The sequence below is a fragment of the Sesamum indicum genome, linkage group LG2 (genome assembly GCF_026168435.1).
Source record: "Sesamum indicum cultivar Baizhima isolate 11 linkage group LG2, ASM2616843v1, whole genome shotgun sequence".
NCBI lineage: Eukaryota > Viridiplantae > Streptophyta > Magnoliopsida > Lamiales > Pedaliaceae > Sesamum > Sesamum indicum.
In genome coordinates this window covers 17,634,509-17,892,169 of record NC_142658.1, presented here as the reverse complement: position 1 = coordinate 17,892,169, position 257,661 = coordinate 17,634,509, and the positions used below count along the sequence as shown (strand labels likewise).

General features: G+C 33.0%; 22 protein-coding genes, 2 long non-coding RNA genes and 7 other non-coding genes across 36 annotated transcripts; 20 read left to right on the top strand and 11 right to left on the bottom strand.

The window, feature by feature from the left end:
- Positions 1–7,336: 7,336 nt before the first annotated feature.
- Positions 7,337–9,139, bottom strand: LOC105156056 (protein CANDIDATE G PROTEIN-COUPLED RECEPTOR 7). Its single transcript, XM_011072088.3, has one exon. It carries the CDS (start codon positions 8,901–8,903, stop codon positions 7,590–7,592), a length of 1,314 nt encoding a protein of 437 aa, XP_011070390.1. The 5' UTR covers positions 8,904–9,139; the 3' UTR covers positions 7,337–7,589.
- A 2,956-nt stretch (positions 9,140–12,095) lies between these two features.
- LOC105156055 (beta-carotene isomerase D27) lies at positions 12,096–15,168 on the bottom strand. Its single transcript, XM_011072086.3, has 6 exons — positions 14,684–15,168; positions 13,830–13,922; positions 13,244–13,305; positions 12,956–13,062; positions 12,451–12,546; positions 12,096–12,350 (listed from the first exon to the last, which is right to left on the bottom strand). Exons 1-6 carry the CDS (start codon positions 15,053–15,055, stop codon positions 12,301–12,303), a joined length of 780 nt encoding a protein of 259 aa, XP_011070388.1. The 5' UTR covers positions 15,056–15,168; the 3' UTR covers positions 12,096–12,300.
- TRNAL-UAA (transfer RNA leucine (anticodon UAA)) lies at positions 14,046–14,128 on the top strand. The gene has a single exon. It is a non-coding gene; the product is annotated as a tRNA-Leu (tRNA).
- A 2,676-nt stretch (positions 15,169–17,844) lies between the features above and the next one.
- LOC105156054 (ABC transporter A family protein) lies at positions 17,845–21,434 on the bottom strand. Its single transcript, XM_011072085.3, has 2 exons — positions 21,171–21,434; positions 17,845–18,152 (listed from the first exon to the last, which is right to left on the bottom strand). The coding sequence occupies exons 1-2, from the start codon at positions 21,291–21,293 to the stop codon at positions 18,057–18,059; spliced, it is 219 nt and encodes a 72-aa protein (XP_011070387.1). The 5' UTR covers positions 21,294–21,434; the 3' UTR covers positions 17,845–18,056.
- A 20,208-nt stretch (positions 21,435–41,642) lies between these two features.
- BDG1 (alpha/beta-Hydrolases superfamily protein) lies at positions 41,643–46,684 on the top strand. The gene is made up of 4 exons (XM_011072084.3): positions 41,643–42,693; positions 42,991–43,319; positions 43,728–43,927; positions 46,119–46,684. Exons 1-4 carry the CDS (start codon positions 42,144–42,146, stop codon positions 46,441–46,443), a joined length of 1,404 nt encoding a protein of 467 aa, XP_011070386.1. The 5' UTR covers positions 41,643–42,143; the 3' UTR covers positions 46,444–46,684.
- Positions 46,685–58,650: 11,966 nt separating this feature from the next.
- Positions 58,651–60,307, bottom strand: LOC110011375 (uncharacterized). The gene is made up of 2 exons (XR_016063924.1): positions 59,915–60,307; positions 58,651–59,813 (listed from the first exon to the last, which is right to left on the bottom strand). It is a non-coding gene; the product is annotated as an uncharacterized LOC110011375 (long non-coding RNA).
- A 15,351-nt stretch (positions 60,308–75,658) lies between these two features.
- Positions 75,659–77,028, top strand: LOC105156051 (homeobox-leucine zipper protein HOX6). Its single transcript, XM_011072083.3, has 2 exons — positions 75,659–76,069; positions 76,191–77,028. Exons 1-2 carry the CDS (start codon positions 75,767–75,769, stop codon positions 76,491–76,493), a joined length of 606 nt encoding a protein of 201 aa, XP_011070385.1. The 5' UTR covers positions 75,659–75,766; the 3' UTR covers positions 76,494–77,028.
- A 1,227-nt stretch (positions 77,029–78,255) lies between these two features.
- On the bottom strand, positions 78,256–82,032 carry LOC105156050 (mediator of RNA polymerase II transcription subunit 10b). The gene is made up of 5 exons (XM_011072082.3): positions 81,658–82,032; positions 81,348–81,428; positions 81,140–81,242; positions 80,060–80,149; positions 78,256–78,497 (listed from the first exon to the last, which is right to left on the bottom strand). The coding sequence occupies exons 1-5, from the start codon at positions 81,930–81,932 to the stop codon at positions 78,426–78,428; spliced, it is 621 nt and encodes a 206-aa protein (XP_011070384.1). The 5' UTR covers positions 81,933–82,032; the 3' UTR covers positions 78,256–78,425.
- Positions 82,033–83,301: 1,269 nt separating this feature from the next.
- MGL (methionine gamma-lyase) lies at positions 83,302–86,430 on the bottom strand. Its single transcript, XM_011072081.3, has 2 exons — positions 85,531–86,430; positions 83,302–84,142 (listed from the first exon to the last, which is right to left on the bottom strand). The coding sequence occupies exons 1-2, from the start codon at positions 86,321–86,323 to the stop codon at positions 83,565–83,567; spliced, it is 1,371 nt and encodes a 456-aa protein (XP_011070383.1). The 5' UTR covers positions 86,324–86,430; the 3' UTR covers positions 83,302–83,564.
- A 15,951-nt stretch (positions 86,431–102,381) lies between these two features.
- LOC105156048 (esterase/lipase/thioesterase family protein) lies at positions 102,382–109,070 on the bottom strand. The gene is made up of 8 exons (XM_011072080.3): positions 108,583–109,070; positions 107,881–108,009; positions 107,448–107,579; positions 105,706–105,848; positions 105,488–105,585; positions 105,309–105,403; positions 104,775–104,828; positions 102,382–102,874 (listed from the first exon to the last, which is right to left on the bottom strand). The coding sequence occupies exons 1-8, from the start codon at positions 109,015–109,017 to the stop codon at positions 102,659–102,661; spliced, it is 1,302 nt and encodes a 433-aa protein (XP_011070382.1). The 5' UTR covers positions 109,018–109,070; the 3' UTR covers positions 102,382–102,658.
- Positions 109,071–112,707: 3,637 nt separating this feature from the next.
- Positions 112,708–112,779, top strand: TRNAP-UGG (transfer RNA proline (anticodon UGG)). Its single transcript has one exon. It is a non-coding gene; the product is annotated as a tRNA-Pro (tRNA).
- A 7,700-nt stretch (positions 112,780–120,479) lies between these two features.
- On the top strand, positions 120,480–124,976 carry LOC105156047 (rab GTPase-activating protein 22). 3 transcript variants are annotated; one of them, XM_011072077.3, is made up of 5 exons: positions 120,482–120,910; positions 121,919–122,054; positions 122,189–122,238; positions 122,698–122,751; positions 123,483–124,976. In XM_011072077.3, exons 1-5 carry the CDS (start codon positions 120,624–120,626, stop codon positions 124,732–124,734), a joined length of 1,779 nt encoding a protein of 592 aa, XP_011070379.2. In that variant the 5' UTR covers positions 120,482–120,623; the 3' UTR covers positions 124,735–124,976. The 3 variants fall into 3 exon arrangements, with proteins under 3 accessions (XP_011070380.2, XP_011070379.2, XP_011070381.1); XM_011072079.3 differs by lacking the exon at positions 120,482–120,910 and adding an exon at positions 120,913–121,250; XM_011072078.3 differs by lacking the exon at positions 122,698–122,751 and having other exon boundaries at positions 120,480–120,910.
- A 2,119-nt stretch (positions 124,977–127,095) lies between these two features.
- LOC105156046 (Tetratricopeptide repeat (TPR)-like superfamily protein) lies at positions 127,096–137,085 on the top strand. The gene is made up of 14 exons (XM_011072076.3): positions 127,096–127,547; positions 129,068–129,190; positions 129,783–129,852; positions 130,159–130,272; positions 130,667–130,750; positions 133,992–134,042; positions 134,280–134,309; positions 134,425–134,487; positions 134,596–134,661; positions 134,791–134,919; positions 135,282–135,317; positions 135,963–136,082; positions 136,539–136,721; positions 136,832–137,085. Exons 1-14 carry the CDS (start codon positions 127,201–127,203, stop codon positions 136,940–136,942), a joined length of 1,527 nt encoding a protein of 508 aa, XP_011070378.1. The 5' UTR covers positions 127,096–127,200; the 3' UTR covers positions 136,943–137,085.
- Positions 137,086–142,918: 5,833 nt separating this feature from the next.
- Positions 142,919–154,467, top strand: LOC105156045 (uncharacterized). Of its 2 annotated transcripts, XM_011072074.3 has the most exons (23): positions 142,920–143,308; positions 146,414–146,668; positions 146,756–146,880; positions 147,002–147,046; positions 147,428–147,509; positions 147,590–147,658; positions 147,760–147,930; positions 148,015–148,080; positions 148,872–148,940; positions 149,040–149,111; positions 149,267–149,319; positions 149,581–149,859; positions 151,208–151,341; positions 151,449–151,543; positions 151,612–151,650; positions 151,738–151,797; positions 151,903–152,004; positions 152,145–152,196; positions 152,283–152,338; positions 153,371–153,435; positions 153,565–153,616; positions 153,810–153,931; positions 154,043–154,467. In XM_011072074.3, exons 1-22 carry the CDS (start codon positions 143,153–143,155, stop codon positions 153,876–153,878), a joined length of 2,166 nt encoding a protein of 721 aa, XP_011070376.1. In that variant the 5' UTR covers positions 142,920–143,152; the 3' UTR covers positions 153,879–153,931; positions 154,043–154,467. The 2 variants fall into 2 exon arrangements, with proteins under 2 accessions (XP_088733801.1, XP_011070376.1); XM_088877675.1 differs by lacking the exon at positions 151,612–151,650 and having other exon boundaries at positions 142,919–143,308.
- A 2,874-nt stretch (positions 154,468–157,341) lies between these two features.
- LOC105156044 (zinc finger matrin-type protein) lies at positions 157,342–159,516 on the top strand. The gene is made up of 6 exons (XM_011072073.3): positions 157,342–157,604; positions 157,704–157,910; positions 158,006–158,085; positions 158,792–158,867; positions 158,954–159,058; positions 159,140–159,516. The coding sequence occupies exons 1-6, from the start codon at positions 157,482–157,484 to the stop codon at positions 159,287–159,289; spliced, it is 741 nt and encodes a 246-aa protein (XP_011070375.1). The 5' UTR covers positions 157,342–157,481; the 3' UTR covers positions 159,290–159,516.
- Positions 159,517–161,608: 2,092 nt separating this feature from the next.
- Positions 161,609–166,871, top strand: LOC105156043 (uncharacterized). Its single transcript, XM_011072072.3, has 7 exons — positions 161,609–162,058; positions 162,164–162,310; positions 162,502–162,600; positions 164,397–164,588; positions 164,822–164,941; positions 165,902–165,973; positions 166,398–166,871. Exons 1-7 carry the CDS (start codon positions 161,825–161,827, stop codon positions 166,620–166,622), a joined length of 1,089 nt encoding a protein of 362 aa, XP_011070374.1. The 5' UTR covers positions 161,609–161,824; the 3' UTR covers positions 166,623–166,871.
- Positions 166,872–167,856: 985 nt separating this feature from the next.
- Positions 167,857–169,178, top strand: LOC105156041 (uncharacterized). The gene has a single exon (XM_011072071.3). The coding sequence runs from the start codon at positions 168,065–168,067 to the stop codon at positions 169,115–169,117; it is 1,053 nt and encodes a 350-aa protein (XP_011070373.1). The 5' UTR covers positions 167,857–168,064; the 3' UTR covers positions 169,118–169,178.
- A 1,321-nt stretch (positions 169,179–170,499) lies between these two features.
- On the top strand, positions 170,500–176,156 carry LOC148789238 (uncharacterized). Its single transcript, XR_016063934.1, has 3 exons — positions 170,500–170,627; positions 175,560–175,669; positions 175,978–176,156. It is a non-coding gene; the product is annotated as an uncharacterized LOC148789238 (long non-coding RNA).
- A 945-nt stretch (positions 176,157–177,101) lies between these two features.
- Positions 177,102–178,273, top strand: LOC105156040 (uncharacterized). Its single transcript, XM_011072070.3, has one exon. It carries the CDS (start codon positions 177,289–177,291, stop codon positions 178,150–178,152), a length of 864 nt encoding a protein of 287 aa, XP_011070372.1. The 5' UTR covers positions 177,102–177,288; the 3' UTR covers positions 178,153–178,273.
- A 2,235-nt stretch (positions 178,274–180,508) lies between these two features.
- ENODL8 (early nodulin-like protein 8) lies at positions 180,509–181,447 on the top strand. The gene is made up of 2 exons (XM_011072069.3): positions 180,509–180,741; positions 180,828–181,447. The coding sequence occupies exons 1-2, from the start codon at positions 180,564–180,566 to the stop codon at positions 181,214–181,216; spliced, it is 567 nt and encodes a 188-aa protein (XP_011070371.1). The 5' UTR covers positions 180,509–180,563; the 3' UTR covers positions 181,217–181,447.
- Positions 181,448–184,369: 2,922 nt separating this feature from the next.
- LOC105156038 (oligopeptide transporter 7) lies at positions 184,370–191,880 on the bottom strand. Its single transcript, XM_011072068.3, has 7 exons — positions 191,588–191,880; positions 190,991–191,496; positions 190,788–190,885; positions 186,054–186,623; positions 185,565–185,820; positions 185,299–185,481; positions 184,370–185,211 (listed from the first exon to the last, which is right to left on the bottom strand). The coding sequence occupies exons 1-7, from the start codon at positions 191,625–191,627 to the stop codon at positions 184,603–184,605; spliced, it is 2,262 nt and encodes a 753-aa protein (XP_011070370.1). The 5' UTR covers positions 191,628–191,880; the 3' UTR covers positions 184,370–184,602.
- Positions 191,881–195,095: 3,215 nt separating this feature from the next.
- On the top strand, positions 195,096–195,169 carry TRNAV-AAC (transfer RNA valine (anticodon AAC)). Its single transcript has one exon. It is a non-coding gene; the product is annotated as a tRNA-Val (tRNA).
- LOC105156297 (protein LEAD-SENSITIVE 1) lies at positions 195,168–196,967 on the top strand. Its single transcript, XM_011072393.3, has 2 exons — positions 195,168–195,496; positions 196,020–196,967. Exons 1-2 carry the CDS (start codon positions 195,403–195,405, stop codon positions 196,736–196,738), a joined length of 813 nt encoding a protein of 270 aa, XP_011070695.2. The 5' UTR covers positions 195,168–195,402; the 3' UTR covers positions 196,739–196,967.
- Positions 196,968–199,959: 2,992 nt separating this feature from the next.
- Positions 199,960–200,033, top strand: TRNAV-AAC (transfer RNA valine (anticodon AAC)). The gene has a single exon. It is a non-coding gene; the product is annotated as a tRNA-Val (tRNA).
- A 630-nt stretch (positions 200,034–200,663) lies between these two features.
- On the top strand, positions 200,664–200,824 carry LOC148789237 (U1 spliceosomal RNA). The gene has a single exon (XR_016064348.1). It is a non-coding gene; the product is annotated as a U1 spliceosomal RNA (small nuclear RNA).
- A 373-nt stretch (positions 200,825–201,197) lies between these two features.
- Positions 201,198–201,315, top strand: LOC148789236 (U5 spliceosomal RNA). Its single transcript, XR_016064308.1, has one exon. It is a non-coding gene; the product is annotated as a U5 spliceosomal RNA (small nuclear RNA).
- Positions 201,316–201,727: 412 nt separating this feature from the next.
- LOC148789235 (U4 spliceosomal RNA) lies at positions 201,728–201,883 on the top strand. Its single transcript, XR_016064310.1, has one exon. It is a non-coding gene; the product is annotated as a U4 spliceosomal RNA (small nuclear RNA).
- A 3,031-nt stretch (positions 201,884–204,914) lies between these two features.
- LOC105156037 (HIT-type Zinc finger family protein) lies at positions 204,915–208,506 on the bottom strand. 2 transcript variants are annotated; one of them, XM_011072066.3, is made up of 6 exons: positions 208,363–208,506; positions 207,798–208,017; positions 207,177–207,249; positions 206,770–206,923; positions 206,174–206,221; positions 204,915–206,070 (listed from the first exon to the last, which is right to left on the bottom strand). In XM_011072066.3, exons 2-6 carry the CDS (start codon positions 207,875–207,877, stop codon positions 205,187–205,189), a joined length of 1,239 nt encoding a protein of 412 aa, XP_011070368.1. In that variant the 5' UTR covers positions 207,878–208,017; positions 208,363–208,506; the 3' UTR covers positions 204,915–205,186. The 2 variants fall into 2 exon arrangements, with proteins under 2 accessions (XP_011070368.1, XP_011070369.1); XM_011072067.3 differs by having other exon boundaries at positions 207,798–207,877.
- A 1,235-nt stretch (positions 208,507–209,741) lies between these two features.
- On the bottom strand, positions 209,742–215,196 carry LOC105156036 (Serine/threonine-protein kinase WNK (With No Lysine)-like protein). The gene is made up of 10 exons (XM_011072064.3): positions 214,445–215,196; positions 213,637–213,726; positions 213,384–213,492; positions 213,127–213,168; positions 212,954–213,013; positions 211,077–212,624; positions 210,792–210,893; positions 210,567–210,695; positions 210,353–210,487; positions 209,742–210,247 (listed from the first exon to the last, which is right to left on the bottom strand). Exons 1-10 carry the CDS (start codon positions 214,552–214,554, stop codon positions 210,050–210,052), a joined length of 2,523 nt encoding a protein of 840 aa, XP_011070366.1. The 5' UTR covers positions 214,555–215,196; the 3' UTR covers positions 209,742–210,049.
- A 24,150-nt stretch (positions 215,197–239,346) lies between these two features.
- Positions 239,347–243,822, top strand: LOC105156035 (ORMDL family protein). Its single transcript, XM_011072062.3, has 3 exons — positions 239,347–239,792; positions 241,341–241,489; positions 243,320–243,822. The coding sequence occupies exons 1-3, from the start codon at positions 239,607–239,609 to the stop codon at positions 243,456–243,458; spliced, it is 474 nt and encodes a 157-aa protein (XP_011070364.1). The 5' UTR covers positions 239,347–239,606; the 3' UTR covers positions 243,459–243,822.
- Positions 243,823–246,714: 2,892 nt separating this feature from the next.
- Positions 246,715–248,807, bottom strand: LOC105156034 (Dof-type zinc finger DNA-binding family protein). Of its 2 annotated transcripts, none has more exons than XM_011072061.3 (2): positions 248,650–248,807; positions 246,715–248,168 (listed from the first exon to the last, which is right to left on the bottom strand). In XM_011072061.3, the coding sequence occupies exons 1-2, from the start codon at positions 248,674–248,676 to the stop codon at positions 247,287–247,289; spliced, it is 909 nt and encodes a 302-aa protein (XP_011070363.1). In that variant the 5' UTR covers positions 248,677–248,807; the 3' UTR covers positions 246,715–247,286. The 2 variants fall into 2 exon arrangements, with proteins under 2 accessions (XP_011070363.1, XP_088732660.1); XM_088876534.1 differs by lacking the exon at positions 248,650–248,807 and adding an exon at positions 248,440–248,633.
- Positions 248,808–257,661: the final 8,854 nt, after the last annotated feature.

Sequence of the window (257,661 nt, the reverse complement as noted above, 5' to 3'; positions counted from 1 at the left end):
CCGACTTGGGACGGCCCATATAAAGTTGTGGAAATCCGGAAGAAAGGGACGTACATACTCCAAGATTTAGAAGGAAGGAACTTGCCGCGACCATGGAATATTCATAACTTAAAAAAGTTTTATGCTTGAAACGCTTGTAAGCTTAGTCATGAGAATTTTGCTGTGAGAAGGGTCTGTACTCGTCTAAAAAAGACGATAAGAAGAGAGTTGTGTACTTGTCTATGGAAGACATTCCCGCCTCAAAAAGGCGACCTATAAAAGGTCATTATCTAAATTACATGCGTACATTATCAGAAGAGTCTCGTGCTAACCTAACAAGGTTCATAAGCGATTTCAAAAGATTGCAGGATCTCCTAACCTAACAAGGTTCATAAGCGATCTCAAAAGATTGCAGGATCTCCTAACCTAACAAGGTTCATAAGCGATCTCAAAAGATTGCAGGATTTCCTAACCTAACAAGGTTCATAAGCGATCTGAAAAGAAGGCAGGATTTCATAACCTAACAAGGTTCATAAGCGATCTCAAAAGATTGCAGGATCTCCTAACCTAACAAGGTTCATAAGCGATCTCGAAAGATTGCAGGATCTCCTAACCTAACAAGGTTCATAAGCGATCTCAAAAGATTGCAGGATCTCTTAACCTAACAAGGTTCATAAGCGGTCTGGAAAGAACGCAGGATTTCTCAGACTAAGGTTCATAAGCGACCTCAAATGATCGCAGGATTTGTTATCTTTAAGGATCCACAAGGAGTGCAGTGATGTAAATTCAGGATTCCTAATCATGGAAAACGATCAGCAAAAAAGGCAATAAAAATGGGTAATTCGAAATTTTATATATTCCCGGGGCGACAAAAACAACCTCGGTCGTGAAATTACAAAAATAACGGGGGATACCCGCTGTAATTGTGCGAATGCACCAAAAATTACAAAAAGGGTGTTTGTCCGACGAGCATCATGAAATAGGAAATGGAGGGGGAAGATCATCCATCAAGGGTAGGAATTCCGGGAAGGCATCAGTTGGTTCAGGGCCGGAAGGGTAAGGCTCGAGGTTTCTGTCAAAAGAGACATCCAACTGATCGAGATCGAAACCTTCGGCCAATCCATTGAGCTTCTGGATTTGTCCTTGGCATTTTTCAAATCCCTCAATCATCAGTTCCGTGGCTTGGTTTTCCACGGCCGCTCGGAAGGTTTGGGATCTCAGAAAGTCTCGAGCACCGTTCAGCCGAGCCTCTTTCATCATGCCTTGGAAGTCTTGGCTCTGTAGAAATGAAGCTTTGCCCTCGGCCATGCCCCGATCTCGACCCTCGGCTAATCCTTCTTCCCTGCCGGACTCGAAAGCAGCCACTCGATCGGTGTGGGTTGTTCGCTTAGTCTCTTCCAATTCCCTTTCGGAAATCCCCAGCTTAGAGACAAGCTCCCCTTTCTCTGCACGCAGGGATTCGACCACCGTCTGCAGCTCGAGTATCTTCCGTTCCATCTCCGCGGCCTTCCCCTCTATCTGGATCTTGTCATGTCTCCACATGGAGCCTTGCAGGGAAATATGGTGCGCGAAGGCCATGGCCTACATGAGATCAAAAATGAGTTCATGCTGATTAAGCGGTTAATAAAGTAATAAAGTACCTGGGCGATGTTGTGCGCAAAATGCTCCTCAAGAGAAGTCAAGGAGGTCTGCGCAAGGATGACCTGATCGCGTTCCAGGCAAGCAGCTTTATAGACCTCCCAGGAATCTTGCCCCGCAAAGGTACGCAGGACGCTGCTGTTCTTTGAGATGTTCCAGTCCGGTACCCATTTTTCTCCGGACATCTCAGCACGTCGGGCAGAAGCAGGTCGCTCGTCCCTCATCCTTTGCCAGTTTTCTTCCAAAGCGGCGAGTTTCCTTTTATTTTCGGGTTCAGCGACCCGATCTGCAGCAAGTTTAGCCTCGAGTCTGCCCTGCTTCGTCGATCTCGAGGAAGGATCGCTTTGGCTCTCAGTGAGTAGTGTGGGCTCAGGCCTCGGGATGGATTCTTTCCCCCTCTTTCTCTTCAGACTAGGTTCTTCAGAGATTTCTACCACCTCGACTTGCTCGTCTGGGGTACGATCCCTAGTGGTAGTGGGGGTCGATTGTGGTTCGGAGGCAGTGGCGTGGGGGGAAGGAGTTGGGGTCGCGGCCCGGGTCTTAGGCTTTCCCTTTGCAGCCGCTGCAGCCTCTTTCAATTCGCGATCAACGGAAGGAGGAAGAGTCCCCTTCTTAGCTCTCGTCTTGTTTGCAAGTCTGGCTAGCATAACTTCAGTTTCTGCAAAGGTAAATCAGTCATTAGAAATCGTCCAAAAGATGAGAAAAAATAAATGAGGAAGAATATGGAATCACCTAAGGAGCTTTTGATCGGGATAGGAGCAGGGGAGAGGCCCGCGAGCTTCAAAACCTTTTCCTGTAATAGTACTTTCGGACGGTACCAAAACAGTGTAATATGATTGATGAGGTCGCTCTCGAACCCCTCCCCAAAGGTTTCGGGGTTAGGTTTTGTTTCACGCCAACCCAAGTGAAAATCCCAAGATTGACCGGGTGGAGGTCGAATAAAAAAATACCTATCACGCCAAGGACCGACGTTAGACCTCAAATCGTCTAGAAAGCGGCAGTCCTTGCGTGCTGTCAAATAATACCATCCAGTCTCGCCCGATCTCTTAGAAGAGGTGATATTGTACAAGGACCAAAAATTGTCAAACGAAGAAGGTAAATCGAGGTATTTCATGACGATTATAAACATGAGGATATGGCTGATTGAGTTGGGAGACAATTGCATAGGACAAAGGCCTAGCCGGACTAGAATATCGTTCACTTCTCGGGGCAAGGGGAAGCGAAGTCCGGCATCCAAATGGAGTATGGACAGAGCGCAATAACCCTCAGGGGGTTGATGCATACGGTCAAAGGAGCGAGGAATTTTAATATCATAATCGGCAGGGATATAATATTTTCTTTTTATGGCAACGGGGGTCATTTTAAGGTTGCTCGCTATTCCTAACCAAGGCTTCTGTTGCATCATTTCAGAATATTTTTGGAAAATAGGGACATCATCAGAATCACCTACTTCTTCGGGAAGAGCAGAAGATTGAGAGACGGAAGCAGTAGGGTCGCGGGAAGTACCCGCTGCCTCCCGAGGGGAGGTCGCGGACGACCCAGACGACGAACCCGTTTCCGAATTCGCCGCAGACTCAGAAACAGACACATGAACGGATACACTCCTAGACTCAGACGACATATCAAAAGCTGGAAGGAGAAAGGAGGAAAAAGTACCTGGAATTCGGAGATAGATCGCAGGAAGAGATCGAACGCGACTAAGCACAGCGGTCAAAATGGTTCAAATGCGGGGCTATTTATAGAGGAGTACCAGTAGCGACGCGCCTTTTCACACACCATCAGTAGGGGACGCGTGGCGTGGATTGAACGGCCATGATGCTTCCCCCAACGGACATGTGACTGTTCATTTCCCTTAGTGTCATTAATGACACTTAGAGAAATGGGGGAGTAATGATGAGGGAATTTGCATAATTACCGAAATACCCCCCCTATTTTTGGCACAAGCTCTACACCCAAGATTATAATCATGCCTGCACCTAGGACTGAGCCTATGACTGCGCATGGTGGGGCCCACTGTGCAGTTGCAGCAGCAGCGGCTGCAGGTCCGACAGAGGGTGACGTGGCGCGCCCTCACTGGAGCCACGTGTGATGCATGCAGAGGGTACCGTACCAGTATAAATACCCTCATTTATGGTATTTTAAATACGTTTTGACTATCTATTTTTACCGCCAATTTGTGTTCTAGCTCGATCCCATTACCTTATTTTCGATCCCATCCTTTCTGACTTAAGCATCGGAGGGCCATCGCCGAGGGCCTCTCGGTTAGTCTGACGTTTGCTGTGTTCTCAGGATCCGTTCCAGGTAGCTTGAAAGAGGGAGGTAGCGATCACGACCCGGTTGCTCGACCTAGCGACCCCGATCCGGAACACCTAATTTTGAGCGACCTACATCAAATACTAATATTAACAATAAAATCAATAAGTTCGAAGTCCCTCGCATTAAATTGATGATCTTTATTTAGAATTTTCTAATAATTATTCTTTATTATTTTTTTATATTTTGAAGTTTGAATTAGTTATTTATTTACATTTTACCATATGCTATAATTTTGAAATTTTGGAGTGTCCGAGGTAAATAAATTTTTATTAAAGATATTTAAAATTGTTCCTAATAATTAATGTCAAAATTTATTTACACATTTATATTTTAGAATATATTATTCATTTTCTAAGTAATTCAGACAAATTAGGAATACCAAATACTTTTTTACTTTTAGCTCATTTCTTTATTAGGAATGCTGACTACAATTATGTTGGAGAATCGTAACTCCCGTTGGCTATTTTGCCCGTTGAATGAAATTTTTATTTTTTAATAAAAAAAAACTTTTATTCTTTGATAGAATTTGGTTTCTTATAATTATTTCTTATTTAGAGATAATTATATTTATATCCTGTAATATATGGCTTGCTTATGGAGATCACTCTGTGTCCTTTTGATATTACACATACACCACCAAAAGCGTCAAATTATTTATACAAACCACCATTGCTTTTTAAATAATTACACATACACTCCCAAAAATATAACATCATTCCATAACTACCCCTATTCTTTGGCTATTAGGGGTGGTTAATGTAAGTATACAAAAAGTAGGGTGGTTTGTAAACACGCCATAAATAAGGGGGTGCGGAAATAATTATCCCTCTAATTTATTATTGGAAAGCAAAATACAATAAGGATATGAATGTTTTCTCACAATAGTAATAAACACTTAAGTTATTTTCACTATTATATATTTAATCATAAGTTGCACTTAAGAAGTATTATTTTATCTTTGGTATAATACGGTAAAAATAAAAAATACATGAAAATATAATCTCAAAACAGTTTTCTACTACTAAAATCAATTAGTAAGAAGTCACCCATATTAATTTTTTTGAAAAAGCATTTCTAATTTAATAAGATTGATAATTTTAGTTTAAAATTTCATGATATTTATTATTTCAATATAATTATTATTTAGAATTTATTATTCCAGGGTTATTCATTTTAAGTTATATTTTGCCCTAGTAAAATAATATTTTTAAAGTATTTAAAAATATATTCTAACAAATTAAGTGCACAGGCATATTTTTTTAGTAGAATATATTTAAGAGGTATTAAACTCTTAAATAGTCATCTTTTAATAGAATTTTATACTTTTAAAGCTAATTTTTATTTATTATTATAAAAATTACTTAAGTAAGAGTATAAAACGTCTTTTCATAATAGGGAACAAGCACATAAAAAATTTATATTTTTATATAAATATTACAAATTTGTTATTAGTAATTTTTTATAAGTTTGAAAAACATCTTATAAGACGTAAGAAAACTATAAAAGGAGAAATTCGTAAGCGATCAGTGGTTTGGAGTGGGAAAATTCTTTACTAACCTCAACATCATAAACCATATATTTAAAAATGATCAGACGGGTACTATGAATTCATACATACTCAATTTTGGAACAAATCGGGCCGGATTGAAATGATGGTGAATCTTCATCTATTTTATAATTAAAATAGTAGATATTTGATTTGTCCACGACACAAAATTACCCACACGTAAATGTCTCCCAAAAAATTGGAGGAAATCAGTAGCAAAAAGGCATAAACTCATCTTTTTCATTGTGTATGTTAATCAAGTTTACGATATTAGAGTAGCCTTCCAGGGAGAATCAATTTCCTAACCCTATATCTCTGTAACCACATGATTTTCATACACTACAGCAAATATCACTAACAGCAACGATATATATTTTTTATAAAATAGTGAAATTCTTTGGTAATATAAAGTAATAATGAATTTAGTAAGAAATTTACTTTTAATAAGCTCCACGTTGATTTTAGCATTAAAATTTATTGGAACTATTAAGTATTTTTTTAGTTATATCCAAAAATTAGTTTTGACAATCAATGAATAATTTGAATATCGAACATACATATTACAAATTGTGTACTTTACATCGTAGTGGAAATTTATAATTTTGTTTTCAAAACTACAAGAAAATTATAATTTTGATCCCAAATATATGATAGTTTGTAATATTCGTATCATACTCTCTGATATAGTCAACATTACTCCCACACTTTAAAAAAATAATGTAAAGTTAGTCCCTCATTGCAATATTAGTCCCACACTTAATGAAAACGTTACAAAGTTAGTCCCACACTTTAAAAAAATGTTATAAATTTAATCTCAAACATTACAATTTTTTTACCGTGGGACTAACTTTGCAACGTTTTCCTAAAGTGTAGGACTAACTTTTCAACATTTTCAAGTGTGGGCCTAATATTGGCTATTTCAAGAAGTATGAAACTAATATTATAAACCACTCTATACTTGGAGACTAAAATTACGATTTACTCCAAATTACCAAAAAAAAGTTTAGAAATAGAACTTAGGGTAAATTATATTTTACCATCCAAATTATGCATGTTTTTACATTTGGTGCCTGTTTTTTTCTTTTGTGTCAACTTACCATTTCAACTTTGCAAAATTTGTACTTTGCCACATATGATCATTTTTTTGTTGATTTTTCTGCCGTAAAAATATTATATGTTGTGCATATGTCTAAAATATCACATCAAATAATTCTTAAATGTCACATGTGCACTGCATGTGATGATTTTTGACAAAATACTTGATGAAAAAATAATTATAAATGACAATACAAAATTTTATAAAGTTGAGATGGTAAGTTGATATAAAAAAATTTAGATGGCAAAAAATAAAAACAATAATAATTCGAATAACAAAATATAAATTATCCCTAGAACTTATAAAAAAGTAACTAGAAACCATGGAATTGTATATCAGATAGATAGTGGGGGATCCCGAACTTTATAAAAATCATAATTATCTGCTTATATATGTACAGGGTTAATTACACTTAAAAAATGTAAAAAAATACATTTTTCTTTAAAAAAGTTTTAAAACTACAATTACACGCCTTAAAAAATTTACTGTTTATACCTAACCCTTTTTCATTAAAATTTGAATAAAAAATGCTAAAGTTAGTAAAAAATTATATAAATTTTTAATTTTATCACTCATTTAATATTCACACGTTATAATCTTGAGGCGGCAGCCAGCCAACCAGAGCTTCATCTCCACCGTGAACAAAAAGTTATTCTCAAAGCTAAATCCCAACTACCAACCAGACTATATCGTTGGGACATATAAATTACTTTTTGCTACATCATCTCAATGCTTACAGAGTTACGAATGATAAAGCAAACTGAATCATCAAAGGATAAAGAAAAGGATGATCCATGAGATATCCACTTCACAGACATCATCGTTTTCAGCAAAATTGACAGAGAACTCTAAGTTTGTGAAACTACAATGCTAGTTCAGGTATATATAAGCCAAGTATCAATATAAAATAAAAAAATAAAGCACAACTAGACAACCTGCATAAGGGCATAGCATCTACCTCATTCTTCTCCAGCTTGTTGATGCAAAATCGACATCCTTAAATCCAGACACAGCTCATAGTTCAAACTCATCTTCGAGCTTCAATTGCTCCGTTGCAGCGTCTTCGTCTTGATCATCAATAACAAAGTATGGATTATGAGCCTCCGGCTTGAATTTGTACCCTGTGAATACATAGAACGCCAATGTAGCCAACTCTCCTGCGACTATGCTAGTCCAAAGGTATTTGTAAGAAGTTATAGTTTCCAGTGCGTAAACGACCACCCGAGTAAAGTAAATGTAGCATATCACCACAATGTAATAATGCCTAAACAAAGTTAACTTCATCAAATTCACCGCAGCCTTCCCGTCAGTCCTGGCCGCTTCCCGCAAGTTCTTGATGGACCAAACAATTGGGAAAAGCACTGCGCAGCAACAGATGACATCAACAAGCAAGAACACTTGTTTCCATGTGACCCACTCATGGCGGAAAGGCCCGGTCTCATCGATCACAACCTGGGCTATATTCGCAACCACCTGAAGCGGTATCACAATCATCAAAACCTTCTTGTCCTTATCTTGCAAGTATGGCTTCAAGAACGACCATCCAGTTCCAATCAACACAATCAAACTAAACAAAGTAATCCCCTTCAAGAAACTAAATATGTAAAACAAGACATCCCAGCCGTGGGCCGACCCCGTTCGCTTGATATATGATTTGTCCTCAGCCTCGCACAATAGATTCAATGCTTTCAAAAGCACCACAGCCAACATAAAGTAGTGAATCCCATGAACAGTCAACCTTTTCTTGTACAAAACATTGACCCATACAACAGCCAAAACGAAATAAATGATGGAGAACAGGAAAAAAGCCCTAGGCAAAACAGTTTTACCAGCAGAGAGATAATCGCGGCGATTGGAGTTACCGTCTTCTAAATTGTACATCGCCGAACGAACACTCATCGAGACCTTAAGCTGCGGAAGGCAGTTGGCGAACACAAGTGTGTACTGATCAGCATCTATTTCGGCGTAAACGTAATTCAATTCGGTGGTGGTGAGGCTGGGGAGACGATCGAAGGTGTAGACTTTCTGTACGGCGTCTGATCCTAGGACGCAGTTGATTTCGCCGTCCTCAATCTGTTGGAGCACATGAACCCAGGCGTCCCGGGTGCTGAGGAAGAACCCCACCTTCGAAAGCGCTGGCGAGTCCGGTGTCGGCCCGGATAGAGAGAGTTTAGTGATGTTCAGCTCCAAACGACCGCGATGCGTGAACCCGAACTCGTCGAAGGGGATTATGGGGCGGCCATCGGATCGAATTTCGGAGAAACGGACCTCGGCGGCGACGAGTGAGGCGACTGAGAGGAGGCTTAACAGAACAAGAGGGAGCGACATGGCGATCGGATCTCTCGCACTCGCTCGCTGGAGCAAAGAAGAGGGAAAGAATGATGGTGTTTGTCTATCTTCCGGATTTGTTCCTCGTTTGGTTTATTTGTTCGATCATTTTGGTGGGGCGATGTATGATTCTTTGTGAAGATTCTGAGAAACCGAAGTGCGGAACAATTGAGGATGTTTTTGATTTTCAGTTGTCAAATGAGGTTAGAAGTTGGTGCAATGACTGTAAGTGCGGAAACTGGCCGATGTGTTTGGAATAGTTTCTTATACTGCGTTTCAAATTTGGAAAAATTTTATTTTGACCCCTACACTTACTAAAATCCATTTGACCCCCCCATATTTTAGTACAAAAATACATGTAGTTCCTCAACTTTTAGACTTTCAATATATTTAGATTTAACTGTACTTTAAATATTAACAAAGTCATGTGCGACTCACATGATCCTCCCACATTCGGATACTTCAGTACCACATGGCTCAATGTGACACTACACGCAAACATTTGGATCACACTGTAGTTGTGATCAATGAAGAATCATGTTTTCAAAAAACTAAGTCTAGCACCCAAAGATTTCGTATTCTTACCACACTCCCGTTTTCATTATTTGCAAAGCATCTCCTGTTACTTTTTGAAGTAGCATTTATCTCACTAAATTAATAATTGCAACACTTACCCCTTCTTAAATTGACTGATTTGGCAAAATTGTCCCCCCTTAAATAATTATATTATTTTTAATCTATTTTAATATTGTTACATATTAAATTATTAGTAAATTGTGTTCTAACTAAAAAGAATATTTTAATTAAGATATAGAAAAATATGTAAAGAATTTAAATTAAAAGTAAAGTAATAAGTTAATATAATAGAGACACAACAAATATAATATAAAAAAGATTACATGAAATTCTTTTCTGTATGTATTATACTCATTCATTATATAACTATTTAACTTATTAAGGCAAAATATCATTTTTGGTACCACTAGATAGGGCTCTTATCACTTTTGGTCCCACGCTTTACATGTTCAACACATTTAGTCACAAAATTCTATTTTTTTTTAACAGTAATGGTCCTGTTCCGTTAACAACTAACGAAAACGGCACGTGACTTGGTCAGCTGGCGAAGAAAACAGACTACTATGCTTGTGTTCAATTTTCGGAGGGAAATAATGCGCCAAAAATATATTTTTTTGCTTTTTATATATCTCAATAACCCACAACACCACATAACATTTTCATCTTTTTTTCATAGGCCAAAAGATGTCACAAATATCTCAAAACTCTTCAAATATTGAATGATATTGTCATAAAGGTGCTCATTTGAAGACCTTGTGGACAAGTGACAATCCAGGTAGAAGCTTTTATACTTGTTTTTCGAGTAGAGGTAGAGGTGGATGTGGATTTTTTATGTGGTTTGATCCACCAATGTGCGTAACAATTACAGTAATAATTCTCGATTTGTTGCGCCGATTGAATTTGCAAGAAGAAGAAATTCAAAAAATGCGTCGAAGAAATCAAATTTCGATCTCTGTAATGGTTGAATTTTTTTGTTGTTGTTATGTATGTTGGTAGTTTGAAAATTAGGTTATTATGCATTATTTGATGTTCTTATATATTACTAGATGACCTTTTAGTAATAGTCATTTATATGTAAAAGGACTAATGGATATGCCTTTTTTTGCAAGTAATTGTAGTTTATGTTGTAGCATCTCCTGAAAGCAATAAAAACGAAAATTAAAATTGCACAAAAAGCACTAAATTGCAAAAGGAAAAGAAAATATACTCAAATGCACAGATTTTGATCATTAATGAAATGTGTTGTAAAGTACAACTTTACATGCTTAAAATCTGCCAAATACTATCACTTTATAAACTCAAAATGTGCCAAAAGTCTTACAGTACCTAACAATATTTTGTTCCTTAAAACTTCACAAATTTCTCTTGCCAATACAAGTCAAAAACCTGCTGCTATACAAACCAAAAAACGGCTGCCAACACAATTCAAAAATCTGTTGCTATACAAGCCAAAAAATCTACTGCCAATGCATCTCATTTTGCGACAATAGCATTCAATATTTAAAGAATTTTAAGATGTTTGTGACATCTTTTGGCCTATGAAAAAAAGATGAAAATATTGTGTGGTGTTTGTTGGTTATTAGGTATATAAATAGCAAAAAAATGTATTTTGGGCGCCTTTATTTCCCTCCAAAAACGGAACACAAGCATAGTAGTCTGTTTTCTCGCAAGTCACGTGCCGTTTCCGCCATGTAAGCGCATTTTTAGTTAATAAAAATGAAATCCCCAATTAAAAAAGTCACGTGATGGCCATGTGCCTTTTTTCGATGACTGAACCAATTTTCCGATCAGATGTGTATCAAAATTGAGCTATTTTAAGTTATAGAGGACTAAAATGGAACCTTAGGAAGTTACGGGACTAAAATGAGAAGTGCTTGAAGTTAGGAGACTAAAATTGTCTTTAATTCATTTCTTATAAATAGAAACTTTGTGCAATCATTGAAAAACAAAAATCTCTTATTCTCACACTCTATTTTCTTTTAGTTTTATGCTTTTTTACAGCATACTTTCGCAATCCACATGAATTTTATCACTTCATAATCATATTCAACCATTATCTTCATATTATTTTAAGTTTTTCTTTTTATTTTTTTTTAAAATCATTGCTAACTTAAACATTGAAATCCTCTAATGCTTGTTTTGAGGGTTAGTCCTCCTTTGAACTTAAAATTTTGTAAAAGATCCATCAAGCTTCAAGGTGTTGTTCGACTCTAGTATATATATATATATATATATATATATATATATGATACCCTGTTTTCGCCTTCCCGACCCTCTCAACTTTGAGACTATCTCTTGATATTTTAAGCTCACGAGCAAAATTGACTAGGCGGCGTGGAATCAAATAAACGTGACTTTCAATTTTCAATTTTTAGTAGAAAATATATACTTTTAATTTTTTATATGTTTTCATTTGAAGATAAGAATATATTTAGATTAATTGATGAATTGTGTTTTTTTTATATATATCATTTCAATAATGTCGAATCAATATATTTTTTTAATAATGATAATTTATTTTTTATTGTTCGCAGTGTCAAATCAAATTTAGTTTACATTTTGTTATTGATTTAGAATTATTAGTAATATCATATCAAAACACTGAAGAATAACACATTATTAGTGTAATAATCCAGAGTGATATATATATATATATATAGAGGCTCTTTACAGAACATTGAATAATAATTACAACGTCAAAATATGTATGGTATACATGTGAGAACAAAAGGAATCAACTTTGGACAAGGTAAAAACCTTCCAGTCACCACAACATCATTAATCAACCACAGCTTCAGTTTTCCATCTCATCATTATCTGATCATGCTTGTAGTTTGGGACAGACACTTGAACTAGGTTTTGCAATGGAGCCTGCAAAGCAGCCACAACGTTGCGAAAAGATATTAGCAAAACCCAAGATGGACAGCAGCTCTATCTATATTGCAAAAGAAAGATGAAATCAAAGACTTACAGAAATCCGACAGACAAGGTTGCATGGATGCCGGATCATCCTCAAACTTCGGAGGAACTTGTCCGTACACCATCTCACAGCTCATGTCTTCAAAATCTACAAAATCGTCAACGGGGACTGAACTTAGACACAACCCTTTAATTTTGATCGACGTCGGTGGAAATTAAGATTCCAACTGATTGACATACGTATAAAATTATATTTTTAATCTGATAAGATAGGATTCGATATTTTTATACTTCTAAAAATTTTAGGAGATTTTTAAAGTATTCTTAAAATTGAAAAAATTCTATACATGTAGTCCTATGCTTTACAAATTTTCAAAACGATTCAAAAATAAGAAAACTTTTGACAGATTTTAGCCTCATAAATCCTGTAATGCAAAGGACTAAATATAAATTTTCTCAATTTGCCGACTATTTTGAAAATCGCATAAAACAAAAGACTAAAAGTGTTGAGCTTCTATATGTCTTATGAGACTAAAAGTGTAAATTTGCATGCTTACTTGGAGTCATTGTTAATGGAAGGCCAAATTCATTCGTGAAGAAATCTTGTGTCGGTATTTTGCACATGTTGACGCACATTCCTACACAGCCACTGTTCTCCAGGTACCTTGATGGCGTCAAAATGTACAAATACATCAGCCAATATTACAAGCTGAAACTAGTATTACAAGAAGCGTTGACTCATGATGAAACATTATGTGATATCGTATAAAGTAAAGCATGCTTGCATGGTCGCTCCAAATACCTTAATCAAGTCGAATTCATACACTAATGTCGCATAATCGTACCTGCATTTCTTTATAAGGACTCCACTCTTTTGCTTCACCCCGTTCACTTCCACCTCCACCACCTACTGAACGCCCATATTTCAGATATACATGCATATAAACGCAGAGACAAGCATGGCGTAGACGTTGGGGATTATGAAGGTCTATAGTGTGATGTCCATTTCTTCCAGTTCATATAAGAATTAGGAACATTAGGGTAAACATTGTATTTGTGCGGGGAAGAATGAAAATATGAGTAACGTATGTGTTGCATTTGTATGATGAAAACATCATTGGAACAATGGCAAGAAATGCTAATTGGATTTTCTATTCCAAATCCTATTTTATTTAGCATAGCATATATATACACGTCGTTTGTTCAAATATTATGTCATTTCTTTCATCTAACCAAAGATTTTATAGACGTAGAGTTCATATATATATATATATATATATATTAATTAAAGTGAAAGATACATTAAGATTTACCATAGAAAATTCAATTAGGATAAAAATAAGAATGTGATTTGATGCAGCCAGTTTAGGGTGGTAGGTTGTTAGTAAGTAGTAAAAACTGTAAGCGTACGTAGAGTATGTAAATGTGTACCTCAGAAGGCCCGACCAACCAGTGGAAGAAAGGTACTGTCAGTGCCGCATTGAACTCCGCAGCCCACTTTGTGGGTGGAAACAATTTTCTGAACTGCAAAGCTAAAACGTTTTTGTGAGATATTATTTCAATTTCGTACGTCCCATTAGCCATCTATTTGAATATATATTTGTTCACAAGTACATATAAAAAAGGCTGTTCACACTTGACATATGAGCTGGTTTGCCCGAGAGGTTAAGGGGGAAGACTTAAGATCTTCTGCACATAAGTGCGCATGGGTTCGAACCCCATAGCCAGCAGCACCATTTTTCTTTAATTAACTTATATTTTAGTTAATAACAAATCTCTCCTCCAATGTTTTCGGGTAAAGTCGCTAACATTAAAATCGTGCTCTTTTTTTTTTCTTTTTCTCATGAAAAGATAAAAGAAATTAAATCATAATTTTCTGTAGAGTATACATATTACACCACATGCAAATGATACAACTTCGATAGTCTAAAAATTATTCACAAAAGATTGTAACAAATTTATAATATATCTCAAAAAAATTATTTATTAGTTCAATAATACATTAGATGGTATTTTCTGCAAAAATAAAAGATATTAATTTAATTTCCATCCTTAAAAAGGAAAAGAAAAACATGGAAAAATTTTAGTTTGGACTCCACCCGCCAAGTAAATGTAAAAAAAATTAATTTGTTTCGACCCAACTGATCCGCAAGAATTTCCCAATAAAAAATTGTGAATTTGTTCTATTACAAGGCATTAGCATAAAATGCTTCCGTGGCGTTTGTTGGGAACAAAAGGTAAGAAAATAGGCGACAGAAAACTGCAAAAAAGAGAAGATGGCATACTTGAGCAGGGGCGCCAGGAGGAAGCATGGAGAGCAGCACTTCCCGCACCACTTGCTGCTGCTGCAACCGCGACCTCCCCACCATTACTCTCTTTGAAACTTCAACAAACGACTCGTAATCATAATCAAACCACCCCTTCTTCCTCCCCTCTTCCTCTCCAGTACCTCTCGCGAACTTCTCCATCTTCCGCGCGAACAGAGTCATGAACGCCTTCTCGAACAGCGCGTCATTGTACTTCGTCTTCTGCCCCATCGGCGCCGGCTCTCCCGACGCCTCCGCGATCCCACATCGGACTCTGCCGTGTCTGTGCCTCTGAAAGCAGCAATGCCTGACTGATGGGAAGTTGATCGCTTGGAAGCTCAGAACCACCATTAAATTCTCGTTTTGCTTCTGGGTTTAGCGACTGATACTGCACTAACAACGTAGAACAGCTGCGGGGTGGAGATTTTTTGTGTCTTGGGAGAGGTTTTTGAGAACAATGCCATGAAATAGGCGTGTGGTGGTTTTTGGGTTTGGGGCTTTTCTTATCGGGAGAATAATGGCCATCCACGTGTCCCCTGACGACAAAGCAGCATATGAACCTCTAATTTTATTTATTTATATGTATATATTTTTTGAGAAGGTATGGACCTCTATTTTAAAAGAATGATGATGGCCCAATCCGGATAGGATTTTTTTCTTTTTTTTTGTATTTAAAGTAATATTGACCTCTCTTTTAAAATATAAAATTATATTTTTTAAATTATAATTACACTATTTGAGAGTTTTTCATCTATAATTGTATTTCTTCAATTAGGGTTTGAAAAGAAAAAAAAATATTTACTCAACAAAAAAAATACATAAATTTTATTTTACTTATTCAACATTTCATATAAATTATTGATAATACAATCGTTTATTTCATTTGCCGACTATTTTTTCTGATGATAATTATTCATAAATAGTTTATTGTGATTAGACTCTTTTGACTTGTTCATTTATCTCTTTATAAGTACAAAAAATATCATTAGGATATTTACTAATAAATTATATGGAATATTTAATAAGAGGTAAAATAAAATTTTCATTTCAAAAGGTCATACACATATAATATTTCATTTAAAATGTAATCAAATTTAAAATAAAAATTTCAACTCGAGTTGAAGGAAAAGAAGGGTAAAATGCAAATTACCTTCCTGTGTTGTTCAAAATATTCATATAAATTCCTGTAAAAAATAAAATATTATTTTACCTTGTGTATTTTTCTAAGAGTGGACCACACTACTTTACTGGTAAAGGAGACAATTTACTCCTTTTTAAAGAATACAAAAGGATAAAACGATATTTTATTTTTCGAAAGAATTTATGTGAACATTACGGGTAGATAAAATTATCAACATATGTTTGGCTGAAATATATGTACTCATCATAGTGATTCTCAATTAGTTATTGGCAAAATATTTTACTTAATAAATGGGTAAAATACAACAAGATTTCATAAGATTTGATATTATTACAAATATTCTGTTATTACATATAAATTATAAATACTCCTTATTTTGGTCAGTTGACTACAAACGAATAGGTGAAATCTAAAAGAATCTAACGAATTGGACTAATTGCTAATAGACCGTAAAAAATAGAGTGATATTGATAATTTTTCAAATAACAACAGAGTATTTTTAATTATGCCAAAATTCAAAAAATCTCGTTGTAATTTACTCTGATAAATGAAATAAAACTTCAATATGATAAAAAAGATGTTGAGAATCTACCAATTCTTGACACAAATTTTAATACATTGCACTAAAAAAAATTACTATTGACTACAACAATAATGACTATAACTAAAACCTATGATAAATAACTATTATTAATCATAGTTAAATGAAATCGATGTAAAAAATTAATTTTTCTATTATTAAAAAGTTATTTGTCACAACTGAAGCCATGGTAAAAATATTTGTCATGACTTCTAGCCATACACATTTTTTAGATGCCCTTGCAAAAACCAGTCAATAACCATTTAGCATAATTATTTGTTATTAATTATAATTAAATATTATATTTCTTGTAATGTCGGGTGATCATATCATTACTGCACATTCATTTTCCAAAAAAAAAAAATAGAGGTTTTATCGAAATAATCCATAATCTCAATGCACAAAGCATTGGAGGATATAATAGACGGATATTTTGAAAAATTATCTATATAGTGTCGAACATGTATCGAATACTGACACTCCTCGAACACATGTCGGACACGAAAATGGCATGTTCGAAAATTTAAAAAAAAAAAAAAAAAGGAACATGCATGTCCGACACATTTTGAAGACGTGTCTGACACGTTTTAAATTGTTTTATAATTTCAAAAAGTTTTGGACTATTTAATTTTTAAAAAAAAAATTGACTAATAAACAATCAAAGAATTAACTCATTCATCTCAACTAAAAATTTTAAAAAGAAATTATTAAAAATTTGAGAGATGGTCATGATGGTTTAATTAATTTGAATATTAAATATTTTTTATTGCATCTTTTTAAAATAAATTGATTATGTGTATTTTTAAAGTCATATTTGATTAAAAATATAGATGTAGGACATGCCTATTTTATATCTTATCTTAATATTGTTCATATTGCATATTCTAATTCATGAAGAATTAAGAATATATATAATAAAAATATATACTATATAGCCATATCCGTATCGTATCGTGTCGTCTCTTAATTTTTCTACATTTTTCGTGTCGCCGTATCCGTGTTCAAGCGTTATAGTCCCAGATGGATTGCCTAGAAGATATGGAAACTATGACAGTCTATTTTTATTAGGCTTTCCAACAAACCTGATGTAATTTCCAACTTGTACATCTCAATATTCTTTCACACTATCAAAGTAAAATAAATTATTTTCTACAAATAAACACAACCTAAAAGGCCATGGTAAAATAACACTAACTACCACAACAAACAAAACTAATCACGATTAATCAACATTTGAAATGATTCTAACTATTGCCAAAATATTGCTACGGTTGTCAGCTGTGATTAATGTTTTGGCTATGCCCGTTGAAACAAATGGTTAACAGCCGTCGATAAATTAGTATTCGCCGTTATTTTTCACTTTAGACAATGAGAATTAAACATAACAAGGAAAATATATTTCTACTATAGCATCCCAAGTTGCAAAATCACCATTTATTCCACATTTCTTAGCAGCTCAGTGACAAAACAGGACATGTTTTCTCATCTGTTATAAGGAACACGAATGCCATTTGAAGGCTGGAGTTGCAATTTTTCAGGGAGCTAAACCTAAATCTCATGCCAAGGAAAAAAAAGAAAAAAAAAAAAAAAGAACTACAACATCTCAGAAAGACAAACGTACAGCAGAATTTCTAGTCAGCAGTCTCGACAGGCTTTGAAGCCTCAACTTCTTTAAACTTCTCCAATGCTGATACACGTCGGTCCAGAGATTCATAAAGACTACTCACCTATGTGAAAGAAGTAAACAGCATAAAAGACAAAGCACTAATCTTCAGCTTCAAGATACTTTTAGCTAAATTATGCGGAAAAATGAAGTCATGTTAATATTGGAAATCACCTAAATATTGGAATCCTCATTTGCATCGCTAAAAATTTAGGACAAATTGCAACGAGCTTCCTGAGGTTTTGCATAATTACAAATACCCCTTGTTGTTTAGAAACTTATTAACCCCACTTATCTTAACGATCGTTCAACAACTAAACCGATATAAACCCACCAGGTTTTTGTTAATGAATTATAAGTTTACTTAATTTTTAAAAACTTTTGAAATTATTTTACGAACTAAATGGACAATCTTTTTTACAATTTTTCAAACTTTTCCATCCACCTCATATAATTTTTATGATTTTTCAATGTTTTCTAAAAAGAGAAATAATATCGCAAGGGCAAAATTGACAATTTCAAATCTCCATCTAAGATTAGATAATTTCATCAAACATCAAGAGGTATTGGTAATTTTCCAAACAACAAAGAAGTATTCTTAATTATGCCAACCTCGGGGGATTTTGTTGTAATTCGCCCAATAGTATATCCACAATCAAAGTTTGTATAGAAGTGTGAAAATCCCATGAGTCCTTGTTATCGGTGTAAAAAGATATTTATGCTTAATTTTAGAACCCAACACCAACTAACAATACATCTAATGATCAATAAAATATTAACAATCACATAGATATTAAGGAATTAATATATGAATAGGTTGAAAGTAGACCAAACTACAAATGAATAATTATTTCGAAGAGTTAGTAAATCTACAGGTCGGAAGGACAATTTTACAATTGAGATTTACTTTCTTTTTCACCATACCAAACAAGTTAAAGCCTAAGGAGGAATTGAACTTGGACAATTCTCTCAATAAAACTGGTCTCGAAGAACTAAAATGCAGTCGTGCATTGTACTTGGTCTGCTATTGCAGGAAAATTTGACAGGAAATGAAAACCATCAAAATATGCCTTCAGCAATCCAATAAGCACATGCATATTTAAGGCGTTCGCAGTTGGTTTTTGATTGGCATGAAATTATCTATCAGTAGGCTTCCTTCACTTTCTGGATAGCAATCTAGGGAAGATTTAAAACATTATAAGTTGATGAGCTTTCATCTCATATGCTTAATTCCTTCTGTAGTTTATAGATTAACTTTAACCATCTTTTGTTTTCTTATCATTATAACTCTTGAGTTTGGTCCTTCTTGAATAAATGCTTTCATAGCAAGGAGGTGATTGCCAGCAACTTCTTAGATGATATTCTACAAACTGAAGAAGGCAAGGACTTTAAATGCATTGTTCTCAAAGTTGTGCTTGATATTGCTCTTTAACGTATTTAGCAAGTGAGCAACAATAGGATGCTCAGGAAATTATATGTGATGATATATGAAGTGATTAAAATTGTCAGAGGTGCATTTTTTTAGGGTTCCACAAACCAAACTAATTTGAGGTTGAGTGGAGAGCTGCATCTGTCCATGTTCCGTTGCAGCTCCCAGTAGGTTGCCTTGTTTGGATGCTAGAGTAATTTTCTTCGAGTCGCTTGAAGTTTCCCTTAGAAACTTCATCTTACGTAATTTCTGAAGGTCATTCCACATATCACGATACACATGGCTTGTATTAACAATTGACTTCACATGAAAAAAGGATGAAGATGGGAAGACCAGAAAAAAAGAAGAGAAGAAGAAAGCGAAGACAAAGGTTGATAAAAAGAAAAAGGAGAAAAAAAAAAGGAATATAAGAAATAGTTCCAGGAGGATTGGTCAAGAAGGTTCTGAAAACAAAGCTGCAGACAGCATCAAAACAGGTAGGGAAGTGCGGTATTTTGGTCTATCTGAAGATTTTTTTAAGAAGAAAGACCTTCCAAGCTCTTTCTTTAAACTAGGCATTTCTTTTAAGTTTGTGACTTTCTTGTGGCAGAAATCAAAACAGGCGTAAGGATTTGGCTAATCAGGTTCACCTTTTGTCCACAATGACAGTACAAAAGGAAAATTGACAATTGCTTCCCGTATGTAGACAAGACATCAAACCAAAAGGGATAAAGGTAGGCTCACTATCAGTTGGCATTTGGAGGAGTTGAACGTAGAAGCTACCATATCCAGATCGTGCAAGATGATACCATCAGAGAGAACCTATTTACATGACAGGCATAAAACAAAAAGGAGACATGATAGGAACCAATGCACCTTGTGAAAAGATTTGAAGCTAGAGAGAGAGAGCTAGGGATAGATAGAAGCTACGTGATCACTTGGACACCTCTGTTCACAGAAACATCACCAGATATAGAGGACAAGGCCTGGATTCAAGTGATCGACTCTTAGCAACACGGTAGCAATCGAGAAAATAGAGAAAAGCCTGCAAAGGCTTCTAGACTATGCTTTCATGTAACCGCTATCAACTTGGAGTCCACTACACCAAGGAGATGCAACTTAGGGTGAATTTCATAACTAAACTCAGTACTCTTAGTTAATTATCTGCGCCCGGTGTGAAGTAAATATGTAGAAATTAAGCAAATTAATCACCTCTCAACCAAATCCAATACGCGGACTTGTGAACCCAGTCCAAGCATCTTCAACTGAAAATTGCAAATCCTGGTCGTAATACTCACATTCTATTCTCCTAACATTACACAGAAGCAGAACCAAAAGGCATATTATGATTCTTTATTTCACTTAGCATCGTGTCATTTCTCAACCATTCTTCATCTCACACAAATTCATCTATCTTGTGACTCGTACAATCTATCTCGCCAGCCTCAAACCAACATCTCTTTCTCAAAAAAGGTTCAAATTCTTCCAGACATTTAGGATCCACATATTATTTACATATTCAATTCAGACTAGTAAAAAAAATCACATTCGACAACTCCAGACCTAACCACCATTTCCACTTCTATGTATTAATCGAGCTCAAACAAAAAAAAATCGAACTTTATTTCAACACAAAAGAAGCAGAAGAAACACAAGAAAGGTCGTCGAAAAAACCTGTTCAGAAATGCCCTGGTGGGCAATCTTGTAATCCTTCTGGAGAACATAGAGACCCGCGGCGGAAGCTACTGCGGCGCCCGTGAAGAACGACGCAAATCTGACTCGCAGCACATACCCCATTCCTCTTCTCCTGCGATCTCACGGTGCCCAACAGTCCAATTAATCAATTTTCAGCTCTGAAATTTTCACCTTCCGAACAAGAACCTCTTTTTCCTTGGCAAGAATATAACTGGATTGCAATATGCAAAGAGAATCAAAAATGGGCAGACGTCTGATGAGTCTAAGTAGATTAAACCTTTGGGCCTCACTTAGGAGAACGATACTCTTCTCTCAACTCTTCTCCAGTTAGATATGGACTGTACGGCTGTTTATGGGCTTGAGCCCATTTATATTCTCCCATGTCCACAAGTTCTTTTCCTATATTTCTTTTAGGGGCATTCTGAGCTTCAATATTCTCTATTATATTTCCTTTGCACAAAACTCACTTTTCAAAAAAATATTATGACTCAATTTTATCTATGTACTTCGCTTAGAAGAAAAAGCACAAACAATCTCTTATTTGTGTTGTAACATTGAAGTTGTATAATTTTCATATGTCTTGAAATCGAGTTTCAACAAAAAAATTTTGTTGGCGTTAGAAAATATTCAAAAAATAATTTTATTGTGCTAAATTATAAGTACCATGCAAATAGATTCTTTTTTTGATCAAAGTATAGGGTATGGAATTGAACAATTCCCATCTTGGACTTCAATATTTATGAATGAACTATACGCTTGAGTCTTTCATTTATCAATATAGAAATTCCATTCTTATTTGGTCAATTGTTGTGACCATGGGCTTGGGGAACACATAACGTAAAGAACATAGGAAATTCATTATCATCTCATGATGCGCGATGAATTCAATTTTGAAGCTCACCAACTTCCATGCATGCTCTGACTATATCTAAAACATGCTTTTCACAAGAACAGAAGGAATCATAGTTGCATCGGCCATGATCAAGTTGTAGTTATCCTATTCATAAGGTATTGCGCAACCTCAAGTCAAGAGACAACTTAATGCACTATTATAACCAAGGAGATTGAAATCATATCGATCCTGCCTTGATAGGCTTCCATATGACATATCCTACGGGCCGTTCAGTGAACTTGCTAGCTCTTATCAAGTACCGACTAAAGTATACAAATATCACACGTCATTCTCTTATAGAGTTATCTGGATTTAATGCAATTTATCTCCATGTCATATTGCAAATGAGCAAATTACCTCCTATAAAAAATAATAGCAATTCACCTCCTGTATTTTTTAATATGAAACAAGCTATCTTTCTCTCGATGGAGGTAAATTACTTTATTTTTAAAAACATAGGGGATAAATTATTGTATTTTTTAAAATTATAAAAGATAAAATACTATTTTTTTTTATAGAAAAATAATTTAATCATTTAAAATATCACAACAAAATTGTTTGCATTTCCCCCTAGTTATCCTTACTTTATTTACCACGACTGAAAAAATCCAGATCATTCAAATTCTTGCTATTTTCTATTTCTTTCTTATCTCTTACTATCTAATAAAAGTCCCCTTTCTTTATTTATGAGGGAACTTATATAGTAATTGAGATATTTATTACTCTTAGTGTACAATGACACCATTCTCCCTATCACCAACTACTTCTTTCTTTTTCGTAATTTATTTGAGGGACTTTACGAGAAATTCATCGTATCACCTTAGATCGTTATAATGAATTTAAGTAACTTATTCCAATTTGTTTAAAAAAATATTGATTACACCATGCAACGTCTCAAACTGCTTAGAATTTGGACCGTTCATACTAATTCATTCTAATGCATTGTGTGCACCATTTATTCATAGATGCAGATTCTGCTGCAATCGTTAATTACGTCGGTCATCTTTTAAGTTACATTAAATTTAGACCACTCATCCCAATTCATTCTTGGACGTTGATTTCACTATCTATTTATGGATGTAGATTCAAACATATTAATTTATTTTCATTTGTTAATAAATTCTTGTCCTTTATCATGAATAATAGAAATATTTTGGTCCACTTAACCCATTTACGTACAACATATCATGATGGAACCCATAATCTAACTTAGTTAGCTCATAATGATGATCGTGGGACGGTTGTTGCCAATGAGCTTTTATGACAATCGTGGAAAAAAGAAATGCAGTACGGCTTCTTACATGTGAAAAGATTGATGGTTTCAACATGTCCCGACTACTTTTATTCTAGTAAATTAACAAACCAGAAGCGTGTTTTAAATTTAAAGCCAATATTGAATTTATCTCAATTCTCGTACTAGAAAGTATGATTGTTTTACCGGTTTAATGTAATTTAATCCCTATAATATTATAAATGAGCAAATTACCTTTTTATAAAAAAAAAATATAGTATTTTACTCACGTATGTTTTCTCATAGGGGGTAATTGGTACATTTGCAATATCACAAGGCGATAAATTACATTTTTCCTGATTTTTTTACTTGGTTAATTGTCATGATTAAAAATAAAAAATTATAGTGAATACTAATTAACCCCGATTGCATGATGATTATTACCTATTATTTTTGCTAGACGATACCAAAATATTTGTTACATAGCCAAAAATTGTGGTAAATATTTTGGCTACAGATAAAATCATAGCAAATGTCGATTAATCATAGTCATAACTTAAGTTTTTCCATCAGTTTTGTCTGACCTTGGTAAATAATATTAATTTACTATAATTTTTAAACTGCTGTGATTTATAATGTAAAAAATAATCAATTTTTTTTTATAATATCTCTTTTATATTTATCAATAACATTTCAAAATATGCGCATATACATGCGCTTGCTATTCATTGATCACTCGATAAAATATTTTCAAGAACAAATATGAAAACATAATATGTGAGAATCAATTATTATCAAAATTTCAATGTCATAATATATATATATATATATGCACATGTATTGAGAGGAAAAGTAGGTTAGTTTATATTCATCTGTACTATATATCAAGAGGGAGCATCTTTTTATTATTTTCCTTACTAACTTCCACATATCTCCAATTATCTACAAGTGATAAAAATTATTTTTTAAATAGTTATTTATTTATATTTAATATTTTTTCTCTTTCTCCCCTCTTTCAAAATTATTTATTTTTTATCATAGCCAATTTCAAATTATCATTTTTCCTACGATAAAATTGTTTATTAAATGATATTTAATTATTGTAATTCTTTTCTACATGTATCAAATGTGTCACATCCAACTAGTTACTAGAAAACATGTCTGAATAGATCAGAGAACACGCATGAGGGAGAATATTATCATCACCCTCTTGTAAAACGCGAGATTTTTAGTACGTAGAGTAGAGAAAGAACATTAATTTTGGCTACAATATATATATATATATATACACCCCTCATATATACTTTTTTTTTTCTGAACAGAAAATAAAGATATTTTTATTAGTGCAGATTAAATGCCATTACAAAAGTGGAAGTAGTGAGCCTTGTACAACTACAACTAGGATCTGTGATTACAATGTCTTGTACAAAGGTTGCCAGGAAACACAGCATTCATAATATTGTTATTGAATTAGATAGAGGAACAAGCACCCAAGGCCTTCATCCCTTTACTCGGGGATTCTAGGCAGCTCCTAACAGAGCTTGGTTCTGTGAAGCCCACTTTCTGTTGCCGGCAGGCAAATTCTGCAGCTGCTAACCAAGATTCAATGCAGATTTTTTTGGCTTAGGCCTAGTTTGGTTGATCCACTGTATATATAATTGATTACGACATAATTATTTTTTTAGAAAAATAATTATGATATTTAAATTTATTATTTTATAATTGATTATAAAACTTACATCATTTTTAAGATTAAGAAAATATTATTTATTTGGTATAATGGATAATTAGATAAAATAATTTTGATGGGACTAAAAGCTATAATTTGTAGCTTTTATCATTAAAAAATTATGATGAAATTTAATTCCAAAGTAATTATTATAAAGGGGTCAAATGTCATGAAAAATTATATTTACACTTAAAAATATAGTTACAACCTGCTCAATTATCTATACTAATATATATATATATATAATGAGTTCTTACTCATAGTCGGCGTTTTGTGAGAACGTAACACTAAATTTTAATATATCAATTATACATATAAGTATTTGTACCAATATAATTATTATTTGTTTTAAATGTTCCATGTCTCCGCTTTCACTCATGCTAATCACCTGATCCACTTTTAATCATATATTAATTTGTGTTTTTAAAACTTATATAGTATTTAGTCGATCATATAAACTTAAGTACTACAAAAATATGATTCAGTAAGCCACTATAAAAAATATAATATTTAATCATAATTAATTGTCGTAGTTAATAATAAATAACAGTAATAAATAATTACTGACCACGTCCATGAAATGATTGTTGATAGTGGTTTTTGTGAGGGTAGCTAAATCACTCGTCGTGATTAAAAGTCATGATAAATATTTTTATCATGGCTCTTAACTGTAGCAAATAATTTTTTTATGGTAAAAAAATTAATTTTTTATATTAATTTTATTTAACCATTGATAATAGTAATTAGTTATCACGACTTTTGATCATAATCATTAATATTATAAGTCATAGTAATTTCTTTTTTTAGCAAGCATAAATGCTGCATGTCATGGTGGTCAGTAAAAGCAAATGAGAACTTAGTCCAATTATGACATGATGGAACCCATAATTTAATGGGATAATTACACTCCTTTTTTTTGAGCTTTAAGGTAATTATACGTAAATTCTCTGTAGTTTGAAAAATTACATTTAGCACTCCTGAAGTTTGTTTTCGTCTAACAAATAAATTCATTCATTAGTCAAAATTTACTGAATTTGCTGATATGAACAAAAAAAATAAATGAAAATTGATATTTATTATCGATTGGCTTATTGCAGTTCAAATAATTTTTTGGATTAAAATATTATTATAATGGTGAAGATATGTCTCATCACATGTATTAACACGTGAAGACGTATGAGGGTAATTTAATTATAAAAAGATTTATTTGACCTACAATAAGTCAGTAATAAGTCAATTGAAGGTAAATATAGATCTTTTTTCTGATTTTTTTGTTAATATCAGCAATTTGATGAGTGTTGACTAATGGATAGATTTATTTGTTAGATAAAAGCAAACTTTAGAGATGCTAAATATAATTTTTTAAATTATAAAAAATTTATATGAAATTATACCAAATCTAAGAGAAGGGGAGTTCAATATCCTAATCTAATTTAGTTAGCTCATAATGAGAAGGGCCGGACGGTTGTTCCCAATAAGCATTTATGAGAGCCATGGAAAAACGGAAAGGCAGTACAGTCTGGAAATTACTAGAAAACAGATCCAAAAGTCACACAGCAGTTGACTTATTGACCGATATTTCTATTGGCGGTAATCCCGCAGTTGACTTGGGAGTATGCGTAAGTTTTCACGCCCAACTTCCAACCACTTCCAATGTATAGTCTTTCTGCCTCTTTATTTGTCTTCCCTCGATACACGTATTCAATATTTTATTCCGAAAAGTTTATTATGTTGTTCTTTTTTAAATTCACGATTTTTTTATAAATTTAACGTAATTATATGTAAATCTCATATGATTTAAAAAATTAATTTTAATATTTTTTATGTTTGTTTTTGTTTAATAAATAAGTTATTCGTTAGCTAAAATTCATAATTTTACTGATATTAACAAAAAAAAAATGAAATTTGATATTTACTATCAATTGACTTATTGTTGATTTATAACAAGTGAAATAATTTTTCTCCGACTAAAATTACCCTTATATAGTGAAAATATACCTCATTACATGCATTAATGCGTGAATATATATAAGGATAATTTGGTTATAAAAAAATTTATTTGACCTGCAAAAACTCAGTATTAAGTCAAATGAGGGTTAATATAGAAGATTTTTTTAATTTTTTGTTAATATCAACAGATTCGTGATTAACGGATGGACTTGTTTGTTAAATGAAAGCAAACCTAAGGGGTGTTCGGTGTAATTTCTCAAACTATAAGGAGTTTATGTGTAAATACATCAAATCTCAGACCATAATTTCTCAAACCATAATGAATTTTAATTTACTTATTTTTAAATTTTTTTGAATTTTTTTTATGGATTAAGTAAATAATCTTTTCTACAATTTTTCAAACCTTCCATCCACTTGGTATAATTTTTTTAAAAAAATAAAAAAATATAATAAGGACAAAGTTGAAGATTCCAGACTTTCGTCCAAGAATTATATAACTAATTAACCAAACATCATGAGAGTATTTATAATATTTCAAGTAATAAGGGAACACTATAATTATACCAAACTTAAAAAAACTCCTTGTAATTTATTCTATTCATAATGATAATAAAGACCCAAAATAATTACAATTGGCATTTATATCAAAAGCTGTTTAATTTAGGTAAATAATTCTGAAACCAAAGGTCTTTTTCCAATGTCGACCTGAAAATAATGTAGTTGGCTCCACCATACATTGCCATCGTTACATAAAATTCGGGCATATCAATAAAAATACCTATTAGTTTGTCTAAAATAGAAGTATAGCAGTACATATGACAGGCTGACATGATCAATGGCCATAATGATTTGTCTCGAAAAGTATATGCTGTACATGCCGTAGATGATTTAGATAAAAACCTACTGCCAATTTAAGGTTTGCTTTCGAATTAATTATTGATATTGATGCTAGCTTGCACGTTAAACGTTGGATCTACATTGATTTCATAATTCCCTTGACCAATTTTTCAAAGAGTGGGGAAATTTGGTGCATTTATGGACTCATTAATTAGAGGGTGTCCACTACTGAGTTTCGATCCTATGCATATAGGTATTAATCTACTTTTATAATAGTATGTGTATATTATTTTTTATTCCATTTGAAGTCATTAATTGATTTAGAAATATTGTTGTATTGCGTATTGAATGTTGTAATAATATATTACTTGTTTTAAAGACATCGTTGTATTTTCAAAAAAAAAAAAAAAAAAACAATACAGGGTGTTTGTGGTTAAGCCTAAGGTTAAAGTTAAGGTCACATAAATAAGTTTAAAGTTATGAGTTCAAGTTTTATCGGGCGTGTGGATATTTTTTTAATTTTATATGAGTGTTTGTCTCACTTTATGTGTGTTATTGAGTTCTTGTAATTTGTTGCTACTCTTGATCATATTGATGTATTAATTGAATTGATGTAAATATTACTATTCTTAGTTACAGTAATGTATTGGTTAAATACATATTTTACTAAAAAAAATTTAAAAAAAATAGAGGGTGTTTGGCTAAATTTATTTAAAATATTTTGTAAGTTTATAGGACGCATTTTGAAGGAACGAAAATTAGCATTGTGGAGTTAGTAGCATTTCCCTATTTGAGTCGAGCAATGTGGCGCGGTGTAAATTTATATTCACATCAATTATGAATCGTTAAATCACAAATAAATATAATTATTTATTTATAAAATAACATACATACTGCAATAATAATGCAATCTTGAGAGAAGACTCTACATGGCTCACTACGACAAGTTTCAGCAACTTATTCTATGTTGTAATAATAGGATCAAAATAAAAATCGTGTTGACAACAATAGACATTAAAAGATTGAGATTACACTTCGTTGTTACAAAACTATTTACAATATATGTAATATATGTTACAAAACTAATTAGAAAAACATGCATTTTTCGACTAATATATTGAGTTCATTTTCAATTTAGTCCCATTTATTAATTTTTTATCATATTTAGTCCTATTTGTTTTTAAAAGTCCAAATTACCCATTTATTGAAAATCAAATTACGCACAAAATGTCCCTAAACTTAAAAAAAATAAAAATAAACAAAATTAAAAGCATCTTAACATTAAAATAGAAGCATTTAACTCCCTTTGTCCTGTTGTACTATAAAACAATTGAGTTTCCGCTACACTATTAATGATTACGATTTAAAATTTATAATAAATCAATACTATTAACCACGGTTAAACAAAATAAAAATAAAAAAATAAATTTTTACCACGATTAGTAATATTTATCATGATTTTCAGCCGTAACCAAAATATTTGCCATAGTTTAGGCCATAGCTAAAGTTTTGACCACACCTGTAGAAATAACGGCTAATGATTGTTGCGAAGTCGTTGTTCATTTGTATTTGTCATAATTTTCTTCTTTCGACTATACTAATTAACTATAGCAAAAAAATTATATTTTTTTTAGTGTTGTGTTCTTCACTTGAGCAATTTGCGAATTAATTATTATTTTTTGACTTGTATATTATATATTTTATCCTCGTTTACTAACTATAACCTAGATATGTAGCTAATATCTAGTTGCATTTTCTCTCACAAATTTAATCTAATATTTTACATTTAATTTTTTTTTGATAAACTTAGTCTTATATTGACAATTTTGGTCATAACGGTCTATAGTTATAATTTCACATTTTAAAAATGAGATTAGGCCCATTCTGGACATTTTGGTGACTCTAGGGCGAGTAAGGAAAAAGAGGCTCCTGCTGAAGCATATATAAAATAGTTGGTCCGTGATTGTAATTTTTTTTATTATAATTTTAACTGATCAATGCTAAAAACAACGTAAAAATATTAAAAATACAAAATAAAACATATATAATCAGTAAGTGAGTTGCAACAAATCTATAATCAAGGAAAGTGATTTTGTCGAACATTCCTAAAAGCAAAATCATCAATCATGGAATCGACATCTATCTTTCCCAACATATCATTTTCAATGCATCATTGATGAGTAAATTTAGATTGAGTTTCATCACTCAATTACTTTGATTAAAAGAGTTGACATATTTTGATGGGGTGGGGAATGTGGTGATCTGATAATCGAAAAGTTCGATTAAGAATTTGAAAGAATGATATAGAAAAATACTGAATATCAAGTAATATGATATCAATGTTTGTCCCATGATGGAAACCATTATGGGGATTTCTCGTCTATTCCCTAATCTTTCAATCGATGTAAAAAGGATCACGATGAGATTTTTTTTTCTAAGTAGCAAGCGATTCTTTTTCCTTATATATGTATAGTACACTACTTACAGAATTTATCAAAAAATAATCAAATATAAAACGTTCCGAACTAAATTTATAAAAAAAACTAAATATGTAAATAAAATAAATTAAAAAATTAAAAGTACTGACGATCTAATATTATAAAATATATATATATATATATATAATTTTGTATCTATCAAACGTTAAGGGGCCTGCCTGCAAATGATGCGGAGGCAGCAGTTGACACTTGGCAGGAGGGGTGGGCGGCGGGCGGATAGAGGTCAGCAGTTGAGGAAGCATTAGTGACATACACAGAGAAGCAGCTCACATGCAGACAACTCCCCTACATACATTTCAGCTCTCTACCTCATCAGTTGTTCCCCAATATTATAATCGTTTTGTGTGATTCATACTCCACCCATAAGAACCATTTCAAATGTCAAATAATGGTTCAAATGTATTTGATTATTATTTCTTTGCCAGGACAAACTTTAAATGTAATAATCCTACTCTGATAGTGGTTGTTCTTTTTATTTTTTTTAATAAATCGATTACAATTATATAATCATTTCAACCATGGAAAATAAAAATGATGTGAATGTATATACAAATAAATATAATATATAACATTACATTTATATTTATAGAAATATATATTATATTACTGTAATAACATACAATATCATGAAATACATTAGGTGATGTAAAGGACAATAATGTCTAACACATTTTTATTGACAATTTTTCAGGAAAAAAAAAGGGAGAATACAAATACCATTAAAATATTAAATTTTAAATTTTCGAATTTTCTACGCATATGTCTAATTTATTAAAATATATTTTCTTTCCTAAACTTAAAATCAAATTACCAAATAAAAAAAACATGATGCTCAACAATTAAATTTTCAAAAAAAAATTGCGATTTTCTATCAAACAAACAGGTTCTAATGGCACTGACCATGTCATTATATGTAGTATCGTTTTCATCACATCATCTTAAAATATTCAATGTCGTATGTAAGAATTTATTTTAAATCAATATACACCATTGATTATATAAGCCCAAATTGTTGTGTGTTCTTTTGTATTAGAAGAGTTGACTTTTCGATTGACATAAATACTTGGGACAGAAACAGTTGTCGTGTTGACCTTAATTCAAATATTGAAAAACTCTGCAAGTGATATGCTTCAGTGTATCCTCGTAAGGTTGAGCTCCGAAGCTGTTCCACAGCAGACCACAGTGAAAATAAACTAAATTCAAACGTCTCATAAAGACTTGGTTCTAACAATTTCCTTCAAGCTTTAAATCCATTAATTATCTATACTAAAAGGGTTGAAATGCATTGCCATCTTATGTGAAAATATAAATAAATTATTTTTTTGAAAAAAATTAGCGACGCAATGCCTGAATTTAGAGGGTAAAGAAAAAGGGCAATGCGACTCCTGATGAGGGATAAGTGAATTTCCTTTTAAAAGTTTAGGGATCGTTGTCTTTTTTTTGTTTAGAGTTGCGACAGTGGTGGTGTTTGGGGATTTCAGCATCTATGAGTTGCTCGTCGGAGATTAGGCTAATTTTTTTTTGAATTTGTGTTTGTTTTATGTGCCTAAGTGATGCATTATTTCTCTTTTATAAATTCGTAAAGTTGTGAAAATATGATCCTTTAATGATGCATGTGACATAATTTGATGAATAAATGTGACCTAGGAAATAATCATAAGATTAGACGTAATGTGCATGTTGTTATGTGACCGTTGCTTTGAGCAATAGTGGGGTAGTGAGGCCTAATTTCATGCATTTTAATTTGAATTGTCAAGACAGAGAGTTGTAATGCTTTTGTTTGTATTAATCATGGGAGTTTTTGTACACCTTCGTATCTGCCTAATTGTGCAAACAAACCTCGCCCATTCGAAAGAAAAAATAATATAGCATGTATTCTGCTGGTTTAGATCACTTAGTAACTGAGAGATTTAATCACAAATATTGTTATTTGTATAAAATGTTGACCAAAGCCATGAGCATACAATGCACTTTAGGTAAAACGTCCGCCATTCAAGTAAAATAGAGTGAAAAAAGGTATTGTGTTGATGCGACGAGAATTATAATATTAGAAATTAACTTAGGACATGATTGGTATGTCGGAATGAATTTAAGGGAAATAGAATAGACATAAGAATGGAATAAAAGAAGAAATCGAGTGATTTTTGGCATACCATTCCTATGTTTCATATACCAAATGAATGCAAAAAAGAAATTAAATCAAAACTTTTCAAATTACTCATTTATATGTCTTGTAATTAAATAATGAAACTTAGAAATTACAATAAAAAAAATAATAACTAAGAAACATCTCATTCGATAAGAAATATTATTTTGAAGTGTTAAGTTAATTATAAATTTATAATACATATTGTTGGATGTTTTCATATATTTATTTATTTCTAATAAATACTTATTATTTACATACTCCAGCATATATATTATAAAAAGATATAGAACCCAACAATAAAAGAGATATATGCTATTATATAATATTTTATCTCTGTAGTAATATTTGGTAAAAATGTATATAAAGATGTTAATAACTTTATATTATATTTAATGAAATATTTAAAAATTTAATGTTTTTATATTTAGTTTTTCATTTTCGGTAACATATATTCAAATATTTTATATTGATATTAATTTTATCTAATATATTCAAAATAATATATATTGTGACTATAAATTTTAAAAGTATAATTTTATTAAAAGTTATTTTAGCAATATAATAAAGGGTTAAATACACTTTGCGCTTCTAAACTATTCGTCATGTAATAATTACCCCTAATCTAACAAATGTAACACTATCCTCCACAATTAAATTTTTAGATAATATTGCCCTTATATTATAATATATATTTAGTTCAAAGAATTTTTCTTTTTTTAGTAATTTTGCATTTTAAGTTTAATTATTTTTTTTAATTGAAGAAAGTATAATTTATTTAAAATAAAGTAAAATATAATTAGTGAGTTATATAGTTTGAATTTTATATTTTTTACAGACTCAAAATTAACTAATAAATGAGTACAACAAATACACAAAAAAAATTCATGAAAAGATTTTATTAATTTGGTGATAAAATTAAGTTATTAACTATTTATTTTTTAGATAAAAGTAAATATTTAAATACCATTTTTAATAAATTTTCTTTAAAAATATGATAAAATATATTTACTTATTTTTTTCTAAAAATATTTAAATTTAGGTTAAGCATATATATATTTGTCAATTTCTTTTAAGAAGCATATTGAGTTGTTGGTTATATTGTACTTATTATGTATGTACTATATATATATATATATATATATATATTAATTTATACTACACTATTAATGTAAATTTTTTACTTATTAGAAAATAATTTAGTGATGACTTAATGTGCAAAAGACTGAAATATATTAAAAATAATATAATTGTTCAAGCATGAGGGATATTTTTGTCCAACCAAGGGGGTAAGTGTTACATTTATTAGTTTATAAAGATAAATATTATATGACGAATTATTCAGAGAACAAAGTGTATTTTATTCTATAATAAAAAATCTATCTCATTCTATTGGAATAGCTAAAACTATCCTATATTTATGTGAAAAGACATTCCCAAGGGAATTGGTATTGCTATTCCTAATTATACCAAAATGTGCTTGGAAGGAGTTTAGAAATACATATTTCATTCCTAATCTATTCCCTCATACCCTTATAAATTTTATTGAAACTTGATTATTCTATTTGTTACTTGGCAAAACAAAGTGTTATTCTGTGATTCGCGTCTTAGCCTCTTTATGATGAGTTAACATTTTCATAACACATTAATGGGTTTATGTTTTGAGATTATGTGAACCTAAGTTTGTTATTATGAATTCATGCCATAATGTTCGAGGTAATTTTTGCACCATTTAAGCCGTTAGACATCCTCAAGTTTGAGTTTTTGTTCGAGGACAAGTAAAAAATTATTCTACAGAGTTTGATAAACTTAAATTTTACGTATTTATAAGAGGAATTCGATTGTATTTCCTCATTATTTTGGATGCAATTGCTAAAATTTACTCCTTTTTAAGTATTTCCTTTTAGGGTACTGTTTTTTTCTGATATTTTACTCCTTTGAATTCTTAATTAAGCACAAAAATAATAAAAAATAATAAAATCAGCTAGAGCCCAAGATACAATACGACCAATCCATGCTCATGCCACACGCCCGTGTTCCTCAAGATAATTTTGAAATTATCTTGCACATGGTACATCCACGTTTATAATGTCCAAAATGTAGATAGATCCCTTTGGAGCTTAATGCGTACTTAGAGATAGATCCAAAATGCTGAAGTCAAGTGATTGCACTTGATCCATCAACAAAATTTCATTTTTCATTGATCGTAATTGATTGATATGCGCATGTGATTAAGCATGGACATGTTTCTCGTGTTGGAAATTAAAATTAATCTTTAATTAATTTGAATTATTAATATATCAGCATTGAAATATTATTATACATCAAGACTGGATCAATATAGTTGCATGCTTTATATATTTTGGGAAGAGTATCTCTCTCTCTCTCTCTCTTTCTCTCTCTCTTTTTTTTTTTTTCAAACACATTTTGTCTGTATTTTAATTGTAAATATTAGGTTCGAGTATATATATTGTGATAGGTCAAGTAGCATGCAAGACCAATTAAAATATTGTCTAAGTTATTAAATATGAAGACTTTATACCATACCTTATAAGTATCAATTACCTATATCTACATGACTATTTAGCTTAAATTTAATAGATCAACTTCATAGAACAAGTCAATGTGTGTTAGATTGGGGACCATATTCTTTTAATGGGGGCGGGGGAGAGTGTGACATCACGTGTCTAATTATATTAAATATTATTTATTGTTTTTAAATAATTAATTTATTATCACCTATGAGATTTATTTTTCTTCACTTATTTCTTGTTTAATCTTTATTCATGATTATTTAATTTGAGCTAATTTGGAGATAAAGAAGAAATTATATGAAATTGGATTTGTTTATATGTAAGGGTTGAAAATCTCAAATCGACTAAAAGATAAATTATTGGGTATAATTCGAAAATATTAAAACTTTAAGGGGACTAAATTGGAACTTTATAAAATTCTTAGGATTGAATTATATAAGTTTGAAAAATTAAGAGACTAAATTTATAACATTTTATAAATTTATTAAAAAAATATTGAAGGTGGAAAATAGTGGCATGAGGTTGCCAACCCCTAAACGACGAATCTTGAAGATCTTGGTATCATTTATCATTATGATCGTCTCACCACTATCATTATAAATTACAAGTCTAGTTAGTTTGTAGACAAACAAAGAAAAGAGACTCAACACACACACACACACACACACACACACACACACACACATTTCTCTTAGTCTCTGTCATTTCGAAATGGGTAAGAAGTTAATTGTTGTTAATTAATTTATATATTTATTTTATGAATTAGATGCAATTGTTATTATTTAATTTAATGTTTAATTAAAAATTTAAAAAAATGTGATTATTTATAAATAAGTGATTGATTAACTATTCCATTTGAATTAAGGGTGTTATAACCGTTAATTAAACTATTTGGTTGGCTATGGCTTTTATTATAATTAATTTAATTAATTTAACTTTATTTGGTATTCAATTAATTTCTATAATAATGATGAATTGATGATAATTTACTAAGAATAGTTGTTTAATTTCTTTCAATTCGATAAAAGATTAGTTAATTACTTAGTCCAAAAATGATACTAATGCAACTGATTATTCCATTAAATGGTAGAGTTATTTGGAAAGAGATTACGTCTAACCAAAGTAATCAAAATGATTTGTTTAATTACATAGGTTAGAGTATTTCCAAGCCACCTTCATGAGCTTATGATAGCTTATTGATAAACAAAAATAAATATATTATTATGTTATCTATACGGATTGATTGAGATGTTGGAACTCTATGGAGATAAGTGCTACCACGTAATTATTATTTGCATCATGTAGACTTCTGGTATTCATTATGAACTTATGCTGTGAGATACATCTAGAGTCCATCCGAGTATCTAAAAGGTTCCATTAATCTTGACATTGTTCAATTTATCGTAATATCCAATTTGCATGTAGTTTTTAAATAATTTATTTTTTATATGATTATTCAGACTGGCTTTATGAATTTGGACAAGTAGTTCTCGCAAAGCGGTCAATGAATCCTGGGTTAGACGGTTCAGGGGGTACATTGGGGTAGCATTGGGCAGCTAGTAGAGGCCGCACTTGAATGTCCTTTCATAGGCAAGCTAGAGGTTGTCTGCATTTGATTGGTGTTGCCATGTACCTTAGTATGCCTAGTTGTGTGCAGTCAAGAGGTCGCTCCTTGCTTGGAGAATGAGATAGTAAATGGCCTTTCAGGAGACATAAGGTAGTAATTATGTGATTCTATCTTCGTCTGATATGGTCTTCACAGGCTTGATTGATATTGATATATACGGTGCAAGAGCACTTGGCCCAAAAGAGATTATGAAGCCCAAGCTAAGCCCATTAACCCGTGATGAAGGTAGCCACCAAAGATTCCCAGACTCGCGCCAAGAAGAAAGCGCAATAAATGGCTTGCTAAATCACAGGCTTGTCTTCAGAGCCCAACCCAGGAGAAGGGAGGTGTCCCCAAAACTCAAGACTCTTTAACTTAGAAGAACTCTCTACAGAATCGGAGTCCTCACGTGCAAGGAGTCCTCTCCCAAGCAAAGATGTCCTGACCAGCTAAAGATAAAATTGAATCATGCCTTATCCAAAGGTATCTTGCCCCTTTTTTTCGAAAATACAGGTAGTATGCAGAGTCCTCACTGAGGGGGAACCCCTCGTATTTAAATACAGGCATCATCCCCCAACGGGGAAGCCTTCCCAAAAATCGGAAAATTGCTTTCTCTACTTTTACTACAGCTATCAACTCACATTCTAACCATATTTTTCTCACGAATTTCTTATTTATATCTCAATTTCTAGTCACGATTTATTTTTGGTTCCAACTCTAGGGATACTGGGCTACCGCGGACTTTTAGGAGGAGTTCGTGAAGAATAAAGCGAACTGAACGGCGAACCCCAGGGCGTGCTCTAGTGTGTATTGCAGGGGACCCTCCTTTGTCGGTATGCACAAGAGGATGATGGTAAGTACATTATGTTTTTTTTTAAATTTTATTATTTTATAAATATTATGCCAACTGTTTAATTTTTCTAAAGGAGGCAGAGCTCGATCTACCGCCCAAGCAGATGGAACTTTTTGCTAGATGCTACAAGAAGAAGGCGAACAACAGCTGGAGCGGGCATAAGGTAGCTGAGGTGGTGGTAAGTTAAATTAATCATTTTATTATTTATTAAATTATTTGGGGTAAATTAAGTTCTAATAATTTTGTTTGTTTTGCAGGAGACGTTCCAAAAGTTGATGGAGGATCATCAGACTCAGCCTACGGTTGAGGACCAAGATACTCGGCTGGCCATATCGGAGGCTTCAGCGGCAATGACCGAGCATCAGATGTGGCTGGCTGCAGACGGGGGGCAAGAACAAAGGCGAGTATTCGGCCTTGGTTTTGAGGCTCATGTCTCCAGCCGGGCCTTCTCATCACCATCGTTACCCCCATCAATTCCACGACACCAAACCCAGCCATAGAGGCACGCATGAATAGGCTGGATATGATGATGGTCGATATAATGGCTATGATGAAGGAAATGAACGTATTCCTAAATAAGATTGATTGTTCATAATACCATTACTAAAATAATTTTAAATACACATTCCTAAATAAGATTGACCTTTCCTAAAATAGTTACAAGAGACTGTTCTAAACAAAAATTTAACCGTCTAATACTATTGAAAGATTGACAAACAAGTCATTCCAATGACCAATCCTAAATATATTACCAATACAAATATATACAGTTCCAAAGTTCAGGCATGAAAATTACAAATACCGTTTCAGAAATAACCTGAAATAATATAACCGTTCCAATTGAAAAATTCTTTTTTTTTTGTTTTTACAAAAAAATCAATATTTGGAACAATCACCAATAATGTGTTAGAGTGACAGTTCCAAATTGGAACGGTCCTTTATACCCCGTTTCTAAATACTTATAATGCTGTCTATATGAACGAAAGATGAAACGTTCCAAAATTCGATTCAAATTAATTCCATTAATTTAAAACCCTTCCAAAGGGAAAAAAAAGATATTTCTAAATCCACCCCAAATTCCACCTTTTTTTTGTAGTGTATGTTCAATATTGTTATTTTGGGAGACAAAAATCACTGCTCATTGTCAAATCATGTATATTTTATATTTTATTTATATATATAAGTATGTACATATATATATATATTATACATAAAACATTCAAAAATAAAAAAAATATACAAATAATGTGTAAAAAATAGTAAAGCAAACATTGGGTGTACTTTATCTTGTTTTGGTAATTGCCCAAAAATAAAATCAAATATTGTGTTGCGACTCATATATTTCGTTATATTCTAATATTAATAAAACAATGTAATTCGATATGAATTTTCCGACTCAATATTTCAATACTATTGAGATAAATTAAAAAACTCGATATCATAGAATCAGAGGAAGTTTAGTTCTGTTGAAACAAAGGAATTTCATGACTTCCCTAGACTCTTATTACAAGGTAGTTCTATATTCTATTTATATTTCAATAATTTTTTTGACTTCTATGGTTTGTGGAAGGTGTAATTTGTTAAGTTTACATTCGCTTTGATGAATATATCCAAATGCATCATGTAAGGTGCATTTGTTAAGTTTTGGTAATTTGTTTAGTAACTTGTGCAAATGTACTGTGTGGGGTACCTTTATTAATTTCATAATAACAAAATTATATTTTTAGTTTTGTAACTTTAAATTGTTAATATTTTTAGTCCTATAATTTACTCAATTTACACAATTAATCTCATTTTTAATTAATTTAGTTCTAAACATCTCACATTTGATCATTTTTTTTATAAATTTAATCCTATATTGACAATTTTGATCCCTTTTACACTATAATTTATCTCATTTTTTATCATGTAATTGTAGATTGTTAGGACTAAAATTATCAAAACAGGACTAAACCTGCAAAAAAATGATCGAATGTAAAATGTTTAGAATTAAATTCATAAAAAAAACTAAATATATAAATAAAATAAGTAATACAATCAAAGCTAACAATCTAAAATTAGAGGACAAAATATATAATTTTGCCTTTTATAATTGTTAAGTGGAATGTAGGTTGTCACTTGTTGAGGGCACATTATGGGTGTCATCTGCTAAGTTTTAGTACCTTTTTGGTAATATATATTGTTACTTGTGTAAATGCACCATTTAAAGTGTCATTTGATAGGTTTTACAACCAGGGAAAGACGCAATTTGAGTTATGCAAGAATTAATTTTCATAAATTAGTTCTATTATTTTAAAATTTTGCCAGTTCTCATCATTTTTCACCAAATTAACTGAAAAATTAATTGCATATAACTCAATTAAATTATAATTTTAGCACATAAAATTATTTTGTGACGATCGTATCCATTGTTCACTACAAAAAGTGCAATATTTAACCTAGCTAATTGTCATAGTTAAAAATAAAATAGCCATAACAAATAGTCATCGACCACAACATGCAATGGTTGTTGGCCGTGGTATCTCACTACAAGAAAATATAATATTAGGGATAAAATATCAAGTGATAATTTTTAAGTTATAACTAAATATATATATATATATATATATATATTGATTGACAATAATTTTTATTGTCACTTTATAATTATTAGTGATAAATATTTTGTATAAAATTATCACTAAGTACAATTAGTGATATATCTATAGTGACAACTATTATTTGTTGTCACTAGATCATCAAAATAGATGAGTCACTAATTATATTTAGTGATAACTTTGAGTATATTTTTTGTCACTGATCTTACTTCCAACACTTTTTGCAAAATAATAGTAATTACTAATATTATGAAATTTATTATTGCGACAAAATAAATATTTTTCCCACTAAATATATATATATATATAATTTGTCATGAGAATATTAAAATTGTCACTTGATTTTTTTTTATAGTGTCTGCAAGGGTGGCTAAAACACTTGCAATGACTAAAAGTCATGACAAATATTTTTATCATGGCTCTTAACCATAGCAAATAACTTTTTATTGGTGGACGATTTATATTTTTGCATCAATTGTATTAAATAATAGCCAATAAAAATTATTTACAACAGTGTTTAGTCTATAACTAATAGCCAATATTCATTTTTATTATAGTGGTTGGAAATGTTGTGGCCCGCGGCAATAATTGCAATCCTCTTACCTACGAAATGTGATGGAAAACAAGTTTATCGAAAATAACAAAGTTTAATGATGAACATGCTAATTTGCAATTGTCGTTGAAAGCTACCGCAAGTTTGGAGCAGAGATAGCAGTTGTTGCAAATTTGCAATCAATGGACAAAGTTATGTGACGAGTTTCGTCAATTTGTGATGATTCCTTCTCCTACCAAAGTCCCGCAAAAATTACAAAAGAATTTGCAACAAAGGCGTGTCGCAAATTTCATCGTGTTTTGCCAATGAACGTTGCGACCACCTTTGCTACCAACGTATATGCATTGCTATTCCATTGCAAATTGTAACAACCATCGTATTGTCCGTCCCAATAAAATGTTCTTTTCATAGTGAGCATAGCCTTTGCGAAGATGTGGTAAGAGCAATTAGACCAAAATCAAGTCCTTCTCTTTATTAAGAGAATTACATGATCCACACATGGGCTGCTAGCTAGCTAACATGCTACTTCCAAGCTACTTAGCAGTGACGTATAACAGAATCGTAGCGGCCTAATTAGAACTGCTCGTGTTTCAGAAGTATCGAAATTTTTTGTTGCAAACACGGAACACATTCCCTTGAATTTGAACAATTAAATTTTCATATGATCATACATTCATAATGGGACCTCGCCACGGTGCTGAGAGGTTGGCAAACCATTAGAGAGATACGAAGTCATGTGAGTTTGATAACCAGCAATAAATGCAAGAGACTGTTGGGGGCCCTTTGAAAACTTCATACTGATCATTAACTATGGTTTGGCCGCCCTTGAGTTATGGACGAAAGGGGATTCTAGTAATCAAGTAGTAACTTTCTTCCTACCAAAATGTCTTGTAAGAAGTAATTAAAACATAAATGAAAATGCTAGTTGTCGTTGTGGATCTTTATCCACCACGAAAGAAACAACGTTGTCTTAGATTTGAGCAATAGGAAACTTGATGCATACATATTTACGTGATGCTATATAGTCTCTATTTATATGGACAAAGATGTGGAGCAAGAAAGCAGATACACATACTTTATTGCGAATGGGTCTAAATTCTTGGGAAAAACTTGTATAAATCTTCTACCCAGGAGGTTCAACCACCACCAACTTTTTTTCCCCTTGCCCAGCAAACTGATTTTAATGCAACACTGAATTCATTTATATTTTACATGGTGTATACGTGTCTGAAAATGTCCCCTTTCTCTTCCCACTTCTCTCTGATCCTCTCCACAGAATTTTAGTTAGAAGCCAGCAGTCTCACACTGTCCCCATTTGCATTTGTGGGCTACATTTCATTTATCCCATTCGCGCCTGGAAAAGGGATCGACACCCGATTTTCCATTTCTTCTTCTTTCCTTTTATGGTCGTGTGGGAGCGCATGCATTCTTGCTGAAAACCCCCACACAGACTCAGAAAGAAGAGAAGAATAAAGAACATTTTGGTGATCGTGGGCTCATTTGTTTTCCCGTGGAGGAAAAAAGGAATGGGAGTTAAGGAGAGAATCAAATCAGGGTTCGCAATGGCAGGCAGATTCTTGAACGAAATCTTGAGTTTCCTAGTGTTCACTCTGCTAGACCTCCTGGATATTGTTTTGTGCTATGTTTACAAGATTGCGGATTTTTTGATCGAAGCAGAATGGAAGCCGTGCTATTGTCCGTCAGGGAAAGATGCAATAGCCAGCAGCGGCAAGATCTTGGTTTCGGAGCTGGGGGAGTCGAAAATCGTCCGGGTAAGTTCCAGCAGATTGCAGCTGGAAGAAATCTCAGACACTCTCTACTCGCGCCCCTCGCTGGTGTCTGAGGTCTCGGAATCTTCTATCATACGTGCGTCGCAGAAGAGACGTAAGAGCCGACGGGCCGACGTTCATTCCACGTTCACCGTTAATTCGACCATCATCGAGATGCTGCAAGGCAGGATCGGGGGGCAGCAAACGCTTCCTATTCCTAGATGGTCGGATTGCGATTGCAAAACTTGCACATCTTGGACTTCGTCTAGCAAAGAAACTCTCTTCGTCAAAGTTGATGGAGCTAGAGGTAAGAAAAACTCAATTTTCTTCAACAATTTCTTATCAAAGTAAAGCCGTTAACTGCATTTTACCCTGTGTGAAAATACTAACGCCAAGAAAATTGTGTGGCTCCCAATTTTTTGGTTTAAAAATAAAGCTTACTTCCTCCCATATATATCAGGGTGGCATTGTCATTCTATTTTAAATCATTCTTACAAAGGGATTCTTACCATTATTGCTTTTTCCATTAAAGGACTAGTTGCATTTAACCACAATAGTAAAATAAATCAATAACGATCTTTCTTCTCGGGTTGAAATTAACTAGACAACGTGCGAGAAGACGTAGTGTTCATACACGGATTCATATCATCGTCGGCTTTCTGGACCGAGACCCTCTACCCAAACTTCTCCAAGTCAGCAAAATCCAAGTACAGGTTTCTAGCAGTGGATCTGCTTGGTTTTGGGAGGAGCCCGAAGCCAACTGACTCACTATACACATTGCGGGAGCATGTGGACATGATCGAGAGGTCTGTTCTTGAGGCGTACAAAGTGAAATCTTTCCACATCGTGGCTCATTCGCTGGGTTGCATTTTGGCCCTGGCCCTCGCAGTGAAGCATCCAGGCTCAGTCAAGTCCCTAACACTACTTGCACCGGTGAGTTTTAATTCGTGTTTGTTGGTGTTGCATTTATGAGGGAGGGGTTGGTGGCGATGAAGTAGTAGTAACCGGAACTAGATTCTTGCGCACCCTATGTCAGCATGATCTGTATGGTTTTAGTCATAGCTCCGACAGTGATTTTAGTCTTTGTCGCGTACTGTGTTTTCAATTGATTGGATATTCTATTACAATTACTGTTGCATCTTTTATTACATTTTATATATATATAATAGTGCTCGTATAAAGACTATACATATATCATCATTTTATTTAAAAAAAATATGTACACATAATTTATATTTATTGAATGAAATAAAAGATGAAATGCGGGTTAGAATAAAATTCCAATTATAAGTCGTGATGAAGAATATGTATATATGAAATGAATTATTAAATATTTGGCAGCCGTATTTTCCAACTCCAAAAGGAGAACAAGCCACACAATATATGATGAGAAGAGTGGCGCCGAGGCGCGTGTGGCCGGCGATCGCGTTTGGCGCGTCAATCGCTTGCTGGTATGAGCACATAAGCCGGACCATCTGCCTAGTGATATGCAAGAACCACCGCCTGTGGGAGTTTCTCGCCAAACTGCTCACCAGAAACAGGTACGTCGACTTCTCCTACTCTCGTACATCATACGCGTGTAATAACGTTGGTGGACTGTAAGGACGCTCAGTTCTTCCACAACACATACTGTAATAATAGTCAAAATCTACCAGAATTTATTACTTAAAGACTCATCATATATATATATATATATATTGAAATTCTTTAATTTAAATCTATTTTATACAAATCAATAATATATAATTAATATTAAAACACATAAAAATATGAGTCGACATTTGATACAATTTGTAAACCAGAACTAAAAATTAAAATCGAGTTAAATTACGAATTTTCATAAATATAGAAATAAAATACACCAATAAAAATTTTCAATTCGACTTCAGTATATACCGAATTTTTTATTTGGGTTCAGTTCCATAAATTTCCCACACTATTAAGGCCGCCTTTATGGTTTTTATGTCACGCAAATTAGTACGATTGTATCCTTACTGACACATTCCCCCCTTATAATACACTGAAGAGCCGTGAGATCGAATTTTTTGTTGTAAAATTTATTTTATTAAAATACACCCACCACATATATATAATTTTTTTTAAAAAATAAAATATGTAATATCATTTTTATACACGCGACGACGTGAGCAGGATTTGTAGATACTAACATCAGCAAAAATGGAGAAATAAGATGCCATTTTCCCCCGTACGTTAACTTGAAGGTTTTAACCTCCAGTTGGGAAGATGTTCGATATCCAAACTACCAATAGCTAGGTCAAAGATAGTTGGGAAACTCTAGTTTTTGCACATTATGTATCCATAAAATAGAATGTAGAATTAATTGTCATTCAAAATTTTGTATCCGTACATAATTTCAACAAAAACATTGCTTGAGTTGTAGTTTTGGATATTTTACGGCTGCTTCTCCTGAAATTTGATATCAGTATAAATACTTTTGATTGTTTGAAAAATTATAAATATCCCCCTCAAATAAAAATAATTATGTAGTCCTTAAATAGTGATGTAAAAATTACTACTTTACCCTAGTTATTTTTTTTTCTTTTCTCTAAAAAAATATTTAAGAGGGTGGATAAAAATTTTAAAATATATAGAATTGTAATTTATATATAATTTAAAAGGTCATTTTGATTAATTTATCATAAAAATTGGATGAAAACCTAACAGAGTCTAACAGAATTTGCTCGTTATTAGGTGGACGTTAAAAACAGAGGGTATTTATAATTATCCTAAATTTCACGGTAATTGCTCAAACAAAATTGATGTGAAAACTTAAGGATTGATCATGGTTAATATTTGTTATAACTGTGGTTGGAATATATGTCATGTTTTTGAGTTGCAGTTAATGTTTTGACTTTGCCTGCACAAATGCTAGTTACTATTTATTATAATTTTTTATTTTTAACTAGAGTAATTACTTATGAAAAAAGAATATTTCTTGTAATAAAAATATTAAATTGATCTTGTTCCACGTTGATCGCCCCTTGTTGAAATATTATCTAATTGTACAAAATATCCAAAAGCATTATAAGATAATTGAATTAAATTGTGGATGATTATTACTGGTTAGTTATGTTCTACATAATAAAATCTTTCACATTTGCATAAAATATTAAAAAAAGTTAAGCATAATCTCATTCTCAAACTTAAATATATGTTATATAAAAGGGTTCATTAAAAATACCAGAAAATAACATTTTGTCTCATTTTTTACGCGATTCTTACTAATGAATTTATAAGTTATACAAAATCTTACTTTCAATTCTTGCATTAGATTCCATTAATATTTTTACGGAAAAAAATATGGACTGAAAAGTTAATGATCCCGTGGCATTTTTTTATCAAAATATTAATAAAATATGACGAGATGACTAAAAATAAAACTTTTTATAACTTATAAAATTATCAATAAGAATTTTGTAACTAATTTAACTGAAAATTGTATAAATCTAAAGATTTTAGAAAGAAAATGTAATATACCAACAAATCTTATTTAATAATAATAATAATCTACCTAATTGTGAACTCCATTACATGATTTGACATCCATGACTGTCTGCTGCAATTCGACTGACACTCTGACAGACCTAACCTAACCTTCATAATCAATATTAATGTGTACTGTAATATCTCTTTCTGTGATAAAATTAACATCCACATGTGCATATATGATGCATATCCCTTCACCTTTTCTCAAACGACGTTGTATCCCAGGATGCGGACGTACTTGATGGAGGGGTTTTTCCTACACACACACAACGCTGCGTGGCACACTCTCCACAACATCATCTGTGGAACCGCAGGCAAAATCGAGGGCTATTTGGAGGAAGTTAAGACCCGACTCAAATGCGACATCACAATATTTCACGGTAGAGACGACGAGCTGATCCCAGTTGAGTGCAGTTACAACGTGCAGTCCAGAATCCCTCGGGCGCACGTCAAGGTGTTCGAGAAGAAAGATCACATCACCATAGTTGTCGGACGGCAGAAGGCGTTTGCGCGGGAACTTGAGGGGATTTGGAAGAATGCAAGTGCTTAATTAATTAATAATATTTATCTATATATATATATTAATTAATCGAATTAAAAAAAAAAGATAAGAAAAGAATTCTCCAAAATGACCTTGAAGAGAGGTGTATCTGATCAACGTTAATTAGGGGTTGAAAGGGAAAGGAAATATTAATTAGCATTATTGTATGTGATGGTAATATATTTGTATGGCCTTGTGAAATGTATCATTATTATTACTAGTTATAAATGTTGACGTGTGTGTTATTTTTTTTTTTTTAAATAAAAGTCATCAACTATTATTAATTAAATTGATTACAATCATTTCTATCAAATATCAATATCTAACAAAAAAAATATTACAATAATTGTATTCTGATCAATAATATCAACACCTACTATTACAATAGAAACAACATACCAAAAACTATACAACAATTGTATTCTGATCAATAATATCAAAACCTACTATTACAGTAGAAACAACACACTTATTATTCAAATAGACACAATATCCCACAAATAAAATAAGGTTTTAACTGAAATTACGAGGTCACAGTTTCATCAACTAAACTAGATCTTATTGCCGAGGTGTGTGTTAATTGGAAATGCGATTTATATGGGAATTTGGTAAGGATTTGTTGGGGAAAAGAAAGCTGAAGAGCCAGCCCAACTTAAGCCATGGATTTATTTTCATGAATATAGTAATTTATTATGAATTTTCTTTTGTCATTTTTATGGTCTTGGGGCACTAATAAAAATTTAATTTTCACCACATTTTAAATAACTATAATAATTAAATAAATCAATAGCTATTTAGTATGACTAATTCTTTTAAATTATGATAATTAATCATAATTAAATATTATATTTTTTTTAGTATAAAGCATAAAAGATCTTCAATCACAAGTCATGTCACACTGATGACATATATATGCCTGTGTTGGATGTGTTCTATTATTAATTTACAATATAACTTAATTATAATTTTAAGTGTAAATTACAATAATTTTTTTTAGGTTGGACATAATTATAAATATTTCTTCATTGCTTAGAAAATTATCAATGCTCCATTGACTTTAACAGTCGTCTAATAATTAGTTCAATCTGTTAGTCTCTATTTAATTTTCATCTATTTTTAATGTCAGCTGATCAAAATGTACTTGTGGATTATGAACTATACTTTTACTTAATTTTCAAAACTTTATGAAACTCTTTTAGGACTAAGTAGATAACTTTTTAATTTTTTTCATTCATCTTGGGCAAAATTGACAATCCAAAACCTCCATTTCAGTGATTATATAACTTCATCAAAAATTAAGGAGCATTTATAACTTTTCGAATAATAAGGAACTGTTCGTAATTATATCAATTCTCAGTGAACCTCATTATAATTTATCTTAATTTTTTATTTGAAAAAGGATATATATCAATTATTTATTAATAATACACAAAAATATAACAAAAAATACGTAACTCATGCATTGCTGCCCTTTGGCAATTGCAAGCGATAAATATTGATCAAGTAATTGAATGCATTGCCTGATATTGCATGTCACTATGAGGCTCGCAGGAGTTGTGTGGATGAATGTTAGTAGAAATAAGGCCATTGGGGTTCGTCTCAAGATCTAAATAAGGTGTCATGTATTCATTCACTCAAATATTTATGTGTTTCCTCCATTTCATTTCTTTCTCTTTTTTTTCTTTTTCTAGCTCGATTAATCGATCGAATCATTTAAAAATCGAATTGTCCATCGTACAAATTCAGTTCACTTGATACGAATTTTTGTAGAATTCGACAAGGTTCGATTGATTGTATCGAATATAATACCAATTCTTTAAATATATATACCTTTTCTTTTATCAAAAAAAAAAGGTAAAAGTTGGAATTGTACTGATATTTCGGATTTTATTTCATGACTGGAATTATAAATGATTTATTTGTCTTTATACACAATTCTTACCTTTATAAGCAGTTTGAAATTTTGACATTGTATGATTATTTTTTTTTAAAAAACATACGATTGTTTTGATTTTTAATTGATCAAATCAATTTTTTTTTTAATAATTTATCGAACCAAACCTCAAATTTTAGTTTGATGTTCAGTACCCCAAAATTTTGACAAATTAAATTTTCAATTCGATTGGATAAATATTATTGAAGGAAGTGTAATGCTCCTACATTAACTTGCTATCAGACAACAATTTTCTCCCAATCTCATTTGTGGCCTTACCATGTTTAAAGTGACATTTAAGATTGTCCCCATGCAGAAGAAATTGAGGATAACCCCGCCACACCTTGCCATCCACCTGTCTCCCATTTATGGCATCGCTGTTTGCACTGGTTCAACATTTTCGCCTCCTATATACTTCAACATACCCTTCCTTTTATAAAGAAAAATTTAAATTTTCGCATTGATTTTATTTTAAATAATATATTAATTATAATTATTTATTTTGATTTTTAATACATATTAATTTGAATTAATTTTTAGTGTGTACATGCATATATGTTTATCTTTTGGACCAAAGTGAAAATGAACAAAGATTGATAGGATTTTGGTTGTCGGCAGGCAAATATGTTTGTATGTGGAACAGGTCTCCAGGAGAAGCTACATTGATTAGCACATCTCTTTGCGTAAGTAGACCCTTTTACCACTTATATGTATTGGCCGAATTACCCTGAAATAATTAATGGTCAATTTTTTCTTTTGGAAATTAGAGTGGTGGATTGCCGGTTCAGTCCATGCCGCCCAATTGGGTGGCCTGTTGACATGTGGCTTGGGTTGGAGTGCTCACGCTGCGATTTTAATTTTTTTCAAATTAAATTGTTATTATCGATGATTTTTAAAATAATATTTAAATTATCACTAAAAGGTGCAGTTGTTGGTGGTTTTAACAATTATAACAAAAATAAAATATTAAGACTAACAAAAATTAAAAAATGAAACAAGTGTTCGTACGTAGCAAGTTTGATAAACGAATATTATGCACCATGACCACCAACACTTTTCACAACTTTTAAGTAGATTAAAATATAAGGTCATATGGTAAATTACAACAACCTTTCTTGAGATTTTACATAATTACGATACCCCTAGTTGTTTGAAAAATTACAAAACGCCTTTTGTTGTTTGATGAAATTATATACACCTTGGATGGAGGTATGAAATATTGTCAACTTTGCCCTAACAGTATTTTTTTTATTTTTTTAAAAAATTTAAAAACATATAAAAGGTCAAACAGTGTGGATGGAATAATTTTTAAAATTATAAAAAAATCTTACTCTTACTCCATAAAAAAAATTAGAAAATTTTCAAAAATAAATAAAACTATAATTTTTAATCTACGAGGACATTTTGTTCAGTTCACCATAAAAATGGATGGAAATTTAATGGATTAGGGAGCCCAATCCTCATGCTTCCTTCCACTCTCGTGAGTATTATTATAGAGATAATTACATTCTTCTTCTTCTTTTTTTTTCCTTCTAAGATTGGGTATAATTACACGTAAATCCCTTATAGTTTGAAAAATTACATTTAACATTATTAAAATTTATTTTTGTCTAATAAATAAGTACGTTTGTTAGTCAAAATTCATCAAATTTATTGATATTAACAAAAAAAATTGAATGAAAAATTACTATGTATCTCAATTGACTTATTATTGGCTTATTGTAGGTCATATAAATTTTTTTAGACTAAATTATCCTTATAACAATAAAGATATACCTTCTGACATGCATTAACGTGAAGACGTATGAATGTAATTTCATCATAAAATACTTATTTTACCTGTAATAAATCAGTAATAAGTCAATCGGAGGTAAATATAGATTTTTTTTGTTAATATCAGTAAATTTGAAAAATTCTAACTGAATGAGGGATTTATTTGTTAGACAGAAACAAACTTCAAGAGTGCTAGATATAATTTTTCAAACTATAAGAGATTTATATGTAATTACACCAAATCTCAGGGAAGAAAAGTGTAATTATCCCATTATTATATTACACATCAATACATTTAGCATCAAAATCATAATCATAATAGATTTGATTAAATTTAGTAAATTGACACTTTTAAATTTTAATTTAGCTATTATTATTATAGTAAATTGAATTTTTATATTAACTCATTCCAGAAAATATATATATATATATATATATATTTTATTCACCAAAAAAAAATACACTATCATGGAGGAATATTGAAAGTTATCACCATTCGTAAGGACTCTACGTTGGCCTAGGGCGAAATTTTGACAATGAGAAATTCTTTTTATGATAGATGATAAATATGTGGTAGAAAAATAAAAATAAATAAACCTTCAATCAAGATATAAAAAATCAAATTATAAAATAATAATAATAATAAATGCAATGAGTTTATGAAAAATTTTGGTAACAATTTACACATTTTGTTACAAGGTTAGTCCAAAACCCAACTTTTCGTCTATTTTCATTAGCAAAAAAGACTAAAATCGTGAAAAAATATAGCATCAAAATACTACTCTATAAGAAGTGGTGGTGGCTTATGTGACTCAAGTGAATTAGCCTCTACAGATTTTTCCAAGTTTTCCACAAAAAGAAAGTTGGTGTTCGATACACTCAATAATGAACCCCTGCATTTGGCTATTAAAATCCGACTCTGGAGGTGCATTATGACATGATGACTGGCCCATGAGAATTGCATTAATACCTCCGGTAAGGGTATCAAAATTTTCTTCTGTGGAGTTTTGCAAGGAATGAGTTTCTTCTTTTGGAGTTAAGAGACGTTGTCTAAGAGCAACCTGTCAAGGAGTATAAGAACGAGGAAACCTACGTCGAATGTCAACACATTAACATCCTTACCTATCGTAATTGAGTAAAAACATTTTGGAGACGCATATTGACGTTTGAAAAGTGCTTCCATCGTATAATTAAAAGTAATTGATGATTTGTTATAAAAATAAGTTTCGTGATGAACTTGAAACATAAGTTTTGAAATTTATGCGCATATTCTAACGGCTTTTTACACGGCTTTAGATATTAGCATATTGGAATGGCTTTTAGAACGGTCATTTGAAATTGGATATTCCCCCAGTTTTATTTAAAATTTTTCGCCAAACGAATAAATTGGACCGATTTTTGGAATGGCGTTATATAGTGGTCGTTCTAAAATTTCAATTCCCCTCCACATTTTGAGCCAGCACCAAAATAGATCCGCCAAATATTGAAAATTTTGGAATGGCCCGTGTAACATATTTTTAAATTTTAGGCCGTTCCAATGTATTAATTTTTATTTTTTAAAAATAAAATAAAAATTATTAATAAAATATTATAAACTTAAATATTTCACAAAAGTATCATATAATTGGAACGACTTTTGGATCGTTCAAGTGTATTACATTTTGTAACGTTTTTATATTCGATTCTTGGAACGTGTTCTTTTCTTTTTAATAGTCCTTACAACACCAACACACGTTCCAAATATCGTAGTAAATTTGTATAGGTGTTTGTAACGGCCATAGCGAATTATATATTTAGAACGGCCTTTTAACCAGATTTTGAAACGGTGAGCTTTAAGAAAAAAAACATTCCAAATTTTATAGCAATTTCAAAAGTCGTTCCAAGTTCTTTTGGAAAAAAACGTAACGTCAGCAATAATTTTCCGTTCTAAAGTTGATACAAAGGTCGTTCCATAAAAGTTGTTACAAATCCTGCAATTTTTTATAGTGTCAGCATGCTCAAAGTTCAGTTCTGTATCACACAAAGCTTGTAAAAAAATGTGACGATATATTTTAATTCTCTTAGCATATGAGCGACGAAAATGAGTATACAATTCATATCAGGAACAAATAGAACGTTATTCAAATAAATATTTTTTCCAAAACACATTGTCCCTTCCTTCACTGTTACGGTGTGCTTGCCATTTGGAAGTCCCACAGGACATAGTGAAATCTTCCTCACACTAGTTAAGAGCTTGATATCACCAGTCATATATTGTGATGCTACCGTATCTAATATTCAATCATAACAATAAGTCTTACTAGTGAGTTTTTTTGTCGCACCAGTCCTATGAAAGTTCAAAATGTCCAAGAGCGTAACCCACTGCTCTTTGGTTAACCTGGGAAATGAGCTTTTATCAGCTTCATTCACCTCGGTCTGATGTTGTGCAACACCACTAGCTATCTGTGTCGCATTTGCTCAAGCATTACTATGCCCAAGTCCAGACCTAGTTGTTCTATCTCGGCCACGTCCATACCCTCTTCCTCCTCCTTTGTGTCTATCTCCCTACCAATCTGAAAGCATTCCTTGGCCTCCTGTCATGTTCTTCCACACTGTGCATGATGCAACTTTGTCCTTAGTCTTCAATGCCTCTGCCCTTACACTTTGTTCAGCTTGTATTGCAAAGGCTACAGCATTTACCCCCTCGTCTTTTGTTCGTGCGATACTATGGTGTTGTTTTTCTTAAATAATCATAGAATACATCAAACTTGGTATGAGCTCCATGCTCAAAGTATTTGATCATGCTGTCCCATATACTGCATCATTCAAACCCATTAAGAATTGATGGATTCTCTCGTTCTCTTATCTTTTCATTAGTTCAACTGTATATTGCATTTGCACCCACTATAATGACATACGAGTATCAGTTCATAATTCACTAGTTCAACCCGCGTCATCTTGAGTCGGCCATAGTACGAAACCGCTGCTTGTCCCGCTTGTTTGCAATTGGCAATGTCTGCTTTCAGTTGTTGAACACTCGGTCTGTTCCCGATAGAAAAACTTTTTGTAGGCCTTTCCACAAGTCTTTTACGTTCTCCATTTATGTTATGACAGAATATAAACTTGGTTCAAACATATTAAAAATCCATGCCACAAGTATGGAATTCACCATCCACCAGTCTTCAATTTTTTATGAATCATCACTTGGTCGAGTCATAATTCCATCAATAAAGCCAAGCTTATTTTGGCTCTAAGGGCGTCCATGATAGATCTCGACCACTCATTATAATTTTCTCCTCTCAATTGGACAGGAGAAATAATCATCTACAGATTGTTAGACGGATGCAAAGTATAAGGAGATACAATCGTCTAGTTGTTTGAAGAAATAGTCTCCTTCTTGTCATCATTGTTGGGCATCACTTTTTTCTTGTTTGGGATCGAAATACTTATTCAAAGCATAGTGAGTTTGGTTTGATCTTTTCTTTTTTGATGGCTATAATACCATGAAAATTGGATGAATGCCGTCTGTTCTCATTCCACAAAATGCAAAATATATACATGTACAACATTCATGATTATGGCAATGAATCATGCCTATCCCATAATCCTAGCATAAGATATATACACCTAATATATACTTTTCTTCCTAAGAGAGAACTACACTATACACAATAAGTATACATATAATATATATTCCTAATATACAATACATCTTGCCTAATACACTTGGGGGTGGAGGACTGGCTTCAATTTTGTCACGGAAAATATCAACATAGCTCTTGGTTATCAGGTGGGCAATGTGGTGGAGCCGCATTCAGCGTATTTTGGAAAAGAACGGTGGCACAACCTCTAGAGACTGTGTTGATTGATAACATATTCTTGTCGGCCTTCCAAAGTCAGACATCTTCATCTCCTCCAGCAACAAATCAGATTTCTTACCCTTCCTGGCTTCCTCCTCCATCGGGTTATATCAAAGTTAACTCAGACGGTGTGGTACACAAAGATATGGCAGCTATTTGAGCAGGTGTTGTGGCAAGGAATTGGCGAGGAGAATGCATCCAGTGGGAGACGCGGTTGCTGAGAGACTCCAAAGATGCAGAACATGTGGAATCTTTTGGCTTGTTGGTGGCTGCTGAGATGGTGAAACATCAAGGCTGGTCCTCGGTTATTATTTAAGGAGATTGGTTGCAAGTGATTCGGAAAATTGGTAGCAATGACGTAGATACATCCTGGGTTGGTCCTACGATTGAAGATTCAAGATCTAAACTTGGCCAAATGGATAATGTGGTCGTCCAATATGTGCGGCTAGGCTTGTCAATAGGGTGACTCATCAACTTGCCCAGGATGTCTGCTTTCTTTCAAAGCTGGGTTCAGACCTCCTGTGGCTTTGTCAACTAAAGAAGATATAAACCGTTGATTTATTATTTAAATCTGAACTAGTAATTTAAAACAAATCTAAGCCATTGATTATCGCCATTTTAAATGTTGCTGGAACATTAATTTATATCACACAACATCCAATTGTTTGTAACTAAGATGTATATGTTATGTCCCGGTTAAAGTTCAAGCAACCTCGTGCAACAAGCGTGTGCAGAACACATTATATAATAACGGGTTTTTTGCACATTTTTAAAAAGGCAAAGAGGTAACTTGAATTCTTTTTTAAAAATAATCGACTTTTCGAATATTTTATTTAGGCTTGCAATTTGCTCAAAACTTCTAGTAAGGAAGGACAAAATTACAGTTTTAGTCTCATAGGATGAGAGTTTCAACACTTTTTAAGTCTTTACTTTACGAAATTTTCAAAATGGTTAAGAAATTAGAATACAAACTCGAGGTCTTTTAGTTTCTGCTTTACGAGATTTGCAAATTAATTTTTAAATTGAGAAAACTCAACACATTTAGTCCATGTCTAAATTTCCAAAAAAAAAAAAAAAATGACAAGAACACGTGCAATGCTCGTGTTGGTTAGATTGACAGCTCTCACAACTGATGAACACGTACATTGTACGTGTTCTTATCGTCTATTTTTTTTTTACGAAAACTTGGATATGTGACTAAATGTATCAAGTTTTTTTTTTTAATTTTTGAACCATTTTGAAAATTTCCTATGTCGAATTTTTCTAATTTTATAATCATTTAAAAATTTCATAAAGTAGAAAATTAAAAGTATTGATCCCCTAATGACACTGATGACACTACAAAGAGAGAGAAGATCATTGTACAATATATATATATATATATATATATATATATATACACGCTTCTATATTTACAATTAATTCGATTAATTACAGTCATGTTAAGAGAAAAGTAATGTCTGAAATTTACTATGTACAACAAATAATAGATCCCTTATTTTATAAAACTAAAAGTATAACTTTGTCGGAAGGAAATTACCATGGCTTGACTACTGATGACAGGGACTGTACAAAGAGAGAGAAGATCAATGTACAAATATATATATATATATATGGTTCTATATTTACAATGAATTCGATTAATCACAGTCATGTTAAGAGAAAAGTAATATCTGAAATTTACTATGTACAAAAAATAATAGATCAAAATGCAGAGGATTTAATGCATCTTATGATGCATCAGCTTCAGCAATTGATGACACAAATAGAAGCTCATTCACACCACATGACACCGCAGGCTTGTCAGCATCTGCTGTCTTAAGATGGCCTTTCTTTTTCTGTTTGACCTAATTTCCACATCACCTCTTCATTTCTTTCATGTCGTGCTTCAGTTAGACTTGCAAGAAACTTCACCAATTCTTTCTCTTCTTCTTTTTATCTTTTGGGTCTGAAAATATCGTTGTAAAAAATTGAAATGTAGCACTAATTTTTCTTTTTTTTTCCCCCTTCTTGATATATATCTCAAATTTATTGCTTCAATTCTAATATTAAATTAATATATATATATATATATATATATTTTAAAGATCGTTGAATTTTTTGAAGTGTAACCATCGCCAAGGGCAATTCGGGTGATGATGGTCTCTGTTGTCGAAATTTTTATTTTTAAACTTTTATAATGGTAATCTAAATTTAATACTTTTTATAGTGAATAATATGATTTACTTACCTAATTTTAAATAAATAATAATTTAAATTAGTTAATGATATATATATATAATTGTTATTATAAATAACCAATGTTTATATTCATATAGATATTTAAAATTCAAAAAGTGAATTTTAGTATATTAATTTTTGTATTTTGATACTAATTTAAGTTTTCAATTTAAATTATGTTTTTTCAAAAAATTGTGTACTTTTTTTTGTATTGATATTTAAATAAATATATTCAGAAACAATAATTTACTCTTTTAGGAGGATAAAAATACAAAAAAGAAATCAGAAACAATCTCAAAATAAAACAAAAAAAAACAGAAGAAAATGATTTTATATGTCAAGAGGGATATTTTAGTCAATTTAAATTCAAAAACAGTAAAAAGAAAAATAGTCCAATTGGTCCTAATTAGGGCGCATGAAATCCACATTTCGCTAGTTTGTAACAGAATGGGGGTTTTGGGTAGGTTTTTTTAACTACGATAGATTTTTAATTTATTCTTAAAATACGAAAAAATTTTAACTATTTAAAAAAATACAAAAAATAAAATACAATTCGACAAAAAACACACGCGGGCACACACACTTGCCATGGAATGATGAAATTTCTAACACATCTTAACCTTTTCAACTCCAATGCAAAATTTGGTGTTCTTAGGAACCAACAAAGTATAAGCTAATTAATAGTAACCCACATTTCACATTAAATCTTCACAAGTAGTCATATGCATCATCTGTATGTGGGCTGCAGCCCTAAATTTCAGATCTCCGCCTTAAAGAGTATCAAATGCACCCAAACATATACAATTATTTAGACAACTTTCTTTCAAAGTACTTCATTGTTCACGCCTTACTTGCTTTGCCCTGTACAGCTTTTGTTTTTGTTTTCTTTTTGCACTCAGACTGCTCACACACACCCAACATTCAAATTCAAAAACTTTCAATACAATATTATTAGCTCAGACCATTTGGATATTTAACAGGTCAAAATGAATTTTTTATTGTAAATTCTATAATATCATGGCATGTATATGTTGAATGGAGTAGAAAATGGAATAGATTCTGCAATAGAAAATTCAATCCGCTTGTAGGGGGCACTTTGACACCTCCTTTTCTTCTGGGATAATTATATCTGTACATTTCTATGGTTTCTTTACATAGACTATTCCACTCTTTTGAAAAATTACTCATACAACTATTAGAAAAATAACATCATTTACACCAACATTGTCTTTTTGAAAAATAGATATACACTCCCAAGAAATATCAATATTATTGCACAAACAACTTCTATGTTTTAACTGTCATGAATAATTTCTATAATTATAAAAAAAATAAAGAATTCGTATAAATAAATCATTTATCGATTTGGATATATAAATGTAATTATATATATATATATATATATATAATTTTTAATACATACACACATATTCCAGACACACACCCAACATTTAAAATGAATACCTCAAAATTTTAATTTAAACTCAAAACCTCAACATAAAATTTTGAGCCAACACAGTGGGCTGTCTTCTAGGGTAAAAGCTTCGGCCTGTACAGTTGATAATACCAAGAATTTCACAACATACAGAAGCCATCAACTTTTCTGGCCACTGACTTCAGCTGCTTACTTTTTTACAACAGCTGAATACAACAAGTATTATTATTATGACAATGTTCGAAATACAAGGAAACGTAGATGATAAAGAGTTGAAAACTTTGAAGCAAAAAGGATTAATAGAAAAGCTATGCATTCATTACACTTTCCTGTTTTCATCTCATCTACAATCTCAACCATCCTGCAGCTTATATTCAATTTTGGAAACTACGTGCTCAAGATAAACTCACTGGTTCGTTCATTCTAAGGTAAAAGATTCAAGTGAAAGCAAATCACTGACAACGTGTACCATATTTACATAGTCTTTTATCCATTTCACATTCCCCTTGACAAATGTTCTCAGAGAACTCTGCCCACCTTTTTGCAAAAGATATCCCATCAAGTGTTGTCATTCAAATCATTTGAAATTCATTTCTTGATTTTTGTTCTGCTTTAATCATGATCAGTAAGTTTCAAGAATTTAAATATTTCAAAAAATAATCATTAAAAGGTTGACAAACTTTTATCTTGAGGGCTTTGCTGAAATGTTGGTATGTTTGTTAAGATATTAATATTAAATTATTTTAACATCTAATAATTTAATCTTTTTTAAGTGGTCGTTTTTGTATTGTATTAGAATCATAAATCAAAGGAAAAGTTCGAGTTCAAAATAACATTTACATGTACCGATTTATAAAGGAACATTGATGTGTAGAGTTTGGAGGTAGAGATGGGTAAAAGATTTTAATTAATCTTCTATCCAACAGTTTAAAATTTTAAACAAGGTAGTCGTCTAACAATTTTATCGTTGGGTAAAATAAATGTCAGTACTTGTGCAGAATACTTTGCTTCTGAAATAACAAAATTATGTTTTGCAATAATGGATATGTATAACTAGATTATTACACAACTGACCCGTTGAAAACAGCAGAAATGAAAACATGAGGTACTGTGTTCTTGAAAGCAAGAAATTAGTGTATATATCTGATGAAGCGTTCACAGTCTCACAGATCTTGGCAGCCTATGATCCGCAGAACTGTTGTTGAGGTAAAGAACCTGTTTTGTCCATACATATACATATGATTGTTACGAACTTGTATAACCAGCAACCATCCTACTTAAAGGGCATTCTTGACTTCAGAGTTCAGAATTCAGAGTACAAGGAAATTGTAGACTGCAAGAAACGGAAACAACGTAGTACTCACTTAACCAGCATATAACTTAAACCAAATTTAAACACAGAATTCAAGAACTTGTGTGTACCATGTCCTAAAGACACATGGGCTCTGCAGATCTGGGGTTATTATACCCAAAATGCCTAAAGTTGTTTTGGTAAATATATGTAAAGCTTGTCGATCAATTTTGTCAGACTTTCAATTACAATATGAAAGGGCAATTACTCCAATACCAAAAACACTAATAGACATGAAACTTACTTAAACAAAAAAAAAAAAGAAAGATTGACAATACAAACCCTGAATCAGAGAGTCGCATTATCCATTTTATAGAAGTTTTAAGGGAATTTTTCACCTATTATTATATTAGAAATGGATTTAATGACTTTTTACCTCAAAAGAATGGGGAAAGAAAGGAGAGAAAGGAAGACAAAAGGATGGAAAACCCTACTTGGGAAATGAAAGAATTTGTGCAGATATGAGATGAGAACATCTCAACCCATGATAGCAATTATAAGGTAAAATAGTAATTACTAATAAGCATGCAGATCCGACGAGAGCAGAAAGAGACAGAGGGGATTCTTGATGCCATCATGACAAAAACCAGTATAATGATAGAGCTCATAGAAAGTGAACTGACAAAAGAAAGCAAAAAACAATTATTAAAAGAGCCCATTTTGCTGCCCGAGTGGAAAAATACAGGAAGCAATGATGAAGAAATCGATTAGCTACTCTTTTTTTCAAACTGGATTTCAGGACAACCAGGAAAGAAAAAACAAAGCAGAAGTCAAAATCTTTAATCATTACAGCAATCTGTTCTTGCATGGCCAACGAACTCATTTCACCTGGAGAAAGAAAGAACCAAAAATCCATACACAAGAAAGCCGAAAACATCAAATTTATAGTACTTAACCAAAACTTGTTAGGAATTATTTGGGAAAGATACCGTTTGACTTTCGATGGAAAAGGGAGCAAGACATTGGGGGGAATGAAGCCTGGTCCGACGCCGCTAACAGATGATCCACGATACTGAAATACATGAATCAACGATCAAGATTTGATCAATTGACCAATAGATAGAAATGAAAAATCTTGGTAGATCTTGTTAAGGGCCTCGAGCCAGACAACATTCCCCTCAAAAAGTAAAGCTTCCCGTGTATCTTGATTAGGGTTCCAAGAGGGAGAATTAGGGTTGCAGAAGGGGTATGGAGATGAGTGAGTGAAGGAAGAAGCAAAAATTGAAGATATGATAAGTGGGTTGTGTGTAATTTAGAGCGTCGATGTGGGGAGAAAGAGTGGGATAGAGGGGGTGATAAATAAAGGATGGGGATGGAAAGGAGGTGTGTGAAAAAGGACAAATGAAGTCATAAAAGCGAAGTGATAGACCACCATGACCCTACATACACCGTAAGAAATTACTCTACCACCGTCCCTACCCTCTCCCCATCCCCGTTCTTGCTTTCTTTACTTTTTTTTTTTTTTTTAAAAAAAACTTCTCCATTTTGTCTTTAATTATAATGGATACATTATATATATATATATTGATATTTCGTAGTTTTTGAATTTTTTAAAAGGGTATTGGTTTTATTAAATCTCCAAATGCATGATTTAACTATAGTGATTTATTGAATAGAAATATACGACACCTATAAATTATACATTAAGTGAGAATAATTTTTATTTAAATCACAATATAATTTACTAAAACAAAAATATTAGTGATAAAATATTATGTGATAATTTTAAAATTGTCACTAAGGCATAGGCTAAATTGCCTTTTAGTCCTGTATATTGGAGGGGTGGCATTTTGACACATCATTTATGGGGGTGATATTTAAGGACAATATTTATTTTATTTTGCGTGGTTTAAGAACTTAGTGTAAGAATTGTGGCTACCAAAGTGGCCAAATCTGGCTAGAGTCCACTGACTTGGACAATTTTAGGGCGTTAAATTGGGGTAATTGCCACCTAGGATGATGTTGGTATGTAAATATTCTCGACATGGTATCAAAGTCTATGATTAAAGGTCACTGGGTACTTAATTTCATGGATAGGTTATAGTGATCAATACAACATTAATGGCGAGGAGATGACTTGGCTTAGAGTGATGGAAGTGCAAGTGCTAAAAATAACTTGAAATCGCTCCAATTTCAAAGCATAAACAATCCAGGTATAGTTTTGGTCTCTGCATCGTTGAATGGAAGAATTATAGGGCATGGAATAGAGCGATACACATAGCGTTAGGAGGAAAGATGATCTTCATGAAACGCGTGAAACCTAATCAAGGATTTTGATGACTATGAACAATGGATATGTGTGGATTGTATCTTAGCCTCGTGTTACTGAATGATTGCACATGAATTGGGAGCGTAGTGGCCCCTTTTGTTTTAGTTATAGCATGAGATAACTTCTATCTCACAAACAGATCTAACCGTTATGGCATATTTTACTAAGCTCAAATGACTTTGGGATTAGCTGATGCATTTGACACCAATACCACATTGAACATGTGGATGTGCCAGAATGGGCTAATTCTGCAGTTTAGCAATTTCTAATGGGGTTAGATGATGTATATGACCATGTAAGAAACCAAATCCTTGGGATGGATCCCTCTTCCCTAGTGTAAATATAACAGAACAAAGAAAGAAAACTGTGACTAGAGGAAGAGCTTTTAATGCACACATCGCTGATAAGAAATTATCACATACAAATAATGAAACTCAGATGTTGCCCTTTTATCTATGATGTTGTGAGAAATGGAGTTGATGAAATTGATGAAGGGGAAGACACCTGAAGATTATGCAGGTTCCGACTTATTTTCTAGTCTTGAGAATTTAGAGCTTGGCTCTTGTATTATAGATACTAGTGTAACACATCACATGTGTGCAAATTCTTCCTTATTGACTCAGATGAACACATGTCCTTTGTTGCAGAATTGTTTGTTTTCCAGGAACCTAGAACTTTTTGTCAAACACAGATCTATAGAGAGTGGAGGGTGCTATAAAACAAGAGTTTGTTACCTTAGAGAAGAATCAAACCTGGGAACTTACTACTTTACCTGCTGGAAATAGAGCAATTGGCTCTCTGTAGGTGTACAAACTAATAAAGTTAGAACCTGATACAAGTGTTGATAGATACAAGAGTAGGCATGTTGCTAAGGGTTATAACTATAGCGGAGGTGGAGTTCTTTGAAAGCTTCTTATCTATTGCGAGTATTGTTATAGTGAGAATCTTTGTTAGCATTGCATCAGCACATTCATAGCATATACACCAATTAGATATAAATAATGCATTTCGGTGATAAGCTTTACATGGCTCCTCCAAAAGGATATGATATGCCAGATGGATTGGTTTGCAGGCTTAAAAGTATGGCCTCAAGTAGGCCTTGGATCCAGGCAATGGAACCATGATCAGTTCATAACAAAGCTTGTTGCTTATGGACTTGGGCAATCAACCAATGATCACTTTGTTTATGAAATCTTCATTTCATGAGTTTATTGCTTTACTTGTATATATATGTGGATGATGTGCTTTTTTAAAATGTTTGATAGTTGATATTAAGCACTATTTGGACAAACTTTTTACTGTCAAAGACTTAGGTTATGCTAAATATTTTGGGGATTGATATTGCAAGATCAACAGATAACACACGTGTTTAATAGAAAAATACATTTCCAACATCATTATCGCGGACCTGAGTCTATCTTCAGCTAAGGCGGTTGATTATCCATTACTACGAGGTTTGAAATTTAGTGCTGATGAGAGAGGCTTAATTACTGTTACCTGAGAAATACATGAGACCAAGTGCATGGGAAGCTTTTATATTTGGGGTTCACAAGACCAAGTATTTCATTTGTTGTTAAACAATGTAGCCAATTCTTGTAGATGCAACTGTGATGTGGTCAAATATTTGAAGGGAACGTTTCCCGCTGCTTTATTCTTTCTCTCTCAGCTCACTGCATATTCTAATGCAGGTTGGACTGCTTGTGTGGCTAGTACGTATGTAGGAGATCAGCCACTGGTTAATTTGTCCTTTTAGCTTCTTCCTTGATTTTATGGAAGACTAAGAAGAAATACATGGTCTCTTGCAAACGAATAGAAGTAGAATACAGAGCCATGGCATCCACTACTGTATGTGAAATGCATTACATTACATATCACAACTAATCCTATCTCTGTCAATCCTATCTTTCATGAGAAGACTAAATATTTTGATATTGATTTCCGCTAGCACCTCAAGTTCAAAATATTTCCCGCGAAGAGGACCCCTGTTTTCTCTTCGCATTGATTCTTTTTTTCTTTTTCTACGTTTTTATTAGCGACCAAGAAGTCCAATTCATCCTTTGCACAAACTCATGCTTAATTTGAGAAATATTTATCAACCAACTTTTGGGAAAACGAAAACAAATAGTTTTTCTTTCATGTTATTATTTCAAAAAATAAATAAACTTCTCTTTGATGCAAATTAATTAAATTTCAAGAACAGAAGTCCTGTCCGGTAATTTTATTATAGTCGCATCTTCCTAGAATTATAATTAGGAGATATACATGCAATGATAAATTAATATCAGAACAAGTATATTTCACAAAAACCATTTAGATCCATACATCTTCAGTTTGGCAATGTGATCATTGCCCAAAAAAAGAGGTTCAAGGTTCTACCAACATCAAAATTATCACTTGAAAAAGTGAAAAGATAGGTTTGACTTCTATGCTAAAAGGAGCAAAAAGGATTACTTAATCCCATTAAACGAGAAAAGATTTCTACTGTTTGCATTGCTGAGTCAGTCATTAATAATTCAATCTTCCCCATATATATGTTTTCTCCATGCTACAGTTTCCTAGCCACCTCAAATTTCAAATTTTAGGTCAGGTAGTTCCAAATATGTCACACTTTATTATGTCAATTACTTTTGTGTTTGCGAGGGGGAGAAAAAGAGTATCCGAAACTCTTTAATAAAATTCTATCTCGACTAAATCATTCAATAAAATTATCTCGATATTCTTCCGCCTTTGTAAATTACATTTTATGTATTTGTTTTAAGCTTATGTGTGAAAATATAATTATTAGGGTAAATTAAAATGGGCTCTCCTGAGATTTAATCATAATTACAATCACTCAATTGTTGTTTGAAAAATTATAAATACCCCATGGAATTAACGACTGTCTAATACTTTCTATAGAGAAGCCCATTATAATTTGCACTAATTATTAACTATTTTACAATTAATACAAATATACCTATGAGGGTAGTTGGTAAACCAGCACTGATCCTCATTAAAAAATTAAAAAGAAAAAAAACAATAAAAATATACCTCTTATTGATATGCATCTATTTCTCAATGATATCACTACTTTTTTACAAAAAAAAAAGGGTTAACTGGCCTCAAGATATTATAGTTGGGGTAAATTACAACGAGCTTCCCTAAAATTTAGTATAATTACGAATACCCCCTTGTTTGAAAAATTATCAATACCCCCCTAATTTTAATGGTCATCTAACAATTAGCCCAATCCGTTAGGTTTTTATTCATTTTTTTGTGGTAAATTGACCAAAATGCCCTCGTGGATTAAAAATTATAATTTTTTTATTTTTATGGATTAAGTGGATAATTTTTTTGTAATTTTTAAAATTTTTTCATCTACCCCGTTCGACTTTATATAAGTTTTTAATTTTTTTATAAAAACAAAAAAAAAATACAATAAGGACAAAATTAACAATTTCATACATTCATTCAAGGATTATAATTTTATCAAACATCAAAAAAGCATTTGCAATTTTTAAATAACGAGAAGATATTCATAATTAAAACAAACCTCAGGAGTGGTCATTGTAACTTATAACCCGCATAGTTGTTCACAAACTGCAAGAAATTAAACCCCATATACCTATTATAATGTTTGAATAGTTAATGAACAAACTGAGGTAGATGAAAGAAATTAATTTATTAGAAACATAGTTTTATTGTCAATCTATGACAAAATGATTTGTTGTATGAACCCAATAGAAAATGGGAAACCAAAAATCTAAATTGTGTTCTGTCCAAACTCTGTAATTTTCACACCCGATTCATATTTATTCTGTATATATATATATTTACTTGAAAAGGCGAAATGATATCAATAGCTACAGAAGATTTCTTTTCACTATCATCAAAAGCTTTGACCAAAATGCATGGAAAATGGGAGTTTTTACAACTACTTTTTGACATTATGTCCCCAAATCACAACATTTGACCTGACCACTCCTAAATCCCAAAGTTTAATTAACCTTGAAGTTTGCTCCTCTTTACCATACCAATCACTTATCTTTTAATTAATATGATGATCAGTGCCTTGTTTTCTTCAATCTTTCAAAGTTAATATACCATTGTGAAAAAGCTTTCCATTATCATGCCCTTATTCTCCATGCTTTATTTGATCAAAACAATTGCATTCATCTGCATGCACAAGTATAAAGATATATCTTTTTTCTCCTTTCAAAATATATATATATATATATATATAAAGATATCTTTTTTATTTTCATTCTATGATTAAATCACCAAGATTCATAATTTCATATTGTTTATAATAAATCCATTGTGGGCAATTTTTCCTACTTTTGATATATGATTATTTGGGATTTGGAGTTCATCTGTGATCTTCTCCAATCATAAAATTATATCAATAGTTTCTTCTTTTCTGACAACATATATGAGGGATATTGTGAAAAGTCTACAAGTTCAGTAACCGATTGCTGCCTTGAATTTGCACCTTCATCTTAACTCATTCTCAGGATTGATTATGCCGTATCAAAAAGTTTAATTATAAGCTCATTCGTTCACTTCAAAGCGTACCATGTTTGTGACTATATGATCATCACTAGCTATGTACATTCAAATTTTGGTCTCGCATTAATGTTCTTAATACTCTCCTCTAAATCCAACTAATCATACACAATTATTAAAAATTGATTTCAGATCTTGGGATACTTTATCGATTTTTCAAAGGGGTTAGGAAAAAGGTGCATAGAGTAGTTGAAAAGTAGGAAAGGTGGGGGGGTGCCTTTTTTGTGGAGCTTTTTTCACAACCCAAAGTCATGCACACTTTGTTTATTTTTTAGGTGAGGAAGATGCTTTGCAGACAAAACCAAACCAGAAAATAACAAGTATTAAATATCACTACGCTCTTGCTGTTGGGAAACATGTCCAGATCACAAAAACATACAATAAAGCACCAAACCCACCTTGAATTTCGATTCTTTTGTTGCATTATGCAAAACGTTTTGTCATTTGTTGCATCCCATATGAATCATTTGAATGTGGCGTGCTCACGCTCTCCACTAAGAAATGCTGTCTTTTTTGTTTATAATATATGGTGAGAGATTTATTTATTTATATTAATGACAAAACTCTTGTTACTCTAAATAACAACGTTGTATATGTAATTTTTTTGAGCAACTTATTTGTATTGGACAAAATATTCTCGCTAAATGATGTTTACCTACTTCAATTAAACTAAGGCCACAATGATGTTATTAGAAATATATTGAGTGTTATATACAATTTACTTCTATGTGAAATTAGAAAAGATTAAAAACCCCTTTATAAAGAAAAAATACCCAAAAAAAAAAAAATACTGTATTTGAAAAATGATGCAGAATCCCCCCTATGTCACTTAGGCAATGTGCACCATATTTCAAATGCTACGGAGGTTTTTTTGTATAGTTCTTTTTTGAACTTTTCTAATTTCACAAGAGGTAAATGAATTCAACCCAATGTTAAATGACAACAATTTTTAATTATATATTGACTAGAATTCTGTATAAAGTTCTCACTATAGATAGTTACTGACATATTTATAGTGGAAAAAATAAATAATTATTGTCACTAGATCATCATCGTATGTATCAATAATTGTCTTCAGTGACACTTTCATGCATGTATTTTTATCCGTAGTTCTACCTAATAACAACTTTTATGAAATAATAATTATTATGAAAACTACGAAATTCATTATTGTGACAAAATAAACATTCTTATTACCAATACTATGTTTACCGGTCGGGGTGGGTTGGATATCGTGGTTAATCCGGCCCAGCCACTCGTTTACACTTTCTAGGGCCAACCCGTGATTGGATGGGCTGGCAAGGTATAAGGTCGTATTCCATGAGTAAAATCCGCTCATTTCGTCGTCTAGGATTAAAATCAAGCCCATCCTATGTGCATAATGGTTAATTATGTGTTCCCATTTTGTCCTGAAGAATGGTATGGATATGTCCAAAGTGCCCCGGTTGTCCACATAATATCACCTTTAGGTACAATTAATGCTCCGACAGATGTTTTGACTTATAATATCAGTTGTCTATCTCTTCCAATCTTGCCTTGTCCGAATTTGAGCTGTGTATTTCTGTTGGCTTTCTCTTGTTTGTATGTAGGAATTTGTCTGTTCCATCTTTGCTTAGAAGTCTGTACACATCACATGAAAACAGAATAGCAACTGAGCTGCTAATCTCCTGGTTTTGGGCTCGTTGTAGCAGCAGTTCACGACCGGGAGAACATTTCGCGGTCGCTTTTGGAGAAACGCCATAAAATTAGGTATCAAATGTACACCAATAAGTTATAAATAAAAAGAGTTGTCACTTGACTCTTAAGTTTTTGGCCGGTTGAACCATTGTGGGTTCACTGAAAAAATAATAATAATTATACTTAAAATCTCTTCTAAAATAATACAATTATAGTTAGACCCATTTTAAATATTAATTTTCATTCAATTCTTTTGATAAACTCAGTTAATTCTAATTGACGGAAGGACTGAATTTGTAGATGAAAACAAACCTCAGGGGTGTTGGATGTAATTTCTCAAATTATGAAGGGTCTAAGTGTAATTACATCAAATCTCAGGAGAAGGACGTGTAACTATTCATATATTTAATTATCAAAAAATTATATATTCAAGACACTGTAAATTAAATGTCCAAAAATATTCATTGTAATTAATAAAAAATATCGACAACATATCTAATATCAGTTTCCAAACAGTATGCAATATACAAATACAGAATTTTGATTCAAAAGTTTAGGCATGATTTTTGTCAACTATTTTTTGTTTATTGTCAAATATTGGGAAAAATTACAATTTACGTCCCTCAACTTATATTTTTCGCAATTTTGTCCTATTTATTTTATCCTCCCCACATTTAGTCCCATAAATGTAAAAAATATTGCAGTTTACGTCCACTCACATTTTTCGTTAGATTCTTGATCGAAAGAGCACGTGCTCTCTATTAACTTTAACACGTTTGACTGCAGTAGTATGAAAAATTACAATTTATGTCCTACAACTTATATGGTTTGTGATTTTGGTCCCCTTATTTTATCCCTCACCACGTTTAGTCTCATAAGTGCCTAAAAAATTATAATTTACGTCCCACTCATATTTTACCTCTCACCACATTTTTCACAAAAGTATAAATTATTGTCTTTTTCACCTACTTCATAAAGGAAAATTAGCAGTAAGGAGCAGAAGGGGGAAGGCATCAAGTTGTCCACAAAGTCATGAGAAGAACAAACTCAAGCTCTCAAGCAACAAACAATGGTGATGAAGAAGTGTTATGCTACTGTGGCAGAGGGCGAAATTGCGGACTTCGTGGACCAAAGATAACCCAGATAGGAGGTTCTACAATTGCTCTGTAGGTCGAGGTAATTGTGCATTCTTTGCATGGGAAGATCCTCTAATCTGTGCCTGATAAAAAATGATTATTCCTGGATTGCTACAGAAGATCAATGTTTTGGAGGATAAAGTGGCGAATTTGGAAAAGGAACACACTGTTCTTCTTTTTTTGTTAGTGGTTTCTTGGTTAATGATTTTGTTCATGTGGTTGGGATGAAATTGAAGTTGATTGTGGATGAGAATGGAGAAGAAGACTTCATCATTTGCAAGCTGTAGATGGAGTATACTACCGGTTGTATAAGCATGTGATGTAATTTCATGTCTATGTTAGTGTGAAAATTTAGATATGTTTTAAATGTTAAGTTTTATGTTTACATTATTGTTTTTGTTGTTGTGGAAATTTAAAGGCAAAATTGTAAAATTAGTCCTGTAAGCATAGGGGGGTGGCAAAATTAATTCTGCAACTACTGAACTGGCAATTTTAGTCCTATATGTTTTCATTTAGTGGCAATTTTGGTCCTTCCGGCCAAAATTACCCAAAAATTAGCCGGAAAAATTGGGGCTTAGGGTTTCGGTTGCCAACTGGTCTCTACTTAAATACGTGACATCTTACATGGCTGCTGACTGGTAATTCTGGTCGGAAGGACCAAAATTGCTACTAAATTAAAACATATAGGACTAAAATTGCCACTAAAATAAAACATTAAGGAGAAGTCGTGGATGTAACGTTAACGGAAACTGATCGGAGGGATGTGTGCGCCATGGGGAGCGAACACAAAGGTGTTGGTCCGCCAACCAGATAATCGCTAGTGACGGAGATATGACGGAAAAATCAATGGTGGGCGCAGAGAAAAAGTGGCGAAAATAAAAATGAAGAGAACCGACCGAATAATTGATGAAAATGGATGGGCTTGGGTGCAATCAACTCGCCGGAGGATGGGGAGTTGATTGGTGGTGGTCTTGAACAGTGGGTAGGTCGGACGACGGTGAATCGAGAAGAGAAAGAAAATAAATCTAGGTTTTAGGATAAGACTATAATCAACAATTGGGGACATGTTTGAACTCTGATTGAAACACATGCTATAGGGTTGGAACCAGCGTAGGATGGTGAGTTTAGTGGTGGTACGCGTGGCCGGAGACGCGCCGGAAAAAAAGTTTCGACGACCGGCTTGGTGGTGGTGGGTGATGGTTAACCTTTTTTTTATCACGTCAGCATCCACGTAGGATGCTACCTGTGTAGTAATGTCCATTTGTCGCCGAAACCCTAATCCCCAATTTTTCTTGTCAATTTTCGATCACTTTTGGCCAGAAGGACCAAAATTGCTACAAATTTTAAACATAAAGGACTAAAATTGCCAGTTTCATAGCTAGGGGACCAATTTTGCCCCCCTCCCCCCTAATATACAGGACTAATTTTGCAATTTTGCCGAAATTTAAATACTGTTATATGTTTAATTTAATGTATACTTTAGTGTGGAATTTAATATTACTTTGGAAATATAGGTTTTATAATAATACCCCATTCCAATTCAATTCAAACCTATAACAAAATATATATACACAACAAATAAGAGGCAATTCTCCCCATAGAACAACAAACAACCAATACTACTACAACTCGACACTTATGGGACTAAATATGGTGGGTAAAACAATGGGACCAAAATCACAAACTATGTAAGTTGTGGGATGTAAATTGCAATTTTTCACTATTTCAGTCAAATGTTGGTTAAGTTAACGGAGCACGTGTTTTACACATGCTCCTTCCATCAAGAATCTAATAGAAAATGTGAGTGGGACGTAAATTATAATTTTTTAATACTTATGGGATTAAATGTGATGAGGGATAAAACAATGAGACCAAAATTGCAAATAGTATAAATTGTGGATGTAAATTAAAAATTTTCCTCAAATGTTATCCACCAACTATTATGTGTGGCTATTTTAGATAACTTTTCAAAATGATTTAGCAAAAAATATGTAATTAAGAACTTAGGGAAAATAATTTAATTCAGACCTTATTTTTTTATCTAAAAAGTAATGAAAATCTTATTTTAAAAACAATAATTAATTTTTTTTACTTTCCGTCATGCGGTTAAAATTTGATAAAAATGACCACATAATAATCACGGGGTTGTTAAGTGGATGTTTTGGAGGGAACGCTAGTATCTGAGAGACACATACTTTGTTTTTACATCTCAATTGTTACACTTTTTTGTCACAATAAAACATTATAGTTGATTTTGCAGAAATTGAATTACTTATTGAAGCCATATTTTCAATTTGGGAAGTTCAATTCATGAGTTTGGAAGAACCAAAATGGTAGGAGCCCTAATTTTGTTTGTTTTCCCTCTTTTGACAATACCAACTTTTATAATCCTCAAAAAACGAAGTATGTGTCTCTCACATGCCGACATTCACTCCAAAACGCCATAACTTAACAACCACGTAATTTCTATCAAATTTTTAATAACAGGTCGAAAAGTGAGAAAGAATATTTGTCCCTCATGCAAGTGAGATTCTCATAACCATTGAAACTAAAAGAAAAACAAATCTCAAATTATAAGACCAAAATAAAATTATTTCAGCAACTTACATATATTCCTCATAGTATCATGCGATTTTTTGTTATTATTAAAATATAAAAAACTTGTTCTACCGAATTCCCTAACATCTTCTAAACCTTAAATAAAAACATATTATAAACTTTAACATTTTATTTATCCAAATATTATAAGTTTACTTATCTTAAGAATAAAATACTTTAAAAACATCTTATAACATGTATAAAAAAAATATAAAAATTTTCAGATAAATTTAGCTTAATACCCTCCAAAAGATCTCAAGGAAAAGAAAGATGCATTGGACTTTTCTAAGACAAAGAATAATTATAAGAGAATCATATCTTTTTAATCTAATTAAAAATGTAATTTCTTTGCAACACTTTATTCAAGATTAAAACCATAATAGACCTATTCTTAGGGCAAAATTATTTAAAAAATCTTGAAAAAAAAATTGCAAAAATAAATGTATTTGAAAAGGTTTAGGATTCTAGGCGGCACCGCGTTCTGACAACGCGGTGCCTCAGAATTTTTTCTAAAAAAAAATTTTTTTTTTTGTGGCACCGCGGTCAGGACGAATCACGGATTGATCGCGGTGCCATGAAAAAAAAATTTTTTTTAGAAAAAATTCGTGAGGCACCGCGTTGTCAGAATGCGGTGCCGCCTAATTAAATCCTAAACCTTTTCAAATACACCTATTAAAAAAAATTCAATATTTTTTTTAATAATTTTGCCTTCTTAGGTTCTTATTAGTATTTTGGTGGACGCATGTACGATATATGATCTACTTTGATTATTTGCCTTAAACAATAAGGATGATGATGAGTGTCAAAAGAAATTAGACTAGTTGTGACTCGTCAGTCAAAAAGATTTAATTTGACTAATCATACTTCATTAATATAAAGTTACCTAATCTGTTTATCCATACCTCAAACACCCACTACTCCTTTTCATATAATGCACCCTAAATATCAGTTAATGAGAGGGTGTTTGGTTAACCTCGTACATTTTATAAGATATTTTTTGAATTTATATAAAATTAAATTTTATTAGAAATAAATTTTTAAGTGTTTAAATAAAATAAAATTATAAAACTTGTAATATATATGTTACCAATGGCAATTTTATGATTAATTTAAAAAAAAATGAATTGACTTGTTAAGAATTTTAAAATAAGCCGTGAACTCTTATTCTCTTAAAGGATTTTATGAACTTTTAACGTTTTTTTATTTTCGAAGCTCTATTTTTAAAAAATTATCAAACATTTTATAAGATTTATAAATTTTGAAACAAGATGTATTGAAAAAATTATAATATCACCCCAATAGAGGGAATAGGAAAACTACCTTAAATTAAATTGTCGCTAATATAATGCTTTTTTGGTTTCATTTTTATTGTTAGTTTCACTTTTCAATTTTCATAGCAGCGATCAAAATAAAAATATATTTGTTTATACGTATTCTCATAGTAAATTCTTTATATCATTCTCATTCTAGTAATTATTTGTCACATATTTACATACATATAAAAAAATTCAATCATTAATTTTATCAACTAATAATATACTATTCTCATAATGTTTGATATCACATCACTAAAAAATTTTAAATCAATAAAAAAACTATAACTCATTTAAACAAAAAAAAAACATATTTGATTAGACAAAGGTACACAGCCACAAACAATATATATATATATATTGATATATTAAAACACAATCTCATCCATTAATTCAAACGTCTCTCCTTATGAACATATACTTTTTCCACTAAATGAAAACAAAATGAAACAAGGACTAATTCCCAACAATAAAACGAAGTATGCATTTGATTTAGATCACAATGCTCAACCTTTTTTATGAATTCAGGAAATGGCGAAAGACAGACTTCCACACTCACCGGACATTTGGCCAATCAAGCGCCCACAACACCTTCATGACTGGGAGAGTGTGAACGTGTCCATTACAAGAGTGTGAACGTGTTTCCACTCGGAGTGTAACATCTCTACTTTCTCACGTTCATGTATACACAGACAGATTAGAGTCCCCACGCGGACTCACTTTCCCACAAAACAACAAATTCTGCTACAGATTCTTGTCTCAAACCAGCAACCATTAAGACCTACCCGACATGAGTGTTTGCTTGCCTCTCAACCGTCGGATCTTATCAGCCCTGCTGATTGGATTTGTGCTCTATGTTAAAGCTTCTTGTCTTTTTAGATGGTCTAAATTCCGTATAAAACCCATGAAAGTAGTACAAATAGGAGCAATTTAAATTGCGGTTCAAATGCATATTATTCATTAGATTATGTAATCGTCGCCTCTTGAACACACAATATAGGTAAAAGATAATTACCTACGTGGTTTTTCGCCTAAATGATGAATGTCAAATTCGGCCTTGGGCCTGGTTCCCTTTCTCTCCGGATCTAGCTCTCTGAGTCTAAACATCTATTATTTCTATTTATCTCTTTAGATCTGTAAATTTATTTTAAAGATCTGTAAAATTGTTATATTATTGTATATATTTGATTTGTAATTTAAAAATTTTGTACCAATCATTATTTTGTAATAGTTGATTAGGATCTGGACTCATTACTGATAGGATTCACTCACAACAAAAAATAAAATGATTTCAAATGACTTTTGATGTATGTAAATTTTATCTCACATTGTGTTTACGTTTCAATATGGAATATTGAAATATGCTTCCCACATGGATTCATTATGCCCAAGTCCCTTCTAGTCAAAGACCTATAAGTTATTAAATTGTAAGAAACACAAAGGAAAAGCTTCGAGTTATAGTCCTCTAGTATCTAAGTTACATAGGTCACAAGAAATATCATGATAGCAAAATTTGTACTTTAGGCATGGAGGACGAATATTTATAATTTCTTTTAATTATATGATTGCATGTAAATCAGAAATCTAGAAAAGTTTGATTGGTCACGGTGAATCCATCCAATATACTCGGGTTTATATCGAACTAGTTCCGAACCCAAATAAAAGAGCGTGGATCTTCATCAGTCCACAATTAGATTTATATACAACCTTTAGGAGATTATCCCTCCAACAGCTTCATATTAAATAAATTTAAAATAAATTATAATAATTGCTCAAATAAGAATATGAAACACTTTGTAATATGAAATTGACCAAATAAATTAAAAAAAAGTTTTCATTCCAAACTCGAAACGCCAAAAATTGTGAATCCAAACATAACCTAAAAGAAGTCCCTTCCAATCTCCGTAACCTAATAACAAACGCAAGCACAAATCATGTGCCAAGTGGCAATGAAACATTTGAAATCTCCAAGACAGAGAGGGCGCGTAAGCAGAAACAAATCTCAATCGAGGGCCACATTGGCATAAGTGCATTGGATTTCGCGAGACAGCAAAAGGTCTACTGTTGTCTTGTTGCAAACGACTCAATACAACGTGTCAATCTGCATCCGGAAGACAGTGAAATCTGCTTTAGCCTTATTCTTGACATCTACAGATCTACTCAATGTTTATTGTTTCTAAAGCAACCTTATCTTGACATTTCATTCCTGTCCCTCTCAGTCTCACGCATGAAATTCTCCACTGTTCTGTACTCCCTCAAAACATATACCCTAATCTAAGATTTGAATCATTACAAGTCTAATAATCCACATGACGTTAATAGAATCCTACCCACCTCTGATCTAACTCTTTTAAGTGGCAGAACCCATGTCATATAAACTCCACATCAATATCCCATAACGCTGATATAAGACCCAAATCTTATACAACGTCGGAACGTGGACCGAGTCGCTATAGTTTTATGCTAGCTTAACCTACCTAGCTCGAGTTTACATTATAATACTACCATCTGCATCTGAGCATGACTTTACCTTGAACCCTTCGTCCCCCGACGCCCAAATCAGTTGGATTTGTACAAAATTCTAGACCCAAACAGAGACGATAATTTCTATATCCACCACTTTATAGGTGGATTTTGCAGTAGCTTAACCTAGCTCAAAGTAATTCTTCAAGAATTTGGGCATGACTTCCAGAAGTAGTGAATGGCTCTAATACCAATTAATATTACCTTAGGTCCTATCTCAAAAACTAGCTAAGTATAGAAACTGAGAGTCGTATGAACATCATATAAGTACCCTATATTATTAAAAATGGGACCCAAATTGCATATCCAGCTATTAGAGTCATAAACCTATTTTTAGGTCATTTTTTGAAGAACCCTTATAATTTTTTCTTCCAATATTCTGAATTTCCATGAAGTACCTTGAATTTCACAATTCAAGTGCAGATTTTTTACTTTTTTCCCCCCAAACAGAGAGAATAAAAATGAAATTAATTAAAACCCTGACCACAAAATAGGATTTATATGAGCAAGCTGACACCTGGCATCTTACGGCATAAGTGCTACTGCTACTTCAAGGCCCACCAAAGTATCTAGATATACAACACGTCTTATTCCGTTGGACCTCAGAGCTGCACTAACAAACAGTGTCTTCACTCAGCCAAATAAATCAGCCACAACAAACAAAGCCTTGAAAGCATCCTAAGAAATTGGAAGAGACTTAGTGAACAAAAGCTAGAATTCATGTCCGGTGGTATTAAGAAGAGCAGCAGAAACATCAACAGGAGAAGATTCAGTGATGATCAGATCAAGTCACTGGAAACTATGTTTGAGACGGAGTCGAGACCAGAGCTACGCCTCAAACAGCACCTAGCTAACAAACTTGGGCTGCAGCCTCGACAGGTCGCGATATGGTTCCAGAATAAAAGAGCTAGATCAAAATCTAAGCAAATCGAGCAAGAGTACAGCATGCTTAAATCTAACTATGATAAGTTAGCTTCCCAGTTCGAAGCACTGAGGAAAGAGAACCAGAACCTGCTCACCCAGGTAGAAGAATTCTAATTTTGCATGTGCATTAACAATGATTTCTCTGCTGCAAATAAATAACAAGGTATTTTATATATGTCTATACCAGTCTAACTAAATAACAAGCTCCCATAATTGGCAGGTAGACAGACTCAGACGATTGGCTGACAACGGAGACGGTGACGAACATGACAATAAGAACCATTTTACATTATCAAGTTCCGAAAATCCAAGACTTCTACTAGACATTAACTGCCAGGAGCTATGCATACCCACATGCAGTGATCTGAACAGAAAAGTTGGTTACCTGGAGGAGGAAGCTGATGCTTTGAATATGGCCCAGATTGCTGGAGGTTCCTTAGCATCACCAGAAAATAGAGGCAGCTTTGATTCTTCTACCTTTCTTGATAATACTGGAAGCGGTTCACAGTGGTGGAACTTCTAGTTTTGAAATATCGAGTGAGGATGTTTATGTGATAAATCATTAGGACGTAGAGTATTAAGAACTAGAGCACATAAATGATAGAGCATATGCCTTCCATATTTGTTGGTCGAAAGCCCCCATCTTTCAAGGGGACAGCATCCAGTTTCTTGAGATGGATCATGATCATGACTTCATAAGGCAAGTAGCCAGGATTTGCATATAGGCTTTCAAGAGTATGATTCTATCCTTATAATCAATCTCATGTGACACTTCAGTACTCCAAGTAATACGAAGACGTGAGACAGAAACTAATACTGACAGGCAGAAAGACTGCACTTATGCTCCTAGCTGCAGACGCAACATTGTTATAGAGAGCAATGGACGAGGCTAAATATTTGCAAAAGAGTTATAAGAAAAAGGCAGTGAATCTATACTCCTGCATGTGATGGATTGGAGGTATTTCCCGAGTTCCAAATGTGTCCTTGTACATTGACCTGCAGTATGCTCATTTACATTACTCAAGACCCGACATATTTCAATGTTTTCATTCTTTCAATTGGACCGCAACTGACAGATGCTTTCAACACGTCTGAATAAAAACAACCTGTCTCTGCAAACTCTCATATAAAGATAGTCCGTAATAGATGGTAATCCGACTCATGAACACAGTGAAGTGCCTATCACATGCGTACATGAAAAGTTTGTCAGAAACAGCAAAGTAAGCCATCCATCAGAAACTACAGAAGGCACACTAGTTAGACTTATATCTTAGGTATAGGCCTCATGCCAACCAGTGCACATTACATAAACCAAAATAAAGATCAAGATTACACTTTGTGCAAATATTCTATAAGAAAAGAAGAGTTGTCTTGTTTGGATAAATGAACTAATTCCACAAGATGATTTTTACTATATGTAGTAAAGAAGGTGCAGTAACCTCTGTATGCTGTAAGCATAACCGTAACATGATTCTTAGTCTTACTCCATACCCCCGAGTCAACTACAATGAGTATTTAAATGGGAAAGAAAAAGAAAACTGAAAAACAGGTGGCATTATATTCTTTCCCATGGGTTTATAAAGATCCTTCAAACCGATCCTCTCACCCAGCCCCTAACCCTGTCAAAGAAGAAAGAAGTTGAAATAAAAGTGCAAATTCTCACCTCTCTTGCCAGCTTATAAACACCCATTTTACTTGGACATATTACTTTCTTTTAGAAACCATTACTAAACATGTGATTGTCACCATTTCCAGGTTCGCAAACAATGGAGTTAATCACCAAACTCAAGTGTTTGCAAAATTGACCTACATTTATGCATGATACAAATTTGAAACCAGATCAAACCGATAGAAGAGGTGAGTTCTTACCCATGCTTCCTAGAATGAGACTTACATTCAGTAAGTAGAGCGTCTCAAACAGCGGATTTAGTCATACCACTTGGTATACGGCCTAGGATAATGAAGACAAAATTATTTATCAATTTGAGTTTTCTGTGCAATTATCAAGTGTATGATTAAAGAGAAGAAAAGAGGGAGAAACATCTCAGCCTCTTTCAAGGAAAGATTGTCCAATCTGTAGGTCCAAAAGGTAAATGTTCTGTATCGATGGAACAGATCATGATAAATCAATAGATCAAAACTCTTCTAAGATTTCCTCTTCTTTTCCATTGTCTTATCAAGGCAATCATGCAGAGATCACAAGTTACATATCCCAGATCACAAGTTGCATATCCCAAATAAAAGTCTTCATCTTTTTTATGTCCATGTAATCTGTCAATCAAGTATATTTTCAAGTAAGTTTTATTTAAGCTTCAACTGGAACCATATAGAACATTATGTTTCATAATGTCATTACAGAATTTTACATAAATGCTACTGTGGAGTTTACTTATTGACAAATCCTAGCTGAACAAACCTCAAACTTATAACTTGACTACTGAATCAACCATACTTCTCAGTTCTCTGTCTTTACTTTCACATCTCCATTTGGTAGCATGCTTTGTGCTTGTGCAGCTCGTTTGGCCTCCTGCATAAGTTGGAAAACATTTAGGGCATAGAAATCAAATCTCTGAAAGAGCACATCATTTGTTGAGAACTTCTGGTATTAGAAGTTTAGTATCTTATGTGAACATCTGACAATTCTGTTTACACTATTTGTACTTTCGAAACAATTATGTATAATAACATTAGTCCAAATTTGACTGAGTTATTGAAAATAACTAAAATATTGGCCAACCAAACAACAGTTAATTGATTCTGCAACTAACATTCTATATCTTAAAGTATTATAGTTGATATTTAAGCTTCGAAGTCTTCGAGTGGTAAGCAAATGCCACCATTTGTGTCGAGAAGGGAATATGCATCAGCCAACGTGTCTTGAAAGTAGAAATTTATAAGCAATGACACTATGACACAATATATTGTTGCAGTGTCAACCGTCAAGTAAAACCTCATAGCCATTTCAGGTACTTTAGACTCTCGATTTCCATGTTGAATTGTTTAGTTTTAAATGTAATACAAATAAAACTTTAGTTTGTGGTCATTATCTATTGTATGGGTATTTGCTTCCGAAATATGTTATTTGTCAAAATTGTTCATAAATAGAATCCCTATCGAAATTTGGATATAGATATTTCATTAGATCTTGGAAACAAACAGTTAAAAGCACCAACGACACAGAAAGTTTACAATAGAGCAGACAGCAATTCAATAGTTGGAAAAGCTTTTCTGGATCTTAAACATCTTAGAGGTCTAATTTTCCATCAAATGCTGGGAGAACTAAATCAAGTTCATATAGGCAGTCCAGATGCTTCTATCAAAATAGCCCTTTTCTCTATGCTTTCGGTTATCAACATGTCAAACTCCAAATAGTAATACAATAGAAGAGACGTCAACTTGATGTATTGGAAAGGAATTTCAAAATCTAAACCATCTAAGAACTCGAAATGTCCAGAAAATGTCGAGAGAATTTTAGGATTCACTTGTAAGCAATGATAAAAGTAAACCATGGCCAGTTGGAATAAACAGCAATGTTCATAGCCTCTCCTCTGTAGAATTTTCAATCTGTTCATTCAACACTTGTATATACTATCTACTTAATAGTAGGTATTTGGAAGTCGGAACAAATTAAGTCTCAAGCTTAGCAACTTTTGATGGAAGGTTTTCATTTTATTGGTCATAAGAAGATTATCGCTCATTCTGAAGTACCCCATCTACAAGACATTCACATCTACATCTATAATGGCAAATAAAGTAGAATCTTTAACATTGTTGGCAATATCATAGATCAAATTCCCCTTTCCCGGCAGCTTCCGACCACACTGACACTACATCTAAAATTTCATGAGTTCAAGCCGTACTTTTTTTTCTAGATTTCCAACAATCGTAATTTCAACATATTCATGCCCTCACCTCAACCATGAGAAAATGAAAATTGTAACACATAAAAATCATATTAAGATGAAAAGACTTGCTCAAGAACACTGCAAGACAGTAGAGTATTGCATGCCTTAAAAAACAACTATGTCCAATCACAAACTTACAAAGTTGACGCAGACATGAAATGACGTATAAAAAGATATAACTTACAGCCGCTGATGCTGCACGTATCTCCCTATAAGTTTCAACCTCATCAGGAAATGCCTGTTCCAGTTCCTCAAGAAGGTGCCTCCGCATGCCCTGCGTCAGGAAAAAAAAGCAGCAAACTATTCATTTTCAGATTTGAGATGATACAGGTCATAAGGCCTACTCTAATGCAATGAGACATGAAGGATAAAAATTCTACGTTAAAGCTATGAAAGTTTAAAGTAGGAAAAGGAATTGGTAATCCAAAACCATAAAAGGTGTAGATGATTTCTGAAAATTATTAATACTATTTCCTTATTCCAAGATTCTTTTCAGTAATAGCATTGTGCCATCATCCAGCAACTTTAAATCTGCAAAATAGCTATAAAGTTATTCCAATACTTTAGACAGAGTAACTAATACAGAACAAATTCTATCCTGTTACATCAGAACTTAGAATTAAGACAATAGCAGTGAAGTGCTTCATCTTCCAACTCTCCAAGGGTATAAGCATATGTCAGAATTAAATGAGAAGAAGATGATCTGAAAATACCAGATTTATATACAATAAAAAGAGGTGAAAATTCGAAATTCAGAAGACATCCCTTCCTCTCAGGTGAAATAAAAAATGTAGGATTCAAGCAACAATAGGGCATGGATGAAGTCATGAATACAGAACTGCAGACAGATGCACAAAAAAAGTAACAACTAAAACTCCTTCTCCTTGTGACAGAATGAAAATTCAGACTGCAAATCCTCTTTTCTTCAGCTAGTTGGCTAATAATTGCAATATGGATTTTCATCCTCAGCTTCCACCTAAGATTTTCTTGCTCCTATCTAAAATTGGTTCTTGGAGTATGAGAATATAATCATATTCTGAACATAAATGTGAGTGTCACAAAAATATGTACTTGTACAACCTCAAATTTTTCCTAAAGTAAAAGTATCACATTCATCGGTAGCAGCAGGACCTAAAAAATGTGAAGTTCAGAAGTATTAAGCATAATACATGCAGCAAGCAGAAATTGAACTGGTTTAAATAAGAACAAATCATCTTTATAGCCTAAAGAAAAAAAGATGGGATTCAAAAGAGAAAAGACCAACCTTGAAGGCATCTGTCTTCCCTTTTGTAATCTGATTCTTGGCAATGCAGCTATTCAACACATCCCGTGTAAATTCATCAGGATTCTTCCCATCATCAATCAAACTATAACCACATTTATGCAAAGCGTTATTGAAATAACAATTGAACTTAAGTACACACAAGTATTGAATAAATCACGCTTCGACACACAAGTAGGAAAAACCTTACTTCAGAACCTCCATGGGCACCTGAATGTTACACTTCTCCGCCAGTCTCGTCATATTATCCAGCTCCAACACCAAATTATTTCTTTACACCAGCAGAAAAAAGGAATCCAAGTAAATTAGTAGTTCGAAATTGCGGTCAAGGAATCAGAAATTGATGTAAAATCTATTCAAAAGACCGAAATTACTTCCGACCCACTATTAAGGCTTCAATTCCTCAATGCAAACCATTATGCAAACAATCCAGAAAATAGAATATAAAGCCAAACGGAGTATAATCGAATAAAATAAATAGAAAAAGGGAAATTAACTACAGGCGTTGGAGGAGGGGTAGTTGCGAGGCGACATTGTAGGAGGATACTGTGAGATAGAGCTGGTGGAGAAGGCCTAGGGTTTTCTGGATTGAATTTATGACTTGAGTCAAATTTTGTTTTTGATCGTCCGTTGGGGTTGAGGCTGTCCCAGCGGTGGTGGCGGAAGAATCCACAGGCGAGGCATCGTTGGATTGTGTGATCATCATGCCGTTTCCCCCCGCCGCAACGCCGCCGGTCGTAGCTGCCGCCGATGATGTCGTCTGTGCGGAGTCCATGTTTCTTAATTTCAAGATCAAGATGCGTTTGCCTTGTTATCACGCGTTCTATCGCTGGGCAGATCAAAACGTACAAATCATTTGAGACCATATTCGAGCCCGCCCCAAATAGGTCAGCAATTTATCCGAATTTAATGTGGATCCCATCCAATTACTCAAAGTAATGGGTTGGACCTCAATGAATATCCAATAGTTCAAATTAAATTAAATTTGATCGAATTAAATTAATTATATAATAAGTACGTATTATTAAATTGAATATTTTTTAATTATAATATTAATTACATAACAATTAAATATTATTTACTATATAATTGATTTCGATCTGTCCAAACTCGATTCAAGTTAAAATTTACCCCGTAAAAATCTATCAACAGTCCAAGCTTTATAAAATTTTTGGCCAACTATTATTTGTAGAATCAATAATTTTAAAATTGGTTTTCATATATTAATTATTAGAAAATTTATTTTTTTTATAATCACTTATCCAAAAGTTAGCCAGACTCAATCCAATCATAGTGCAACTATGTTTAAATAATTTTTTCTTTCTTTCTTCTTTTTTTAATTTGATTATGAAAATTATTACATTTCAATTCGTGTTTTTAGTAAGATCATAGTGACAAAAACACCGTTTTAATGGTCAGTATAGTTCAGAAATAACATATTGGTAAAATCACATTTGGCTCCACAAAAATTTATTACATTATAAATACTCTATTATTATTTAAAAATTTACCAATATCCCTCTAAAACTAACATCGTCCAACAAAGAATTCATGTCATCTTCTTCCTTTAGGATTACATCAAATTTATAATGAATAGCCAAAAAAATGCAATTTAAAATCCTGGTGTTTAAAATAGTTTTATAAACTAAAATACCCTTTTAAAAATATACAAATAATGGAGCATTTTACAACGCCATATTTTTTTAATATTTTTCAAAAATTAAAAAAAAATAAAAAATCTTTAAAGGTGAAATTGACATTTACACCTTATCATTAAAAATATTACATAATTATATTAAATATTAATTTTTTAAATAATACTAAAATATTTATAATTATATCAAATTTTAAATTAACACTACCTGAGTAATAATCACTACTACAATCACACTCCAGAAAACATAGCTATACATTGATCAACTCTTTTCTCCCACAACAAGAACAAAACTCTCATCACATCCTACTTGAACAACCAATGTGAGATTTACAATAATTAAAAAATCAAAGACAAGATTGAAGTAATGAACTATAGAATAAAAATAAAAATCAAATTAAAATCATGGGAATTTGGTGGGCTCTATGAAATGGGGTTTGCATAAAAAGTGGAAGAATATAAATGGAATGGTCAAGATTGGCCTCATATGTATAGTAAATAGTTCATTCATTAGGTTCATAAGAAGCAACTAGCAAGCATTAACGGACAAGTAATTAGCTTACATGTGAAGCCCAAAGTTTACATTAGAAAAACCATGGTCTTTAAGATGCTATATGCCTAGTGCACAAAACACCGGCGAATGCATCTCCATACACGTACCGGTATAGGTCTATAGATCAAATATCAAAACACTCTATGCTCATAATACTCAAACCATCACATATATACACATGCACAAATAATTTGGATGTCCTATATCTTCTTAGGCAAACTTGAGTCCTGCATCCGGGATAACGCCTTCTCGAATTGGCTCCATTTTTGCTCTAGGGAGCCGTTGTATCCGATCGACATCCTAACAAGCCCGGGCGATATACCCGCCAATTCCTTCTCTTCTGCATTCATTTCACTACTAGTGCTGCTCCCTGAGCAGGACATCAACGTCTCATAATACCCCAAGCTGACGGCCATCAGCCCAAATTGAGTTGAGTTCTGCAGATGATTCATCAACCGATTGGCCTTCTCCTCTGTCTCCATGTCCACGCACAAAATCCCACCATAACCATAGTCTTTATTGGCCATGGACTCAAGTAGGGCATGATCGGGATGATCTTCAAGGCCCGGGTAGACAACCTTGAGCCCGAGTTTTTTCATCCTGGTGGCGTAGACCAAGGCCCGTCTGCAATGCTCCTTCATCCTCAGGGCCAAGTGAGGGAGCCTCTCAGAGAGCTCGAACGCCACCTTAGGGTTCATGGTTGGGCCCAAGAGCATTAGAGCACCTTGGTGGAGATCCATCATTGAGTTCACCAAGCTGGCTGGACCACATACTGCACCTGTTCATCCATGTAGGTCCAAAAGTTCTGATAAGTAAAAAAGTTGTTTTGTTTTCATTATACATCTAGAAGAATCAAGTCTGATTTCCGTATCAGCAAACGAATCAAAGGGAACATATCTTGAATCTAAGGCATCCAAAATTGTTTGGACAAATGTGGTTGGAATATCTAATTTGTGGTACTATATTCCTTATCTGATAGAGCTATCATTTTGCGGGACATTAGCGATAGGCTCGTCACTGCTATCACATGCCCATCATTTGTTTGCATTTCCGTCAATTTCTCACATTCTGCCACTCTTCCAACAAGAGAAAGCCAAGATATATTTGTAGCCACTGAGAATAAGCCGCACACGTGGCCACTATACTCATCAAGAAAGCTTGTACTTATTTTAACATGATAGATTTTGATATTTTCAAATTTAACTTTATTTACTTATGTTTTAATAAATCAATCATAATCTGGTCGTTATGATCTCAATCACTGATAAATATAAGAATTAATATGTATTAACCATTAATATCAAATATTTATAATTAATTAACAGCTACTGTTATAAAAATAATAACATAACTACTATTAAAAAAAGCGAAATTATATTTTTAATTTTATAAGGTAGGGAATTCAACATTTTTAGTCCTATGCTTTACGGGATTTGAGAATGATTCCGTATTGAATTGAAAAAACTTTTGCTTTTAGGAATTTTTAAAATAATTTTAAAATTAAAAAAACACGATACATTTAATCTCATAAATCCCATAAATAAAGTAACTAAGTATGTAGAGTGAATTTTCTCAATTTTGATACCATTTTAGAAAATTCACGAAGAAGATGACTAAATATGTCGGAATTTTTTCAACTTAAGAATCATTTAAAAATTTTTATAAAATAAAAAAACTAAATGAGTACCTATTCTATGAAACTAAAAATATAATTATGCCTAAAGTTGAATTACAAATTACACATCGATGGAATCGAATCCATAACATTATATAGTAATGAAGCTTATTTTCATTAATTAAATTTAATTTTTATCGACATATTCAACTTGAATTTAGACGAGTACAGATATATATAAATGAATCGAATCCAGTCCAATTATACGACAGTTTTTAGAATTTTATTTAAATTTTATCGATTAAATTTGTATATTGAGCATGAATCAAATTGAAATCATTATCTATTAATAGAGTCTTGGCAGAAGTCAATAACTTAATATTTTTTTATTTATTCTGCATTATTTTTTTATGTAATTAAATTATAGCTAATGGATCAGTTAGAAGTATAATTAATTAATTAATTAATTAATTAATTGAAGTAATATATATATATATATATAATATGTATATAGTAAATAATAACAGTATATCAAAGAAAGTAGGATGGACCTGCGATGATATCAGCGCCTCCGCTGATGTACTTAGAGATACTGTGCACCACCACGTCGGCCCCCAGTCTTGCCGGTGACAAGACCATCGGAGCAAACGTATTGTCAACCACCACCGTCACCCCCTTCTCGTGCGCTATCCTGCAGAGCTCCGGCACGTTCGCCACCGTCAGCGTCGGATTTGACACAGACTCGAAGTACAGCACCTTCGTCCTCCCTTCCACGATTTCCCGCCTGACCATCTCGTGATCCCTGATATCCACAAACGTCGTCGTTATGTTGCACGCACGTGGCAGGAAGTGGGTCAGGAGTGCGTGGGTCCCGCCGTAGAGTGTGCGGGACGCTACCACGTGTCCGCCGGAGCTGCAGAGCTGGAGAAGCACGGAGGAGATGGCGGCCATCCCTGAAGCGGTGCAATAGGCGGCCTCGGTGCCCTCCAAGGCTGCCATGAGGCGGCCGAGGTTGAGCACGGTGGGGTTGAAGTGGCGGCTGTAGATGAAAAAATCACGGTCAGGCCCGAGTTCTCCCGTGAACATCCGCCGCATGGTTTCAGGTTCCATAACAGTGAAGGTGGCTGACGCCTCGATGGACATGTTCACCCCGCCGTGCTCGCCGAACTCGTGACGGGCATTGGCCAGAGCCGCCGCCGGGTCCTCGGCGTGCGGCGGCGGGGTCTTGTTCATCACTTGGTGCTTCTTGGCAGCGGAAAATTGCTCCCACTGATCATCAGATGACCCCGATCTTTTCTTGCTCGACATGTTGACGGCGTCGGAGTTGAAGGCTGCGTCCGCCATTGGTGCGTGCGTGTGTGGGTGTGTGTTGTGTGTGTGTGTGTGCAATTTCGAAAGTGTTAATCAGAGAAGCATAGAAGAGATGGGCTCTGTGTGAGATTGTGAGGAGTAGAGACGTCTATTTATAGGGGAAAGGAGAAACAAAAGTTGCTGAAATTGATAAGAGGAAAAGATTTGTAGATAGCATTAGGGTATAATTATATTTGCACCCCATAATTTTGATCTATTTACATAAATTACTTATATTTTTTGTATAATTACAAAATCACCATCGACACTAAAAAAGTACAAATAATTTGTATAATAATATTGACGTTTGAAGGGTATATATGTAATTTTTCAAAAAATATGACTAATTTGTGTAAATAATAACGATAATTTTTATACCTATATATATATATTATTCAAAAAATAAAATTAATTTATATAATCAAATCATAAATTAGAAAGTGTAAATATAATTATTTCTTAATAAGAATTAAGAGCGTTTTTTATTGTTTAGTGTGCACGTTTTTATTTGCTCCAGTATATACATGTCTTATCATATCCACACATCTTTGGAAGAAAATTAAAGTATTTTAGGAAAAAAAATGTCATGAAAATGGGGGGTTAAGAATCTAGACGCATTTTCAGCCAATCATGGGAAACTGAAACTCTACAGCAGAATCACATTATGAAGCAGAAGTTTCAAATTTGAGTTGATAAAAGCTAACGTAGGAAAGTAGTAATACTAATTCAAATTGAATCTGCCAACACAAATACTTCTAATTAAAAACCCCGAATTAAATATGAATTTATGTGTTATGTGATTGATTTGATTTGGAATTAAATTTAATTTAATTTAAATTACTAGTAAAAGAAAAGGGAATTTTACAGACGAGATTCTGGTATAAAAATATGAAAATTTGTCATAAATGTATTATCTCATCGTCTCAAAATTAAATAATGAAATATTTTGGATTTTGATATGATACATGGAAAGTTCTAATTCAAATTGAGTTTGGTCGGATTTGAATCAATTATATGACAATTACAATACATTTACCTTGTGATTTGAATACAATTTAAAAAAAGTGACTAGTCTCATTCGAGTGTATCACATCTGCGATTGATTTGGCTCGATCCAACCTGATTTTAGTAAAAAAAAAGTTCATGATGTAGTAGGGTGGGTGAATTTTTTTTCTAAAAAAGTCCTAACTGTTTTAAATTATTATTAATTGAATGGTCGTTACGAAGTTTGTCACTGGTTGATGAAAATGCAACAAAAATGCGACTGGCTGAATCGGTCACAAAGATTTGTAGTATTTGGGATGTTTTTTTGGCAATGGGGTGTCACTCTTAAATTACCCCACTCAAGACCTAACCAGACTCAATGTTTGGGTCTGGTGAGAACCAGTCCCGATTTTTTTTTTCTTTTTCAACTAAGTTTTTTTGCAAATCATATTAATTAAATTATTTTTTATTTTTTTATTTTTACCCATAATTTATAAGAGTGTTCAATTCGATCAAAGATCCGAACCTAACTGATTTTTCGGTTAATCAAAAGTTTTGGCGTACCAAAAATTGAACCAAACTAATCGATTCGATTCGGTTCGGTTGTAGCCGAATATTTTTTTGGTTGGATTTGGTTAATAACCAAAATATTGAATTCATAAGAAAAAAAAAATCTGTTGGTTCATTAATATAATAGTTTTTTTATTTTTATATTTTAAATAAGTAGAAATTAAATTATATTATCATAATTAATTTATATTTATAAATTATAAATATAATTTATATATTAATATATTTTATAAAATTATAATATATTGTATAAATATATTTTTTAATTTCGATTATTCGATCGGTATGGTTAACCGACCTAACCAAATCACGTACCGACCGATTGCATCGATTTGTTTTTTAAAAAATAAATTGAAAACTTGAACTGAATTTTTTGTTCGATTTACGGTACGAATCGAAAATTCGATTCAGCCAATTTTCGACCGATTAACCGAATTTTAATACCCTCAATAATTTATTAATAAATTCAGAATTATTAAGTCCAATTAGGTGAATTTTGACTAACGCATGAACTTATTTGTCAGACGAAAGCAAACCTCAGTGCTAGATGTAATTTTCCAAACAACAAGAAATTTACATATAATTACACCGAACGTCGGGAGACGTGAGTGTAACTATCCCTAATTTTAATTAATATCATCACTTAATTTTTTGTTGATAATCTTTTCTTCATTATGAAAAATGGACCTATTATGGAGCTTTGGATACAGTTGAAAAGTATACCATTATCTTACGGACAGGACTTGTGCGTTAATGATGTCATATTATTGTTTTGACTGTAATGATATACTTTTAATTAAAAACTTGCTTTACAAACAACATTTTATTTCGGACTGACCCCATGACAGAAGTAGGACCATAAACATCACGGAAATTAACTGTCATAATTAATAATATGTATTAAATTATGGTAAGTTTTTATTTTATGGTTCATAAACTTGTAGTACTCACAAGTACTAAAAATAAAGTTGTCACTGCTAATGTTCATTTATGTAGATGTGCAACTAATTCAAAAGTGATAATTTAAATATAAACTTTTTTCATTGTCTATTAAGTTTGTAATAAATAATATTTGATAAATATAAAATTTTTATAACCTATATGTAATTAACTCTTATATTTTTACTTCACAATATCGTATAATTATTCTTTTTTTCTCGACCAAAAGCTCAAAAGCTTAGGTTCCTGAACCTCCCATGGAACAAAGGAAGCTGAAATATTTAACGTGTTAAATAAAATTTTTATTTTCTCTTACTTCTTTATTGATCGATTGTTCACAAGGCGAATTTAATTTAAGTCATGCAGTCACACCTATAAATAGGGGTATAAACAGGTCTCGAGCTCGATTTTGAGTGGAATGGCTCGAGCTCGAACTCGAACTCGAATCTTACCTAATGAGTTCGAGCTTGAATTTTCAGTATAATAATTATTATTATTGTTGTTGTTGTTGTTGTTGTTAGATTAAATAATGGGAATAACCAAATTTGTACATAAATTTATGAGTAATAAAATAGATTGCATAATGCATACTGTGTTATAAATATACCAAAACATGGTATGTTATCTTAATTTGTTGTTTAAATACAAATTACTAGACCTTTTTGGTGTCTTGTATTTTTTTATATGTCATTTTTGTATTTTTTATATTTAATTTAAAATATTCTTATTTATTTATCTATTTTTTTCACTCTTTCTCCCTTTAATATTATATTATTTTCTGCATTTAGTATTATATTGTTATTTCTTTTATCATCACTTTCTTATAAATTTAAATGTCAATTTATTATTCTTTATATATTTTATTAATGAACAAAATTGTATATAAATATTCAATTTTTTAAGTAACATTATAGAATTACACACATACATAAAATATGTAGGGCAAAATATTTTTTTAGTCCTACAAAATAAGGGCAGAATATGTTTTGATGCCACAACTATAGGAGGTGTTGCTTTTAGTCTCATAAAATTCATAATCACGTATTTTTAGTCCCCAAAAAATTACATACCATGTGATTTTGAAACTAAAAAGACGTCTAGAACTAAAAATGCATTATAATTTTGGGATTATAAAAGCCCAAAATCACATTTTTGGGGGACTAAAAAGATATGATTTTGAGTTTTATAAAATTAAAAGTGTCACCTGTCATAATTGTGACGTCAAAACAAATTCTATTCTTATTTTATAAAAACAAAAAAATATTTTGCCGAAATATGTAACAAATGACTAGTACCTACAAATAAAGATGAATAAGAAATGATTAAATCGGCCAATTCGCAACATCTATTCTTGTGGACTTATCTTTCAAAAACTTTCGGATACTTTATAACAACTAACTATAATTCGTTAGGTTATTTTAAAAGATATTACTATAAGAAAATAACTCAATAATTATAAAAAAAGAAAAAAAATGATGCTAAAATCAGTGTCGAACTAATTAGCAAATAAAATTCTCGTTGTTAATCTATACTATTTTAAAATATATTTTAAACAATTCATTACTAAATATTTTAGTAAGAAATTCTTGTTCCTAAATGTATTAGCAAGTAAGTTTATTGTATTAAACGAGATTGATAATGAGAATTCTGCTCGCTAATTAGTTCAATACTAATTTTTTTTTTCGTTGCAATTATACTATTTTCTTATAAGATTTTTAAATATCTAAATAAGCTTCATAAGCACTTTTTTTTAATATTCTTTTTTGAAATTCCAGTACACGTTCATATCTCGTGCTCAAACCAATTGACAATATAAATATTTACATATGATAAAAGAGAATTATCAATTGGAAAACATATATTTAGTCCGTCTTATGTTAAAATTTTTACTTAATTAACTATTTCAAGAATTAATAAAAGTTGGCTTCGTGTCATTTTTTCCAAAGTGTTCTTATAATCTAATTATTGTTTTAAAAAAATAATTAGTCACGACCTTTTAATTATAAAGAAACACCCAAAACACATGCATAGTTAATGGATTCTATAAGGAAATTATTTATAGGATATTTGGAAAGGGAATAAAATGATCATGCTTGCAAATGTAGGCATATATATATATATATATAATTAATTTAATTTGACTTAGATCTACCCCTATTATTTATATATGAAGATTCTTTCTTCTAAATAAGATGATGGATCTTCAATATTAATTTACAACAATAATGAAGTGATTCAGTCTTTTTAAATTCAATAATGGTAGAAATAATCATATTTAATTATCTATTTTTATTTTTATAACAATGAAGAAGTGTACATTAATATAAATATATAAGGAAAAATGCAAGCAACTTTTTTATGATATCGCAAATGAGCAAATTACTCTCTTATGAAAAAATAAGTAGCGATTTACCTCTTTATATTTTTTTAAAATAGAACAATTTACCTTCATATGATTTAAATTTTTTGCAATTGAATTTACAAAAGGAAATAAAATAAAAAGGCAAAATTATATTTCTGATCATGTAAGGGTAGGTTGTTAGTATTTTTGGTCTGTAATTTATTTTACACATTTAGTCTACTTTTTTACAGCTTTAGTGTCGAACATCTTACATTTGATTATTTTTTGACAAATTTAATCATGTTTTAACAATTTTTGTCCCCTCTACATCAGAGTAGATCTCATTTTTATCTTGTAACTATAGATCATAATTAGCGTAAAAATTTGTCAACACGAAAAATGAATTTTACCCGAAAAACATTACACTCAAACACACACACTCGCACAGTCTTATATATAAGAAATCGACGGATATAGTTGCTCGATATTGGGGGTGTCTGAAATGGCTTATAGTATGTACTTATCACTTTTTTTTATTGGGAATAAATTAAAATGAGCTTTTGTTATTTAAAAATTTATATTTTGTACTGCTTAAATTAAGCTTATTTAAGTTAAAGTTATTCACCTTTTTTATTTTTTTATCAAATACAACCAACTTTTATTATAGCTAAATTTACAATTTTTTATATAATTTTTTTTTCTACAACAAAAATAGAAAAGTTTTTTTAAAAACACGCGATTATGGTAAGTCCACCAAATTTGTTAGAAATACATAATTAAACATGACAATTAAAATTATTAGCTACTACAAAACCGTGACTGTGTCAATTATATAGTTGGAATGGACATGGAAATAAATTATCTTAAATGTATCATATGGTAACCAAAAAATTAATAAATAAAGGAAAAAAAAGCATGTGACGACTATATAAAAATGTTTTAGAATCTTACTCGATCGGGGAAGACTTTATTGACATATATTTTGTGATTGGCAACATATACGGATGTGGAGACTTCATCTATAATAATTGAACTTAAAGATGAGCATGTTGCCTTCTTTATTCTTATCGAATTGAATAAAGAATGATGTACAACATTTTTTGAAATGGTCGAAATAATAGACTTATTATTCTAATTAATAGGGGAGAATTATTTTTTTCGTTCTCAAACTTTACCGTTAATTTATTTTTGGTTCTCAAGCAATCAAAAGTTATAGGTTTGGTCCTCAAGCTTTCAATTTTATGGCGGAATTGATTTTTTCCGTCAAGTGTCTATTAAAGTTGGACGTCCATGCTGAAAATAAAAGGTTTAAAGGTAATTTTCGTCCTTTAATTTCAGGCCATGTCTTCACCACATCATCTTTTTCAGCCAATCACAATGCAAGCCCCAATTTAAAAAGTCACATGCCTGGCATGTGACTTTTTCCGGCGAGTGACTCAACTTTCCGACCAAATTTGTACCAAAATTGAGATTTTTTTAGTTTTACGAGATCAAAATAGAACCCTAGTAACTTAAGGGACTAAAATAAGAATAGCCTTAAATTAGGGGATGAAAATTGCCTTTAAGCCGATAACTTAATAACATGACAATACAATATAATGACAATAAATAATTGTTGTCACTATACATGTATCAGTAATTGTCTTCAGTGACAATTTTATGTACAAATTTTATTAGTAATAATAATTATTATTATTGAAACTATGAAATTCATTATTATAAATAAAATAAAACGTGTTTTTACATCTATACTTAATGATTTATTCAAAGAGTTTTCATTTTGAGAAAGGTCCAAATCACATGCATATATAATTAACTCAATAGTAAACGGACTTACAATGAAATTATTACTGTATATATGATCTGAAATAAGAATAAAGGATAGGGCTTTGACTTAGATCTCTTGGCTACTAAATTTTTGTATATAAAGATTATTTTCCTAAATAAGATGATCGTGCAAGGCGATGACAATAGTAAACTATATTCATGAATCTTTTTAGCTTAAAAATAAAGATAGAAACAATCAAATGATTAATTATTTAATTTAATTTCATCAAACACATGGATCTTTCGATTTTTTTAACAACGAACGAAAATATATATCAAGAATGGATCTATACTTTAATAAGGAATAGAAATATAAGATGCTGACTTGACACTTTTCTTGAAACGCGTGATTCTATTTTTTTAATATTGAACCAGCTGACAGCTTTCTTAAAAGATACGGATATATATATATATATATATATTCTTAACAATGAACGACAATTTAAGATAAACGAAAATGAAATAGTAGCTTGACTTCTTTCCTGAAACGCATGGTTCCATATTTAAGATAAACGAAAATAAAATACTAACTTGACATCTTTCCTAAAATACATGGATCTAGTTTTTAACCACTATCAGACAAATTTAAAATAAAAGACTACTTGATCATATATTTTATAAAATGTATGGATCTTGGATAGAAATTTAATAAAGACAAATGAAAAAAGAATACCAGTTTCATATCTTTTCTAAAACGCATGGATCTATTTTTTAACAACATACGAAAATGTTAAGACACATAAAAATCAAATACTAACTTGACATCTTTCTTAAAACTGCATGGATCTATTTTGTAACAACGAATGAAAATATTATGACAAATAAAAATAAAATACTTTCATTCAAGGATTATTTGTGTCCCTAAGAATACATTCATTTTTCGAATGACTATCCAAGGAAGGTTGTACGCATTTGATAAATTGTGACTTTAACACTTCAGCGTCTATTGTATTTTATGCACTTATCGAATTGTGGAATCTCATTATCACTTATTTTTTCAAAGTCCCTTTGCGGCAGCTTGTATTAGATGATTGGGAGGGCAATTCAGTGGAGATGGCCGATGAAAGGATGGGTACAAGGAACACTCGGCTGCAAGAAAATGGAGAGTTAGGCATTTGATTAATTCGGCTAATTGAGCCATGCTTTGCATCACTCATATATCATATATGGCAAGTTACGAACATGAGGATATTTTGACAGACTGTGAAAGATCCGAATACTATAGCTACATTAGTGATAGGAAAAGTCCATATAAAATTATTCGCTTACTATAGACCAGACTCAACAGAAATTGTGGTAGCCTTAGAATCTAGAAGATAGTATGGCTGCTAGCAGAATGCATAGTTCTAAGGCTATTGCACCTTGTTGTACATTATTAATTTTTTCTAATGAAATTTACCTCTCATAAAAAAAAAAAAAACGTAGATACTTAATTGACATATTTCCTTAAATACGTAGAGTATTTCTTAACAACGAACAAAAATATTACTACAAATAAAAATAAAATACTTATTTGAGTACATTTATCTTGAACCGCAATATGAATTTTTCTAACAACAAACAAACATATTAAGATAAATAGAAATAAAATATTAACTTGATCATTCGTGGAACTCAAGAGGGTAAAATGTGGACAAATCATACAAGAGATCTCAAATTTGAAGTCTTGAAGCATACTATAATCTCCATGGAATAACATTTATTGCATGCAAGAGGGAGATTTGTTCCCCCGATTGCCGACCGGTATCAATGGCTCATGCATGAAAAATAAGAGATAATTATATTTACATTCTTAATTTATAATTTATTTATATAAATTACTCTTGTCTTTTATGTAATTATAAAAATTATTTTTAATAGTCAAAAAATGGGGATAATTTGTGTAACTGTTGATATTTCTAATGGGTGTATAATTTTTTTTAAAAAAAGAGTAGTTTGTGAAAATATTATTGGCGTTTTTGGTGAGCATATGTGTAAGTTTTTAAAATTACGGATACATCCCCTGAGGTTGTAATTGTAACTACAACTACATCCCGTAATGAAATGCAAAACATTACACTAACACTCTCTAGGTGGTGTAGCTGTAATTTTATAAAATACAGGAGGTGTTTATGTAATTTAACCTAACCTCAAGGAATTTATTCCAAAAGAAAACTCATTGATATAAGTATAATTTGTTTATAAGGTTTTAGAGACGGAACATTTGTGCATTTCAGAGACGGAATTAACAAACAAAAACTTTACCTTTAGAGATGAATCGCCTACGGAAATCAAAGAAGGATTACTCTAAAACTTTGTTCTTGTTTGGCGACAGAATTAGCGACGTAAATGTTCGATCACAGAATTAGAGACGGAATATTTCCGTCGCTAATATTTAGCCACTGGATTTTCAGTCACAAAGTGCGGCGACGGATTTTTAGGTCGCTGTTTTTGCAAATTTCGCATGGAAAAAAACTATTTGATATGAGTATAAACTATCTATAAATTCAAATGAAAGAAAAATCCTCAATATGAATATAAATTGCTTTCTAAACCAAACAAAATAAGATCCTTGATATGAGTATAAATTGTCTATCAAATCTAAACTAGAGCAAGGAGAAGTGATTGATGAGCAACTACCAATGAAGACGAAAATGCCTCATCAAACTACTTGATGCTCTCCGACGTATTTTGCTTTTGGATTGTATGAGTACAATCTGTGCATGACACTCCTTTATGAAAAAAAAAAAAATTCAAATTCTTTTGATCTACGTTTTAACTTGATCCTTTTACGAGGTACATAGGCAACTTGGATTTATTTACCCGAGTTCAACCACAACTTTAAAAAAAGTGTTTCTAAAATGCACGACCCTGTCTCTACAAAGGTGTGCAAACCAAACCAACCAATACACAATAATTCAAGTCAGATAGACAGTCAAATCAGATGGTGAATCAAGAAGAAACACACAACAAATCACATCCAAGCCCTCAAATTTAAAGCTCTCAACCACAACGAAGTTTTGCAACAACAAAGGTTTTATGCTTTCCCCTATAATAAATGTTTAAAGTCTTGATACCAAATTTCTCGATGATCCATCATTTTCTCCTACAAGGTCGCAGAAGATTATGCATCCAAAAATACACTTTCAACCCTCGAATTCTAGTTTGGAGAGAAGAATAAGGAGGCAGTCTTTGTTTTCAGATATTGTAAATCTTGAATTCATAATTAATATATTTGTCCATGTATATATATGTGTGTCTAGTCTTGTAACTATGTTTTTCAGATTCAAAATTGTGTGAACAATTATAATGTCATGTGGTAGGTAGTGTCCAACTTGCCAATTGAGCTGACATATGCTAGCCATAATGCACACATTAATACTGCGTGCATAAAGACTTATTTGTATCATCAAAATAATGTATAGCATTCTTTATTCACATGATTTGTGCTTATAAATATATCTGCATAATAGAATGAAGTCATCAGGCGATATATAACTATGGCGCATGGTCATGTATATGATGGTGATCATGAAATATTCATTGAAGGTTTTGACCTTAAATGTTCCACACCAAGAATCAATGGGATGTGGATATTATTGATTCGGTAGAGACTTACTCATACGACACATGCCCTTTAGGGAAACGTTTCGTTTCATGGATATTGATGTAGAGATACTAATGTGTGTGTGGGTGGGTGCTTGTAGGAACAAGTCCGGTGAACAATTCCCTAAGAAATTCTTTATCAAATTATGACTTTCTTGAAGGATAATCTTTAAATCATTTTAAATACTTCTACAATAATGGCATGCGAAAATATATCAATTAGTTAAACTCTTTTGCACTTATTTTCTGCCTCGCGCATATGAATCCATTAAAAATAATTGGGCATAGATTTGTGTATAATGTTTATGTATGCTTTAAAGTCTAAATTAATTTTTTTTAAAATCTCTTTGTGCCTCCCCACCCATATGAACCAAACATAATGAACATGATCTCTTTCACTATTAAAATTTTTTAGCGTGAAGAGCAATTTATCTTTCTGTGTTTTAAAAAAATATTAAAAATTCTCTTGTGATAAATAAATTAGCAAAAGATTTTCCTGTAAAAATGAATTAGGCAAAATACCCCTTTGGTCCATTTTTAGGTTTTTTTAATTTTTTTTAAATAATTGAATTTATAACCTTTATTATAAATAATTAAATTAATTTAAAATATATAAAAATAAAAAGAAAAACAAAACAAAAATGGAACTTTTCTTCTCCCCACCCCTTCCCCAACGATAGCCCCCCTCCATCGTCCTCAGCCCACGCTGCCGTCGCCAAGAGGGTATTTTGCCTATTTATTTTTTTCACATGGGGATTTTTTACTAATTTATCACGGGAGGGTTTTTTTATTTTTGTCTAGAACACAGGGAGGTAAATTATTTTTTACCCTTTTTTATTAGAGAACACTCCTTAACATAAATTAAAATTTCTTGAAATAAATATTTACATAAATATATCAATATCATAAATCAAAAACATCTCATATATGCTTTCAAAAAAAAAAAGCATCTCACATATAATTTTAGATAAACATTTCGATTTGAAAAGTTAGATATGTCTTATAAAATGCTTGTGAATGGCAAAGGTTTCACACTAATCTCTTTTTTTAATAAAAGCATCATCATTTCTTTGAGTTCTTCGTCAGACAAGTTTATCCTCGTGTTATTATTATTTTTAAGAAAGAGATGACCATTAATGTTATTATCTTAAGTTTCGAACTTACTAATATATTAATGCTACTAATTAGACTTTGTCTTATACTAAAGTACTATTTAATTCATTGAACCATATACATTTATTTCTCAAATTATTACATTTTGAATTTGCTTATAAATATATCTAAATGAGAACCCAGAGTGAAATTATTAATATTCAAAAATTAAAATAATTACATACGAACATAATTATTACAAGTACTCTTTTAACAAATTATGTAATCTAATCATATATTAAAAAATATGAAATAATCTTAAAAAATACTTATACAACATATATTAATCTCAACAATTAAAAGAGTTTGCAATATAATACTATTTAATAAGTTTTTATGATGACAGATTGAAATCTTTTGTCTTGTTAAAAAAGGAAGCAAAGCTCTTATCTTAACAAGAACCAATTATTGTGTATTTCTTTTGTGTTGCATGTGAAACATAGGTGGTTCCCATCCCAAACGTCAAAACAACAGTTTTATGCCATGTTTGTTTAGCCAGATTAAGTCGGATATCTCGCCCAATTCCATCAAACCAGCCAATGATGTGAGTTGAACAATTATGTCTAGTCTTCCTTATTTGCTATTTGCATCCACGTTTTTATATTCAGAATTATCAAATTGTCACTCAATTCACGCTAAATTTCATAACTATTTGGGACATCAATTGATACAATGTTATATGTGTTTGGCTAAAGTGACGAGACATAATTATATCCCAATTTTAATATTCAAAGTACATTTTAGACTAATTTATTTAAAACTAATAATAAGTTTTGTCTCTTTAAGTAAACAAAAAGGAGATAGATCATATGATTATTCATCCCAAATTTCATAATATATCTATCTATCACTCATTAATTTCATCCTACGACGTAAAATATGTCCTTAAAAAGTAATTTGTTGGACAATGTTTGGCATAAGAAAGTGAAAGAACCTAATAATTAGAAACTTAAGAGCAAAAAAGAAAAGCCAAGAATTAAAATCCAAACACATCTCCATCAAGGAATGGACAACCCTCCCATGACAAGTCGTTCCCATCCCATCCCACGTAACTTGGAACTAAGAAGGACATAAATCGAAGTAAAAGCTGGATTCCAAGCAAGATTACATGTGTGGACACAAGCAATTAAAACGTTTCCCACCATAGTTGTACGGCTTCTTGACATTGCGGACCTACCACGATAAGGTGCGATTCGACATGACATGCCCATCTCTATCCAATTGCATTATCCATCCACCTCCTATAAGTCCTAATCCCTTCTCTAAGGCTAAAATGAAATTTACCCCCCCCCCCCTCTTTTCCTAAAATATTTAAAATATTCCTTATGAAAAATAAAATACTGGCCCCCTCAATTCCGGAAGAGCATTACATGTGTCAAATTTTGGAAGAGCATTACATGTGTCGTTTTTTTTTTTCATTATTATTATTTTAAATAACTTTTTTACCATTAGTTTTCTATCGTTAGATCTCATATGATATAAATTAATGGTTCAGATCTTATCAATATTTTTTAAATTTATAATTATATTCTAAATGTATTTTTATATATTTAATATATTTATTTATATATATATAGAGAGGGGGGGTGAGGAGTGCCGGTCGTTGTCGTCCCGGCACCAGGAAGGGGGTGCGCTAAGGAGATAGACGGAGAGAATGTAGATCGGAAGGAAGGAGGGCGCACGGGGAAGGGGGCAGGGAACGACGAGAGCACGATCGAGGAGCCGACAACATTAGCGGCAGTGAGAAGGACGACAGCAACGAGGGACGACGGCAGAGGCGGCAATGAGGAGGCGGAGGTGGGTGGGTGGGGTGGGAGGGAGATGGTGAGTTGGAGAAGATGATATAATTTATATATATTTTAATATATTTAGATACGTTAATCATATTTAATAAATAAAAATATGATAAATATTTGTATATTGAATCTAGATCGTTAATTAAACTAAATTAAATTTGAACCATTAACATATATGTTAAATCCGGACCTTTGATTCAAACTCTAATTAAATCTAACCGTTGATCTACTTTTTAAAATTTTAATCGTTAAATGTATAATAAAAAAGATCTAACGGTTCACAAATTAAGATACAAAATTAATTTATTATTGAATATTAAACCCCAGTTGCAAGGAGCACGGAGTGGGCTACACCTCCGGAGCCAAGGGGGTAGTTTGTTATATTTTGAGTATCATATGAGGATTTTTTAGTGTTTTATTTTTCATAGGGGATTATTTCGAACATTTCAATAACACATAAGGGTGAATTGCATTTTACCTCTTTCTTTAATTCAATTATTTTTCACATCAAAGGGGTCCAAAATTAATTATAGGAATAATTATATTATTCTCCACCGAAGTTTAATGTAAATACATATAAATTCTTTGTGATTTGAGAAATTTCACTCAGTACCTATGGTGCTTGTTTTCATCCAACACACAGATTTATCTATTAGTAAAATTCATGAAATTTTATGACATCAGCAAAAAGGTTTAATGAAAATTAATATTTAACCTCCATTGATTTACAGATTTATTGTAGGTCAAACAAATCTTTTTTGACCAAATTACTCTTATAACGATGAAAATATATATCACATACATTAGTATTTGAAAATGTATAAGTATGACTTAGTTAGAAAAGATTTGTTTGACCTACAATAAGTCAATCGGATGAAAATATAATTTTTTTTTTTAAATTGATATTAGTGAATTCTATATTTTTACTGACAAATGAATCTATTTATTAAAAAAAAAATATCAACAATACTAAATATAATTTATCAAATTATATAAAATTTATGTATAGTTAGAACAAATATCAAAACAAGAAAGTGCAACTATCAGTCATTGTTTGTCATGTGGGTGGTTCAATAAGATTGAATTAGATTTAAGGAATATTATTGGAATAATTTGTTGTCGCCACAACTCATGCTTTTTTGTTTTTGAGTGCTTTTTTAAATCTTTCCACTAAATTGGAAATTTCAAGTCCAGCCCCTTAATTGGAAACCCAAACGCTGTCGTTGGCCAATGAGTTTGCGACGAATCACGGCGATCGCTAAATCCGTCGTTTCTATTACAAAATTAGAAAGAGAAATGTTAATCGTTTAGGTAAATTGATCCATTTGATTGTTATAATTGGACTAAAAAAGTTAACATTTGATTTTTATCCTCTAATGTTTTGTTTTATTTAAGAGTAAATTACATTTACACTCCTTGGTATTAGAATTAAATACACAAACACCCTTCTACTTTTTATAAAATTATAATTGTACCCCTTGAAATTATAGTTGTAATTATAAGTAAACCCTCTATTCAGTGTCAAAAGTTTATAAAAACACCCTCTAAAGTAACTTACACTAATACCGCTAAAAGGGTATATTTGTAATTTTACAAAAAATAAGAAGTGTGTTAAACTTATTTCAAGAGGTGTCGATATAATTTATCATTACTTAATGTAGTTTTTCGTCACTTCCATATTTAACCTTTATCTCTTTTTATCTTTTGTGTTGTTTTATATTTTTTAATTATTATTTCATATCATTCTAATAACAAATTAGATACTTTAAAAATAAAAACATATATTTTTTTAATAAAAATTGCACATATGTAATTTTATATTTAGAAAAAAATTAACACACGCGTGGAACGTACAAGTGGCATTAGTATACAAGAACTCGTATAGTTTCTACAAGATACATGCAATAGCATGGTAATTGGTATGGTCTACGGATCAATCAATCACGATTGTGATTGTAAGACATTGAGTCACCATTAAGATGTGGAAGGCACGTGTATGATGATCAGGGTTAACAAAGTACTCCAATCATCCACGTTGGGTGCAAGAAGATCCAAATCATCTTAGAATTATCCAAAGGTTGTCAATTTAAACATGTCTATATGTGTCATAATTAGGCATATGTTGTGTGGAAGGTGACAAACTCTATATTCCTTTGTCCAATTATGACTTTTCTTAAAGAAGAAAAACAAATGTGTAATGTAAAAGGAGTGGAAATGGATGCAGTCACATTGTAATGATATTGATGGAACAAGTGACTTATAGTGACATAAAACAATTACATGATTTCTAAGAAAAAGATGCAAAATTCCACATTCCTTCTTGATAATTGTAGTTCAAGAATTTTTCTTCTTTTGTTTTTTTTTTTAAATGAATCGATTATAATTATATCATGAATTTCAATTATCAACAACAAATATATATTAATTACTAATATCAAATATATATAATTAATCAATCACAACTATTACAGTGGAACAACTATTACTAAAGTAAACGACTTGAACCCATGACTCCATAATCATAAAGTTTCAACTTCACCAATTATGCTAGACTTCATTGGCAGTCGTAGTTCGAGATTAGGCGTTGATGGATATCCTAACCAAATTCCAGGGCAGAAAAAGAGGTGACCCTTTCCTTAAACTATTTTCCTCTTATGTGATGCTGATTTTAGCCACCTTCGGATCTAAATACAAGAAGTAGCATTTTAGGCAGAGAAAAGACTCAGGAAAATGACAATTGCCTAACTTTGCTGACTGAGTAAGGCACAGAAATTGAACATCTTGAGGATGGTGTGGAATAGTCCTGCCTAAACTCATGCACATTCAAATGTAGATAATTAGAAGATATGGAGGAGAGGTTTCTTGAATGTGAAGTTTATAGAGACAGTTTAGTTATCTTTGCCAGAGAAAGATGGCAAGTTGTCCAGTAGAATTTGTTCGTTCGATGATATACAAGCTATTACAAATAACAGAATCGTGGGATCCAGAAACAGCAGAACTTCACAGCGTATTCCCACAAGATATCGATAAAAAATCATATAGCTTCAGCTCCAATTCCATGTATAGTTCTATGATGAAGTATGTTACAAGTACAATCACTTTACAGTGTTTAAATTGGGGTATGTTTTATTATGTCTATACCTCGACTTGGTGAAGACTACCAGTAATGTTGACATCCTCCAGACTTGTAGAAGCCATTACAACACTGGAAACTCTAGCTTGCTCCAAGTGTTCCAAGAAATCCATAACTATGGGGTCGGTCCACGGAGCTCCAAGTGGAGCTTCACCACCTGCCACCCAACCCAAATGGCCACCTTTGGGTGTAACTATCAACATGCAGTTTGGATTTTTCTGAGGAACAAAAGCCCAAAAACATACAGGGGGTGAAAAAGACAAGGAGGAGAAGAAACGAGTCAGATTTCAGCTCTGGATGAGATACCAAGAAAACCAAACTGAATAAGGCTTATGTTTTGTGTGCAAAGCTGCTAGTTAGTTAATGAAGGAGCACAACATTCATGTAATTATTGTCTTCTTACACAACCTATTTCATTTTGTATCAAAGGAGGTCTGATTGGTAATATTTAATAAGAACAATTATTGTGAAAGCAGTTTCTGATCACAAAATGTTGAATTTACATGTTTGCTTCACATTGCAATTTTCTCATCACCAATTTGTTCTAGATGTGACTAATTGAGTAGCAACAATTTGTTCTTCGCATTTTGTCTCTCTAAAGACCTTAAATACTAGCAACAATGCTTGCTATTCAAGGTCTTCGGGGAGATATAACTGTGCAGAACGAGTTGTTGCTACTCAACTAGTCACATTTAAACTAAAACAGAAGAAGAAACTCTGCACCAGCCACACACTCAAAAGAACTGTTCTGTGTTGTCCAAGAGCACAATGGAAGAAATTTTATGACATACTTTAAAGAGAACCATGACAAGGCTGCCAAAAGTGGTTAAGGTTAAGGACTTAATCGGAAGGATAATGGAAACCCTGCTAAGTATGTAACAGATCAATCCAAATATAAATATCAAAAGTCATCCATTTGTGGGATCATAAAATCATTGAGCAAATCGAAAAGTATGACACTGTTATATCTATTCCTTGCTACAGAAAAGTAATGTGCCAGGCTTAAAGCTAATGCACTTAACTAAGAGGGTGTTACCTAAGTTTATTCAAAACATCTTTTAAAAGCTCATACATCTTATAACATGGTTTTAGAGCTTATAAGATGTAACCGAAAATAAGCACTTCAGATGAAATAAGATTATGCATAATCTTGTAATTTATATGATAAATCTTGAAGAAGTTTGTAAGAACCTAAAAGTTAAGTTTGAAATTCCTGACTTCTTTTAAAGGAGCTTATACGCTCCTAAAATCTTATTTTTTATCTTAAGCTCTTGCTATGAAAAATTTACCAAGCACTTTTCAACATCTTATAAGATGTTGTGAAGAGCTTATAAGGTCAACCAAACTCTCTAAGTCAAGAATTGACAATATATCTTCACTACCAAGTAGAATGGCATGAATGAAATAATTTCATGTATTTATTAACTAAAATAATACGCTACTGCATGGCTAGCCCAAACCCGGACCAACCATTCCACTAAGTAAATAGAAAGGAGAGATTTCTTGGCAGAATAAGCTGAGAGATGATTTTTAGAAGTTACTTAGCAATCAAACTTAGAAGTTGGATGAAATATGATTACTCATTATATAATAACGTGAAGTTTCCATGAGAACTATATGCACATAAATGCGATCAAAAGTGTTCTCAATTTGAACTGCACACACATATTTCTTTGAGCCAGTCAGCCAACAGGCACTTCAGTGATCTCATCCATGAAAAGCCAAAATAAAAATTCACACTGCAGGCTAATTTTCCTTGATAATCAAAAGGCAAGTAGCGGGAACTGTCTTCGCTTTAAACGAGTAGAGTAGTAATGTTTAGTAGGATTGGATAGATTAAGGGATCAAAAGATGCAGACGAGGATAGGAGAGAATAAAAATACTTCCAAGTTTTATTTGTTTTAAGAATCTATAATGCATGAAATCCTGGATTTAGCTATTGCATAAAATAATGAGGATTCTAAAAATTGAAAGATGCTTCAACTATTTGTTCTCCAAAAGTGGAATTAAAACTTGCATGGTACTTTTGGTCCTTTTAGATGAATGAAACTTAAAAGAACAACCTGGACACAGACGCTATGAGACGGTATATGGCAACAAAGGGAGAGATTTAGAAACCTGTATGTCTTCACGAGGAATTCCCCGAGATGGTGCAATTGGGTCATTCTCAGCCTGAAAGTCATTTTGAAAAGTAAGCAAAACATCTGTGTGAAGGCCAGATTATCCGGTGAGATAATTCCACCTAAGTACATTCTGTGATTCTTCAGGTTTAATTACTATGTGAAAAGTTTCCAGAGATGGTTTAATCACATGGATCAATTAAGTGAAAAATAGACAAAGCAGAAAGAAGGCTTGAGTGGTCTACAAATATGTTCAGAAACTAAAGAAGGAGAGTGATAAAAGAAAATAAAAAAGAATTCAAAGGAAGTTTTGCCATATAAGCAAGATAATGAAAAAATAATGTGCAAAATTTGGCACGGAAGAAATTTGAAGCACTAAAATAATTACACATGATGCTATCTTCAAGATCATTCAGGAATAAGGTAGCGAGCACAGGCTCACAGAACCAACCACTTAATCCTGGCATGGTCTCTAGGAGCAAAAGCTACACTAATTCCAACAAATAGTACCATAACTGCAGAAGCTACTTGCCTGGATGCATAACAGAGGAATGGAGACATTCTTTATGGAGTCCGAGCTGCTTGAGTTTGAGTAATAATCATCAACGGATTTAAATCCAAATGAAACTGAGAGTGTCAAGAGCAGTAAGCACTAAGCAGTTAGAGATAAGTGGTATGACGAGTTTCATGCATCTATAAGCATATACAAACCTCGTGTTAGTCCATCATCAAATTCTCTAACAGATTTGGCATTAGCAGCCAATGGGATATTAAATTCACCTCCAATGTCCTCAAACAAAAGAGCATGCCTGCAAAATAAGGCATCTTATTTAAATGATGTATAGTCAAGATATTGAATGTCATACAAACATGGACAAGTAATTCCAAGAGGTGATAGAAACATAGTCAAGGGAAAAATTGCGTGGTACCTCCTGAAAATTTTGCAAAGCGCATTTGCTAGAGCTTTGTCATAAACGATGTTAAAGCCTTTACGGAAGTCTTCATCTGCAATTATCAAATTAAAAGGATTGCATAAGGATATGGCACCTGCAAGAGGGCAAGAGAAAGATTCCTGTGACAAAAAGAAATATAGGTAAGATAAGGGCAGTAGATTTAACACAAAGAAATAGAAAATGTAAGATAAAGAGCAGGGACCGCTTGCCTCCCTTCAGCCGTGAGATTTTATTTAGTTCCATAATAGCATTCTTTTAGCACACATTAAAATGAAGTTGAATGAAGGCTGGGAAGTTTGCTGTTATTTCCAGCTACTGACATTTCAGATAGTTGTTGATTTGGACCAAATTGACTATGCTTTACGAAACTCTTGCCACATCATAAGAAAATCCATCAAAGAAAAAGAGTAAACTAATTAATTGATTACAATTATCACATGAAAAAATAAATCTCCAGGAAGCTGCTTATCTTAATCCATATATTTTTGCAGATCATCTAATTCTGTACCTAGGAAAAGACAAAGTGATCAAGTAAATATCCAGATGGATCCACAATTGTGAAAATGCAAAGCCCAATTATGTGCAAGTAAATATCCAGATGGATCAAGTAATACTAGTCTGCATACAAAAATACTTAAATTATACTTTTTTTAATTTTTTTAAATAAGCAAAGAATCACGGTACTAGCTGTTCTTATTTTCACTTTTTCTTTTTTAATGGCAAAAATAGCACTTTAGAATCGCAGTTTTTCGTCTATAAGTTAAAGACCCACACTTTGTTTGACTCTGTATAAGTGTGGACTCTGTACTTTTCTTTGTCATATAGAACCTCTTTTCTAAGACAATGTCTTAATCTTTTATTATCTAAATTTAATGGCAAGTGCAGTTCTACCTAATGGTTTAACATCTTTGAAAATGCAATATTTTGTGAATTTTTTTCGGACTATCTTTAAGTAATTGTATATCAATTGTTTAAAAAGAAATTTGGCGTGTAAATTTTGGGAAGCCCAAAGAGTCCAAGGATATGCCATCAGCTCTCTTATACCAAAGGCCGGAGTTCTAGTTACAGGACAATGCATTCAAAATAAAAGTCAATTTCTCTTCCTAGTTCTTCACTTTATCCACATGTAGCAATTAAAATCTATCATATATACTTCTTGGATCTATGAAGACAATGTCAACGCATTTTCACAGCTTGATTTCACAGGTGATGCTCCTGTACACAATTCCTCCTATATGCATGCCTGCATGGCAAGTCCATGTCCTTCAGTAGCTAGCATAATTCTATCTTTCCAAGGGGGTCAAGAAAAGATCTGGATTGCCAGCAGCAAGAAGCTACTGCGAAACAGCTACGTGATTTAACACTTAGAAGAAATGAAAAAATGACTTCATTGCTAAGAATGCTTCATTATAAGCAATTACCATAACAAACTAAAGCACGGGGTGCGTATTTAGAAGCTGCTAAGGACAAGCAAGTTTCATGCGAATTAACGCATTTAAAGCTTCCCACCCAGAAGCCCCCTTCGTGTTAGTAGCTCACAAAAGCAAGGAATCAGAGGTGCAGTTAACGCATTGCACATGACGGACCATGTTGGCTTGTTTAAGCAACAATGACATGATAAAGTATACTTAATATCACTTGGAAACGAGGATATATTAAGTAGCATGCACTCCACAGAATGCAGAGAAAGTTAGACCACATGAACCTGGTTCAGTTACCTGGCCCACATATCGGACGAGAATATTAGCTCCAAGAGACCAGCCAACTGCATATAAATTAGCACTTGGGTAGCAGTTGCCAACATGCGCCACTACTTCAGAAATATCTCCTAGAAACGAAGCTGAATAGAACTGCAAAGATTAGCCGGTGAAGAAATAAATGGTAAGCAGTAGAGATGAAAGTTCTCCATCATATGGTAAGGTGCAAAAGAATTGATTATTTGTTCAACTCAGACAGCATCTCAAACGTTCATGAACTAAAGAAGCAATCAAAATTTGCTTATGGTCTACATTTTATCAGCATCGGTTGCGGAAGAAGGATTTAACACAAATACAGCCAAATACTGGGAAAAGATGGCAACTTCAAAAAGTATTTGAAATTTGAAGACCTTGATTCCATGCAAAGAAAATAAAAGCTCATAAACATGAGTACCTGAGCTGTTGTCACAGGGCTGTTTCCACAGCCTCTGCTATTAAACACCACCACTCGCCATCCTTTACTCCGAGCTCGCAATAGCATATGCCTCACATATGTGTCCTCACTGCCACCAGTCAGACCTGGCTGCAACCATCATTGTCAAATATACTCTCTCCTCCTCACATTTCAAACACATAATAAACATATAGGTGACATTTGGTTCTTAAAATTTAACGAGATACATGAACAAAAATGTTTTCCTCATGAAATAATCAATGTACTTAATGTTTTATTTCTCCTTCTCCCATCACCTCACCAAAATCCGAGGTCAAAGCATAAAATAGTAAGTAATCACCATCATCAACTAAAGTTAATCCTCATTTTATCATACACCATATAAGTCCTATTTTCTCGGCCCAACTGTTTGAAGTCTGCTAAATCGACATTGAGTACTGTAAAAAGGGAGCACCTTTTTTATGTCGAACAAAAGAATCATGGGCTAGAATTCTCCTATAGTGGTAGTCTGGTAGATATAGTAATTCAAGTTACTATTGGTAAAATTAACCGAATAATATCCAAAAAGGAAGCATCCATGTAAAAGAATGATTAAGCAAACACCGTATTTACATTATAACTATTTACTCTGTAACTACATAAAGCTCTGAACAACATAAGAATATGCCCTGTCTTTGTATGAACAATTTTATTGAAACCCACCAGCAAAATGAGAACGGGAGAATTAGAGGGCAAGTTGCGATCATCTCCAGATACCCAGTCGAGGGCGACAGCACCGTCGTCTCTAGTGCGGAGACACTCACGCCGGAACCTGACGTCTGGGAGTGCCCGGAAAAAAGCGGCGAAGATAGTCTCCACATGGCAATTCCAACCAATAAACGGATAAGGAACGTATGGAAGATGCAAGGTTTTCAATGCAGGAAGGAATGTGTCCACGGCTCCGCCTATGACTTCGAGTGAAGGGTGGCTCTTGCTGGAGGAGCCGGGCATTTTGGCCGCGGCGATGGTGGCGGTAGCGCGGAGAGCAGAAAAATGGTGGGGTTTAGAGGGGATGAGAGTGGAGGAAAGATGAGATAGGTGGCGGAGAGAGGTGGAGAGAGGGGTGGCGCAGCCGAATGAGGCGTAGGCTCTCACCATTGGTCGGCAAGAGAGAGAAACTTGTGGTTGGCGCTTGCAGCGAAGGTCACTTAGTGCTTTTTTATACTTTTTAGTTATTTTATATTTTAAAAAAGTAAAATGGAATACTTTCTTATATGAAATTAATTAATTTAATGTATAATAGATTAATTGGTGTCAAGGATGAGTCCACCATTGAAAATTATGTTTATATATTGAGTTCATATTATCGCGGATTAATATATAAAATAATTAATATTTATATATAATTTTAGAAAAAGGCTATAAAACTTGGGGGCGTGCATATTAATGTGACACTAATAAATAATTATAATTTAAAAAATTAAGTTGCATTAATGAACAGAGACAAATCTCATATAAACAAAAATTGAGAAAATGTCATAATGGATTAAAAATGTATTACAATTTTTTTAAATAGTAATCTATTTTGCAGGGACAATTTAGACAAATCAACTACTTTTGAAGATGCTGAAATGGGCTTTCTAGAGTACCAAACCCACATTCTTGAGTGGAATTACAATTAGGTCATAATCGAGCTGAAGTGGGGGATAACAAATTTACTTAGCTTTGGCGCTCTGGTTGACTTAAGGTGGCCGCCATGACTCAAACGAAAGTCAAAAGACTTCTAGCTCATAGTTCAATTAGACGTGGAGGTTATAATCATATTGGATTCTCATGTGGAACCATAGAAGGAATTAGGGGGAGTAAATTCTTTTTTATCTCATCCGAGAAAAGGCTTCTTTAAGGAGTTATTTTTGCTATTCTATGTAACATGATAAGTTGTAGATCTTCTCCCTTATTCTTTATAGAGGAATCCCTAAATTCAAATAAGATCTACCATACCCTACATAGAGACCCACCAAGTTTATATTTTAGGGTAGGCGGAAGTCCATCTCAAAAAGATTGTCGGGCGGAAGAAGCAACTCGTTTGGTTGCATTTTCACCCTCAAATGAGCTATTATAACACCTCGTTCCGCCTTCCACCCCGTCTATGAAGAAACTGCAAGCCAACTTCGTTATCTGTAATTATTAGCTTTGATAATTCAAATCAACAAATAATCTTGCTTTTTAGTCGAGTGGCTTCCGCTCCACTCCTCTCTTACGATATTTTTAGTTGGATGAAGCGTCCGCCTTTCAACTGTCTTTTCTACATATAATACCTTTTGTAGGCACACAACACAATATTTAAAGTACAAGGCGGTGCTTAACAACTAGCCTTACGCCTGATATTTCATAAAAACCAGGGGTATTGGTTGATTATTAAGAGCTCACAAATGAATAACTAAACGATTGATTGGGTTAGATTAGTCAGGATATTGTGGTACATTGCTATCAAGGATTGAGTTGTTGAATCAACACTCAATGACATCGTGTACAATTCAATAATCGATATCCTATGCAGGTATAAAACTACATGGACGGCATTGCTTAGATGTAGGGATGGCAATTGACCTCGAAAAATCGAGCCCCAATCCAGACCTGATAAAATTTTCTGAATTCGGTACAAGATACGAGTCTTGTCCCCCCCTCCCCACCCAATCCTGCCCCAGACCCGCCCTGCCTCGAACCCAAGGTAATAAATTTAGTATTTTTTATTATCTATTATTAATATATAATAAAATTAATAAAAATTATAATGTAATACATAAACCCTAAACAATTTTTCAATGTGCCCAACTCTATAGAAGAAATACAAAAAATAAAAAATGAGCAGATAAGAAAATTAATAATTTAGATGAACTTATGAACATATTCTTTATCTTCTTCATCTTAGATTGAAAACTTATATTAGGTACTTAAACCTAAATTTATATTATTTCTTAAAAAATAAAATATTAGTTGCATGTATTCTTTGATTTATATAATTCGTTGTAAATTGTAAAAGGGTATTACTTGATGAGAAAATTAATAATTTAGATGAATGTATTCTTTGTCTTATGTAATTCATTTTAGATTGAAAATTATATTAAGGTATTTACATCTAGACTAATATTATTTATTAAAAAATAAAGTATTAATTGAATGTACTCTTTACATTATATAATTCATTATAAATCGTAAAATGATATTACTTTATGAGAAAATTAATAATTTAGATGAACTTTTCTTTGTTTTATACAATTCTAGATTGAAAACTTTATTAAGGTGTTTACATTTAAATTGATATTATATATTATAAATAAAATATCAATTGAATGTATTTTTTATATTATATAATTTATTGTAAATCATAAAATGATATTATTTGGTGAAAAAATTAAATATTTAGATGAACATATTCTTTCCCGAAATTTATCATGAAAGTGCAAGGTTTAAAATTGATGGGGTTCGACATAATTGCTATAATTTGTTGCTTGACTACTAATCTAGATATTTTACTTTGAGTGGAAGTGATTCAAGCGTTGGCGGTTTGGAAAATTAATGTCATCTCTTATTTGTAGTAATGTTAATGTGGATGGAAAGTCTTGATGAGTTTGAAAATTTTGTGGTTTCAAACCAAATTCTGCTACTAACATACCTATGACGTTGGAGTTGGACGTGTATTTGGAAGAAAGTCTCTTGCCAATAGCTCGTGATCTTGATATCCTGAACTGGTGGAAGACAAATATAGTTAAATTTCCTACTCTATAGAAGATGGCTAGAGATATTTTAGCTATTCCTATTTCTACCGTTGCATCCGAGTCTACATTTAGTGTAGAGGAAAGTTGATTAATCCTCATATAACAAGTTCCATCACACTACTGCGGAGATATTGATGTATTCTCGTCGTTGGTTGTAGAATGAAGCCAAAGGTAAGAAAAATTAATTAATTTTTTTTATTACATTAAACTATAACAATTACTATACTTATTTTCTTCTGTGTTTTTCTTCCCCTAAGTATTTGTTCGACAAGTGATGGTATACAAACTTGTCTTTCAATGCTTGATGAAGAAGATGACTAAGACAATTGTGATAACGACTAACAAAGCCTAATCAATATGATAAGAGCATAAATATGTGTTTAATTGTTTATAATTTCAAACTTGTTAAATTTTTTATGTCAGTTATGTGAACTTTGCTTGTAGCATGTATTCCTTGGTATTTCATATTTGTCTTTGTGAATTTTATTGATGGGTTATGTTTTACTGTAATGGATTTTTGACTTACTGATGAATTTTCATTCACCTGTAATAATTTATGAAAATTAGACAATTTATAAAATATGCATGAAAGTGAAGCGGCCCCGGTATGAATTATCAATCATATAGAATCATGGAAGAATTTTAATTTCTTATGTCTAGGAAATGGAAAAAGGAGTAGCAAAAAAATGTTGATAATTATTTATAATTATATTTTTTTATTTTCTTTTTCATTTGGGGGGCAGCAGGGGGAGAGGGATCTCGTATCCGATTGGACCCGTCCAAGACCTGCCTTATTGCTATCACTACTTATATACTTGATTTCATTATTGTTCAAATATTTTTTTAACAAATGCTATCTATACCTAAGTGGAAATTTGACATGGACCCCCACTCCATTTATTAATATTAAGAACAATAGTTCTAAGTCTTTGTCATAATGAACTTTAACAACTAGGGTAGTGTTGTCTTGGTTTTAGGAGAGGTGCATGAGAAGCATGTTTGACATCAAGAAAAACCCACAGGTTCCATTTATAAACTAGTAAAAAGTACTTGAGCTAGGGACCAACCCGGGCATTTGGTCTAGTGGTATGATTCTCGCTTTGGGTGCGAGAGGTCCCGAGTTCGATTCCCGGAATGCCCCCTTTTACTTTCTCATCCTTTATCATTTTCATGTTTCTGTGAGCTTAAAAAGTTTTTAAAATTATATTTCTCATCCTATTTATTTTATGTTTATGTGAGCTGAAATTTTTAAAAATTGCTTTTGATTTTATGGAATTAGAGGGAAAAAAAAATAAGTTTATTATACTTGTTTGGATAATTTTACGATAGTGGATTTCAGATCTTAAGACATTAAGATGAATTTTAATTTTAATTAATATGAAGTCATTTGAAATCAACCGTTCTCCACATTCTTAAGTTTACATTTGCAGGAGGAGTTAGATTTGAATTAATTAATGTTTTAAATTATTTAATTTTGTTTGGATTGATTAATGTTTTAAATTATTTAATTTTGTTTGGATTGATTAATGTTTTAAATTATTTAATTTTGTTTTGATTGATTAATGTTTTAAATTATTTAATTTTGTTTTGATTGATTAATGTTTTAAATTTTAAGATACTCACTGTATAAACGTTTTATTGACAATTAAAATTGATGGGCAAATTATTTCTTTGCGTTAGATAATATATATGAATTGCATAATTTAAAATATACTTTAATATATTGTAACATTTGTACATACAGGAATTCTTTTTTCAACAAAATAATAATACTTAAAAAATAAAATAAAATTGAATCAATTAGAATATTCATTTATGTTAATACATTAATTCAGGAATAACAAAAATAAATAAAAAAAAGTAAAAGTTCGAAATCTTTGTTAATAATATGCTAAATGGTTCAAAATAAAATAATTGTATCGTATAAGTTCGTATAGGTACTTTGCTTATAAAAGTTAAATTTCAGACTGAAATAATACCAATCGAATCACTATCACAACTACTCTAATCACATCATTTAAGTTGAAATTTGTGGCTTGATAATGTCGCGGAAAATATCAGGAATATGCGGGAATTGTATATTATAAAGTTGAGCTAAGAGTTAGACTCCTTATTTTTAAGACAATTATTGCTCCCCTCTGTGCTAACAAAAAGCGATAATTTTTCTCCCAAGATACAATGACTTGCAATTTTAAAGTAACAACACTAGAAATGCCGAACCAAATAATATTTTGAATCTCTCTTAATAAAAGACGACATGCTCTTAATGCTAACACATTGAAATGCTCTAAAATGCCTTCCAATTTGAATGAATGAACTTTTTTTTTTAAAAAAAATGAAGTGAATAGAGGTCCTATTTATAGAAGTTGAAAATCTATTATTTAAATGATATGTCCAATCAGAAAAGATGCATTTGAAAGTCTCATCCGAATGGACGCACCCAAAAACATACCATTTCACTCAAATGGACCCATCATTTCATCCAAATGGTTTCACCCAATGGACAAATCATTGTAACCAAAGAACATACATATTTGGACGTTAGACATGATTGGACGACGATTGGGCACCATCAACCATCATCTACGTGACAAATCACTTGTTATGATTTAATATGATCGAAACAAATTTATTAATTAAATGTATTCTTTAAATTTTTCATTCATCATTTTTCAATAAATAATCGATAAGACTTTGTTAGGTAGCAATTTGACGTAACGTCGACCCAAACCATATATACTGTCACTGCAACCAATTTATAGTATTTCCATAAAGTCCAATAATTTAAAATCCCTTAATGGGGAAAAAAGATACCAATTTTTTTCCAATTAATCCAAACCTTTATATGTTTACAAAAAGACTCCAAAAAAGTTCAAAATTGAAGGCATGTGCAAGATAATCAAGACATAGTTTGAATTTTCATTTGAAATAGCACTTACATGATAAGAGCTGAAGTTTCATGTGAGTGGATTTAATTTGGCGTAAGAGCAAAGGCAGAAGCATGTGGGGTTGCATAAATGGGATGTCTTGTCTCCCCCGTGTTCTCTGCATTTTTAGACACCTTAACACATGGACGACTATCACATACTACAACTACTCAACTTTGATTATTTTTATGTTTATTATTTATTTATTGGTTGGTAATAAAAAAGCTTGTAAGAAATAGATTGATCCTGCACCCCACATCATATATAATACGCCAACTTACTTAATTAAATGCATGAGTATTTTACCACAGCAAAAAATGCATTTTTCGTACTGTAATTTTGATAGAGTATTTATAATTGGTGATAATAATTTTAAAAAATGAGTATATTTGGTCCAATTCCTGATGAAAAATGACAATTTCATTGAAAAAATAGGGTTGTCATGTGTCACATATGTAGCGTTTTCCAGTAGAAATTGGACGAGATTTGCCATTTTTTTTAAATTATTATTCACAATTACAAACATTGCGTGATCCTGATCAATAACTTTTACTACGACAATTGATTTTTAATAATAATAATTAACCATGATTAGATATTATATTTATTGTAGTGTATACGCTTGTCCTTCATGTCAAAAATCATCTGTAAATACTCAATAAAATAGGTGTGTTTTTTACTAGTTAAGGTTTATATGACCTAACTTAAAACCCTCCAACATTTAATGAAAACCCTCATATATTCGGCGTACATTTATGATGCAGCGTGTAAGACTGCTATAAATATTATTATTATTCACACACACCTACCGGATATAAAATTAATATTTATTGGGTCCATTATTTTCACTATCCTTTATAATTATTTAAAAAAAATCATTATACGTAATATTTTTAAATGTGGTAGTGTTGATTTGTATATATATATTCTTATTCATAATATATTTTAAAATCTAAAATATTATTTATTGTATACATATAAGGACAACGTGTCACGACGTCTAATGTTAAATAAAATAGAGGATGAAACAAAATTTTGAATATATTTGGAGGAACCCCAAATCACATTCTTTCATACAAAATGCAAGCTAAAACTTGCTCAGACTATATATTAAGATTAACTAAAATACTAATAGATATATAATAAATATCCTCTTGAATTTTTTAAAAAGAAAATAATATATTTTTTAAATTTTTAAAAAAGAAGCTCATTAAATCCTGTGTTAGGAGCATTTCCTTTTTTTTTTAAAAAAAAAAGAAGTGTATGTATAAGGTCGAGCTACTGTAATTCTCATTTAGAATTATTTTTTTGTCTATTAGTATTCTAAAAAAAATTATAATTTTAGTTTTATAAGTATAAGGGTGATAGTATTGATTTTGTTGAAATCAGTGTTGGCAATTTGGTTCTACAATTACAAAAAGAAGTTGCCAATTTGAGGACAATGGCCGTAAATTCCTAAATTCACGTGTTACGTGCACAACACATGCATTTTTTTAGTTAATTTATGATTTTTCAATCAGAAGGGTTATTACATTACTTTTTTTTTTTTTTAAATTATAGTATCAACAAATTATCAAAATTAATTTCAACATAATCGAAAGGATAAATTACAACAGACTCCTCAGAGGTTTGTCAAAATTATAAAATACCACCTTATTGTTTAAAAAATTATAAATACTCTTGGAATTACAAATACCTCCTTGTGACAACTCATTATATGAGGGTATTTGTAATTTTTTAAACAACGAGATGTTATTTATAATTAAGACAATTTCTTTTAAAAAACCCTTATAATCAAATTGCCACCCTTTATATTTACTGGACCAAAAATTATAATTTTTCCTAATAGATTCGCAGAAAACCAGTTGTAATTAATTGGATACTTGACGAAGAAGCAATTATAACAGTAGGAGTAAGTTTGGTGCATATTTCATCATCAGATGAACCCTAATTTGCAATCATGACAGCAAGCACTACAGCATGCTCTTCGCTTAGTGTAATCATTTTCACCCTTCAAAAGTCGTCTTAAAATGAGTAATTTGGATTTGTGCCCCAGATTTCATAAGCAATCCGACATCATGAAAAATTATGTTGGGCAATCAGAGGAGACAATATCAAATACTGGCTAAGTATATATACATAGAACTCAAGCTGTTGTTCAACAAGCTCTCCTTCTTATAAATATGAATGGTTAATTACATTTAGAATTATTCCCCCCAAAAGTTATGAAATTATACTTTTATCCCTTTTGAAAATTCTCTGTTTACATCTGTATTCATTCTGTTCAATTCTGTAAAAAAATATAAAATAACAAATTATTCATAAATAATATTTGCTCAATTCACGTATCATATAAGTTAAATTGTAATTAACCCAAATATCTGATGCACTTTTCAGAGTACAAATATCAACAACTCAACTAAAATTGAAATTATTTAAAATGGAGGTGGGATTAAATTATGGTAATTAATGCCGTCACGCTCACATGCAGATACCTTTATATATATTTGTGTATGAATGAACGCAGATGGCCTCACCTCACATACCGTCAAAATCGAAATGCTTGCTCTTGTTGTGATTGACGCAATGAAGACCTGCCCCACCACCATCAAACAAAGGATACGGCGCCGTTTTTTGCTTTCCACTTGCTAGATTTTAAAAAAAAATTATGCCCATTGTATTACAAACGACTATGATTTAAAGATTATGATAAATTAATACTAAATTAATGTAAAACTTTATATTTTGACCATTTTTAATTAGTATTTGTAACTGTTTTTTTTTTTTTTAGAATCCAGTTTGAATCGAAGACGGTGAAAACAGAACAACTGATAGGGATTGACGGAAAATATCATCGGTCTTTCCATCAATCATGAGGATATTCACTACCTAAAGGTTCCCGACTCTTTTTTGATCCGTCTTAGGATCGAGCATAGCCTTGATTTGAGCGGGAGTATGGTGTGTCTAGAAACTCGAGGATCGAAAATGAACTTTTTTTGTTATGATTTTAGTTATGATCAAAGTATTTGTAATAGTTTCTTTGTTGTGGATGAAGTATTTGGCATGATTTTTAGCTATGTCAGACGTTTGGCCTCGCATGTTGAAACAACGAACAATAATCATTGTACAATCTTGATTAATTATAATTCGATGCGATTCTTTATTTTTTTTAAATCATGATAATCAGTTATGATAAAAAAATCGTATTTCATGTAGTTGCTATTATATTCTCTCTAGCTATAGGAGTTACGTAAATTCTTTCACATTCTTATAAACAAAATAACTTATGCTCCACTAATTTATACTACTAGTTGTTTAGGCATTCTGTCCTGGCGTGCATATAATAAATAATTTTTTATGCTTTAAAATATACTATGTAAAATATATAAATAAATACATTACATTAAAAAAAAAAAAGAAAGAAATGAAGAAAGAAAAAATCAATTAATATAAAATTTGAAAAGTTGAATAAGTTAGTTATTTTACAAGTTGAATGACATTTTCGGTTTTACAAAAAATTAGTACATTAACCGACGTTTGTGAATGTGAAAGGTATTTTCTTTCCATTGGTTACACTTAATTTCCCTCAAAAAATGTAAACTTATACTTTCTCTCAAATTATTATTTATTTTTTAAAAATTACACTTGCACCTCTTTCAAGAATTCTCCATTTACAACCGTAACTCTTCTATTAGAATTTGAAGATAAAATATTGACGCTAGTAAAAAAGTTACATAAACCTCAAATTTTATCCCATATTCAACATTTCATATAAATTATTAAAAAAATTATATTAATATTTTTATATTTCTAAGAAGATAAAAGTAATATATATATATATATACATAAAATAAAAAAAAGTATAACTATAATTAAATTTTTATTACAATTAAAAAAATACTTTTTCGCAAAAGCGCTAATTTAAATAGTAGGACATAAATGCTTTTCACAAAAGCACTAAATCCAAAAATAGGACAAAAATTCGTGTATTTTTACTTCAAATTAGATCAAACTGAGGTCCCATAATTGATGACACCATATGAATATAACTACCCCTTACAGTCCATGCATTCAAAATTAAATACTTTTACATCTAACTTCTTGATATGGTATGTTTGAATTTGAATTGACTCACCCCTGCATTTATGCCATTTCTAGGATTTGTTAGCACATAATTAATTATAAAATTATGAATTCAAATGCTACAATAATTATTTTTAAAATTTATTATATTAAAATTAGTTTTTTCATAATTATTTATGCAACTACATAGTGGCAAGGTCAGGAATTTATCTTATCCCTATTAAATTTTAATTAATTAGATGGTAAATAAAAATATTCAACTCACAAAAAAAAAATTAAATTATTGTAATTTTAAATTGAATAAATACGATAATATAAGTAAAATTGATTCTTACAAATTATTATTTCAACAATAAGTAACAAGTTGAAATTTGCAAGGAAGGGGAGTTTTGGTAAGAATTATAACATGGTGTTGAAGAACAAAATTTTTTTCTTGACTAAGTGGAAATCGTGTGGTTATAACTAGTGCATGAAGACTAAAAATGAGAATGTCGAAAAATTATTTTTGAAATAAGTTAATTCAATTTTTTATTATCAGGCAAGACAAGTTCATACTTAGGGTTTGATAGGCCAATAGGCCCAGGCCGAAGCCAAGTCCTATCGATCGCTAGGGCTCGACGGGGCTTAGCTTCGCCCCTACAATTACAGGATCATGAAATAAGCCCAGAACTCATTTTATCATTACAATAAATCTGTCATTATAATATTTTTATAGTTTCAATTCAACGTGTACCGAAGCTGGAAAGCTTGTTTGTTTATATTTTGATTTTTTTAATCTTCATATTTCAATAAAAATATATTTATTTTAAATTTTATATAGATTTTCATGAGAAAATGTCGGATCTCATGCTGCATTTTTCACTTACTAGAAAAGTGTTTACCTTTTACCCTTAACAAAATTCCTTGATGACACTCAAACTATTCAAAATTAAACTAATAAAAACATAGATATATGAATAGTGGTTAGGTTGGTGACTCAGGCAGTTTGCAATAGATTCTTTTGTAGGGGTGAGAATAAATTATAAAAAAATAAATAAAATTATTTGAAAATAAAATTAAAATATGTGAAAAGAAATCCATTGTTCGAAAAAATAATTTAATATTTATAATTTTATGAATGAGATATAGAAGTTGATAAAAGCATACATACTGTTTGGTTTCATTTTTGGCCCATGTCAGTATGGTAAATGTTCGCATTGATTTGTTTTGAAAGTTTTTGTGGTATTTTGAGATGTTTTGAAACAGTAACTCATTTATTTTAGATCAAAATAAGTTTACACTAATTATCTCCCACTAAACAACATCAAACATACTATATTTATTTCATATTATCTCCAAAAATAAATTCAAACATACATACTATCTCTAACACATACTTGTTTATCTTCGTTTTTATCTCTCTATCCCCACAGAACACACCAAAACAAGTTAAAAATGAAACCAAACATAGTATAATTTCTACAAAGATTTTTTTATAATTTTTTATTTAAATCAACTTAATATAAATAATTTTAAAAAACAAAACAGTAAAAAAAAAAAAAAAACCCTGATCGGTCCATTTATAACAAACAGTTGATAAACACTTACTTTTAACTGTCGCGAGGATTCCTCAAAATCTTGAGAAATAAATAATTTGTTATTAGGTTAAATCTCGACAATGGATTATGACAAAAAGATATTCAAAATTTAAAAAAAAAAAAAAAGGAAAATGGAATGAGCCCAAAGAAAACGGGCCAGCAATATAATTTTAATAGGCCTGCCAATGGAATCTCAGACATCATCATTATTCATCGATCGATCGATCATCCTTATGGACACATCAACAAGATTTCATTTTGTTTGACAGAGGAAGTAATAAAAAGTTTTAATTATTATATTTTATTTTAATTTTATTTTTAATTAGATGAGAGCAGTGCACCTTTCAAAAAGCAAGAGAAAGTGAGGAAGAGAAAAAGGGGTGTATTTGAGTTTGGTGATGGTGTGGAGGAGTTTGGGAGTGAAGGGGTGCCAGGGCATAGCAGTAATTTCGAGGGTACTGGCCGTGTTGGCGTCGGCAGTGGTGGTGCTGGTGTCGTTGATGCACCAGATCTTTCCCGGCGGTGATGGTCGGAGGAGGATCACCATCTTTGCGGAGGCCAGTGGAGGCTTGGGCGGCGGGGGGAGCGGGCTCTTCGCGTCCTCTTCCAATGTCGGAATAGCCATCGCCGTTACGGCTATGGCCGGCCTCGCACTCGCCGCCACCATCGTCTACTCTTCACGTAGGTAAAGCCGAGAAATAAAATCAAATAAAAAAGGAATCATGAGTTTCGTCAAATTAACCTTCAATTTGTAAACCTAGGAGATTTAGATAGAGCGGTTGGTGTGTAGGTTTTGTGGGGAAATAGAAAGGGATAGATAGGTATACGTAGATGTTGGTACAAAAACAACCGTTGATGAGAGCGCTGAGGCGGAGCCAGACTTCTTTGGGGTCGAATAATACGACGCCGTCTCCTTCCTCGCCATCATCGTCGTCATCATCTTCTTCGTGGATTCCTTTGAGATCGGTTTTGTTAATCGTTGCTTCTTCATCATCCTCGTCTTCCTCACCAGTTTCCTCTGATCGGTGAGTTCTTTTCACTCATTTTCTGTCTTCTTCAAAGCTTTTTGCTTTTTTGGTCCCTTTTTTTTTTTTTTTTGGTTCCTTGATTGACGATTAAATTGCTTTTCCTGGGTTTTCCTTATCGCTCCTCAGATCTCAATTCTGGAAACTCTCTTCCTCTGGTTGTCTTTATACTATCCCTGTATATTTTAGGCACTTGTATATTATCGTCTTTCTAATTGGCCTGTGAAGTGAGGCTTCTGAATATTTGAAGTGAGAAAAAGGGGTGTGGATTCTGGTTCTATTCCCTAAGTTTTGGTCAGAGAGTTTGAGAAATTTGGGATTTACTTAAAGATATCTGGGTTATAATTTAGGGTGAAACTGGTATAAGTTATGATAACTTTTGAAGAAACAAAAGCTAGACTTTTCTTTGATTCAGAACTCTGGTTATTTATAGGAATCTAATCTCTATCATTGGCCCAAAGGTTGAAGTTTTCTTCTAGGAAAAGGAGCTTATACTGTTTTATTGAAGAACTCCATCTTATATCGTACCTTCTGTTGCTTCTTCGCCTTCTGTTGTTAAGTTTTCTGCCTTCTGTTGCTTCTTCACTTTATGTAGTTAAGTTTTCTGATTAGGGTAAGTATTGTTTATTTTTGGTGGAAACTTAGATATCTTGTGTCATTGTTTACAGGGGAAGTCTTAAATCTCCATGGTCAAGAAGGAGAAGGAAACATGCTCTTCTGGCGAAACAGTGGAAGAGTTTGTTTGACGTGGATGGTAAACTCTCTGATGGAGGAGTCAAGTTTTTGAAGAAAATCCGGACTGGTGTATGTTCCTCCTTTAATAGTTATAAACATGTCTGTCAGAATATTTAATCAGTATAACCTTTTTTCATTTCCATAAAACATTTTGTTATGCAATTTGTGCATCAACTTTGGTTAACTATTAAAATTTGATACAGGGGGTTGAACCAAGCATAAGGGCAGAGGTGTGGCCATTCCTTCTTGGATTGTAAGCTTTCTCCTGCTAATACCTGTTTCAAAGAGACACTTGTGATTCATGTATTTCTTTTTTGCTTCTTCTCATTGTCATTACACTTTAGAGATGTCATCTGGTTAAGACCCTAGTGTAGTGGCAGTCTCTATAGGCTTATCATCGCCTTCTCAACATGTCAGTAGTAATCCACACACACACACAGATGGCATCTTTTTTCATGCCTGACACCTGAAGAAGGCAATGAAATTGTTCTTGTGTGCAATTATTAAATTTTACCTTTTGTTAATCGACATAAGTGTTTGTGGAACTTAAAGCCTTAAATGACTCGACTGTGATGATGGTAGATTCTATGTTCCAATAACAGTAAATTCTTGTTGTATTATATAATAGCCTATTTTCTTTTCCTTTTTCTTTTTCATTTTATCTTGGATTTTTCACCTGCTAATATTCCTTTTTTGATGTTTGTCTTTGTAGCTATGATGTGAAAAGTTCAAATAAAGAGAGAGAGACAATTAGAGCTCAAAAGAGGTATATTGATTATCTCATATGGCCTAAGTATGTTTGAGCTGAGGGAAAGGAAATCAAGCGTCTCCCAGACCCTCAATCCTCCAGAAAGTAAAAACAATAAAAAACTAATTGTATTATTAAAAAAATCCTTTAGTGTTGATTCTTCAAAAGTTAAGATTCTATGTCACCCTCTTGGAGAATGATTTAGCAATGATTACTCACCTTAGCTTGAATACAGCCATACTCAAGCGAACAAAGTCCTTTGAAGTCCAAAGGATTTTCAATTCAAAAGCCTGGTATCAGACTCGGATTGATTGGGACTTGGGAAATAATTAGTGAAACATACTTCTCTTGCAGCTTTTGTTATAATATCTAACATTACTTTTACCCATCTGTTTTAATTCCGTATGTCCAAAGAAGCATTTGCCTTGGAAACCTACAGAAATGGTTAAGCTGCTTTGTGAACTATTTTGATAAACATATGTGCGTATGTTCTGCCAATGAGGCATGCATATACGTATTCTTCACTTGGAACCAAGAGTTTTTAGCTCAATGTTCATGCTAAGTAAATGGTGCCCCAAAGTTTCTCTCTATAACGCTCACGAACTTCAAATCTGTATGGTTCAGAGTGTGTAGATAGTTCATTCTATCTGATTTAGGATATCTCCCCCTTTTCCTATCTTGTTCAATTCTATGTTTTGGTTTTGAGTTTTTTGTTAACTGGTTCATGCTTCTGTTCATTGATGTCGCAGAAGAGAATATGTAGAGTTACGGAGACAGTGTCGTCAAATTATAAAACGTGGTGAAAGGAGTTTTAAGTTGAAGGAGATGTCTGGAAACAATAGCAATGAGGATAATGGATATGTCAGTCAAGTGTTAGATTCTCCAAGCTTGGATGAAGTTGCTAGTGCCAGACCTTCTATTTCGATGGAGGTTGCTAGCTTGTCAGGTGAGGTAGTTAGTAAAGATGGTCATAGCGCATATCTTAATACATCAAGGGATTTAGCGGAGCTGGAAGAAGATGACGGTGTAATCACCAATGATAATGCTTCTGAAGATGAAACTAACTCATCAGTTTCTGAGTCTTCAGACGATCCTGAGGACACAAAACCTCTTCTCGGCTCAATGGACACAGAAGATAACAATCCTTATGAGCCTGTTGCTTCCATTCCTGACAAGTTAGAAACTCAGAATGCATCTTATAAAACCGAAAATTTCGCCACATGGCGGAGGATCATACGCCTTGATGCTATACGGGCTAATGCTGAATGGATCATTTATTCCCCATCTCAAGCTGAAGTATCAGAAGAGAAGGCACGAAAACGCGCCGAGAGTGTCGAATTGAAGGATTACGATAATCTTGAGCCATGTAGAATTTATCATGCTGCTCGTCTTGTTGCTATTCTGGAAGCTTATGCTGTATATGATCCCGAGATTGGTTATTGTCAGGGTATGAGTGATTTACTTTCTCCAATTATTTCAGTGATAGAGGAAGATCATGTAGCCTTTTGGTGCTTTGTTGGCTTCATGCGCAAAGCTCGACATAACTTTCGTCTTGATGAGGTTGGAATCAGGAGACAACTAAACATTGTATCTAAAATTATTAAGTGCAAGGATTCACATCTTTACAATCACTTGGAGAAGCTTCAGGCAGAAGATTGTTTCTTTGTGTACAGAATGGTGGTAGTGCTGTTCAGGAGGGAGTTAACTTTCGAGCAGACCCTTTGTCTATGGGAGGTTATGTGGGCTGATCAAGCAGCAATTCGGGCTGGAATTGTAAAGTCTGCTTGGCGAAGAATGAGACTAAGAGCTCCACCAACAGATGATCTACTACTTTATGCAATAGCTGCCTGCGTACTGCAGAGGAGGAAATTGATCATAGAGAATTATAGCAGCATGGATGAAATCATGAGGGAGTGCAATAGCATGGCAGGTAATCTGGATGTCTGGAAACTTTTAGACGATGCTCATGATTTGGTTGTGACCCTCCATGACAAGATTTAGGGTAAAATAACTTTCACCTGATTTCTTGTTCGATCATGTCCGAGTTTCTCTATTTCTTTCTTTTTCTACTTCTTGTTTCTTCGCAGAGGCTCCTGTCAAGACAAAGGAACCCTCGATTTATTTCTCATTTGCAAAAGATGATAGGCAACTTCTATGTGTTTATTTATGGGTTTACTATGTGCATTGCCCTCACTCAGGACTCCCTAGTGAAGTGGCAACCTCTAACAAGATTGTTAGACATACTTATGGTGTCTTTGTTTTCATAACTTGGAAGTCTCTTTACAACGAAATAGCCTAAACCAGTAAGCCATGCAGCTTGACAGGCCACCCAAATTATTCTTGTTTTTTGTCAAAAGACTTGCTTGATTTGGGACTTGAGGTAATCTATGGTTGGTAGTGAATCTAGAGTCAGATTTGAGGCGTGGGATGAAAACCCAGAACACAACGTTGCGTACTTGAAGGGGATAGATCAGTCATAACGCATTTGTGCATAAAATTGGTCACTGAGCTGTTACATACTTTGTATTCTCTAATCAAGATTAATGGTTTTGCTCTTAATGGTCATTTATCAAAGTATTTCCACCGAACTAGATGTCTGTAACAAGAGTCTGTTGGAACACTTCATAAATACCATACTATGAACATTGATAATTCATCTATTTTACTACCCTATATGCAAGCACTAAATCATTCTGGGTACATTGTCGTTTCTGTAGTAGTTAATCGGTTTTTTGTCTTCCTCGTCATTGTGCGGACGTCGTATTTAGGGGGGATCCGTTTTCACAATGACATCATCTCTCTAATACCAATATATTTTCACTTGCTGGTAAACTATCTATTTTTAAAGGGATTGTATAATGTTCGATGGCTTCACCATAATCAGTGTGAATATGAGCTTAAAGTTTTTATAGACAGAGAATACAAGCTCCACAAAGGAAATTGTGGGAGAGTCGAGACAGGAGAATCTTGAAGTTCACATGATGAGTCCCAGATTCTATCGAAAAGATGAATATAAGCAAAAGGCTTCATCAATTTTCCCTTCTCTAATTTTATATTTTTTTATAGAAAAAATGGTACTGATTGAAAGTTTAAAAGTTTGTATCAACTCAAGAATAAAGATAAAAAATTTAAATGCTAAGAGTTTGGGTGCAGAAATACGTCCCGCTAGTGTTTTTATTTCCGCACAGAATTTGTGGTTTTGGATTATTGTACTCGACTCCTCTAGAGCTTTACATGATCTCTGTTATCAAATATGGTGTATTCAGCACCAAGGATATTGATGCATCCTGAAATTCTTGAGCAAATAATATGAGTAGAAACATCCACGCCAATTTTGGGGAATGTATGTTCAAGAAAGGACAATCCAGGCCACGAGTTCAATGTCTTAAGAGAGATGAGTTGGTCAATGATGTCTTGCGTTACAAGTAAGGTTGAGGTTTTCATGGATAAGGTGGAGGTCATTTTGAATCCCACTAGACATATGAGTTTGTACGTTACTTAATGTGATTTATTGTAACGGATATTTGTCTCACTTAATTTAAATTTATAGTAATTTTAGTTTATTGTATTATGAATTTATTGATGTTTGACTCTCATTCTATTCTAATTGTCACAAATTTGAGAGTTAAAATTTGAAATAAGGAAGCACAGGTAGTTTGCATCCAATATGGAGCCATTGTCACGTTAGTCAACAAAGACTCCCTTCGTAGAAGCTAGGAGGAGGGGACTTTATCTCTTAGGTAGAAGTAAGCGGACTATTCATTCCCTATGCGTTAGACCTGCCTCCAATCGGCTTTTGGAAGGGAGCTGTTAAAAAACATGGCCCTTGATTAAGCAACAGGAGAGTAAGACCCTTGTAATCATGTAGAAATAATAACTAAATAAATAAGGAAAAAGATGAACCTTGGACTAAGGAAAAAATCCCAACCACGGATGCCTACTTCAGAATCGAACAAGCGAAAATGAAGGAGAGTGAAAGGAAATGGGGTTCAAAAGTGTGTTAGACGAATTAATTGAATTTTCCAATAAAGATGAAAATAAGCATAAAAGAGGTGCATTTTGAACTGTTGGCTGGTCAATTTCCATGACAAATTTGGTACAAGAAATTTAATCAGCTACACATGGGGTTGGCTGGATAACAATCTAACACTCATGGGCCATTGTGTTGTCCGATTAGTCCCGAGCTAATAAATTTTCATTCCGTCCAACCAAGCATAAATAAAGACACAACGAATGCTACGAATCAAACGTGGTCTTGGGCTGTAACCCGAGTCCATGGCCGAGGGCTGGGCCTGTGATTGCATACTTGTTATCATCAAGCCTGAAAATAATTTCTCTGTTGGTCCACAAAAATATATGAGGGAGAAATTTCGCAACTCAACTAGTCGTTGCATTGAAGGAAGATAGAGATCCCTCTGTTCCTTCTCCCACTCCCACCTTCCAAATCCCAATCCTGTTTTCATCACTATGTCTTCGAATTCCGAGCAAACCGAATTGCAAAATGGATCACCGGAACCTGAACCCGCAGTGCCGCCCACCGATCCAGATCCCCAGCTCCCTGATCCTACGGACCCCGATTTACAACCACCTGAGGCTGAACGATCTAGCGAGGTACAACCAGTTGATGCTGAGGCCTCCAGTTCTGCGCCGGAAGAAGGAATTGTGAATGAATCAAATGGTGCGGACTCACGCGCAGTGCAGTCGAACATAGATGCCGAGGGCAATCGGTCGTTTACTATGAGAGAATTGCTGAATGAATTGAAGAGTGGAGATGCCACTGACAACGATGGAAAAGAGGTTTATACTCCTCATAGGTCAGTAAGTTTCGGGAAAAGTTCCGAATGAGAATCTTTATTCTGGATTTAGTCATGTGCCACTGAAGTTGTGGGATCGAAGGTTAGAATGTGTATCAGATTTAGAAGTCTGTGTGTCAGTACAAGTTCTCAAAAGAAAATGGTTTTTGGGATAGTTAATGCTGGATTAATGGTAGTGTGAGGGAGTCATGCTTTGGTGCAGCTCAGATCTAACTGAAGTTTTAGTAATTGGTTAACTGAATTATTGGTGCTGAAGTGGTTAAATTAGAAACTTAGGTTGCAGGAATCATGGCTTAGGTGTTGAAACTTGAAATTTAAAACTCCTTACTATTAATGTAACCAGTTAAATTCACTTTTACTGTAACTACTGCGAAAAAAATTTAAAAGCTCTGTTAGCAGATCAAAGGTGAGAGACATGGAAGCATTGAAACTTGTTAGCATGTGAGAATTGGTAAATGAGTTGAAGCATGATCGTTTATGAGGACTTTAAGGCTGACAATAGAATAAAACTTTAAGAAATGATGAACAATTTGTTATTGCTGTTTCATCTGTAGTTCCTATATGAAGTGAATTATTGTTATTGTTATTAAGCAGTATGAATCAGCGTAATACTCACTTGCAAGAATAATGTCTGGAAGCTTGAAAAGGAATGGTGAGTAACTTACAGAATTGGGACTATAGTTATAAGTTAATGCATTAGTCTTCATTTACCAAAAGAATATCTGATCGTCTGATATTTGAGTTCCAGGGCATTAGCTTGTGAGTGATGTGAACGTCTTAAAGAGTTAAACTTTGATTTTTTCATCTTTAAGAGAAGTTTTAATCTGCATATCTCCTTCACTTGTCACTCAAAGAATGGCAAAAATAATCCAAGGACACATGCTGCATTGCTATCAACAATCTACTCTGTCCATTATCTATGATTTCATTTCAGATATTCAGATTGATATACTGTTTGTTTGGTTGATACTGCACAGCCGTCATAAATGTTGTGAAATTGATATATTTAGAGAGTTGAACTCCAACCACATGGGTACATGTGCACACTTAAAATGTCATAACTAGATCTAATACTACCATTTTAAATTGCTGCTTGTTTTGTAGTATTCGTTGTCACCTTGATGCATGCAAAAACAATGCTGTATCTACTTGAAATAACGTTTCTCCTAGTCTCAGTATAGCTTTTTCCCACCTACGTCCTTTCAGTGTATATTTGTCTTCTCTTGTGTGCTTTACTGATGTTTGTAGGTTCAAAGATTCTTTGTTAGTACAAGACCAAGCTCCATTCTCAATGAATAACTGCATTTTTCCTTGATTTTTATTCTAGTTGAATTTAAGGATTTACTTGGTTTAAGAAACACTTTTGTTGATTGCTGCTCACGTACTACTTCTGTTGGACATTGTAAGGCTGTTTCAATTATGTAATTCACCAGCCGCGTGGAATTTGATTTGGCTTTACTGTCTGAAATGCAACTGATTCTCTTATTCTTTTTTAATGTGTATTTGTTATGCTCTTCTAGCCAACCTAGCTCCGAACAGCAAATCGAGCAGAACAGTGCTGCTATGGAGTTGATTAATAGTGTCACAGGTCTTGATGAGGAAGGTAGATCTCGTCAAAGGATTCTTACGTTCGCCGCCAGGAGGTAGTTAGCTTGTCTTAAGTGCATTATGTAATGAAACTGCTAATATATCCTCCATTTTTTTTCTTGTTAACTATGTAGTTGGTCGGTTGTCATTCTCCAAATGTCTGAGTGCATCTTCTTCCTCTCCCCTCTTCAGCAAACTCTAGTTAATATCTGAGGGATTCCTTGATCTGGAATACATTACTTAAATTCATATGAAAATTGGTATCTGGTGAAAACTTGGTAATACTAATGCTAGAAGCAGTCTTTTGGCAATCGCAGGACACTGTACACTAAGTCTATTAGCTGCAATGACCTGTCTTTTCCTTTGATCTCTCTTTTTTTTTTTCTTTTCCTCTTCTCTTTTTGCTACTTGATATTCCCATAGAATGTGCTATTTGTCTCCATATATCTGGTTTGTACTCATTTGTCCATTGAACGTGTTCGTGGACTTTCAGGGCTGTGTTATTCATGGATGTTTGTGCATAAGCAAAGTTTACTAGGATGACCTTATCTTTGCTTTAACCATTATGATCTAGCATCTTTTCCCTTGCAATAGCTTATAACACTGAAATATTATTAGTTAATCAGCATATTTTGGCCCGATGTTCAGATATGCAACTGCTTTAGAGAGAAATCCAGAGGATTATGATGCATTGTACAACTGGGCACTGGTCCTTCAGGTTTGACTCGTGCAATTTTAATTAGACTATTTTGAGAATGTGCTTATAGTGTTTTTCTTGCAGTCTAATTTGCTTGGCTGCAAGTAACTTTATGGATAATGGAATTTTTTTATGTCTTGGGCAGTTTGGTTTGAAAATTATTGTGTTTTACCATCGGCTTTGGATCTCCAATTACTAGTATTAGTCATTGGTATTGTAATTTAGTTGGAAGTAGAGTAATCTTTCCTTCAGAAATACAGAGTCAGTGTCTTGAAGCGGCATCTTAATACGGGTATTATGGTTCCATAAATCTTGTACTATGTGCAGGAAAGCGCTGATAATGTGAATCCAGATTCCAGTTCTCCTACCAAGGATGCTTTGCTTGAAGAGGCATGTAGAAAGTATGAGGAGGCTACCCGTCTTTGTCCCACACTGAATGATGTATGTGTAATTGCAGTTAATGGTATTTTAGTTGGTAATGTGTCTGATTTCTGGCTGTTGAATGTTAATAGATGAGAATATGTAGCTGCATAGTTTTTGGTGCACTAGAATAAAATAGAGCCCTACCGCAGATCAAAATTGCCTTCTGTAATGATCATCAAGAGTGTGTTGAATAGTCTGAAGTCTTGCTGCCATGTTCTACTTTTTTTATGAACCATGTATTCGTTTTATTAAAGCATTTTTTGTATGTTATCTTATTTGTTATGAATTAGTAGATGAAAGGTCAACTTATGGTTTGTTCATGATGTTCACTTGGCTTTCTCAGTATCGCCTTTTAGGTTGGGTACTTGTAGAAATTAGTTTCCATCATTCATTTCTTTTATCATGATTTCAGGCTTACTATAACTGGGCTATTGCAATCTCTGACCGGGCAAAAATGCGTGGCCGTACAAAGGAAGCTGAGGAACTCTGGAAACAGGTAAAACTTTTCTTTTGTACTCATTATGTGGCATGTAATGTTTTCATGGCTTGACAGAGGAATGAATCCTTGTGGTCATTATAATCTTTGGGTCAATTTGCTTCTTTATGTTCTTCTGCTTCGGTAATTGATACTTCTGGTCAAACTTTTATTTCATGGGAGTGTTGATGATGTTGAAATTTTTGTAGTCTTATAAATGAAGAAGCTGTTGAAGCTTCGCATATGTAAAACCAGTAGGTTAACCAAGAAAAAAAGTATAATAAAGTGTGGGAGGGAGGAAAGGTAATTTCTATTTGTTTTAATTCTGTCCACGTTACTGTGCTTATGGAATTTGATCTATGTGAATGTATTTTCTGGAGTTTTATGCTCACTGATATATTATTTCATGTTACTAATTAGAAGCCTATTTAATGGATGGTTAACAGTGATGCTGAATAGTTCCATCTTATACCAACTTATGATATTGAGCAGTAGTGCTGTACGAATTCTGTGTAGGGAAAAAGAGAGATGTATTTCCTTTTCTGGGTGAAACATGTCATTATTGTACCCACTGAACCAAATGTTTATATACACGGACAGCTATGGAGGGTAATGTATTCGTGAGTCTCACCTTCTATGAAGGGTATCCTAACCAAATCTTAGCCATCGAAGCCAATAGGAGTTACGTATATAAACAATGTCTAAGGGTTACAACAAACTAAATGCTGGCTATTTGAACCAGGGCATTGCTCAAAGTAACACTGTTTCCTGCAGTCATTTTCGTTGGTCTGGAAAATTTTGCTCTAATGCTAACTTCCTGTTTAATCTTTCAAACACCTTCTTCACATTCCAAAATTGGCCTTGGAAAGTGATCTTGTTCATGTCTCTCCATATCAGGTAAAATAGCTGCTACCGGACTGGCAGAAAGGATCAATCTTCTCAAGCTACTATATTTAAAAACATTACAAACAAAGGAAATCCATCCAGGCTTATTTATATTAATATCATAAAACAAAAAGAAAAATTGCAAGACTTACTACCCCAATTTTGGAGAGAATTGCAAATACAGTGCGAGTCGTCATCTCAGATGATGACTTGCAACATTTTTTTATCTTTTAATAAATTATGGGAGTCGTCTCACATAATGACTTGGAGTCATTACTTACATGACAACTTCATTTACTTTTTTATAGTTATTATTTATTTTGAACAATAATTAATTTTAATAAACACTAATCATTAATTGATAATTACTTATTATTTTAATTTTTCAAATTATTAGTATTATTTAATAATATATTAATACTTTTAATAAATGAATGTTAATAAAATTTTATTTAGTATTTAATAATTAATAAATATTAATATTAATTAAAAATGGCATGTAATATGATGCCACAAATGTCATTGACGTTGTTGCCGAGTTCTTTCCTCACCACAGGCTTTGTTGGCTCGTTTTGTTCTTAATCATCATTATCGGCATTGTGCTACCGACTTGATGATATTGTAAGCTTGACTCCAACTGATCTCGATATGCACTATATGATGGATTGGCGTGAAACATTGTATCCAGGCGCATATCTTTGAGTAATGCCATTGTCGATGAAGAATCATATTTATCTTGGAAATGAAGAATTCTTCAGATGTTGAGCAAACATATTATAAGAGGCATGTCTGGGATGTGCTGTATTTTAATATTTCAAATTATAATTAGTATTTAATAATACAAAAAATATTTCATACTATATTATATATTTATTTAATATTTAATAATTAATAAATTCGTAAATTTATATACAAATAAAAAAAAAATCAGCTATTAGCTTCATTACTTTGTTGTCTACAACCGCGTCTTGACACATAGATTGACGCGAAGGAACTTGGCTTTCTTGGGATTCTTGTTGGATACAAGTTTGTTCTCTTGCACGTGCTTGTGGCCAATCGATATCATTAGGAATGCATGTAGTTTGCTTTCAACCAAAGATCCTTTAATTGCACGTTGTTATAATGATTGTTATAGTTGGAACACACGTGCCTCAAGCAATATCGGTGCACACTGCAAGGAGGAACGATGTTAGGAATGGTAGCTATCCTTTTCCTATTTCTTTAATTCTTTAGTACACAAATATAATATTACATGCCATTTTTATTTAATATTAATACTTATTTATTAAAAGATTAATATATTATTAAATAATAATTATAATTTGAATATTAAATAATGTTAATTATTAAGTATTAATTATTATGTAAACTAATAAATAATAATTGACATAAATAAATAAATAAATGGAGTTGTCACGTAAGGTAACATCTCCAAGTAGTTACCTTCAATGACGTCTTGGACTTTTTTTTTTAAGAAAATAAAAATTATGGGAGTCGTCATCTGAGACGACGACTTGCAGTGTACTTGCAAATCCCCCCAAAAGGGGTTAGTCTTGCAATTTTGTTTCTTTTAATAATATTAATATAAATAAGACAATCCATCAGGCCATTTTAAATCATCCGAAACAATTTATCCATGTCAAAATCGAGCTACAGAGTTGTTTAGACTATGGACATTCTAAAAAACTGCTCCATGGTTTCATTACTGGCGTTTTAAAAAACACATGTTGCATCAACCTGTTCGTGAACATTCAGCATCTGGTCCTTAGTAACCCTTTCCTCATGTCTACTAGCAATGTCGGAGTGTCTAGGCACGTTAAATCTAGCCCAGACCATCTTATAGCAATGTCTCATCTCCGTGTAACCACTTATATCCACATTTGATAATAAATATCCCATCTAGTGTAGAAGTCTTTCTGTTATTTTGGAAACCTGTTGCAATTTTATCTCTGATTCCAAGTAATTTCCTCCAAATTAACTCATTTTTCCCACAGTGTATCGGATTTCTAAGGAGATCTGTATTTTACTCGAAGTGGAAAATTGGGAAATGGACTACACTGCAATCAGTGCGATGTTGTAGGATATTGCCCATTAAAGTTCAAATATGAATTAATTTTTCGTAGAGAATTGAAAATGGCCCCTTGTTGATATGGTATTGTGTGCTGGTGAATGTATTGTGTGGCAGAAGGAGAACTAATCTAGCACCAGATGTTCCTGGAGAAATGTCTGGGAACACCACTCGCCTTCTCTAATTTTGATAGTTGTGTTCGATGAGAACTCATCTTCTTGTGCATGATTAAGCACATTGTATACATTTACAGTATCTGGTAAAAGTATTATCTGATAATGTAGTTTCCTTCTGCTCCTTAATTTCCAGGCAACAAAGAATTATGAAAAGGCAGTCCAACTCAATTGGAACAGTCCTCAGGTAATATTTTATATCAATTAATCTAACAAAAGCAAATAGGCCCTTGTATTGCAATTAATCAGCTGATAAGCAGTGGTCTCATGTTTGTAGTAGAGTTTATGTTATATTTATCACTGAACTATTTTCTTCCTCATTTTTTTGTTGTTCCACTTTCCCTTTCTGTCCAGTGAATGAATCTTCCTTGAAGCACTTTATTTTTTTCTCTTGATATTGACTAACACTAGGATTAATTTACAGGCACTTAACAATTGGGGACTTGCCCTGCAGGTATAATATTCCATCTGCACCAAACATTATTTTTTATTTTAGTTTTACATGACACATTTTAAGAATGTTTTCTGAAGGTCTTTTTCTGCTCTTGTGATCAAAATTGATGTTTCAGGAGCTCAGTGCTATTGTTCCTGCTCGTGAGAAACAAAAAATAGTGAGAACTGCCATCAGCAAGGTCTGGAATTCATCTACTCAGCTGAGTGCTTGAATGTAATTGAGCATTTACTATTTAGTAAAATTCTGTCCGTGGTGATTACCTAATAGCTTTCTTTTTTGCCTACAGTTCCGTGCAGCAATACAGTTGCAATTTGATTTCCATAGGGCAATTTACAATCTCGGAACTGTACTGGTTAGTTCAACATTTTCCTTCTAATAATTTGGAATATACTATTACATTCACAGAAAAAGATGAAATTGGCTTTAGGAAAATAGTAGGAGTAACAGAAGGATGTGATACACATGGATTTTATCTATGCAGTATGGATTAGCTGAAGACATATCAAGAAGTGGAGGATCCATGAATGGGAAGGAGGTCTCTCCTGATGAGTTATACAGCCAATCTGCTATCTACATTGCAGCTGCCCATGCGTTAAAGCCCAATTACTCGGTATGCATCATACATTTGATGGCCAAGACCTTATTCTTCCTTTCACATCTTGCTCATATCTACTATTTTTACATTAAATGACCTAGGGTTTTGTCCTAGATTATTAGCTAGAGTTACAACTATCAGTATATTCTTCAGATTTCTCCGTATATAGTGAAATCCTGATTTTTTTTCCCTTGCTCTCTCTTCTCCTCATGTTTTCTTATGCCACCAGTTGTCCCTGGCATTTCTTTCACTGCTCATCTTATTGTCATCTGGAAAGCTTTCCATCTTGTGAATGTTTAACTTTTAATTGTTTTCCATTGCAAAGTTGTTGGTATGTTAAGGATTGACCTCATTTATGTTTCTATGTTGTCATACAGGTTTACACTAGTGCTTTAAAGCTTGTACGCTCTATGGTATGCCGTTTCTTCAGCATTTTAATTTTTGACTCCAGTTATTAGTACCCTTGAGTGCTCGTAGTGGCTGAAAAACTGAAATTATATAGGAATTCATCGATAGCTATTCAATATTTTGGTGATCTCACAGCACTCTTGTTGGCAAAATATGTCAAGCTATTATTTCTTTCATCCTTCAATTTACTTGAGTTACAGTATCCTTTCACAACTAGATCTCCTCCATCTACGTATTGGAAATCAATTATTACTGACCTTTCTTTTCCTTCAGAAGAATGAAATTATTTGACTTCTCTTTTATTATTGAAACAGATAACTTAAAAATATATTTAGGGGACAGTTTGATCTTCCATGCTATGCTAGTAGTTCCAATAAATCATTTCTGTTTGGCTACAGGTTCACTGTTGTCTTTCGTTGATGTTTTCAAATTTGCAATTCCTTTCTCCTCCTGTTCATTATTTAAAGTTAATCAATAGGAAATACTTACAAGGTCTTATAAGCCCAACCTGCACAGGGGTCGGCTTTGATTGTTTGGATGAAGGAAACTGTGGCAGGCATTACGCATTATATAATATTCTGGAAGCATGTTTTACACTTTTGTGCATCTTTTTCCAAATAACAGCTCTGAGAAAACTTGTATTTTTCCAGCTGCCTCTGCCATATCTAAAGGTTGGATATCTGACAGCACCACCTGTGGGAAATCCAGTTGCACCTCACAGTGATTGGAAACGCACTGAATTTGTGTTGAATCATGAAGTGCTCCAACAGGTAGGAGTAAAATCTTTGGTATGCCATTAAAGGAGGATTATCATCAATTATGCTTTATTACCAAAATATTATTCTTTGAATTTGACTACTCTGATCATTTGATGGCATCTATTTCCAATTAGCAATTAGAATTGTCTTTCTATTTGAAGGATCCACCTAGGAACTTTAGAAACCTTAAAAGGTAAGACAATGTAATGCCAAGTCCTTCAACTCACAATTGGTTTCACATTACTTTTGTTTCAATTAGTGGTCTTTCCATCCTGAAAGTCCATCTACTTCAACTTTGATCCCTAAATGAGGTTTTTGTCAGACAAATTTGCTGACATTTCAGGAGTTTCCTCAACAATATATCCAGCTATTTTACCTAAATTTACAGCTTTCTTAATCTCACTGGATCCGATTCTTTGTGAGCAATACTATTTACTAAGGTGGAACTTAAGAATCATATTTGTGCAGATTAATGGAGTCGAGCAAAGACATTTCTTACCAAGCCTTTCACCAAAATCAAGAGATGAGATCAGTAGATCTTCCATAAGAATTGAAGTCCCAAATATTATTTCTGTATCAGCATGTGCAGATCTTACGTTGCCACCTGGTGCCGGCTTGTGCATTGACACAATTCGTGGACCTATTTTCTTGGTAAATGTTTTTTGCTTCCTGTGGTATATAAGTTGGAATTTTTTTACTTTCTTTCTCAGAGGTCGTCATATCTAAAGTATCTTCCCTAATTTTGCTCTTTTGCCTTGCAGGTTGCCGAGTCTTGGGAATCTATGGATGGATGGCTTGATGCCATTCGATTAGTTTACACCATTTTTGCACGGGGTAAGAGTGATGTTTTGGCTGGTATAATAACTGCCTAATTTTGTAACTGTAAATTATGAGTGGACACTGCAAATATTTTCTGGAGGCCTTCTATTAGTTTATGAACCAGCACGAGTTTGTTGTTCATGTAGACTTGTATACTAGTTGATCCATTGCTATAAAATGAGGAAGGTTTGCGGAAGTCCGTCAGTGCCATTGTTCACAATAATACTACTGATTATACAAATGCTCAGAATCACCTAATCCGATATTCTTTGGCTCCTCATTCTTTTAGTGTGCTTATTATGAACTATAGGCCAAGGCCATATCATACTGACTCTGTTAATTTAGATAGAATTTACTTTGACAGACTCTCTTATGATTTTGAAAAGTTGTTTTGTGGTGATTATACAATCATGAAGGCTAGGAAACATTTACACTCTAGTTAATATTCATAGCTAATAAAACGGCCTAGGTTGCGTCATCACTTGGCAATATGTGAATACTGAGATCATTTGTGGTGAATTGGTAGTTTTCTCCTATTTTAATTGTTGATGTTACTATCTTCAAATCCTCAGCTGGTTGAATCAAATTGAAGTATATTAGGGAAAATTTGTTTCATTATTTCGTTTGAGGTGGTCTACTTCAACTATTTCTGGCTAACTAGGGTAGTCAATGGGTTGGATTAGGATTGTACTTGTCCTCGAATCGCTTTCTTAAAAGATGTGTTTCTGGTGGCTATGCTGTGAGGTTTAAATCCCACTGATTGTGTGGCGGGGTTTTATATGTATATGTACTGACCAGTCTGAGAAATGAATGTAAATATCTCCACTCTGGGATGAGAGAAGTTGATTCAGCAATAGTATTAAAGATTGTGTACGTTCTGGGAATTTTCTGTTCGTTTTTTTTTTTTTTGTGTTTCGGAGGTGAATTTGTATAATAATGTATGTTTGTAGTTGGAACGATTACAAAATATGAATATACACATATTTAGATGTCCAATTCTTGACCTGGGGATTGGGGTTTACAGGCTGAAATTTGGACATTTCTCAGAAATGATTTGAAAAAGAATATCGAGATCTGAACGAAATCATAGTGAGTATTAGTTATAGCTGAAAGTTGTCAGATGATATAGGTCGAATTATTGAAGTCCGCTATCTCTCAATTAGTCCGACCAATCCTGAGTAGGTAATTGGTTTCGCATTGAATTTAGATTTGGTTTACAAATCCAATTCGGGTGGATCAGATCAGGGGAAAATGAAAGCAACTTCTTGAGATATGGGGTACTTTGTTTGAGATTTGGGATATGTTCAAACTACCTCCTAAAAAAAAAAAAAAAAGAAAAAATTACCTCCCTATCAAGTGATTTACCCTCTTGGAGGAGGGGTAAATTGCTCTAATTTGAAAAAAGTAGGGCGGAAGGGAGTAATTTGCTATTATTAATTTTTTTTCTAAAAAAAAATAATTTGGTATTTACAATATTATATAAGATAAATTGCATTAAATCCAATCATCTATATTCTTAATCAGGCTGCCCTTTTCAAAAGTGGGTTGGGATTGGTTTTTAATTCTCAAAAACAAATAAAATGTTGTATTAATCTAATTTCATTAATTCTAAATTCCGACTACAAGAACACTAAAAATATATATATATTTATAACATGAAAAATTCTGAAAATATTAAATCTCTATACACAGTAAAAAAGGTTCTATGCCATTTAGTGTGACACGAATGCGTCACACTCATAGATGAACACCACGAAAGTTGGAAAATTGAGCAAAAGTGAAAGCAATTCCTCCACCAACATGTTGTGAGAGAGATATTAGAGGAATCCCATAATCACTGTAAAATTACAAAGATCGAATATTTTAAAATGGGAAAAATGAGTGCTCGTAATTATATTATTAAATTCAATCATTTCAACTCAAACTTTCTTGTTAGAGAGTATCTCGAACTCACAGGCTAGTTTTTAAACATAGAGTTCTTGTTTCGGCTACTAGCTTGAATTACTCGTTCACTTCGACAGACAAATCTGTTCACTCAACAACAAAATTTGTAAACACGTGTATGTTTTGTTTATATCTACATATTATACATATATATAATACTTATATAAATTAAAATAATAACATGAAGCAGTTTATACTTTAAGGCTTCATTTACTTTGATGATTGAAATACCTATATCAAAGTGAGTAATACATGTGTGATGTAGAGAGTCACGTTTAGTTGATGAATAAAAATTGGTGGACAATATATCATTTCTTATTCTATTCTTAAACAAACATTTCAAATGCCAAATGAGACAATTTACAAAGAAAATGGAAAATCTTGCTTGTTTCATCACTAATGGCGCTTTGCTCTTAGCAATCATTTTTCTCCCCCTATTTTGCAAAAATTCCATCTTACAACTCATGAGTTCGTATCACATGGTTCAAATTGTCAAGAAAAAGAATATTCCCATCCAACGATCTTGATTGGAAAAGAATTATCATTATCCGAATTGGATTTACTTCTATTTTCTTAAATTTAATGTGAACAAAATTTAGTATGAACAAAATTAATATTCGAGAAATTATTAGGTAATTTCAAGGTGCAATCAACAAAGGAAGAGTTGTAGGTTACCTACAACGCTTCCTAACATTAGAATAAAGTGTGATTTTTATCAACAAAAGTCTAAATAAAAAAATACAAGCAATCCCTTATAATATTGTAAATGAGCAAATTACCCCCTATAAAAAAAATAGCAATTTACTTCCATATGTTTTGAAAATACAACAGTTTATCGGGAGGAGATAAATTACTTCATTTTAAAAAAAGAAAAAATGCAAGCATCCCACCTATGATATTGCAAATGAGCAAATTACCCCATGTGAAAAAATAAATACCATTTACCTTTCTGTATTTTTTAAAAACAACAATTTACCTTCTTATATTTAGTAAAATGAAACGATTTATCTCCTCATTTTCAATATCATAGGAGGATAAATTGCTATCCACTTCTTTTAGAAAATAAGGGGATAAATTATTATTATTTTTATATAAAAGATAATTTACTTATTTATAATATTAGATGGAGTTAAATTACATTAAACCAAAGTCCAAAGGTACTTCCACCTCCTATAGAATACCAATTGTGATGGCTTCTTTCATTGCAAAATATACAAAATCTCAACTAATACCGCATAAGACAACTACTTATTTGATCTGGGCTTTCTTCCAAATTATTGTTCTCTGGAATCGTGTGTTTTTTTAGGTGATAATTCCCTTTTCTTTAAAAAAAAAAAAATACATAGAATAAATTGCATTAAAACACTTGTGTGTTTTTATTTTTTAGCTAAATCAGCGACCAATATTGCACGACAGCAAAATTGCCCAGAGTCGTCACCCCACACAGGCAAAAGCGGCGACGACAGAGTTGCCCCCCAAAAGGCCCAGAGCCGTCGCCCCATCAAGCAAAAGGGGAGACGATGGAATTGCGGGGCGACCTCGCCGTCGCCTCTCGATTCGAGCGATGGAGGTTGCTTATTCTTCTCGGGGGACCATTGTCGCCTGATCTATATTAGATCTGAAGCTGGTGGATGAAAGCAGAGGCGGTGGATGGATGGGTCTAATTTTTAATTTTTTGTTTTATATTAAATTTATATATAAATATATACATATAAAATAAATTTAAATTTGAATAAAATATTTTTTAAATTAATTTAATTTTTCAAAATTTAAAAATAATAGATAAAAAGATTAAATATTTAGTTTAAAATATAGTAATTCTAATTTAAATATTTTGATAAATAATAAAAATTAAAATATTTGATATATTTTTAGTGTTTTAATAATTTATTGAACATATCTAAACTAGATAATAATTTAATTTAGTTAGTAATATATAATTGCTATGATATCAAATTTGATTAGTGATGTAGTATATTAATTTTTGTATTGTGATTTGATAATTAAAATTTTTAAATTTTAAAACTTATATATATTAGGTATTTTAATATTTAGTTAGCATATTTTATAAATAAATATAATTTATTAAAATAATAGAAAAATATTTAAACACTTAAATGTGGGCAAAATGGACATTTGCTAATAAAAGAAGCAAAAATGATGCAAATTGGCATCACCGGCGCATTCAACACTCTCCATTAAATTCTAATGGAGAGAGGGCATATTGTTGCGTTTTAAATAATATAAGGGGTTTTTTATTTATAAACATAACATATGGGAACTTTACACTATTTTTTAAAAATACAGGGAATGTTATGCAATTTATTCTTTTTAATACTTACGTTCTCAACACATCCAAAATTCGAATACAATTTTTTTTTTTTAAAAAAAAAAAGAAAAACTTTATATCAGAAGCATTAGATTGTATCCTTGATAAAGTTTTAGGTAATAATTCTTGAAAACCATGTTGGTGCTATAGCTAATATGTTTTGGTGTCTAATGATGTTAACCCTATCCCATCAACTGACAATGACCCCTAATTTCCCGGAATGTAGAAACCAAATGAAAGAGGTTATTTCAACTAATTGTTATTTGCCTCTATTCCAACCAAATGCACTTATGTGGTAAAACTCCTAATTGGGTTGCAGGAGTTGTAATATCTCACCCAATCATTCAACATATACCACACCTAAATATTTATAGAATGATTGATTTTATTGAAATTTTTAGGGTTCGTTTGACTCAAGTGAAAATAAAATGGGAGTGAAAATGAAAAGGTAAGAAGAAGGGAAAGAATAATAATTTTTTTTTAAAAAAATTATTTGGTATGATTGGAAGGAAAATAAATTTTAAATATTTTTTGTTGTTTGTTATAAGGAAAATAGATCGAGAAGAAAATATTAATTTTGTAATTCTACCGATGAACCTTTTCTCTTCATTTTGTATTAGATAATAAAAATTTAAAATAATTTTAGTATTTAAAACCCTTATTAGTAAAAATATTCATCATACAGTAAAAATAATATTTTTTATTAATAAAAATATTTATCCAAACGAGTATTGAAACTATTCGGTTTAATTAAATAAAAACTACTACAAATGACCTCAAATAAATAATTTGAATTCAAATAAATATGTGTTTTTTTTTTTTGTCTTTTTGATCTTATACTTCCACTTTTCCACTCAATTTTGGATGAAAATGAAATTAGACTGCGATGGAGTTTTATATACATTCAGTTTTAATTTTCTTCCAACTATTCTCTCAACAAAGTACTAATTTTTTCATATACATCCATTTTTACTTTCTTTTTCACCACAACCAAACAAACCTTTAGTATTTTTAACTAAGACGTACACATATAAATTTGTAAATGATAAAACTATATTTGATTCCAAAAACTTGCTACATATTCCAAATATGATAATATTGAGAACTTTGCCAATGGGTTATATTGATGTACCATATCATATAGTGGATTGTATTTAAGGTAAATTATAACGACTTTTTTTTTTCAGATTTGATATAATTATAAATACATTTTTGTTTGTTTAAAAAATTATCAATATACTCCTGATGTTTGATGAAATTATATAATCTTTGAATAGAGGTATGAAATTATTAATTATGTCCTTATTGTATTTTTTTTTAAAAAAAAATCGGATGGGATGGATGAAAAATTTGAAAACAAAACAAAGAGAATGATTATTCAGTAAAATTAAAAGAATTAATATTTTATTCTCAATCTATTTTTTTTATACATATAAATAGAAGTATTTGAGATATACTCCTCTTCCGATCATACAAAATAGTTGAAAGTAAAATTATTATTTTTTCTCTTTCCTACCCCTTACACTTCTTTTTTCTCTCAATTGAATCAAACGAGCCTAGGTTAATTGTTAGTGAAAAATCATTACTCTTGAAAATTCAATCTACCTATATAATTATATATAAAGTAAATAATAATAAAAAAGAAAAAATATAAAGAAAATCGTAAAATGAAAAACAGATAAAAATGTTTAAAGAAAAGGGAAAAAGAATGGACCGAGAAAAAGAAAACAAACCAAAATCTAAAAAATATCGCTATAATTGGGAGCATTCTAACAGACAGAGAGAGAGAAAAGTAGAAAACTTGAGCAGACTTCGACACAGTCCATATCTGTAGACTTTCACTGTCCGAAGAATTCACACAATTAAATACACAAAGGAAAAAGAAAAACAATCATATGTTTTAGGAAAGATTTGATTCAGCTCTTTTGAGGAATCGAAGTGGTGAGGCTGTCAGATTGATGGTTTCATTGACGGTTTTGTGAAAAATAAAATGGGAAGGAATTACTCTGCGAATCCGGATGATTACAAGCTCCTGGAAGAGGTAGGATACGGTGCGAGCGCAACTGTTTACAGAGCGATCTATTTGCCTGCCACTGAAGTGGTGGCTGTCAAGTGCTTGGATCTCGATCGGTGCAATAGCAATCTGGTTTGTTCATTTTCTCGGTTTCCTCCATTTCTTTGTGATTTTGTTACCTCGTTTATTTCCACATGTTTTTGAGTTTATTTCAGTTTATTTTTGTTTGAGGTGATTTTTTGATCTATTTGGAGTGTGTTTCTGGTATTGCTTTGACTTTCAATGCGTGAACTTCTGTGTGGAATTTGAGATCGCGGTGTTTGGAGGAATCGCTCTGAAATTGATTAAGTCGACCATCCGAGTTAGGTAGTGTGTAGAGGGTGAATTTTTGACATTTGAAGTATTGAAAATGGTGTAAGCTGGGCAGTTAGAGAATGTCGAATTGCTCTATTTTTGTTTCTGTAATTTATTCATGAAGTTTGAGGCTGATGTATGCAATGCTTTTGGATTAGTTCTCTGCCATTGGCATTGACTGCCCTGAAATCCAATGTAAAAGATGCTGGCAACCATGAATAGCTTCAGTTTGACTGCCATATCGTTTACCTTGACAAGTACCATTATAGTGAGTTAACTTAGAAAATTCTATGAATATCAAGCTTCTGAGGGACAGCTGCTCGAGTTGTAACCTGGACCTTCTCTTGTGAGGCTGAATCACTCAATATTATCATTATGCTGTTAACGAAGAAGTTTTGGCTACAAGTTAAATAATGGAGTAATTGATTTTGTAATGCCATATTTTTTCTATGTTAAAGATCATAGATGTCAAGCTGTTATTATCGAAAACCCCTTTCTCGACATCTTGGATTACAGCTCCACTCATAGTTTAGATCTGCAGATAACAAGTTGAAACTCTTTCTTTATACTGATTTCCAGAACTATCAAAGGAATCTATTACTCTTTATGCTGTGTCGTGGAGGAAATAAAAATAGTTTAATTAGATGATAGTGGTCCTTTTATGTTGTCAGTTGCACCTTCGGGCAATCACTGAATGTCAATACCACACTTTTAGAAATGAGTTGACTGGTTGACCAAAATATCAAGCTTCACAGCCTTGTCATCATTGTAAAGTGAAATAAGAAGTCCGAACTTTGGATTTCTTGTACTGTACTCTGTCCAGATTTCCAAGTACTTTTTGAGTGCCTAATATCCTTTAAGGTAGTGCAAATGTCATCTGAAGCACTTACCTCTGCACCAGTTTGATTGATAGCATGGATACCCAAAAGTCGGACTGTTTTGGTTTCCCACTCTGTACCGACACAGGTTGGACATGTTGTGATGTGTCTGACACATTTCCTAGATAATATAAGATTCAGACAAAGAAGACACCGATTGTCCTGGGACACTGCTGGAGACATAAGTTTTGGGGGTGGCAAACATGGTGGCGTCATGAAGGACTTTTGAAAAGTTTTAAGTAATTGAAGGTTTGATATAGGAGAGAGCTCTACAACTTGGTAAAGCAAGTAAAGTTTCCTGCAGTCAAGGCTGATAAGCTCACTAAGATATAGAATAGGCTACTTAGCGATAGAGTCATTTGACTCTCTACTAAAGACAGGTGAGCTGCAATAAGAGAGGAGATCGTTCTATTCAGGAGAAGATCACCAAAAATTGAAAATAGTGAGTTTTCTGCCTTAGTGCTAGATAATGGTGTACTGCGAGAAGGTAAGTATTTAGATGATGAAATGACAGAATGAAGAAAGAAAGTAGAAACTAAGGCAGAAAACTTGGACTGAGGGGGGCTAGGTAAAGTGAAAACTACTAAACTAGGGTTTCTGCTATTCAGGAATTTGCCTTGCAATAACATCTCTTGTTGTCCACTTCTGGTTGTACTGTGTTTTGTGGTTTCATTTTCTGGCAGAAAACGTATGGGCTTGATTTCATTGTTTAACTTGAGCTAATTCATAAGCATGTCTTAGTTGTATCATATCCTGTTGTAATGAAAAATCCGTTGTCTGTATTATATGGTATCCATGTCATTGCAACATTGCTTATATCTCTCTGATGTTAAACTTAAGATTTGGATTCTCAAATTGAGTTTTATCATCGATTGTTTGCCCTTGATGCTTTTTGCTTGTATCTCTCCACGATTAAACTTGTGAAGATAGTATATATGGTCTACCCTTGATTCCTTTTGTGGACCTACGTAGTAAGTATTAAAATGGGTTAACTAGCTGTAAGTAGGAAGAGTTTCTATCTCATGTTAAACTTGTCAAGACCTGTACCCTCAAAATGGGTCTTACGGTCTTACCTATAGTTTACCTTGGTTCCTTCATTGACCTACATCAATATAAAAGAAAACTTTTGGACTGTACAATGACATTGACATTCTAGTCGAGATATTTTGGGGACAGGATCATCAGAATCAAGGCAAGTTGTACAACTTTTTTAGGATGTCGGTTGCTGTATTAAAATTTTAATCCTGAAATATATAAATGAGAATTTATCCTCAAGTCTAATTACTTATCACACTTTTACCTTCCTAGGATACTATAAGTAGTTTAAGTTTCTAAGACGTGTTAATATGAGTTCCTCGGCGAACCTTTCCTAGCATCCAAATCTTCCATTGTTCATGTGCTACTTGTCTTGCATGATGTCAGTAGTTCAGGAAAGTGACCTTATGAAACAGTAGAAAGTTTCAGCTTACTTCCTTCTTGGAAATGTAGAATTGTCTGCATCAATTAGCTTGCTGCTTTTTGAGGTTTATTGCACAGTTGGAATTTATTACGAGCAATGAGAGCTTTCAACTATGGTTTATCCTTAATTATTTTGGCTCATGAATCATATTAGTGATCTTTGACGTTTGCATTTGGAAATTCTTTTATTTCACCAGTCATATGGATTGCAATCACACCAAAACATGCACCTTCTATGAACTCATACTATTTGGAGTAGCACAATTGTTACCAATAGGACTTTTGTTTGCCAAAAAGAAGACACCAGTTAGTTTATCCTAGTTTTCTTTCACCTCATAATTGTTAATGTTGCTAATTGGTGTTATGGTAGTTAGTCGAATGCTACTACGCCACTTGCAGTTTTATTATTGAGCACTTGACCTGAAATTTACAGAGCTGCTATCCGCAATATCCCAATTCATGTAGTAAAGCTGTGACTTGTGGTTATGGTAAAATAAGTGGATGCGACTAGGCTGGCTTTTCATCACTAACTCTCCTTTCGTTGCAGGATGATATCCGGAGGGAAGCTCAAACAATGAGCTTAATCAATCATCCTAATGTCATTAAAGCATTCTGTTCATTTGTTGTTGACCACAATCTCTGGGTGGTAATGCCTTTTATGGCTGAGGGTTCTTGCCTACATCTCATGAAGATAGCATATCCAGAAGGATTTGAAGAATCTGCCATCGGGTCTATCTTAAAAGAAACTTTAAAAGCTTTGGAGTACCTTCATAAACATGGGCATATCCATCGTGATGTTAAGGTTAGTCACTGAGCATTTTTTTATTTACTCTGAACATATTTCTTCTAAATTTGACATATGTTTGCATTGCCATTTCTTTTTTTCCAGGCAGGAAATATATTAATGGATAGTGATGGTGAGGTGAAGCTTGCTGACTTTGGTGTTTCAGCTTGCATGTTCGACAGAGGTGATAGACAGCGTTCAAGGAACACCTTTGTAGGAACTCCGTGCTGGTACATTTGTTGTTTCCATCTCTCTCTCTACCATATATATGCTTGTCTTTGTAAATTTTTAATGGAAAATTGTTTCTGGTGATACTAATTGTGATTGTGTTTAATTTTGTCTCGTTAACAGGATGGCACCAGAAGTATTGCAGCCAGGAACAGGATACGATTTCAAGTGGGTTTTAATACATATTTTCGTAATATCTTGTGCTTTTGTGTTAAGTTATGCATCGATAATGTTGGATAAGCATGTCAAAGGTGTTTGTACATGTATGCATGTATGAAGTTAGTAATACTCCTCTTTGATTGTATAAATGGGTATTCAGACTTAGCATTTTCTAGAGACTACAATAGGATGTCATTGTTCAGTCCTGTTGTATAGATTTAAATGTATGGGCTATCTGTGCAGAAGTTTCTTAGTTCAGTAAATTCTTATTGTGGATTGATGCCATACCAAGTTGAGCCCCTCTTGCTAATGTTCCATCATAATTTATAGAATTAATAGAGGTGCACTGTATTTGATGCATAATTTGTAGCACTTTAATCTATTTTTCAGGGCTGACATTTGGTCATTTGGAATAACTGCACTGGAGTTGGCTCATGGACATGCACCATTTTCAAAATATCCTCCAATGAAGGTATAGATATCTACTTAAGACCTTTGTTGTATTTGTGGAGGCTAATGTAGAGTAATAGTTTTCCTTCCCCCTTTCAATAGGTTCTGCTGATGACCATACAAAATGCCCCTCCTGGACTCGATTATGACCGTGACAAAAGGTTCTCTAAGGTATTCATGATATTCTCATGTGCAAATGTTCATTTAAACACCTTAGATGCTTCTAGGTTATTTTACCAGCCTGTTATTAACCAATCATCGGTTTCGAACAGTCTTTTAAAGAAATGGTTGCAATGTGCTTGGTAAAAGATCAAACAAAGAGGCCGACTGCAGAAAAGCTGTTAAAACATTCCTTTTTCAAAAATGTGAAGCCTCCTGAACTTTCTGTGAAAAAGTTATTTGCTGACCTGCCACCATTATGGAAGCGTGTGAAAGATCTCCAGGTATATCATGGTGATGGCAATTAGCTGGGTTCTGAACTCACGTTTTCTTAATTTTTTTTCTAAGTTGTTTCAAATTGGATGCAGCTCAAAGATGCTGCACAGCTTGCTTTGAAAAGAATGCCTTCAGCAGAACAAGAAGCTATATCTCAGGTTTTAAACATCACTTTTGCGATTTTCTTTCATACTTTCTGGTTCTGGTTAATTTATATGGAGCAATTGTCTTCTCCCTCTTTTAAGGTTGCCTAGCACTTTTTGCTTTTCACTTTTCACAGGGGTTCATTGTCCTGGATTATTTGTCTTTTGTAAAACAAATTTGTGATATCTGATTATTTTTTCTGCAAATGAGTTTCTGTTAATGTTCATTTACATTGTTTAGTGGCATACATCTCTGATTGCTTGAACATTTTCTTTTGTTTGAATGATAATTCTTCTTTGATTGGTGATAAGGATTACGGGTTTGGTAGTTTTTCATTTCTTTTTATTTTATGGTTTTCACCGCAGATGGATAGCCAATATAATCTGAAATGAGAAGTACTATGGGGTGGGTATTTGCCATCTATGACAATGTTAACCCCTTTGCCAATTAGGAGCTAGATTCAGCTAAATTGTTTGTATACAATACTATTATCCTCTTATCATCGGCCAGAATTTAAAAGATTCCCTTTGCTTGTCTATGCTATGATCAATCAACAGTGCAGTCACCTAATTACTCTTGGATTCTTCTTAACCTTTGAGGCTGAACTGGTTGCTGAGTATGGGTTTCTCTCCATTCTTTTTTTGAATTAATGAAATCAACTAGTCATTTGGTGACTGGACAATAAACAGTCTGCTATACATTGGGTTGGCAGCAGTTAAACATTTGGTTAGCAAATCTCAAGAACTAGTTGTGTCTGTGCTTTTTTGTGTTTTCATGATTTATAAGTTTTTCTTGCCTCTTTCAGAGTGAGTACCAGCGAGGAGTAAGTGCATGGAACTTTGATATTGAGGATTTGAAGCTCCAAGCATCTTTGGTATGTGCATGGCAGAAGTTTCTTTTCATGTTCAGCAATCAACATTGAATAACCATAAGCATTATAAGTGGTACATATGGACTGTTTTATTTTTGGCAGCTGCATGAAGAGGATGAAATACAAGAAATCAAGGAAGAGGAAGACAACCTAAAATTTTATATGAGCCAAAAGGTCATTGGCATTTTTCTTTCTTTCTTTCTTTCTTTCTTTCTTTGTTTTTTTTGCATAAACCAATCCATTATTATGGAGCTCCTTGTCTATTTTCTATATCTATTTTAATGCTTGTTAGAGCCGTAAATTATAAATTTTCGCTTGTTTGTTCATAGATGACATCAAGTTCTCTGGTGAAAACAGTAACAACAAGCAATAATTTGGACAGGTGATTATACAAGCTCTACTCCATTATGTGAATCCCATATTCAACTTAAGTTATGTTCTAAACCTTATGAGTTTATTTAATTATGATCTGGTAGATATGAATCCTTTCAGCTGATATGAGTAACTGTTTTATTTTTTAATTTATTATTATTATTACTACTATTATTTAGCGACATGGTCTTTATACACAATGAACATGCGTTGATCTGTGTTTTCAGTCAAGCACATTTCTGAACAAGTTTATGCTTTGCCTCCTCTCCAGAGAAAAAGCAAATGGTAATGAGGTCCTTGTGGCTGAGAGTCAGACAAAGAAGGACAAGGTTTCTGAAAGTGATTTAACAGCATCAGACAATCAGGGAAAAAATGGACTCAAGAAGAGTGCATCAAAAGCTGAGCTGCTACCTCCAATGCTAGAGAAAGATGCGGCACAAGCCAAGACTAAAAATCAGACAGGCAGACCTCGTCAAACGCAAAGTGGACCGCTCATGCCCGGTACTGTGCTAAGTCATTCGCTGTCAGAAAGAACGCGCAAGTTAGAAAGGTTTATTATAATTTATTGATTGCTTCAGCTGTCCTTTATATTCTTGTTATGCTTAAATAACATATGTAATTTAAGCTTGAAAGGAGATTCTTCTTAGTCCATTTAGGAGCTGATAAATGTCTTAGCTGGAGTCTTAGGGTGCATAATTGGTAGCCTGAAAGCAGAACTATAATAGTGCCCAGCCTGTTGCTCATGTTTCCTTTGGTGTTGATGCTCTTAACTAGACCTTGATACCCGGTTCCCTGATCCTAATATGCATGCAAGTGTTCTACTGCAATTTACAGTCATAATTGTAGATGTGGAGTGGACAGTTTGTGCCAGTGGAGGATTAGGCAAGACCAAGTAGTCTTGATGTTGCTCCCAACAGTTCAGAGGGTGTTTGGCTAAGCTTATTTAAAAGATCTTATAAGCTCATACATCTTATAACAAGCTTATATTCATGAAGTTTTTGCGTAAAATAAGATTATGGAGCTTATAAGAAGTTAGCGTTAGCAATGATAAATTTGTAATTAATTTGCAGAAATTTGTTAAGTTGGCAACTCCTTACTTGTTTTTTAAAGAACTTGTAAGTTCTTAACATCAAGCTTATAAGATCTTTTTCTCAAAAAATTACCAAACACTTTGTAGCATCTTATAAGCTCTCAAACATGTTATAAGTTGTCTTAAAGAGCTTATAAGCTCACCAAACATCCTCTAAGTAGAAAATTAGCATGACTATTGTAATAACTTCTTGCATCTGCAATGATCTCAACTGTTTTCATTGTTTAAAAACCAAATACAATACTCTCCAAGTAGACTTGTTTATATGTCAATACCAATTTTCTCCAGTCAAGTACATAGCACTGCTGTTAATGATGAGTTTCTTATCTTATGATCCAAAAGATAATACTATACGATGTTTGTTGCATTCAACTATTTAATCCGAGTTAAAACGCATTTGTAATTTTTTGGTAGAAGGATGCTTCTTTTTGTGGGTGGGCATCAATCATTTTCATCTTCACCTTGTTGAGCTATAGATTTTAGCACAGAGATTTGAAAAAGTTCATAGGTTGCTGTAAAATTCAGATTCTTAAGAGAGCATATTCTACTTTCTCGTCCTTTGTAATTTTTCGTGCTATAAAGAGCATGAAGGAAAGGAGTTTAATTTGGAATTAGGAGTGAGCAATTTATTAGCTCTTGATTCTTTATACATGATCCAGCAAAAGGTGAGTAAGTTTACCTTAACATTCTTTTCCAGAGTAGCAAAATCGGTGTTATATGTACATGGTCAGTTACAGGTTTGTGCACTTTAGCAGGAGAGTTCATCTACCTTTTTAATTTCATTGGGAAATAAAACTCTGATCATCAGGTGTGAGATTGACGACAACCAAGTGGCTGAAAAGGCTCAGCAAGTACGAAGAGCTCCCAGTTTTAGTGGTCCTCTAAACCTTCCTAACCGAGCTTCAGCAAACAGTTTATCAGCTCCAATAAAATCTTCCGGAGGTAATAATTTTAATATGAGATTATGAGTTGTCATGCAATCACTAAACTGCAGCTTTGCATGGAAAAAATTTTCGGAAGCACTTAACATGTTGTATCTTTATTTCAAGGTTTTAAAGATTCCCTGGAGGACAAATCAAAAACAAATTTGGTACAAATAAAAGGGCGGTTCTCTGTAACATCAGAAAATGTAGATCTTGTAAAGGTACAACTACATTGTCATAGTACTTCATTCATTTTAAGAAGTGTTGCTAACTTAATTATAATGACTAGGATATTCCATTATCTACAGTTGCTAGACGAAATTCTCAGGTATGTAGGAATGTGTTATCTTGACTGGTTAACCAAGATGATGAGCATTTTGGTTCTATATTCACTTCTTTTTAATTTTGTTCTCAGGGATCACCACTAAGGAAGTCTGCTAGTGTTGGGAACTGGATATTTGACTCTAAGCAAATGGTTTGTATGCTTCTCTTTGTATCGTTTGACATTTATTTCTCTAAGCCCTGTGCTTCCAAGTGGATTTCTTGCTTTTCTTCTAGTCATATAGTTCTTGGTTTTCAGCCCCACAGCCAGCCACCAAAGGAAATTGGCAACAGTAATGTGCCTGCTTCAATTCTCATGCCTCATCTTCAGAATCTCTTCCAACAAACATCAATTCAACAAGTAAGTGTTTCTAAAGTTCATTTACATCCAGTAAGAGTTTGGACTCGTGCTGTCTCATTATGCATTAATTCAGCAAGTTTAACAGGTGCGTGTCACTCTCTCTTTTATCTTGTTCTCATTTCTTGCCACCTCCACTACAGGATCTTATCATGAATTTGTTGAGTAGCTTGCAAACGGTGGAGCTAGAAAATGGTGCGTTGAAAATTTGATGGTCGATATGTTTATGCATTAACTAAAGGATTATGGACATGTTTAACTGAAGTTTGTCTTTTTTGTAGCTCCTCAAAATGGAAAACTGCCTCCTTTACCTCGTGCTGCAGAAAACAATGGCAGCGTAAGCACACTTCAAACTCCCCACAATAAGTTGTTTTTTTCTGGTGCATTTGTGATCTTCTCTTAGAAAGACTAGTGAAGAAGGAAAGCTTTAGCTTCAAGGACATAATTTATAATCCAAACTTTTGTCACTCATAGTAATGTCTTTGAGTTAATCAAATTATGCGCTTAATTACATTTGTACCTTTCTAAATTGCTTACATCGGATTCTTGGTGGTTGTCAAATTGTCCATAAGGAACTGTAACTTCTTGTACATTTATCTGCACTATACACAATATTCATTACACAAGTATGGTTTATAAGACTGGATGAGTACATCTTTTGCATTTAGTCGAAAGTCTTTTGTTATGCTTGAACTGGAGGATTCATATGCCACATCATTGTTTGAATGTGGAGTTGTGCATTGAACTGAGCCCTGATATAAGAATTTACTTAAGCATAGTTGGGAGTTTATTTGCCAACTTCTTTTGTGCTGCATATCACCTGATATTTTGATTTTGACTTGTGAGTTCGCGTCATGTACATGCCATCTATTACTGTTTCATCATATGACTTGGCTACTGGTCTAAAGTGACCTTGAAGCTTCTTTCTTTTAATATTTTTCATTCGACGGTGCTAGATAGCCAAGTTACTTGAGCTTGTTTTTGCCAGTTCAGCTATCTGAATACTCGATCTGAGTTTGAGCCCGGATATGTGTATCTTTACTGTTAGTCTAGAACTACTATCTTCTTTTTAGATCTAGCATTCTATGAGAAATCATTTCCTATGAATCTCTGGCTTGAGATTCTTTTTGCAATTCCCTATTATCTGATGCTGAAGTATAATTGTGGTCTAGATCAAGCCTTTAGATTTTACTACTGCTCAATCTTCATCTCAGAATTCCCAAGCTTTGGAGTGTCTTGGCTTGTTTGGATCCATGATTTTTTGAGATTCTGATAATACTTATGCTTGTCAGTCTTTGACTTAAATTCAATACTACAGTCAATATTAATCTGGATAGCTTCATGATATTGAATACTTTGTTCATGACAGGCTGAATTAATTGTTTCTGAAAGGGAAAGAATGCTGCTTTTGAAGATCTCTGAACTTCAAGCAAGGTGCATCTTTTGTAACTGACTCAGAAAAATTGGAAAAATATTTAACTCAATGAGCATATTATCTTTTTACTTTTTCTATTTCATTCTAGTTTCCAATAGAAGCTCAACTTTCTTTCTCGCCACCTGCAGGATGAATAGCTTGACCGATGAATTAACTGCTGAAAAACTAAAGTACATGCAAGTGAGTTACCTGGCAGCATTTGTACAATGTGATCGTATTCCTTGTTTTCATTCTTGAGATCATATGATTAGCTATATGTTCTTCAATAATATTGATGCTAATCATGGAATGCTGAAACGTTAGACTTCTCCAATACAGCCTATGGTCCTCACAGATTTTCCTATCTAATGTTTGTTTTTTCTGCTGCTGGCAGTTGCAACAACGACTAAATGCTGTTTCTGCCCGTGAAGAGGATGAAGACAGAAGAGAAGGAGATTCATGATTTCTAGAAAATTTGTTTTCAATTTTTTAAATTATAGCGCCTCATAAACTCGGGTAAGATCTTCAATTACATGTAATCTTATATATTCTGGTTAAGTATGTAACACTCGTTTAGTGCTGCCATCCTTGTGACATTTTTGCAACTCCTGTTCTGTTCATCCGCAGGGTAAAACATGTAGGAAGAGGTGAAGGATATTGTTCGTATATCTGGAATGATGGTTCTCCATCAGCTGTTTTATAAGACTGTATGAAGGATTCCAGCCTTTATCGACAACAACTAATAAGGAGATAATCAGTCGAAGAAGGTATTCCGTTCAATTATTTGGTTGGTGCAAATGGAAAATTAGCTCCTTGTGCAGATGGTGTTGTGCCAGTGTGAATTATTTGCTGAAACCCATCTTCAGTATGAGATAGAAACCCACAGGGAACTCTGATCAAAAGAAGAAACCACAGTGCACATTTCACTGTATTCTGTAGATTGTTATTTTGTGTTGTTTTAGCCTGAATGCCTTGTGAAACTGTAATTCTGTGAATAATGTATTTTGTAACAGTATGTGCTGGCATATAAGAGCTGGCCGCCTTACAATGCACTACCTCTCTCTCTCACACGCACACAAAAAAAACCACACACACATACACAGGGGGATCTATCATTTACGCCCCATTTACTTTCTATTTATTATGTTTAATAAGCAACTTAATGTATCCAAGTAAAATATTTGTTTTGAGGTTCATTTTTAATTCAAAATTTCAAAAATTTAGTATAGTTAACATATAAGTTTTTCTTATTCCATCACCCAAACAACTTATATCGCAAAATAAGCTGAAAGGAAATTCAAGTGCGTTTATATGTGGAATTAGACTGCCGAAATTCTACGCACAACTTTTACCTTCATATTTTGCAATAAGCTTCAAATTCAAATCATATTTCTTTCCTAGTTAAATGGGATTAAGATGTAGGGTTAAACGTAATTTATCTCCTTATGATATTGAAAAAGAGCAATTTGCTCTCTTATAAAAAAACATTAGCAATTTATTCCTCTGAATTTTAAAAAATAAAGCAAAAAAACATTAGCAATTTATTCCTCTGAATTTTAAAAAATAAAGCAAAAAATTCCTTATGCGGTTGCATGAGTTACATGCGCTTTTTTATTTAGTTTTTAATTTTTTTAATAAAAGGGCATTTACATTAGTTAGAATTGTTAAATTGATTTGAATTTAAGGTCCAAATTTAATTGGCAGCTCAATAGCCTAGATTTTATTTCATTCCAATTAATGGTATAGATTTAATTGTATATTTTGGGTAATCTATATTATATGAAATTTAGTCAAAATATATGTCATATATTTATAATTATATTATATATCTTAATTAAGGAAACACCAACTTTATGCTAAGAAAGCAAATGCTCCTTTGATCAATTGAAGGTGGATTATTTGGCATATGTTATACCTTCGGAAGGAATTTCTACTGACCCTCGAAGAATTGAATGCATGCTCAGTTGGCCTACTCCTACTATAGTTAAGGCATTGAGGGGTTTCCTAGGCCTTACTGGTTACTGTAGAAAAATTATTAAAGAGTATGGATTTATGAGTAAACCATTAACCACACTGATCAAGAAAGATAGTTTTGCTTGGAATGAGGAGGCAAATACTGCATTCAAGCAATTAAAAGGAGTTATGACTAGTGCACCAGTTCTAGCCTTACCAAAATTTTCAAAACCTTTTGTGGTAGAAATAGATGCTTGTGGGAGAGGTATTGGGGTTGTGTTGATACAGAATGGAAAACCTATTGCCAATTTGAGCAAGACACTAGCACCGAAGAACTTAGGCTTATCTACTTATGGAAAAGAGTTTCTTGTATTGTTACTTGTTATCACTAAATGGAAGCACTACTTACAGGGAAACCACTTTGTCACCAAAATTGACCAGAAAAGCTTGAAACATATCCTTGATTAAAGGGTGGACTCTCTCTTACAACAAAAGTGGGTAACCAAACTGGTTGGACTTAGCTATGAAGTCCAGTATAAGAAAGGGCATGAAAATAGAGCAACTGATGCTCCTTCCGGACTTGGAACATCACCTAGAGGGAGCTTAATTCTCTGTTGTCTCAACTCATATACCCCTTTGGATGCAAAAACTACAAGAGAGTTATGAAGGAGACTCTTTACTCCAGCCCATCATTCAGGTTAAGGTTATTGATGCTCAAGCATAACCTGATTACAATCTGGAGTTAGGAGTACTGAAAAAGGGGGCAAGGTGTGTGTGGGGAGTCAAGGAAGAATCAGGGAAAAAATCATTCAAGCACCGCATGATTCAGCACAGGGAGGCCACTCAGGAATTAATGGAACATACCAGAGGCTCAAACTGTTATTTTATTGGCCAGAACAGAAGAAGAAGTCAAAACATGGGTGAAAGGATGTGAGATATACAAGAGGGCCAAGCATGAGAGTAATGCTTGTCCAGGTTTTCAGCACCTTGCGTTTTCGCCAAGTGGGGGATGGATATAGTAGAACCATTTCCAGCTGCATAAGGACAACGATAAGTTTCTGCTAGTAGTAGTGGACTATTTCAACAAGTGGGTTCAGGCCAAGTTTCTTGCCAAAATCACAGAAAATGAAGTGCTAAAATTTCTATAGAAAAACATAGTGTGCAGGTATGGTATCCCCGTGAACTTATTTCTTACAATGGTCGTCAATTTCAGAGTTGGAAGATGTAGAATTGGTGTGTCGACTTGGGCATTTAGCAAAGATTCACCTCAGTGGTCTACCCCCCAGTCTAACGATAAGTGTAGGTTATAATCCGCATATTGGTACAAAGGCATCAAATTCAAGCTCGAGCAAGCAAGAGGAAAACGAGTGGACGCCCTACCTGGTGTACAGTGCTCTAACGGGACTACCCCTAGATCCACCACTGGAGAAACTCCCTTCAACTTAGTCTATGGCTCGTAAGCCATTATCCTCATTAAAGCAGGGCTACAAACCTTCAGAATTCAACACTACGAGCAAGAAGATGTAGATATCTTGTTGCTTATTCACCTAGATGTAATAGATGAGATTTCACAAATCAATATTAGTGACATTTTAGATTTCTAGTGATGTCAAATTAATATATCTTTTTATTTGATGAAAATGATACTTCTATTTTTTGTTATTAGTGATGTCAAATTAAATACATTTTTTAGTTAAATGCCATTTCTCCTTTTTTTAAAAAAAAAATTAAAACAAGGCATTTTTGGGCTGTATTTCTTTCCATGGAAAGAGCACAAATTTGACGTGTCAATTATTGTTGATATGTCAATTAATAAAAAACCACGTAAATCAGATGTAATTCTTTGGTAACTCAAATTTCTGTTTTGCTCCCAATATCTTTTAGACTTTTTACCCTTCCCTATTTCAAGTTTCCCTCTGTACCAAACACGCCCTTAATTAGGTTTAGACCTTCATTACCTAAACCCCGAAAGGCATCTCTCACATGGCACTGTTTTCGAACACCCCAACGCTCGAGAATTAAAAATAAAATATAGCAAAAAGCTTAAAGTAGCTTGACCTCCGATCATCCCCTCTGGCGCACGTTAGATGCCACCACCGTCCACCTCTATCCAATGATCCCTCTCACCCTCACTTCACCGTCATCAGCTTCCCTCTCACTGAAACCCCGTTGTTTTCCTTCCCTCAGACCTGTACTTACAACATCAAGATATAACCAACTCAAAAAACTCAAACAGGTATTTTCATGTATGTGTGTGTGTATATATATGCGTATACTTATTGGTGGAGACTTTTTTTGAATTTTTTGAGTTCATTTTTGTGTTGGTTTGATGCAGAGGAGATTGAGGGATGGCAAGTGCAGGGCGGAGTTATCGGCCGACGCGCCGGTGGCTATGGCAATCGGTGCTTGCATTCTCAACTCGCTAATTTTTCCGATGGCTCCATCACCGGAGGATATTGAAGCTGAATCTTTGATTGATTCGGCCGACGCGAGGTTTGCCGTTATGGGAGTCATTAGCTTCATTCCTTATTTCAATTGGATGGTAATTTTTTTCCCCACTATAAGGATTTAATTCAGTGTTTTGGCTTTTCAGATAGTGTATCTTCATTTGGTTTGATATATGCTTATTTTGTGTAGAGTTGGGTGTTTGCTTGGTTGGATACGGGGAAGCGGCGTTATGCTGTTTATGCTATTGTCTATTTGGCTCCTTACTTGAGGTTTGATTTTTTTTAGTTTCCACTGTATATATGTATATGCACTCTATCTTTCTTGAAGAATTAAGATTAAACTTTAAGCTTGCCATTGTGAAAATGAGACTGGAAAATTGGGCATTGATACGAGCAGCAATACATCTGATTGAACATATTCTTTGATTTGGTTAAGAGGATCACTAGGACGATTGAATCAACTATGAGGTAGTGATTATTAATGATTATTGGTCAATTGGAAGGTGAAAGAATGGCCGCTTGTACTCATGTGGGAGAATGATCAAACTGTGTTATAGATGTTTATTGTAGCTTTGAGTTGCCTATTTCATAGGATTTTAAACTTACACATACAAACACATTTTGATGGACACCAATGCTACATGTTGGTGATTTTGCTCTTCCTGTGTCATGTTGGTCAAAGGAGACTTTTCCTATAAGAAAGTTGGAATGATGCAATTACAATCACGCCCCTCTTTGTTCCTCGTTTTCCCGATGATGCTCTATCATCTGCATCTGAAAGCAGCTTGCAGAGAAAATTCATTACTTGCAGTTTTCTGCGTTGTCTTTTAAATTGGTGGCGCTGCGTGTTTTTGGTTTCTGCATCACTGAAGTGAGAATAGATGTTCATCTGATGTTTTATTCACCTGCCAACATCTATTTAGTAATTCAAACAGAGACCACTTGTATTGAAGTTGAAACGTTCTTTCTGTCTTAGGTCAAATCTATCAATATCTCCTGAGGAGAGCTGGCTGCCTATTGCTAGCATTCTCCTTTGCATCTTTCACATACAGGTGGTGTATTATAAATCTTCCCATGAAGTTTTCAGGCTAGTATTAGTTACCTTGAAGTCTTGATCCAATGACCTTTTTGATGGCAGCTGGAAGCAAGTATTAAAAATGGAGATATTCAGGGCTTTCAACTATTTAATGATGCTGCAAAGCGTCTCTCGTCATTGAAGAAGAGTAATAGAATGTCTGATGAGGTACTTGCTACCCGAAACAAAGATATAAATATATAAGTGCTGTTTAAGCTTTTATTTAGTTTGATCATCCATATATGACAGAGGGAGGAAAGAAAGGATTTCCACAATTTGCCATCTCCACGAGAACATTATAGAAATGAAATACGGGATTGGGCTGCTCCACATAAACCTCAACAAGATCATGAAATCTTGGACGAAGATGAAGAAGTTAATGGAGGTTCGAAGCATTAGCCGTCTTAAAGCTTAACTACAGCGTAATGTTGTTGGTTTTCTGTCGATGAATGATGAATATGTGCTTTTGTATCATTTTCTCGGCGTGCAAGCAGTGCAGAACTAACCGAATGTATTCGAGAGTACTTTTTGCTTGCTTTGATTAGTGTATTATGGCTGTAGACTGCTGCCAGTTGAAAGTCAGTTACTGAAAAATGATCTATCATAACATAGTTTGGGAATGAGAAGTTTCCTTGTTCCTCTCTCTCCACTCAATATAATGCAGGGGATGGTTAAATTCAGTCCATCTGTATTTCGTCGAAAGAGGAAAGGTGGGAGTGTACCCCTGATACTATTTTGTTTCAATCTACCTGGAATCTTGGTCAGTTTATGAAGAAAGAAAGCTATAATTGAGTCTTATTTGTGAGTCATTATAAGAAATTAGACTGATTGTTCACTCATTACCTCCTAGATTTTTCCAATATAAAACCAATGTGTAATAAAAGATCTAATGTGCACTTACGATGTAAAACACCATTGGGCTTTTTGAATCACGTCTTTTTTGTTAAGAAAATGATGTGAATTAATTATGGAGGGTCAATCAAATTACATTACCTGATCAAGCAATCATGGCAGAAGTTTTCCTCCCACGATTATAAGTAAGGTTGTTTTTCAATAAATTCACACAAGTTGGATAAGAAGTCAAGTTAAAAAAGCAGACAAGTAGCTAGGGGACACAACAAATCAAATTCAAGGCTCTCTACAATGAGGTATTGCAACCGCATAAGGTTCTATATTTTCTTTGGCATCATATTATCAAATCTTAATATCAAATTTGGGGTAGTCGTGATTTTCTCCTGGAAGTCCTTAGGAAATTCCGCATCCAATTTAAGAATAAGATCCCAGCCAATCAAAAATCAAACCAAGAATTAGAGGATATATTTTTCATTCTTGAGTATGCATTCTAGAGATTGTAACTTCTTTTATTTAAATTCACAAATTTAGTTTTTTCCATAATTTCTAGTCTTTCAATAATTTGTGGGAACGCCAAAATTTTATGTTTGCAAAAAATAATTAAGTGATAAGAAAAAATATGAATAAATAAATTTTATTAATTTAAAGGGTAAATTACAACGACCTCCCTAGGGTTTTGCATAATTACAAGTACCTCTCGTTGTTTGAAAAATTATTAATATCCTCCTGATTTTAACGGCAGTCTAACAATTAGCCAAATCCGTTAAGTGTTCATCCATTTTTTATGGTGAACTGACCATAATGCCTTTGTGGATTAAAAATTATAATATTATTTATTTTTTTTAAAAATTTTTGTTTTTTACTTGGACTAAGTGGATAATATTTTTATAATTTTAAAATTTTTCATCCACTCTGTTCGATTTTTTTATAAGTTTTTAATTTTTTTTAACAAAATACAATAAAAATAAAGTTGACAATTTCATACCTCTATTCAAGGATTACATAATTTCTTCAAACATCAGGAGTGTTTGTAATTTTTCGAATAGCAAGGATATAATCATAATTATGACAAACTCAGGAGTTGTTGTAATTTACCCTAATTTAAATGAACAATTGATACAATCTCTATTAACGATAATCTCCTCATAATTTGCTATGAATTTCAATCAAAGGGCTTGAAGCTTGCTCTTTGATGTGAATGTATAATCTTCTTCAAATTTGTGGAGCAAACTATGAATCACGTTGAAATTTATTACAAGGCTTTTTGAGAATCTGATGCCAAAGAAGATGTAGAACATTTGTGATTGTAGTGCTTCGTTGTAACAAAGAGTTTTAGACTTAAGTTCTTTGATTTGTTCTTGTGATTAATGTTCATTTAGGGAGATCCCTTTATATAGGTATACACAGGGTTTTTGACTTGCAGCTTGACTTATTTTTATTAAGTTTAAACACTATCGGCTTTGATATAAATTCATTAACTATCAAATTGTATTTGAACACGTTTTGACCTAATTAGTCAGTCCAAAGGATATTTGCATTTATCATTACTCGATCCTTCAAAACGCATAAGACCCAATGTAACTTGGACTTAAGAATTTATTGTTTAGAAAATATAAAAAACCAAAATTTATTATAAACTTTTATCTAGAATTCAATTATTAATTAATTTATATTGTACTTTTAATTAATAATTTATTATAAATATTTGATGTCAACACATCGATATTCACAATTTAGCACAACCGAATATATAGGACTGAAGGAATTGAGATTAAATCACTTAATTTGTTATTTAAAATATACACATCATTTGTACATATATTCATTTAGTTGCACTGTAGCATTGGTTTTAAGGGGCAGTAAAGTGAAAGGGGAAGGAGATTACTTTAAGACGTAGACTTGGGCTCGTCTTTTCTTACCAAGAATCAAGAATCCAAAGCGCCAAAGGAAATTGTGCGCGCCAAGCCAGACTTCAGAAAAAAAGGAGCAAACAGTAGAACGGCCAATGAAGTAAACACACGGTGCAGACCCCACCAGACTGTAAAGCGACGTATTGTTTCATGTCTGAAGATCCCAAGAGGCATGTTCCGAGTATTTTCAAGAACTTTGCTCAGTGCCCACCGTCGCTTTAACTTCAACTCCTGCCCCTGCAGAACCCATCACGTTACTCGCGCACTCATGTCCACCAACGCCGCCGTTAAGCGAGTGGGCACCCACAATGGAAGCTTCCACTGTGATGAAGCCCTCGGCTGCTTCATGATTCGTCTCACCGAAAAGTTCTCCGGTGCTCATATTGTTCGCACTCGGGACCCTCAGGTCGTCTTAGTCGCTAATGATAAAACGAATCTGTGGGTATATTTGTTGCAGCGTGATAGTTGAGCATGTAGGTGATGTGTTTGTTGAAATGTCTCGACAATATAGGTGCTGGAATCGCTTGATGCGGTACTCGATGTGGGTGGTGTTTATGATGCCTCCAGAGATCGTTATGATCATCATCAGAAGGGTTTTGAGGAGGTTTTTGGGCATGGATTTAATACTAAGCTCAGTAGTGCTGGCCTTGTTTACAAGGTAATATTCATATAGAGCAGTCACCTTGTTGTTCTTTTGATTTTTCTTACGCCTCATGGATGAACTACAATTTCAGTGATTACTTTGGTTACACGGCAGTTACTTACAACTATTTGTTAGATCACTACTGAATAGTTGCGTAAGGATTATTGTTTATTTTGTGGAGCTAATCTTGTTTCCTTCATGTGTAGCATTTTGGAAAGGAGATAATAGCTAAGGAGCTTCAAGTTGATGAAGAGCATCCAAATGTACATCGATTGTTTCTTGCAATTTATAAGAACTTTATGGAGGTAATCAACTTTTTGCAATTTGAGTTCCTTCCTGAAAAATTCAGTTTCGTCTGAATTGAATGGTTGAGTTAAATTATACAATACTATTTGTCGTGTAAGCATCTATATTAGTAAGTTCCGTATTGTTACTTCATCGTCAGTTGTTAACCTCTATTGCTTATGTAGATTATCCTCCATTCTCCTACTAAAGATATCACATTTTGTTTTTAATATCATTGCGCATTTGGACAGAAAGTGCACTTGTTTGTGCAAGTATCCTCATTGTTATATATATATAATGGGATAGGGCTCTCTGCCATGAATTGAGTCGTGGGCTTGTGGCAGCCTGTCTGTCTGCCAGTCTCCCCACTGATAATAAATAATCTCTGTCCTAATGAGCTCACTGAAATAATAAATTAAGAATATGAAGGCCTTAATAGTTACTACTGATAATGATGAAATCTTGAGCCTGATAAAATTTGAACTCTATGAAGATAATTTCTCTATATATTTTCATAATATAAACAGCAAAAACATTCAACTTTTTAAAAGTATAACTGACATAATATTACGAACTTTAGGAAATTCTACTAATATTTCAAAATTGATTATATTATTTAGCTATAACTGGGAAAATCTTTTAAGTTTTACAATTATAGGAGATCTAATTATCCCAAGCACCTTTTTGCATAGCAGTATTTCTTAGTTTTATGTGTATTAGAAACATATGTTATAATCTTCGTGGGGGTAAATTATGCAACAAAAGGAGGTTCCAAGTTTTACAGCAAGACCTTATAACAGACTGTTTAAGGCTGGGAAATCTGATGGTGTTATTTTAAATGGTTTTGTTAAGCTGACAATCGGCTTTCTAGGCGACTAACATGGTTTATGAGTTGGGCACTAAGAAATCATGACAATGTTTGAGAGGGAGAAAAGAAAGAAAGAAGTATTAAACTGTGAACATTCATTCCCTATAGATTATTATCATTTACTCTTCTGAGAATTTAATTCAATGATTTAGTATTCTAGTGCAAAGGTAGAACTAAAACTAACAGGAGAGAGCCATGAAAAAGCATTACACTTCTTTCGATGGGTTTTTGGTGGAATATTGGGTGTTTGAAGAAAATCCATACATTCCTGGCATCTTTCAGGTTGGACAAGTCCTACCTAACTGCAGAGGATTTATGAATGTATGCATATATGTGTTTGTGGGGCCTGTCCCCTTGTGCAGTATTATCTCATTGTCCAGAAAATACCAAAATCTATCACTGTAAATGTGAAGAAAGCCAACCAAACAGAATAAGCATGTTAGTTTATTTCCATGAGAGAAAGAGGGGGAGAGACGCTAGATGAGGAGCAACACTTTGAGGTAAAGTGTTGCTGGCGTGGCCTAACCTCAGCAAACTGGCACCGTATGCAATGTGATGTTCCTCATGTCTCTCGAGCTAATTGCAGCTGCTGGATTTCTTGGTTTCCTGATCATAGAATGCTAACACTAAGGCGGACCTAATGCAGTTAGTTAATGAGACCTGTTGTAGTGCAACCGTTAGTAGCATCTCTCCTTGTTCTAAAGTTGAAGATACCTCCAATGCAGTCAGTTAGTCCGACAATTTATGGTTTATATTATAAGAAATGGAAAAATAAGCAACTATTGACATTCCAGTCCTATTATATACACGAGTTCTCGTCATCTCTTTGCCTTAAGCTGAATTGCTCCCGATCCTGGCGGTGCATTGATTATATTTTCCTTGTATATGATGTCAAATTTAGCATTACATTGTTACTGTTAACGATAACATATCTTTCACCTATAACAGGCAATTGATGCTATTGACAACGGAATCAATCAGTATAATACAGACCAGCCACCAAGATATGTGAATAATACACACTTGTCTTCACGAGTCGGAAAACTAAATTTGGATTGGGTAGATCCTGACCAGTCCGCTGAGAAGGAAAATACAGCATTTGAACGTGCAATGGCTCTTGCTGGAAATGAGTTTCTGGATGTAAGGTTTTCAGAATTTACATCTGGAAGGTGTCTTTCTTTATACACCTTTTTTGAAATTGATTTTACATGAAAGGTGCTGCTGCAAAGAAGGGTGTTTGACTCTATGACAGCAAAAACTTATGCCTAAAATTTTTTGACCCTGAGGTCCTGGCCAACTCTCTAGCCATAAAAGAATTGAAATATCTTCAAGATTAACTTTTGGAAATTTTAACCATCAGTGTCTTCATTCAGTGTCTCTGCTATCTTGTGAGATCATGGCTACCAGCTCGGTCAATTGTGATGGAATGCATTGAAGCAAGGCTAGATGTTGATCCTAGTGGAGAAATTATGGTCTTACATAGAAGTTGCCCTGTAAGTATTTTACCTTCACATTCAGAGATTTAACTTTTTCTTCTTTTGCGTTGCTAGGACTAGTTGATATTTCAATCATATTTTCTTTTTTGCAGTTTATTGTCAAGTATTTAGGATTACATATTATAGTCTAGTAAGTTTCTCGATCTTTCTGGGTAATGCTCTGTTGAATGTAGCACCTCCGGTTTTTCTAAGAGATGCTCCATCTAACTGAAGTTATTTTAATAAACAATATTTGAACATTTTAAAACTTAAACAAAAGCAGAGCGTAGGGAAAGGGAAGGGAATAAGTGCTTTTCCTGTAAACGACTCAAAGCATAATGTCTTTGACTGGTCATATACCAATTCAGAAGAAAAACTTTAAACTGGGTTATTATTACTGTTAAATTCCTTGTTGCTTACCATGGGAAGAATTTTTCTTTCTTATAGTACCTTTGCTTGTCCTAGCTCTTTTTTCGTCTAAGTATGTCTTCATTATGCAAGCGAATAAACCATAGTGCTTTCATCTCCTTTCTTTAAGCAAGCTAACTATTGTTGCAATCCTATTGGAGTTGCTCTTGGCTTGCCCATGTCCATATGCTTTTATTATCAAGCAATGGGGTAAATTACAAATTACCTACCTGTGTTATTTGAAATGTTCACATAAGCCCCTTTTACCCCCCCTGTGTTTTTCAAAAAGGAGCAAATTAGCCCCCCACCCCACCGCCAACCCCCCACCAGGGAGGCAGAGTCCTTTTAAGAAAACGCAGGGGGTATAATAGTATTTTATTTTTCAGAGGGGCTTATGTGAACATTTTGAATAACACGGGGAGGTAATTTGCGTTTTACCCCAAGCAATGTGATCTTTTAATCTTATTTACAGCAGTCATTACCACATCATCCTCTTAAGAGTTGGAATCTGAATTATAAGCTTTTATTAATTTATCTGTGTCATTACTAATCATCTTATTGGTTCAACAGTGGAAACTTCACTTGTTTGAGCTTGAGGAGGAGATGAAGATTAGCCCACTTCTTAAATATGTCATTTATCAGGTAGTTTAATGCTATCTGTTGCTTTTCCAAAATCTCTTTCTCCATGCACTTCATATTTATGTACCTTATATGGTTCTTAAGTAATCCATGTATGACAGTTTTGAGTGATCATGCTCTTCTATATTGCTCCATAAATTGGTTGAGTAGGAGATGACGACTAGCACACTTCTTGCGCATGTTTTCTTATGATGAGCATCTCTTTTACGATCATTTTTCCTTCATAATTTTGTCATTAAGGACATTCTTTCAGTAGTTTCCAGAGTGACATGTCAATTGCAGACACTTGTTAACAGCAACTTGTGTTGGTGGGTTGTGCATCATTAATTTTAGGGGAAGTTTCTACATTCGAGTTTGTTTGGATCAAATGTGTCTGGATATTCCGGATTTTATTATGACTAAGGTGATCGCCTGCGAAATTATTTAGGACGACCGAAGCAACAACTGGCGAGTTCAGGCAGTGAAAATAGCACCAGATAAATTTGAAAGTCGGAAGGCCCTTCCTGCCCAGTGGCGAGGTCTGCGAGACGACGAATTATCCAAGGAGTCAGGAATTCCTGGTGGTGTTTTTGTCCATATGAGTGGATTTATAGGTGGAAATCAAACGTATGAAGGTGCACTTGCAATGGCAAAAGCTGCTTTGGAGCTCTGACCATAAGACATAAAAAGGTGCTCTCTATGCTACTTCTTGTGCGATGTGTGTTAAAAGGTGTCTTGACTTTCAAGCTAGCATAACATATGCGATTTTATGGATGATGTCGGACAATTTCTCATGTAATTGAAAGAAAGTTTGCATAATTTCATCCTCTTTTTTCTCTTGGATACTGTAGTGTATATGACTATATATAGCCGTACATATATCCAAGATTTTTTTCAAAATCTTGACTATTCATCTCTAGAATCTATGATCACTGTTGCTAAATATCTGATTAGATCTTGAACTTCTCTTTTCATTTAGGAGATCTCCCAGTTGCTAAAAATCGGGTTGGGGCATTTTAAAATCCTGAACGTTCATATCTATAAATTTAAGATCCAATAGTTGCTAAATATCTGATCAGATCTTCAAATTGTCGTTTTATTCAGGAGATCTCATAGTATTTTAAAATATAGTTAGGAAACAAGACGTAGTGTGGGTGATCTTTATTATATAGAATTTTTAATAAGCAAGAGATCTACAAGCTTTTGTTAAAACTCAATGTCGATGAAATTAATAGACAAATCAAGTTCATACACAATTTCAAACTTGACTTGAGTTTGCTATTCTAAGCCTACTATGGGGAAGTGGGGAGGTGTATCCATGGGCTGATCAACCCAGTCTCAGAGCATCGGGTAGTGACATGCAGCTTGCCTGCATGCACCATTGTAGTAGCTTACAGACATTTGCTAGACGATGTTCGCACAATGCCGCAATGGGCACAATTGGGCATAAGATGCTGATGATGGGCGCTGCCGGGCAACCACTTGAGATCTGTAAAATTGTTGGGACTAAGCTTTTGCAGGAACAGACAGATATGAGTGCAAGGGCCTTGGCGCGGACCAAAAGATGGCTGGAAATACACTCAAATGATCAAACACTGCAGGTTGTTTGATTTTGTAGGCAGCCTTTGCTAATCTGAGTGTGCAAGTCAAAAGTAAACAGAGGTGTAAAGTTGGTTAAAAGGCATTCATACAACTTAGGTGGGAAAATTCCTCAATTTCTGAAGCAGACTTAAGTATTGAACTTTTTGTTAATCTTGAATTATATCTATTATTTTTAATTTATTTCAAAACTGCACTTCAAATTCATTTTTTTATGATTATTTTATCCTCATTATAATAATTTTAATTTGAACTTATTATTTTTAATTTATTTCAAAATTGGAGGTCTAGGCTCTAGCCGTTGGGCTAATTTTGATTTTGTTGAAAATAAAAGTGTTGAATTGTAGAATTAATCCTAATAGACTTTTATTAACAACATTATTTTGACTATAATAATTTAGCGTTTGATGAGGTTGGCACGTGCGCAACAATTTCACACGCTTCATCAAAATATCCTGGGCTGCTGCTTCATTTATCCTCATCTCACATTCCATCAATCCACTGTTCTTTTCATCAATGGCGTCCTTTGCCTTCTACCAACCCCTCTCCCCTTCTTCTTCCCTCTCCACACTCAGAAAAACCCTAATTTCTGATCTAAATCCCAAATCTAGAAACCCTTTGTCCTCATTCCCACTCCTCCAACCGAAAACCCTAACCCTATTCCCAAATCTCAAACCCCCCACTTTCCGCCCTCCACACTCTTCCACTGATATCACCGCCATCTCCGCCGCCACTTCGCAGCAGTCACTCAAATCGCGTCTCAAGAATGGCGAAACCCTCTATGGGATCTTCCTCCTCACCTTTTCCCCGACAATCGCCGAGATAGCTGGGCTCGCTGGCTACGACTTCGCCGTAGTGGATATGGAGCACGGACACGGGGGAATCTCAGATGCTCTCCCCTGTCTTCACGCCCTTGCTGCCACTAACACAGCTGCTATTCTCCGTGTTCCCGAGTCCTCGGCCACGTGGGCTAAAAAGGCCCTGGATCTGGGCCCTCAGGGAATCATGTTCCCCATGATTGACGGCCCGAAATCAGCCCGTAAAGCCGTCTCTTATTGTCGATTCCCGCCCAACGGCGTCCGGGGTTCGGCCCACACAATCGTCCGGGCGTCCGACTACGGCATCAACGAAGGGTACTTGAGTAATTACGAAGAGGAGCTGCTGGTCATGTGCCAGGTGGAGTCCGAGGACGGGGCCAAGAAAATCGAAGAAATCGCGAACGTGGACGGAGTTGACTGCATACAAATGGGGCCTCTGGATTTGAGTGCAAGCATGGGGTATCTGTGGGACCCAGGTAACAAGAAGGTGAGGGAGGTGATACGGGCTGCGGAGAAGGGGGTGCTCAAAGAAGGTGGGGCGTATTTGTCTGGTTTCGTGATGCCGTACGACGGGGCGGAGGAGCTGCGGCGAAGAGGATACCATATGGTGGCGGGAGCGGCGGATGTGGGGCTGTTTAGGACTGCGGCGGTGGAGGATGTCAAGAAATTCAAGATGAGTTTAGCGGAAGAAGAGTCTGATGAGGAGAAGGAAAATGGCAAAGTTCCTGAGGAGAAATACTGGAGCGAATGAATGTTTCCTTGTACATTTACATTTTTGGAAAATAAACCATGTTGTTTCCATTGGTTTCTTATCCTGGTGCTTCTCTTCATTTTTTTCCCTTTGGCACAAATATTATTATTATAAGAATGTGCATAATTTTTACAAATAAATTAAAATAAAATATTTCTGTAACTTGTATTACTTTTTGTAAAGTAAAAAAAAAAGTATTTAAAAATATATATTAAAATAATAAATTAACATTTGATTGGTGCAAAACCCGTACGGGTTCGGTAGGATGTGGATTCGTATTTGTAACTTAGGCTGAAACGTTTACAAATTCGAAAAAAGGGACCTAAAAAAACTGCAAGTATCAAACTTTGACAAGATGATACTAAATAAAGAAAATAAATACAAATTGAGATAAAGTATGATAAAAGTGTGATAATAGTTGGCAGATATGATAAGAATTGCTAATGAGAGCTTAGCAATGTTGTCCCCCATCAAGGAGAATTGAAGCTGTATTTATAGAGGAGGTTGTCCGGCACGAAGGGGGGGGGGGGGGGAGGTAATTGCCACCCGAGTAGATAAGGGTTCACATTATCATCCTTATCCTACTGGTTTGTTGGTCTTGCGGTAGTCCTCCTCGATTGGGAGACTTCAGTGGGCTAAGGAATCTGTTGCCCCAGGGGTTTGTCCCCCTAGCTAGATCTTCTCGTAGTGACTTAGTTTAATGGCAATCCTCTCGTAGTTCCTATGCCTAGTTAGCTGTTGAGATGGCTGTCTTGTTGGTTTATAGGCTTCTCGTACATATTTGTATTTTTGGGCCAGGGGCTTTCTTGGGCTACAAATATGAGTGGGTTTAGGAAGGGTCCTGTCAAGTCATCTCTTTCTGGACTTTTTTGAGTTAGTCTGTTAGGTTGAGAAATAGGCCTGCTTCTAGGCTGCTCGTATAGGGCCATACCGATGTTAATATTAAAAAATATTAACAAACAAAGATAATAAATAATGATGGAGAAAACAAAAAGTGAACAAGAAAAAAAAATAATTACCAAAAGATAGTTATGAAAAACCAAAATAAGTGGTGGAGTTATAAATAATTAACTAATTTAAAATTTTAAAAATAAATGGCAGACTAAAATTAAGTGAAACTCCCAAAAGGCATTCTCACTTAATGATAAAGCATACATTATACGAATTTCAATCTAATTTCATCTTATTTTCCATGTGTATTCTAATAAATTAGGCCTGTCAATGGGCTCAAATTATCTTTGTCCAAATCCATTAAATCAAGCTACATAAAAATATTTAAATTAGGTCCAGATCCATTATATTAAATGATTAGGTTTAGGTCAAATTATATACCCATATAAATACTCAATTTACCCATCACCAACTTTTGCCCTAACCCTCTCCACTCTACGCCTCCAAATTATTTCTGAGAATTCTCTCAAATTTTCATCCACCGCACCCAATTCAGGCGGTCGTCAACTTACCTCTTGGCCGTGGACCTCCCCACCTCCACACCCACCAGTGGGAGAAAGTAGGTTTCTTTTATTATCCCATTTGATTTTCTATTTTTCTTCAAAATCTCCGAGGTACTTTGTTAATGCACCAAGCAATGCCCTTATGTCTACGCTATCTTTGTGAGAGCATTCTCCCCGCAGCATAGGGTTATAACTTTATCGTCATGAGTTTTAAATGTTTCTTTCTATTTCAGTCAAAGTGATATTCGAGAATGATTCGTGTTAATGGTGGCAATCACATCATCATACTTGCTAAACAAGATATTAAACAATGGAAAGAACAGACATGGAATTATAGGTGTTCCATCTCGTCACTCAATTGTGTTTATTTTATGTTCACAATCTTATTTGTTTTGTTCTTTGCCTTGGTAAGTTTTTTTCAAAGGACGAAAGGTTAGCCTGTTATTGTAGATTCTCTAGATGTCGAAGTGTAGTAAATGACATTGAAGCTTAAGAACGATTAACAAAGCTATATATATCCCGTAGTAAATTGAAAGACTTGCAGGGAGAATAAGAGAGACCAGTTGGTTCATTTTCTATCAATTCTTTCGAAATTATAATTTTTTGACATTTCTATCAATTGAGATATAAAGATGGAGCAGTATTGGTCATGTTACCCTTTTGATTAAATCTGTATTGTACTAATACTAGATTATGAAGTCTATGCAATTGCCAATGCCTATGATGTCTTTATCTTTCTCTCATGTTTGAGGTTATATTTGATTCCGTGGAACAATGAGAGTGGTGGTCATGAAGCTATAGTATTTAGGGTTTGTAACACAAAGAGCCGGATTGGTACTTATGGAGTTTTGAGGTGAACTGAAGAGTTCCAAGTTTTACCTCCTTTTTTCTTGTATTCGAGATACATAATTTATGCAATTTTGGTACTTCATTTAATTTCTTATCGGTGCTAATTTAGGACTTCGTGGTATATTTCAAGTATTATGAAGTTATGAATGAGATAAGTAGAAAAAGTTAAGGAACACAATATCTGATGTACGTTTCTGTAAGCGTGCAAGTATGAAGAAACAAATTATCATATTTATAATAACCCATTAATAGTCTTTAAATGAGTTGTCTAGTCAAGAATATAGAGTATCTGAAATGTTTCTTAAAATTGAAATCAGACATGACTAGAAACTTTTTTCTAAAAGATCTTTCCTGTCAAACTTCTTATAATGTCTCCTGTCAAGCTTTTCCATCCATGTCAAAAGTTCATGTCTGATTTCAATTTTAGACACATTTATGATACGTTACATCCTTGATTAGGCAACTCATTTAAAAACTAATTAATTGGTCATTATAAGTATGACAACTTGTTTCTTCATCCTTGCACCCCTACACAAACCTACATCACATGTTGTGTTCCTCAACTTTCTCTACCTGCCTCATTTATAATTTCACAATACTTATGATGTAACATGAAGTTCTAAAATCAAGACCGATAAGGAATTCAATTAGATACCAAAATTGCACAAATTATGTATCTCACCAATACAAGAAAAAAGAATGTAAAACTTGGCACTCTTTAGTTCACCATAGAACTCCATAACTATCAATCTGACTCATTGCTTTGTAAAGCCCTGAAATACTTTAGCTTCATAACCACCACTCTCAAAGTTCCACGGATTTAAATATAGCCTCAAATAGAAAGAAAATATAAAATGACATCTTAAGCATTTGCCAGACTTCATAATCTCATATTTGTACAACATATAATACAAATTTAATCAAAAGGGTAACACGACAAACAACGTTCTCTCTTTATATCTCAATTTAATAGAAATGTCAACAAATTATAATTACAAAGGGATTAGTGAAAAATGAAGCAACGGACCTCTCTTATTCTCCTTGCCAGTATTTCAATTCACTGCGGGGTACATATAGCTTTGTTACTCGTTCTTCAGCTTCAATATCATTTACCACACCACGACATCTAGAGAATCCACAATAACAGACTAGCCTTTCATCCTTTTGGAAAAACCTACAAAGCTAAAAAACCAAATAAACAATAAGATTGTGGACACAGAATAAACAAGTCGAGTGAAGATGTGGAGTACTTATAATCGTATGTTAGTTCTTCTCACTGTTTAATCTCTCGTTTGGCAAATATGATGATGTGATTGACACTAATCGCTCTCAAATAGCAATTTGGCTGAAGCAGAAAGAAGATTTAAAATTTTGGATGGTGAAATTATAGCCTCATGCTAAGGGAAGAATGCTTTCACAAAGATAGTATAGGCATAAGTTCATTACATCGAGCTCCCCTAGAGAAATTACAGTCACCCTCTTGATAATAATATCCGTCCAACAATTGATCAGTCTTGTTAGTTCCATTATGGTTTTATTTAAATTTTGTATTGAATTGCCCAAAATCCACCTTTGGAGCCTAAATGATAATTTTATATATTTTCTCTAATAGTTACATTTTCCTTTTGTAATAGTGTCCATCCAACATAAAATTTTACAATTTTTCATAATAATGCCCGCCCAAGGGTTATACAATTATGTCACACTTAGGACTATCACTTATCAGTAATTTTTCAAACAATGAGAACAATGTCGTCATAAATAGGTGACCCAATGGACGGTCTATTTGCTAACCCAATAAAAAGCTGGGGGGGGGGGGGGCAGTGGAGAGAGAGGCCTAGGGAAGGCCCCATAGACCTTCCCATTAGCTAAAGTCAAAGCTCAGGAGAAGGATTTGTCCCTTGAGGCCTAGGAGGCCCAAATTTCCGCACTAGTAGCTAGCAACGCCATTGTCCAGGTGGATAGACATCATTCGAGCAGAACCTAGTAAGGATGATCGAGAAAGAAGACTCCTGGAGAAATGGGACCCCTACTCTGCTAAGGATTTTTAATCGATTAGATTCCCTTAGATTTCTGCAACCAATAGATCAGGATTCCAAAGAGACTTATCTACTAGTAATTACCTCATCAATGCTCTTGGGGGCCATACCCCTCACCACTGGGGGGACTTTGACTATAAAATTAGGTTTGACCTCCTCAACCAGGGGGCGATTTTCTGAGCATTCATGTTGAATAGATGATCAAAACGTTAATTTGATTAACTGTATTTTATTGGGTAATCTTTATCAAAATTATATTGAATTGATGAATATGGTAAGAATTCATCAAACTGACATTGTGTTTTATTATGCTTACCACTTACATTGAATAGTGTTTCAATGTCACAACAAAATGCCCATACACTGAAAGGTTAAATCCGTAGAGTTGGACTAGCATAGATCTGGCAGCTACAAAATCAATTTCTAAGGTCTGATTTGAAATATTCCAAGTCAAGGACCTCGAGACATGGCATCGAGTGTCCTAAAGAGACTTGCACTAAGTATTGCAACAATGTTTCATTAGTAGTAGACATAGGTTGTCTATGCAATTTTAGTGGGTTAGTTCGCAAGTTAGTTGACCGACTCAACTGACTCGCGAAAATCGTTTTATGGAAGCCTTAAGGACTTGGTTGGTATGACTGGAATCTTCGTTCCCAATATATGATATTAGTTCTCGGATTTGAGAAATCATGACAATCACGTGCATAGACCTGACAGTTATGAAATCATTTTCTAAGGTTTGGTCTGAAACATTACAAGTTGAGGACCTCGAGTGTCCTAAAAGGCCCTGTACGAAGTATTGCATCAATGTTTCATTAGTAGGAGATATAGGTTGTCTATGCAATTTAGTGGGTTAGTTGTATGGAAGCCTTGAGTGCTTGGTTGGTATGACTGGGATTTCTAGTTCCAATAGTACGGGATTAGTTTTCGAACTTGAGAAATCATGATAACCACGTGCATATGAAAATTATATCTTAAATATGGTGAGCGGTGGCTGTATCATGAGGCATGGTCATCATAAGCCTTAATCAGTGTAGTCGAAGTATGTAGCAAGGACGATAGACTCCAAGATAGCATCTGTCCCCTGTCGGTATTGTGACAGTAGTGACTCCTATAAGCTCTGAGACCCGTTTATGCCCTCAAAATCTATTACCACAATGACTGAATGGGTGGGATAGATTTCTCGATTCAATCAGTAGGGTAAACAAGAAACCCAGTTATAAGTATAGATATCTAGTTCAGGATAGGAACCAACGCCCAATTTCATGTCCTAAGCTAAGGTTGGACAACGGTTGATGGAAGGGTCATACTCGTATGAGACTCGAAGCCTAAATGTTAACGCCACTATTCAGCTAGTTTCTAGTGCCATGGATTGTTGCTAGACGACCATCCATGGTAACAGGCTATTTCTAGTTATTAATTAATAGAAAATAATTAAATAAATTAAATTTAATTAATTCTGTTAGTCACATACACCAAAATCTAGCTGAGGGTGAACCTAAAGAGTCACACATTTACCACTAGAATGGGATAAAATTAATTTCGGAAGAGTCAAATTAATTTAATTTGATTAAATTAATTTTTGATGGAATCAATGATCAAATCATTTATGTAGATCAATCCATTGGATGGATGACTTGAAATTTAATTAATTAAATTAATTAAAATTCTAAGTTAGTCCTTAAAATTAATTGATTAATTTATTTGAATTTGGTCCAATTTATAAATTGGATTTATAGATTGAAAGCGAAACAATGTGCTTGAATCTTTTAGTTGGATTAAAGATGGAGTTTGGTAATGGACTTATAATTGAATTTGATTTAATTAGAGTCCATTAGATATAGACTTGGTTTAATTTTAATTAGATCGAGCCCGATCCATTAAACACAAGTGCAAGGCCTTGGATGACATTGGCTAGAACATATATATACCAAATATCATCCTAGCCAATTTTAACACACTTCTCCAAGTCTTTTTTTCTCTCTTCCTCGCTCTCCATATTTCTCTTGATCTTTGAGATTAAAGAAATTTAAGAAGACTAAAGACGTTAATTCAGTAACGATTGTTTGATATCTTATTTATTCTTGCTATTACGAGAAGACACGTCCTTCTAGTGGGAACGTGGATATCTTTAGAGGATCTTTATGCAGAGATCTCGGTCCATTGAAGGGAGGAATCAACGCTTGTAGCCGGTTCAATGAATCACAAGGGTATGGTTCTTTTATGCTTTCATCCCTTTCTTGTTTTTGTAGGCCTATGATTGTTTCCGGAAAAAGTTCAAGGGTACACACCTTGATTGGGAATTTCATGCTTGTGCTTTGATTTTTTTCATACTTTCGCCGCACTTCTAAACCGATCCGCTTCCTTCATCACAAGCAATTTCTAATATACATACTCGTTGCAATTGTTTTTTTCAACATAGCTTCTTGTTCCATTTTCATATTCTCTCTTTCTATATTATTTTTTCAATCTTATGCACCAACTTGAGCATCGAAGTCTTAATATTTTTTTTTTGTAGGTTCCAAATCTTTTAAGCTTACAAAGAATTTGGCCGGCCAAAGAGCTCAAGCCCATAAGTTATTTTACCTGTGTATTTTTGGCACTTTTGGCACTATCAAGTGGGCATCAGAGAGGATATTTGTTTCAAATCTCAAGCAAATTTGGTGTAAGTTATCAAAAAATGAATTAAATCATATTAATTTTTCTTAACTAAATATAAAATTTATTAAACATAATAAATTAAATATTCTTAATTTAATATAAAGTTTCATATTAAACAAATTAAACCTATGAATAAATTTTAAAAATATAAGTGGGTATTTGTAATTATACTCCAAAAAAAAATTGGTTTGCTGGAAAATCAAAATTAAAACACATGATATTTTGTATTTATCTTTTTTTATATAGAAGTATTTAAAATACTTGTCGGAACCGCATTAAAAGCGATTCAACCTAGTATTTTAATTATTTCAAAAGTACAGTATCTTCATTTTATTTTAGTTTTTTGCTATATTTAAATTATTTATTCATTATTATATAGAGGGTGATTGTAATTTTTTCTAACAACGATATGATATTTATAATTATATTAAATTTTAACGATGCTCGATGTAATTTACTTAAAATAAATTTAACTAAATTATTTTTAAATTTAAAATATAAAGTTTTTTAACATAATAAACTAAAATTTCTCACTTCAATACAAAAGTTCATATTAGATTAAAATTTATTTTTTTTATTTTTTATAAGTTTGAAATTAAAAAAAAAAATACAATTAGGACCACCTATGAGTGTTCGACAAAATTGTCGGGCCGCTCCAATTTATCGATCCAACCCAAATCGCACTAGTATTGCAGGGTCAAAAGCGGGTCCAGTTGATTTTGGACTAGTAAAAAAAGAAAGATTGTATTTCGTCAATCGGGTTTGATTTTAATTTATGTAAACTACAAGTGTTTGACTACCATATAAATAATGATTATAATAATAATAATAATAATAATAATAATAATATTGGCGTGAAGGAACACCAGGCACGCTACAATGCAACTAATTTATTGTCTCTACAACGTTGGCTTCTTTCTGTTTTGTTGGGAGTTTTCTATTAAACTATGATTTTTCATGGGGTGAAATGCTATTTCACCTAAAATTAAATTTACAAGGTCGGTCCCACGACACTTGCTACCTTCACAGCCTACCACCGCTGCATGCAAAAAAGACATCCAATGATGATCAAATCAATTCTTCACAGCAAAAGTCAGATACACTTCTCCCACACTCTGCAATTTCCCAAACCTCAATCATCAGTGTTTGAACTGTATACACAGTATATATGGCCTCTATCTTGCCTGCAATGAAAGCGCGTTTGGAGAAGGGCGACACCCTCTACGGCCTGTTCCTCTGCAGCTTCTCTCCAGTAATCGCCGAGATATCCGGCTACGCTGGATACGATTTCGTCGTTGTGGACATGGAACACGGGTACGGCGGCATCTCCACCGCCCTCCCCTGCCTCCACGCCCTAGCTGCCACCGCCACCCCCGCCATCCTCCGCCTGCCGGAGTGTTCCCAGACATGGGCCAAGAAAGCCCTTGATCTGGGCCCACAGGGGGTAATGTTCCCCATGATCGACACCCCGGAACAGGCCCGCCGGGCTGTCTCTTACTGCCGCTACCCACCCAACGGGCTTCGCGGCGCGGCCCATCCTGTAATTCGGGCCTCCAGGTACGGGATTGATGAGGAGTACTTGTCTAAATGTGAGACCGACTTGTTCGTAATGTGCCAAGTGGAGTCTATGGAAGGAGTGAGGAATGTGAGGGAAATCGCAGCCGTTGATGGGGTGGACTGCATTCAAATCGGGCCATTGGATCTGAGCGCGAGCTTGGGGGAGCTGTGGGATCCAGTGAACGAGAAGGTGAAGAATATGATGAATGGGGCTGAGGAGGCAGTGATTGGGCTAAGGCCCAATCGAGGAGATGGCGTTAGTGGGCCGTATTTGGCTGGGTTTGCAATGGCGAATGATGGGCCTAATGAGCTGAGGGCCCGTGGATATCATATGGTGGCTGGTGGCGTTGATATCGGGCTTTACAGGGCAGCCGCCGTCGACGATGTGAAGAAGTTCAAGATGGGCCTAAATCTGGATGCTGAAATTGAGGGAACAACAGAGGTCTCAAGTTTTGTTAAAATTGGGAGTAAATAGAGACATGGTTCTTGTTGTTTTCAATGAAATTTGCTGAGTGTGGTCCACATAAAACTTGTGTCTTTGTATTTTTGTTGATTGCACAGTAAAATATATGGATAATAACCCTGTCCTCCCATCAGATTTAGTGTAATGAAATGTAGATCAAAAAATTATATTTAATAATTATTTCATCCGATAAATAAATCTTTTAATTAGTTAAAGTTTTTTGAATTTACTAATATTAGAAAAAAAAAGAATGAAAATTTATATTTATCCTCAATTAATTTATTGCATGTTAAATAAATTTTTTATAATCGAACTACTTTTATACACCTTTCAATGCACTAATGCATGTAAGGATGTACATTTTAACTATTATAAGTGTAGTTCAATTAGAAAAAATTGTTTGACCTACAATAAGTCAGTAATAAGTCAATTGAGAGTAAATATGAATTTCTATTCAAGTTTTTTTGGATATTATCATCAAATTTGTGAATTTCACTAACAGACAGATCTATTTGTTGGATGGAAACACATATCAGGGGTGCTAGATGTAACTTTGCAAACAATAAAGGGTTTTTTGTATTTCTACATCAATTTTCAGGAAAGGGTGATGTAATGATCCCTGAAATATAGAGATAATTATATTTATACCTCTTGACCTATGGTCTATTCACATAAACCAGTCCTGTCTTTTGCATAATTATAGAAACTATCCCTAATAGCCAAAAAAAATAGGAATAGTTCGTGTAATGATGCTAACAAATTTACGAGGTGTATAAGTAATAATAATATTTTGGTGAGTGTATGTGTAATTATATAACAAATAGAGATTGTTAGTGTAAATAAGTCATAGATCAAGGGGTGTAAACATAATTATCCCTAAAATATTATCATTAAAATGAACAACCTCCTGAGTGGTACTCCAACTTGCATCAATTTGCTTGTACCTTACCTTTTTCTTCACCTGTATATTTGGTGAGAAGGGTCTTGCAATGGAATTCTCCCCCAACATTACATTGGGACTTTCATTTAGGTTTAGTGATTGTGGATCCATCTTTAATATTATTTTTTTATGGGTAATGTTATAAGCTTACAATGAATACGAGTTCAAGTATAAGTAACTCATGAGTGATTTTATATTGTAACTCACATGAAACTATTCTAATAGAAGAAAATTTTAATCCAAATCAAATTCGACTGAATCTGAATCAGAAATAATAACCAATCACACTCATTGTATGATTATTTATTGGGTTCGACTGAACATGATTTGAGTAAAAAGAAAATTCTAATAAAGATCAATATTGAGCAATGATGTAGGAAGAAAACTAAATCTTAAATGTGGTAATTACCTTATGTCATAATTACAAACTAAGTAAAAAACGAATCCTAAACAATAATAGAAGTGCATGTGGGTTTATGGAGAAATGGCATAGAATGGTGGAATCCATGATCCACAAGGCTCCCATGTTGCTGCATCCGCCAACTGTACCACGTGCCCTGCTCTCTTCTAATTATTGACTTCTCCTATTTACACTTACAAAACAACAAACCCAAATTTCTGATTTCTGCCTCGTAACATCACCACTCCTACTACCAGATTGAGTCGGTGCAAAGCCATGCCCTTGTCGCGCTGTCTCCTTGTCACATTATTCAACACCATATATAACTTTTTGGTCCCTCCTCATTTCAACTATTTCAATTTCAACCCCTCTCATTTTACCTACTATTAAATCTACCCCCTCATGCTTTCTTTTCAGCAAAAAAATGTAATTACTTATAATTAATATATTAATTATTAATCAGCAACTATTATCACAGTTGACATTAACCTATTATTAAGATAGACCAACACTCATTAATAGACTCGAATTTATAACTTTATGGTTACTGGACCTCAATTTTGCCGACCAAATCAAATCTCATTTACTTGATTAAATCATAATTGAAGATTGATAATTTATTAATCCGGGCTCCTCCTTCACTCTTGCACTAGAAAAAATAATTATTGTTACCTACATTTTTCATGGCTACAGACTAAAAATCATAGTAAATAACTATCACTATCCCTAGTTGATAAAATTGATACAAAAACTTAATTATGCACCATGAAAATAGTTTTCCCCTAACTCTACTATTGTCATAATGTTTAGCCATAACAAATATTCTAATCATATTCGCAAAAACTACATCCAACAACCAATTATTTATTTTCAATTATAGACAATTAGTTCTAGTTAAATGTTATATTTCTTGGAGTGTTTCTAGTAGTCAAAGCATGAACTCAGGGTTATTCTAGTAATTTCGCATTGCTCTTTTCCCTATTTTTAGTGTGTACACTAAATCCAAATTCCATTGGCCAACTACATTTAAATCTCCTCCCAAGTTCTCCGCCTCCCTCTCTCCGTCTCCCTACGCTTGCAGAAATGGGAAACTCCGAGCTCTGGTGCACCCTGCTGCTCCTCCTCTCGATCCAGGGCGAAGTCCTCTGCAATGTTTACCATGTCGGAGACCTGCACGCTTGGGGCATCCCCACTTCTTCAAACCCACAAATCTACACCAAATGGTCCAAATCCCACAACCTTAACATCGGAGACTCCCTCTGTAAGTAACTCTTCACACACAATGCACACGCACTGAAGGTGTACGCTGTGATATTGATCGATCATATTCTTTGATGATCTCTGCAGTTTTCTTGTACCCGCCGAGCGAAGACTCCGTGATCCAGGTCACGTCGGAGTCCTACAACAGCTGCAACCTGAAAGATCCCATTCTCTACATGAACAACGGCAACTCTCTCTTCAACATCACCAAGCCCGGGGACTTCTACTTCACCAGCGGAGTTGAGGGCCACTGCGAGAAATCGCAGAAACTTCACGTTTCTGTGTATGGAAATGGATCGTATGTTGCCGACTCGCCCGCCTACGCTCCAGCGGCTTCTGCGCCCTCTTATCCCACTGTTTTCGGGTCCATTCCGATGCAGGCTGCTTCTGCTTCTGCGTCGCCATTGACGAGAATTCCGGTGTTCGTATCTGCAGTGGCTGGAATTTTTTGTATCATCGCTCTGATTGTGGTGTAGAGGGATGAAGGGATTTGGAGGAGTATTTTTGTATAATTCTGAGTTATTTCTTTTCGTGTTCAACAATTCTTGATGTATTTTTTTTTTTTTTGAAATTCTATAGAAATGAAATGATTCTTTGAAATAGAATTGGAGATTTGTCGCACGGGATTCTTTCTTTCTTGCTCTGTATGTAATTTTTATTTGTTTGAGTAAATTGAGAGGATCATTTGGGTCTTTTACTTTTGTAAATTGGCATCAATATATGTTATCATATTTCACTTTGAATATATAAGGGTTTAATGCAATTTACCTTATGATATTATAAATAAGTAAATTATATCTTATAATAAAAAAATAACAATTCATCTTTCTTGTCTAAAAAAAATAAATTGTTTTATTTTAAAAAATACAAGAGGATAAATTATTGTATTTTTAAAAATAAAAAAAAATAAATTACTATTTTTTTTAAAAAAAATAATTTATTCAGTTATAGTATTATAAAAAATTACTTGCAATTTTCCCGAATATAAATAGTTAATTGTTGATGAGCTAAGTCAACTTCGGCCTTGCAGTTCAACATTAATTCTAACAATTACTTATAATTAAACTTCATTGAAACGACATTTTAGTTAAAGTTATTATTTGTAATTTTTAATCCCACTCTTCAATCTAATTATTAATTACTATTAAATATTTTTAAAATTATTTATTATTTTAATCATATATATTTTTACTTTTTTTTGAAAAAAAAAATATCATGATAAGGGGGTGTCATAAGATTAGAGGGCAGTGAGATGTCGGCAATGGTAGTAATGAAGAAGAAAGAGAGAAGCAGGAAAAGTTGGAATTTAAATTTAAAGTAATCCTCTAAGAAAAGCATACGCTTATTTCCATGGCCCAACTCAGCATATATAAGACAATATGAGAATTAGTTAACCCGTATACCTCCAAGCTCACCATCATGCTTTCAATAAACAATTCATTAGCTGGCATCACTTGTTAGCACCCACACTAAACATTAGCATGAACATGGGATGTGTTATAAATAAATAAAAATATTATTGAGCTGCTTTTAGATTTATGAATAAAATATGTTAAAGAGTCAGATTCAATTTATTTAATACCAATAAGTTCAAGTTTAAGTCTAGTTGGCTTATTCATCACTTGCGGGCTGAAAAGCCATCAACTCAATCTATGTCACCTTGTTGAAGGGGCAACAAATCTGTCCATCTTACCCAACATGTCAATCCTATTTTACACGTCAAATGACACTAAATCCTTGAAGTACGCCAGCAAAGACACACCTAACAGGTGGATCTGATTGAATAAAGATTATAAGTAATTGGTTCTATGATTTTAAGCTACTTTATTTCTGATTTAACAGGATCTCTTTATTTTAACGTGGGACCCATATGAGATGGCAAACATAAGGATAAGTATTATTCCTATTGATGCCCTCATCATATAGTTTTTAAGCCTAAAATCAAAATTCTGCCCAAGCCCCAAGCTAAAGGGCGGCTTCTCAATTATGCAACACAATAAACCCAAAACTCTATTGGCCTAGGCCCTTTTGTTGCCCAAATTGATGAGGCAAGGCCCTTAATCGAGACCCAATCAGTAAGCCCAAACAACAAACGTCAAGGATGCCATGTCAAATGAATACCACACATCAAGGTCCATGTCACCCAAAAAAATGTCCTATTAAGACCGTATTTATCAGCCATAACTGACTGACAATGTAGCAAGTTTAAGATTTTCTTTCTTTTTAGGTTGACAAGAGAAGACCCATTCAAAGTGTTATAACTCTCAACATATAACTCCAAATTATGTAGCAAGTTTAAGATTTTCTTTCTTTTTAGGGTGACAAGGCAAGACCCATTCAAACTGTTATAACTCCCAATATACAACTCCAGATTGGGTATGGACTGTTGATATACACTTATCTTAACTGGCTTCTTGGATTTAGTTATTCATCCCAAATAGTGAACAAGGCCACTCCAATAAGTCCGCCCTCCATCTATGGAAGTAAACACCATATTAGATTGTATAAGGTTGAATGTAAACGACACTTACCTGTAGCTATTTTTACTTTCTAGTTCAAGAGAACGTCGGACCCTTTAATTTGAATGTAAACCGCACCCATGAGATTTGTATTTATTTGAAATTTTTTGAAGTATTTTTTGTCTTGATTATTCTTTTTAGGCTAAGTAATATTGATAGAATTGATAGATATATAGGTTCAATGTTACTTATTCCACTGTTATCTATGATTACAATGATCCGTAATTATCATAAATGATTAGTATATGTAAAAAGTATATTGATTGTGTGTTTTGCATGACTGATTGCAAGGGTAAGAAAACTAAATTATAGATGATTGCAGCTATCTTAATTTTTTGATCTATGTATAATTGTCTTCGCAGGTGCAAATATATTATAAAATTAATATGAAACATTTTTTTTTCAGTCAATGAGATAATTAATTTGGGAATAGGAATGGCTGGACCTTTTAAGCCACAACAAAGGCCCTGAGCAGGGTCTTCAATCTTCTTGTTTTGGAATCACACCAGATTCTTTTAATATTTTTTATACTTTTTTCTAATATATAAAAAAAAATCCGCATATCTTATCTATACTTACATATAATGCATGAAAAGAATACTGCTATAAATAAAAATAGTTTTAAATAGTTTTATGTTTTAAAGTATACACAAGCAACATATACTTAGACTGTTTTAGTATTTTAGAGTAAAAAATATGCACATATAATTTTTTTAAAATAAAACTATTCTTTCAATAATATATTTATCTCCTTTTTATAAAGTTTACCTATAGTATTAATTTTTAATATTTAAAAATTCTAGTCGAATCTAATGGGTCAAACTTATAGGGTTAGGGTCCCATAAAATCTTGGTGCGTTTGTAAAATATATCAACTTATAAAATCTTTTAAACAAGCGTTGCCCAACACCCTCATGGTAAGGTTCCTTACTGATGCCATTTCCTGTCTTTAATTGTACCAAAAACTACACCTATCAACAACGGAAAATACAAAGTGAAGGCTGCAACATATTTTTCTTCTTCAATTTAGATCATAAACATGAAAATCCGTCAGTAATCTGCAAGGATCATAAGCAGATTACAGCCAAACACTGCCAAAAGAGAATGAGAGTTACAAGAACCAACTCTTTTCTATGATCTGTTCTAAAACAATGTTAAGTTTCTTGTTTCTTCGGAAGATTTATTAAGACAACACATTGAACCTCGTAATGAGCAGCAAAGAACAAATGTACTAGAAACATGTACAATTTCTGAATTCAATTGAATATATATGCATCATTTTGTTGATAAAGAAGCACATATTTTTTCTCCAAGTTCATAGATTCAGCTCTTGAATTCTTCATGTTAAGATATGACAGGACAGCTTTCAAACAATATCCCCTTAGCCGTAGGACAGGAAGCATAAGGGCATCCATCAAGATCATTTCCCCACCAGTCTATACTAATGTTCTCCAGGCCCAAACACATGTACAAAAGAACCCCCATAAAGGCCAAACCGGCGTCCAACGCTCCAGAGAGGACGTAATTGTGACGCTGCCACAGATCTGGCCTGTACCTATACACGACATAGCCAGACAGAAAGCCGACAATAATCCATGTCGTGTAATTGACGGCAGTTGCTGGTGGCATTTGCCCGCAAGCCCCAATTAAGACTGGCATGTTGATGAGTCTAATCCATTCTTGATTGGGGAACGCCTTTGTTGCCAACCACACCAACAGAGGAGCTATGGCTCCTCCGAGAAAAAACCAATTCACCATTCCATAAGTGCCTTGGTCTCCAAAAATCTTTCGTGGGCCGATCAGACCCCAAATCACGGATGCATCATAGAAAACATGATCACCTGGGCACGTCCAGACGCTATCAGAGGATTTGTCGCAGATGTCCGGGATGGTTTCCATTAACCACCATGCTGTTCCCAAGTAAACGAAACCAGCTATAAGAGTTCCTACCACCTTCATAAAACAAGGTGAGTCCTCTTAAGTCATTTTCTCGAGTAACAAGATGTAACTTGCTGGGAAAACGAATTAGAGTCAACTGACCTGTGCCATGAACATCATTCTTGGTGGGATTTTCATGTAATGTCCAAGCTTGAAGTCTTGAAGGAACGTGATTGCCTGCGTCATGCTAATGTAGCCATAGACCTTGAAGCACATGTTTGCAACCGGGTATCCAGGGTATATGTATCCAATTATGTACTCGGTGATAATGTTCAACCCCGGTGACTGTTGTTTATGCACTAAGAGTTAAAATCATTCACATAGGGTATAAACAACGTATCAATAAGGAGAAAAAGGGGTACACTTACCTGGTTAGTAATAGCCGTAATGATACCAATTGGAAGAGTAAAGAATATAGCGATCACGCAGGCTAGTATAACACCCCACCAAGGCAGCTGAAGTTGCTCCTTGTAGTATTCACAGGCAAAGATAGTAAGCGCAACGTTTGCCACAAGAATGCACCAAAACCACCACTCCGGTACTTGCCTATATTTGCTCATCAGTTTTGTGTGTATGTCCATTTTCTTTTGGTTAAAACTCGATTTGCTTTGCTCCCATATTTCTCTGCACTTCATTTAACACCATTAACTATTGCAACATGCTACATGAGTTAAATGCAACGGCCCTCCATGTGAAAATAGGCAAGAAACTCCTTTAAACAAAAAAAGGAAAAAAGGCAACACGACCCTTAAAGTAGTAAGCTTCTTTTTCAAAAGTTTAGTGCGCGGTAGTATTTTCACATTGAATAAAGTGCAATCACCTACATCCACAATCGCCTATGGAATGATGAATATTACCTCCCATGAAACAGAAGCACATGCATGACGGTGGCGCTTAGCGCAGCGAATCCAACACCATACGTCATGGCGAAAAACGTGCTTAGATGAAGAGGGCCTTCGCGCTGATACGCTGCGGCATCAAGGTGGAAATTCAGGTCGATGATGCTAGAAATGTTGTAAATCTGGCCCGAGCTGGTGAAGAGATCGTCGGAGAATATGGGGAAGGTTTTGGCTTCATAGATGTTGAGCCAGTAGCTGAGTGGAGTGACAACATACATAACAAAGAAAAATCCAACAGCTACGTTGGCAGTGGCGAACCAAGGACTTGCCAATGGGCTTCCAAGGTAGGAGGAAATGGTGGACCAGTCGAGGCCGATGGCTCCAATTCCGAGTCCTTTGAGGCCCGACCCGAGTTGTTGGGCTATCACTGACTTGGGAAAGATCCAACATATCCATGAAAGAGAGGTTAACATTTGAAAGAGATAGCCGGGGAATATGTAGTAAGCAAAGCTGCAGATGAAGGCAATAATGAAGAACTGAGTTCGTGTCACCCCGCCCTTAGGTCGCTCGTCTTTCTCATGGAGAGCCCTGTTCAGACATACTCAATTCTAATTAGGATGTTTTTGGATCCATGCATTTGAATTTAGGAAAACGAATTTAGAGAAAGAATTTCAAATCAAAGAAATATAAAATCCATTTATATTTATCAAATTACAGTCAAAATTTGAAAAAGGAAGCATTTGAAATTCTTGAAGTATAAAATTATCTAAACATATACAAAGCATGTGTTATTAAGGATTTGAAATCATCCTTTAATTTAAACGCAACCTCAGTGTTTTCTCCCACACAAATTGGAAAAGAATTTTTAAAAAAGAATGTGTCAATCGCCGGAGTGTGTGGGTGTGTGATATATATATATATATATATATATATACACGTGACAATTATAGATTAGTAAGTCACTAACGTTAAAAATCTAAGTGGGAAAATTTTGAATTGTACGTCCCACAAGTTAGCCATTTTGTATTTTTTTTTCATTGTTTTTTAGTTCATCACGTTATATCTCGTAACTTTAAAAATAATTACAATTTTAACCCCAAATTAACCTTAATTTCGTCAAATTTTGGAAACAACATCTACATGACAGAAGCTTGTTAAATCTTGAGGGGAATTAAGATTGTTTTGGTCAGAAGATTTACCGTAATTAAGGTTTAGGACTAAAATTGAAATTTTTTTAGAGCTAAGAAATAAAACGTGGTGAGCTGAAAAATAATAAGACCAAAATTAAAAAAAAAAAAAAAAAAAAACAACCAACTTCTATGAGATATAAAATGCATTTTTTCCCACCAAAGTGGAATACTATTTCCCCACCACTTTCTATTTGTTGGTAGGGGATCTTCAATTACACAATTGTACCGCAAAATGATGCCATAACACGTGTGTATTGTATGCAATTTCTATTTTTAAATTATAATTTAATTTAATTATACTTTTAAATTAAACAAAAAAACACTTATGAATCACTTATTGATATAATGTCAATATATAATATAAAAGTGTGATAAAAGATCCACACATTATCAGATATCTTTCGTGGTGAAAAGAATTGTGCCACATGCTTTAATACGCAATGTATTTTGTCCCATTTTAGAAAATTATAATTATTAAAATGAAATTACTCTTTTACCCTTCAAAAAAATTACTTGAACCACTCTTAAGATTTATTCAAATTACAAACATCTTCCCTAACAATACTACTTACCATCACGCAACAAAACCATTGTAAAAATTTTAGTTTTGACCACACAATGATTAAATTATAATTAAAACACTGCAGAAACAACGGTTAATAATTAATAGACAATCATAATATATAGTACGATCTTTTATATTTTATTTTGATAATTAATCATGACAAATTGTCATATTTCTTCCAATGAACATTTGCAAGCACTACAATAAAAACAACGATAATGACAAAATATTAAGTGAGATTTTTCAAGTTTTCATTATCTACCATACATACAAATTGGTAAGTAATATTTCGGGTTTTCAAATTAAAATCTATGTGTATATTAATGAAGAGCACCTTTTTGGTGTCTTCTTTATTTTTGGTATGTTATTTTTCTTTTTTTTTTTTTTTCTCGACCCACTAACTTCCACTTTTTCCCGACTATCTACAAGTAGTAAAACCTATTTGTTTAAATAGTTATTTATTTTTAGTTAATATTTTTTTTTCTTTCTCCTACTCCAGATATTCTCTTCCAAAATTACTTTTTTATCATAATCATTTTTTCATATTATCATTTTTCCTACAATAAAAAAATAATAAATATTATTTAATTATTTTAAATTTTTTGTGCACACACATTAAATATGCCACGTATAGCTAGTTATATATAATTGAAGAGGGGTGAATTGGTGTCTCAATTATTTTGGTATGTAAATTTTAATATTTTATCTTATTTATTTAATTTATTTATTATTTTTCCACCCACCCATTTAACTTCCCACTTTCCCATTATTTTTCAAGAGTTATTCTTTTTTTAAAAATTTTATACATTTTTTCACAATTTTTTGTAAATTTAATATTAATTTATTATTTTATATATATTTATTAAATAATAAAGTTTTATAAATATTTTATTTTAAATTATACTTATAGAAGTTGCACACACATAGGGTGTGCAACAAATTACTAGTAGTTAATTATATTTAAACCCCCTTTGAAAATATAAAATTACAAAATCTTCCAAAAAAATTTCAAAATTATACTTACATCACCTCTGAAAATTCTATTATTTACCTTACCCCCTTTCATTAGGATTTGGACGAAAAATGCTGACGTTAATAAAAAAATTACATAAATTTCAATTCCCCTCATTCAATATTTTCATATATTTATTTTGTACTTATAAAGGGAAAAATGTAATTATGTTAACCTCACTCCACATAAATATATTACATTTATCCCTTTATAAATACAAAATATATATAGAAATGTTAAGTGAGGGGGGGAAAAACTAAAAATTTGCATAATTTTTTTTTGTTAACATTAGCATTTTTCGTCCAAACCTTAATGAAATGGTGTCAGGTGTAAAGTTTTAATTTTAAAAAAAAATTATTCAAATAAAATAAATAATATAATCTTTATACACATAACATATATATATATATATATATTACACAAACTAAAAAAAATAACATAATCTGAAATAAAAAATTCAATTCAATGTTGGAGACCAACTTGCACGTATACGTATATTAGTGTATTATTGCGACTGCGACTCAATTCACTACGACCAAACTTGATAGCACTAAACGTAAAATATCAGAGAAAAGAGACAGCTTGAGAGAGTCCCTACCAATCTACCATGGCCCAAAGGGTTACGAGCAATCAAATGCATGGCCGGATAGGCCTTTTGCATATTGCAGGTAAATTACATTTTCGGTCCCTATATTTAGGATTAAAATTAATTTTGATCCCCAAATATTTTTTGATTTTTAATTTTTTAAATTATTATAATTTTGGTTCAATCATTAAAATTCGGCAATACGGTCGTGTTATGTAGAACACAGTCTACCTTAATTGACTTTGATTTTATTGATTGGATCAAAATTATAATAGTGTGAAAAAATTATGGATCAAAAATCGAGTTTTAAAATATCCATATATCGCATTATCAAAAAACCAAAAAAATAAAAAAGAAGCAGAAGTGACACCTTTTTATAGTAGTAATGCAACATATCACCTTACAAAAATTACAATAACACGCAAGAAAAAAATGCAGTTAACCAACCCCTTATTTATATATGGAAAGAAATTGACGCAATTTTGATCCAGATTTGAAAATTGCAATTAAGGATTGTAATTAAAAAAAAATATACATTTAGTTCAAATCTTGCTGGAAAAAGCTATATTGATCAGAATTTATCAAATATTTTGTATGGGACTTAGTTTATTTCGGTCTTTTTAATATTTCCGACCAATTTTTTATAACGTGGCATGAGGAATGTTAGGAAAAAATGCAGTTTTGGTTCTATAATTATAGAGAGTGTCATGTTTGTATTGATCGGAAAGTTCAAAAATTTTCAAATTAAAAGGGTCATGTAATCATAATAATTAGCAATAATTAAATATTATTTTTTATGATGAAATTAAATGTGTTGTACTTCTTTAATTATAGTTCCTAATTGCAAAAGTGCCACTGTATAGACATAGGACTAAAATTGATTTTTTTTTTTATAAAAAAATTAAAATTGCAAATTCAAACAATATATATGAAGAATGTGGGTTTCGTGGGAACTAATTAATTGGCAGGTAGGTTACCTACCTGCTAAGATTAATAAATAAATGTATGCATCAGAAGTCAGAGAAAGAAATTAAAATAAAGTAACAACTTAAAATTATAATTTTAGTCTCATAAAATAAATCTTTACCCTTTTTAGTTCTTTTCCTTATGACATTTTTAATATGATCTCAAAATTATCCAAAAATATGGTCTTAAAATTGAAAAATATCGACACTTTTAATCATTTACTTTGCGGGATTAAAGTTTTTTCAAATTTAGGTTAAGTAATATGGAAAAGATCTTAAAATAGAGAACTAAAAATGTTAAAATTTCTATTTTATGGGAGTGAAAATGTAATTTCGCTAAATTTGATGGGACTGCCAGTGTAATTTGGGAAAGAAGTGGGAGAAGTGCCATTGCCAAGAAGCTTAACAGCAATGAAACGAAATGAAAAACTTGCCTGAAGAGTGAGACTTGAACCAAATTGGCAGGCCACCACATGGCTGCTGGCTCCACTAAATACCTTCTGTAAATCCCAGCCCATCCAAACCCCAGCACCTACCATTCAAACCACATACACAACCCTACCTATGATCATCTTCTCACCAAATCCTCAAACAACACACACTCACACCTCACACTGCGTGCAAAAAAGACACTAACCTGAGTTGTGATGACGACAATCAGGGAAACAAAGAAACTGATGTGCTGCTTGTAAAACACCTTGACTGCAGTCACAACGTGGATGGCGTAAACGGTGCCGGCGCCGGAGTTGGCGAAAATGGTGATAAGAACATGCTCCTTCACATTGAATGGCCCTGGATTCAGCGTGAATTCCCATCGCGTGCCTCTGAAGAATACGCGGTCGGTGATCTTGGCGGCCATCAGCTGCCCCAGCGGCACCACCGCTATCTGCGCGGAAATCGCCGTGATGGACAAGGGCTCGGTGCGGTACCAGAAGAACTGGTTGAGGAATGAGAGGAGAACGCAGGAGAGTGTGCCCAAGAACCACATTCTGAAGGTGAGAACGGGCAGAGTTGGATCGTCCGTGGTGGGAACCGTGAGGGCGACTTGCTTGATTGGTGAGTTCTCTCCAGGCTCCTCGTTGACCTGGGAACTGCTGGATTCCGGGCTGGAATAATGTTCATATTCCTTCTCAGGTCTTGATACTGCAAGAAAAGATGTCCCAAGTTGTTAGAAATGATGAGGAACACAGGCCAGCCAATCTGTGCAAGATGTAAGGATTCTTGGTGTACTTACTGAGAGGGGCTGTGATTTGATCTGAGGATTCTCCCACCATTGTTGCTTTTCTTGGCGGATATGAGAGAAATGTGAGGGGATTGGTGTGTGTGTGTGAATCTTGGAAGAATTTGGAGGAATCAGGGATGGGGCTGCTGTGTTACTCCATTGATGAAATGACAAAATGGATGATGGGATATTGATAGAAGAGTTTTGGGTTGGGGTAGATAGTGTCAAATATTAGTAATAAATTGTGATGAGTTGTTTGTGAAAGAGATACATGTGCAGCCTTAATCATCACTACTACTCTTCTGTTTATTCATTGGAGGTGGGGTGTGGTCAAAAAAACTTCTTTTTTGCTTGTACCATTTAAATTCCATCACAATAGGAACTAAAGACATGCACCAATTTTGTCCATTCACTAGTAGAATGGTGATATTTTGTCATGATTGATTATTATAGTAAAATATGAAAAGTTAGGGTGAATATTGATTAATCACAGTTATATAATGATTATTGATTATTGTTTTTATAGATGAAGTCAAAATATCAGCTATAATTTAAAGTCATGGCAATATTTTGGCCATATTTAAAACTAAGATAAATTATGACGGGTTCTTCTGAAATTTGTTATAACTACAAATACTCATTTGAAATTACAAATACCTTAACAAAATACTCTCCTACAATGAGTTGTCACAAGAAGATATTTTAATTTTTCAAATAATAAGGGGATATTTGTGATTACGACAAATTTCAGAAGAACTGGTTATAATTTATTTTTAAAATTATAGTGAATATTGATCGATTATGTTCAAATTTTGAATTTTCGTATTAATTTTGTATGACTGTACATGATTGTATTGATTTTTCATAATCGTTAAGCCGAATCATTTATAATCAACAATGATTTATGTTTTGGTAGCATTAGGGGAGATTAATAGTAAGTGGTGGAGACAGAAAGCTCAAGCAAATGGTTGATTCAAAAGGAAAGTCAGATCCTTTAAATAAGAAGCAAAGAAAGGTCAAGTCATATAATTTAAATTATTTTGTAATTATTAAATTAACCGTTGACAGTGAATTGTATCTACAAATTAGTAGTTGGTGAAGGGATAAAATTGATTTTACACTGCCTCATATTTATTGCTAACATTAATATAAATACCCTCAAATTTTATAGTAAATAGAACTTTTGGAAGAAGAAGGAATTGAAGAGAAAATGGTTAATTTTTAACTTGTACAAAAATTTGACGTGTTTAGATGTCAAAGCTTCATCCTTTTTTCCGTTAAGTAAGAAATATGGGAAAGAGGTTTTTCCTTTCGTAACGCTTTGGTTCATTCCTACATTCAGGTCATGGCCGTGAGGTGAAGGATTTCAAATCAGTCATCGGTATATATAGAATTAAATGGGAAAAAAAAAAAGAAGAAAGAGTTCATTTTCCATGATTTTTTGGGTGAACAGCAATTCACTCTCCAGTAATATTACAAATCAGAAAATTATTCTTCTATAAACAAAAAAAAATAACAAGACAGAAAGGTAAATCGCTTTATTTTAAAAAATATAGGAAGATAAATTGTTTTATTTTAGAAAATATAGAGTAATAAATTACTAATTTTTTTATAAAAAATAATTTATTTATTAAAATATCACAAAAATTGCTTTGCATTCTTCCCATGATTCTTCACGTGTTCAAGTTTCTCCGACCATATTTGGTATCGTAATTCTACCAGATGTTAATATATGCCTCGTGAGTAGTCCAATCACTGCCAGTGCTATAAATAACAGAATAAAAAATGGAGTTAGTTTTAATAATAACATGTGCAACATGTAATGATACCCAAAATTTGATGAGCATAGTTTTTTCGTGTTTATAATAAGGAATTTTATCATTTTTTTGAATAGATTTACTAGAATTTACTATTTTCAGTTTTTTCCTTTTCTTGGGATACTATTTTTGGGTATTTTATTTATTTTTGTAAATTTAATTAGGGATTAAAAAAGAGTAAAAAAGATAAATACACGCAACATCAGTCAGATCAAACAAAACGCACCCACTAACGAATATTAAAATAAAATTTCTAACAAGTTAATTAGCAATAAAAATATTGATCAGCGACGAAATAATCATAAAATGGATATTTTTCCTTTTAAATTCATTATTAATGTGAAACATCAGTCAGATCAGATAAAACGCACCCACTAACAAATATTAAAGTAAAATTTCTAAAAAGTTAATTAGCAACAAAAATATTGATTAGCGATGAAATAATCATGAAATAGATATTTTTCCTTTTAAATTCATTATTAATGTGAATTAACAACAAAATCCACTCTTTTGCAAAGAACTTTTGGTATTGCTAATGAAATTATTTTTTATAGTGTTAGAAAAATACAAGCCTACACTCGTGGGGTTACTCCTACAGCCACCAAACCAAGAAATCAGAACATCATTATGGAAATTAAGGCTACATCAAAGGTATGGTACAACAATTTTCAGTACCCCCAACTACACAATAAATACCACCACATGTCAACATTTTAGGGAGAATATTGAAATATTTTACTTTGATTTTTTTTTTTTCTGCAAAAACTGATTTAAGCAATGGCGGAATTGGTTCGGAGTACTGCCCAGATTCTTTTAATATTTGTTTGTGTCGTAGGCTGACTTTATTTTAATTAGACAATGAGATTTTTGAAAACAACGTTAAGTGTCTTTTTTTCTATGTTTATGTATATCGTATAGAAGTTTATGATGTTGAGTGTTTGACGGGCATCATATGTTAGATAGAAACGAAGAATTGAAGCAATATATTCGTTTAAAAATATCTTCTCTATGATAAAGTGTATGCTTATAATAAAATCGTGAGAGGTTCAACTTATTTAAGGTGAAAATATGAAACAAATATTAAAGAAAAAAAATTATTATTTAAAATTATTAAAAAAAAACTTAAAGAGAAATACTTTGTTAGTTGTATATTGGTGTAATTCATTGATTGAAACTATTATGATATGAAGGGTAAATTTTATGGTCGACCCATAGAATTAGATCATAATGCATAAACACTCATTCTCTTTTGTAAAATTATAACTACACCCTTAAGGGGTTTCATGTTTTTTAGGAGGTGTTATTAAGCTTTATATTCAACAGTACTTTACATATTCTAAAATAACTCTAAATTTAAATTTAAATTGATAATAAATAAGGACGTGTGAGGACAAGTTAAACTAGTAAAAGCAACCGCAAAAGACCTTCAACTAGTGAGGTTGATGTTTCATGTAATTGTTGATCTATTTTAATAATAATTGACGATTAATTATAAATATTTGGTATAACAATTGATATATTAATTATTAAGAATCAAAATTTAGTAGTGGTAATGTATTCATCTTAAAGAAAAAAAAAATACAAAGTATGTGGACAAGCAAAATGCCAACAAATAAAGAATAATGTTTATGGGTGGTATGATATCTACTGTCTAAGATTTCAATTTTGTGAAATATATGTAATACAAATAGGGAAGGCGCAAAGGTGTCGTGGTGTAGTTGGTTATCACGTCAGTCTAACACACTGAAGGTCTCCGGTTCGAGTCCGGGCGACGCCATTCTTTCCTTTTTGCAGTTGTTCCTCAAGTCTTCAACATCTGGTGTTTTCTTTTTATTGCTCATTCTCTTTTTCCTTCGTTTTTGAATTCCAGAGTCGCTCAATGTCGTTTCGTCTTCTTCGAATGCGAATCTCTTCGCTTTCCGCTTCCTTTTCTTTCACTCTTTAAATGAGATAGAGAGAGAGAGAGTGTTTTGGAATTCAAGAATTGAAAAGAAAAAGAAAGGGAAAGAGATGGGAATGGTCTCACACAGAGTGGAAAGAAGCGATTTAGAAGCAGGCGACCATATCTACACTTGGAGAACTGCCTTCGCTTACTCTCATCATGGTCTCTTTCTTTCTGCTTCGCTCTCTCTCTCTCTCTATTGTTGTTTCCCCCCCAATTTCTCTAGTGTTATTATGTTCTTGTTTTTTGTTGGTTGTATATAATGCATTAGTTCTGTTTTCTGCGCCTGATTTCTGGTGAATGTTTCACTCTACTATCCATTCTAATGAAGATTCCACCATTGATTTTAGCTTTCATAAGAGAATCAACTGATGAGATTGTGTGCCAATGCTGCTTACCCTACTGTATTAGTTGTGAGTTAATTTGATCAATTTCTCAACAAGGGAGCTTCACTTCATAGGATGCTGTAAGCTGATAATAATTTTGACAATAGCTAATTTCAGCGTTTGGGATACTGTATTTTTTCAGTCCAATTCTTACCTCTTTGTGTTAATCTTAGGTAACCCAAGTGCATTTTATTGCCAAGATGCATCTACCAAGTGTTGATCGATTTTTAGCAGTGTCCCAAGTAATTCTTTTATGATTCTGACTTTGTATTATTATGTTATCCAACCACTGAATTCAGGCATCTACGTTGGTGGGGACAAGGTTGTCCACTTCACACATGACCGGCAGTATCTGAGTTCATCTTCTCAAGCCGCCTCGACATGGTTCTCGTCATCCCCCTCTGATGTCCCCTCAGCAACCTGTTTAGATATTCCAGACTGCGGTTTTGGGAAAAAAAGAAGTGGAGTAATTATATCTTGTTTGAATTGCTTTCTTGGAAATGGATTATTGTACCGCTTTGAGTATGGAGTTAGCCGGCTATCGTTCATTGCTAAATTCCGAGGTGGGACATGCACTACTGCTAAATCTGATCCACCGGAAGCTGTGATTCATAGAGCTATGTATTTGCTTCAGAATGGATTTGGGAACTATAACCTGTTTACGCATAATTGTGAGGATTTTGCTTTATATTGTAAAACCGGTTTTCTTGTTTGTGGGGAAGAAGGGCTGGGAGGCAGTGGTCAAGCCTCATCTTTTGTAGGTGCTCCTTTGGCTGCAGTGCTTTCTCTGCCTCTTCGGTTATTCGTTTCAAGTCCACTCGGTATTGTGACAGCAACTGCTGCAATATATTCATTGAATAGGTATGCTACTGACATTGGTGTCCGAGATGATGTGATCGAGGTGAAGGTAGAGGATATAGCTTTGTTTCATGGCAATCAACTTGGTGATAGAGATGGATGCTCTGGTGAGATAGACGATAACGGCACTCGACCTCAAAAGCGGCAAAGGAACGATTGATGGAGAATCACCACTTAGGCATGCAGTTGTGGACAAATCTTTGTTTTATCATCTCCTGTACAACTTTCTATTTGCTCTTTCTTGCTTCCCTGAAAAGGGATATTAATTGATTGTAAGAGAGTACTCTTCAATGACCATTCCATATTCATGGTGTAACACAAATATCTGCATTCTGAGTTTTCGATGCAGTAAGCCTGTGGATTCGATATGATATTCCTTTAGTTCCTTATAGTGTCTGTTTCATGGTGTAACAACTAACATGAAGTTTGTCCTAGTTTCGTTTTCGCGTGTTCTTCAAGAAATCATGCATTTCTCAAGCAAGTTCTCTTCCTGTACATGTTGCTTTCTTGGCTAGGAAACAAGTGCAAGAATGGCACTCTATCACCACCTGTTCAGCTGGATCGTACAGCAATAGAAGAAACAAAACACGATTATTCCGCGTAGCCACTGATCATTTTTGTTTGCTTCTCTGAGTATTTTCAGCTACAACAATACTATTAGAAGACGAGGCTTGTTTATGTCCCTCTACGGAACCGAGGTTTAGATCAAATGGATTAGCATCACTTGTCTAATACTTTTTCAAAGAGTAAACCTACTGAAAACACAAATTCACAAACTATTGTGTGCTTCTCTGTGATGGTTTTTCAATTCATTTAAATTGATGACAAATGGACTGCATTCCTAGAATAGGAAATATGGTTAATTACACTTAGACGTTCTCTTTTTTATTTTTTAAATGTGAAATTACACTTTCTTTAAAAAAAAAAAAAATTTAAAATTACACTAACACCTTTCAAAAATTCACTATTTACACTTGCCCTCCTTTTATTTGGGTTTGGATGAGAGATGTTGACGTTAACAAAAATATAACATAAATTTTAAATTTTACTTTTCATTTAATTTTCTCATGTAATAAGTTTGTACTTATAAGGAAAAAATTGTAATGATGTTAACCTTACTCCACACACACACATATATAATATTTATCCTTTTATAAATACAAAAATATATATGAAAATATTAAATGAGGGATAAAATAAAAAATTTATATAATTTCTTTTTAGCATTAATATTTTTCATTCAAATCGTAACGAAAGAGTGTCAAATGTAAACGATTTTTTTTTTTAAAAGAGTGTAGATAAATTTTAAAACTTAAAAGTATAAATTCACCCATTTTAGAGAGAGTGTAAGTAAAATTAACACTAAAAACAACACCCTTTGGTTGAGCATTAACGGGGTACTGAGAAATAGAGCGCATTGAAAAGCGTCATTTCATTAACCCGCCTTCGGTTCGAATTATTAGCAATCAATGTTTGGTTAATTGGACAAAAGCCCAAGCTCGATACATAATCCCATCCTAGGGTGGATCACAAATCCAGCACAAGGGGCTAGATTATGATCCAACGGAGTGGGCCATGCTGATTCAATTGACCAATTACTTTCTTTGTCCTCATAATAGGACCCAAAGTATTTATAAGGCAAAAAAATATTTTTTGTACTTTAACTTTATCCATTATCAATCAGTCTTTAAATATAATACTTATCAAATTTTAATTTATAAAAATGTGTAAATGTGGTCCAATTTAGAATTTTTAATTAATTTTTTGGTCAAAATTTACCACGTATTTACCAAAATATCCAAATAGACGAGGAAATTGATGATATGATAGTGACGGGACAGATATTAAAAAAATTTATTGGGCATGAGATTTGTTCAGGATTCACCCAAAACTTCAAATGCACCAATATATGTCTTTTATTCTTAACCATCTTCTATAATCTATATATCTCAAGTATTTTTAATATAAATTTGATACTTATGTTACTAAAAATTATAGGAAAAGTTAGAACTAAAAAATATCGATGTTTAATAATATATATATTTTATTATTCATGAAAAATATAATTAATATTGATATTTATCTTAATAATGAAATACTAACAAGAAGCTTTATATGCTAATTTTTATATATTTTACTTAATTATTTTTTTTAAATTTATTGTTATATATATTATATGTTTTGAAATATTTATAAATTTTTATTAAATTAATAAGTATGTTATGATTTATATACTTAAAATTGCTTGTATATTAATTTTTAATGTAGTAATATTTTAAATATTATATATTCTATACACAATTATTTATTTAGAATTTTTAATATAAACTAATTTAAATAATTATTTTCAGTGTATTAACTCTTTTATGGATTGTATTTTTAGATATAGTATATCAGTAGATATTGAAAAGTATACAAATAAACTATTTTTTATAGATAGTCGTTACATATATGAATATATGTGTATATATATTATATTTTATATTTTGAATTCTATAGTGTATGTAATAATTATTACAAACTGTTAACGGTTTACATTGATAGCTCAAATGGTACTAGGTGGTAATTTTGAAGACAAGTGAGCAAACCCCCATTCCTTGAGCCAAGTGAGCTCAAACCTTGTGACTCAAATACAATAACCAAACAACAAAGGGCTTATCCCGTCAATCGTATTTTATACGTCATGGGCACATCACCTTAAAAAGACGTCAACAAGGTTTTTATAGTCAATAGGATCCAACTGTTGGAAGCAATATATAATTACTTAAATCCTAAATCCTAAACCTTTCATCTATTCTTAGTTGACTTGGTAGAACTCTTTTATTATAATTGTTTCAAATATCGAATAAACAACATTCATATGAAGTAGATTTCCCAAAAATTCTAATAATACCTTGACTCACACTTCAAACCCACCCGAAAATCTCACTAAATTTGCTATTATAAATAGAGGCCTAAGATAAATCCATTATAGTAAGTCAAGTTCATTAAGCTCACCCAACTTCTCAATTTTTCTGCATTTTATAGTTATTCAAATTTCAGTTCCAATTTTCATATACAGGCAATCCACATTCATCCTTGTTTTATTTCATCAAATTATTTATTGATTTATGCATATGAGTGTTAAAAGCACTATTTTGTAGGTTAATCTTTTGATAATTTTAAATATTTGGTAAAAAGTCTTTGACTTTTACAATATTATTAGACCTAATACGCATCTATAATCAATTCATTTAAAAAAAAAAAAAATGCCCGCGTGCATATTACCAACAATAAAGAATATGTTATGGGTTTATCATATCTATTTTTTAAGATTTTAATATAAGACAATATTCGATGTTACAGGTTACATTATACTTAGCAACAAGGGGACGACGCAAAGGTGTCGTGGTGTAGTTGGTTATCACGTCAGTCTAACACACTGAAGGTCTCCGGTTCGAGTCCGGGCGACGCCAATCATTTCTTCCTCTTCTATCCTTTTCTCTGCTCATTCTCTTTTCCTTTGATTGGAATTCGACAGGCAGTCGTTGTCGTTTCTTCTTTTTCTTTGAATCTGAATCTGCAGGGTTTTCTGCTTCTTTTTTTCAATCTTTCTTTCTCCCTAGACTAATAACAGTAATGGCTCCTAAGGAGAAGGAGAAAGAAGAAGAAAGGGTGTATTCATAATATCATATGACAGAAATCAAAAACTGAGAGGGAAAAAGAGAATGAAGCGATGATATTATGTTCCTCTGTTGCTTTTGGCGTCTACATGCACCCTAGGATGTGGCCATGTTCTGGCAGTTTGTGTTAATTTAAGCAAATTGAATACAAGATGAAGATGAAATATTCAATCAAAATAGAGGATCGGAAGCAACGTTCTTAGACCCCGTCACACCATACTTTTTCTTTCATATCTTTGCTAGTTAGAAACGTACAACACCGATTACCTGATATATTTACGTCTCACCACGTTAGTACTTTGAAAGAGCTCAGCTATAGATCGCTTCATTTGTTTATTGAATATCCCAGTCCCACATCGAAAGAGAATACACTTAACTAGGGGCCAGAAGGGAATATGACGAGAATGAGGTAGTGATGGTTCCATACTTACCTGGACGGGGTCAATGGGTGATCAGCAAGGCTCATGGCCTAGGTTGGCGAACTCCATTGCACATGGGAGGGGCGCCTGCCTAAGGTCGGCCCAAGAGGTCGAGCCTACGTCATAATTTGTGGTAGAGGGGGCCTGCGTTCGCGCGGCCCCTGCCCAACTCAAGTCCAAGATCTTAGTGAAAGATGCTCTTCATGAACTGCGGTTGTGTTCATGTTTAAACATATCATAGAATCATGCAGGATTTTGTTTAGTTCAAGAAAAGAAAATGTAGAAACGGGCTGTGTCCAAAAATATTGTATGGTGTTAAGAATTTAATTGTCTCAGCATCAGTTGAAGTCTGATTCATTTGATGGGGTTTTCACGGGGATTGAAGTGTTAGGAACGAACGGGTCCGCTATTCATGAGTTCGCAACTTAGATTCTATCTAAGTTTGGTTTGAGCAACGTTACGTTCCCACATAGTAGAAAGACTGAAACTTGACTGGGGAGCTTACAAATGACAGTGGAAACTCTCGTTTCAACTACGCAGCTGCGCGGTGAGCACATAGCGAACTATTCTTTCGCCTTTTACTAAAGAATACCGTGTGCTCTCCGCAATCTAGCAGCATACGCCACTTTTTGGAGGAGTCTTTACCTTTTGGACGAGGCTCCAACAATTTAGTCTTAAATCTTCTGACCAAAAGTCAGTAACCATTTAATGGAAGTATTTGTGTGTTCCCTTTTGTGCTCTTCTAACCCTTTCGGTATTCTTATAAATGAGTAGGAGGGTAGCGTCTCAGATGCGGAGACCCCGGAGTAAGATGCAACGGGGCAAACAACAAGAGAAAAAAAAAGCTACAGTTTGACTGCCGGTGGAGAGGTGGTCTCCAGCAGGGAATGATTCTAATTATCGATCTTACCTTTTTCAATGCATGAGATTAATTTTTCATGGATTTTGACAAGGGCGAACTCAACTTTGTCAAGGTGTTTTTTTACTAGCAGTCCCACATCGGAAATGCGTTAATATTCAGGTTAGGTGGTAGAGATAAGAAGGCACACAAGATCTGCTGCACACTTTATCTTTGCGCTTGGGGCAATGACGCAGCTACTGAGGTTCTAACCGAGGCGCGTCTATTGCTGGTTGAAAACTATTTTCAAACCCCCTCTTAGGTCTGGGTTCGCCTCAGGCCTTCGAGAATTTCTGAAAGGGCTCCTTCTAATCCTGGGTAAAGCCCTACAATCCTAGTTAAATGAGTTTCTTTAGTGAAATTGTACTTATAATTTATTAATTTAATTTGGTTTTTTACACAATTGATGGATAAGTATATTGTATGTGTTTTTATTGATTATTTGTTGATGGGCATTAAATTATATTAAGTTGTTTTTTATATTTTTATTTTGGTATTGTTTTGAAAATTTCATAAAAATTGTGACTAGAGAGTATATATCATTTGTTACGAAAATATTGTCACTAGAACTGATCAACATAGTGACAATGCATAAATTGTCACTGGTTGATAGAAAAATTTAGTGTCGAAATAAAAAATATCATGACTAATATGTTAACATTATTAGTAATGAAAACAGTCACCACTTCATATGTAGATGGAAAATAATAAGCAAGCTAACAGTTGTAGACATTTTATGCTAAATTTTACTATAATAAGTTTAGAAGTTCAAATTAAAACATACTTTTGAAGGTTGGTAGTATATAGAAGTTTATGTATAGCAACTAAATGTATGTAAAATTGATTTTAATTGTTTAAATATTTATCCAAAATTCTATTCACCTAAATGTTAGAAAAATTAAAAAAAAAAAAACTTAAGTTAGAACAATCATTTTAATCTTTTATCCATTTAAAATTAATTCAAATAGCAGTTTGAATGTGAGAGTATTTTTTATAATAAAAATTATATTTAAAAAAGATGGGTCTTATTACAAGATGTTAAACAAACCGAGTTTTTAATTCACAGTTGCTGGATTTAACTTATATCCTAATAACCAAAAAAAATTAATACATTAATATTTTCTAATAACTTAATATACATAAAATTTTATAGTATCTTTATTCTTCTATTAATGAGTAACTAGAAAAATAATGAAAAGAAATATTTTTTTCTTTTATCATTTCAAATACAATTTACTGTTAGAAAGGAGAAAACAACTCAATTATGGATTCATTTTCTGAGTTTTAAATAAAGGGAAAATTGCATAATACCCCTGTGTTATGCTAAAATTGCACAAAACTTACCTGTATTAAATAAATAGTCATAAAAGACCTTGTAAATTTTGAAACCTTGCAAAAAAGACCCCCTTCGTCCAAAATTGATGGAAGGTGCTGTACACGCGGTGACAATGAGAGTAGAGTTTTTTTTTATCCTATTTTAGCTTTTTTGGTAGTGCAATTGTCCAAAATACCCTTCTCCTTCATTATATATACAACTTAACATCTCCTCACAAACATACTACAAAAATAGGATTTTAAGTGAGCAAATTTTTAATTTATCCCTTTTGTTTGAATATAAATAAAAAATCATATATTATAAACTTAATTAAATTATTATTTAATTTAATATTTTGTCATATTTATTTATAAAATATACTAAATCAATATAACAATCCTACAATTATATCAGATTTTTTAACTTTTATAAAATGTTATATTAATAATCAAATTAAACTATTATTTAATTTAAATGTATTTTAATATTTATTTATAAAATATACTAAATAAATATAAAAATACCTAAAATTTATATCAATTTTTTTAACTTATATAAAATATTATATTAAAACTATTAATATATATTTAAATTAAGCATTTACTATTTTTTTATTATTTTAAAGTTTTATTAAATTAAATACTTTACTAAATTATTATTTAATTTAAATATATTTTAATATTTGTTTATAAAATATACTAAATAAATACAAAAATACTTAAAAACTATATCAATTTTTTTAACACATATAAATTATTAATATATATTAAATTAAACATTTAATATTTTTTATTATTTCTAAATTTTGTTAAATTAAATAATTTTAATTAATTTTTATTTATTAATTCTTTTCCGTCGTCTTCTTCAACGCTGACGATTCGCCGGCGGTGATTAAAATTAACAATCTTGGTCTCGTTGGAATCGTCTCGACGAGAGAAGTCTAACGGTGGTAGTCTCAGGCCGTGATTCGTCAAGACGGTGGCAAATCGACGCAACAAACATCACGGCAGAAATAGATTTAAAAGTTTTGGATCTCAGCAAGAACTTAATGAAAATGAGCAATGTTGGTCTCGTTCGAATCTTCACGTCGAGGCGAGTCTATTGGTGGTGATCCCAGGCCAGAATTCGTCCGGACGACGACGAATTGAAACCAAGAAGCTTTGACGGTCGTGCTCGAAGCCCAGTCTTTCCAGTCAATGAAAGTTAAAGTTGATGGTATGGATATGTTCGTCTTGAGAAGATGAGTCAAATGGTATAATCCATGGTTGGAAATTCTTTTCCGACGACGACGAAATCATAGAGAGAAGATTCGAAAAGAAATAGTCTATATAATATATACGATATGTATAATGTTTATATAAATAATATAAATAAAAATATATTTAAATTACTTTATATCTGAACCGTTTATTTTTTAACATTCAAATATCAATGGTATTATAAAAAGGATATAACGGTCAATTTAGCAAAAATTTAACGCCGTTAGGGTTCATCTAACCGAATGGGAGAGTATGCAACAATTTGAAAAACATAGGGATTTTTTTGCCTATTCTTTTAACACAGGGAGTTTTTAGCTAAATTTTTAAAACACGGGAGATTTTATACAATTTTCCCTTAAATAAATGAGTTTGATGCATAAATAATATTCATTGGACTTGAGAACTCCTGCAAAATGTTATATAAAGATAATTAATAACTTCAATTATTTTTTATTTAAAACTAAACAAATACATATTTCTTGTTGCTACATTTGATGCATGAAAGCTCTTATAGAATGATATGTAAATATACTTAATAAATTAAATCAAAATCAAAATTAAATAAATTGTTTTTAACCGAAAGTTCGTTGGAAGGACCAAATTGAAGTCCATTGATAAAATAGGGACGACTTTACAATTAGTTCAAAGAGTCGGGGATTAAAATGAAATTTACTCTGAAACTTGTTACATGAAATCCAGAAGCAATAAAAAGCTTCCCAACTTGAAAATTCAATAAGAAACTTCTGTAATCTGTAATAGTAAAAAGAAGTGGCACATGCATCATAAAGAATACAAACAGTTATATAAGCTCCAGATCTGTCTTTTCAGATCTTTTTACTGCTTTTTCCCCAAAACACCAGAAATTCAAGAATGGCCTGAAACAAACCGGTGAGTGACTCTGAATGAAAATGCAAATTTATGTGAACGACCAGCCCTAGCACTTTGATTCCATCAGCAACATAAACACTAAGAGGAGAATATATACTGAATATTAATATAGAGAGCATACTAACACGAACATACATAAAAGTAGAGACTAATGAGCCCAAAGTAGCTCACTTCACCTCCTTAATCAAAGGTTTGCCGCTTCTTTCTGTTTTCTCCTCCATTCTTACGGTGCTTCTTTTACTGTCTGCAAACTCCATAGCAGAAGATTTCTCCGTGTTTACAATGGCTGCCAAAGAAGACCATGCTTCAGATGGCTGCTCATAAACCCAACACATCATGAAGTAAACTTTACGCTCAGCCGACCTGAGCTTGCTCTTGAGTTCTGCTCTTTTTGATTTGTACAATTTCTCTGACTTTAGCTCTTTTTCAGCAGCCTGAATTAGCTTCTGCATATCACACAGTAAGCAGACTAAAGCAGCACTTCCGAGATAAAGTAGATGGATTATATCATCTACAAGCCTCAACCCAAATTGCAGACCACCCATGTGCCTGTATGTTGGAGAGCATGTACGCTCCAAGCAATGTAATAAGGCTTCTGCAATCGTCTCAGGCTGTCCCCCTTGACCCAAAACAGAAGAGACACTCAGCACTACCATCACTGATTCCAAGGGATCTGATTTTGGATCCCCATTGTAAATGCGAAGGGTGAAGCAATAACTATAAATGATGTCGACAAGGTGGACTGTTAATAGTGGAGATGGAGCAGATACAGTGAGTTTACTAACTGGCAGCAGGGGAGTATCAGGTCCTGGTGGTATTTCATGCCATTGATCACTTTCCACATCATTTTCCGAGGATGGTCCCAAGCCTTCTTCCTCGATTGGTCGGACTAGTTGGATTCCATCAGAACCAAGTGATATATTTTTGGCAGAAGGTTTGAACCACCATGGATCCCACGGTTCAATCAATTTGCTGAGCTCTCCAGTGGCAACAGCTCTCTGGAAACGTTTCTTTTCTTCGACAGATAAATCATCAAAACTTATCTGACCTCCTGTCACAGAAAGCAATAAAAATTGTCACATCTAAAGATCACACAGAGCTCAGCACAAACTTTGCTGTTGTTACCAAGAGTATAACTGTTTAATGTAGCATACCAGATAAAATCTTCTGAATAGTCTCCTCTGACAAAGACGAATCCAACTCTGCAACATTATGAAATTTAGAAAATAGTAATAAGAGAAAATTGCTAAGTAAGCGAGTTAACTACATAAGAACATAATGGAAAGGTTATCTAACTTGATGAAAGACATTGGCTGACTTAAATTGCTACGCACAAGATATTCATCGATGCTCCAGAAGATTAATCCATTCATGTTCAGTTATAACCATCTAAAACTGACAGTTATTGAACTTTAATATCAGTAACAACGAGAAAATAAAGCTACGTCAACAATGCTCTGACAAATTTTATTTATAGGACTTGCTTTGAAATTAATATAAACAACATAAGAGGGATTAAAAATCATCTTCCTTTTTACTTTTTTCCTTGAAGATCTACTATCATTACCAGTTATATACAGCTTTCTCTGTAGCAAAGTTGCTCTTCCATTTGAGCAAACAGAAATATAATCTGATTAATCCTACATAGTAGAAAATGAACTTTTAGAACATAGGTTGTTTGCATGTTAATACATTTAACTTTACGGAGAGAGATTACAGCCAGGGATACTTCATTATCCCATTAGCTTACCCTCTTCATCCAAGCTATCTGTCTCCTCTTCCTCATGGAACCGTTTAAGTATATCCAACATTTTAGATTTACTTTGTTCATCAGGTTGCAGTTGTTGAAGTTCTTCCATGACATTCTCTCTCATAAAAGACTCTGTACAGCGAAGGCTATGAGACTGCGAAAAAGTACCATATGCACTTAGCAAATATCATTAACATAAAAAGGAGGCAGAAAAAGAAAGAAATACATCTAAATACAAGCAGTGTTTATTAATATGCACATTTAAACAAACTTTGAAACTCGCTTGACATAACAAAAGTATAGAATGATTATTTGCCAGATATGATACTGACTAGTCCTGCTCTATAGAACCCAAATCAAGCACATACAACAATCTCATAGTATAAAACCTTGGAAGCAATAAGTACCTTGTAGCAATGCAGAGAGCAATACCGAGTATTGCAACGAGGGCATGTATATTGGGAAAATTGTTTTTCGCATCTGCATAAAGTATGAATCGAATAAAATAATTAAAATAGCTAACAGTAGAGTGATGAGCAATTAGGTTTCATTAGAAACAAGAAAAAGTCATTATTTACTTTTGACACCCCAGAAAATATATAGTCCAGTTATTTATTAGTGGTACAAAAGAAAACTAAAACATCACTTTCATGTTATCTGTCAAATGGCTTCAGCTCAAAAAATTTATATAGATCACAACTGGATGAACTCAATCACTTGCAACAGGCAATTTGGTTTTGCAGGAAGAATACATTGATCTACCGAAACTCATTCATGCAGGATAATTTAATCACTTCAGTGAGAAACAGTACATTGATGCATACAATTTGGATATTAACACATCCGCATAGTTGGTGAGTCGAGAAACAACACAATGTATGTCTGTATCATCATAAGCACATTGACGTGGTAATACTTAACATATATATATAAACACTAACACAACCTAATTTAAGGTAACAGTTATCTAAAAAAATCGAAAAGGCAGCCTTCAAAGAAATTAATTCAACAGGTAAAGATGAGCTTACACGCGGCATATTATGCGGGAATTGGAGTTGAAATCCGATGACTTGGAAGATGTCTCCGAGGTAAATACGGTGTCCGGCATCTGGAAAGCAAAGAGACTTTCGAGACTTTATACAATTATTTGTATTAGAAATTTTTGTCCAGGTAGCCGAGGCGGAGAAGTTCCTCGGAGGCGTTTATTCCCGGGGCGGCGTGGGTGATGGGTAGGCGCCGGGAAAATTTCTGTAAAAGATTAAAAAATTGAGGAGTGAAGTCGGTGAGTGAGTGAAGACCTAAAGGAGGAGGCTAGAATTTCCCGGAATGTTATGTTCAGGAATCACTACAGTAAGGGGTGCAAAACGAGCCGGGCTCGAGCTAGAGCTCGATTGACCCTAGTCAAGAGCTCGAGTTCACGAACTAGCTCGCGACTATACACCAGCAGTGATACAAAAATCGAACCAAAGCCCAAGCACGACCAATTGCTCAAAAAAAATTCAATCAGTCATTTCATCAAACCCCTTGGAAGCAAAACTTGCTCAGCAAATTTCTTCTAGTTTGTAAGAAACAATCACAAAGAAGAAAAATAACCTGTTAATAGTGGAGTCCGAGCGAAGGTGCGCGGTGTGCCGATGGATTCGTGGACGTGAAGCTTGACTTCTGCAGACTGCAAACTTTTCCTTCACTTCGCGATAGAAAGGGTTAGAAAGTTCTCAATAGTCAATTCTCACATAATCACATTACATATTTAACTGCCGACTCAATCAAACGTTTTTTTTTTTTTTTTTTTTTTCTACTTTTGATTTTAATTTTAATGACTTTACTTGATTGATTGATTTATTTAATAAATATAGAAATAATTAATTCTAAAATTATAACATGATATATTGACTAACAATTTTTATATATGGTGAATTTTTATAATACATGCATTTTGTTGGTGGTGAATATTGAAATTATTGGATAAAATTCATTTGTATTATATTAAATATTTGTTTACAAAAAAAATTATAAAAATTTACTAAATTATTGATTAAGCTTTTTTTTAGATAATATAAACTAAAATACCATATTTTAATATCATCTAAAACTAATATTGATTCTAATATACAGTGAATAAATGCATTTTGTTGTAATGGATTGGAATTGTAATTATAAAATTTATATGCATTATATTAAATATTCATTTACAAAAAACTATCAAAACGTAATTGTTGATTAAGCATGTTTTTAGACAACATTACCAGAATATAATATGTTAATATCATCTAAAACTAAAATATGAGATATTAACTAACAATTCTAATTGATGGTGAATTCTAAATAAAAAGTATCAAAAATTACTAAATTGTTGCGTAAGCTTATTTTTAAACAATATAAATAAAAATATCATATTTTATTATTATATAAAACAAAAATAAGAGATATATTCATTTAATAATTCTAATATATGATAAATTTTGAATATTTATATTGAATATACATTTAAATAATATTTCTATAAAAATCAACTTGCGAGCTCACAAACATAAAATATAGAGCTCGAGCTCGTTGAGGGCTCTAATACAAGCCGATTGGGCTCATCTTTCACCCCTACTCGTCACGATTGCCAAAAACCCATTCCTCCCTTTAATGTTCTTTCTTTCTCCATCAATATTACAAGTTGATATTTTGATGAGTTCAGGGGTCCACCGTACAGTTCATTCTTTAGTGGCAAACAAAACACAAAGTACGTATGTTGTAAGTGCAAAATATGATGTTTCCTCGGATTAGGACTCTCAATCTTATGAAGTTAGTGAAGCTTGCCAAACCCCACAGAATTGATATATACTCAGTAACAGTTATTGAAAAATAAAGGGTCCGCGACAATTAAATTCATATTGCACTCAGTACACAAAGCATCGAATGTAGCATAGAGAGTGGGTACAGACGGGATTCGTACCATGGATATCGAGAAAACAAAGACCGGATACAATCAATTTACGTATAATTTTATAGGTAATATAGATGCAAAAACAGAAAACTGCCAATTCAGAAGTTAGTCTATAAACTAGTTGATTTGTCAACTTCAACAAATGAACCTACCGCCAAACGAACAATGAAGGAAAACACAACTCTCTCCTGTTACAAATGCTCTTCCATGCTTACATATAATCACACGCAAGCCCTATCACAAGTCAGTATATATTTACCTACCCAACTAGCTCAGCATCTTCTTCAGGCATCAACTACAACACGGCCCACCGCAAAACCATTGGAATGTCACTTGGGAACGTCGTCACAAGTTTGCACATTGAAGAGTATCGGCCAAGTTGACAGGAAACGGAACGGCCTGTTGACAATTGTTGAACAAAGGCACGGCTGTGCCAATTGTGTTAGCAATACCATCACTTGCATGGGTTGCATCTTGTCCAGTCATCTGCAAGAGCTGAATGAGGGAGGAAAAAATTTCGTGCCGTGTTACGGGCCGAGTCCCCTGAAATGCATTTGAAACTTCGGTTAATATACAGAACAGCTAAGATAAATGAAAAACATAAGGGCCTTCTCCTTTTCTTCCATTCAGGAGTCGATCTGTGTTTACCTTATCACTCTCCACAATGAAGTTACCCCATATATTCGTTTCACGAACCTCCATCACTCCCTTGAGTATAGTCAAGCCAAAACCTCGAATTACATCTATGATCTCTAGAAAGAAACCCTGTTCTTCACAGAGGATCTGCAGAAAAAGCACAATGTTAACTTTATTTCTCTTTTGCAGTTACAGATGTCTCTTACATTGTCTAGTATTTTCCTACCTCTATAAGCATTTGACCAGGGGTCCTAAGGTCCTCAACCATGAGTGGACAAAACATAGTTTGATCTTCAACTGCCCATGTAGCTCCCCCACCATCATCGCTAGCATGTTTCTTCGGGGCCTCCCCACTCTGCCAGCCAACATTATCGAATTTTATACTGATCAGTTAATGTGATAACCAAGTCTAGGGCCATGTACACTTATAAAGAAAGGAAAATTTTTTCACCTTTAGTTTGTCAATTTGTTTCAGGCTCTCAGCATGTTTTGTGAGACTCTGCATGAAGTTCAAGTGTCTAATGGTTCGTTCCAACAGACGGTCGATGCTCATCTGTCAAGTCAGGAATTACCATGTTAAGATCATTTTGCAGTTTTACATAGGAAGCCAAGTATGTATTGAAATGGTATTTGCTTGAGAGTTGAGCCAATAAAGCAGTTTAAACGCTTTTTGTCTAACAATTAAGGCTTGCTCCATTTATACTCATCTGTCGCAATGAAGCACAAAGTCACTCACCTTCTCTCCATTAGGAATGAGCTCCCTCAACTCTGCAAGCCGATCTTGGATCATCTGCCGATCTTTTGGCCTTGGCCTGGTCCCTGGTTTGGCCTTCTTCTTCCCAGTTTTTGAAGGTTCGTCTTGCCCCTTTGATGATATAGTGTTTCCAGCACTCGTTGTACGGTTATCGCTAATACACGCACCTGGTATCTTTTTGGACGCTTCAGTATTGAGCTCAGTGTTACTTGTTGACGGGCCATATACAGGATCCATCAATTTCATTTTACCATCAAAGCTCGGAATACCTTGAGTTTTCACGTCGTCGTGACTCCACGAATAGTTGTCAATTTTTCTTCTTTTGGAATATTGACCGTCAAATCTGGATTTCGCAAAAGAAGAAGAGCTACCACTTGAAATACCATCTAAAAGCTGGTCAAGTCCTAATTTGGAGAATAAGCTGTTTGAGCTGCGAATATTGGAGCCAACATACTTCTCCGAGATGCAACTGGAGACATCTGTACAGAAACTCAAGTCATTACCATTCACAACTGGGATTAGAGGTTCATTCCACCCGAGTGGCTTTTTACATCCGGACTCAACTCCCAGACTATTAAACGGCTTGTCAATCCCAAACATGTTGGAAGCTTTAACTTCATGATTAGAAATGAAGGCATCTGTCACTGAACTTTGTATTGAATTGGCTGGAAGATTATCTGATATGTGGATGGCAGAGTTATTTCCACTCAAACCGGATGCTGGAACGAGGCCCGTAACATGGGATAAATCACAACAAAGTAGAGTAGTTAATGGGGTACCACTTGAACCCGGTTGAGGAGAAAACCACTGTGAGAGATCAGCCATTAGGCCAGACTTGGACATGGTCTCAGCAAAATAGTTTTCCCGGATTAACTCCTCCAAAGTTAATAAGCCAGACGATGGTCTTTTAGCTTTACACTCAATTGGATCGAGCAATGAACTAAAACTTTGAGTGTCATTGGAGAATTGCGGGGCCTGCAACGAAGCGAATGCCGGGTTCACGGGAGCATTTGAACTCGAATTTTTGCAAGATATGTAAGTTCTTGGTTTTGGAAGAGACACATTTTCGTTGAGAGCAGATGTCGAATCGAGCCAAGATGAAGTCAGAACTGAACTATCGCTGTGATTGCTAAGTGCTTGGGTGGCAGAGAAATCAAAGAAATTTCCAGACTCTGAAAGCAACTGGTCTAATTGACTGGTTGCCTTGCTGCTGACTTGAATCGAGTTCTCAATTAGACCAGATGCAGTAAAGAGCGAGTTTCTGCTCTGACAGTCAGAATGAAATGATTGAGATGGGAGGACTAAAGAACGATTTGCTTCCATGAAACCTTCATCTTCTACACCACGTTTCATGTTTTCATTCACTGATTGGGAAACGCTGCATGATAATAATGAATTAAACTGCATGCTTGGATCACAACATTGGCTCTCTGAAGCAGTTCCATTTTCACAGAACTTAATTTCTTGACGTGTATCCATTTCTCTGAAAAGTTCTTTCACTTGATCAATAAAGTCTTTCGTTTCAGGAATCTGCAGCAAAAAATCCAACTGTCACTAAAAAGGCTAGAAATTGGTCAAGTAAACCACATGCAAATAAGGCTTCACCAACCCTATAAACAAGATAGAAGCCTGTGATTGTTGCATTCTAGAATGAAACATGTTCTTATAGTTACACGCCAGCTAAGGCCTAAAAAGTTTCCAACTTCATGCACTCTTCCAAAGAGCAGAATCAACTGCCTTCATATTATTCATTGAGGATCATCTACACCACACAAATACTTCTAGTTTAAACCTCCAATATCTAATTCTAGAAAGACATGAGAAGTAAATGAGAACGCATATTCAAAAGCAGCATTAACCTTTTGAGTGGATCCAAGTTGCACAACTCCCCAGGGTTCGACTGAGATCAAAGCAATAGTCTGCAAAACAAATTGGAGCGGTTATATATGTAGAAAATTGGAAGTGTCATCCAACATATTAAAATTGTATCAAATCGAACACATTGATTGAGACTAAACAAATAAATAGGCACCTTTATACCAACAGAGAATTGGCAGTAGAACTCAGAATCATCCTGTTAAAACGGAAAAGACGATTTCTAAAATTAGATGAAAGATCAAAAAACAATGTGATCTAACTATATATGCAAGTTTCTAAAATTAAAACTGGGAACTCAATTTATGACAGGAAAACAAAAAACAAAAGCATTCTTGATGAACCAAGAGAGATTGGATTATCATTGGAACTCGCAACAGAACAACAGGTTTGGACGGTAGGGAGAATTTATACCTGCAAAACCTCAAGACTTTCAAATGATCCCAAGGAATTTTGCCTTTCTTGATAGGCATCTGAATACATCCAGTGGTGTTTTTTTGTAAATGCAGCTTGGCCAATTACCCTGTACCAGAATCCATTCAAAATTATGCTTAAAAGGTGCAATTTTTTCCTATTTTCCAGAAATCAGAAAATTACAATGTGGTGGAATAATCATGATAAAAACAAAATTTGAAGATACTAATACTAACAACACTATCTAGCTTACCCTCCTCCAAAAACATGTACTTGTAGAAGCATACTATCAATCAGAGCTCCCATTTGTTCTTCATAGTAGTCATCTTTTAATGTCAACAATCTGCCATGTACAATAGTTTGAGTAATTACTAAATTAGCCAATCTTTATAAAAGAGGAAAAATAACTTCAAAAACTTGTAATATAGATAGAATTAGGGCAAAACATTTATTCAACCAAAATTATATCAAATTAGAAACTAGTTATCTATACTGGAAGGATCATTTAGCCAAAAATTATCAGGAAATGCAACTCATCATTAATCAAGTAAAAGTTTCTGCTATTTTTTAAACAAGATTTTGTTGGGACAAAAGGTAGTAAATTAGTAAAGGAAGGTGCTTTTTCAAGACACCAATTATGCAAAAAAGGAAAAGAATTCTCCATTAAAGTAATTTGTGGTGTAATGAAAAGAGTAAAAAAGGCTCAAGGGCGCTTTTCACAATCTGAAGCCCCAAGGTGGTGACTGTTATGTTTCTTTGGCAGATATGTGCCAAGAATTACATCTAGATGAGCACCCAAACACATAAATAGGAAAAATATTCTTAGCCCTTTGTGTTCAATTATACAAAGACACAAACCAGATGGGATACAGTTGAGAAACCAACAGATACTGAAAGGCGTACTCAACTTAATAACAATCCCACAACCCATAAATGAGAAGAAAAGATAGAAAACATGTCCTAATGCAAAAACTGGACACCAGAAAGCTATGGTGTACATTTAAAAACACATGCATATCCACTTGCAAAGTTGAGAGAGAGAGAGAGAAGATGAAGCTCACAAGGAATTTCTTTGATCGAAACCCCAGAAAATTCCATAACACCATCCATTACTGCAGCAAAGACTCCTGAGAGTCTCTTTTATCATTGAATCTCTCTTTTCTGTACACATTTTGCTGAACAAAAATTCCAAGAATGCAGCAGCAGCAGCCCCTTCTCAGATGCAAACCAAAAATCACTATCAATCAACTGTCAACTCAAGCCCAAAACTCTTCCTTTTCTTTTTCTGCTTTGTCTATTTCTCTTTGTTTGTTTCTGCCAAAACCCAGTTCTGGGTCATCAAAACAGCTGAGATCACAACCAAGAAACACAAGAAAGATGCAATCTTTCCCACAGAAGGAAAAGAAGCAACACTGGTGGAAGTGGAAGTGTTTTTGGCTTTGTTCAAGTTAAGGTGAAAACAACAGCAAAAACACATAGAATCCTTCTGAGAGAAAGTGTTTCAACTAGCAAACATGAAAATAGAAACAGCGGTGGAATTGCTGTACTAAACTTAAAGGGATGATGACGGTTTGAAGCTTATATCTGAGGTCTGAAGTCTGATCCAAATGTCCAAAAGCCTAAAAAAGAACTCACCACAATAGAAACACAAAAACAAGAAAACAGATATTGGAAAACTATAAAGGAGTCAGGTGAGAGAAGACAAGAAAGATAGCAGAAGAGTTAAAGTGGATTTAATATATAGATACATGTATATATTGAGGTGGGGTGGGGTGGGAGAGCAAGAGGGGAAGAAAAGACCAAAATCTGATAAAAAGTTTAATTCTCTAAGGAAACAGAGATTTTCCTCATTTATGCAAAATGCATTTATGGACTCTATATCTGTCTTTATTGCATAGAATATCTTTGTGGAAGATTTTCAGCTGGAAAGGGTCCCATTTTGCAGTTCTTGCTGATTTTCTTCCCAAACTATTTTGAGTAAAAATAATTTTCTTTTGCTTTTCTTTTTGTTTTTGCTGGGAATTTTTTTATAAGAAATCATGATGAGGGTGGTCTAGTGTTTGATGTAGGGGAAGAGCAAAAAATAATACCACAAATTAAATAATAGATAGTTTATTATACTCTTTTAAGGAAATTGCAAAAAAGAAATGGAAAAATGAAGACTTTGCTTTAGCTCTATTTTTAAGATGGTTTTCTTTATTTTTTTGGAGTGTGGAGTTTACACAATATTGCATTTATAATTTTCATAGTAAGCCATCTGAACTATTATACTGGGAATTCGATTTTTAACAACCATGAATAGAAAGTTCTAAATCAAACTGAACTTGGTCATATTTGAACCAATTATACGATAAATGCAGTATACTTACTGTGTGATTGGTGTAAAGTTAAAAAAAAGTGACAAATCACATGGTAAGTGTAACACACTATTCCATAATTGATTTGGTTTGACCGAACTTAAATTTAATAAGAATTTTCTTCATGAATGTGAAAAATTTCTCTAAATCGCGTATATCTTGTACCGTATAATCATCTTCTTTTCATATTTTCAGCGCACATTACCAATCTGACTAAATTCAAACCGGAATAATTGGAAAATAAAAGGAGAAAGAGAAAGATAAAATTAAGCATATGTGATCTTTAGAGTTCTTAATATGTCTCACCAAACACCTCTTCCATATTACTCCAAATATATTATAATTGTCTTGTCAGAATAGTTAAGTCATATTGAAGGACTTGGGACTAATTGTATTGAAAGCATTTGAAAATATCATAGTTAAGTAAAATTAGGGTTTGAGTTTGAAGGAGTTTAGGAGGTGTGAAGGAAGAAGGCATGGATGATGGAAGTGTCAATCTTATGCTAATAATATTCAAAAGCAAACCCCAACATCTCAGCACAAATGCAATAATGTCCCTTTCAAAAGTTTTCAACACAAAGCCTGCAATTTTTAGTGGTGGCAAAAATATTATGGCAAATGTCCATTTCAACAATTATGGCAATTGTAGCCGGAGAAACAAAATATTTTAAAAAAAAAAAGCACAAACAAATCAAAATCAAAATTAAAAGAGGCCCCACTTTGCTTGAATTGAATTTTTTATCTTAATTTTTATTATGTTTTATATTTTATTTAATATATATCATGTTATAATTTTATTTTAAATAAAATAAATAACATGATTTTTATATACATAATATATGTGTTAATTGAAATATACAATAGAATTTAAAATATAAAATTCAAACATAATAGATAGTTGAAATAGTATAGAATTCAACCTGGATAATAATACTAATAATAAAGAGAGAGAGATAAAGTAGTTAATACCTATATATTAAAAAAAATTTAATTGTAGGATTCTTGGAATTATTAAATTTTATACGCTTCAATTATTGCTATTATGGAAGATATCTTCTTTGTTCTCTTGGAATTTATGATGAATATTTATTATTAAAGATTAATCATGGCTTTAATTCTAACAATTATGCACATCAAATCTACCATTTTTCATTATCAAAAGTTATATAATTATGCAACCTGAGTTTTTCAAATGAATACTAATATAAATATATTTTTTGTTTGTTTAAGATTTATATTCTGAACAAATGAATATAAACAGACTTCTTCTTGCTCGCATAATAAACCTATGAATTACCTTAAAAAGAGAAAAAAAAATGCTGGATTTTGTCCTTAATCTTGCAACCTTAAATGAAGGCGACTTTTTTTAATTAATAAAAAATAAGTATGGATAGTATATATAATGAAATTACAATAAAACACGATGTAAATGAATTTATACTAGTACTAAATTTGTGCAAATACTGAAAAATAAAGAATACGTGCGGTTTCATGTAGTTGTAGAGCTAGTGATTGTAATATAGAAAAATGTTAACGCCCTATATGCAGTCAGAGCACCAAAACATGCACACTAGTTTTGAGTACTGAAGTTTTTTACTCATAATTGCATTGAACAAGTCATGACCTAAGTTGTATTATAGCAGATATTATTTACTGTAATAGTAGGTATTATTTAGGTTTTATTTATCTGATATTGTAATTGAATAATTTTAATTAATAATAGTTTATCGCTTCAAATAAGCAAGGAAAAAAAAAAAAAGTTAGAACTTAGGTATATGGTGCGGAAACGTAAATAACACTAGATTTATGGGCAATTACTCAACCTTGTATTTACTCTTATATTTAGATACAAGAAGTGTAATTGTACCAATTTCACTCTCTAACTCTACCAAATGTGCAGGTAAATAGGTCTTAAATATAAAAGGCAGCAAAACGGACGTTGACATCCCCAACTACTGGGAAACTGAAATGAAAAGGGTTTATAACTGCTTCAGCCTTCCTTGCGACGGTTTGCAGCCCCGTGTGGCCAGCAGTTTGTCTTGGATTAGACAATGCCAACTGCCTGCACATATTTTCTTTAACCATCTCTTGCCTCAGTTTGCATCAATTATCGAGCATTGGTCTTGCTATAGTCTACAAGAACCTTTCGATAGTCTGTGCACCCCGTTAGGCCATCCTGTGCTCATTGCCTTATGTCCTGTACAGAATTTTGCACATCAATTGGCAGTGCACACGATAGTTTGTATCACATATAGGCGCCCAGTCCGCCCATGCTCGCACATTATGCACATTCATCCGTCGATTCCCACAATACGACACACCCTTTGCCTCATGCTGTCGAGGCATGAACCAACAACGGCGAAATAATGTTGAACCAATTAACGATGCCCCATCCTATGCCAAATGTGCACACGTCCATCCACTTGCAAGCCACCTTGCACCTCACATGAGTTTCCCTACCGGCCAACGCTTCTAAATCAATATGCCATGTCTTACCTAACAATCCGTATCACAGACACTAAAACCTCGTTTGAACATTGTGCCGCACCATAGGCAGTAGGCGCCCCACTCTCGAGTCCAGGGCACGAACCTACCGCACTAGACATGCTATAACGTCTCAAGAGGATAACAACTAGCCAATGAAAGTTTGGGCTAGAAATAACATTAAAGAGCGAAGCGTAATAATAAATGCAAGTCGAGGGGCCAAACTAATTTTTAAGTTATTCCTAAGGGCTAACATGCAAAAATAATGAAATTTATGGGGACAAATTGCCATTTATCCTAAAATATATTAAGAATATATATATATATATATAGAGAGAGAGAGAGAGACTTGTAGTTGTAAATGTAAAGCTAAATTACAACAACCTCCCCTAAGATTTGTCATAATTACGTATATCCCTCGTTGTTTGAAAAATTACAAATACCCCCTGATATTTGAAGAAATTATGTAATTCTTGGATGGAGGTATGAAATTGTTAACTTTTCTCTTATTGTATTTTTTTAAAAAAATAAAAACTTATAAAAAAAAAAAAGGAATAGAGTGGATGAATTTTTTTAAAAAATTATAAAAAAAATATTCATTTAGTCCAAACAAATCAAAAAAATAAATAAAATTAAAATTTTTAATTTACAAAAATATTTTGACCAGTTCACCATAGGATGACAACCCAACAGATTAGACTAATTATTAAATATACAATAAAATCAGGAAAGCATTAATATTTTTTTAAACAATAAAGGAATATTCGTAATTATGTGAATCTCAAGAAAAGTAGTTGTAATTTACTCAAATATAAAAGAATGATTTTTGTATGTTATTTAACATCAACCCAACAAGCTGAATCCTGTAATATTGATTCCAATTTGTGTAAAATAGTGCACGAGGGAATAGTTGAGATTTGTTGCACAAACTGCATGACCCAGATTCAAACCATAAATTAAAGCTATCAATATATTTTTCAGTTTATATTAGTAATATGGTACACTCCCCCACTTTCTTTTAATATTTAATTATTATTTTTTCTAATTTTTATGAATCTGTCTTATCACCATTTTTTATAAATTCAATATTAACTTATTATTCTATATATATTTTATTAAATAATAAATATTTTATTTTAAATAATATTATAGAATCCGCACACACGTAGACCGTGCCATAAATTACTAGTTTATATAAAAAATAGGTCACGATTCAAGTTTAAGAACTATAAAAGCGTCAACTTCGATATTTAATTTTTTTTTTTTTAAAAAAAAAAAGAATAAGTATGTATTTTTATCCCTTCTTTAATTATGCTTGACGCGTAGCAACGCCTTAAGAATGGACATCAGCCGGAGAATATTCCGGCAGGTAAGCACGGGCATCCATCCAATCCAACTATACAGGGTGCCCCCAACCCCCTCCCAGAAAACATAAATAAATAGATGAAAATAAAAATAGAGGAAATTAATTAATACCAGATTTGGGGTAGGAGGAGAATGAGATTTGATGTAAAAAAAATGAGATGTTGGGGCAATTGTGTGGGTCCACATTTCCATGAGACTATGCCACTAATTAATAGTCATTTTCTTGCAACCTTTTAGTTGAAATACAAAAGTTTGTTATCTCTTACAATCAGATTATGTTTTCTTGTCATCCAAACATTGGGACTAAATCATCAATGATTTGATGTAATCATCATTTTGACTACTTCTCCTCCTAATAACTCTCACACACCTTTCTTTCACTTTCTCTTACGTTTCTCCAAATCAATACTAACCATTCATACCTTCGCACATACACAAATCAACGGACCTCCATTTTCCGTGGAATCTTTTTCCTTTCCTTTTCTTTTTTTCTTTTTTAATATTTTTTTTTTAGCAATTTCAACTCCGATCATTACTATATCTCAAAAGAGGCCCCTGAAATCATAAATCGATTATAGGGTACTTTTATATTATCCATCAGCATAACGATGGAGAGAATCGAACCTATAACCATCTGACTAAAAGTGACACGTCCTTACCAACTGAGCCAACAACTTCTGACTAATATACAAAAAATCAAAATACAGACTAACAATATTTAAATTATTATCATTTTAAAATTACTTTAATTCTGCGAACGATGTTTTAATCTGAATATTACGATTGAAAATCCCACAAAATTTCACGTCCTAAAGTTTATCATTAACACACCAAAAATTTGCATAAAAGGGTAGAAATAATTAAATGAAAGTAATAAATAGTTAAAAAAAATGAAATAAAAAGGTGGGGATATATGGATGGCATGCAAGTTAGATATTGGTGTAGGGTATCCGAGGTCCATTCTCTACATGGTTGAGGGACATCAATTATTTGTCATGATATGTGGAGAGTGATGGATGCTGTGGAAAGCACACTACACATTCAAGAAATGTGGGTCCCACACTGTTTTTTTTTTAATTATTGTTTATTTTAATTTTCATTTTAATTAATTGTCTGAGAATCTTGACTTGCCCACTCTCTTTTAAGGTTTCCCTCTCTCTAATATCTTCTCTTTACTCCCCTGTTTGGCTATGCCCATTTCAGTTTCTCCCATCCCAACTCAACTTGATAAACATCTCCCATTCATTTGACTTTGTTTTGGCAATCTCAATCACTTCCCAAACAGGGACCACTTCGCATTTAGCTTTATAATTTCGTATAGATTCGGTGGATTAATTGCATTTTTTACCTCCTACATGAGCATTAATAGACACAAAACAATTTTTAAATAAAAAATAATAATCCTTAAACTTTTAAACAAAAACTTATCGTGTCTCACATTAGAGGGGATCGCGTTTTTTTTTTTTAGGGTTTTTTTTAATATTAAATATTTTTACAGAGGGATTTATTGTAGTTAACTCTCAATAAATTTGGATTCAATTAGATGCATTTAGTAGTATTTTTAGATATCTTCATCCTCAAGAAAAGGTTGTTGGAAATATTAGCATACTCTGTACAGGATTCAAACGATTTTGAGACAACATGAAACAAAAATTACCCACATTTACAAAGAAGGTCTTAATTTTTCTTATTTTCGTTTAACACAATTGTAAAGGGAGCGGCACTCCTTATTTTATTTATGCTTATTTATTTGAAATTGTCTGTCCTTTTTTTTCTTTTTTAAGAACTCCCCTTTATGCTTTCACTTATACATATAAGGGAGCATTATTTTTTATTTATACTTGTATGAAACTGTGTTGTAAGGGGGCAGTACCTTATTTGGTTTGTTAGGAGAATTCTTTCATCCACGACGAGCTTCTAATTTAATAGTTGAGATTTCATGAATATGTATGATGTTATCAATTTGAATTCCTTTAAACTTACGAATATGCAAGTTTGATGTATAGCTCATTTCATATCTTCGTATCCGAGAATCAACAAATTCCACTCAGCATTGTTCACAAAATTTTTGGTGTTCTTTTTCATCTTCGATTACTCTATAATTTACACAAGCACAAATTCCATTTTTGATAGGCTCAAAAAATCACAAAATAATCCATTTTTTTTCAATTTGTTGGTTTTGTAATGAAAAGTTTGTACGTGAAAATAAATTATTATTTTATTTTTATTTATAATTAAATTATTATCCAAAAATACATCTAAATATTAATTAATCTCTTAATATAACAATACAATTTATATATTCTAATACTTTTTAAGGTAAATTACATTAACACTCTATGAAATTAAATTAAATTATACAAACTCCTTACAAAATTACAGATATACCCCCCAAGGGGTGTTAGTGTAATACTTTTGAAGAAGTATTTGTGTAAGTATTGCATTTCAATAAGATATAAAGTGTAGCTATAATTTTATAAAAAATAAAAAATACTTGTGTATTTTAGCCTAATTTCAAGGATTATCAATACAATTACCCTCATTTTTATACAATGCATCACATATATACTTCTTAAATAATTAAGATCTTTCCTAAACTAGTAATTAGTCGGAATTAGTAAATTGAATCACAATCGAGATATTCTAATTTAATACAGGATAATTACACTCCCCTGCTTTGAAGTATGATATAATTACACGTAAACCTTCTATGGTCGAAAAATTGCATCTACTACTCTTAATATTTGCCTTTATCTAACAAATAAGTTCCCTAGTTGATCAAAATTCACTAAATTTGTTGACATTAACAAAAAGAACTGAATAAAAATTTATATTTACCCTCGATTGACTTATTACTGACTTACGACAGGTCAAATAATTTTTTTCGAACTAAGGTATTTTTATAACGGTGAAAATATACCTCCTCACATACATTAGTACGTGAAGATATATGAGGGATCACAAAAAAAATTATTTGACCTACAATAAGTCAGCCGTGGTTATATATAATTTTTTTTTAATTTTTTTAATATCAACAAATTTGGTGAATTTTGACTAATGGATGCACTTATTTGTTAGATGAAAGCAAATTTTAGAAATGCTAAATATAATTTTTCAAACCCACAAAAAATTTACGTGTAATTACACAAAACGGGGAATATAATTATCCCATTTAACATTTAGTTTTTTTTTAGAAGATATAAGAAAATTATAGTGGATATTTGATGGTGTATGGATAGTCATAGACCCACTAAGTGATTGCAGACGCAAAGCTACTTCCATTTACACTATAAGCTACCCTTACCCAATCAAATACAGACTTTTATTGTTAGCCAGCCATACATAGTTTATAATTTTGTCGCCCTCATCATAGCCGTTGAGCACTAAGTCAACGGCATCCTAAGAGTGTTTCTTTTTGGTTTTTCAGCTTTTGCCTCTTTTGATCATACAATAAAAAGGTAATTGAAATCCCAAAAAGTGTTAATAATCTTGCTTCCCTCTCTACCATATATCATCCCTTTTTCTTTTTGAAGGAAAAGCCATATGATTTTTGTATATTGGCCAAAATCAAATTTCCAAAGTTGCAATGTTTGGAGATGATTGAGGGATATGGATGTAATTTAATTAATTATTTTATTAAAAAAATTATTTTTTTGCCTTTACGTCGTGCTGGATTTATTTAATTTGATTTGCTTGTTTTGATGGGGTAAAAAATGATTGATTGTCAAATCAATGTTTTCACAGAATTATGACAGAATTGAACATCAAAATTATCAAATAATTCGAATTTTTACTAAGATAACATGGGGGCAATTTAAGTACCGACAAGGATATTATATTTGATGTTTTCTCTATTAGTTTCTTTTTTGGGTTCGTTGTTCTTGGTAAACATGCAAAATGTATTTGTTTATGTCCCGATTAAGCGTATTTGTGCATTCAATTCAAAAGATGTGCTGGCAGTGTTTAATTATGCTATTTTAAATTATGTTTCTCCTAAAAGAAGGTAAAACAAGGTAGGAGTTGGTAAGCACCTCTATAGGTACTTTTTTTTGTTGCTTTTTGACATTTTATTACTATGTCGAAGTTGTGTTGGATACTTTAGATTTAATCAATTTTTTAAAAACTCAAATTTATCTAAAAAATATAGTTTATCTACCTCCTAACTCCACTATCATGTATCACATGCTTGCATCTCATGCATAAACAATGGATGCAATAGATAATCACAATCAACATGAGTCAAGTAAATTCCCGATTTGAGTATTGATATCCTATATATATGTATGCCCAAAAGAATTTTTTTTTTGAAGTCTAAGATACAGTTGTGTGCATTTAATCAAGAAGTCTAAGCCGATCAATAACAAAATCAAGAGGTCGAGATGTTCGAAGTCCAAGGATTAAAGCCCAACACTTAACCTAATTCAGACCAGCTAATGATCTACAACTGGCCTAGATCACCTGCAACCTACTGATAGCACCACTTACTCAGCAAACACATCAGCACCAACAGTGCACCTAGGACGAACGTATCAATACGTGAACATTAGTAAGCAGTTAGACAAACCAACAAAAATCTTGATAACAGCTAAGCTGCTAAAACAACCAATAGATTCCTCGAATAAGCACCAACTATCTACTATATGGCAAACACATTTTTCTACACACTCTGTGGCATGGCCAATATGGTACCTAGTTAGACACCTTAGGTAATGACTCATAGACCTACACCCCACTCCGATCGGCCCCACCACATGAAAAACCAGTCCCTGCAACCTCGACTCATCCCGCTCTGCCTTACTTAATCAAACTTAATGTATAATGCTCAATCCCACATAGGAAAGTCTCTTCAAAAGTTATGCAAAATATGAAAATGTCTTAATAAATACAATAACATCATCTTACATGAAAGTCTTTGCAGCAATAAGGAGCGAAGCCAACCCCTGTCTACTCCAATTGATCTTCCACCAGCTCAATATATCAATATCAACAGACCTTCGAAACATAAAAAATTATAAAAGACTGGATGACATCTATATTACTTGATAAAATATTTTCAACTTTCTACAGAGTTCAATTCCATTCTCCTAATCCTCTTTTAGTAGACTTTTATAGTTTTCTTTGCCGAACTTTCTGTCATAGGAACACGTCTTTGTAAAGTTTGGATGTTTATGTCAACCGTTTGGATGGTTGTTCATCTGGAATGCCTCATAAAGTCAGAACTTTTGCTTGGAGACTCGTTCAAGGGGTCCTCCCATCTGGACAAAATTTAGTTCGATAGGGTATTCAAGTTTCAGATATTTTCTCCATTTGAGGACACTGTATAGAATCTATATCTTCAGAATCAGAATCGGACCAGCCAGTTCGATCAAGAACTGGCCATGTGTTCAATTGATTTATAGGGTCAAAATCGATGTGAACTAATCAAAATCATTAAAATCGATAACCTTGTAACCAGTCAAAAATTAATTTTTATGCTTTTTTCTAAAAAAATGATAATTTAGTGAAATATAAGTTATTTTTGGGCTAGACTTTTCCATATTTATAAGCTAAAATACTTGAGCCTGACTTATGCTTTTACACTGTGGGACAATAAGATTGACTCAAGCCTTTCCATATTTATAGTTTAAAGTATTTAAGTTTGGCTTATACCAATGTGGGACAATAAACTTAGTTTAAGCTTTTTATATTAAGTACTTAAATTTGGCGAATGAGCTACTTCTAATAGCTTAGATTTTTATTCCCTCCCTCTTCTTCAATCTCTTTGGAGCTTTTTCTTTTTTAAAAGAAAAAATACTATGGAGGCACCAGTTGTTATCTCTATTTGATTCATAAGGGGGAAGCAACAAAGAAATCAAGCTTCAAGAGTTTGTGGGTTTTCAAATTTTAAATTTTTGTTAGTTTTATTTTTTATTTAATTTGCTTCCTCCAAGAGATTTGTTAGTTTTTATTGTTGAATCCTTATAGATTGTACGTACCATTTTTATGGACTGTTGTTATAAATTGTATTTATTTAATTAATTGATAATATAATGCATTGATATACAACAAATATATATACATATATACTATATTTTGGGTCAATCGATTTTTTCATTCAACTTTTGTTGTTAATAATAGCAAATTCAGTGAATTTTGACTAACGGAAGGACTTGTTTATTAAACAAAAGCAAACTTTAAGGGTGCTAAATGTAATTTTTTAAATCATAGAGAATTTACATATAATTACACCAAATCTCAGAAGAAAGGAGTGTAATTGTTCCTATTAAAAACAACTATATAAAGCATAAATCTAATAGAGATGGCAATGGGGCGGGGTATGGAGCGGGTTTTGGTGGACCCAAGACCCGCCCCATCCCGAACTTTCATCCGCCGCTCTACAAAACCCGTTTGGGAGGGTCTGATTCGATAAATTTGAATTTTTATTTTAAAAAAAAAGATAAAAGAAAGTAAAAAAGAGAAGCAACAATAGTGAACGACGAAAGGCGAGGCAAGGAGAGGCGAGGGGTGGCGAGGTGAGAGCTGCGAGGGGCAGCGAGGTGAGAGTTGCGAGGCAGTGAAGTGAGGAGATTCGAGGCGGCGACCGGCAAGCAGTTCTGTAGCAGATCTTGATTCTTATTCTAATAGTAGATCTATAGCAAATATTTATAGTTTGATTCTTGAGAGATGAGAGAGAAGGTAGAGCAGGGATGAGAAGAATTGATTTGGGGATGAAAAGTTTATAAATAAAATAATATATAAATATATAATTAATTTAATCTGGACGAGTTACAGGTCGGGTCTTTATCGACTCGAGATCGGCCTCAAATCTGATTGAATTCTAATATTTAAAATCCACTATCCATTCTGTTCTCTATTTATTGGAATTGAATCCGCCCCATTTGAGACAAATTGGGAGCGGGTTCTTGTGGGGTAAGATCTACTTTATCATTCCTAAAATTTAACAAAGAATAAGTGAAAAATCAAAACTTAGAATTAATGTTAAATAAAACAATCTTTGTACGTACATGAGAGAGAGAGAGACAGAGAAAGAGAGAGAGTTGCATAGTTGCATTTAATAGCAAAAGCAGATTAAAACAAAGCAGAAATCAACTATCTAATGATGGAGTGATGAAAATGGATGATGTCAACTTCACAGCCCCATTATATGTGTCATAGCCATAGCCTGCCCACAAACATGTGGGCCCCAAACCTTACACATTCTGCACACGCAAAAAGAGGAGCTAAGGGTGAGGGGGGGTGAGGGTGGGGGTGGGTTTTTTTCTTGTAATAGCCATAATATCACCCAGTATTTAAAAAATAATTATTTTGAACTCGATTCCATTAAATTTGAATTAATTATACAATATATATAATATATTTATTATATAATTTATATATAATTTTAAAAAAATTAATTAAATTTGATTCGAACAAAAAAAATTTATTTGTGTGCATATCATCATATAAATGCGATACACATTCTAAAAATAAAAATTAATATATAATTCAAAGTAGAGAAAATTATAAACATTAGATGATGAACACATTATTATACTAACGACTATAAAATAACATAGTCCATTTCAAATGAATAAGTAATTACATCCAAATATGGAATAGCATAATTGGCGAAGATTTTAACATTATCACTTAATTGTTTATTTCGCATCTCTATTTTTGTAGTCTTCATCTTCTAATCAAGTCCACATATAGTGAAATTAATGATGTTTCGGCCTATTAGTTAAAATTGAGGTTTTATGAGTAAGTTTGAAATTATGAGTTCGAGTCCCACTTGATATATAAGTATCTATCCCAATTTATATGAGTATTTATTTCACTTTGTCGAAATTATTACAATTTATTTATTTTTTTAATCATATGCATGTATTCAAATAAATCTAAAAAACTTATTATTGGGAATTTAAAATCTTTAATTTTGGATACATTCATTTAAACAAAATCTTAGAAAATTAGAAATTTCATTAAATGTTATTAAAAAGTAATTTGCATACATATTTTTGTAATATCATTGCGGATGATTTTTTGGCGCATGATTTGACACAATGAACATTTTATCGGATAGGATAAAAGTAGGACACGAAGAAAAAGATACTATAAACCTATATCAGTGAAGGATATTACAATAATTATTTTTAGTAGGCATTTAATATAAGGTATTTAATGTATTTACTAAATTAACCTCATCTAAAAAGAAAAATTACAATAAAAATGTTAATACTTTTATAAAAACAATAATATTATTATAGTTTTTTTAAAAACTAAATAAGCCAACAAACTACCCACTGACAAGCCTAGTCTGGGGTTAAGGTATTTAGGGGCAAAAGGAAAGAGAAGAAAGAAGCAGCTTTTTCACTGCTCTTTCCTATCTACGATTTCTTTGTATTTTTCTTCTTTTAAAAAAAAAAATTAATGGGTATTCATTTTTTTCTTTTATTTATCTTTTTTTTCTTTCTAGAGAATAGATAAATGGGGACAACCTAAATTTGTCACTCTTGGACAGAAAATATATTAGTGTAAATTGTAACGAGTTTTTTCGAAATTTAGTATAATTATAATATTTTTTTATTATTTAAAAAATTATAAATGCCTCTTTATATTGATAGAATAATATAATCATTGGATTGATATTTGGAATTGTCAACTTTACTCTTATTTTTTTAAAAAAAAATAAAAAATTATTAAAAATCCAAAGAGGTGGATGAAAATTTTTTAAAAATTATAAAAAAGTTATCACTTAGTCTACCAAAAAAATTCATAAAATTCTAAAAAATAAATAAAATTATAATTTTTAGTCGACAGTGACAATTTAGTCGATTCACAAAATAAAATAGATGAAAATCTAACGAAAAGACAACCTAAAATCAAGGGAGTATTGATAATTTGCTGAATAACAAGGAGATATTTATAATTACGCGAAACATCGGATGAGCTCGTTGTAATTTATCTAATATAATGTAATAATAGTTTTTATAAATTTAATTGTGAGAACAGTAGTCTATCTATTTGTGCGACATATATAATAAGTTGCCATTTCGTTATCGTGTCAATTTTACTTATTGTTATATATAACTCCAAATTGTTACTACTTATGTTTAATTATTTTTATTTTTCACTGATAAAATAAGTGATTTATCGATAAAAATTTTCATGTCATTTCATCTCGTGAAGTACTTTTCGATCAGATATGCAATTTTCGAGAGAGTTTTTCCAAAACGCATCTCAAAAAACTTTCATTACTATATTTGAAAAATATATATATATATATCACGTCAACTATAACCATGACATTTTCTTCCTTGTCCATCACATTTAATTACATACTAAAACAAAAAATCTCGTTCAATTAAATTATTTATTTTCATCTATTTCCTTTTTCCATTAAAATAAAATAAATACCATGAGATTACAAGTAATCACAATTTATATATTTAATTCTTTCCTAGGATGGAAGTTGATTAATACAACTTGAAATCAATTGCCAGGCACTAGTCACTTGAAATAAAGCAAGTAGTTAAAAATATACTTTATTTGAAAAAAATTCTTGCATTCATAATTGTTCAAAATCGATTTATGTTAGTACAGTTGGATCCTCAGTTGCCTGAATTGGATATAACGTTGGGACAGACTTAACAGTACGACCCAGACTTTATGCATATTTTTTTATTTAATAATAGAAACAACGATTATATATTATATTAATATCAATAAACTGAAAAACACATCGACTCGATTAATAAATTTATAGTACAATAAAATGATACGTTATAATAAAACACATATTAAATGAGACAAATATTCATACATCTAATAAATATTTGATTACACATTATTGATCGCATTTTACGCATACTGATCACAGCATTTTTTGTTTTTTTTTTTTTTTTCTTGTGGTTTGGTCAATAAAATCTAGTTATTATTGATTTGCTCGAGACTTGAGTCCACTAAATTGACACCACTCACATCGAAAATTGGTCAAAGACTGAATAACTTAAGAAAATATCAAATATAATAAATTATTTATTTTTATTTTTCTTAACATATACTTAAATTAAAAATATTAATACTGTTGTGATGGCTAGTAATTAATAAAGTTTATACATATATACATAATTATATAATTATATTAATATTTTATTAAACTAAACTGTTCGATCAATACATCGATATGATAATTAAGAATAATGAAATAAATTATAATAAAACTGGCATAATATAAGATAAATATTCTTACGTTTAGTATGATTCGAACCCATAATTTTTAAAGCAAATTTAATTTTAATCATTAAACAAAACATCATTAATAGTAACTAACAAAGAATGGAGGGTAGTTTTTGGTTACTAAAATAGCATAATCATGTCTGGATTATGGGTAGGTGAGCTCCTGCAATTCTACAAGAGGACCCATTGGAGATTTTGTCGACACCTTATCTAATGTAATATAAAATATTTTTAACTAATCTATATTATATGTCACTGAAGAGCATTTTATTGATGTTTTAATTTATTGGTGTATTAATATTTTCTAAAATTAAATAATTTTTTTAATTTTCTCCCTCGTTATGATTTTTCATAATTAACTTTTGGTAGTGTTTTTTACTCATTCATTTTATCTTATTAGCCGTCGTAGTCTATTGTTTTTGCGTGCATATATAAATAATATTTTAGATTTTAAAATATATTATGAATAAAATATATATATATATCAAACACATCATATTTCTAAAAAAAGAAGAAAGAAAGAAAGCAACAAAGAAAAAAAAAATAAAATCAGCTTAGGGATATTATCGGCATAATAATAAAATTACTGTTGTTGTGTCATAACCACCGTTTGTGAGGAAAAAAAAAAAGATCTTTTCGTATATATTAGTATATATATATATATTTGAAGTAATTTTTAACTCTATAATTAGTAAATAATATAATTTTAAAAATATTTTTTTTTAAATATTTTATAAAAATTATGCACATACATCGAATGTGATGTACGTACTAATTGATATAATAAAAGAGAACCCTTTTAATATTCTAAATTTTATGGCCTATCAATTTTTATTTTTAATTATTTTATATTTATCATTGTTTTTCAATATCCACGTCCCTTTTTCTTCTCCCATTTTTCCCCAATAATTTCTCATATATTTTTTAAATATTATTTGTTTATATGATTAATATTTTCTTTAAATAATAATTAATTTGTTAATTTAAAATTAATTATGCACACATATTTGAGTAAGTCACGTATACTAGTTATTAATTAAGTGGGAGGGGTCTATAATGTCTGACTTTTACTGACAAAATGTAACTTGATTTAAATACCCTTTTATTCCTAAGAAATAAATAAAAGATTGGGAGATTATATAGAAAATGTGGTCCTCAGACTAAGATACACATTTTCAAGCGCTCTATTATATTTATTTTTCCACTTTATACTTTTAGAAAATTATTCTTTTTCTTTATTCAATTATCACTAAATATACATATTTTTAATTTATATCTTATTTAATATTCATTTGTATATATTATTAATTCACTTAATAAGTACCATAATTTTGATAATTTTTATTTTATTTTAACTATATTGTATATATGTTGCAAACCCGTACAGAGTGTGCACTATTTGTTATGCATTTTTTTAAAAAAAAAAAAAACACAGTGATGTTTTTAAAGCAAGCAATAGATTATTACAACATTCGACACGCAGTAGAGTAATATTTTTAAATCAGTTAACGACTTCAAGCGGAACAAAAATACAACATACACAACTACTATAAAAGTAGACCAATACCTGCATACGTAGAATTGGAACTCACGACCCTAACCTCACCATCCAGATAAAGAATCATTAGTACTAATACTGTATATATGTTGCACACCCGTCTAGAGTGTGTACTATTTATTATGCGTTAAGGGTTAGAATAATCACCTTTAATTGAAAAAATAAATTTTGATCAGAATACCCTCAAACATATTTACTTTATATAAAATGACCGTCCCTTTGAATTTTCTATAAAAAAATAAGAATATCCAAATCATGAACATTTAAACTTAATTTAAGACATCCATTATTATTTTTTATTTCATATAGTTAAATAAAAATAAATTATGCTCACGGATCGAATGTGCTCGATCTGATAGATTGTCCTATATATTAAGTACGAGGATTTTAGAATAACTAACTTGGGATATGAAAAATGTGCGTTCACTGAAATACTCTCAACCATACTTAATTTTTTTCCACAAAATAACCATATCTTCAACTTCTTTACTTTACTAAATATTTTTTTATTCACGCACATTATAATTAAAATATATTTGTAGTTCGGATAAATTATTTAAGTTTCTCCATTCTCTTTTATAATAATTAAAAAAAATAAAATATAAATACACATTCGGTATGATCTGACCACTAATTTATACTTATTATTAACGGAGGAAAGTCTTTTGATATCTGAACTGTTTCTAGTATGATATTTTATTTTACAATATTTATTTTTATTTTTTCATTTATCATGTAACTTTCCGCTCTCCCACTTTTGTGAACATCGACATGTAACTAAAGTTTATTTGACCCATTTCAAAGTTCAAAATGTTTTAAAATAAAAAAAAATGGCTGAAAATTCACCATAAAATACAATTTTATTAGGGACAACCTCAAATTGTAAAGATACTATTTACTTATAATATTTATTTTTTTGCAGATGTGTCGGGTATACCTTATTGCTAGTATACTTAAATATGATTTAGTCGTGGCATATTGTTCTATCATGCATATTAATAAATAATTTTTTTATATTTTATAATATATTATAAATAAGAATAAAATATATCAATCAATATATCATTTTTTTTTTAAAAAAGCTAGCTAAATAGGAATTGAACTTACAATTTATTATTTTTCTTTCTCGAATTGCATATTCTATTATTTGAATCATTCAACTGCAAATCTCAGTACACCCACTATTAAAGTTGAACAAAGAGGGACATGGAGATGATATTTAATTTCATGATTTTATAATTATGGGACCTCTACTTCGTAGTTAAATTAAATTTGATTGAATAAATCATATAGTCTTGAATATGAAAAAGATAATCTTTTTAATGAATTAATGGAATTTATGAAGATTCAATCTATGTAAAATTAAAACAATCATTAATAAATAATAGCTGGTAATTAATTACCCATTAGAACATTATTATAAAATCAAATAAATTAACATATGAAAATTCAAAAAATTAAAAAAAGAAAAAAAAAAGGCAGCTGTCCTTATGGTCCAAAGGCTGGTTTGTGAATTCCAAAAATCTGATACTGCACCGATTGATGAGTGAATGTGAAGCTCAAAGCAGAGGTAGATGATAGATCCTCTTTCTTGTAATTCCGAGTAGCCGGTCACCGTACTCGAAGCAAAAGACAGCGCAGAGCCGGTCGATAATAATGACGTGTCCAATCTGACGGTGGTAACTCCGAGGGGCATTATGTCGGGAACTAAGGCGGCAAAGGCTGCACCGTAGCTTTTATGCGTGGGGAGAGAGTGGGGCCCAAATGATAATGCGGTCCCCTCAGAAGAAGCCTCATTCCCACCACGTCACTGGAGGTGGGTGAGTGGGGTGAATAATGGCTGTTGCAGCAGATCAGCGCCCTTTGGGAGTGCGTGAACTGAAAACTCGAAAGTGGGAATTAGAATATCGCCGTTTGGTTACAGGCTGTGTTTGGATTTGATTTTTGGGCCATTCCAGCTGGGCCTGTCAATGGGCCAAAAATGCCCAGGCCCATACCCATATTTTTTAAATGAGGCCCAGACCCAAACCTAAACCGAATTGACTAAAACAAATGAGTTTGGGTCGGGTGAAATACCCGTCCTTACCCAGACCCAAATGTTGCTCAATTCAATTCTCTTCAATTCAGCGTCTTCCTTCTTCAGACTCTTCACCGCGAAAGCACGAACAGACACATACTTCACCTATCACTCTCCTCACTCAAATCTAACGCCGCCTTCGCCTTCGCCTCCGCCACCATAGCAATGAAAAACATGTGTCACAATAAAATCTAAGAGATTTCTTGTCCTCCACCATCACCATTCTCTCAAAGTTATACATCAAGGTATTCTATCAATGGTTTTATACTGGTTGATTGTTACATCAAGGTATTTTTTTTAATAGGACACTCGAACGCATAGCTATTTCATTACCCTCTTTGTAGTGGTCAGTAGTTTGGACGAGCAAAAGGGATGTGTGGGAGTAGCTTTATTTTGTCTGTCTTATGCCATTTTTGCTCACGGGATCTTTTGTTTGCTGAAGAACATTTTATTATGTTTGGTTTTATTTTTGAAGTGTTTTGTTCTATGTTTTGGAGATAGAAATAGAAAAATAGACATAAATAAGTGCATATTGGAGATAGAGTGTATGTTTGGATTTATTTTAAAGGTAATTTAAAATACTTCAAAATAAGTGGTGTATGTTTGTTGTTGGGTTTTGGGAGAAAAAAGTCAATGTTCATTGTCAAATCACGTCTCTTTTATATATATTACACATTATATATATATTGTATGTTTAACGTTGTATTTTTAGGAGACAAAAATTACTGTTAATTATCAAATCATGTTTCTTTTATATTATATTTATATATATAAGTATGTATATATCTATTATATATAGAAAGTTTAAAATAAAAAACACACAAACGAGGTGCGAAAACAAAGAGGTAAACATTAGGTGTGTTTTATCTTGTTTCAGAGATTGTCCAAAAATAAAACCAAACATAGTGTTTGGGTTCTGTGTCCATTTGATATTGGGTCATTGAGAATGAACTAAATATGTCGAACTAACTTAAAACTCTAGTTTCTGATTGATTTTTGGTATTTATGTTACAAAATTAAGGTACTATGGATGGTGTTTTAATATAGATACTGTAGTTGATCTTATTAAAAGGCCGCAAAAGGTATATTATTTAGACTTACCTACACTATTGTATAGATTCTTCGTACAAGTCTTTTGTTTCTGTATAGGTATGGCTTGGTCCTTCATAGGTAGAGCAAGAGATTTCCCCCCTTTTCTTTTTCTGACATGCCTCATTTAGAAATATTTATCCAAGCCCATTAAATTCCTTTAAGTGAAGAGTACAAGACATGATGAACATATAGTAGTAAAAGAAGGAAAATGTACAGATCAAGAATTAAGAAAATGCCTATTAATTGAGATTATTTTCTTCTATTTGTCTCAGTGATGCATACTACTCATTATTAATACACGACATGAATTGAGGGGGTGAATTGTTACTCTTGGTAATGAGGTTATAAGTACTTTTGGGTTGTCAAGCTTTATTTGCAAATGGTATTTTAGTTTGTGCACAAGGGATATTGCATCTTCCAATACCTGTTGTCGGCTCCTTTGTATTGTTTCTGATCTAAGTACTATAATTTTCATTGTCAAAGTGATTGTTTTTTGCCTACTCTATGAAAAGTCACATTCAGTAGTCATTGTAATATCTGTTACTATGTGAGAACTCACATGTGAAAATAGAATATTTATTTATCAATAGATTGTCTATGATAAGATTGAGCTGGTCTGTATACTTGTGCCTCATTGATGACTCTATCATCCTTTGTTTCTAGAGTTATTATCATTTATGAGAACTGTGTGTTTAGCCATTGAAAAAGTAACATACTTTTTTTTTTTTTTTTTAACTTTAGGTCTCAGCTGCAGTTTTCTTCCAATTGATTTTAAAACGATATTGTTATATAACACAGACTTGAAGAAACAACACTATCTCGGGATTGCTTTAAGGATATCATAAGTTTAATTGTTGATTCTGAAGACATTATTATTTAGTTGAGTCTTTGATTCTATATGGGCGATGGAATAAATAGGGTAGGTGGCCCCTCAAAGCATATTATGGACGTTTATTCTTGTCATAGCTATGCCAACTATATTTTTTATTTTTAAAGTGTAAAGTCGATGCTTATATAAATAAATAAAAACAGGACGAGAATTTTTGGTATTTAAGTAATAACATTTTAATGGGATGTTTCAATAAGTTGGTTTGAATTGCACAGGTTGCTTAAACAATTGTGCACAGATTAAAAGGAAAAATAATATTTTTGTCTCGAAGAGATATATATAATGATGTACTATTTTTTTTTTCAAAAAAAAGACAGGTCGGGTTCGGACCCGAGCTGAAAAACCCGAGTCTGGCAGATTAGATTTGGATCTTGGACCCAATGGATTCATACATTATTTTCTGCATTGAGTATTCTTAGGGTATGGGTCTGGGTAGGGCTTGATAGGTCTAATTCCAGCCCACTCCTAGTTCTCTTTCTGTTGCTAATTTATTGCATGAAAGAATACAAATGGTTGGTAATTGCTTTGGTCCAATTTAACTAGCTAGGCTGATGTTGTGATGCTGCTGTTTGAGCTGATCTGATTAATTTTATTGAGTTATACTTGAGTCCATGGATTTAAAATTATGATTTTTTATTATAAACTTTTTAAAATTATTAAAACTTTAAATTTAAATGATTTTCTACTTTTAAAATTCAAATTTAAATGATATTTTATTAAATATTAATGAATTTCAAATTTTCCCATTTTGTTTCTGGAGGACTAAGCTTTTGTTCCCGCTGCTGCATCATGTTCTCCGTGTCGGTGCATTTCCTTGCAGTTTCCATGCTTTTCCTTTTTTTTTTTCTTTAATTAAATGGTTAACATTTATTTCTGGGTAAATTATATCCATACCCCTCAAAAAAATATTTAATTACGTAATAAACTCATTTTCCTTTCTAAAATTACAACTATACCTCCTGATATTGTAGTCATAATTATAAACACGCCCTCCATTCAGGAGCAAAATTTTATAAGTATAAATTGACACCCTTTAAGATGTGTACTATAATTTTATAAAAGACGTAAAATATTTATATAATTAGATATAATTTAAAAAGTGTTGACTTAATTTACATATATTCCTGGGATACAGGTAGAGATGATCTGTACCTGCAGAAAAAGGTTTAACCAGGCCACATTATACGACTATAAATGCATACTGGGGAAGCTGGTGGATTTGGAGTGCCCAAAACACTTGTAATAATTCCAAGCAAATGTGATGCATATAAGATTGGGATGACAGATTCTTTATTCTCTCTAATCCTTCACCCGCCAACTCACCAACCCTTATTTTAGGAATAATTAGACTGCTGCTTCCCAAAATTTGATGTAATTATACGGCAGATTTTTTATAGTATTGAAAAATTATATTTAGAACTGTTATGTTTGTTTATCATTTGATAAATAGATTCATTCATTATTTAAGATTTTATGAAATTTGTTGATTATCAGAGAAAATTTATATTTATCCCATATTGATTTATTATTAATTTACTGAAAGTCAAATAATTTTTTTTTTACCAAGCTATCCTTATATATCATCACATGCTAATGCATGTGAGGAGATACATCTTCACCCCTATAAGTTAGTTTGATCGAAAAATATTTATTTGACCTACAATAATTTGTTAATCAATTAGGGGTAAATATGATTTTTATTCAATTCTTTTATTGATTTTAGCAAATTTTATGAATTTTACGAATAAATGGATCAATTTATTGGACAGAAACAAATGTGGGAGTATTAGGTGTAATTTTTCAAACTAGAGAATATCTATGTGTAATTACGCAAAATCTCAGGAGAGGGCGGTGTATTTATCCCTTTATTGTAAGTGTAAGTACATGAAATAAACGTATATGTATATATATATATATATATATCTTTAACAAAATTCTCTGTATTTCAGAATTATTGTGGAAATAAAAATTACATTTCAAAAAATACGGAATATCTTCAAATTGAGGCGTGGATTTCTACCTCTAATTAAGAAGATTCAAACCACTATAATAAAATATTCACATTGATCCAACAATATTACTCTTGACTACTTTATCCCTTTCAGGAAACAACAACCCAACAACGTCGTATGTCTTCAACTCACTTTGGACAAGTTGTAGAGAAACTCACCAAAAAAGACATATACCTTTACTAATATAACTGTTACAAATTTTATGGTCATAATCATCTACCAACACCACTAACTTTAATAAGGTATATGAGAGGACATAATATAATTTAAATATTAAAATGTATATAACTAACCTGAAGTATATTTATCTCAATAGAATTCAATATATTTTGATTCTTTTTAATTTTTTTTTTTATCACAGGAGTTCTTATCCTATACTAGAAATATAAAATGAAGTCAGATGAACAGAGTTAAAACCCTCATAATAGGTATTTTTTCTTTTTAAGTTAAAAGAGATGAACTATTATTTATTGAATAAATCGATGTAAGCATCAATATCAAATATCTATATCTAACAGCAACCGACGACTGCAATCATCAATATCATATTACTATATCTAATCAGTAACTACTATTAATTTAAAATATTACTTACTATTAGAATAGAATAACATCCCATATGTCGATGTGATTCAAACTCATAATCATAAAATTACGAGGTTTGAGTTTCACTAATTAAATTTAACCTTATGAAAAATGTAGGCAATCTTGCTGCAGAATTTTGCCAGCTTCATTTCTTTAAATGTGACCGGCAAACTAATGGGATTGTGCAAATTCAGGTGTATGCCGTAACGTTAGCATCTTTGTTTCTTGACGACCACTTCGCTCTCATCTGCCGCCCCACAGCTGTACGCCGCCTCCTGCCTCTCCATCTCTGTCATTCATCAACCAATTTGTTAGCTCACTTAATAAAGAGGAGTCACTCTCAAGTCACAATTAGTTGGTTGTGGGTTTGAGCTGTGTTGTGGATAATCTGTAACTATGTTTTAGTGTACTATAGTCATATGTGAGGATAAAATTGGTGTCAGCTTCACCCCATTTATATTAAAAAATTAATTATCAAAGGGATCTATTTGTTAGACGAAAATAAACTTTAAAAGTGCTAGATGTAATTTTTCAGATCACACCGCTCTCTCATGAAATTTGGTGTAATTACACGCAAATTCCCTATAATTTAAAAAATTACATCAGTACCCCTACTTTATTTTCGTTTAACAAATAGATTCTCCTGTACGAAGTGAATACATAAGGGTAGAATGGTATAAAAGTTTATTTGACCTAATAAATTGTAAGTCAATCAGGTGCAAATGTGAATTTTCATTTAACTTTTTTGTTGATGTCAATAAATTTTATGAAAAGATAGATCTATTTGTTGAATAGAAACAAATGACATATTAGATGTAATTTTTCAAATGATAGGAGGTCTACTTATAATCATATCAAATTCATGGGACCATTGTGCAATTATTTCAAAATATTATTAAGAGAATATCGAATGAGGGACAAAATTAAAAATTTACATAAATCTTTTCTTGTTGACGTCTATTTTTTCATTCAAACTTAAAGAAGGGAGAACAATTATAATTGGAGAATTTATGAAACAGATGCAAATATAACTTTAAAAGTTTTTAAGAGAAAGAGTAGTTTCGTGTTTTTAGGAGGACTTTATTGTAATTAATTCACAATATTTTAGTAAGTTCATTTACTTTAATATTAATTACGTAATTTGTTATTGTTAAGATGCTATAAGTTTTATAATTGTATTTTATTAAAGTACTTAGATAAACTCATTTTTAATAATAAAATATTTAATATTTTATAAACTTAAAAAAAAAAATTAAATTAATCTAAAAACGGCACCCTCTTAACAAAATAAATAAATAAAAGAAGATGAAGAATTGTAAGAAGCATCAAACTCAAAGACCATCCACCAACTTGATCAAACAATCAAATTTGCCTTCCCCTTCGGTCAAATGGTTTGACCCTTACATCCCCCCACCTCCCTTCTCTCCGATCTTCTCTATTTATATAAATACACGAATCAGAAATTACTTGCTATAAGCAATTTTTGTTTTATCGTTCCTGATAGGATCAGAAAATTCGTGAAATAAAGAAAAAATTTGCGCCTACTTGATATATATCGGAGAAATTCGAAGAGGGACTTGCCGGAGATGGCGAATTTGTATGTGCGGGCGGTGATGCCGACGGATCTGAATCGGAACACCGAGTGGTTTACGTACCCAGGTGTATGGACAACCTACATCCTGATATTGTTCTTCTCGTGGCTGGTGGTGCTCTCTGTTTTCGGCTGCTCTCCAGGCATAGCGTGGACCGTCGTTCATCTGTCGCATTTTGTTGTACGTTTCTTTCTCATTGTATAGTTTTGATTTTCTTTTTGTTTCTGATCATGCGTGTTTGAGGCTATATGCGGTGTGACGATTGTGTTGTTTGGGGGATTTGTTTCCTGTTTTGATTGGTAGGGTTTTGTTGTTTATTTGGTCTTGGGTTATTATCGCTTAGCTATGAGGTGAGGTGATGACTTTTCTTAACAGCAATTTGATTTTAGTGCTGTTTGATAATGTTTTTAATTGTTTTATGTCCTGAGAATTGAATTGTGAGTGACCATGCCGATGCAAGTTAGAGCTTGATTATGTCAGTGTTTTATTGGATAGAGATTTAGGGATACCGATTGCTCTCTTGGATTTAGTCTGCGGAAGGAGTTTTGCAATTAAATCTTCTTCTTTCATGTCAAGATTTGAGTATCTCTAAGGTTGCAGAATGGTTTAGCACATATCATCGAATTGAATTTTATCTTTTGCATGAGTTAATAGTGGAAATTAGTTTTCTTTGGCAGTTGATTTTAGTGGGATCCTGTGTTGGTAGAAGATCATGGGGCTTATGGTTTTGACAAATAGTTGGGGGAATTGGTTCTAACATGATAAGTTCTGCAATCTTGAGTTTATAAGAGTTGATTTTGCAATGGTTGATTGTATCATTTGATTGGACTTTGAGAATTACATATAATTGAACATGTATCAGAGAGATTATGCTGAAGAACTAGGTGTTAAAAAGTATATCAGCCTCAGAAGTGATCGAACTGGAATATTTTCAGAGGAAAGTGGACTACCCAAAATTTTCCCACTCAATCAACCCTTCCTATATTTACTCCATCCTTGTTCGGCTTACAGAGCCACACCCTTTACATGATGTTTCAAAGACGAACCAAACTTCTATATTAAATTACTCCTACAATGCTCATCTCTAATCAAATTCGAGACTTGACCGCTATACATTCACCTAGAGTCTATCAGTCACTCTCCTAGATTTCATCTATCCTAAATAATCTTTAACCAAATCAGTAAATCCAGTTTACTTGTTGTTCTAACAGTTACTCCGGGTGTCTAGCTATGTTTTCTAATTTAGCTGAAAAAAGTGTTTGGTGTTTTTTTTTCTCCTCAAATACCAATGGCATTCACAAGAGGGGGTGAGCTTCTTGCATATGGCAAGTCAGAAACTTCTTCGCCCAAGTTTGTATTGATGGCTTTTTATGTCTTCTGATAATTGGATTACCATGTGAGATCATATTGCTTCCTCAACCTTGTGGGATTCTTTGCGTAAAAGAATAAAAGCATGTGAAAACCTTTTTAACTTCCCCCGGCTCCCCCTCCAGAGGCTACTGATATCTTAGTCAATCATGCCTCATCAAGATATATTTGACTCTAAAACAACTGAATCAAGATGGTTGATTATAAATCTTTTTAAATTATCAGTAAGACTAGTAACTGAATTACTAAAGAACAAGGTGCACAAAAACTTTCAGTTTTAACTACAAAGTGCTTTTGGAGCCCTTCTGCGTTGAAAGTGCTTTATTTATTAACTAGGTAAACTTTCTGATTTGTGTTCAGGTAACCTATCAGTTCTTTCATTGGAAGAAGGGGACGCCGTTTGCTGATGATCAAGGTATCTACAATAGGTTGACTTGGTGGGAGCAAATAGATAATGGCAAGCAACTCACTCGTAACAGGAAGTTTTTGACAGTCGTTCCTGTAGTCCTGTAAGCATTCTGTCACTTTTCTTAAATCGGTTTCTTCACTGGTTACTCATGCCACATTTGCTCAGAAAGTGCTATATCATGTAGTTTTACATCATCTTTGGATCAGTTTGTGTGCCTTTGTTAATGATAAAAGATCAGCTTGAATTGTGTGGTCTCTTGTCCATACGTCTTTTCTGGTTAGGTATTAATGGTGCTTATTTCCTTTGAGCTTAACTTTCCATCTTATGGGAAGGAATGATGCTCTAGAGTGAGGATAGGATTGGGAAGGTGGGACAAGCCCTTAGAATGCACAACTCTACCTCTTTCTTGGGGAAGGCTTAGAGTCGTCCCTGCTCTCTTCCTTGTTTGTGATGCCAAGTATACCTTAGGAGGATATGTCTCCTTGGAGTTATGAATATATTTTCCATCCTGCATTCAGCATTGGTGTTCTGTTAGCCAGTACACGTAAAGTATTAGTGGCAACTTTGTTTTACTTCCAGGTCTTGTTTGTAGTAGGCTTTATTAGCTTGCTGCATGGTTGAGTTAGTGAGTGAATGAGTACATGCCATTTCATGGGTTCATAAACAATTGTTGCGTGAACGATTTACATCTAGTTTGCATATCCTTGTTTATTATCATTCTATTGCTAATGCCCCAACATCACGTAAATAAACTGGAGCTCACTTCTTAAGGCGTTTCTCATCTTATGAAGCTGAATAGATTTAATCAGCCAACAGCTTATGTGCTTGTGTTTTGGTGGTTGTGGTACAGTTGTCCATGAAATAGTTTGAGAGGCATTTGAGTGATTTGTATGTGCATATATCATTTTTCCCTTTTGTTTTAAGCTGCTTTTTCCCCTTTATGATGCACTTTAATAGTTACTCTCTGGTTTATGTTCTCTTGCAGTCACTGTCTCTTTCCCTTCTAGTTCGTTTTCATACTTCATTGTCTCTTGTCTTCTGCTAATCTTCTGAGCAGGTCGTAATATGTTTTCAATTAGTGGACTAAATTTAAGTTGTGTTAAATTTATTAAGGTATTGGAATACAACCAGGGTTTCTAAAGGCAAGATCTTGGTGCAAAATTGATCGTAATGTGAACTTAACTTTGATGTACTTGATTTTGAATGTAAAGCAGTCATATCATATATTACACATGTTAGTCCCTGATGTTTGACTTGCATCTGTGAATGCAAATGGTGGAAGGGGCTCACTAAAACGCAAGATAAGTTATTGGAGATTGGCTTCTGAGTGTTAAACGAAATTTTCAGTGATCTTTCTTGATGAACAGAGCCACTTCCAGTTTTGTATGTATTTCCTACTTCCTAAATTGAATCTTGAATGCATATGATGCCTGTTTCAGAGATTTGCTGATGTGAATACTATGTATATAATGTGGAGATGGCTTTTGGGTTCTTGGTGGTGGGTTTTTATTTCCTTAACTGATTTTATTTTGCATCTGACTCCCTCTGCATATTTGGTTTTTATATTGTTCAGTGCATAATCTTTTTGCATGACATTTTATCTCTTGCCTTATTGAGGTATTTTGTTCATTAGTTTGACTCTTCATGTTTTCCTCAACTTGTAAGATGAACTTCTTAGTGTTTCAGTTTCCTGTACTTCCTCCTTGATGACAAAGGCACATTGATTATTTCTTCTTTCTTTTGCTGTTGACTGTACATGGGTTTCAAAGAATTCACACTTGAAATGGAATCCATTTCTGATTAATCAAAGAGGAACATCTATTTTCTTTTTTCTGCACACCTGGTGGCTTGACTAATTAGTTCAAAGAAATTTCTACAGACAGAATCTTCAGCATGCATTCTTATGGCTTATCCTTTTTCCTCTTGGCAGGTACTTGATAGCATCGCACACAACTGACTATCAACATCCCATGCTCTTCTTCAATACACTAGCAGTTTTCATTCTGGTGGTTGCCAAGTTCCCTCATATGCACAAAGTTCGTATCTTTGGAATCAATGCCGATCAATGATTCTTGGTCCGTTAATCTCCCACCGCACCTTTACCTTCAGTTCCAACGTCTTTGGTCAGTACAGTTGTTGAAACTGTTGCAGTGGTGCAGCTTGGGAAGCGGACGGAAGCTGGATATTCTCTGTATGAACTCTCTAAATCAATTTCTGTTGGTTGCATGCGTTATAAAATTTTCTTTCACTTTATTTCATAGATACGGAAACTTAAGTAGCTGCTTTTTTCCCCCTTATCAAGGGGATTGCTAGTGGAGTGGCTTATCTTTGTTGAGTTGATTATGTTCCCATTAAGTTTAGGGAATTGTAAGATACAGGGGACAATCTTCTTTCTTACCTTTATAAATTGTGGTCCAAGAGACTTGGGATTCATTTTGATGGCATTTGTCGCACTGATGTTCTCAGAGGCCCTACTTGTTTGAGAGAACATTGCGGTTTATGAAATTACACCCGTAACAAGTCAATCTACTGTATTATATTTCATTGTCCTGTGTTCCTTCAGTTTGTGCAAGTGGTTTATTCCGATCGATCTGCGATGCCATGTTCGTTCTGCTAAAATCCAATAACAAAAAGACACCGTTTTTCCTTCTCAAAGGAAGATGAGTCAGTGACAATGAAGTCGCTACCTACACAATGTGCTGAATGCAGGTTGAGGCCTTGGAGTGGGTAGTAGTGGGACTTTCCCTCTTACATTGAAAAGAAAACGTGTTTACGGCGTAAGAAAATGAGGGTGAAGCAGGAATGGGAGGCGGATTTGGGAGATCAGGTAATTGTTAGTTGTTAGAGCAGTAGCAGCCAGCACATGGAGAGCAGTTGCATTGTCGTCTTATATTTGGTGGCCGTTATATTGCTGAAACAAAAGAACGTGCACCAAAGAACTGGCAAAACGATAAAATTGTACGGCGCGCACACACACACACACACACACACACATCTTAGATGCTCCTCTCTCTCTCTCTCTCTTTCCTTTTTCTTTTTTTTTTTTCTACTTTATAATGTCAAAACATTCCAAGTACTTATATTTATATTATTCGATCAATTCTTTTTAATTAGTTTGGTACGAGCGTTGTACGTGGCCAACATATGTTTGTTTTCTTCAGCAGTATTGAGAAGGATATCCCAAAAATAATTCCAATACATTGCACCCAAGTCAGAATTTTGCATAATAAATTAGAATCAATCATCTAACAAGTATATTAATATAAAAAAAAGTCATTTTTTATTCATAATTGATGATTTGCGATATCATAACACCAAATTTTAAACCATATATCATACTCTTACGTACCTCCATTTTAAATGATCAAAATGATCTTTTAATAGCAAATATGCTATTATATGTTTATTATACTTTCACCATACTCATTTTAAAATCTATGGTATATCTACTAAATTATATGCGTGTAAATATGGCATGCCAACCACAGCAAATATTCTTTATAACGAATGTGTGATTTTGATAAGCAATTTATAGGGTTGAAGGCAAAATGATTGAGCAGTGAAGCAGCTTTCGGTGTGCCTCATCATCCAATCACCATAAAGGGGAAGAAAGAAAGCATATATAATTGAGTATGAAAAACTGGAAACCACACACCTAAATATATAGAGGCGTCCCTCCATCAACGGTGGTGGGTTGCTATTCGCTGCTGCACATTAAGGGTGGTGATTATGGCACCCCACCCCACATAGTGCTTTACACCCACTCAGATGAATTAATTATATAATATTAAATAGTGTAGGCAGCGGTGTAGATCTAATGAGATGGAGATTGAGTGAGTGGGGGGGTGGGGGATTATTATTCCTGAGCAGCAGCACAGTTGCCTAGGGGAATGTTTGTGGGGACCACTCCCTCCCCAAATGCAGTAGGGTTTCTTCAGATCTTTCAAGAGAAGAGAAGAGGGAAACATGGCATGGGGGAACTCATCATCATAACCATTCAACACCCAATCCACCTATACATCATTCAATGTGAATCAGTCTTTCACACACTTCACACCTGTTTCCATCCACCACCTCCTTCTTTTTCCAAGAACCACCTCTATAGTGTATACTACAAACTACCACCTACCCAAATTGTTGCAAGGATTTTGTTTCTTTTCATTATAAATTTTTGGGATAATCGTACCGCTCCTATCTTTATATTTGGTCTAATTATATATAAATTCATGTAAATTTAAAAATTATATATTATATTTTTGAGATTTATTTTTATCTTTCTATTAGTCAAAATTCACAAGTTTTGGTAATATATTAGCAACAAAGTTGAATCAAACTCTATATTTACCTCATTCGATTTACTACTCACTGTTACTGTTCAAACAAATCTTTTTTGATCAACATACGCTTATAATAAGGGTAAAGATATACTCCTCACACGCATTAAATTGTGAAAATTTATAAAGGTAGTTTGGTCAGAAAAGATTTATTTGTGCCAGCAATAGGCCAGTAATAAGTCAATTTGGGTAAATAGATATTCGTTCAATTTTTTTTACTAATATCAATAAATTCGATGAATTTTGACTAATAAAAAGGGTTTTTTATTAGATAGAAACAAACGTGAGGAGTACTAAAAGTAATTTTTTAAATTATAGAAAATCTACATGTAATTATATCAAATTTTAAGAGAAGACAATATAATTCTTCCTAAATATTTTAAATAAATTTAATTTTTAAAAAACTTATAAAATATTATCAAGAGCTTATAAATTATAAATTCCAAAAATAAAACATTGTTAATACTTAGCTTATAATCTTTTTTTTTTAAAGTAAGAACTTCTAACTTATTTTATAAAATTAAACAACTCCTTAACTAATATATTTTATAAACTCTTTATCCAAACACTTATTTTTATGAAAAAATTTAATATTTTATAAGATATTTCAAATAAGTTTTGACAAACACCAATTTGTTAATCTCATCAAATTGAAAAGTGTTGGAGGCACAACACAATATATGAAGTCGACTTGATCAATATATATCCTCAGTGTTGATCCCAAACATGCTTAAATTTTTAGTCGATTTAAATTTGATTGAATCAAATCAATCATATAACAAGTGTATTTTAATATTTTCTTAAATTATACGTTAATCAGACAGTTTGTGAATTACACTCATCATATGAATTGATTCAAATTTAGTCCAACCGGATGCAGACCAGAATTTTTGTTCATGTTTGTACTTTGTGACAGGTTTCAATTATGCCACTGCTAACAACTACCAGAGCTTCCAACAGAAGAATCATTGAAGAAGAAAAAAAGAGAAGATTAGACTGAAAAACTCTCACCACAAATACTCATATATATATATATATATAATACAAAAATTCAGTTATACATAATTTGATTATTCTAATTTATAGCATGCAACCAAATGACACTGAACAACACTGGGGTTTCTCTCTTGCCTCTCTTTTCTTGATAATACAGACAACTTTGTAGTAATAATCTCATGCATACAGCTTTTTCGCCCTTCAAAAATCCGGGCTTCATTTCTTCATTCCCATCACTATACAGCATCCCAATTAACTCATAGCTAGTAAACTCATCATGAAGCCATTTCTAAAACAAGCTTCAAACTCCATCACCATCATCATCATCAAGGGCTAATTATAGATAATTAGACTTAATAATCAAGAAAAGAGAGGAAAGACATATAACCCTATATATATATATTTAAGTTAGTTTCTTTTTCGATTTTTCTTTTTTTTCTTTGAAGAAATATTCCAAACAAGCATGATCATCCCACCACAAGACACTAAGAAATTTTTTAAAAAATAATTATAAATATATATATGTGAAATATGATTAATTACTGGAATATATGATGAGTGAGTTGTTTACCATGATCCTCCACCCATGACTCCACTCCAGTACCCAGTGGAGTCAGCTCCTTGCTGATGATCTCTATTATGTTCAGCATCAGTGCTTGTGTTGCTGGAGACCTGTTTCAAGTCTTCAAATGGGAAAAGAAGCTTCCCATTTGATTCTTGTAGCCCCTGGAAACTTCCATAATTGCTCCCAAGCCCATCAAGGGAGAAGTTGAGAGAAGGTTTGAAGTCAGGCAAATTAGGGAACCCTGATGAGTAAACTGTGTTGAGATCGGTTGTCGTAATGACCGGCGGCAGTAATGGCGCCATGAATGATGAACTCAAACCCCTTGTAGTTGTTGTTGCTGTGGGGAGTCCAGTCAAGAGCTCCAGAGAGTTTGCTGATGAAGAAGAAGAGGGGTTTTGCAGTTCAAGCTTGGTGCTGCTGTCGAAGTTTGGGACTTGGATCATTTCAGTTAGGGCCTTGAAGTCATGGTGGTGGGCTGAGAAGCCCAGGTTGAGATCTTGGCTGGTTTCAACTACTGCCTGGATCTTGTTAGGGTTTTGTTGGGGGACTAAATCAGGGAGTTTCTTGGATGAATTTGATGATGATGATGATAGAGAAATACTGGTGTTGTTGTTAATAGTGGTGGATGAAGATCTCTTGTTCTTTCTTGAACCCCCTCCAACAGGGATGTTCCTCAGAGATCCACCTTCAGTCCAGTACCTTCTGCATGTCTTGCAGAAATACCTAGGCTGAGAGAGGCTGTAGTTGTTGTAGTAGCAGAACTTTGTGTTGGTGGAATTGCATCTAGGGCAGTTCAAGGCTTGTTCTTTCTGAGGCCTCACTTTTCTCTCCACTGAGGGCTTTGAACAGGTTATTATCTCATCCATTGGTTTCACCACTATGTCCTAAAAAAGCCCAGAAAAGAGATTAATACAAATTATATATATATATATATGTATATATTCAACATAAGAGAGACACCAAAAGGTGAAGATCAAACAAAGAAAATGACCACTAATTTCTCAGTTCAAAAGCAGATGCATGTAGGAGAGAAACAAACAAATTAATAAAGTTGCTACTGCAGCTGATTTGCACTTTTGCAAAGATCACAAACAACAGTAGAACAAGGGAAAAAGAACAAAAAACAAGAATAACAAATTTAATCTTTTTCATTACCACTGAGCAAAAGAGAGAAAGTGAAGTACAACAACATGAGAAGAACCAAAAAACAAAGGAAAAGGGAATTAAAGTAAAGGGCCTGAAAAGGTGGGTAGTTCTAGCTTATGAATATTATCTCATCCAATTTTTGGATCAAGAATGTTCTAAGTAAATGGATGCTGATCATACAAATTAAGAGATATTGTCAAAGGTGAGGGTTTGATGCACCTGAGGCCATTGAGCAGCTGTGTCCATGGGGGCCGGTGATGAACAGGCCGAGAGGAGGAGTGAAGAAGAAGGAACAAAGTGTTTTGGAAGTAAAAAAGAACCTGCTTTCTATCAAGTGGCTTAAAAAGCAGGAAAAGGAATGTTTGAAATGGTTTATGGACGCTCTATGTGCTTTATGCCTGTCTCTCTCTCTCTCTCTCTCTCTCTCTCTCTCTCTCTCTGTGTGTGTGTGTGTGTGAGAGAGAGAGAGAGAGAGAGAGAGAGAGAGAGATTCTGTGTATGTGATTATCGGAATGGAAAATTTCTTGGTCAAATTATGTCCGATCATATCTAGTGATTATAAGTATTATTGTACTAGGATTGATTTTTTTTGTTTAAGATTATATACTAATCATATTATTTATAATAATGCCTATAATTACATTAATTTCTTTTGAATATACTCTATTTAGAAATAATTACATTATTTGTACTGACTAAATTGTATTTACTGTCCTGTATGTTAGGAGGGTGACAATTTAAGGACTCTAGCTACAGACATAAGAGGAATATGATTGCCGGAGATTTATAATTTGTTGGAAGTTATTGATGTGGATTAAATTAATTTTTTTTTAAATTGAAATATTTGTTGACTGAGCATCCAATCAGCCCTCCTAGCCGCATAAGGGATGTTCAAATTGCAGTTTTTCTCATATATGTTTGGGGGTGACATTTTAAGGATTACAGTTCAAGCTGATACCAATTTTTGTGAAATTATTGTGCAGTTTGTGAACAATATTTTGGTCTGTTTTTTATAAAGTTGGAATATGAAAAACTTTACATTATTTTGTATATGATCTTTGTTCTGAACATTAATGTTATTACATTACCAATATTAGTTTATCTTCACACTTATTTTCCTATATTTTATATATTGTTGTTAGTTTATAGTATTACAAACCAGTTGAATTAGCATTTTAGCTATATTATTTACCAAGTGAAGCAAAGTATATATTAATACACATAAGCTAATGAAATGGGGGAAGAAAGTGTAGAAATCACCAATATTTTGTAACTGCTTTTTAAAATACTACCCTCCCTACACACAGGTCATAAAATGCACTTTAGTCATTGCTTACGTGGCTGAGGAAGGCTGATTGAATGCCTAGTAAGCAAAATCCCAATTAAAAAAAATCATAATTTCATATATATATATATATATATATATGTCAATTTTCATCACATTTTTAGGGTTGTGCATATGGGGGGTGAGTGGTGAAGAGTGATGAGAGCCCAGAAAACGCGTGCAAACATGTCCACCAATTCTACAAATTAATACTCCAATTTCACAATTATAATGTAATTTTGGATTAATTGATTTTCCTCTCAAAACTTCTTTCATTTCAACCACTCAACCAAATTGAAATTTTCTTCTTGCACTACAAAAAAATCACTGAATATTTGGAGTGGATTTTTCGAAACCGAACGTTATCGTTTTAATTTGAAATGGATTTTTGTTACAATAACGTTATCACGTCATTCTATAAAAATATAGGATTTTTGCAGCAAACAACCGTTATAAAAATCGTTCCAAAATTTTTGTTCCAAATTTAAATTAATACCCGTGAGAAATTTGGAACTGGGTTTGGACCAATCAATTTGAATTTATGACGGCCAAAGAAAAATTAAAGTTGACTGTTTCAAATTCGTTACAAATCTGTATCAATTTATTTTTTCCATCCCAAAAATAGAAAAACGTTACAAAATATGGCGTTATTTGGAATGATTTTTTCTCTTGTACTGGAAAGCCCGTTCTAAATTTTGTAAGTTTATTATTATTGAATGAAAAATTGTTTATAGAAAAACTATTCTTTTGGAATGGGTATAATGGTAAAAGATCGTCACTAAAATCGTTCCAAATCGTGCGTATTTTTGGCTCGTCTTGGACGCCCGAGCAACTTTTGGTGGCCTTGCATCTTTCTTTTATTGGCTCAAAATGTTGATTGATGTGAAGCTGTATGTCCGCAATTGCTCCAGCTGTGGAACAGAAACCAGATTGGAACTCTACAGCCACTCCCCATTATTCCTAGTCAAGTCTGGGAGGAGTTGAGTATGGACTTCATTCACCTTCCTAATTCCGGTGGCAAGACTGTCATATGAGTGATCGTTGACTGCCTTTCTAAGTATGCACACTTCGTTGGTTTGCTAAGAAACTTCTCTGCTTCTTTTCTTGCCGCCACGTTTGTCATTAAGGCTAATAAGCTCCATGCCATGCCTAAGTCGATCGTTAGCGACTGTGGTCCCTTATTCCTTAGCCGTTTCTGGCGTGAGTTCTTTTGTCTCAAAGTATCGGTCGATACGTATTCGGATCGACTGGGGTCTATTCAATATAATCGTCCAATTTTATATATTGTTTGAATTCATTTGGTATTGCTGATAATATCCGATGTTATATGAGATTATTGTCTATACAATATTATTATCGCTCGAATTAATTATGTTGCCAATAATATCGGGTTTTATCGAGTTACTATGATGTGTGGTCGAAACGATTATGTAATAAAAATAGAGAATTTTTCATACTGTTTCACACAATGAATTGAGCAACTTCCGACCTCTTGTAGTTGGAATAATTGAGCAACTTATATATAGCTGAAGTTGGAATAGTTCCAGTGGCTATCGTGACAATAATTGATGGATCAGTCTGTAGCAAAAGCCACTGAATGGTTTAACCACTAATTTGTGGTCTAATTCTAGTTAGTTGAGTGCCATGTTTCGTCAATATTAATGTCATACAAAATAATCTTGCTTAAACTATATATAAACAATTACTTAGTAGCATTTTTATGTATATATTCTATTCTTACGTATTAATTTCTTAAGCTCTTCTATAATTAATTTTATCAATTTTGTTATATTATATAGTAATTTATGATACTTATACTTTTTTCTTTTTTATAATTTTACTATTTTTTGAATTTTTTTTAAATTGTATAATATTTTATTTTGTATCATCTGATTCATCATGATCGATATGAAACAATACCTATTGATATTATTACCGATACCGCGACTTTGAAACATGTATAAAATAGCATGATCTTATGCTATAGAGTGGTTATCACGTTCAATTGGATAGGCATGCAAACTGAGGAAAAGGTCGTTCTTGATGGTCTGGGTACTGACACGAACCAATTTCATGTTAGGCCCTTACTCAACCTTGGGCGGAAAGAAGTGGAGGATGAGTTGCTTACTGATGGGGTTGTCTACCATTGACAGAGAGAGACATGATGGGCTTTGTGGCGTAATTTGCAGGAGATCCAACCACTCCAGTTGAATGCATGTTACGATTAGAGACTACAATTCTTAAAACAAGTCATATATAGGACAAAGTTTGTTGGGTTAAAAATTAAGATAGAGACATCTGTCAAAGGATTCTTTACTACGCTTGTACTTAAATTTTCTTACATCAATGGAAAAGGAAAGTTGCATGTCTGACCAACAATTTTAATTCTTCTCTTTCCTCAATTTCTGGAGCATCCATCCCTGCTCCAAATGGGATTATCTTAGTCATATTTTATCACACATCAACATAGGGATTCGACAAACAAACTTCTCTCAGTTCACATATATACCTGACCGGAGTAGTTAAATAGTTGTAGGACTTATTGTAAAGGCTGACACTCTGTAGACCAATTATTGGAATTCTCCCAAATCATAGGAGGAAAATGGTAGTTAGGCTAGGGTAATCACACTTCTCCCTCGAGGGTGAGATTTGATATAATTACACGTAAATTTTATATAGTTTGTAAAAGTACATCTAACACCTCTGAGGTTTACTTCTATCTGAATTTATTGATATTAACAAAAAAATTGAAAAAAAAAATCTAGACTTATCCTCGATTGACTTATTGCAAATCAAATAAATATTTTTATGATCAAATCTAGACATGTTTTCACGTGTTGATGCATGTTAGAAGGTATATCTTCACCGTCATAAGGGTAGTTTATAGTCCGAAAAAAATTGACTTGCAAGAAGCCAATATAAATCAATTGAGGATAAATATCAATTTTCATTTAATTTTTTTGTTAATAGCAACAAATTCGGTGAATTTTGACTAATGGAGCGAGAGACTTATTTGTTAGATTGAAGCAAACCTCAGGAGCGTCAAATGTAATTTTTTAGATTACAAAAAATTTATATATAATTATATCTAATCTCAAGAAAAGAGAGTGTCATTATCCCATACGATTATGCTGCCCTTGAACCACCATAAATTCCTTTTCTAATTTACTATCTGGATCTTAATATCCTCTAACTATATTCATCACATTTTTATTTCTTCAAAAAGTTCTAAGGACTGCTCAGACAATGTTCAAGTTAAGTTTTTGATTGTTCACTTTGTTATCATTTACTATGTTGAAATATTTTTAAAGGCTTTCAGTAACTTCATCACATAGTTTTGAAAATTCTCAAGTTCGTTAGAAAATACTGTCAATGGATAGTTTTAAAAATTGCCAAGTCTTTTAGATCAATTTAAAAAGGTTAATTCAACAACCCCCACCTCCCACCCCCCCACCCACCCCAAAAAAAAAGAAAAAAAAACTTCATTGTCACTCTTGATTAAGAGTAATTGTGATACGTGTAAAAATAACACGAACTCTATGAATCTGGAGCGTCGTTTAGGACTTCGAATAAAGTGTTTATGGACCTAGAGAAAAGGGATATGCAAAAAAAATATATTTGTACTCCGACGCCCAAATTAGTATTAAATTTGAGGAAAAATGTGATAAGAAAGTGAACAAACGTAATAAAGAATTGAGATATGTTGGTTAAATCGGAAGCAATGTGCAGATTCGCAAAAGAATGCTTTATAAGTGCTTGAAAGAGTGCTTAAAGTGAAAAAAAAAGTTGTTCCTTGCCTGGAGGACCAAATCTGTATATATAGAGGAGTGCCTCGCCTGCTGGGAGTCTATCCCTCTTCCTAGATTTTTAGGAGGATGGGTTAACGTAGTTGGATAAGTGACAAATCATCCTCATCCCGAGCTATATGTGTCCAATGAGAGTATCCTTCTATCGGGAGAGACCCCCCACTTGTAGGGATTCTTAGCCGCAAGGAAATCTCAGACTCCAGGGTGACCTTGCTTAGCCTTCTCTCCTAGGACTGACTTGGTCCTTGGTGGCAGCTGACTAGTAAGCTAGTTGTACACCACGTGGTTCAAGTCCATGGGTCTTTTGGACTGGTCGTCCTAGCTAGATTGTGACCCTAGGCTAATCCTAAGGGTGCTTTGGGCTTTTGCGTCCTTTCCTAGGCTTATTCGGTCCCTTGGGCTGCTGAGTTAGGTGTTGAGGGCTGGGTTACCATAGGCCTCCTTGTCTTCTTGGACTAGGCCTTCTTAGTCATGCAGATCAAATTGTAACATGAAAACTGTTAGGGCAGGTCGGACAAACTTTAGCAGAGCTTTGTATAAATTTTAGAAGGATAGCGGAAGAATTATTTATCAATATTATTATAAAAGAATATATTTTCATACTCAAAAATTTCCCTTTTAATCCATTTATTTTCTTAAAAGAATTGATCATAATCGTAATTTCAATATTTTTTAATAATCTCATAATTATATTTTTCTTCTTTCAAGGCACTACTCCATGGTTCTCTCTCACATTACTTCTCTATGTTTTTCTAATCACAAACTTCCTTATTTATAATAAGCCCACAATTACAATGATTTTTTCCCTATCATCTCACTCTATGTTTTTTGCCCCTCACGGACTTCTTTTTCTCATCCCCTCACACTATAGCTGTTGTTATGCTTTGAGGATCGCGTGTGGCGACAACTAATTTCATTAAAAGGTTAATCCAACAATTGTTAATATCAACAGAGATGGATGTGATTCATCAAACATGAGCCGATCTACCTTTACTTAGGCCAAAACTTAGAAACTCTGGCTGTAATTATCACTTTATTTTCTTCAAATCATGAAATTGAAATTAAGAACATAAATTTAGAAAAAAAAACTTTTGATGTTCTTCCCATTTAAATTTCTCACAAAATGAACTTATTGAAGAAGCTTCTTCCTAATTCAATCTACTGTCGTTCATTTTCATTTTCTGGAAGAAGAAGAAGAAATGCAATTAATCTAATATATATGTTATGTCCGAGACATTGAACTATTTAAGACAAACACTTCCAAAAAAACTATTTAAGACAAATAAGTCTTAGCTTTCCTCTTTTCCTTCTTAAAATTGACAAATGAGGGCCGAGTTGAGTGTAGTATTTCTCCAATTCTATGGTCATTTTCTCATAGCAATTACTGAACAGCCCAAATTCTTTGTAGGGTGAAACAAATAACTGAAAACGGCCCAATAAATTTAACATCATCTGTTCGACGCATGTGCATATTTGGTACTTCAAGAATGCAAATAACTCTAGAACGAATACGATTTTTTGGCCGTAACTAGTTATTTTAGTATAAAAAAAAATATGTTGCACATAATAAGTAGCTGCGACTGTGCAATGACTATTGGATGTTGTTTTCGTAGGTGCGGGCAAAATATTAAATCATACCTAAAAAACTAACCTGTTTGTCTATGTTTTTTTAATTTTTAAAATAGTAATTAAAGTGATAATATATATATATATATATATATATATATATATTATGTATTCTTATCGGTAATATATTGCTTTAACAATATAGTTCAATATAAAATACACTTTCATTAACTAATTCAGATATGTTCCCATTGCACACAAAAATCTATACAAAATTGAAAACACATATTGTTTTAATGAGAACTGAACACTGAAAATGAAAACACATTCATTTTATTTTACTGAGGTAGAAAGTATTGATTCACTATAGTTTTAAATTGAAGTAATTTATTATATAAAGGAACAAATTTTTTTTTGTAGTATAAAAATGAGATGCAGTCCTCTTTCTCTTTGACAAGAAAAGAAGAAGTTCATTAATGGAAGAAAAAACATTAATATTAGGATGTTAAACACACGGTCACAAAATACCATCAATTTCAATAGTCCGCCTCTATTGTTACAAAACGTCAGAATGAGCATGGACTCAATACTCATGTTGTCAAAACTATGAACCAAAAATGTTAATGAGATAAGTGGACTCGATTTGACATCCCTTGTAGCCACGACCAAAAAACATGCATTGCATATATGATTAATGCTGCATCATTGGTGAAGGATTATTATGATTTAATGGCTTACGGAGATACATATTCTAAGTCATTTGAACCTGTGCATTCCAAAAATCATTGGGATGTCCCGAAATTTAAGTTGGTCCGCGATCCTACTATTCGTATCTCTACACGCCCTAGTTGAAACCAAACATCACGCATTCACAACGAGATGGATTGAGGACAAACGCATGAAAGGCAACAAACCCAACAAAGAGACTCTTCTACACAATCAAATGTGCCGGTGCGAGGTTCTCAATAATAATTGGCTTTTTTACGTCTGTATAAAAATTTGTATACTATTCTATTTCTACAAATTAATTGTATTTTTTTAGATTTGTATAAAAAATTATACCCTATTACATTTGTATAGTCCATTATATTTTTTAAATTAATACAATTTTAACATTATAATTTTTTTCAATTTTATTATGTTGTTAATAATTAGTTGAATATAATTAATTTATAAAAAATAAAACTACATAAAAAATTATATTAAAATCATGTCGTGGAGAACATTTACGAGATCAAGTCGTGGATGCTATCCAGAACATGCATTTTTTTTTTAAAAGAATATTTTTTTTCAATTCGAGTGGGATCACATCCACAACTCGTTACAAATTTGTTACATATTTTATATAAATTATATTTTTATAATTTTATTTTTTTAATAATATTAAAATAATTAACCCCATATTCGTACACTCCCATATCCCATCAACTACGGCGCACCCCCACCTCCTCCCAACCAGATCATCCCCCTACTTCTCCCTTAACAAACTTGGCCAGGGTTCATAAAATGGCCCAATTGACCTTGGACCTATTATTACTTGTGAATTTTCGAAAATTTTCTATCAGTTGGACTGTGGATAAATTCAAAGACCTCGTTCGAAATCTTGAGCCGAATTCACAATATTAACACAAATAATTATGCAACTTATGGATCACTGCTCGTCCCAATCTTTGTAACTCATTCAAGAGTTCGAGTTATATAATGGATATATCAATAATATTAAATCATTCATAAAAAGTGTAAAAATATTCTTTATATATATACCACAGAATAAATATATACATCCCACCACACTATAAAACTCTCAAGAGTAACTTTATCATAAATTCTTTATTATTTACTACCACATTTCTCATCCAAAATGTCGTTAAATTTGATGATGCAAAAATACAAAATAATTCTCTTATCGAAAAGGTGTAGTCTATAAGCAGCCTAAATTTTTTTAGGTGCATGTGCAAACCAACCATTTATATTGTATATAAAGGCAGCGATGCTGTTGGAGTAGCCACCGCTCAAAATAGGTATGCAAAATAATGCTATTCGTCACATCATTTTCGAAGGAGTCTAAGTTAGAATTCATGTTTGGCGTAGGGTTGAATTATTGGTTGAGTCATGAATATGGTTGGATGGACCACTGATTGAAAGGGATGTAAGCAATGTATAAGTTGTAGGGAACATAATTTATTGGGTTGGTTTGGTTCAACTTAGAGAAAAGAAGTGAAAACGCAAACACAAGAAAATAATAATAGTTTTTGATCGGTTGTTTGGTATGATTGGAGGGAGTAAATTATAAATATTTTTTATTTATTTTGTTTGTGAAAAACAGATTGAAAAGAAAAAATTATTTTGTATAATAGGTAAAAAATGTAATGCACAAAATTCGGCTTTCCAGATAAGTCCAAATTGCAATTTTTTTTTTGGTTAGTTAACTAATTCATGCAACTTTTTAAGGGTATATAATAAGCTGCAACCACCTCCAAATTTTGCTCCTCTTCGATTGTGCAGCCATAAAGGTAACAAGAATCATTACTTATT

Bases quoted from the DNA above. Each gene is read 5' to 3' on its own strand.
- LOC105156056 (XM_011072088.3), bottom strand. From the start codon at position 8,903: ATGTCGCTCCCTCTTGTTCTGTTAAGCCTCCTCTCAGTCGCCTCACTC.
- LOC105156055 (XM_011072086.3), bottom strand. From the start codon at position 15,055: ATGGTGGTTCTGAGCTTCCAAGCGATCAACTTCCCATCAGTCAGGCAT. The intron at 13,063-13,243 runs GTACGATTATGC...GACGCCATCAAG, and splicing joins GTCCTTATAAAGAAATGCAG to GTACCTGGAGAACAGTGGCT. The intron at 12,547-12,955 runs GTAAGCATGCAA...ACGATTTTGTAG, and splicing joins TCCATTAACAATGACTCCAA to ATTTTGAAGACATGAGCTGT.
- LOC105156054 (XM_011072085.3), bottom strand. From the start codon at position 21,293: ATGGGGTATGTGCTGCGAGTCAGATTTGCGTCGTTCTTCACGGGCGCC. The intron at 18,153-21,170 runs GTTTTTTCGACG...TCTTTCACATAG, and splicing joins ACCAGGGCATTTCTGAACAG to GTGAGTAGTCTTTATGAATC.
- BDG1 (XM_011072084.3), top strand. From the start codon at position 42,144: ATGGGAGTTAAGGAGAGAATCAAATCAGGGTTCGCAATGGCAGGCAGA. The intron at 42,694-42,990 runs GTAAGAAAAACT...GAAATTAACTAG, and splicing joins CAAAGTTGATGGAGCTAGAG to ACAACGTGCGAGAAGACGTA. The intron at 43,928-46,118 runs GTACGTCGACTT...GTTGTATCCCAG, and splicing joins AAACTGCTCACCAGAAACAG to GATGCGGACGTACTTGATGG.
- LOC105156051 (XM_011072083.3), top strand. From the start codon at position 75,767: ATGTCCGGTGGTATTAAGAAGAGCAGCAGAAACATCAACAGGAGAAGA. The intron at 76,070-76,190 runs GTAGAAGAATTC...CATAATTGGCAG, and splicing joins ACCAGAACCTGCTCACCCAG to GTAGACAGACTCAGACGATT.
- LOC105156050 (XM_011072082.3), bottom strand. From the start codon at position 81,932: ATGGACTCCGCACAGACGACATCATCGGCGGCAGCTACGACCGGCGGC. The intron at 81,243-81,347 runs GTAAGGTTTTTC...ATGTGGTTATAG, and splicing joins GTGCCCATGGAGGTTCTGAA to TTTGATTGATGATGGGAAGA. The intron at 78,498-80,059 runs GTAAGTTATATC...CAACTTATGCAG, and splicing joins TACGTGCAGCATCAGCGGCT to GAGGCCAAACGAGCTGCACA.
- MGL (XM_011072081.3), bottom strand. From the start codon at position 86,323: ATGGCGGACGCAGCCTTCAACTCCGACGCCGTCAACATGTCGAGCAAG. The intron at 84,143-85,530 runs GTCCATCCTACT...ATGGATGAACAG, and splicing joins AGGCGCTGATATCATCGCAG to GTGCAGTATGTGGTCCAGCC.
- LOC105156048 (XM_011072080.3), bottom strand. From the start codon at position 109,017: ATGGTGAGAGCCTACGCCTCATTCGGCTGCGCCACCCCTCTCTCCACC. The intron at 108,010-108,582 runs GTGGGTTTCAAT...TGATGGTTGCAG, and splicing joins CTCCCGTTCTCATTTTGCTG to CCAGGTCTGACTGGTGGCAG. The intron at 105,404-105,487 runs GTTTGTATATGC...TGACACTCTCAG, and splicing joins TGATGATGGACTAACACGAG to TTTCATTTGGATTTAAATCC.
- LOC105156047 (XM_011072077.3), top strand. From the start codon at position 120,624: ATGGTGTGGAGGAGTTTGGGAGTGAAGGGGTGCCAGGGCATAGCAGTA. The intron at 120,911-121,918 runs GTAAAGCCGAGA...CATTGTTTACAG, and splicing joins ATCGTCTACTCTTCACGTAG to GGGAAGTCTTAAATCTCCAT. The intron at 122,239-122,697 runs GTAAGCTTTCTC...TTGTCTTTGTAG, and splicing joins TGGCCATTCCTTCTTGGATT to CTATGATGTGAAAAGTTCAA.
- LOC105156046 (XM_011072076.3), top strand. From the start codon at position 127,201: ATGTCTTCGAATTCCGAGCAAACCGAATTGCAAAATGGATCACCGGAA. The intron at 129,191-129,782 runs GTAGTTAGCTTG...CCCGATGTTCAG, and splicing joins CTTACGTTCGCCGCCAGGAG to ATATGCAACTGCTTTAGAGA. The intron at 135,318-135,962 runs GTATGCCGTTTC...GTATTTTTCCAG, and splicing joins TAAAGCTTGTACGCTCTATG to CTGCCTCTGCCATATCTAAA.
- LOC105156045 (XM_011072074.3), top strand. From the start codon at position 143,153: ATGGGAAGGAATTACTCTGCGAATCCGGATGATTACAAGCTCCTGGAA. The intron at 146,881-147,001 runs GTACATTTGTTG...TCTCGTTAACAG, and splicing joins TTTGTAGGAACTCCGTGCTG to GATGGCACCAGAAGTATTGC. The intron at 149,860-151,207 runs GTTTATTATAAT...TCTGATCATCAG, and splicing joins AGAACGCGCAAGTTAGAAAG to GTGTGAGATTGACGACAACC.
- LOC105156044 (XM_011072073.3), top strand. From the start codon at position 157,482: ATGATCCCTCTCACCCTCACTTCACCGTCATCAGCTTCCCTCTCACTG. The intron at 158,086-158,791 runs GTTTGATTTTTT...TTTCTGTCTTAG, and splicing joins TATTTGGCTCCTTACTTGAG to GTCAAATCTATCAATATCTC. The intron at 158,868-158,953 runs GTGGTGTATTAT...TTTTGATGGCAG, and splicing joins TTTGCATCTTTCACATACAG to CTGGAAGCAAGTATTAAAAA.
- LOC105156043 (XM_011072072.3), top strand. From the start codon at position 161,825: ATGTTCCGAGTATTTTCAAGAACTTTGCTCAGTGCCCACCGTCGCTTT. The intron at 162,059-162,163 runs GTCGTCTTAGTC...TCGACAATATAG, and splicing joins TTCGCACTCGGGACCCTCAG to GTGCTGGAATCGCTTGATGC. The intron at 162,601-164,396 runs GTAATCAACTTT...CACCTATAACAG, and splicing joins TTTATAAGAACTTTATGGAG to GCAATTGATGCTATTGACAA.
- LOC105156041 (XM_011072071.3), top strand. From the start codon at position 168,065: ATGGCGTCCTTTGCCTTCTACCAACCCCTCTCCCCTTCTTCTTCCCTC.
- LOC105156040 (XM_011072070.3), top strand. From the start codon at position 177,289: ATGGCCTCTATCTTGCCTGCAATGAAAGCGCGTTTGGAGAAGGGCGAC.
- ENODL8 (XM_011072069.3), top strand. From the start codon at position 180,564: ATGGGAAACTCCGAGCTCTGGTGCACCCTGCTGCTCCTCCTCTCGATC. The intron at 180,742-180,827 runs GTAAGTAACTCT...TGATCTCTGCAG, and splicing joins TAACATCGGAGACTCCCTCT to TTTTCTTGTACCCGCCGAGC.
- LOC105156038 (XM_011072068.3), bottom strand. From the start codon at position 191,627: ATGGTGGGAGAATCCTCAGATCAAATCACAGCCCCTCTCA. The intron at 190,886-190,990 runs GTTAGTGTCTTT...TTTGAATGGTAG, and splicing joins TTGTCGTCATCACAACTCAG to GTGCTGGGGTTTGGATGGGC. The intron at 185,212-185,298 runs GTCAGTTGACTC...TGTTTTATGAAG, and splicing joins GAATGATGTTCATGGCACAG to GTGGTAGGAACTCTTATAGC.
- LOC105156297 (XM_011072393.3), top strand. From the start codon at position 195,403: ATGGGAATGGTCTCACACAGAGTGGAAAGAAGCGATTTAGAAGCAGGC. The intron at 195,497-196,019 runs GTCTCTTTCTTT...CACTGAATTCAG, and splicing joins CTTCGCTTACTCTCATCATG to GCATCTACGTTGGTGGGGAC.
- LOC105156037 (XM_011072066.3), bottom strand. From the start codon at position 207,877: ATGCCGGACACCGTATTTACCTCGGAGACATCTTCCAAGTCATCGGAT. The intron at 207,250-207,797 runs GTAAGCTCATCT...TACTTTATGCAG, and splicing joins TCCCGCATAATATGCCGCGT to ATGCGAAAAACAATTTTCCC. The intron at 206,071-206,173 runs GTATGCTACATT...TTTCTGTGACAG, and splicing joins TATTCAGAAGATTTTATCTG to GAGGTCAGATAAGTTTTGAT.
- LOC105156036 (XM_011072064.3), bottom strand. From the start codon at position 214,554: ATGTGTACAGAAAAGAGAGATTCAATGATAAAAGAGACTCTCAGGAGT. The intron at 213,493-213,636 runs GTAAGCTAGATA...ATTCTGGTACAG, and splicing joins GTACATGTTTTTGGAGGAGG to GGTAATTGGCCAAGCTGCAT. The intron at 210,488-210,566 runs GTAGGAAAATAC...CTTTTTCTGCAG, and splicing joins CTGGTCAAATGCTTATAGAG to ATCCTCTGTGAAGAACAGGG.
- LOC105156035 (XM_011072062.3), top strand. From the start codon at position 239,607: ATGGCGAATTTGTATGTGCGGGCGGTGATGCCGACGGATCTGAATCGG. The intron at 239,793-241,340 runs GTACGTTTCTTT...ATTTGTGTTCAG, and splicing joins TTCATCTGTCGCATTTTGTT to GTAACCTATCAGTTCTTTCA. The intron at 241,490-243,319 runs GTAAGCATTCTG...TCCTCTTGGCAG, and splicing joins ACAGTCGTTCCTGTAGTCCT to GTACTTGATAGCATCGCACA.
- LOC105156034 (XM_011072061.3), bottom strand. From the start codon at position 248,676: ATGGACACAGCTGCTCAATGGCCTCAG. The intron at 248,169-248,649 runs GTGCATCAAACC...GGGCTTTTTTAG, and splicing joins CAGCTGCTCAATGGCCTCAG to GACATAGTGGTGAAACCAAT.